Below are 246,446 nucleotides of genomic sequence, written 5' to 3' on the forward strand. Positions count from 1 at the left end.
GATAGACAGATAGATAGCAGGTAGATAGATAGATAGATAGATAGCAGGTAGATAGATAGATAGCAGGATAGATAGATAGATAGCAGGTAGATAGATAGATAGATAGCAGGTAGATAGATAGATAGATAGCAGGTAGAGAGATAGATAGCAGGTAGAGAGATAGGTAGCAGGTAGATAGATAGATAGCAGATAGATAGCAGGTAGGTAGGAGATAGATAGCAGGCAGATAGATAGATAGACAGATAGCAGGTAGGTAGATAGATAGATAGCAGGTAGAGAGATAGATAGATAGATAGCAGGTAGATAGATAGATAGCAGGTAGATAGATAGATAGCAGTAGATAGATAGCAGTAGATAGATAGATAGCAGTAGATAGATAGATAGCAGATAGATAGATAGCAGGTAGATAGATAGATAGCAGGTAGAGAGATAGATAGCAGGTAGAGAGATAGGTAGCAGGTAGATAGATAGATAGCAGATAGATAGATAGCAGGTAGATAGATAGATAGACAGATAGCAGGTAGGTAGATTGACAGATAGCAGGTAGATAGATAGATAGCAGATAGATAGCAGATAGATAGATAGATAGATAGCAGATAGATAGATAGCAGGTAGATAGATAGATAGATAGATAGATAGATAGATAGATAGATAGATAATCCCTCTGTCTCCCTCTATTTCCCTCTCTTTCTTGCTTTTTAACCTGAGCTGGCTCCTGAATGCATCCTTCTCATCATTCTAATTTCTGCTCAAATGTCACCTCTTCAGAGAGGCCTTCCCTGACAATTTTAGTTTAAAATGTCACGTTAACTCACTCTCCTTCCTTTTACTACTGTTGTGCCATTTACTGAAATAAGGAAGATTTGGGGAGGAGTACAGTTTTATTTGGAGTCCTGATTTGGAGGTGTTAACTTTAAGATGCCTATTTAATATCCAGGAGAAGATACATGTTCAGCTGGTTTGACATATAGCTTGGAGGTCAGGGGAAAGGCTGGAAGTGAACATACAAATTTGTGATATCACCTAAGAAAGACAGGCATATATTTAAGAGAAGAAGACACAGTACTTCCTAGAGTATTCCAAAAATTAGAGATCAAGAAGGGGAGGAGTAGCTAGTGAGACTGACAAAGAAGGTGAGCATGATGTCCCAGAAATCAGGGGAAGAAAGTGTTCCAGAAAGAGGAAAGCATCAGCTTTCTCAGCTGCTTGGGAGTTGAGTAAGTATTAGAAAAGAACCATTGGATTTGACAACATGGAGGCCACTGGTGGCCTTGAGTGGCTCCAGTGGATATATAGGGACAAAATCCTGATCAAAATGGGTTAAAGAGAAAATGGGAGCCGAGGAATTAGAGACAGCTCCTCTAAATTTAGACAGCTCTTTTACAGAATTGGACCATAAAGGGAGTAGAAAAATAGGCAGCAACTAATAAGAGGGAAGTTTTTGTTTGTTTGTTTGTTTGTTTTAAAGATGGGAGCTGCAATTTGAAAAAACTTTAAAAAAGATTTTTTGACACAATCATGAAAATTTGAATGAAGACTGGCATAAAATGATATTAAGGAATTGTTATTAATTTTACTAAAAGGATAATGGAATTGAGACTGTGGTTTTTTAACTTCCGTGTGAAGGATGTATTACTAAATAAAATCAAATCTGGGATTTGCTATAAAATATATGAGCAAGGAAAAGAAAGTGTGGGGAGATAGATAAAACTAGATTGGCAAAATACAACTGTTGAATTTGGATGATGGGTATATGGAGTTCATTATACTCTTTTCTCTACTTTCATGCATGTGTCAAAGATTTTAAGATGAAAAAAAAAAAAGATGAGAGCTAGTTATATTATGGCAGTCTGCTGTGGCCATAATGGTCCAGGGACCTGCTAGGGTGATGTCAGAAGAGGCTGAGTGGGAAGCCAGGATTTCTACCACCCCCAGAAGATAGTTAGCCCCCTCTACCCTCAGTGTTTCAGTGGGGGGCATGGAGATAGCAGTAACAAGATGCCCTCTCCCTTCTAAACAGCGTGATGTCATCAGAGGCCTGGGGGAAGCCTGAGCCCATCCACCCCCCAGCAATAACAGAGTTCCACCCCCTCCTCAAGAGTCAGTGGAGGCTGAATAGGGAACTGGACTTCCACCCACACTGGGCGGAATCAAGGCAAGAGCCCCTTCCCCTCCCAGTGTGGAAGCAGAGGAGGCCTGCTAAAACAGAGGATTTAAACAAGATTCATAGTCTCTACACAATACCCAAAACATCCAAGATACAAATGAAAATACTTCGTCATACCAAGAACCAGGAAAATCTCAAATGAGAAAAGACCATCAACAGAGGCCAACACCAAGATGACAGAGATGTTGGAATTCTCTGACAAGGATGTTAAACCATCCATTATAAAAATGCTTCAACAAGAAATTATGAACACAATTGAAACAAATGAGAAAAATAAAAAGTCTCAAATAGTATGTACAAGCACAGCAGGTTAGGAAAAGGAGCTTGCAGAAAATTACTATCTTCCACATTGTTCATATTAAAAAACTGAGTCCCCCAGAGTCAGCAGACGTGAAAAAGTCTTGTCCACATCTGGTCCACTGCATCACCACCCCTGGGGTCCCAGATGTTTAAACCATCACATATTTCCCAAAACTCAGGCCACATTTCAGCAACTCCATAGCCTATTGCATCACTGGATGTTTTCCCAGCCTGCTCCCTGGAAAGAAGGATTAAGATTTCAGAGTGTCACTTCAGTAACAATGTTGTATCCAAAGTAATACTAAGTCCCAAAGACTAAGATTTTAGAGATTCCAAGATTTCTTATGAAGTTTCATCCTGCTTCCTGGAGTTGTTAACTTGAAAACATTTATCAATACATTACAGAAAGGTCAGTTAGAAAACACTCCAGGGAGATAATCAGAAATGAATTGTGGGGCTCGTGCTCTAACCATTTCAGAAAATGTTTGCATGCTTCCTTTCAGCACCACATCCATGGAAGAAAGCGGGTAGAGAAACAAGGAATAGAAAGAACACAGCATATAAATCCTCAAAACTTGGTGTTTGTGTTATTTTGTCTACTTTTCAGCCTTGACTCACCGTTCACAGTGGCTATGTCTTTTTAAACTCAAAGTACAAATAAACTTATGTCTAAAATAAAGGGAAAAGGAACTAACATGTATTGAATACTTAAATACTTACTCTATGCGAGACTCTATACCAGACACCTTACGTGTTATCTTTTTTATTCCTCAAAATAACTCCATGAAGTAATATTATTATCACCATGTTATAAATGAGGAAGCTGAAATTTCAATAATCAGATAACTTAATGTTTCACACTGCAAAGTTATGGAACTGGAGTTTGAATACAGAAATGATGGATCTTTAGGCCACTACACCTCTACTATACCATGAAGTTTCCATACAGGTATTATACTCTCAGAAGGACATTCTAGCTGCGGGCAACTCCAGGCCTCTCTTCCTCTCTTCCACTGGGGGAATTTTTTTGTTTGTTTTTTTCCTTAAGTATCCATTCAAACCCCAATTTTAGTGATTCTACCTGTAGAGAAAATGGGTTTGACTGAATGTTTAGTACGTAGACTATTCTTACCTGGGTACTAGACCCTTTTTTTCAGATACCTCTATTGCTATATCCCCAAGGGGGAAAAAAAATGAAAACAGAGGAGGAATTTTTTTTAAGTATCTGTAGACAATAAGTTATATATAGAGAGAATGGCTGTGCAATAGTAGGAGGCATATTTTGGGAAAACTAGGCCTATGATGTCCAAAGTACTGTGCTAAGTATTAGTAAGAATTAAAATACAAGTTACAGTCCTGCCCTTCTGGAAGCCTTAGGAGGAAAACATATCACATAGAAAGCTACTGACCTCTAAGTGGTCCAAGCAGTTCCTGACATAAAGATCCTGACACTGAATCAATCCTGCATCCAAGCAGCCCCTGACTAGATATAGGTGCCGCTGCCCCCAGGGTTTTCAATTCTCCCTCCTCAAGCAGATCTGATGGGAGCTGCCACTGCTGAGATCACCAGAACCAAGGGTGCCCTATGCTCATGGGCAGGGCACCACAATAAGACGGGACCCCTGTGTCAAACTTTTCCAAAAAATAACTTTACATATCATCATTAGGTTCCAGTCCTGAATCTTAACAATTCAGTTCCACTGTGAGTTAAATGTGCTCATACGGAGCAGCCGACGTACCACTTGGCATTGCCTAAGGCACCATGTGTAACATCATTCCTATGGTGGAATGCACTCAAAGGTCTAAAGAACCGACTTGCATATCTGCAAGTTACTGAGACGGCGGACATGGAGGAGGCTGTCAGTATGGAACTGAGTGTTGAATGAGCCATCTGGGCAAGCGGACTGATGAGCAGCAGCTTCGGAAAAGACTGGATGTCACCTGGGCTCTGGAAGACAGGATTCCAATTGGCAGATGTTGGGTAGCTTTTGCAGGAAGGGGGTGATATAGTCAGGCCTTCAAAACTGGGAAAGGGAAAAATCCACTTGGGGGTCCATGGAAAGAGCAGACTTTTCTCATTGGAACAGAGGGTCTGGTTTGGGGTACAGAGTTTAAACAGTCGAGGCAGTGGTTTGGTGCCTGTATCAGTGAGGCTTCCATCAGGTGACAAAAACCACATCAATTATTTCAACAGAGAGAATTTAATATAAACAATTGTTAACTAAGTATAAAGTTGTTAACTAAGAGTAAAAAGAGAACTCTAGGGTATCACTGAGGTAGCAACTGTAGGAAGCAGCTATCACCCTTAGGCCTGGGGGACAAAAAGAAGAGGGATAATTAAAATGTAGAAACTTAGAGGAAGGGACCCATGTGCCTGGGACCCGAATCTCTGAGGAGAGGCTGGGACTGGAGTCTCTGAAGGGGCTCAAGAAGACTGATTCTCCAAGAGTGAGGAAAATGGCAAACCGGATTCAGCTGCTTCTGCAGGAAGGAACTGTGGCAGCAGGAATGAAAAATGAGGCTGAACTACACTCATAGGACTCACAAGCAGACAGGAAGCAAGAGAGGAAGCAGCAAGTCCCTGCTCCCCTCTAGCACGCCAGTCTCCCTCTAGCGCCCCCTATTGGCAGGGCCAACAGAAACCCAACTGGCAAAGCAGAAATATAGCCCTGAGTCTCCCAGCCTCAAATAGCAGAGTACAGGGGGGCCTTGAGCTGAGAGACAACAGCTTAAAAGCCTCCACAGGGCCGACTTAGAGTGCCTTGAACACTAGGCTCAGAAATTTTAACTGTCTCCTGTAATAAAAAGTGAGAATTTAAAGTTTTTTGTAAGAAAGTTATATGATAAAAGTGGAATTTTTAAAAAGTTTAATCTGGATGCAATATGTAGGATGACTTGAAATGAGGATAAAAGCAGGAAGACCTATTAGGACACTACAATACTTTAGACTAGAGTCTGAATAAAGCAGGCAAAATGGAAATGAAAAGGAAAGCATAAATGCAAGAGACACTACATACAGAAAACTAACAGTATGTTATGACTGATATTATGAGAAAGAAAAAGAGTGCAAATTCCAAGATGGTCAAATATTCTGCATACAGTTATGTATTATGAACTTGCAAATGCTTCTAGAGATAACTTCCTGGAAGCTCATAAGACTGTCCTATTTAGATTATGATGAAGATAGTAGTCCAAGTATGTGAATAAAAAATGAATTATTAGATAATGATATTGAGATAACTGGGTATTCACTAAAAATACAACATGAAACTGTTTCAAAGAGTTCAACAGAGAGAGAGAGAGTCTTTAACTGCAATAGAAGAGGGTACAGAAGAGTTATACATAAACTCAGAGTGAGGAAAGCATTAGGTACAAAATCTAAAACTTCAAAACAAAACTGAAAAACAACTACATTTAAAAAATATAAATTTTATATGAAAAAACAATAAAGTAAATTGACAAAGGAAAGCTTGGGAAAATATTTGCAATATAAACGAGAGACAAATAATTTCTTCAGTATGTAAAGAATTCTTTACAAATAAACTTTAATGACTAAAGAAGAAAATCAATAAAGTAACAGAAAAACGAACGCAAGCTATGGGCAGTTTGCAAATAAAGGAAATATAAATAGTTCTTAACCATGTGAAAAGAAGTCAGCCTTCCCCAGAATAAAAAAATTAAAATATAGTCATACTTAAATATCATTCTTTAACTTTCACATTGACAAAGATCAAAAAGTTTGAAAACAGAAAAAGGGTGTGGACAAGCAGTGCTCTCATTCATTGTTGATGGTAATAACTGGTACAACTTTTCTGGAGGACAATTTGTGAATATCTTACAAATTTTAAATGTACACACATTTTTGACCCAGAATTTTTACTAGGAATTTATCCTACTTAGATAACTCCACATGTGTAAAAAGAAAAGAATATAAAAATATCGTGGAGAGACATAGCAGCTGGTGCACTAGATGACCGTGGTGGTTTTCCTTCAGGTGGTCTAACAGCAAGAAAGCTCAACCAGAAGGGCTTCAAGATACCGGTCTGAAACCAACACCAATGTGCAAGCTTTCCAAACAACTGGCATCTGAGGGCAAGAGGTATCTCATGACAGCAAGGCTATAACTTTGAATGCAAAACTGAGGGTCTTCCAACTTACTTGAGTAATTCCTGACTCTTCCTTACAACTTTACAAATATTTGAAGAAGCAAAGGATTGGGAAACTTCTCCTTAATTACAAGCCATGGTATGCTCAGTCACACCCAGTCCAAGTTCGCCTTCCCACGTGTATTAGTTTTCTATTGCTGTGTAACTAACGACCACAAACTTAGCAGCTTAAAACAACACACATTTAGTATCTTGCAGCTTCTGTGAGTGTGAAGTCCAGGCACAGTTTAGCTGGGTCTTGTGCTTAGAATTTCATGAGGCTGTAATCAAGGTGTCAGCCAGGACTGAGTTCTCATCTGGAGGCTTAACTAGGGAAAAACGTGCTTCCCAACTTACGGGTTGTTGGCAGCATTCAGTTCCTTGCATCTGTAGGATTTGTGGCAACTTGCGTTTCACAGCTGGCAAGGGAGGGAGAGTCTGCTAGCAAGACAGAGTCTCCTATGATGTAACATAACCATGGGAGTGACATCTCATCACCTTTACCACATTCTGTTGATTAGAAGGAAGTCACAGGTCCCACCAACAGTCAAGGGGAGGGGAGAATACTAGAACATGAATACTAGGAAGCAGGGATCTTAAGAGTCACACAAAAGCCTGTGCAAGACACCATGTGATGGAAAGAGTCAATGGGGACCCGTACACTCTGCTAGACCTATGCCAGGGGCTTTCTGCCTTGGATGAGCCATGTGTTGTTTGTGCTATTGTGAGGCAGTATCTGTTGGAGCACTACTTGTTATAGTCGAGAATAGGAAACAACCTAAATGAATATCAATGGAGGACTGATTAAATATATTATGTTATAGCCAGACCATGCAGCTATTTAAAAGAATGAAGAAAAATACTATGTATAGATCAGAACAATCTCCAAGACATACAGCTAAGTAAAACTAAAGCAAAGTGTCCCTTTAACATGCTACCATTTGTGGTAAAAAAAAAAAATAGTGGGACAGGGGAGAGAATATCACTGAAATGGTATAAATAACTGGTAAAAGCTGCTCTGGGAAAGGAAAATGGAGGATTAAGGAATGGGAGTGAGAGAGAAACTTGGCACTGAATATATTTTGTACTTATTTTTTAACTAAGTGTATATTGCCTAATTAAATAAGAATTAAATTAATAAGAATTTTTTAAGGAATTAATATTAAAATGTTGCCATTTTAATATTAGAGTATACCAAGATAAATCAGTGTCCTGATTCAATTCAATTTTCTTCCATTATACTACGGCCCTGCAGATGTGTTCCTCAGGAAACGGCTGGTTGGCTAACAATGTATTATCTGTCTGCAGTTGTTTATATTTTAGTAGAGCAATACTCAAAAGACCAAACCGCTAATGTTGAATTTTTAGGCACCAAAATGAGCTGTTGGGAGTTATCTGGTGGAGAGGAACCTGCCTAGAGAGGAACCTCTGGTGCAGGTCTCCCAAACTATAGTAAGAGCTTAGATTTAAACCATGGCAAGGGCCTTAAATTCCAACTTAACTTAAATTTAAGCTGTATCTGGTATCTTCCACCAGACAGATCTAACTACAATTATATTGTCATTGCCCTTAACCTTATTGAGAAATCAATTGCAAACACTAGGGGCTTAGCCTCAGCTCCTGCACCTCCTACACAAAACACCTATCAACACTTCTGGATGTCTCTCCCCAGCCCCATTCTCATAGGCATCACTCAATCATTCCATGGGACAGACAAATAGCACCCAATTGGTGGTGTGGACAGATAGGAAAGGTCAGGATAATTGCCTACAGGCAATCCCTCCAAAGGTGAGGATTAGACTCACTTATCTGACATGAGTTGAATATTCTAATGCTTACCAGCCTGTTGAGAGGCCACACTTAAGACACTGTCAATCTGTGTCCCCAACTGATGTAGGTCCCACTTGGGGGATGCTAATAATTATAAACAATACTCCTTCCAGAGGCACCATGGTCATCCCCAGGACTGTACCTGTGATGACACTAGACATTCATCTGTATGTTCCCCAAGACCACAGCAACCTACACCCTACACTTGGTCATAGCATCTTCAAGGATTTGAGGAACCACCAGTAGTAGATTATGCTGTCTTCAGACATCTGTGAGATTTCTCTGAAACACAACCATCCTTAGTTACTTGGGGAAAGTCTCCTGAAGGATAACTGACTCATTGTTTATTCTGTGGGTGTTTATCCTTCCAGATGGAGTCATTCAATTAGAAAAGCTGTTAAGAAATTTGTTCCTGACTTTAACCAAAGAGATCAGTGACACTAGTTTGAGTCTTAAAGGCCTTCAAGTCAGCCTCATCTCACTGGCCAGAGTTATTACTGATGAGAAAACTGCCTTAGACTGCCTCAGAGGCCAAGGCAGAGCCTGTACAATCCAAATACACCCTGCTGCTCCTGGGTTAATGCCTTGGGCGGAGTGGAAAGGTCAATACAGAGCCTTCAGGAGAAAGCCACCTGGCTTTCTGATGTAGACCCTGGTGGTTTGTAGAACTTGTTCAGTTGAGTCCAGGGCTCTGGGAAGCAGTCTGTACTGCAGTTCCATCCTGCTGCTTGATGTCCTGTTGATAGTGAGAAGTCTTAATTAAATGCTGTATGAAACTATTGAATGGGATTGATCTCAGCCTTTGTTGGTCATATTTATCAAATCTCTACCCTGGCAATTGCCTCTTTCCTCCTACCTGATGGCTTCCCTGATGCCACTGAGGGGTAAGATACCAAGGGACCTGATTAATGCCACACACACCTAACCTATAAAAGCAGGGGCATTAACAACACCCCTGGGGGCAAACCTTGACCAGTGGGAGATGGGAGATGGCAGAGAAATTCTTCTCAAATCCTCCTTAAGAAAATCTTAGGACATCTATTCATTATTATATTTATTCTTTATCTATAAAAAAGTAATTAAACTTTACTCATATTGCCTGTTCATCTTAGCACTGGCCCCCACACATGGTCTGACTGGTTATGTGTCACATACACATACCACAGGAGACATCCCAATGGATGAATGGGAACTTCATGAAGGAAAGAAGTTTTCAGGGATCTCTCACCTGTTTGCTTGTTTTCCCTATATGGCCACGTATTTCAGTTTATATAGGCCTGGAGGCATGAGCTACAAATTACATCATCTAGCTTTAACTAAACTAGCCCTCAAGAAGTGGACAAGTGGCTTAAAAAGATTTCTGTAAAGAAACAGCAAATTGAGGATAATATTAATAACAAGTACAAACAAACAAGAAAAGAGTAGAGCAGATTTTTCTCTTACTTGTGATATAAATTCCTTGTCTACCACACTACAGTGCCAGTCCAACCAGATGTGGCAGGAAGCAGACCTCCTGGACAGTGCTCTCCTCCCAAGGTCCAAAATGATGTTGTGCAAGCTTTATGTCACCTCAACTCAATGGAAACCCACCACCACCACCCTACCTTAGGAAAAGGTTGAGGAAATCAGAACTGTACTATCCGTAATCCCATTGGTTTATACATGGGCACAGACCAAACAGATGGTACTCTCCTGCCAAAGGAAGGAGGAAAGAAGTGTGGGGAGAGGGTGGACTCTTCCTCCCCAGAACTGCTGAGAGGGCAGAAGTCTTAGCAGAGGTTCCTTTTTTATCGAAACATGAGAAGGGCAGATAGTAAGCATCCTCCACTCACCTCCCACTGCCCCCAAACAGCAGAGCTCCAGTTAAAGAGATCTGGTTTTCTAGAAGCTTAGAAGCTAAGACTGAATAAAAGTATATCCACAAAGAGCTATAATGTAAATGTATATTCCTTATATTAAATAACATCATATTTATGTCAGGGGAAAAGAATGTTCAGTGAGAAGAGCATGTGGGGTAGACTTAAAGGCAATGAAGATACGTCCCTATGAGAAGCAGAGCGATGATCCTGGTTGCGAGGGCATAGATAAGGGGCAGTTCAAAACGACCAGCGAAGGTCTTTATGCAGTAAGGATCCAGGCTCTGATGTGAAAGAAGACTTCTCTGAGGCTTCAGGATTAGCGTAACTCAGTGAAAGCAAGTTGTATAAAAGATGGTGATGATATACAAGTATTAGAGGGTGGAAGTCTTGAAAAAACGTTTCATATTGCAGGTAGGCTTTGGCAGAAGGTCAGATTCAGGTCAAAGTAAAGCAGAGTAGCATAATGAAAAGAAAATAGGCTTTGGATAGAACTGGGTTCAAATCCCAGCTCTTCCACTTACCAGCTGTGTGACTTCAGACAAGATGTTTAACCTCTCTGAGGCTCACTTTCCTCACTTACAAAAGGGGGACAATATTGCCTACCTCAGAGTTGTTTTGAGGGATAAATAAGATAATAATGTAAAACATTTGGTACAGGGCTTCTCTCCACATGGGTCTTCAGTAACAAAGGCTGTTAGTAAAGAAAGCAGCAACAGCTGAGCTATTCAAGGACATAGACATAAGTAGTGTTAGACTTAAATGAAAAATGACTCAGGTGTTTGTTGCTGGGCCCTCAAGGAGAAGGTATACATAGAAGAAGAACACAGAGGGGATAAAGTGTGGACTTTTGTAGTTTGGCTATTTTCTTTGGAAATTTTTGCTGTTTTCAGTTTCCCTCGTGGAGAATTCCCTGTGTTGGCCACTTGCGTTTGCTTGCTGCACATGCAAAATTGTCACAGATAAGATGGCATCTCCTTTAGTTGGAAATAGAGACTCACCAAATGCCAAAGGCCTCCTCAGGAGAGATGTAATCTCACTGTCCAACAGACTGTTCAGGAAAGGTAGCAGAGCATCACTAAGGACGTCCTAACTCACTTGGGGCCAATGTGTTATGATGTCACTTTGCTTATTCTATGTCAGTTTTACTCCAGTGCAGGCTGTAAGAAAAAAGAAGACCTTTCCAAGACAACACTACCCAGACACACCCAGAACTAACTTCAAGGGTCTAGAAAACTTTTTAAAATCTTTCTCAGAATACTAATAGGCTCCTAGACACTCAGCCATGAGGCCCTTAAAGACTACCAATGAAATGATATTTCACTGATGAGTGCATGCCAAAGGATGGACTGAGGCCTGCTTTTCTTCTCCTTTTTGAAATGACTTTTAAACACATAAACACATCAGTGACCTATACATAATGAATCGGTGTCTGGGTCTTTCTTGGAAGAGCCTTGGGTTGAAAATCCAAAGCATGTGTGCTCCAAGGCAAAGATCTCGGAACATTTATACACATGTTTTTGGCTACATGTAGCAGGGGGCAATGACACAGGAAGGGAGACAGAGGTCCATGTTCCGGGCTTCTTGAGAAACCATCTCAAACCAGCCCCGTAAGTGTGTTCTTAATTCTGGATAAAGAGCCTGGGGGGTCTCCTCAGGGCCCAAGGAAGGAGCCCTCTTTGTCTGAATCACATAACAACAAGAGGCGGAAGAGGCTCAGAAATGACCTCTGCTGACAATGAGCCCAGTAGAGCATTCGCATCCTCAGCAGCTCCATCAGGTGGCATCCAGCCTTGGTCTGATTACATCCAGGAACTGGATGCTCATTGCCACTTAGGACGGACCATTTCCATGTTTAAACAGTGACATTTTTCTGGAACCACTTTTGAAACTTGAGCCAAAGCCAGACACTGAGCTATAATCCCAGCTTTTAGGAAGCAAAGGTCTCCTCCACCATGGGGGTGTGGAGAAACATACTATGAAATTAGAGTGACCAATAATTCTGGTTTGCCCTGGACTGTCCTGGTTTTAGCACCGAAACTCCTATGTCCCAGGAAACTCTAGGTGAACTATGACATAGGGCTAAAAATCACAGGATTTCGAGTCCTAAGGGACCTGAGTTAGAGCCCCAGCTTTACGATTTAACCTGTTTCAGAGCTTTAGGCAAATAAATTCTTTATTCTAAGCTTCAGTTTCCTCATCTATAAGATGGGGATAATAATGTTCGCCTTACAGAGTCTATGTAAGGATTAAATAAGTAGTAGATAAGAAGAGTAATATATCAGAAGAGCTTAGTAGTGTGCCTTGCACATGGTTTATAAATGCTCGCAAGTACAGCTACAATGAGTATACTTTGACATACATTGACCAAAACTTCCCTTCCGATTTCCAATCATATTTCTTTCATCCTTTGAAACACTGCAGAGCAAGTCTATTCCTCGTCCAAATGAAAACCCTTCAAATATTTGAAGGCTACAGCATGCTCCATGCCACCCACTCTCTACCTCCAACCCTGCACCATTCCAGTCTCCTCTTTTCCAGACTAAACATTCCCAGTTCCTTTGACTGTTGCTCATAAGACATGATTTCCAGAGCTCTGGCCTTCTTGCCAACCTTCTTCTAGATCTATCAGTCTTAAAGCACAGGCCAGGAACTGAGCACAATCCCTTGATGTTGTCCGCCCTGCGTGAGGACACTTGGATGATCACCTCGTTTCTTCTGGATGCTCTATTTCCAGCACATGGCCTCAGATCACATTAGCTTTTTGGCAGCCTTCACCCAGTTGGCTTACGTTAATCTGACAGTCAGCTAACACCCTTGGGCCTTTCTCTTATAAGCTCTTAAACGAGGTCTCCCTTGTTCTGGTTTCAGCTGATTCTTTAAGCACAAAAGCAAGAGTCTAAATTTGTCCCTATTAATTTTATCTTGCTGGTTTCAGCCTATCCTCCCCAGTTGTTGAGCTGTTTATGGCTCCTTAGCCTGTCAGCCAACATACTAGCTGTTTTTGTCAGTTTTGTGTCATCTTTAAATTTGATAAGAATGCTTCAACCGTTTATTAAAAATACTGAACTTGAGGCCAAGAACAGAACCATTCAAAAGTTCTGTAAAGGTTAAGTCTGGTTAATATTAAAATTTCTACCATTTGTACAGTAATTGCTGTGAGCCAGGGACCGAGTTGGATGATTATGAACAGTACCTCATTTCACGGCATGCGATTCTTTAAGGTAAATATGATTGCCCTCTCCTTACGAATGAGAAAACCGAGGCTCAGAAATGTCAAATGCCTTACTCAAAGTCAAACAGCTAATAAGTGTTGTAGCTAGTAAGTTCTGTAGCTGCTCAAAATTCTTTCTACACTGCCTTTGGAAGGGGAGTTGTTGAGACCATGAAAAAATCTTTAAATCAAAGCCCTATTTGGAACCCCAAGGTTAGGTAAACCCCAATCACCTCCATCTCGCCTGTGGTCTTCATCTCAGTGACCCACAGTCACAACTTAGGGTATAAACCCTTCTCCTCACACTTCTCTCCTTTTATCAGGGCACTGTACTTCCTTGCTCCATCCTCAACCCTGCTGCCTTCTTCCTACTCTATCCTTTAGTATTTCAGTTAATTTTCAAGAAACCCTCTCTTACGGTTTTACCCTTTTCCTAGTACATTCCCCCTTTGCAACACCTGACATTAAACTAAAACCTAAGGGCAAGACTTCCCTCATCAATTTCTCTCATAGAGACCTATTCATTAAATTCATCAGTCACTTTACAAATAGTTACTGAGAAAATTCCCTGTGCTGGGCACTGTGCCAGGAAGAAAAATAGAACAATGGAAAAAAGTGGTCCCTGTCCTCATGGAGCTTATAATCTAGGGGAGGAATAGACATCAAACAACTATACAAGAAAGTACCTAGTTACAAATATAAGTCCTGCAAAGGAGAAGTTCAGTGTTCTATGAGAATATACAGTACAAGCACCTATTCTAGTCTGGACAATAAGAAAGGCTCCCTCTTTTTTTTTCTTGGCCTTGCCATGCAGCTTGTGGGATCTTAGTTCCCCGACCAGGGACTGAACCCGGGCCCTCGGTAGTGAAAGCACGGAGTTCTAACCTCTGGACCGCCAGGGGATTCTTGAAAGGCCCCCTCTTTTAAAGGGAATATTTATTATATTTGTTGAGCATCTATTATATCTCAGAGAGTAGCAGCACGTATTATATATGACTATCTATAGGTACATAATGTTAATAAAAGACATGGAAGGAAATTAACTTTTATAATACAGTGTGATACCTGATGTGTAATAGGTAAGCACAAGAGCATTTGTATAGGTGCCAGGAATCAGGGAAAACTTCCTGTAAAGCACTCAGCCTCATTTTGATGCAAAACAATTATTGAGCCAGAGAAAGGGGACATTCCAGTCAATGGGAAGAACATATGCAAAGCTTTGGAGACAGTTATATCCTAACACATTTGGACATTTGCAAGGAGTTTACCATGGTTAAAGCACAGACTATGTTTCGGCGTAAGGATGATTTTGACCCATCACACAGACGATCCGAGCTTTAAAGGTAAAAAATCTTCAAGGATAGATGGTGCTTCACAAATATAATGTTCAGCTAGAAATAAATTATAATTACAACATTTGTGCTAGAAAAAGCTACTTTTGACTATCTGAGATAGATGTGTGTGTGTGTGTGTGTACATGTAGCAGAGGAGGATTGGAAGTTAAACTAGACTCCAAAATTATTTTATAAACAACCCACAGCAGTTTGACTAGGAATTTGTTTGCAGTCCAGGTCATAACATCATAAAACATGGCCAAAAATGTAGCTGTGACCCTGCATAAACAAAAGGAAAATAAAGTACAATGATCCCATTACTGATCATTCATACTGGCTTGCATCTCATTAATTAGACTAAGTTAAAGTGGGTTTAAGTATCCAACTGATGAAAGGAGTTTTTGTAAAAGTTGGAATGTAGTGCAGCAATTTGTCTGTCCTGGCTGTGTTGCCTACAGACAGTCATTAATCAGAAAGGGAACTATTACTTCCCTATGGAATTCAGGTTCAGTTATTTTCCTCTTGAACTTACCTGGGAAGCTTTAACATGGAGAGTCATGCTACATCCATTCCTAATTGGAAAATTCAACTCATCCTTCAAATGTATCTCCTGAAGCTTAAACCCTTCTCTTTATTAGTCAGAATGTACCAACTGCAGTTGAGTTCCTTCCCATCTTTCACATACATCTTTCTGTCACTGTTAAGGATTATGGAAATTAATTTTAAGGGGAGGGTTGAAAGCCTACATGTCGGGCTGTTTAAACAAAACCATATCTTTAGCCACAAATTAACTGAACCAGATGATCTAGAAACTCAACTGTGAAAAGTTTACTCTGCAGTAAGGTTTTTGTTTGGTTTGGTTTGGTTTCTTAAATAAAATAACAATTGAGGTTTGCGGGAAGTGACCAGAGTCTCAAATAAAATCTTGGACTATCTTTTTAAAAATTTTATACACCAACAACTTATTTTACTTTTGTTTTAAAGACTGTCTTTAATTTCTGACTTCTTTTATCAATTAAGAAGCCATATCATAAGGAGTATAGGTTACTGAGACATCGATCCTTCCCACCACACCAGGTTCACTACAAAATATTACTCTATTGTTTAGACCCATAACTCATTGTTATTAAATAGTAAGCTTATTTCATTATTGGACTGAAATTTTCATTTTCACTTGCCCTCTGCCCTTAGCTCTGCCCTGCTAATACCAATGGGTAAGATGCAAATATAGAAGTTATGCTACAAACAAATTTGTAGACAATAAAAATCCCAAAAGGACAGCAAATATTGTTGACAAAAGAATCAAGGTTCAGAAAGAGCATGAGAGGCTTGAACAATGGACCAAATATAACAAACAAAATTAGAATGAATAATTACAAGACCCTATACCTGGGTTCAAAAATTAACTATGCAAGTAGCAGTAAGTATGTAAGAGACTTGGGGATTTTTTAATAATAAAATCAATGTGTCAACAGTGTGATATGATTCCAAAAGAAATCTAATGGCGCTTTATGGTGCTCTCGTAAATATATAATATCAATAATGAGAAAGTAGATAGCTCAGTACTGAATTCAACTCTGGGCACACATTAGAGTGTGCTTGGGATATGCTTGGTAAAAGAGCCTGAATGCACATTCCAAGAGAATGTGCTCAAGGGACTAGGTTATTTAACCTAAAGACAGGACTTGAGGAACAAACAGTAGGTATCATCAAATAGTTAAAAAGGGATCCAACTTACTGTGCATAGACCCATGGGGAAGAATTAGGATTATTGAGCCTACATTTTAGGAAGACAGATTTCAGTGCAAAGGAAGGGACTTTTTTGTAGTCAGACAAATAGTGAGGCAAAGATGGAATGGGCTGCCTCCGAGTCCCCTGCCCTTCACTGGTGGTGTTCAAGCTCAGGCTGGACAACCCCAGCTAGGAATATCGGCAAACATCACAGTGAGGGCTCCAGCATTATGTGGATTATTGGACTGGATAGTCTATGATCCAGCCTTTTTGGACAAACTCAGCTATCACAAAGGGACTCATCTGGGCCCCCACAAGGCACAAGATCGCTTTCAGCTGTCATAAAATATGGCCTTGAGTGTGGTAAAGCTGAAAGGAAGTTAATACTTTAGTTGGTCTACATGGGCGCTTAGCCAAAAGGTCAAGAAGCAATATATTTTAGTAGTGTGCAATGGCCTGAGAGAGGGACAATTATTTTATTATGTGACGCTTCTTCTAACTGGGTGAGATCATATTCCTGTTTCCAAGAACACTGCCCAGAACTTGTGGGGACTGCAGAGTGAAGTAATGCCATACTTGAGCCTTTCAGAAAAATGGTGTGCTGAGAACAAACCCAACTTAGGATCCCTAAACACAAATCTAAGGACCCTTAGCCAGAGCAAAGAATACAAAGATCCATAAAGACAGAAGTCTCAGAGATTAAACGGGGAATTTATTTACCTAAAACATTTTCAGACAAAGTATCTTTAATGCTTGGATTTCCATCTTGATGATAAATGAAGCAAACCCACCATGATGTCCTGCTTCACTTTATACCATATCCTCTAATAAGGGATGGGGTCTGGGGTGTGCTGTAAAACCTAGAATCCTCATTTCCTCAGATTTTGTTTATGGTATTTTTCTAATTCTGTGAAAAAACCTCTCTCTCTCTCTTTCTCTCTCTCGCTCTCTCTCTCTCTCTCCCTCTCTCTCTCTCTCTTTTCTCCCTCTCTCTCTCTCTTTCTCTCTCTCTCTCTCTCTCTCTCTCTCTCTCTCTCTCTCTCCCCCCACCCCCAGAAAATCGCTGTCCCTGATACTTGACACCGTGATCACTCTCAGAACTGCAGAACTAATAGCCAGAAGCATGAAAACTTTATCTCCCTCAAACCACAAGAGGAACAACTAGAAGAAAGGAAAAGCAAAAGGACTCTATGCTTTAAAAACCCACGGTCTCTTCAACCAGAGTTGTTATTTAGCTTAATTAAGTAAGAACTTTCTTATAGTCAGCTGTACCCAAGAAAAGAGACTCATGGAAACAAAGAGTATAATTGTGATTGCCAGGGACCAGACAGAGGAGGGGAGAATGCGGAGTTGCTATACAAAAGTTTCAGTCTTGCAAGGTAAAAAGTTCTAGAGATCTGTTCTACAACATTGTGCTTAAAATAAACAATACTGTACTATACACTTAAAATTTTGTTAAGAGGGTAGATCTCATATTACATGCTTTTTACCACAACAAAAAACACACTTTTTTAACAACCTCCTAAAGTTAAGTCCAGCCGGGTTGTAGATTATAAAATCAATGCACAAAATCCATCGTATTACTTTATACAGCAATGGACATAAGGAAACCAAAAGTTAAAATAAGATGCCACTTTAAATTGCTCCAAAGAAAATGACACAAAACATGTACAGGATCTGTATGCTTTAATTATGTATATAATGAAAGAAATCAAAGAAGACCAGGATAATTGGAGCGTTCATAGGTTGGAAGATTCAAAATAATAAGGGTGTCAATTCTCCCCAAATTGATGTATAAGCTTAGTACAATTCCAATCAAAACTCCAGCAGGAGTTTTGTATACATAGACAAGCTTATTCTAAAATTTATGTGGAAAGGCAAAGGACCTAGATTAGCCAAAACCATGATGAAACCATCAGACATTGTGGAAGTTGCTACTTCCACTTTATTCACTTTGATAATCACTTCTGTGTGACTGCTTCACCTGCATACAAAGGGTCAGGGAACTGATAGAACACAGAACCCACTCACAAATCAACCACTGAACCCAAAAGATTTTATGACCTTGTACCATGTTTTCTTTTCTTACTCTCTAGTGTAAGATCGAGAATAAGTCTAATCATGAAAAATTCACAGACAACTATTCCCATACTTCCAGAGGCCTTCATATTCCTCTGACTCTGCTGAGGATCAAATATAGAGTAGGCGGTTCCTTGTTCCTCATAATCCTTGAAAAAAAATATTTTCCAGTGATCCAATCCAGTCAATTAATTTACTTTTTTGTATTGCTTTGAAATAAAAGGATTATTTTTGCATAAAAATTAATCTGTAGCTATGGGACTTGTGGACACCCAGTATTTGTCTCCTTTCCCAACTGCAGTCTTGATTTAGGATGTTTGTTTTGCTGTTGTTCTTGTTGTTCTTGTTATTGTTTTGGCCTTGCTGCGAGGCTTTTGGGATCTTAATTCCTCGACCAGTGATGGAACCCAGTGAAAGCGCCAAGTCCTAACCACTGGACGCCAGGGAATTCCCTGATTTAGGAGTCAAAAGCATGGAGTTTGAACACACACAGTCTGAGTTTGAATCCTCTATATCCCAGTGACTGCATACTTACCTCTCCGTGCCTCTGTTTCCTCATCTATAAAATGAAAATTAAAATAACAGCCTCATAGGGTTGTTGAGGATTAAATGAATCAGTATTTGCAGAGCACTTAGAATAGTGCCTGGCACATTATTTCAAGACAAAATGTTATTGTTGGATCCCTCTTTAGGTAGAGATCACATGACTGCATTAAACCTTGTACTATTGTAACTTTCTGAAACGTAGAGCTGGCTGTTGTGATCACTGTGTTCAGAAATAGCACAGAGATAAACAGTACCAGGATTTGAACCCGACCTACCTGCTGGTAAGCTAATAAGAGCTGCAAAACCCAGACCACACCATGTCTCAAGTGGTGAAGAAATTTTCCCCTCCGTCCCTCCTGGAGGAGCTCAGGGATTCCTCCCACTTACTAAGGTGCAAAAGAATTGCATTTTGTAGCTGGCCCCAGGATTGTTACACCTGCAAATAAAATTTTAGCCCCATAACTAAAAAATGTAATTTGTACTACATTCTACACTGTGCCTTCATTGCAAGGCAATGTTTAAATTAAACTAATAATAATTATTATTCATGAAGGGCATAATAATGGCAGATTACATTTATGTATCTTTATCTTTACTAAAGTATTTCATGAATATTATCTCATTTGTTCCTGATGAAAACCTAATAGATAAGAAGTTGAGGTTTCTGCCTATCCTACAAGTGACAACTTCAATGTCACATTCTCATAAAAGCCTAAGTTATGATCCCCACTATTATTCTCCAATAAAACACTCTATTTACTCCTGATAATTAGAGGAAAGAGGGCCAGTTAATATAAATGTCATAACGGCATTAAAGCTTGTATTGATGGAACATAGAGAAGGGCTTTGTGACTGAAGCATGGGACACAAAATGAGGTTGGAGAGGTAGCAGTGGCCAAATTTTCATATAGGCCTGTAGGCCATGGTCAGGAGATTGGATTTTATTTTATATGTAATAAAAAGTCAGTGAAGAGTTAGCAAGTGAACAAAATAGTCCAATTTACATTTTTTAAAACTAGTCTGGTTCTTATACAGAAACATTGTCTACTCATAAAAGGTCTTCTTTGATCACAAATCACTGACAAACAATATCTACCACTTTTATTCTGCCAACAAACTTTAAAATCTAAAGAAAACAGATGATTTTCTATCAAAATATAAATTCCTAAAACTGACTCGATGATAAGTTGAACACCTAAGCAATCCAACATCTATAGAATTTGAAAAACTATATATTCAAACTCTACCATTAAAAATGGCACCAGATTCAGGAGGTTTGCAGGTAAGTTATCTCTAAATTCAAAGAACAATCATTCCCATGTTATCCTATTTCAGAGTCTAGGGGGAGAAAAAACAGAAGTCTTCCTATTCATTTTACAATTCTATTATAATACTAAGGCCAAAACTTGACAAAGCTATTCCAATAAAGAAAACTAGAATGCTTATAGTTAACAAAAATTAAAATCTGAAACCAGATATTAACAAATCAAATCCAGTAATATGTTGAACTAGATATATTCTATGACTAAGTAAAGCTTATTCCGGAAAATCAAGATGTCCCAATTTTAAGAAATATATTAGTATAATTTATTACATTAAAAAATTAAAGGAGAAAATATGTGATTACATGAGTTCAGGCCAGAAAAATTTTTGAGATATTGGAACAGATATTCCTGAGCTTAAAATAACTCTACAAAATAAGAATAGTTTCTAAACTTGATAAAAAATATTAAACAAATCAATAAATTTTGGGGGAAAAAACAAAAATAATTATTTGCAGAGGATTTGGCACATGCCTGGAAAATACAAAAGACTCAACCAAAAAGCTTTTGACCCTAATTAAAGAACTTAGTAAGTTGACTAGATATAAGTATATAAAATTTATTAAATTATTCCTATATTAGAACTGATAGGTTAAAAAATAAAATGGTGTGTATGTGGCGGGTGGGGGTGCATAGTTAGAAACCATTCAAATAATGACAAAACCTAGAAATACATTTAACGATAAAGGTATAAGACCTACAGAAAATACAGAATAAATGAAGAAACACATTATAATTCTAGGACACGAAGATGGAAAGACTTAATAGCATTAAAAAGTCTATCATTCTTGGGACTCCCCTGGCGGTCCAGTGGCTAAGACTCCACGCTTCCACTGCAGGGGGCACAGGTTTGACCCCTGGCCAGGGAATTAAGACGCCACATGCTGTGCAACGCAAAAGTCTATCGTTCTCAAGCTAATGCACAAATTTAACATAATATCAATCACGATCCCAAAATATTATTTTGTTTTTGGTATGAGGGTGGGGTAGAGGTTGGAACTGCATAAAATAATTCTCAAATTCACCAGAAGAATAAACGTCCAACAATTTTCTAAGAAAATTCTGAAAAAGAATAGTGATGATGGGACAAACCTGCCAGATATTGTCTACCATAAGGTTTGTGTAAACAAATACAGTAATTTTCATACAGGAACAGTACAGGAAAGTAGATCAGTGGAACAGACTATAGAACAAATTGAAGTATATTCAGAAATTTAACATTTAATAAAAACAGCACTTCAATTCAGTGGGTAAAGATGTATTCTTTAAAAAAACATTGGAGTTGGGACAAGCTGCTATCCATGTAGAAGAAAATGTTGAATCCTAAAATAAATTTCAGGCATAAGGAAGTAAATGAGAAAAAACTACAAAAATATTTTTTTTCTTTTTTTTTTGGCAGCGTGGCGTGTCATGTGGGATCTTAGTTCCCCGACCAGGATCGAGCCCATGCCTCTTGCAGTAGAAGCGTACATAAATATATTTTAAATGTTGAAACATTTTCATAACCTTGAGATGTAGATCTTCCTAAACAAGATTAGAAACTCAGAAGCCATAAAGAGAAAAAAACAGAGTAATGACCCATAAAAATCTGAAGTTTCTTTACATAAAATAAGACCATAAACAATGTAAAAACACAATAAAAGGGAGACAAATGGTTACGTTTTCTAATATAGTCAATCCATGTCTGGAGTATTAGATGAATGGATAGGAAAGCGATTGGTTCTTATTTTATATTCTTTTAAATGTTGTAATTATGGGTAGGGACTTCTCTGGTGGCACAGTGGTTAAGAATCTGCCTGCCAGTGCAGGGGACTCAGGTTCGATCCTTGGTCCAGGAAGATCCCACATGTTGCGGAGCAACTAAGCCCATGCGCCACAACCACTGAGCCTGCACTCTAGATCCCGTGAGCCACAACTACTGAGCCCACGTGCTGCAACTACTGAAGCTCGCGTGCCTAGAGCTGGTGCTGTGCAACAAGAGAAGCCACCACAATGAGAAGACTGCGCACCACAACGAAGAGTAGGCCCCGCTTGCCGCAACTAAAGAAAGCCCATGCGCAGCAACGAAGACCCAATGCAGCCCAAATAAATAAATAAATAAATAAATTTTAAAAAAGAAAAGAAAAAGAAATTATGGGTAACTTTTACTTTTTGAGGTTGTTCAGTAGTTTTCAAATAATACTAAGAATAATTGAACTGGAAGCAGAAGTCAGATTATGATAGATTGAGGAAGCAAAGGGAATTGGTAAAGTAGAAGAAAGTGGTGACAGGAAAGCATGAGATAGGGAAGTGTATTTTTTAGATTGTAGGTATTTTTTAGACTGTAGGTATTTTTGCATATAGAGGAGAAAGAGCCAGTAGAAGAGAGACATGAAAGATGCAAAAGGGGGAGGGAATGAGACCCAGGAAACAGGTGGAGGAATTACTTTAACATAAGGGAGAGACCTCTTCCTATGAGATGGAATAGGATCTCTCACAGACAAGTTTTAAGGGAGACAGGAATAGAACAGAGATAATGCCTTTCTGCTGATGGTCTCCACTTTCTCTTTGAAGAGGGAAAGACTATGAATATATTGCTGGCTGAAAATGAGAAGAATGAAAATGGATAGAATTCCTAAAGAAAGTAGTGCATTTTAAAATAGCTGCTGTGGGGAAAGAAAACAAGCTGATCAAGGACAAATAAGAAGGTTTCTGAGCTTTGTGGAAAGCCTGGTGGGAGTCTGCATTAATGCCAGCCTGGCTGGTCATATAGTTTTCTCCAGCTGTATTCCTAAAACAGAGAGCAGAACACAAACACTGGAAGAAGGATTAACCTAGAGTGAAAGGCTGACTGGGTAGATGGGATGAGCGTGCAAGGGTGGAAGGAATTGATGACATTACTACGACTATCAGTGAAATCCAAGCCTGGTGGGAAAAGAAATGAAGACGGGGGATCAGATAAACCAAGACAGTGGCTCCCAAACTATATTATGAACAGGGATCACCTTCAGAGGAGTCCAAGAACATACTCTGAACAATGCTAGCCCAGAAGGATAGAGGTGCATAGAAGCAGAGACTTGAGATTCCAAAAGAGTCAAAAATATGGTAGAGGGAGTAAGAATGTTCTGAAGGAAAGTTAGGTGGCTTTGACCTTGGTGCATTTTCAGCAGAGGAAGGGAGTTTGAGTTTTCTTCAAATGCTGCTACCACACATTAGATATTCTTCTTTGCTTTAATTTCTCCATTAAAAAAAATTAAGATTCAATTTTTCCCTCCTTGTATTTATTTAGTCAAGGGTTAACTGTCATACTGAGAAGTGTGAAGTTTTTTAAGACTACAAAAAAATGTTTACTCCACTTGAGCCTGAGACCTGATGAGATAATATACCCAGGAGACTTCCCAACCTAACAGTTTTCATCATTAGGAAGCAGATGGAATTTTGTTTGTTGTGGCTTTGCTTTTTTGAAATATGGTTAACGAATTGGAGCCTATAATGGTTAATTTAATGTGTCGATTGACTAGGCTAAGGGATGCCAGATACCTGGTAAAATATTATTTTTGGGTGTGTCTGAGGGTGTCTCTGGAAGAGACAAGCATTCAAATAGGTGGGCTGAGTAAAGAAGATGCCCTTGCCAGTGTGGGTAGGCATCATCCAATCCGTTGAGGGCCTGAATAGAAGAAAAGGAGGAGGAAAAGCAAATTTTTTCTGTTTGAGCCGGGACATCCATCTTCTCCTGCCCTCAGACACCGGTGCTCCTTTGGACTCAGATTGAATTAAACCGGCTTTCCTGGTTCACCAGTTTACATATGGCAGATTGTGGAAATTCTCGGCCTCTATAGTCATGTGAGCCAATTCCTATAAAAAATCTCCTCTTATACGGAAATTCCTCAGTATCCACAGGGGATTCGCTCCAGGACCCACCCTGAATACAAAAATCCAAGGATGATCAAGTCCCGTAGTCGGCCCTATGTATCTGCAGTTCCACATCCACAGATTTAACCAACAATGGATCATGTAGTGTTGTAGAACATATTTATTGAAAAAAATCCACATATAAGTGGACCCACACAGTTCAAACTCATGTTGTTCAGGGGTCAGCTGTATATACGTATATACTATTGGTTCTGTTTCTCTGGAAAACCCTAATACATTAAGTAATAAGTCTAACACTAAACTAAGTGTGGTAAGGAATATAAAGAAATAAATGTCACGATATAGTCCTCAAGGAACTTAGAGTCAAGTTGCTACAGCCAAAGAAACAAGAAATAGTCCGTGAAAGCTACTGAACAGCAACCAATGAATCTTGTTTGTTGATTCATGTCATTTATTCATTCACTGTAAAACACTTCCTGAATCACAAATAACGGTGATTATGCTAGTGAGGAATGTCCATTCTTATCAGAACCTCACTAATTATGCAGAAGCCACCTAATTCACTCTTTGTATCTGGATTGGCAGTTTTTCTTTTTCTCTATTTTTTAAAATTTCCATTTCCACAGGCTTAAAGGTTGTGGAATGTAGCTTTTCTTTTCAGAAAATCTAGTTCCAGCATTGTTCCCTCAAGCTAGCAATTCATAGGCTTTGAGATTTTAGTTTAGTGTGACCATTATGTTTGTTTTCATAGTGAGAAAATCTATGTCATTTGGGGCACTGGCTCAAGGTAACATGATGAGGGCATGGACCCCTTCCCTGAACTCACTAACAAACTTAAACCATAATTCCTGAGCAGTGATTGAGGCAGGAGATGAGATGGTACCAAAGTCACACCATCACCATTCAGAGAACTTGCCAAACTTACTTCAACTTTTTTGTTATTGTTGTTGTTGTTAGCACAAAACTTTAATGGATAAATAAGGACCAGAATATATAGCACCTAATTGCCCTCCAAACTACAGACAATGTTGTCACACAGGCTTTTGGCAATCCAAAAGGAATAGAGTTGAAGCAAATAACAAGGGGAAATCAATATCTTATTCATGTTAAACCTACCCTAATGCCTCCCTTATGTGACTCACCACACAAAGAATCACTCCATTTCTCTGCAGGTAGAACACGGGGACTCTAAACTTTTCATTTATATATATTAACTTTTAAGAACAGAACTTCACTTAATGAAGCTATTACCTCTCTCTGTAAAACTGGTGGATTAATAGCAGAGTTTCCGAGCCCTTCATGTAGTTTTTTCATTATAAAACATAGTGATTCAATATTTTTATACATTATAATATGACCACAGCCATAAATCTAGTTACCATCTGTTACCATACAAAATTAGGGAAGCCCAAATTAACAGTGGAGACAAAAGCAAGGATGAAAGAGGAATTTGAAGGCTCTGGCACCTACAACTATAGCAAACATTAAACACAACCTAACTTACATCATTGGCTCCCCTGGTTCTCAGGCCATTTGGTTTGGACTGGACTACACCACCACTGGCTCTTCTGGGCCTCCAACTTGCAGACGGCAGATTGTTGACCTCTCCATAACTGCATGAACTAATGCCTCATAATAAATCTTCTTCTATATCTATCTATCTACCTATATCTGTATCTATATCGATAGATCTCTATCTCTAAATATATCCTATTGGTTCTGTTTCTCTGGAGAACCCAGACTAATACAGACCCTCTCATACTTTCAAGTGATGGTCATATTAAGAACAATCTACAGTACAGTATAGACCAGGATATACTGGAGGCTCTCTAAATTAGTAGGAGGAAATTGAAATTTATTCATAGCCTAAATGAGCTCAAGAACCCTTGAAAGTTCTTCTAGTCTACTTCTTGCTTTCTCTACCTCTTGATGCATCTAAATATCCATCATTATTAAACAAAAGGTAATTAAACACCAAACTCCACTTGCTAAGAAGAAACTGAAATTATACTATTCTAAGGCATTACAATTGGAGAAATGACAGCCCAGCTGCCTAAGATAAAGCACTGTCATACTTTTGGAAATTAAAAAATAAAAATATTCTCTCCTTTCTTGAGGTACCTGGAGGTGATGGTCTCCAAAGGCTAAGGCTTAGGGAGGAGAAACAAAGAGGACCATTAGAGTAAAGGCTTTTCCTCCTAAGGAGAGTTGGCCTAATAAAATTATTCTCTCTAAAATGCAAATCAAGACCACAATGAGGTATCACCTCACACCTGTCAGAATGGCTATCATCAAAAAGTCTACAAATAATAAATGCTGGAGCAGATGTGGAGAAAAGGGAACCCTCCTACACTGTTGGTGGGAATGTAAATTGGGGCAGCCACTATGCAAAACAGTATGAAGGTTCCTTTAAAAAAAAACTAAAAACAAAAAACTAAAAACAAAATTACCATATGATCCAGCAATTCCATTCCTGGGTATACATCCAGAAAAAATGAAAACACTAATTTGAAAAGATACATATACCCCAATGTTCATAGCAGCACTATTTACAATAGCCAAGACATTGAAACAACCCAAGTGCCCATCAATAGATACTTGGTTTAAGAAGATGTGGGATAAATATACAATGGAATATTACTCAGCCATAAAAAAGAATGAAATATTGCCATTTGTAGCAACATGGATGGACCTAGAGAACATCACACTAAGTGAAGTAAGAAACGCATGCTTAAACCATTTCTAAATACATGCATTGTCTACACTGCATAGAAATCCAAGGGATCTGGGGCAGAGTGGGGTGTAGGGGATGGATGCATGTTGTAGAGTGAAATAATATATGGTATGAGAGAGGCTTATAATATACAGGAAGAGACAAAATATTTACATCCTAAAAATCGCCAGTGAACGCATGTCAAGATTTGTCGACTGTGCAAGTTGAATATATACAACCTGAAAAACAAATACTATAGGATATCACTTATATGTGGAATCTAAAATATAATGCAAATGAATCTATATGCAAAATAGAAACAGACTCACAGACATAGAAAACAAACTTAGGGTTACCAAAGGGGAAAGGGAGGGGGGAGGTATAAATTAAGAGTATGGGATTAACAGATACAAACCACTATACATAAAATAGATAAGCAACTGTATAGTACAGGGAATTATATTCAATATCTTGTAATAGCCTGTAATGTAAAATAATCTGAAAATATATATATATGTAGATTTATATATATATATATAACTGAATCACTTTGCTGTATACCTGAAACTAACACAATATTGTAAATCAACTATAGTTCAATTTAAAAAAAAATATTCTCTATAATGCCCTGGGAATGAGAAAATTTCTGACTTCCCTTAAGTGGTTCTCCCCCATGCTCAATTTATTCATAGAAAGAATTTTCTTTCCTGTATATTTAAACAATAACACATAAATGTTCCAAAATTCTGTGGGAATATAAATGAATTTAATGTAAAAGGAACTAGTCATGCATTTTTTTCACTTAATATATATTGAGTACTTCCTGTGTGTCTGGCACTGCAAAGAGATGAAAAAGGACATGAAGCATCACCCTGACTGGAGCAGAGTCACGGAGAGATGCAACATACAAATATGTGACATTTCACTCAGGACCCAGTAAGGAAAACAGAAACCACTCCAGGTTTTTCAACAAAGACCATTTGAAGTAAGGAATTGGTTAAACAGGTGATGGAAGCATTGATAAAAACAAAGAGGGGTGGTGAAGCAACCCAGAGATTAACCAAATCAGGAAACCACTACCACACCTAGAGGATAGAGGAGATGTTAACAGAACCCAGAAACCTCAGAAAAGATGCAGCCCCTGCTGGAAACTGGAAAAACGCTCTCAGAAACACAGAAAGAGAGAGAAGGAGAGAGACCCAGCCCTCCATTCCCTGCTTCCAGAGCCTCCCTTAGACAGACTTAGTTGAAGTAGGTTAGTAAGGGAGCCAGAGAAATTGAGATTGCAAAAGAAGGGTGAGGAATGAGCCTGAGAACAAAAGGAGACGACTGGTATATGAAGCAACATCCTTGTAGGTGAGCCTAATATGCACGTTTACTTTGTCATACCAAAGCAAGCTTCCAGAAGCCCTATTTTTGCAAGAGAATTCCGTAGTCACATGTACCTCCTGGAGACCAGATTGTCCCCAACAAAATCTGATTACACCTCTTCTGTGTATCCCATCAGCTTGTATATGTTCAACTTGCACAGTCGACAAATCTTGACATGCGTTCACTGGCGATTTTTAGGATGTAAATATTTTGTCTCTTCCTGTATATTATAAGCCTCTCTCATACCATATAGTATTTCACTCTACAACATGCATCCATCCCCTACACCCCCACTCTGCCCTAGATCCCTTGGATTTCTATGCAGTGTAGACAACCCACGTATTTAGAAATAGCTTAAGCATGCATTTCAGGAGACTAGCCTAAGGTAACTGTTCATGAAAAAAATTATCCATGGCCAAGTAAGTTTGGGAAAACCATATACTGTATTTTCCTCTTAGAGGTTTACAATGAAGTTTGGTTAATTTAAAGACTCAGAGAAGTCCTCCAGGGTTTCCTATGTTAATTAGGTTAACAGAACACATTTGTTCTTACAATGCCTAGGAATACACTTTGCTAAATGCTGATTCGGATCATGTCATCACAATGTCAGTCCAAGCATCAGTAGCATTTATTGTCCAGGGCATGTGTGAGGTACTGCTGGATACATTGGATTGTAAGGTACAATCTATTCCCACAGATGACTATAATAAAGTTGAACCAGAACATATAAATAAAGAGATAAATAATAATTTAAGGCACCATGGCATAAGTACAGCAAGGGTGGTCCAAACAAAAAGTGCAGCTAGGGTGCATGGGAGGCAGGATTGCTGTAAGCTAAGTGTTTAGGGAAGGTTCTAGAAGAATATGAGACGAGTTAATCCTTGGGAGAAAACACACACACACACACACACACACACAGAGGCAAAACTATGGATGGCATATTTGCAATAAATAAGAAGACTAGTTAAGAGTTTGTACAAGTACATAGAGTAAGAGTGTAACAGACCTTGCTCCAATTTCTATAGTAAGGATCTGGATCTTTATCATACAGGCCAAGAGGAGGTCTTTGAGTGAAGAGCAAACATTTCAGAGGCAAGTGTATTTACAGAAAGTTGTGCTGCCCTCAGCAACTAGAACAAAAAAGGCTTTCTTGTTGACCTCTTAGCTTAGGTTCCCCCAAAAAGCAAAGCCTGAGACAAGGTCTGGGGTAAAGGTATTTTATTTTGGGATGTGATCCCAAGGACCCAGAGCTGCAGACTGAGAAGAGCACAAGAGGGAAGGGGAGAAGCCAATGCAATCAAGCTCCTCGCCCCTGTGGGAAACTGAGGCTTGATCCCCCAGGACCCTCTAAAAGAACCATGAAGAATGCATCTCTGAATTGTTCATCCAAGAGATTAAAGTGAGAAATATTTATCTATCAATTCCGATCACCCTTTAATTAAGGGTTGCTCTCACATCTGACGGTTTGTATATGCTCCAGAATGCCCAAATGGGTTTCTGCAGGCATCCCACTTAGTATAGGCAGAGCAGCCCTGGAGCAAAAAGTAAGAAATACACAGTGAGGCTCAGGTACAGTGTTTTCAAGTTAACACCTGCATGCAGCTGGTAACCCCAACTATGGCTGGAGTTAAGAGGGGTCCAAGAGGATATCTCCATAAGTGATGTATGATATAACCTCCAAAGGAAGATCAATCCAGTCCAAAACCTTATTTCCAGGTTCCTACCTGATTCCTTTTTCTTAAGTCCTTTGTACCACGGTTCTTGCACGTGTGATCAACTCCAGGGTTTTAGCATTGTTCTTTTTTCCCCCTTCCATTTTCCCCTATCATTCCAAAAAAAGAAAACAAAAATAACAAAATCTTTTGCTTCAACCTATTTATACACACAAAAAAATGAATTTTCAGATTTGTTTAATAAGGTACATATGATGGCAAAAAGACCACCAGAAGTTTCCAGACAAGATGTGCATGCTCTGTACATAAACAAATACTTCCATAAGAAATTTTTCAATAACTTTTACACTTCTAGGACAGTTCTGCATCTCCAATCGGCAGAAACCAAAGCACTGAAGTCACTGTCCTGCTCATCACTCCAGAACACGTCTGCCTCAGCAGACACCACACTTGAAGAGGTAGTTCTTCAAAACTGCCAAAACCAGCAATATTCATCATCCATTCATTCAACAAATATTTGTTGAAGACCTACTATGATCCAGGCATTGTTCTAAGTTCTGGGAATAAAGTTTAATAAAGTAGACTAAGTCTCCGGTCTCATGAAACTTACAATCTAGTTGCAGGGGAAATACACAGATAAATATCTAATATGTTGAGTGGTAACACAAACTATGGGGGGAAAAAAAAACCAGTATAAGAGAACAAAGGATTGTCATATGAGGAACGGAAGGATGGGTATTATCATTTTATATAGCATAGGTTATAAAATGTGATATTTGCACAGAGGCATGAAGGAAATGAGGGGATAAGCCATGTGGATATATGGGGAAGAAACCTACCAGACATAGGTAAAACAAGCACTAAGACCCTGAGGCAAAGCATGCTTGGCCCGTCCAGGGAAGAGTGAGGAGGCCAGTGCAGCTAGAGTAGAGTGAGCAAGGAGGGATGTAAAAGGAGAAGGGTCAGAGAAGCAGCCTCTGGTAGATGGGATATGACATAGGGCCCTGGAGATCCTCATAAAACCAGGTTTTACTCTGATTGAAACAGGAAGTCATTGAAGAATTCTGAGTAGAGGAGGCACATAACAACTTAGGTCTTTAAAGGATCATTCTGATTACTATGGAGAATACATGTAGTGCACTGGGGTAGAAGCAAGGAGGCCAGTTGGGAAGATAGGCTAGAGATGATGATGGCCCAGATTAGGATAATAGCAGTCGGGTTCCTGAGAAATGGTAGGATTCTAATTTTCAACATAGTTACAAGATTAGCTGATGGATTGGATGTGCAGTATAAGAGAAAATAAGGAGTCAAAAATGACTCCAAGATTTTTGACCCGAACAACTAGAAGAATGAAGCTGTCATTTAACAAGACAAGGAGGATTGTGGGCTTGGGGTTGGAGAAAATTAAAAGCTCAGTTTAGGGCATGTTAAATATGAGATATTTGTTAAACAAGTGGGGATGTCAAATAGGAAGCTGAACATAGGCAGTCCTCTCCCTGCACAATTCTGAAACTGCACAAATTTCAGTTACCACAGTTTCATTAAATAACAGCAGTCCTCCAAGAGTGTGGCTCAAATTCCAGTTACCCACAGTGGATTAACTATGAGTAACTGCAGAAAGTACAACTCCCCTGCTTCCTTGGCCCACAGATCACCACGTTTAACAGATACACATCACGATCAGCGACCAATCACATCACTTCTTTCAGAGTCTGTCTGTGATTGGTCACTGCACATCTTTTTTATTTCTTTATAAATTTATTTTATTTTATTTTTGGCTGCGTTGGGTCTTCATTGCTTGAGCGGGCTTTTCTCTGGTTGCGGAGAATGGGGCCACTCCTTGTTGCGGTGCGCAGGCTTCTTATTGTCGTGGCTTCTCTTGTTGTGGAGCACAACTCTAGGCACGCGGGCTTCAGTAGTTTTGGCACACGGGCTCAGTAGCTGTGGCTCGCGGGCTCTAGAGTGCAGGCTCAGTATTTGTGGCACACGGACTTAGTTGCTCCGCAGCATGTGGGATCTTCCTGGATCAGGGCTCGAACCCATGTCCCCTGCATTGGCAAGCAGATTCTTAATCATTGCGCCACCAGGGAAGCCCAAGCCACTGCACATCTTTTATTCAGTCTCCACACAGAATGCAAAGTGTGTTGTTGTGTTGTCTCCTTATCTCCCAGTGATAAACCCACATGACATTCCACCATAATGGGTATTCAAAAGAGGAAACTGGTCAACAAAGATGAAACTGTAGCAAAGAAAAAAGTGGTAGCTCTGGAAGTGAAATTTGAATCAAACATAAATGGAGTTATAGAAGGAATAGCTGACCTGGCTACCATCAAGAGACTCTACACATGCAGCCACAGGTGCTTAGTGAACGCAAGCTAATGGACATAAAGGAGGAAAGCAGTTGTAACGAAAAAGATGAAAGTGTCCCAGAGGAGGTGATCCTGGCAAAAACCTTCACTTTAGAGAAACTCTTGGAGATATTTCACAACACTGAAAGCACAGAGGCTAAAATGTTGGAAGATGATCCAAACTTAGAAAGGACTGTGATAATTTGCCAGGGTATAGAAAAGATGCTGGCTCTGTATCACATTATACAACAGGAAGATGGCAAGCATGGTTCAAACTACTCTTGATAAGTATTTTACAAAGAAATAAAACACTAATTCTTAATGTTTCTAATATTTTAAATTAGCATACTAAACTAAATTTAAAAGTTTTTAAATATCAGTTTTTATTTTTTCATTTCCCTACACATTTATAACTAACAGTAAGAGTTTTTACTTTCTGACAACATTTTTAAGGTTCCAGAAAAATCATAATTTTTCTCATTGATTATTAAGAACACTTTGCACAGTTTCAGTTTGCATGGTCATTTTTATGGTCCCACAGTGTGCAAAGTGAGAACTGCCTGTATGTGAATTTGGAGTTTAGAAGAAGTCCAGGCTGGAGACATAAATTTGTGAATTATCACCGGATAGATGATATTCCAGGATGAGATCACCTTGAGAGTGAGTGTAGATAAAGAAAAGGTCTAAGGACTGGGCCCCAGGGAACTCCAATGATTAGAGTTTAGGGAAAGGAGGAAGAGTCAACAGAGAAAGCTGACAGAGAGTGCTAGTGAACTAGAACAAAAACCGAGAGAGAGGTGTCCCAAAGTCAACAAAGGGTTGCAAGGAAAGAGTAACCAACTGTACTACTGATGAGACAAGCAAGACAATACCTGGGAATCGACCACGGTATTTGGTTGGCAATATGAAGGTCACTGGTGCCTTGACAAGAGCTGTTCTCACTAAAGTGATGGGATGAAAGCCTGATTAGAGTGAGTTCAAGAGAGAATGGGAGGAGAGGAAATGGAAAAATGACCACAGACAACCCCTCTGAGGAGACTCTCTGTAGGTAGCTGGAATAGGATATGAGTCCAGAGAACTGTCTTTTTAAGACGGACATTGTCACAGAACATTTGTATGCTGACTAATGCAATTAACTGGAGAGTTGATACTAGGAGATGTTGATGCCAGAAGAAGGAACAATTATTAAAGCAATGTCCTTGAAAGAGGGTAATATCTTATACTCAAGTGGAGAAGCTTCCCCTAGACTCGGACATGGCCTAGCAAAAGGGCCAGACTAAGGAATTCTTCAGGATTCAGTTTGCTCAACTATAAAATGAGACTGGATTAGACCAGAGGTTTTCAAAGTGTGGTCCCCAGACCAGCAGCATCAACATCACCTGACAATTTTGTTAAAAATGCAAATTCTCAGGCCCCATCCAAGACCTACTGAATCAGAAATTCCATTCTGGAGGTGGGCCTAGCAATCTATGCTTTAATAAGCCCTCCTGGGGATCCTGATGCACCCTAAGGTTTAGAACCACTGGACTAGGTGATCTTTAAAATATCTCCTGGCTCTATCTTCTGTGAATCTTACGCTTCAGTAACCTATTCCTTCCAATATCTATTAAGATTTCATAATACTGAAATATTATTTTTAAGTAAACGTTCAAGAACCGAAGCTGTTTTCTAACTTTTGTCAGTCCCCAAGAGCCAAATCAAACAATAATAACATTTATGCATCTTAAAATCATGTTTATTCCCATTTCCAACACAACTTTTTCACAGTAGAGTATTCAACTTAGCTTTGAGGACATCAGTAGAGACATAGTAAAGTATACTTTTTATGAAAAATCTTTGGGAATTAAAAACTACTGCTCTCAAGTTGTTTGGCATTGTTTTGTATTGCTTGGAGTACATTATTCCCCAGGAGCAGAGCAGACAAGGAAAGACAGGTGACATTAATCCCGTCCCACACTGTTGTTCTTTGTGAACCTGGGTCTCTCTAGCCACACACTTGGAGGAAATTCCATACAAACAGAGGAAGCCAGACTCTTTCTGGGAGAGCTTAGTAGCTGACTTACTACATTAGACATTGATGCCTGCTAAAGATAAAACCTGGGAAAAGACCTCAGCTCCTATTCTCCATTGTTGCCGCCTGGGCCAGTGTGTATGTCTCAACCACGCACGTTTCCCTGGGTGGGGGGCGTCATCAGTGTGCAGCTGTGACAGGGTTGCTGCTGTTTACAGTAGCAAGCTAGCACTGCTTTATGCCAAATCATGTTGTTTCTTGTTTTAAAGATGAGAACAATTCCTTCTCTCCCCCACTCCATTGTTATTTGGTTTACTAGGCTTGCAGGAGAAGGAAGCAGTAAATTACTAAAGCAAAAAAGTGTAAATCTCACCAGGGTGTGCTCCTCAAATTTGGATGAAGCTTAGCATACCAATCTGATGTGATGATACAGAAAACAGATCCTCTCTGCTTTGTGGTAAGTTGGTTTGGGAAAGTGAAATGAAAGTCATTAGATACTTTCCTATGTCAGCGTCTGCGCTTTTCTAGAAGCTCCAAGTCTAGCCACCTGTCCTAGTGCCTAGTTTGATGGCTCCAGAAAGCAAACTGGTTAGGGAACAGTGAGGAGCTGGCCAAGGAGAACACTCAGTGCCAGCAAGCCCTCTCTTGAAGCTTTTCCAAACTCCTTTCCTTATTTAATTCCATTAGTTAATAGCAAATTCTCCCATCAGTGTATGTTAATAACGATGTACTGGGGGGTGGGGGTGGGGGAGAATAACAATTTCCTTAATCACAAAGAAAAAGAAAAGAAAGGAAGATTTACCTTAAAGCACAAATTATTTTCAAACCACATCTATAGAAAGCCAGTGTTAAAAAGAGGCCAGCAGATGCATAAAAAACTTACCTATAATCTGAATAAGTCATCTACTTCCTCTATTCAACCATCCTTTCCTGAACAGTGTCAGTTCCAGCCTGGCTCTGCCACCTCCCTCTACTTTAGTGGGTCTCAACCCTGGCTGTACACTGGAGTCACCTAAAGAGCTTCAAGAACTACTGAGGCCTGGGTCCCACGCCCAGGGATCCTGAGGATTTGTAAAAGCTCTCCTTTGGTGGTCCTAAAATGCAACCAAAGTGGAGACACTGCTCTGATACCTCCCTCTCTTTTCCCCTCAGCTTCCCATCTTCCCTTCAAGACCAGCACCTCGGGCTTCCCCCTCCCCGGGAGAGGATGAGATAATAAAGGCGGACCTAGTAGTTCTTAGGACACTGACTCCCAGATTGAATGATATAAGAACCACTCAGGGCACTTAACAAAACATACACATTCCTGGGCTCCTCCCCTGGAGATTCTGATTTAGTAATTCTGGGATGAGGATCTAGAATCTATATTCACCCCCATGAGGTTCATATGAATAGCAAAGTTTGGGAAACACAATTTTAGGTCTTTTCTACCCAAAAAAAAGGTCCATAGACCAGCAGCACTGGCATCAACTGGGACTTGTTAGAAATGCAGACCCTTAGGCCCCATCCCAGACCCACTGAAGCAGAATCTGCATTTTCACAAGATCTCAGGTGATTCATACCACATTACAGTTTCCCTAGTTGGTTTCCCTTACTTTGATCTCCAAAGCTTTGATTCTTCTTTTTCCCTATTAGATTAATTCAGACTCACCTGTCCATTGCAATGATAAAGAATTACTAATGAGAAATAATTATATTGAAACTGATAAAATACATTATCTGAATTATCATAAATGGGCCAATTACTTTACTCTGGTGTTGGTAATATTTAAGATGAGCCTTAGGGAGGCTCAGCATCAACTCAAGAATTGAATGTTGCACTCCGTTCAATAGATAATAATCTATTTAAAAGCATAATAAACACTAATTAGAAGCTCAGGGTTGGAAAGAACTTTAAAGATGCCAAAGTCCTACTATTAGTCTGAATCACTACAAATCCCCAATCAAGCAGCCGTCCAGTTTAGACAAGAACACCCCTCAATGACAGGAAATTCATTACCTCCCTAGGCAGTCCATTTCATCTTTGGTCAGCTCTGACCAAAAAAAAAGAAAATCATACATTGAAAAATGATTTCCCTGTATTTTTTTTAAGTAGAAAGGGTTTTTTTGTTTTTGGAAATTTTTGTAGAATTTTAGAGATCATGGGACAGTTTACGGCAAGGATGCAGCTTCTCCACATGTTTAACTTTTTGCAAATACTAAAAATGTTCAGTAGGTGGCAGGGAGCATGCTGGCACTATGTACACCCTAGTACATGAAACACATTCCCTACCCTCAACGTACTTGTAGCCTAATGACATACAGAATAAATCAGGAGTCATATACTTCGTGATATGTGATAAAATAGGGGTAATGCAGGACCACAGGAGCTTATCAGAGGGTACTTAATCCAGTCTGGAGGAAGAAAGTCCCTGAGAAGTGACATCAAACCTGAGGCTGAAGCATGAGTGGCTGTAAATCAGTGTTGCCAATTTTTCCATAGTAGGAAATTGTTTTATCTTTTCTCCAATGCTATACTGAACCTCACTTAACTGGCAATAACTTTCTATTTACTTTTGGTTTTCAAAGCCTAAAAGAGGCCAATGCAAAAATGTAATCTTATATCTGACTTAAAGGCTCCAGCACCTTCCATGTGTTAGGACTGGGAGGAGAATGAAGGAAAAGGGCAGGCATCTCTTTATCTAACTGGACACAGTAATGGTTTTCTCAGTGTGTCTGTGGTGAACATGGACTTCTCCTGGTGCAAGCTCTCTTATGTGCACATGTGTGAGTTCCTCAGAGAGCCCTGCAGTCCTCTCCACCACACAGTTCCCAGGCACTCCTGCTCTTCCACCCTCACCCATCCGTCCATCCCACAACCAGTGCCCCTTGCTCACAGGTAGTCCTCTTGGCTAGGGTATTGGCAAGATGTCTTAACTCAGCTACTTTCCATGGCGTCCACTCTCTAGTTTGAAGGACACAAAATCAACACACAAGAAAACCAATCATATTTCTAAATACTAGAAATAAACAATTAAAACCCAAAATTTTAAAACAATATCACTTAGAATGTCCCCAGAAGAATTAAATACCAAGTTGTAAACCTAACAAGAATGAGCAGGTTCTGTGTGCTGAAAACTACAAAATGGTAATGAAATAAGACCTAAATAAATGGAGGCACATATGGTGTCCACAAATTAGAAGACTCAATGTACTTAAACTTCTCCCCAAACTGATCTACAGATTTAATACAATTACAATCAAAATCCCAGCAGAATTTTTTGTAGATAAATACAAGCTGGTTCCATAATTTAGATGAAGAGGCAAAGGAGATATAAGAGCCAAAATAATTTTGAAAAAACAAGAACAAAGTTGAAGAACACACACTACTGATTTTAAAATTACAAATAAACATGGTAATCAAGACAGGATGTTAATGAAGAAGGAATGCAGCCATAAATCAATGGAACAAAGTAAAGACACATGCAAATATAATCAATTGATTTTTGAAAAAGGTACAAAGAACATCAACAGAGAAAGAATAGTTTTTTCAACAAATAGTTGTGTAACACTTGGACATCCATATGCAAAAAAATTAACCCCTTCCTAAACCCTACACTTCATACAAAAATTAAATCAAAATTAGATCATAGAAATAAATGTAAAACAGAAAACTATAAAACGTTTAGAATAAAACATAGGAGAAAATCTTGATTACCTTGGGTTAGGCGAAGAGTTCTTAATCATGACACTGAACACACAATTCATTTATAAAAATTAATAAATTGAACTTCATCAAAATTAAAAACTTTTCCTCTAAAGCTCCACAAAAAGCTAAACATAGAATTACCATATGACCCAGCAATTTCACTCCTAAGTATACAGCCAAAAGAACTAAAAGCAATAACTCAAACAAATACTTGTACAGCCATATTCATTGCAGCATTATTCAAAACAGCCAAAATGTGAAAACAGCCCAAGTGACCATCAAATGAATGAATAAACAAAAATGTGGTATATACCTACAATGGAATATTATTCAGCCTTAAAAAGAAATTAAATTCTGATACATGCTACAACATGGATGAACCTTGAAAACATTATGTTTTGTGAAATAAGCCAGTCACAAATATTATATAATTCTGCTTATATGAGGTACCTAAAATAGGCAAATTCATAGAGATAGAAAGTAGAATAAAGGTTACCAGAGGTTGGCAGTGGGAGGGAATGGGAGTTATAGTTTAGGGGTACAGAGGGTACAGAGTTTCTGTTTGGGGTGATGAAAAATTTTTGGAAATAGGTAGTGGTGATGGTTGTACAATATTGTGAATGTAACAAGTCATGCACTTAATAATGGTTAAAATGGCAAATTATATATATACATGTACATGAATTTTCCTCCACAATTTTGAAAAAAAAAACAATTTTTAAAAAATGGGCAAAAGAGTTCAACAGATACTTCAGCCAAGAGGATATAGAATGACAAATAAACGCATGAAAAGATGCTCAACATCATTAGCCATTAGGGATATGCAAATTAAAACCATGATAAGGTATCACTACACACCTACTAGGATTACTATAATTTAAAAAAAATCACGTCAATACCAAGTACTGGATGGAAGAACTGGCACTCTCCTATGTTACTGGTGGGAGTTCAAAATTATAACAGCCACTCTAGAAAGCAGTTTGGCAGTTCCCTATCAAATTAAACATATACATATCATATGACTCATCAATGCCACTCATAGTTATTTACCCTCGACAAATAGAAATTATATTCACCCCAATACCTGTACACAAATGTTTATAGCAGCTCTCTTCATACTAGCCAAATCTGCAAATAACTGAAATGTACTTCAATGGGTGCATGGGTAAACAAACTGTGGTCCCGCTATTCAATGGAATACTAGTCCCATCCAATGGAATACTAGTCAGCAACAGAAAGGGACCAATTATTGATACTGTCTTAGTCAGCTCAGGCTGCTATAATGAAATATCACAGAATGGGTTGCTTAAGTAACAGACATTTATTTCTCACAGTTCTGGAAGCTGGGAAATCGAAGGTCAAGGTGCTAACAGATTCAGTTCTTGGTGAAGGACCACCTCCTGAGGCAGAGAGAGGGGCTCTGATGTCTTTCCTCTTCTTTTAAGGGCACTAATCCCATCATGGGTGCTCCACCCTCATGACCTCATCTAAACCTAATTATCTCCCATAGGCCCCAACTCCAAATACTATCACATTAAGCGTTAGGCCTTTAACATATGAATTTTGAGAGGACACAAACACTTAGTCTATAACAGATACATACCAGAACATGAATGAATATCAAAGACATTATGCTTAGTAAAAGAAGTCAGTCTCAAAAGGTTACATACCGTATGCTTCCATTTATATGAGATTGTAGAAAAGGCAAAACCACAGAGACTAAGAACAGATCTGTGGTTGCCAGGAGCCAGGGGTGGGGGAGGATATGACAATAAAGGGTCAGCATAAGGGAGTATTTGGGGTGACAGATCAGTTCTGTGTCTTAACTATGATTGTTGTTACAAAATTTCATACATGTTAAAACTCTTAGAGCTGTATACTCTCCTGCAAAAGTCAATTTTCCCCATGTTAGTTTAAAAATTAAATTAAATTAGATTAAAAATTTTAATGGCAGCAGATTCTAGTCAGGGAACTAAGTACCAGGAAACATTTATTTAAAACTACAGGTGAGATCAGTACTAGTCTAAGTAGACTAGAGTGATGGTCTGTTTAAGGGAAATAACTTTTTTCAAAAAAGTACTGGAACTACTGTTAACCTTGCAAATGTCAAAAGAGCAAAGTATGTGGAGACAAATTAGCACCAGCCTGTGAATCCAGCAGTGAGAAGAAGGTTCATGGGGAGGGAAGTAAGGGGTGTTGCTCAAATATCCGTGTCCAGTGGGGTCTGAGCTTGAGGAAAACTAGATTAACCTAATGACAGAAGAACACGAGGAACAGTCAGATCTGAAGAAGGGAGAGGCAGTTCCTCAGTGTCCACTTTCAAAGGAAGTGATTCAGAGGGCCACTGACTGGGCGTCTGAGCCCAAGACCGTGCAGCTGCCTAGGGAATAGGGCCCCAGGGGAAGTCACTGGAGTGAGTGGCCCCTGGAAGCTGTCCTGTGGAGACCTGCCAGCATAAACACTAACATCCAAGTTAAACCCCTGAATTAAGGGTAAAGGTGAGGCGGGAAGTTTCCAGTGGAATCCTGCCCAGTGGTTAATTACAAATGACAGAATTTAAATCTCCCATGCTTGGGTCTTCTCTGTTTGAATGGAAATAGAGATGGATAAACTGTTTACTTCTTTCATCTACTGGTGGGGATGGGGTGGGGGGACTCTCTTTAGGTGTTTAGTTACAAGGAGCTGTTAATTTAGACTTTCAAAGTGAGGGTAAATTCTTTGAAATAAAACAGAAGATTAGGTGAGTATGTAATTAAAGAATTTTAATTAGGGCTTCCCTGGTGGCACAGTGGTTAAGAATCCGCCTGCCAATGCAGGGGACACAGGTTCAAGCCCTGGTCCAGGAAGATCCCACATGCCACGGAGCAACTAAGCCCGTGCGCCACAACTACTGAGCCTGTGCTCTAGAGCCCGCGAGCCACAACTACTAAAGCCCTTGTGCCTAGAGCCCGTGCTCCGCAACAAGAGAAGCCACTACAATGAGAAGCTCGAGCACCGCAACAAAGAGTAGCCCCCACTCGCTGCAACTAGAGAAAGCCCTTGCGCAGCAGCAAAGACCCAACGCAGCCAAAATAATTAAAAAAAAATTTTTTTAATTATTGTGTAGAAAATAGTAATGTGGACTTCCCTGATTGCACAGTGGTTAAGAATCCACCTGCCAATGCAGGGGACATGGGTTCGAGCCCTGGTCTGGGAAGATTCCACATGCCGCAGAGCAACTAAGCCCGTGCACCACAACTACTGAGCCCGCATGCCACAACTACTAAAGCCCAGGCGCCTAGAGCCCGTGCTCCACAACAAGAGAAGCCACTGCAATGAGAAGCACGTGCACCGCAACCAAGAGTAGCGCCCGCTTGCTGCGACTAGAGAAAGCCCGCACACAGCAATGAAGTCCCAAAGCAGCCAAAAATAAATAAATAAACTTATAAAAAAGGACATAGTGATGCACATACAGTAGAAACTAACACAACATTGTAAAACAGCTAAATAAAAAAAAAGAAAATAGTAATGAACAGTGATGGTGTCTTAAAATAGTTTTACTATGTGTACCATGTAGTCTTTGTATGTTTGTTTCTGAAACCCATCCCTTAATTTGGCAGAGTTGTATGTGGATGACTATAATCGTCCACCAGAGGGAGACTCACGACTGTGCTTTCCCCTTGGGGTTCCTTCAGGTTTAATGAGTACTTTGGTCAAAATCTCTCCCACATGTTGGTACAGAGAGAGGCAATCCAAGATGGAGAAGAGATTTATGGTTCTGGAATGAGATAAAAGGATTCTGGTCTCCTTAAACGTCCTGCTTTTCCTCTGGGCCTTAGGTGACTTTCTCCTCCTGAGCCTCTGGGGTCTGCAAAGCCGAGCTATTTGTCTGCCTTGTGAAGTAAAGCCCTTTGGATTCCTGGCACTGTCCAAGCTGAACAAACTGTATGGGAATACTGCCACCCCACTCACCCACTGCCAAAGGAACATGTGAGCTCAAGGAGGCATGTACTAAATTTCAAGAGATCCCTCCAGGGATTATAAATGCCCCGAGGGAGCCAAAGGCAATCCAACCCCGAACCACACCATGGAATTTGGCGGACGATGATTTTAGTCTTCTTTGGAAGGATTCTTTTGTGAATTCACTCAACAAAGAGGAAGACTTTACCAGGACACAGGTATTATTTCATATTTTAAAAGGAGTCTCTAATAATAGGAAAAATCTAACAATGAAATAAACCTGTCATTAGAAGCACGCAAAGGCTGTTCTGAAAACCATCTCTGGACTTCCCTGGTGGTGCAGTGGTTAAGAATCCGCCTGCCAATTCAGGGGACACAGGTTCAAGCCCTGGTCCGGGAAGATCCCACATGCCACGGAGCAACTAAGCCTGTGCACCACAACTACTGAGCCTGCATTCTTGAGCCCATGAGCCACAACTACTGAGCCCATGTGCCACAACTACTGAAGCCCGTGTGCCTACAGCCTGTGCTCCACAGCGAGAGAAGCCACCGCAATGAGAAGCCCACGCACCGCAATGAAGAGTAGCCCCTGCTCGCCGCAACTAGAGAAAGCCCGCGTGCAGCAACGAAGACCCAACGCAGCCAAAAATAAATAAAATAAAATAAATTAATAAAAAAATATAAACCATCTCTGAATAGAACATGTTGTTAATGTAGTTTACATATCAGCTTCTAGGAAATGTGTATACATCACCTTTTATCTGCGAAGGGAGATTCAAAACTAGAAAAGACTTCTTGACAAACAGCTATTAAGGAATGTACCAGTATAACTATAAAGTGCTGCTGGGATTTTTCTCTTCATCATTCTTTTAAAATAAATCAGACATATGTGGTTGCACAATTGCTTTCCATTCATGATTACCTAATTTCCCACATTAAACCCCCAAACCAGATCTTGAAAATAAAATAAATTTAGGCTTCAGGTTACCACGCATGAGGGAACAAACACTTTTGCATGGCTTGGCTGTAAACTTATTTTTTTTTAATGACTTTAAATCCCACCTTATTTTAATATCCAGGAATTTGGGGTCTTGGACTCTGGGGTAAAAGTAGGGTCATAACAGAGGAGTGCTTTTCCCTTGCTACTAGTTACAGCAGACTGGTATGGGGAAGCAGTCACTGGGGTTGGGAATGCAGGCTTGCAAGCCTGTAGTGGGAAAGAAGCCAGGGTCTTAGCATTCTTTTCCTTGGGCTCTAATCAGCTGAGGGAACCAGTGAAAGATGAAGAACAGGGTGGGATTGCTTAGTGAGACCCTCTTCAGCCATGGTTTGTAATGCAAAATGCTCTCCCAGCTCAGGTGACCATAGGTGTTGCTGCAGATGGAAACACTGGGCTTGCTGGGACAGCCAGGGCATTGCCATGGACCTCGGCACTGGGTACCCACAGAGTTCTGAGAACGTGGGCCCTGTGAAGCCGGATAGCAGTCATATGAGTGGGAATTCATCTTTGGTTCCAGAGGACATAAAATGACCTGTTTCAGCAAAACAGAAACTTACGGAGGAAAAACAAACCAACATAAAATGTGAATTTAGCTACGTCTGTTTTGGTCCTAGAGGAGCAGAGATGATCAGAATGACTGCAGAGACTCTGACACCTCACCCCGTTGTTTTGTCCATGAACAGACACAGAATTGCAAGAACTTTTAGAGCCAAAGGTTAATCACAGAAAGGGATCGTTTTCCATCTCTCAGGAACAAAATCTGTACAAGAAGTCTGATGACATGTTCCTGGATTGAACGTAAAAACCATTTTCCCAAATAACATCAGTAAATTCTGGATTCTATCTTTGGGACTATCCCCAAATTCATTGGGGAAATCATTGTATTAAATCAGTTTGGTTTTACCAGGATATGATACAACTTGCAAAGCTATGTCATACAACCACACGGTTAGTGTGGATGAAAATACTATTAATTAGAGATAAGCATTTGTCCAAGAACTTGCTGTAATCAGGTCTTGTGGGGATTTAGCTCAGTACTTTGCCAATTAGAAATTTTAAAAATAGATTTAGTTGTGAAATGGAGGCCCCTGTCTTACAGGAGGAGGTTCTTGTGACTTTTTCTTTCTAAGAAAAAATTTGCTCAATTCATCACACTCACCTTCCTCTCTTCATTAAGAAATCCAATCTTGTAGGAAATAATAAGCAATGAGCTTTAATTTTTGGTATTATCTTTTAAAAAGACTTTCTAAAAGTTTCCTTTTAAAAGTATTTTAGACTTGATCCCCCAAATAATTATACTTAGGTCATAAAACTAAAATGTCTAATATATAGAATTCTTTTAGAAAGTCTTTTACAAGATAATAAAAAAGTAAAGCTCACTGTGCATTTCTTTATAAAAAATGGAAATTAGACATGATAAAATGATCTAATTTCTTTGAAATCAACTTTTTAATGACTTTTTAAATGACAAAATAGGTTTATTTCAGAGCATATTTATGCTTCCTAATGGCAAAGCTGTAAGATAAAGTCCCACAAGAATGAATTCTGGAAAGCTTAATAATTATACTTTTAATTTGCAAGTGCTAACTATACAACTGTATGTTATAGCTTTAAAAATCATGTTACACTTTGCTGAAATGAATCTGATTTAATACAGTCATTTCCCCAGTGTGCCCTGGACAAAGCTCAGAGAAACATGTGACCTCACCAAAGGAACACAGCTAGAAGTTGAAGGTAGATCCAGGCCTGGAACACAAGCCTCCTGATTCAGTGCTCTTGCACAGTCATCATGATGCTCTCCACCCGCCCCCCCCCCACCCCTGCACCCAACCTAGCGTGTGTCTCATACCCTCCTCTCAGTGCTGAGACTGCACCTCCCTGGCCTAGCCTCTCTGATGCAGCCCTTCACATCCCACCTGGCTTCCCTCAGCTCATCCTTCTCTGATCATTCTTCCCTTGCCCTCTGCTAATAAAGCCATGCTAACATGTGTCTGACCTCTTTCTCCAACAAAAAGCCACATTCCCTTCCCTCAACTCCAGAGCTAGATACTCTGCCTACCAAGGTAACAGTTAATTTGCCTAATAAATGTGTCTGTCTAACCCTAAGGAAAGAAGACTACAGAAGCTCTCCCCACTCCTTGGTGACATATGCCCTGTTTCTAGAGACAGAGAAGAGATTACAACATTGAGGCACCCCCCAGGTGTCTTAAGTCTCCCTTAATTCTATGCCCATGGCCAGTTATGACCACTAACCATAGATCATGCCAATCCCAACAACCCACTGCCTACCCAGGATGACCTCTACCTTTGAGAATAAGTGTTTCATCACAAAAGGATTCTGGCCTTTGGTTGGACCGAGATGAATGTAACAATATGGTTGGCAGCTTACAGACAAAATGGAAAATAATACTTTCTATACAGTGAGCATCTGTTATAGGCCAGACACTACTACTGATTAATTAATTAGCTGAATTAATTAATAAATTCAGAATATATTCAAGGACTTCCCTGGTGGCACAGTGGTTAAGAATCCGCCTGCCAATGCAGGGGACACAGGTTTGATCCCTGGCCTGGGATGATCCCACATGCTGTGGAGCAACTAAGCCCGTGCATCACAACTACTGAGCCCATGAGCCACAACTACTGAGCCCGCGCACCACAACTACTGAAACCTGCACGCCCTAGAGCCACGTGCCACAACTACTGAGCCCACGCACGGCAACCACTGAAGCTCATGTGCTCTAGGGCCCATGTGCCGCAACAACTGAGCCCACGTGCTGAAACTACTGAAGCCCGCATGCCTACAGCCTGTGCTCTGCAATGAGAAGCCACCACAATAAGAAGCCCACACACGGCAAAGAAGAGTAGCCCCCATTCGCTGCAACTAGAGAAAGCCCACCTGCACGCAGCAATGAAGACCCAACGCAGCCAAAAATAGAATAGAATAGAATAGAATAGAATAGAATAGAATAGAATAGAATAGAATGGAATGGAATGGAATGGAATGGAATGGAATAGAATAGAATAGAAGATAAAATATTAATATATATATGTATATATATGTTTTTTTTTTTTCAAGAGTAACTGACTGCATGCTGGCACATTTTGAGGTCTGGAGATGAGAGAGCATGTTGTTTCAACAGGTTCAATAAGATCAGAATATGGAGTTCCAGAAAGGACCAGAAAGATATGAGGCTCAAGAGGCAAGCCAAGGGGCAAGTAACAAAGGCATCTTGGTGCCACGTGAAGGATTTTTGACATTAATCTTTTAGACAGAAAGGATGAGAACGTCAGTAAGGTATCAGGATTGAAGATTTAGTAGTTTTCAGTGCATCCATAATCCTCACCAAAGAATCTAGGAAAGTCAGCATTAGCATTCCTACTTGACACTGAAAGCCCATAGTGCACATCTGTTGATTTTATCTGCCAGAACCCCTTCCCTCTTCATCTAGTAACAGCCTCCCCCTTCTCTCAGGAAACTGCTCCTCCCCACCCCAGGCATGTGGTTCAAGTAGAGTCAGTGTAGAGCTCTGTGCCCTCCAAGACCAGTCACCCAAGGTGGGTCATTAGAGTAGCTTACATTTCTGGCCACTGTCTTAGGGTGACATGACCAGAAGAAGGAAAATTTTACCTAGGTTTCTCTGAATTGTAACTGGGGTAAAGGGCCCCTTCCTCTCATAGCAAAATGGCACACATGTCAGTACCTTAATTACTGGCATATAGCACAGAGAGGCAGAACTGCAGTGGGAGGGAAGCAAACAGGGGGCCATGAGAAGCAAAGAGAGGACCCCCAATCACAATAAGACCTTGGTTCCCATTGTCCTCTGTTACACACCTGCCTTTCCAATTATATCAATAGTGAATCCCTCTCAGGTTCCAAGCTAGTTCTGACTAATATGGAAATTGGGACTTAGGCAGGTTAAACACCTTGACCAAGGCAGGTGGTAGGCGGAACTTGGGATCAGACTCGGGACGTTCTGGCCTCTGCACCATGCTGTAGAGTACAGCGTTCTAAGGTGATGCCCACTTTCTGGCTAGAGGAGAATCTCAGACTTTGTGGTTAAGTGAATAAAAAATTTAAAATGAGTCAAGCACCAGGTTCAAAATCAGACAGGCTCCATTACTGCAACATTAGGCAAGTCAATTAATCTCTTTGAGCTCCATTATAAAATGAAATAGATGTCTGTGCTGCTCAATTCATAGGTGTTTGGTTAAGGGGGCTAATACACGTGAGAGCATTTTGAAAACAATAAAGAACCTATTCCAAGGTAAGTATTGCCAATCTCTACCAGCGATAGAAATGTGTATTAAATCCATTCTCTCTCTTGTTGCTTAAACTCACAATCATAGGAGTGGGAAACAGAAATTCAGAATGTTATCTCATCCATGCTAAATTCCATCTGAATAAACAGTCACTTCTGTGTTATTGTTGTTACCAAACATTTATTGAAAGCCAGACAGGGTCTGGGTGCCCTGGAAAATACAAAATCTAGAGAAGTCTCTGGGAAAGTCAGGAAGCCCAGAGCAATGGTTGGCATGGTACTTGGGAACAAGAAATCAAGGTGTGGTCCCCAAGTCCCCTTCAGAATTAACATGGCAGTCTGTCCACAATCTGCGCCTGTTCTGCACTGCCTTTTCCATTCCTCTCTCTCATGGGGCATTTTGAAGACTGGTAGTATAATTCAATGTGCATGTCTTGGGTCAGAGCATGATGTTCTGTAATTAGGCTTGGCTCTGTTTATTGTAGACACCACTTCATTTTGAAAACAGAACGCTGTGTTTTCCTCTGGGGTATTTTTTATATCATAAGGATGTCACTGTTTTTTCTTTGCTGCACAGGTGTACCATGCTTAGACAATAGGAGATTCTTTGTCCTGGAAATGTACATATAAATTACATTTCCTCAAAATCAAATTATATCCAAAATGTAATAGGATCCCTGGAGAGCTCATATAGGAGGTAGTTGTGTGTATAGGAAAGAGTGAAGGGTAGGAGTCAGAAAATCAAGATTCAAGCATTAGTTCAATCATTTCCTATGTGTATGATTCTCAGAATTCATTTAACTTCTTAGTCTGAGAGTTTTTACATCTGTAAAATGAGGATAAAATGGATCTTTTACCTACATTATGGATTTTCATGAGTGTCCAGTGAAATGTTTTTAAGAAAGGTAAAGAAAGATTGAAACCTACACCTGAAACTAACACAACATTGTAAATCAACTATACTCCAATAAAATTAAAATTTAAAAAAATAAAACAACAGGCTTTTACAAAAAAGAAAAGAAAGATTGAAGCCATGTCCTTTAGGATTTCAATCCCTATTCATAAAAATCCAATTACAAGAATTGGAAACAATGAGGAAGGGAAGGCAATGGATATGAAAATGAAACCATCTCAAGATATAAGCCATATTGCAGCCCATAGTATTTCTTGATTAAACAAAAAGAAAATATAACTGCTTCAGCCACTGTTTACTATCCTGTGCACTGGAAATCACAAGCAGTCTACACCCAGGAGGCACGCACTTATTCTTACAACAAAGGCCATCAGCAACCTATGAAAAAATAACTCATTCTTATTATCAGAGGTCACAGTTGCACAAATCACTTGCATATCTTAAGTCATTCATTTACTTGAGGAGTATTTTATTTCATATATATATAAATAAAAGTTTATATATAAACTTTTATTTATATAAACATATATATAAACTTATATACATATGGAAACAGTTTATATGTGTATATATATATATACACATATAAACTGTTTCAAGACGGTTCTCAGAATGTGGTTCCTGAGACACCAACATCAGAACCTACCCCAAGGTCACATTTTGAAAATATAGAATCCTGAATCCCAGCCCAGATCCGGTGAGTTAGAAACTGGATAATTTGCATTTTAACAAACATATACACACACACACACACACACACACACACAAAATGAACCCACTCCTACACTGTAATTCTAAAGTTTGAGAGCGTTTTTCAAGTTTCCAGGAATAAGAAAAATTATATCTTTAGAAAAACCTGGCTCAGTAGAAATGCCTTCAAACTTCTGGGTTGTTTTTTTTTTTATGATAAACATAATAAACAATTCTAGTGAGTCCTGGAAATTCATCATGCCATGAACAGTTAACTAAGACTGTATTAAACCTATTTTAAAAAACCAGTTCCTGCAATTCCAATGTTATATAATTATATATGTGCTCTGTGAAATGTAATACAAATGTTATATATTATGTGTCTAATCATCCACTGGTTTTAGTTTTAATATTTGGATTATTCATAACATCTGATTTTTCCTAAAATGGGGCAAAACTGTAGTCAGAGCAAGGGCATGATGAACTGGGATTCCTCCTTCTGGGGGGTGGGGAGGGCAGGAACTACACGACTGTAGGAACCAAGCATCTACCAATTAGGCGCTCACTCGGCGTGGTGACGGTCAAGAACTACAAAGGGTCTGAGATTTTACTCTGCTTGCATGCTAACCAGTTAGGCTGCCAGTTTCACGGGTGCTGCTAGAAGATACAAGATTCCTGGATCAGAGAAAAGGACTTTAGCACTCAAGCCACAGCAGCAGCATGAGCTTCATATTCGTATCAATTTCCCTCACCCCTCAGGTCCCACAGTGGCACAGGGGCGGGGGGATGCCCAGGTGGACGCTGTACATACCATGGGTTTTCATCACAGCTGAGGGACCCCAGGTTTAGGAGACCCAAATCTCATAATGGCTGCAAGCAAACCTGCCCAACCTTTGCTCCAGGAGGAGACATTGTACTGGACAAAAACAAACCTCTGCTCTGAAGGGAGACACTATTTCTATTTTCCAAGATTGTTCACTATAAAACACCCTTGAAAACATAATCTGGAACAAAAGGCTGTCAGTGCTTCTTTCACTAGACGTGCAAGAGACCCATGCAAAATTGTCTCCCAACAGTGACTTCCCAGGTTCTGGAAAAGACCTGGAGTCAGGTAATAACATCAACCCGTTGTGTCATTCATTTGCACCAAAGATTTAGTGAGAGAAAAACCCCAACTCCACTCACTCCTTCAAGAAAACATAAGCAGAGCACACAGCCAGGTACACAGCAGGCGTTCAGCAAATGCTAGTTCCCTTCCCCAGTTCCCCTAACTATTTCCTTCCACATGATCTTGGTGTTCTTTTCTTTGACATATCCTCTTATATTCCCTGTTTTCAACCTTATAAAAAATATTGAAGTGAAAGTATGAGCCACAAAGGAGTTTGTCCCAGATGGTCCTACCTATAATGTTCCCAAAGATCTAAAAAACTTTTTTAGATGTTTTGTCCTGGAGTTTGACTTTGTGTTTCTGTGCGTGTGTGATACACTAGGTGGTGCTAACGGCCTGATCTGAGCTGGGACACTTTTTCCAGTGAGGTAAAAGGCTAACTAACCTCTCACTTTGAATAACTGTTTTTATATGTGTAAATCCAAAGGAATAAGTCTCAATTATTAACAACTGTACTTCTTGAAAATATAAAGGGAAAATAATTCTTTAGGTTAAGAATGATCATGGGCCTTTACTTCTTGAAAATATAAAGGGAAAATAATGCTTTAGGTTAAGAATGATCATGGGCCTTTCCCTTCCCCAAATTATTTATAATTACCTACTTTGCCAAGGACAGAATTCAGCTATAATTCTGCAGAAACTGTCATATAATTTTTAACTTCAAAAAAGGCTGAGCCTGAGTGAAATCTTCTAAACTACAAAGTCACCAGTCCCAGAGGAGTGACAATATGGAGAAATGCTTTGTAGAGCAAGGCAGAATTTTCATTCCAGATCCAGGCATGTTTAGGCAAGAATTTAAGACTACAGCCAGCTGCAGGGGAAGAAAATTCCTCTGATAGTCCAGATCAACAAACAACTAAATCACTAAACTAAAAGGCTCCTTTACCAATCTGTCCAATATGGTCAGAAACTTTAAGAAAAAAGAAAGTCTGATCTGAGTTGATTGTTCAAAGACTAGCAGCTCACCAACTAGCATGTAATCCAGTGCCAATATGAAACATAAAGGAAGATTCGTGTGAATCATACTTTCTCTGAACTGGATTAAAGGAGAAAATAGTTCTAATTTGTAAATGTTAAAACATCTCTCACCCTTAAATAATTTGCTTATTTGTACAACTAAACACACACACCATCTTCTACTGTCTTTGTCCTTTGTGGATGCTGGCACCACGTCACGCAGCATCCTTTTAATACCACACTGATGTGCCCCTACAAAGTAAGGTCAAAATAATAACTGTTCCAAATCTTAGCCCCACCTCTGCCTGGTGGAATTTCCACACCAGGTCTTTAGATCTCCATTATATAACTCATGAAGCTCTCTTCATGAATGACTACACCAGGAAGTTTGGCGCCTGGAGGAATATTTTTTCATGAACTAGATTATATTTAAGTAAAGACATCCGCTTCACCTCATAACTGGCAAAGGTCTCATTGTTATAAATAAAAGGAGAAATTAAGAAATAAATAAGCAGAAAAGAAATACAGAGGGAGATAATTGATTGGGAACATATTAGTTCTTGAGTGGGTAGTGGATTCATTGTCCATTATACTATAAAAAGCATAAATAGACAATTAAAATAAATTAGAGCCATTTATGAAACAATGACAGTATATTATAAACCAAGGACTATGATGAATTCAATTCTATTCAAATAAATAAATAAAATCAAAGGCAGCATAACTTCTTCCACATCAGTGTGACTGCGTCTTGCCCTTTGCCCTACCAGATCTTCAGCTCAGTCTTGGATAATAACCTGAGCAAAAATATTTCAGAATCAGGACATCTGGTTCTACCCAGAGCAAGAGGACAGGTGCCTCCTTCCCGAGGAATGAAGTGTGTCTGGGTCAGAAGAAACAACAGAATTGTCCTGGGAGAACAAAGAAGCCCATTAAGCAAGGGCGCTAAGGAGATCAAGGGATCCTTTTATTCTTTTTTTTTTTTTTAACATCTTTATTGGAGCATAATTGCTTTACAATGGTGTGTTAGTTTCTGCTTTATAACAAAGTGAATCAGTTATACATATACACATGTTCCCATATCTCTTCCCTCCTGCGTCTCCCTCCCTCCCACCCTCCCTATCCCACCCCTCTAGGTGGTCACAAACCACCTAGCTGATCTCCCTGTGCTACACGGCTGCTTCCCACTAGCTATCCACTTTACGCTTGGTAGTGTATATATGCCCATGCCACTCTCTCACTTTGTCCCAGCTTACCCTACTCCCTCCCTGTGTCCTCAAGTCCATTCTCCAGTAGGTCTGAGTCTTTATTGCTGTCCTGCCCCTAGGTTCTTCATGACCTTTTTGTTTTTAGATTCCATATATATGTGTTAGCATACAGTATTTGTTTTTCTCTATCTGACTTACTTCACTCTGTATGACAGACTCTAGGTCCATCCACCTCACTACAAATAACTCAATTTCATTTCTTTTTATGGCTGAGTAATATTCCATTGTATATCTGTGCCACATCTTCTTTATCCATTCATCTGTCTATGGACACTTAGGTTGCTTCCATGTCCTGGCTATTGTAAATAGAGCTGCAATGAACATTGTGGTACATGACACTTTTTGAATTATAGTTTTCTCAGGGTATATGCCCAGTATTGGGATTGCTGGGTCATATGGTAGTTCTATTTTTAGTTTTTTAAGGAACCTCCATACTGTTCTCCATAGTGGCTGAACCAATTCACATTCCCACCAGCAGTGCAAGAGTGTTCCCTTTTCTCCACACCCTCTCCAGCATTTATGGTTTGTAGATTTTTTGATGATGGCCATTCTGACTTGTGTGAGGTGATATCTCATTGTAGTTTTGATTTGCATTTCTCTAATGATTGGTGATGTTGAGCATCCATTCATGTGTTTGTTGGCAGTCTGTATATCTTCTTTGGAGAAATGTCTATTTAGGTCTTCTGCCCATTTATGGATTGGGTTGTTTGTTTTTTTGATATTGAGCTGCATGAGCTGCTTATAAATTTTGGAGATGAATCCTTTGTCAGTTGCTTCATTTGCAAATATTTTCTCCCATTCTGAGGGTTGTCTTTTCGTATTGCTTATGGTTTCCTTTGTTGTGCAAAAGCTTTTAAGTTTCATTAGGTCCCATTTGTTTATTTTTGTTTTTATTTCCATTTCTCTAGGAGGTAGGTCAAAAAGGATCTTGCTGTGATTTATGTCATAGAGTGTTCTGCCTATGTTTTCCTCTAAGAGTTTTATAGTGTCTGGCCTTACATGTAGGTCTTTAATCCATTTTGAGTTTGTTTTTGTGTATGGTGTCAGGGAGTGTTCTAATTTCATTCTTTTACATGTAGCTGTCCAGTTTTCCCAGCACCACTTATTAAAGAGGCTGTTGTTTCTCCATTGTATATTCTTGCCTCCTTTATCAAAAATAAGGTGACCATATGTGCGTGGGTTTGTCTCTAGGCTTTCTATGCAACAAGATATTCTTGACACACTTTCGTGGACCATCAAATTTACTCAAAGATCTGGAGGTATAAGACATGACATTTATATTTTTTAAAAATAGAGTGTGAAAAATCAGTATGAATTTTTAAGATCAAATATGAACATCAAAGACAACTCACACTTGCCGCTGGACATTTGAAGACATACTCTCAGACCCCAAGAGATGCAGGCTCACTCCTTCTTTTTGGTGGAAAATGTGCAACATACTGCCTGATGCATGGTTACACACACACACACACACACACACACACACAAAGAATTTGCTTTTCCCCCCGCAAAAAAAAAAAAAACTATAGATTTAAACCCAGAAATTCTACTTTTAGGAACTTACCTTAATAAATAATTAAATAAGTGTGCAAATATATGTGAGTGCAGCTGTTCACCTAGGATTGCTTTTATAATATTGAAAACTATTGAACATTCTAAATGTCTCTCCTTAGGAGACTGGTAAAATAAATTATGGAATAAACATACAAAGAAATTTTACTTAAAATAACAGTGTGACCCTAAATTTATTGACGTTAAAAGATGTCCACAATATACTAAATGAGCTCATTAAAAAATAGTGTGAACAAGAGGATCTTAATTTGTTAAAAAGTAGGGACCTCAAAAAAAAAAAAAAAATAGGGACCTCACTGGCGGTCCAGTGGTTAAGACTCTGTGCTTGCACTGCAGGGGGCACAGGTTCAATACCTGGTTGGGGAACAAAGATCCCGCATGCCATGTGGTGCGGCCAAAAAAAAAAAAATGTATACGTATGTGAATGACCATCTGTTTATATTCAGGAAAAAATCTGGAATGACATTTAACAAAATAATAATTATTTCTGGGGCTTCCCTGGTGGCGCAGTGGTTGAGAGTCTGCCTCCCGATGCAGGGGACGCGGGTTCGTGCCCCGGTCCGGGAAGATCCCACATGCCGTGGAGCGGCTGGGCCCGTGAGCCATGGCCGCTGAGCCTGCGCGTCCGGAGCCTGTGCTGTGCAACGGGAGAGGCCACAACAGTGAGAGGCCCGTGTACCGCAAAAAAAAAAAAAAAATTATTATTATTTCTGGGATGTAAAATTATAAGATTTTTTTCTTCATTGTACTTTTCTGTAAATTCTTAATTTTTCAAAATGAGCATATGGCAATTTTAAAGTATTGCTTATTAAAGATATTTATATAACACAAAAAAGTATAAAGAAAAAAGTGAAATAATCATCCCCATATCCACAAATAACAATTTTTTTCATTAGGTGACCATTATCCTAGGTATGTCTATATGCATAAATACACATAGACATGTAAATTAGATAGATAAATGATAGGTGTATAAGCAGATCAATTAGAATTTATTAAAATAGAATCACAGTATACATGTTACATTTTCATAAAGAAGCATTAAATATAACCACCACTGATTTTAAAAGAAGAAAAAGAAATGGAAATACACTAAAAAAATTGCTGAACTTCAGCTAAATGTTTTTTATCACAGTAAAATCTATTATTTCCCCAAATATCTCTCTAAGGTTATGAAAAAATTATAAAATACAAACAGCTTAAATTATTAAATGATGATTAAACCATATGTTTAATATAGACAGTATAAACTGACTCCTTTCTAAGCAAGAAAAGAAAATTAGTAAGTTTCACTTCCCACAGCTTCATTTTAGTTAGTTATTATTTGTATACTCTCAGGGTTTATAATATTTACATTAGCTTAGATAGCTGTAATTCCTCCAGTTGTTAAATCTTAGATTGATATATAAATAGATCCAACAATCACTGCCTGTTCTTTTACCTTGTCTTTTCCATTCCTGAGTTCTATATTTTTAATTTGTTCTTTGATTATCAGTACTTCATCAGTCTTTCTTTTTTTCAGCGAGGCTTCATATGTTCTGGATTCACTGAGTTCTTGGATGTTTAGGAATAACTTCCTGTTACCTTTATACATGAATGGCAATTTGACTGGGTATTACATTCTTGGATTGTGTGCTCTTCCTGCCATTGTCTTCTGACATTAAATCTTACTATGTGGAATATATATATTCTATATATACTCTGTGTATATTACATATTTTTATATTATATTTATGAATACAGAATATTCAAATAATATTTTCTGGGCTATTTGTTGGGTTTTCTACTTTAGGGATTCCAATTATCTTTCTGCTATATCAGCTTTGTCTCCTCTATATTATCTTCTAATTATTTTAATGTATTTTTTGCTTTGATTCTATTAAGCCTTTCCTTCACATCAATAACTCAGTTTTAAGCCATGTCAAAGCTGTCCATTACTCTACCAGATAAATCAGCTCTATATAGTGTTTGGCCTCTGATTTTTTAGCTCTGTGACCTCCCTTTTCATTTTATTCTTCTATTTGAAAGTTTATTATATGTACATCATGTTCTTATTAAATCCTTCTATATGCAAAACACTCATGGAAAATTTTTTTCTGTTCCCTCTAATTATATATTTTCTGGACTAGGGTATTCCTCAGTCTTGTTATCCTATGTCTCTTACTTATAATTTATTGATTTATTTGCTATGTTATGCTTACATAGCTGCCACTTTGTCTCTTTTCATGTTAATTAACATCAGAACTTCTCTTCATATCTTCTGTTTGTGTTAATGTGGATGAATTCTCTTTACTCTCTTTGCATCTTACCAAGAACTTGCTTCATTAGTTCTTAAGATGTCCGTTTTGTATTTTAGCATCTCTAAAACCTCAGGACATCTTACAGTTTAATTGGCAGCATTTTCTTTTCATTATTTTGTTTTCTCTTTCTGGGCTACAGTGTAAGAACATCTATTACAGACCTCTATTTTCCTCAAACTTCCAACTTCAAACCACTTTTCATACTCAGTTGATGACCACTTATCCTACTTCATAAAGATAATAAAACCCATCAGATGGGAAATTCCTCAACTTTCCATCACAGAGCTCAAAACTTCAGAATTCTTCCCTTCAGTTTCTCCTGTCTAAGGCTAACCCTTCCTCTATGTTCTGAACCCCAATTCCTCCAGGCTTCTTTGGAATCTCAACCTTCACCCATCTCCTATCACTCACAATTCTTCAAACTCTTCTTCTACTAGCTCCTTCCCATCAAGACTAGGCCATCCTTTAAAAACAAATAAATAACTTCCTTCAGAGTCACATTCTTTTTTCTCCTTCAAAGCCAGATCACTTAAAGATCTGCCTAGACTCACCATCTCCATTTGCTCAACTCTGACTCATTCCTTAACCACTTCAATTTGTTTGTGACTCTACTGTTCCAGTAAAAACTGCTCTCAGCAGGCCACCGACAACTTCCTTGTTGCTAAACACAACGAACTTCAGTCTGACTTGCGCTCTCAGCAGTACCTGTGGCAGCTGATCTCTCTTTCCCCTCAACACTCTTCCCTTAGCTTCCATTATGAAACACCCTTCCAGTTTTCCTTCTTCCTCTGATTACTTCTTCTCAATACCTTTTGTAGCATCCTCTTCCTCTGCCTGTCCCTAAAGGTGTCTGTTCTACAAGGATCATGATTGGAATTTTTCACTCTACATCCTCTCAAGTATAGGAATCTATGCGCTTCGATGGTTCCTATTACATCTATAAACTTCTAAATTTATACTCCTATTACCAAATGTCTTTCCTGTGTATCTAATTATTTGTTGACTATCTCAGTTTGTAATTTCCATAACCAACTCAGACTTGTCAGGTTCAAAAGTGAATTCATGCTCTTCCTCTTCAATCTCAGCTTCTCTAAATGTCACCAACCAGTTGTTCAAGTCAGATTCTTGGGAAGCATCTTTAACTCTGTGTTTTCGTTCTCTCACAGCTAATCACCAGGCCAACTGATTTTACCTCTTAACAAAGTTCTCTAAGCTACTGTCTATCACCACTGCCATTGCCTATTTCAAGTTAGTATTCTCTATTTCCACTGTTTCTACAATAGTCTCCAACTGTCTTTCCTAAGTGATTTTACTAAAATTCTGATCACACTACATCCTGTTCCCTATAAAATCTTTCAATAACTGGATATTGCCATTGGGATAACCTCCAAACACTTAAACCTAGCATAAATGATCCTTCATGATTATGGTCTCTCCATACTTCTCCAAACTCATATTGTGTTCCTCACATTATATGCTCCAGTCATGTCAAGCTATTCATAGTTTACTACCAATAGGTTCCCTTTCAGCTGTGCATGTTATTCTGTCTACTTCCATCACTCTTGCCACTCCCCTTGGTCTGGCTAAATCCTAATCATCTTTCCATTCTCAAGTCCCTTCTTCTAGGAAACCTTCCTGCATCCCCAGTTTCAAGTTAGATATCCCCTTCCTAAATACTCTCATAGCATTCTGAACTTCCCTTAACACATTTTACTATAAAAGAATTGCCTGTTTACTTCTCTAAAGCTGGTCTGTAAGCACCATGAGAGCAAGTATTAAACTGGTGTTAAAAGGTAGGTATTGGTCCTAAATTTTCCTTATATCATCTCTTATTATTAGCATGGTTGAAGTAGGCTGTGTATATTATAAAATAAACTGGAACACTGAGAAAAAACTAGTAAAATCAGGTAGTAACCAATCTGGATCATTTATGTTCCAAATGTTGGTTTTCATTCACCAGTGTTTTTTCCACCTGAAATCTTCAGATATAACCCTCTGCATAGGTGAAGATCCATCCTAAATAATTCCAACACCACTAGTTGGATCGAACAATTCAGTGGAGTAAAATCCAGTCATTTGGGGTTGTTTAATGAAACAGCTGATTGAACTGATCACTTTTCAGGGAATGTGTGTTAACTTAACATGAATGCGACACTGTTATCACGTCAGGTCAAGTGCAGAAAGAATTCATTCCCTGTAAGGAGTGAGCAATTTTCACCCACCAGGATACATGATTATTATAAAAACTTTCCCCCTTATAGTCTACCACCAGGCAATTGAACCATGGTGCTAAATTAATATCTGTATTAATATATAATATTCAGCCCAGAATGGTACCTTGTGAAGCAGGGCTCTTTTCTGTCTTGTTCAGTATTGTCTGTCCAGCGCCTACACTGTAAGCATTCAGGAAATATTTGTTGAATGGGTTAATAAAAAGATTATCACCAGCTACATATCTAACTAGACAAAACATTTTGTCATAAAAAATCTGACCAGTCACATTTCATGTCTTAAGCTCTCCCAACATAAAGACTCCTAGGTAGTTACAGAACTGAAAAAGTAGAGTTGGCCTCAGTACTGATTTGGGTTCAAGAGAGTAGTTTCCAAACTTTAGCATGCATCAGAATCACCTGGAGGACTGGTTAAAATACAGACTGCTGGGCTCCAGCCCTAGAGTTTTTGTTTAGTAGAACTGGGTAAGGCCTGAGAATCTGCAATTCCAACAAGTTTCAAGGTGAAGCTGATGCTGCTGGTACAGAGACCACATTTTGAGAACCACAAATTAAGAGAACCAGACAATTTGGTAAGAATAGCCTTTTATTTTGTTGACTGATATATTTTCTGCAAAAATGTTTACAAGCAATGGGTTTCTTGCACATGTAACACAATCTTATCAGTTCTCTGGAATTCACATAGTCTCTGTTATCCTGTATGGTATCCAACAGTAAATCTTTCTAGCTCAATTAGTAGCTGTCAATTCAGTGGCAAGAAGAAATTCTGCAAGCATGTCATTCTTCTTGATACTACAAGACTATCCAAACATTCCCAATTTTAATTTGCTTTGCTGGGCATTATTTCTTAGACTAGGTTTAACTGCCCTCCACATTATAAGACACTATCTAGATAACTTTTGCCAGTAAAAGCACTGACAAACTATAATTGCTCTTCATCAAACTGAGGTATGGCAGGTGCTTTAATAGTAAATACTTCCAAACGGTAACAAGCCATATGGACAAAATTTTGGCTCACTGGTAAAAATTACATTTACAGTAACATTGTTAAAGTTTCTAGCTTCATCTTTGAAGCCATGCCAACAACTGCTCAAAGGAGTCTTCCGCTCCCACCCAGAGCAAGTGCTAAGCAAGAAATGATACATCAAATGCTGCCAAGGTTGAGTCCCTAAAGACTGGTCTGAGTTGCACACCCAGCAAGGAAGCAGGTTTGGGGGAAGTGCAAGCATCTGAGGATAGCACAGGAAGGCTTTCTGTCAGCAGCTAGCTGGGGATTTTCTCAAAAAGATTTGCAAGATGCCAAGTTAATCTTGAGGCTTCTTGCCTCACCTCCTTTTATGTCCCTCCCTGAGCATTCTTGTATAAACTTGTCCTCAGGATGTCTTTCTGCCTCCTATAAACTCCCACCTCTGGGCAGCCTTGGCACCTCTGCCTTACCCTGAGGCCCTTGAATTACTTGCCCATTTCCACATTTCTATGCTTTAAAACCTTTCTTCGAGGCAGGAATGCAAGATACACCACATTCTCCTTTCTAAGTCAGGCAGAGAAAGCGGTCATTTTCAGGCCACGTAGCCTTTCACTTAGGCTATAGACTCTTTGTCCCAGAAGACTTTCCTCCCCTCTGGAAATGAGAAAATGAACTACCTTGACAATTAATTACCTAGTAAGGACTAAGTGAGGGACTCAATCTTTTGAAGAACCAGCTCCCAGACCATTTTGATTCAGAGCAAAACCCTGAACTGAATCCTGAGAGAAAAGTGGCCAGCACCCCATGCTGCAGGTTGCACCCCTCCAGGTGCTACTGGCAACCAATATCCCTCAATCTGCTTGGAATGTTGTAACAAAATACCACAGACTGGGTGGCTTCAACAACATAAATTTATTTCTCTTTTTTTTGTAAAACGGAAAGGCTGAGAATTTTCCAAACCTTCAAGTTCCAGCTCTGGAATTGTTTAACAATTTCTTCTCCAATTCATCTCTCTCCTCACATTTTGCTCTAAGTAGTTAGGAGGAACCAAGCCACTCTCTCAACACTTTGCTTAGAAATCTCTTCAGCTAAATATCCAGTTTCATTGCTTGCAAGTTCTACCTTCCAATGCTAGAATATGAACACAATTCAGCCAAGTTCTTTGCCACTTTATAAAAAGGACTGCCTTTTCTCCAGTTTCCAATAACATGTTACTCATTTCCATCTGACACCTAAGTAGAATGGCCTTTAATGTCCTTATTTCTACCAACATTAAGTTCATGATTAGTGATGTATTCTCTAAAGAGATGGAAGCTTTCTCTCTAGCTCTCCTTTCTCTCTGAGCTCTCACCAGAATTTTCCTTACTGTCCATATTCTTCGATGCACCTCAAAACTCTTCCAGTCTCTACCCCTTATACATTTCCAAAGGCACTTCAACAGGTTTAGGTATTTATTGCAGCAGCACTCCACTTCTTCCTCCAAGCCCCACCTCTTACCTCCAGCCCCACCTCTTACCTCCAGCCCCACCTCTCCCTCCAAGCAAAGTCCTATAACCTACATTGGGATTTCCCACTTTTCTTTGTTTCTCTTTCCACAGCCCCCAAATAACCAAAGTTTCTCATTTACTACATGAAATCACACTTGTCCTTCTTTTATCCAACCTAAATAAGATTCTGCCTTTATCTTTACACTTTAGCTTGAATTTTTTGCTCACGGTGGCCTCATAGTTTCCCCCTATCTTTCTCTTTATTAATTCTTCATCTCTTTTTCAGGATCCTTTTTCTTGCTTGCCTCTTAAATATCTGTATTCCTTAGGTGTCTTTCCTTGGCTCATATCTTTTCACTCTAGAGATTAATGGTTCTTCCCTTTGGGGAGTTAAAAATAAGACAAAAGCTATGGACGCCTCTTCAAAACAAATATTTAGGGCTTCCCTGGTGGCGCAGTGGTTGAGAGTCCGCCTGCCGATGCAGGGGATACGGGTTCGTGCCCCGGTCCGGGAAGATGCCACATGCCGCGGAGCGTCTGGGCCCGTGAGCCATGGCCGCTGAGCCTGCGCGTCCGGAGCCTGTGCTCCGCAACGGGAGAGGCCACAACAGTGAGAGGCCCGCGTACCGCAAAAAAAAAACCAAAAACAACATATATTTATTAAATATTTTAAAGAGCTTATTATGTGCTGGGCATTGTCCTAGTTGCTGAGGATATAAGAAGAGAACAAAACACACAAGATCCCTGTTCTCATGGGGAATGCAGACAATAAGTAAATAACTTTAAATATGTATACGATTTCAAATAGTGATAATTGCCATGAAGAAAAACAAAGCAGAAAAGAAAGACCTCTCTGAGACAGAAATTTGACCACATGTTATTTAAAACCATGACTCTGGATGAGATCACCTAGGGAGGACAGCAAATAGAGACCAGAAAGCTGAGGACTCAGCTCTGGGGTATTTCACCCTTTCAATTTCAGTAAGAATAGAAAGACCCCGTAAAGCAGACTCAGAAGGAAGCAGTTGGTAAGAAAAGAAAAGAAAAAGAAAATATGAGGCTCTGGAAGCCAAAAACAACAAAAAAAGTGTTTCAAGAAAGAGGGAGTAATCAACTGTGTCTCATGCTGCCGAGAGGATGACTAAGATGAAGATTAAAAATGGTTTATTGAATTTGGCAAGAAAGATATCTTTGCCAATCATGAGATCGGTTTAAGTGGAATCAGAGGACAAGAGCCTGACTGGAGTGTGTTCCAGAAAAAATGGGAGGTGACACAGTGATTATAGACAACTCTTTCCAAGAGAATTGTTATAAAAAAAAGAGCAGGGAAATGGGAGGAGGGAGTTGTGGGATAGGAACATGGGTCACAAGAGACCTTTTTCAGATGGGACATATTACAGCTTGGGGATGAGTATGATGCATAAAGAGTAGAAAATTGATGATGCAAAAGAGAAAGGGGATAATTGCAGAAGCAGAGTCCTTGAATACAAGAGAGGGGACAAGGTTCAGTGCACAATTCTAGTTAGATAGGGGCTGGAACAGTTTACCTGTTGCAACAGGAATAAAAGTAGAGTATACAGATGCAGAGTAACTGGTAGGTTGGATGGTGAGAAGGTAAAGTAGTTCTCTTACAATTGTTCTTATTTTCTCAGTTAATTAGATGCAAAGTCATCAGCTGAGTATGAGGAGAAAAGAAAGGGTGTAAGAGGTTTGAGAAATAAGATAGCTGCTCTGCCATGGAAGGATCACTTAAAATAGGTGGTAATAGATTTAAAGTGGGACCGATCAGCACAACTGGATGTTTTCCTCCAGCTACATTCAGCTGAACTTCAGATTAAAAGAACGTCTGCTCTACACCCTCTCTCTGAGTGACTTCATCCAAATTCATGACTTAGCTAACATTTATGTCTCGTGACTCCCAAATCTGTATCTTCAGCTCAAACCTCTTTTTGGAACTCCAAACTCATAATGTCTACTAGACTTTTCAACTTCAAATCTCCCACATACCTCTTAAATTCAACACAACCAAAATTAAAATAGTATGTTTAAAACTACTCTTATAGTCCTTGACTCTGCTAATGACCCACCATCCACCTAATGCCTAAAGGAAGATGCAAAAGTCTTCCTTATACACTCCAAACAGTCAAAGAATCTTGTGGCTCCTACCTTCTTCACATCATGCATATCTGTTGCCTCTAATTTCACTGCCATTTGCCTAAATTCAGTCCTTTGTCACTTTTCACCTGAGTTCCAGCAACAGTCTCCTGTCTCTTTGATGCCAGTCTATCCCCCACTTAACCCGTCTTCTGCACAGCTTCCAGTCTTCTCTCTGGAAATGCAAATCTCATTACCTCACTCCCCTACTTAAACTATTTCAAAATTCTCTTTAGCTCAAAAAGTAAAATTCACTTCAAAGTGTGATGCTGACTGTCCTTTAGCCTAATATCCTACCAATTTGCCTCATGGTCTTTTCTTCCAGCCATTCCAAATTACTTGCAATTTGTACATTGCATCACACTTATGTACATTCAAACATATCCCTATTTTGAAAAATCTTCTCTTCACCTGCTATTACTGCTAGCTCCTAGACCTTCCTCTAAACTCCATCCTGATATTTACTGCAGGCAAATTTCTTATGTACTCCCAAGGCACTGTGAGTACACTATACTTATACTCACTTACCATACTGACCTCACTTGACCCTACATCCCCTCCAGCTACTTCCTCATTTTTCTGCTTTCCTTTGTATCAAACCCCCTCAAAAAATCATCAATACTTACTGTCACCCCTTCCTCTCCTCCCTTCATCTCTGGAACACATTTAAATTGGTCTTTTCATCTTGACTCTTGTAGCAAAATAACTCTTTACAAAATCATAAATGTCTTTGACATGGCTATAAACAATGGTCAATCCTTAGTCCTCACCTCAGTGACCCATCACAGTTGTAGCATTTGATATAATTAACTACTCCTTCTTTCTTGGAAGACTTTCTTCTCTTGGCTTCCAGGAACCACTTTTTCTTGGTTCTCCTCCTATCTCACTGGCAGCTATTACTCCATCTCCTTTGCTTCTCCTGATCATCTTAATCTCTAAAACTTGGAGTGCTCTTTTTTATCTATTCCCATTCTAGGTGATGTCATCACTATTATAGCTTTAAATACCCCCTAGAAGGATAACAGTGCCCAGATACGTATCCTAACCTAAACCTCTACCCTGAACTCTTGAATACCCAACTTAACACATGCATTTGAATGTCTAATAGGCAGCTTACTAAACTCCTTCAGCAATCCTTCCCTTTTTAGCAAAAAGCAATTTCATTCTTCCAGTTGCTCAAGCCAAAAACCTTGGAGTTATCCTTGACTCCTCTCTTTCTCCCACGCTTCACATTTACACCACCAGTAAATCTTGTAAGACCTGCCTTCAAAATATACCCACAGGGCTTCCCTGGTGGCGCAGTGGTTGAGAGTCCGCCTGCCGATGCAGGGGACACGGGTTCATGCCCCGGTCCGGGAGGATCCCGCATGCCCCGGAGCGGCTGGGTCCGTGGGCCATGGCCGCTGGGCCTGCACGTCCGGAGCCTGTGCTCCGTAGCGGGAGAGGCCACAGCGGTGAGAGGCCCACGTACCAAAATATATATATATATATATATATATATATATATATCCACAATCCAACCTACCATGTCTATTCATCACCCTGCTCAGCCCATTCTCTCTCACCTGGGTTATGTAACAGCCTCCCAAATGGTATCCCAGCTTCCACCCTTGTCTCCCTTCATACAACAGCCAGAGCGATTCTCTGAAAACGACTTGTTTCATGTCTCTTCTCTGCTCAGAATCCCCAAATTATTATCATGTTGGAGGGCGTAATGGTTTACAAGACCCTACATAATTTAGCCCCCCTACTAACACCCTAAACTCATCTCCAACAACTCTCCCCAACACTCTGCTACAACTACACTGGCCAAACATGGTGCTGCCTCAGGCTCTTTACACCTGATGCTTCCTCTGCCTACTGTGTTCTTCCCTGAGGACAGCCACATGCTTGCTCCTTCACTTCCTTCATATCTCTGCCATCCTCTCAGAAGCCTTGTCTGATTAATTTACAATTATAACTATCACTATCTCTTACCTTGTTTGTTGACTGGTTTTTCTTCTGTCTTACTCCATTATAATGTAGCTCTATCAGAACAAGTATCTTATTTTATTCACTTTTGTATCCCCTGCACTTGTATAGTGCCAAGCACTCAATAGATGTTCCACAGTAAATCAACTAGACGTAAATACCTACTTATGTGTCTCCCCCCAACTAGAATCTATACTCTTTTATTTTTTTTCTATTCTTCTTTTTTTGAATTTTATTTTTTTATACAGCAGGTTCTTACTAGCTATCTATTTTAAACATATTAGTGTATATATGTCAATCCCAATCTCCGAATTCATCCCACCACCACCAAACTCCCCCACCTGCTTTCTCCCCTTGGTGTCCATATGTTTGTTCTCTACATCTGTGTCCCTATTTCTGCCCTTCAAACCAGTTCATGTGTACCATTTTTCTAGATTCCACATATATGCTTTAATATAGGATACTTGTTTCTCTTTCTGACTTACTTCACTCTGTATGACATTCTCTAGTCCATCCATGTCTCTACAAATGACCCAATTTCGTTCCTTTTTATGGCTGAGTAATATTCCATTGTATACATGTACCACATCTTCTTTAACCATGCGTCTGTCAATGGCCATTTAGGTTGCTTCCATAACCTAGCTATTGTAAATAGTGCTGCAATGAACATTGGGGTGCATACGTCTTTTTGAATTATGGTTTTCTCTGGGTATGTGCCCAATAGTGGGATTGCTGGGTCATGTGGTAATTCTGTTTTTGGTTTTATAAGGAACCTCCATAGTGTTCTCCATAGTGGTTGTATCAACTTACATTTCCACCAACAGTGCAAGAGGGTTCCGTTTCCTCCACACCCTCTCCAACATTTGTTGTTTGTAGATTTTCTGATGATGGCCATTCTCACTGGTGTGAGGTGATACCTCATTGTAATTTTGATTTGCATTTCTCTAATAATTAGTGATGTTGAGCAGCTTTTCATGTGCCTCTTGGCCATCTGTATGTCTTCTTTGGAGAAATGTCTATTTAGGTCTTCTGCCCATTTTTTGATTGGGTTTTTTTTTTTTAATATAAAGCTGCATGAGCTGTTTATATATTTTGGAGATTAATCCTTTGTCCGTTGATTCATTTGGAAATATTTTCTCCCATTCTGAGGGTTGTCTTTTCATCTTGTTTATAGTGTTCTTTGCTGTGCAAAAGCTTTTAGGTTTCATTAGGTCCCATCTGTTTACTTTTGTTTTTATTTCCATTACTCTAGGAGGTGGGTCAAAAAGATCTTGCTGTGATTTATGTCAAAGAGTGTTCTGCCTATGTTTTCCTCTAAGAGTTTTATGGTGTCCAATCTTACATTTAGGTCTTTAATCCATTTTACATGTAGCTGTCCAGTTTTCCCAGCACCACTTATTAAAGAGACTGTCTTTTCTCCACTGTATATCCTTGCCTCCTTCATCATAGATTAGTTGACCACAGGTGCGTGGGTTTATCTCTGGGCTTTCTATCCTGTTCCATTGATCTATATTTCTGTTTTTGTGCCAGTACCATATTGTCTTGATTACTGTAGCTTTGTAGTATAGTCTGAAGTCAGGGCGTCTGATTCCTTCAGAATTCTTCCAGATTCCTCCAACCGTTTTCCCTCAAGATTGCTTTGGCTATTTACAGTCTCTTGTGTCTTCATACAAATTTTAAGATTTTTTGTTCTAGTTCTGTAAAAAATGCCATTGGTAATTTGATAGGGATTGCATTGAATCTGTAGATTGCTTTGGGTAGTATAGTCATTTTCACAATATTGATTCTTCCAATGCAAGAACATGGTATATCACTCCACCTGTTTGTGTCGTCTTTGATTTCTTTCATCAGTGTCTTATAGTTTTCTGAGTACAGGTGTTTTACCTCCTTAGGTAGGTCTATTCCTAGGTATTTTATTCTTTTGTTGCAATGATGAATGGGACTGTTTCCTTAATTTCTCTTTCATATTTTTCATCATTAGTGTATAGGAATGCAAGAGATTTCTTTACGTTAATTTTGTTATTTTTATTTATTATTTTTTTTTTTGCGGTACGTGGGCCTCTCACTGCTGTGGCCTCTCCCATTGCGGAGCACAGGCTCCGGACGCACAGGCTCAGCGGCCATGGCTCACGGGCCCAGCCGCTCCGTGGCATGTGGGATCCTCCCGGACCGGGGCACGAACCCGCGTCCCCTGCATCGGCAGGCGGACTCTCAACCACTGCGCCACCAGGGAGGCCCCTACGTTAATTTTGTATCCTGCAACTTTACCAAATTCATTGATTAGCTCTAGTAGTTTTCTGGTGGCATCTTTAGGATTCTCTGTGTATAGTATCATGTCATCTGCAAACAGTGACAGTTTTACTTCTTCTTTTCCAATATGGATTCCTCTTATTTCTTTTCCTTCTCTGATTGCCGTGGCTAGGACTTTCAAAACTATGTTAAATAATAGTGGCGAGAGTGGACATCCTTGTCTTGTTCCTGATCTTAGAGAAAATGCTTTCAGTTTTTCACCATTGAGAGTGATGTTTGCTGTGTGTTTGTTGTATACGGCCTTTATTATGTTGTGGTAGGTTCCCTCTATGCCCACTTTCTGGAGAGGTTTTATCATAAATGGGTGTTGAATTTTGTCAAAAGCTTTTTCTGCATCTGTTGAGATGATCATATGGTTTTTATTATTCAAGTTGTTAATATGTTGTATCACATTGATTGATTTACGTATATTGAAGAATCCTTGCATCCATGGGATAAATGCCACTTGGTCATGGTGTATGATCCTTTTAATGTGCTGTTGGATTCTGTTTGCTAGTATTTTGTTGAGGATTTTTGCATTTATATTCATCAGTGATATTGGTCTGTAATTTTCTTTTTTTGTGATATCTTTGTCTGGTTCTGGTATCGGTGATGGTGACCTCATAGAGTAAGTTTGGGAGTGTTCCTTCCTCTGCAATTTTTTGGAAGAGTTTGAGAAGGATGAGTGTTAGCTCTTCTCTAAATGTTTGATAGAATTCGCCTGTGAAGCCATCTGGACCTGGACTTTTGTTTGTTGGAAGATTTTTAATCACAGTTTCAGTTTCATTACTTGTGATTGGTCTGTTCATATTTTCTATTTCTTCCTGGTTCAGTTTTGGAAAGTTATACCTTTCTAAGAATTTGTCCATTTTTTCCAGGTTGTCCATTTTATTGGTATAGAGTTGCTTGTGATAGTCTTAGTCATATGTTGCTCATCATAGTCTCTTATGCTGCTTTATATTTCTGCGGTGTCTGCTGTAACTTCTCCTTTTTCATTTCTAATTTTATTGATTTGAGTCCTCTCCCTCTTTTTCTTGATGAGTCTGGCTAAAGGTTTATCAATTTTGTTTATCTTCTCAAAGAACCAGCTTTTAGTTTTATTGATCTTTGCTATTGTTTTCTTTGTTTCTATTTCATTTATTTCTGCTCTGATCTTTATGATTTCTTTACTTCTACTAACTTTGGGTTTTGTTTGTTCTTCTTTCTCTAGTTCCTGTAGGTGTTAGGTTAGATTGTTTATTTGAGATTTTTCTTGTTTCTTGAGGTAGGATTGTATTACTATAAACTTCCCTCTTAGAACTGCTTTTGATGCATCCGATAGGTTTTGGATCGTCGTGTTTTCTTTGTAATTTGTCTCTAGGTATTTTTTGATTTCCTCTTTGATTTCTTCAGTGATCTCTTGGTTATTTAGTAACATATTGTTTAGCCTCCATGTGTTTGTGCTCTTTACGTTTTTTCCCCTGTAATTGATTTCTAATGTCATAGCATTGTGGTTGGAATACATGCTTGATATGATTTAAATTTTCTTAAATTTACTGGGTCTTGATTTGTGACCCAAGTTGTGATCTATCCTTGAGAATGTTCTGTGTGCACTTGAGAAGAAAGTGTAATCTGCTGTTTTCAGACAGAATGTCCTACAAATATCAATTAAATCTATCTGGCCTATTGTGTCATTTAAAGCTTGTATTTATTAATTTTCTGTCTGGATGATCTGTCCATTGGTGTAAGTGAGGTGTTAAAGTCCCCCACTATTATTATTGTGTTACTGTCGATTTCCTCCTTTACAGCTGTTAGCAGTTGCCTTATGTATTGAGGTGCTCCTATGTTGGGTGCATAAATGTTTACAATTGTTATATCTTCTTCTTGGATTGATCCCTTGATCGTTATGTAGTGTCCTTCCTTGTCTCTTGTAAGATTCTTTAATTTAAAGTCTATTTTATCAGATATGAGTATTGCTACTCCAGCTTTCTTTTGATTTCCATTTTCATGGAATATCTTTTTCCATCCCCTCACTTTCAGTTTGTATGTGTCCCTAGGTCTGAAGTGGGTCTCTTGTAGACAGCATATAGATGGGTCTTGTTTTTGTATCCATTCAGCAAGCCTGTGTCTTTTGGTTGGAGCATTTAATCCATTCACGTTTAAGGTAATTATTGATATGTATGTTCCTGTGACCATTTGTTAAATTGTTTTGGGTTTGTTTTTGTAGGTCCTTTTCTTCTCTTGTGTTTCCCACTTACAGAAGTTCCTTTAGCATTTGTTGTACAGCTGGTTTGGCAGTGCCAAATTCTCTTAGCTTTTGCTTGTCTGTAAAGCTTTTGATTTCTCCAAGTAATCTTGGTTGTAGGTTCTTCCATTTCATCACTTTAAATATATCGTGCCACCCCCTTCTGGCCTGTAGAGTTTCTGCTGAGAAATCAGCTGTTAATCTTTTGGGAGTTCCCTTGTATGTTATTTGTCATTTTTCCCTCATTGCTTTTAATAATTTTTCTTTGTCTTTAATTTTTGTCAGTTTGATTATTATGTGTCTCGGCATGTTTCTCCTTGGGTTTATCCTGCCTGGTACTCTCTGTGCTTCCTGGATGTGAGTGGCTATTTCCTTTCTCATTTTCGACCATAATCTCTTCAAATATTTTCTTGGGACCTTTCTCTCTCTCTTCTGCTTCTGGGACCCCTATAATGTGAATGTTGGTCTGTTTAATGTTGTCCCAGAGGTCTCTTAGGCTGTCTTCATTTCTTTTCATTCTTTTTTCTTTATTCTGTTCCATGGCAGTGAATTCCACCATTCTGTCTTCCAGGTCACTTATCCGTTCTTCTGCCTCAGTTATTCTGCTATTGATTCCTTCTAGTGTAGTTTTCATTTAAGTTATTGGATTGTTCATCTCTGTTTGTTTGTTCTTTAATTCTTTGAGGTGTTTGTTCTTTACTTCTTCTAGGTCTTTGTTAAACATTTCTTGCATCTTCTGATCTTTGCTTCCATTCTTTTTTTTTTTTTTTTTTTTTGCAGTACGCAGGCCTCTCACTGTTGTGGCCTCTCCTGCTGCGGAGCACAAGCTCCAGACGCGCAGGCTCAGTGGCCATGGCTCGTGGGCCCAGCCACTCCGCGGCATGTGGGATCTTCGCAGACGGGGGCACGAACCCATGTCCCCTGCATCGGCAGGCGGACTCTCAACCACCGCACCACCAGGAAAGCCCTGCCTCCATTCTTTTTCCAAGGTCCTGGATCATCTTCACCATCATTATTCTGAATTCTTTTTCTGGAAAGTTGCCTATCTATCTCCACTTCATATAGTTGTTTTTCTGGGGTTTTATCTTGTTCCTTCATCTGGTACATAGTCCTCTGCCTTTTCATTTTGTCTGTCTTTCTATGAATGTGTTTTTTGTTCCACAGGCTGCAGGATTGTAGTTCTTCTTGCTTCTCCTGTCTGCCCTCTGGTGGATGAGGCTATCTAAGAGGCTTGTGCAAGCTTCCTGATGGGAGGGACTGGTGGTGGGTAGAGCTGGTTGTTGCTCTGATGGGCAGAGCTCAGTAAAACTTTAATCCGCTTGTCTGCTGATGGGTGGAGCTGAGTTCCCTCCCTGTTAGTTGTTTAGCCTGAGGTGACCCAGCACTGGAGGCTACAGGCTCTTTGATGGGGCTAATGGCAGACTCAGGGAGGGCTCATGCCAAGGAGTACTTCCCAGAACTTCTGCTGCCAGTGTCCTCATCCCTGTGGTGAGCCACAGCCACCCCCTGCCTCTGCAGGACACCCTCCAACACTAGCAGGTAGGTCTGGTTCAGTCTCCTGTGGGGTCACTGCTCCTTCCCCTGGGTCCTGATGTGCACATTACTTTGTGTGTGCCCTCCAAGAGTGGAGTCTGTTTCCCCTAGTCCTGTTGAAGTCCTGCAATCAAATCCCATTAGCCTTCAAAGTCTGATTATCTGGGAATTCCTCCTCCCATTTCCAGACCCCCAGGTTGGGAAGCCTGACCTGGGGCTCAGAACCTTCACTCCAGTGGGTGGACTTCTGTGTTATAATTGTTCTCCAGTTTGTGAGTCACCCACCCACCAGTTATGGGATTTGATTTTATTGTGATTGCACCCCTCCTACCATTGTACTGTGGCTTCTCCTTTGTCTTTGGATGTTGGGTGAGTTTTTGGTGAGTTCCAGTGAGTTCCAGTGTCTTCCTGTCGATGATTGTTCATCAGTTAGTTGTGATTCCAGCACTCTCGCAAGAGGGAGTGAGCACATGTCCTTCTGCTCCGCCATCTTGAACCAATCTTATACTCTTTTAAAAGAAGGACCTTATCATATTCAACTTAAAATCCCCTTTGCCTAGCACAGTGCCTAGTAAGTGTTCAATCTATTCATGAAAAATGAGTTAAAAAGTATACAACTCAATTGCAAGCATGAGGATGTCTAACAGCCCTCAGAAAAAATGTTTAGCAAAAAGTTGACACTGTCAGCCAAGTGAAGGGAGAAAATGTACTCCTAAGAGAATCTGGGCTCCAGAGGTGGCAAGAGACTCAGGCCAGCTAATGGAGCTTTGCATTCCTTTGGCCACAGTGATGGTCTCAGATATGGGTCTTCATCAGAACCATGGCTTCTAGGACAAAGACAAGTGATCTGTCTACCAGAACACAAGCTGAGAGGATATAAGGTCTGAAGTCTCTGCCACCATCTTGCTACCACATGAAATTTTAGACTAAAGAAAACACCACAGAAGACAGAACTGGGAAACAGAGAAACAAATCCTGAAGGCACTGCTTGAGCTCTGAATTCATACTGTCTGAAATCTACTCCCTAGACTTTTAAATTCTATGAGTCAAAACATTCCTTTTTTTGCTTAAACTCATTTGAATTAGGTTTTCTGTCACTTGCTACAGAAAAAAAATTCTTGATTGATTCATGATCTTTAAAAATTAGATTCCTGTGCCCCAATGCCAGATATTCTGTTTATGTCAAGGCCATGGAGTCTGTATTTTAACAAGGTCTCCAGAAGTTCCCAACACATACTGAGTTGCAAGCAACAAACCAAAGTCTAGCAGAACCAAAGCAAAAAGAGTCCATTAAAGACATTAAACATCTTATAAAATAAATAGGAGGGCTGGAAAGCCATGCTTGGGGCTATGTAGTAAGGAATGAAGTCCAAAATTATGCTGGCAAATTCATCCAGTAGAGCAGTCACTGATGCTGCCAAAGAACATTAAACACTATGGTTTGCACAACTGTCCCCACGAATTCAGTCTTGGGGCAACCATCATCACCTCTAGCATTGCTGCCACTACTACCCTGTAAATTCAGTCTGGTTGCAACTACTACTGCAAACCAATCTACTGCCACTGCCAAGCCAGAAGCTTGATTTTGCTACTACTACCAATACTACTAGAAAGCCAGATACATTTTTCTATAATCCCCTCTCCTTTGCATCACTAGCTCCTCTCCATCACACTGGGATTTTCAAACCCTAGAAAAGAAAACAGTTTATGCCTTATAATAATATTCACAAATGGTCAACCAAAATAGAATTGATCAACCAAAAGAAGTCTGTTACTCTCTTGCCAATGAGTAGGACATGAAGAGGCCCATTCTTTGCTTGGCAGTCCAGAGTTTAATTTATGCCACTGGCATTGTTTCCCTATTTCTCATACCAACAGATATTATAAATATTTCTGCTTATAACAAGTATACCATTTTGATCAAACTGTTAGAACAATCCAGGCTTATATATAATTTTATTATTTTTTTCACTAAATTCTTTAGTGAATTTATAGGCCACAGAACTTACTAATCCAAAGCCCACGAGTTAAAGATGAGAACCATCTGAAAGATAATTATTTTAGACACAGGTTCCAGGAATTTGACATAATATTTGGCATACCTACCAAAAAGCTAGTAAAGAGAATTTTCTGTAATCTTACAATATAATTAAACATCAAAGATCTTTCTCTATAACCCCTGCTTTCTTTCGCATGAGATTGGGAGATTTTCCTCTCCTTCCTCATGGACATTTGTCCTCAGCAATTCTGTTCAAATTATTCCAGCCAAACCATTGGTCCCATCTCTAATGATCCACTGCTTTGCTCTGCTATCTGTCTGTGTTCCTTCACGATCTATGACCATGGAACTCTGGAAAAATGAGTTTGACCTCTTCATTAAACTCAATATGAAGTGTGGCTGGCATGCTCCCTGCTTCTTTCAACATGCAATCTTACCCACCATCAACTTTAAGCCAGAGACATGGTGAAAATTATCAGGTGATGGATCAGATCTAAAAAGAAGACTTTTCTAGTCCTCTTGCCACAGCAAAATCTGTTTCTCATTATGGCACCTGAACAGCTGACATAGTCCCAGCAGAGGAATCATTTCTCAGACCTCCATTCACAAGTGCAGACCCACGTGCTAATTAGTAACCTGCAGGCACTTCCTTAATCACTGGTAACACTTTTGACTAAGGTTTCTGACTGCACCCTATACCTAATTTGCTGTCATAATACCATTGGTGGAAGCTGTTGCAATCCACCTTTCCCCTTTGACAGTTTATTTCAGTGGATCCCATACACAGCTAAGGTTCTGAGTCATTGTCTGTCTGTTTTTCCATTGCATAACCTCAGGGAAGGGCTTTGCATGTGTTTGATGATGGGGCTTTCACCAGCACATTGGTTAGATCCCCTTGGAACACTGCTAGAAGGTATCCCTCCTGAGCACTGAGCTTGTGCCAGCCCTTTGTCTTTTTTCTCATCTTTTCTCTCTGACTCCTGGGCCTTCCCTCAAGAGCCTGTTTGGTTCTGGTTAAGTTATAGTTCCTCATGTGCAATTAGATTTGTACAGTTCCTTTCTGGTAGCAAAAGCAGACTATGGGTCTCTTTTATCCAAAGACCTGAATTTCCTTGAAAATCTACAGGAGGCTCTGGGTTATAAGCCCTGAATCTAGTCTACAATGACACATTTCATATCCCACTTTAATCACACTGCAGGATACATAAGATTTATCAAACAGTAGAAACAGATGAATCTAAGAGACTTCCTAATTATTTTCCCTTATATGAAAATGGAGATTCACAGTATTATCTTAAACCAAAGCTCATTCTAAAAAGCCATTCAGTTCCTCAAGTCGTTTATTCAGTAAATTTTATATCAAAGCTTTATTGGATTTTTTACTTAAATATAAGAATTAAAAATTCTTTCCTGGAAAAAAAAAAGAAAACAGAGATTCAGAGAGGTAAATTATTTTTAAAGATAAACAGCTATTGAAAAACAGAACTGGGACTAGAACCCAAGTTCAGGGTTATTTCTTCTCTACTACTCTGCCTTTTCTCTAAACTTTTTTCTTTTTGTCCATATGTAGCCTTTCTGTTAAAGATAATCTTTCCTTGTAGTTACTTAGTAAGTGATTTAATGGGAGGGAAGGAGGAAGGAAAATATAAAACAATGCTTTATACAATGGGGTGATAGGTTGAATAATGCTCCCCAAAGATGTCCTTATACTAATTCACAGAACCTGAGACTATGTTACGTTATATTGCAAAAGAGACAGGTGTGATTCAGTTAAGGATCTTGAGATGGGGTGATTATCCTAGATTATCTGGGTGGACCCAATGTAATTATAAGAATTCTTATAAGTGAATGATGGAGGCCAAAGAGTCAGAATCAGAGAAGGAAATGAGATGACAGAAACAAGGTTAGAGTGATGTGATGTGATGTGAGTACTCAATCCACCATGGCTGGCTTAAAGATGGAAGGAGAACATGAGCCAAGAAATGTGGGAAGACTCTATAAGATAGAAGAGGCAAGGAAATAGATTGTCCCCTAGAGCCTCCAGAAGGAATGCAATCCCAATGATGAATGCAATCCTGATGACACCTCTATTTTAGCCCAGTGAAGCCCATTTTGGACTTCTGACTTCCAGAACAAAATTTATGAAAAATTCTCAAAAAGGATCCAAGTGATATGCAAGTAACTTAAATGGTTGCCTAAACAAAGTCCAACAATATGTAAAGAATACAACAAAATACAGCATACCACAATGTAAAACAATGTCCAATATCCAGGCAAAAATTACTAGTTCACCCAAGAAGCAGGAAAATGTGGCCCATAATCAGAAAAAAAAAGGATCAATTAAAATAGACTTAGAAATGATAGAATTAGCAGAGTATTTTAAACAGCTGTTATAAATATGCAAAAGTATTTAAAGGAAAGCAGGAATCTAATGAGGAGAAAAATGAATAAATCAAAAACAAATGAAAACTTCTGAAGAAGAAACATACACACTCTGAAATGAAAAACTCACTGGGTGGAATTAAGAGTAGAATAGACACCACAGAGGAAATGATCAATGAACTTGAAGGTACAACTACAGAGATTACCTAAACTGAAGTACAGAAAAAAGAACGGCTGAAAAAAAAAATTGAACAGAGCTTCACTGACCTTTGTCACAATACAGATCTTACATATGTGTAATTGAAGCCCAGAAGGATAAAGGTTTGAGGATATGAAAAAAATATTTGAAGGAATTATGGCCAAAATTTTATGAAAACTCTAAACTTACAGACTCGTAAGGTTCAATGAAAACCAAACAAAATTAACAGTAAGAAAACTACTCCAAGTCACACTGTAATCAAATAACTAAAAGTAAGTGATTAAAAGAAAACCTTAAAAGCTATCGGAGGAAAAAGGACACATTACTACAGATGACTAGAAATAAAAATGGAAACAGATGTCTTGACAGACTATGCAAACCAGAAGAAAACAAAATGAAATGCCACCTTTAAACTTTAAGCTGATGAAAGAAAAAACTGTCAACCATGTCATCTAGTCCCAGCAAAAATGTCCATCAAAAATGGAAGTGAAATAAAGAGTTCTTAAGACAAACAAAAGCTGAGATAAAATAGATAACTAATGAGAACTTATATAGCACAGGGAACTCTACTTGATGCTCTGTGGTGACCTAAATGGGAAGGAAATCCAAAAAAGAGGGGATATATGTATACGTACAGCTGATTCACTTTGCTGTACAGTAGAAACTAACACATTGTAAAGCAACTGTACTCCAATAAAAATTAATTTTAAAATAAATAAAAACAAATTACACATAAATAAAATAAAATCTTGTAAAATAAAGTAGACCAAAAAAAAAAAATAGCTGAGATTGTTCATATTCAGAAGATCTGCACTACAAGAAACATTAAAGTCAAAGGAAAATAATATTTGATGAAAACTTGGGGAGACCTTCAAGATGGCGGAGGAGTAAGACATGGAGATCATCTTCCTCCCCACAAATACATCCGAAATATATCTACATGTGGAACAACTCCTATAGAACACCTACTGAACGTTGGCAGAAGACCTCAGACTTCCAAAAACGCAAGAAACTCCCCACGTACCTGTGTAGGGCAAAAGAAAAAAGAAAAAACAGACAAAAGAATAGAGAAAGGACCTGCCCCTCTGGGAGGGAGCTGTGAAGGAGGAAAAATTTCCACACACTAGGAAGCCCCTTCACTGGCAGAGACGGGGTTGGGGGGGTAGTGGGGGGGAAGCTTCAGAGCCAAGGAGGAGAGCGCAGCAACAGGGGTGCAGAGGGCAAAGTGGAGAGATTCCCGCACAGAGGATCGGTGCTGACCAGTACTCACCAGCCCGAGAGGCTTGTCTGCTCACCCACCAGGGCGGGTGGGGGCTGGGAGCTGAGGCTGGGGCTTCAGAGGTCAGATCCCAGGGAGAGGACTGGGGTTGGCTGCGTGAACACAGCCTGAAGGGGGCTAGTGTGCCACAGCTAGCTGGGAGGGAGTCTGAGGAAAAGTCTGGAACTGCCTAAGAGGCAACAGACCATTGTTTTGGGGTGCGCGAGGAGAGAGGATTCAGAGCACCACCTCAACGAGCTCCAGAGACAGGCGCAAGCTGCGGTTATCAGCACGGACACCAGAGATGGGCATGAAACACTAAGGCTGCTACTGCAGCCACCAAGAAGCCTGTGTGCAAGCACAGGTCACTATCCACACCTCCCCTCCCGGGAGCCTGTGCAGCCCGTCACAGCCAGGGTCCTGTGATCCAGGGGAAACTTCCCCCCGGAAAACACACGGTATGCCTCAGGCAGGTGCAACATCACGCCGGCCTCTGCCACTGCAGACTTGTCCCGCATTCCACACCCCTCCTGCCCCCCAGCCTGAGTGAGCCAGAGCCCCCTAATCAGCTGCTCCTTTAACCCAGTCCTGTCTGAGCGAAGAACAGACGCCCTCAGGCGACCTACACAGAGGCGGGGCCAAATCCAAAGCTGAACACCAGGAGCTGTGCAAACAAAGAAGAGAAAGGGAAATTTCTCCCAGCAGCCTCAGGAGCAGCGGATTAAATCTCCACAATCAACTTGATGTACCCTGCATCTGTGGAATACCTGAAGAGACAACGAATCATCCCAAAATGCAGGCAGTGGACTTTGTGTGATTTTGTCTGTATAGTTTTGCTTTTCCCATTTGTCCTAGGGTTCTGTCTGGTTTTTTTTTTTTTTTTAGAATAGTTTTTTAGCACTTGTTATCATTGATGGGTTTGTTTTTTGGTTTGGCTGCTCTCTTCTTTCTTTCTGTCTTTTTTTTTTTTTTACTTTTTACTTTTTTATATTTTTAATAATTTTTTATTTTAAAAACTTTATTTTATTTATTTTTCTCTTTCTTTCTTTTTTTCTCCCATTTCTTCTGAGCCGTGTGGCTGACAGGGTCCTGGTGCTCTGGCCGGATGTCAGGCCTGTGCCTCTGAGGTGGGAGAGATGAGTTCAGGGTATTGGTCCACCAGAGACCTCTCAGCTCCACGTAATATCAAATGGTGAAAGCTCTCCCAGAGATCTCCATTTCAAGGCTAAGACCCAGCTCCACTCAACGACCAGCAAGCTACAGTGCTGGACAACCTATGCCAAACAACTACCAAGACAGAAACACAACCGCACTCATTAGCAGAGAGGCTGCCTAAAATCATAATAAGGTCACAGACACCCCAAAACACACCACCGGATGCAGTCCTGACCACCAGAAAGACAAGATCCAGCCTCATCCACCAGAACACAGGCACCAGTCCCCTCCACCAGGAAGCCTACATAATCCACTGAACCAACCTTAGTCACTGGGGCAGACACCAAAAACAACAGGAACTACGAACCTGCAGCCTGTGAAAAGGAGACCCCAAACACAGTAAGTTAAGCAAAATTAGAAGACAGATAAACACACAGCAGATGAAGGAGCAAGGTAAACACCCAGCAGACCTAACAAATGAAGAGGAAATAGGCAGTCGATCTGAAAAAGAATTCAGAGTAATGATCATAAAGATATCCAAAATCCTGGAAGGAGAAAATACAAGAAACATTTAACAAGGACCTAGAAGAACTCAAGAGCAAACAAACAATGATGAACAACAAATTAATGAAATTTAAAATTCTCTAGAAGGAATCAATATCAGAATAACTGAGGCAAAAGAAGGGATAAGTTACCTGGAAGAAAAAATAGTGGCAAAAACTACCGCAGAGCAGAATAAAGAAAAAAGAATGAAAAGAATTAAGAATAGTCTCAGAGACCTCTGGGACAACATTAAATGCACAAACATTTGAATTATAGGGGTCCCAGGAGAAGAAGAGAAAAAGAAAGGGACTGAAAAATATTTGAAGAGATTATAGTTGAAAACATCCCTAATACGGGAAAGGAAATAGTCAATCAAGCCCAGAAAGTGCAGAGAGTCCCATACAGGATAAATCCAAGGAGAAACACGCCCAGACACATATTAATCAAACTATCAAAAATTAAATACAAAGAAAAAATAATAAAAGAAGCAAGGGAAAAGCAACAAATAACATACAAAGGAATCACCATAAGGTTAACAGCTGATTTCTCAGCAGAAACTCTGCAAGCCAGAAGGGTGTGGCAGGACATATTTAAAGTGATGAAAGGGAAAAACCTACAATCAAGATTACTCAACCCAGCAAGGATCTCATTCAGATTTGACAGAGAAATTAAAACATTTACAGACAAGCAAAAGCTAAGAGAATTCACACCACCAAACCAGCTTTCAGTAAATGCTAAAGGAATTTCTCCAGGCAGGAAACACGGGAGAAGGAAAAAACCTACAATAACAAACCCAAAACAACTAGAAAAATGGTAATAGGAACATAGAAAGTCCAGACATAAACCCACACAGATATGGTCACCTTATTTTTGATAAAGGAGGCAAGAATATACAATGGAGAAACAACAGCCTCTTTAATAAGTGGTGCTGGGAAAACTGGACAGCTACATGTAAAAGAATGAAATTAGAACACTCCCTAGCACCATACACAAAAATAAACTCAGAATGGATTAAAGACCTACATGTAAGGCCAGACACTATAAAACTCTTAGAGGAAAACATAGGCAGAACACTCTATGACATAAATCACAGCAAGATCCTTTTTGACCCACCTCCTAGAGAAATGGAAATAAAAACAAAAATAAACAAAGGGGACCTAATGAAACTTAAAAGCTTTTGCACAACAAAGGAAACCATAAGCAATACAAAAAGACAACCCTCAGAATGGGAGAAAATATTTGCAAATGAAGCAACTGACAAAGGATTAATCTCCAAAATTTACAAGTGCTCATGCAGCTCAATATCCAAAAAACAAATAACCCAATCAAAAAATGGGCAGAAGACCTAAAGAGGCATTTCTCCAAAGAAGACATACAGATTGACAACAAACACATGAATGGATGCTCAACATCACCAATCATTAGAGAAATGCAAATCAAAACTGCAATGAGGTATCACCTCACACAGGTCAGAATGGCCATCATCAAAAAATCTACAAACAATAAATGCTGGAGAGGGTGTGGAGAAAACGGAACCCTCTTGCACTGTTGGTGGGAGTGTAAACTGATACAGCCACTATGGAGAACAGTATGGAGGTTCCTTAAAAAACTAAAATAAAACTACCATATGACCCAGCAATCCCAATACTGGGCATATACCCTGAGAAAACCATAATTCAAAAAGAATCATGTACCACAATGTTCATTGCAGCTCTATTTACAATAGCCAGTACATGAAATCAACCTAAGTGTCCATCGACAGATGAATGGATATAGATGTGGCACAGATATACAATGGAATATTACTCAGCCATAAAAAGAAACGAAATTGAGTTATTTGTAGTGAGGTGGATGGACCTAGAGTCTGTCATACACGATGAAGTAAGTCAGAAAGAGAAAAACAAATTCCATATGTAACACATATATATGGAATTTAAAAAAAAAAAAGTGGTTCTGAGGAACCTAGGGGCAGGACAGGAATAAAGACGCAGACGTAGAGAATGGACTTGAGGACTCGGCAGAAGGGAAGGGTAAGCTGGGATGAAGTGAGAGAGTGGTATGGACATAGATACACTACCAAATGTAAAATAGATAGTGGGTGGGAAGCAGCCGCATAGCACAGGGAGATCAGCTTGGTGCTTTGTGACCACCTAGATCAGTAGGATAGGGAGGTTGGGAGGGAGACCCAAGAGAGAGGAGACACGGGGATATATGTATATGTATAGCTGATTCACTTTGTTATAAAGCAGAAACTAACACACCATTGTAGAGCAATTATACTCCAATAAAGATGTTAAAAAAAAAAAAGGGAAGAAAAACTTGGATCTACACAAAGGGATTAAGATTGTCAAAAATGGTAAAAAGAAATAATATTTTCTCTTTTATTAATTTCTTTAAAGGATAATTGAACAAAAGCAAAAACCATGTATTTTGGGGTATATAATATATGTAAAAGTAAAATGTATGACAATGATAGTACAGAGGACAATAAGAAAGAAATAGAATTATACTATTGTAAGGATACTACATTAATGCATTATGTGTGAGGTAATACAATATAACTGGAAGGTAGACTGTCATCACTTAAAGATGTATATTCGAAACACTAAGGCAACCACTAAAAAATAAAACAGAATACAGCAAAATGGACACAAAACAGAATTTTTAAAATATGCAATTAATTCAAAAGAAAGCAGGAAAAAAGTAGAAAAGAACATTGAACAAATAGAAAACAAATAGTAATACAGAATAACACACAGCTGCAGAGACGTGGGACACCATCAAGTGTGCCAACATATGCATAACATGTGTTCCTGAAGGAGAGGAGAATGAAAGGAGAAAGACTCTCAAGAAACAATGGCTGAAAACTTCCAAATTTGATAAAAGATACGAATCTTCACATCCAAGAGGCCAAACAAACTCCAAGTGTAATAAACTTCACATACTGGATATGATCCACACCAAGACACATTATAATCAAACTGTTGAAAGCCAAAGACATGAAAGAATCTTGGCAGCAGCAAGAGATAAGTAACTTATCACATACAAGCAATCCTTAAAAAGATTAGCAGCTAATTTCCCATTAGAAACCATGCAGGACAGAATGCATTGGGATGACTTATTGAAAGTGCTGAGAGGATAAAAAAAAAGCTGTCAACAAGGAATTCTATAGTCAGCAAAACTATCTTTCAAAAATGAAGGCGAAATCAAGACATTCCCATACAATAAAGGCTGAAGGAGTTGATTGCTAATAGATCTGCCCTACAAGAAATGCTAATAAGACTTCTTCAGACTAAAATGAAAGTACAGTAGACAGTAACTCAAAGCCATATGAGGAAATAAAGAACTTCAGTAAAGGTAACTACATATGTATATGCAAATAGCATTTCATTTTTGGTTTGTAACTGCTCTCTTTGTTTCCTGTATGATTAAAAGCCAAATGCACAAAAAGGAATTATAATTCTATGTTAAAGTGTATACAATGTATAAAAATACAATTTGTGACAATAAAATAAAGGAAGTGGAGCTGTATAAGAACAGAGGTTTTGTATTGAAACTAAATTGATATCAATTCAAACTAGATTATTATAAATGTAGGATTTTAAATTATAATTCCTATGGTAACCACTATGAAAATAACTAAAAGTCTATACAGAAGAGGAAATGAGGAGAGAATCAAAATAATACACTAGGAAAAAAATCAAACACAACTGAAGGCAGTATTAGAGGAACTGAGGAACAAAAAAAATATGATATATAGGAAAGTAATAGAAAAATGGTAGAAGTAGTTCTTCCTTATCAGTAATCACTTTAAATGTAAATGAATTAAACTTGCCAATTAAAAGACAGAGACTGCCAGAATGGAAGAAAAGAAAAAAAATGATTGAACTATAATGCTGTCTACAAGAGACAGTTTTGATCCAAAGACAGTTTTTGTCCTGAATTAGAAGCAAATAGTTGATACTAATTAAGATGGGAAAGACTATATGTAAGTATGTGGAGCACGGGTAGGGTGGAGATCTGGAGTTCAACATTGGACACGTTAGGTCTAAGATGTCTGTTAGACACCCCAAAGAAGAAATTGAGGAGGGTGGCTATATGAAACTGAAGTTCAGGGGGAAAGTCCAAGCTGGAGATAAACATTTACAGTCATCTTTAAAGTCCAGGAATAAATGAGAGGTAAAGAGAGAACGTGTATAGATAAGAGAAGGGGTCCGAAAACCAAGTTCTGGGTCATTTCAACATTAATAGATTGGGAAGAAGAGTAGGAATCAGTATAGGAAACAGAAATGATAGCTGATGAGGCAGGAAAATCAGGGAAGCACAGAGATGAATGTTTTAAAAAGAAAGCATCAATTTTGTCAAAAACTACTTTGTCTTTTCTTTTCAGGTTTGGTTTGGGTTAGTCTCTCACCTCATAATTGATATTTACTCCTCAGAGGGTAGCTTATTATTAAATCCAAAGACTTGTCCATAAGAAACAATTATAATGGGTTACACATGGTTCTAATGCTACGTGTGTGTGTGTGTCCGTGTCTGTGTGTCTGTGTCTGTGTGTCTGTGCGTCTGTGTGTATATGGCATTAGATTCTAATACTGAGAAGTAGAATGGGAAAATCACGGACTTTGGAGCTAATCCTAGCTCCACCACTTTCACACTAGTTTTGTGGCCTTGGGCAAATTACTTAAATTCAGTTTCCTTGTGTGTGCAATAAGGCTAATAAAACTGCACCTGTCTCATAATCTACTATGAGAATTAAATGACTTTCTATGGTTAGCAGACATTTGGTCCTGTCCAAAACACCCATAAGACATTTGGTCCAGACAAAAATGTCCTTGATATTTAGTCCTATCTAAAACCATTAGGCATGAACCAAATGTCTTGGATATTTTGGATAGGATCAAATTTCAAGGACCTCTTGGCATTCACCAAATGTCTTAAGGATGTTTTAGACAGGACCAAATGCTCTGCAAGGCTTTCTGTAGGTATATAGACACTATAAGAGCTCAAGAAAGTTTGATCCCTGGCCCTTTCCTGACATAAGGGGATATGCCCATGTCTCAGTGTTCCTTCAGCTACTGAAATTGATATCTTCTCCTAATGACTGGCTTTCCTTCCTCTGAATTAAAATGGTTTTATAAGGAAAATTTTATTCCAAGTGCTGATATTTAGGAGATAATGATTTGATTTGCTCCATGAGGCCTCCTTTAGGAAAAGGGAATATTCTTTAAACAAGGTTGCTTTGATACTAAATGGGTGGGGAGGGAGAGGAGGGAAGAGAAAAAGAAAAATTATAAGTGGGTCCATGTGGAGCAATGGAGCTCAAAATAACTCTTTGAATATAAATATAATGTAGCTCTTAAATCAAAGCTCCTTAACCAACAGCTTCACAGCTCATTTACCACCTTTTTTTAATTAATTAATTATATTTATTTATTTTTGGCTGGGTTGGGTCTTCATTGCTGTGCACAGGCTTTCTCTAGTTGTGGTGAGCAGGGCTACTTGTCGTTGTGGTGTGCGGGCTTTTCATTGCAGTGGCTTCTCTTGTTGCAGAGCATGAGCTCTAGGTGCCCGGGCTTCAGTAGTTGTGGCTCGTGGGCTCTAGAACGCAGGCTCAGTAGTTGTGGCACACAGGCTTAGTTGCTCCGAGGCATGTGGGATCTTCCTGGACTAGGGCTCGAACCCATGTCCCCTGCATTGGCAGACGGATTCTTAACCACTGTGCCACCAGGGAAGTCCACCATCTTTTCTTAACTCCTGACAGTCAGACCTCTTTCCACATCTATTATCCCTACTAGCTTTATCCCATTCCAAAAGCATGAAGCCTCCACAGGGAATTTCTTTGCTTTTTATGATATTGTGATTTAGGGGGTTAGATTGAGTTGCACTACTTTGTGAGGGGGGATATAAAGGGGTGAGAAGAGGATGAAGGAATTGTAGAAAAGAGAGGCTCATGAGATGAAACTGTCTGACAGCCAGAACTCTCCTAGAAAGCTAAGGTGGTAAGTTCTTAACTGCAGTCTTCTCAACCTCTTTTGACTTGGTTTCTCCAGGATACCTCCTTGCTTACACCATCTGGATTGAGTAATCAAGAAAAGGGAATATGAAAGAAAGTTTAAAACGTTTTATGATACACTGTCAGATCACAGAAAGGGCAGGAAAGTCTCAGTTATGTCACAAAAGATAAATAAGCTTCAAAAATCACATATAGTCTATCGCCCTATTTGTTATAGTTTGAGAACTCAAAACTTAATAGTGTTTATCAGTTTACCTGCATATCCAACTGCTGACTCAAGCACATCGTTTCTGTTTTGACCCCTTAGGGTCTTATCACACAGCTGTTTATTCATTAAGACTCAGGGAATTTCTACAGCCCTGAACAGGGGTCACTGAAGTTGTAATCGCTCCTTTCTCTGTCTTATCTCCATTATAAATCCAAGGTGTCTTTGGAGATAGAAAGGTATCAGGTTATCAAACTTAGCTTGGCCATGCAGGCGTCTGGAGAATTTCTCCTGATAATACAGTAAGAACAAAGGATTCTCAAAAGTACAATAGACATACGCAAAGTATGCTTCACCATTCTTGCTTTTTCTACCCAAGATTTATCACTACTCCCAAAATACCAAAGCAGAGACAAAACAGAGATACCAACAGAAGGAATGAACTTGGAGAAACATTAGAAACATAACGATTTGTCAAGATAATACGAAAAAGCACATACTCTGGCAGCATGAAAAGGTTACCTAAGAGGAGGCAGGCTGAAGATACTTGCACTGCACTGCAGTCCGGGATACCTCCTACCCAGTCCTCTGTCCTTCCCTCTTCCCTTCTACACTGACAGTCCGAAGCCTCTTCCTGACTCCCACTGCTCCCTCCCCCAGTCTCTTTCACGTCTAATCCCACCTTGCCATTTGCCTTGGGGGGATTCAAATTAACACAGGTGGTACAGAGAGTAGTCTGAGAAAATAGGCAGGAAGATGGGAATTTGGAACCTGCTCATTCCCCAAAACAGTAGATTAAGAGTGTGTGATAGGTAGGGCACAAGAGTCTCTGACACAGGGTGGGGTTCAACTGCTAAAGATTTCACCAGTGATGACCTGGGGAAATGTCCCAGTGGAAGACAACACTGATACAGGTCTAATTATTCAGGTGTTTGAAAGACAACAAAGTGGCTACAAAGAGGACAGAGTTGATGATAATTGCTCATTTGTATTGATGCCCTACAGGGGGTACTGGGAAATGAGGCCCATTGACAAGAAGTTAATGGACTGCTTTTACAAAGAGGCTCTTATCTCTTGCAGTGGAAAAGAAGAAAGGAGAGCAGCAGGCTGCAGATCTGATAGTTAAAGGTGCAGAGTTCTAGCGATGTTTGAATATCAGCCAAAGCAGTACTGTTATGCTAAAGTAAGTGCAGCAACATCTATAAAAAGTCCCAGTCCTTTGCTCAGTTCACAAACCCGAGCAAATTTTCAGATCCAGAACCCCTTGGCTAAATCCTACAGAAAGTATATACTGTAATGATTCCTATGAGACCCACTGCAGCAACTTCGCAATTGGAGTGACCCCCACATTGAGCCCTTGGCCTATGGGGTAACAGCTATCATAGAGGGGAAAGCCAAGTGAAAATTTTTGAAACTATCCTTTCTCACAGCCAACATAGTAAGTCACAAATGCAACCTGGAGATGATGCCAGAGATTAGTTCTCCCATTAATGATCTTAAAGGAAGCAAAGATCGTGGCTATCATTATATCTTTATTTAATTCACAAATCTTGCCCTTGTAAAAGCCATCTTGGAGAATGATTATAGATCAAGCTCAACCAAATAGTATACTTGATCATGGCTATTGTGCCAGACATGGTACTACTACCCCTCTTCTAACTTTCCCATCAGAAATAGGTACCCAAGGGAAGTTGCTCCCCAAACCAAGGCAAAGAAGTAGATCTGTGTAGCATGAGGGTTAGACTGTAGCAGTCATGAAAATGCTCTCTCAGAACTCTTGTTGTGGGAGCATAATTGACTAACAGCCTCAGATCCTGTCTCTCTGAATCCACCACTACAATTGCCCCAAGGCCACAATCCCCATAGACTCTTCTCAGCCAGTGATGGAGCACAGCAGAAGTACCAAGACAGGCCCATTCTGGAAATATGCAGGACTCTTCAATGACTGCAATTCCAGGATTCCCCATCAACCTGGCCAAATCTTTTTGGCACTGCACTGCAGTCTGAGATACCTCCTTGGTCCATCCCTCTCTTCTTCGTAATCCGAAGACTCTCCCCCACTTTCTCCTGCTTGTTCTCTCACTAAATTTATTTCTTAGTGGACCTGAACTAGCACACCCTGAAAGTCTGAGAGAAAAGATCTGCATTTCTACTGGCAATGTTGTTTTTATTTATTTGTTTGTTTATATATTTTTTGGCTGTGTTGGGTCTTCACTGCTGCGCATGGGTTTTCTCTAGTTGCAGAGATCGGGGGCTACCCTTTGTTGCGGTGCGTGGCTTCTCATCGCAGTGGCTTCTCTTGTTGCGGAGCACGGGCTCTAGGCACACAGGCTTCAGTAGTTGTGGTGCATGGGCTCAGTAGTTGTGGCTCCCAGGCTCTAGAGCACAGGCTCAGTAGTTGTGGCGCACAGGCTTAGTTGCTCTGCGGCATGTGGGATCTTCCTGGACCAGGGCTTGAACCCGTGTCCCCTGCATTGGCAGGCGGATTCTTAACCCTGCACCACTAGGGAAGTCCCTGGCAATGTTTTAAACTACACAAAATCACAAGGTGATCAGAGACTTACTTTTTTGTATGTGTGTATTTTGGCCATGCTGTGCGGCATGCAGGATGGTTCCCCAACCAGGGATCGAATACCGGCCTCTGCAGTGAAAGCGCCAAATCCTAACCACTAGACCACCAGGGAACTTCTGAGAGGCTTACTTATTTCTTTATTTTTACTAAAATAAAGGTAACCTGCTAGAGTCTGAAGATGATTAAGAAAATAAATCTGGAACAAAAATGGCTTTGTATCTTAAAATTTGCATAAAACAGAGCACAAAGGGGCAGATGCAGCCTCAATGCCAAGATAAATATGCACTGTACTATTGGTGCCAGTCACACAAGTGGGATCTGCCCAGAGCTGGTCTTACTTGTGTTCCTAACTTGTCTGAAAATGTTTAGAGATTGTCATTCCTGCATCAGCACTTTTAGTTTGGGTCTTGGTGCCAACAGTACCTTTAATTTTGTGGTTTCCATTCACCTGCTATTGGCATGGCTGTTGATGCCTACAACTTCATCCAGAGAATAATAAATGGTTTCCCACTTCTGGTGGAGTAAACTTAGATTAGAAGCCATAGTTTGGTGGACTCTGCTCAGATAAGCCAGTTTCTGCCAGGTTTGTGGTTGATTTTACCTAAAATAAAGTGCAATAAAGTTCACTTTCCACATATGTCCAGGATTTTAGGAGTGGTCCGAAGTTCATTTGGATCCATGAAAGATGTAGTTTTTCTGGGAGTCACCCAGAACTAGGAGATCCTACAGTTATTCTTATTCTTGGTGACTAACAGACAAATCGTTTAATGTCTCTGTGCCTTCATTTCCTGATGGATATAATAATCCCTCCCTTTGAGAAGGTTGTGATGCTTTATATATTTATATGGAATGCCTTGAAATCCTTAATTGGTATAAGGGGGAAAAAAGTTCTCATATGCACCATTTTTAATTTAAGGATAAAGAATTTGGTCAAACCTTGAGGCTTAGTTCATTAGGCTTTCTCGACTTAATTGATCTTATCTATGCTGAAGTCTCTTTAATGAACAATTTATTGGCACATTTTATTTTATTTTTCAAGGGTGTGGACTGCATCTAACATATCTTTGGCAGCAGTACCTAGCACTATGACAGATATTTAATAAATGCACATCAACTTGTAGGAAGCAGTGTGGCAAAGTGAAGAAGTCATTGACTAAGAATCCCAAGACCAGGGTTTAAGTTTCAGCTCCACTACTGATGCACTATAGAATGTTCCACAAATCACTCGACTTTAATTTTCTCCTCTGAGGATGAGGACACTGGTGTTAATCATCTCTTAAGTAACATTCAGGTTTTTTTCAAAATAACCTATCACAATTTGTGAAGTTTTTACCCTTTTATGTTATCTAATGAAGAGCCACTTTTTAAAAAAGAAGAAATACGGAGACATTTATAAGTAAACACTTGCATATTTCATTTTTCTAAAAATTTGTACTGCTTTCTAAAAGACACTGTGGTATAATTCAAAGAGTACTAGACCTGTGTTCTAAAAACGGATTTGCTATGAAATGTTTCAGGGAATTTGGAGTCCTACATTTGCAGGACTCAGTTTCTTATATGTAAAATTAGGGTATTAGGTTAGATTAATTCTTAAGACTCTTCCTACTAAGGTCTATTCCTGTCCTAACAGTCTATAATTCCTCTAAGTGATATTTTAAAATGTCTTTTTTTCCCTGATTATAATGGTAATTTAAAAATCCTCATTTAAAAATGTTCAAAGGTTACAGAAATACATTAAGTAAAAAGTTAAGAGTCCATCATAATGACGTTCCTCAGAGATTAAGTGTTAAAAGCTTGCTGTATAATCTCTCAAATTTTTCACTGATATATTTACATAGATGTATTGTTATGTAATCTACTATTTTACAAAATGACAGCATGTCATACATACTTTCATGATACTTTTTTTCATCTAATAATATATAATGAACATCTTTCAACCAGATATATGTAGCTCTATCTCATTCTTTTTCATGATTCTTTTCCACTGAATGAATGTATCCAATTTATTCACCTATCTCTTACTGATGAACATTTAAGTTGTTTTAAAATTTTTATAATGGGCATCCTGGGTCATGTATCGGCATCTTTGTTCATCTACTTTTGTACAACTTTGGAAATATTTCCGAAAAAGTGTAATTTCTGGGTGAAATGGTACAATTTCATATGTAGAGCCAAATTGCTCTCCAAACAAGTATTAACAATTTACATCCCCACAAACAATGTAAGAGGTAAGAACACTAGGTGGTGCTAAGCATGCTAATTCAGGCTACCATGTGGCAAGAAGTAGGGAGGGCTTATTATCTAGTTTGGGTCTTTGCCTCAAAATACTGTAAATCTAGACTAGTGCTGACATAAAGGATGTACCCTTAATTCGGGTCTGGTTGGTCCACCATCAGGCATATCACATGTGGTCCCACAAAGCAGAGCTAGTGCCAATGTATGGAAATAATAGATAAGTTCTGACTCAATAAAAAGAAAAAAACTTCCTAGCACCAGAATTTTCCCATAAAACAATGCTCTACCTCTTAACTAGTGAGTACCTGATCAAATTAGTATAAATAGTGATCAACTGATGTCTGGATGACCTTTTGTGAAATAAGTAGTTAGCTCTGATAACTTCTAAAGTTTCCTTCAGATTCTAAGGCTCAAGGACACACAGATTTGAAGGATAAGAATTGGAGTTAAATCCTCCCACGGACACTTGCCTCCCTGGACTCTGTTTCATGTCCAAATAACAATTTTTATGTTTTCTCTAACCTCCATATTTGAATATTTCATTAGGTTAATTTTTTGTAAGTTTAGATAACTATGTCTTTCAGAGCTCAAGGTTAATATCTCTATTTTCATTCAATTATTCAACAGATATGTATAGTGAGCCCCTACTATGTGCCAGGCAGAGTACTAGCTGGGGATCTGACCATGAACAAAACAGATGATTCCTGCTCTCATAGAATTTAAAGACTGTGCCTATAAACATAAGGCTATATTTGCAGGCAGCCATAAAACATTTATTTTAACTGATTATAAAATTAATTGGATAGGCTGTCCAGTAAATCTGAGTATGTTCATTAAGAAAGTCAGAAATCTGTGACCAATATTTTTAAACCATTTTTCACTGTTTTTTTTTTCATACAAAAAGTAAAACAGAAAGCAGAAATAATTACCTGAACATTTGAGGTAAGGGTAAGGGCCGAAATAATTATCTAATCTAAAAGTAAAACAAACAAAACACATTTACTTTAGTTGTCTAGGAAACTGCATCTGTGCTCCCTTTGCACCTACAGATCTTCACGGGTCCAAATTCTAAGATTAGAAACCTCTGAATATTCAAAGAACATGAACATTCTCTGGCCCCAAGCCCAATGTCACATTTCCTCTGACAGAAACGCTACAGAAAAAAGAGAAAATGAGGACAGAAATGTTCAGAGGATGGCTTGGGTGGAACTGTATGTGTTTATGAAGAAAAGTGCCAACTAGACCACATATGTCAAGGGGAAAGACACCATAAAGAGATTTCCCAAAGAAATCCCTGAGCCAAACCTCACTCTTAGGTAAAAATATCATTATCTCAGGAAACATTCCTCTCCTATTATGCCTGCATGAGCACAGTGCTTCCTGCTGAAAGCCCATTCTGAAAATAAAATGCAGTCCCATGGTAAGCCTAGCTTCCCATGAAGGCAGGACAGAGAAAACAAAATAATCTTCACTTTCAGTTACATTTCTTTATTTTAGGTAGGATTGAGAATGTTTAGGAAATAGAAATCCTTTGAGAAATTCTGGCCCTTTGATATACAGCCCCACCAATTAAACTTAGCCAAAGGTTTTTAAATCTCATTTTTAAAACACTCAGCAAGGGAGGTTCTGCTTCACAGTTGAAGCTTTCTCTCTGCCCCATCCTCATTGTCTTACAGGGGTCCTTTCCAAGAGTGCTCTGCAATAAATATCCTGCACATCAACTTCTTTCTCAGAATTGTTTCCTGTGGAACCCAATCTAAGACAAGATGCCAATAGATTCTGTCGTGAGGATCATATTCTTTTCAGTGGCTTATTTGGAGTGGAGAATCAATAAATAACAACTAAATTCAACAAATCAAAAAAAAACAGCAAGGAAATTTTTATAGCTTGGGAGCTTAAAAAAAATTGGTCAATTATTTCTTTATAAGATTTCCAACCTGACATTCAGTGCAAACCATTACCTTTTACCCTATGGTCCAAATGTGTCCCTGATCAACGTGTAACTAACTTGGGGCAAATATAATCCCTCTTCTACAACTTGGAGGCTGACCCACTTGATGTTTCATTTTCACTTAAGACCCTAACTTCTTATCACCCTCAAGGAGAGTTCTGTATCCTGATATGGAATGTATATTTTGACTTTTTTTAGGTTGCAACAAATGAAACTGTCAATTTTGGACCTACTAAAACAGCAGTTTCATGTGGCTCAACCCAAGCAATAGCTCATTCTTCCAGACCTCAGTTTCTTCATCTATAACCTAAGGATGTTCAATGAGATGAGCTCAAAGATCCTAGGTCTAAAATATTATGATTCTAAGAGTTACAGGACCAAGTTCATACACAGATACACAGGGGAACATATGCATAGGTGCCATCTACTACTGTAATTTTGCTACAGAAAGAAAAAAATTAATTCATAAACAAGTATTTATTGAACAGCTACTTTGGGCAAAGTGCTATTGAATAGGTACATTTATGATATGCAAATGCTAGAGTTTATTGGGCTATTTATGGAGACAAAATTCTAAAATATTTTGGGGACTTGAATTCCTTGAGCTTTAAACCAAATTTAACTTTGTGTATGTCAAACACTTGGTCACGCTTAGGAATTCTAAGAGGAATACTTAAAAATTACAGTCATAATTTTCTTCCAATGCCCTCTGGAGGCCCTGGGCTGAGTTTATGAATGAGAAGGAACAAGCTGACCCACAAGAGTTTCACAACTTTTGGGGGGCACTCACTTCATTATAAAGGATGATTTATGAAATTATGAATGTGCCAGATTCTCCCAGGGTAGATGCCCACTGTTATGAATAAGCGATAAACCACGAAAGTCCATTAACTCTTAGGCAATCAATCATTCATCCCACAAACATTGCCTGAATGTTTATTATGTCAGGCACTGGGCTTGGATTTGAGATATGGAAATAAACAGTCCCTCTCTTCAAGGAGTTCACATTCTATTGGATAAAACAGATAAGTAAACAAATACTTGCACTACCTTTTGACAAGTACTTGTGCAAAGTACTATAATGACATAACATGGTAGAGAAGGGGCACTGGAGAACATAATCCACAAAGAAGGCAACATTTGAATTGGAATTTGAAGATATAAATTCCATGTGGTGTGGGTGGGGGATGGATACTATAGGCTAAGAGAACAAGATGTGCAAAATATGAAGACCTGGAAGAATATTCTTTATTCAGAGAAAGGTGGGAACACCTATAGGGTATAGAGTGTGAGGCAAAGATGTTAAAGGAAGTAAGATAGGCAAGGTAGATTGGGACTAGCTTCTGAAGTCCTAAGGCCAACTTAAGAATATGAACTCTTCTGTATGTAATAGAAAACCACCAAGGGGCCTTTAAGCAGGAGAGTAGCACAATCAAATCAGAAGAATTTGAGAAATTATCGAATGACAGTGTGGATGATAGTTTAAATGGAGTAAGTTGGAGTCATCAAGATCAGCTAAAAGGCCATTCTAATAGTACGGAAAAGAGAAGAAGGACTAAATTTAATAGAGTAAAATACTCTATAAACTACCACTGACTAACACCTAGAAACTTAAAATCATTCATGTGTATCATTCATTCCTGAGTTTCATCTATTCATAAACTGATCAATCTAAAATGTCAAAACATCTGGTTTAACTGATTTTTTTCAACAAATTGGCGAGTTTTGTGGCATAACATAGGGATAATTATCTGTTCATTAATTGCTACAAACTCATTTAGACTAGGGAGACAAAAAGAAAGTTTTTAGCTTATGGAAGGGTTTTTATGATAAAATGGATACCCAAAGAGTATCTGTTATAAGCAAGAAAAAATTCTAATATTGAATTTAAGTCCTCCTGCCTGAGTATCACATTAACTCAACATATTAACTCTTAATTTTCTACACAGAGAGGAAACTGCAGGGATAATCTAACAGTAGAGAAACAAAGATTCAGAGTTTATTCAGAATCTTTCAGGTAACTCTTTGCAGCAACAGTGCCATCTTCCTATGTTTTTGCTTAGATTAATTTTAAGATTTATTTTCCTTATTTGGAATATGCTTATAAGAGGCACGCCACAAGCAAACTAGGGTATAGCAAACCTGGGAGTCAGCATTTGCTACAGATAATCCACAAATGCACTATACACATAACAACAATAAAATTTTATTCTCAAATTCCAGATATCAGGTAACTGGTTGGTGATATTCTCATTCTAGTTCTAGTGAACAACTAGAACAACTAGAACAACTATTCTCATTCTAGTTCTAGTGACAACTAGTGACAACTATTTAGGATAGAAGGACTGAGGTTGTCAAATGAAAAGAGTGAATCAGCTGCACTCTCATCAACTATGAGTCAAAGAACATGTTTTTCATGGCCCAAGGCGGGCCAGGGTAAGAGAGAGCCCCTGGGGGTATACCTATACATCGCCAAGAAAAAACCAGAGGTGGTTGCCCAGGAGATGAGTAAAGATGCATCCTGAGGTTGCAGGACTGAATTCTAGCACAGTGGAATAAAAAGGAAAAAAGAAATGGGTACCTACCTAAGTGGATCAGTAAATTTTGAGTAACATCAAGATCTTATCTTTCCATTCTTTTAACAGTGTCTTTTGCAGAGCAAAAATTCTGAATTTTGAAAAAGTCCGATTTATCAATTGTTTCTTTTATGGATTATTCTCTCAGTGCTATGTCTAAGAGCTCTTTGCCTAGCCCCAGGTCATGAATAATCTTTCCTATATTTTCGTCTAAAAATTATATGGTTTTATACTTTTCTTTTTTAACATCTTTATTGGAATATAATTGCTTTACAATGGTGTGTTAGTTTCTGCTTTATAACAAAGTGAATCAGCTATACAATACATATATCCCCATATCTCCTCCCTCTTGCATCTCCCTCCCACCCTCCCTATCCTTCCCCTCTAGGTGGTCAAAAAACACATAGCTGATCTCCCTGTGCTATGCAGCTGCTTCCCACTAGCTATCTATTTTCCATTTGGTAGTGTATATATGTCCATGCCGCTCTCTCACTTCGTCCCAGCTTACCCTTCCCCCTCCCCATGTCCTCAAGTCCATTCTCTACGTCTGCATATTTATTCCTGTCCTGCCCCTAGGTTCTTCAGAACTTTTTTTTTTTTAAGATTCCATATATATGTGTTAGCATGTGGTATTTGTTTTTCTCTTTCTGACTTACTTCACTGTGTATGACAGACTCTAGGTCCATCCTATACTTTATACTTAGAGCTATGATCCATTTTGATTTAATATTTGGATAAGGTATGAGGTTTAGGTAGAGATTAATTTTTTCTTGCATGTCTGTATCCAGTTGTTCCAACACATTTGTTGAAAAGGTGACCCTTTCTCCATTGAATTGTCTTTGCAGTTTCATCAAAAGTCAACTGGCCAGGGCTTCCCTGGTGGCGCAGTGGTTAAGAATCTGCCTGCCAATGCAGGAGACAAGGGTTCGAGCCCTGGTCTGGGAAGATCCCACAGGCTGTGGAGCAGCTAAACCCATGTGCCGCAACTACTGAGCCTGTGCTCTAGAGCCTGCAAGCCACAACTACTGAAGCCCGCATGCCTAGAGCCCGTGCTCCGCAACAAGAGACGCCACCACAATGAGAAGCCCACGCATCGCAACAAAGAGTAGCCTGCACTCACTCACTGCAACGAGAGAAAGCCCGCCTGCAACAACGAAGACCCAACGCAGCCAAAAATAAATAAATTAATTTTTTTAAAAAAGTCAGCTGGCTGTATTTGTATGGGCCAATTTCTGGAGTCTCTTATTCAGTACCTCTGATCACCATGTCTATACTCTCATTAATACCACACTATCTTGGTTACTGTAGCTTTGTGTAGTAAGTCTTCAGATAGTATAAATCCTCCAATTTTATTCTTCTTTTTCAAGAGTTTTTTGGCTATTCTGCTTTTTTTGTCTTCCCATATACATTTTAGAAGATAGATGGATAGATGATTGATTGATCGATTGATTGCTAGATGGATGGATAGTTAGATAATTATATTAAATCTATAAATTGATTTGGGGAAAACTAAAATTTTTTAATGTCTTCCAATCCATGAACTCAGTATGTTGCTCCATTTATTTTATTTCTTTTCTTTCACAAATGTTTTATCATTTTCGGCATTCAGATTCTGCACATGTTTTGTTAGATTTATACCTAAGTATTTCCTTTTTTAGCTATTGTAAATGGTGCTTTTATAAAAGAAATATAATTGAGTTTTGTGTTGGCCTTGTATACTGTGGCTTGCTAAACTCATGAATTAGTTCTAGGAGTTCTTTTTTTGTAGATTCCTTGGGATTATTCTAAGTGGATACTCATGTTTTCTGGGAACATGGGCAGTTTCATTTCTTCTTTTCCATCTTTTAGTATTTTTTCTTGCCTTATTGCAATAGCCATGACTTCTGGTATGATGCTGAATAAGAGTGGTAGAGTGGACATCCTTGCCTTTTTCCTAGTCTTAAGGGGAATATATTCAGTCTTTCACCACTAAGTATGATGCTAGCTGTAGGTTTCTGTAAATTCCTCTTATCAGATTGAGAAAGTTTGCTTTTCTTCTTAGTTTGCTGAGAGTTTTTTTTAATCATGAATAGATGTTGAATTTTGTCAAATTCTTTTTCCACATCAGTTGATATGATCATGTGCTTTTTTCTACTTTCAACTATAAATATAGTGGATTGTATTTTTTGATTTGCAAATATTGAACCAGCCGTACATTCCAAGGATAAAATTCACTTGATCATCATGTGTTAATCTTTTTATGTATTGCTGAAATTGATTTGCAACTATTTTATTGAGGATTTGTGTATCTATCTTCATGGGGAATATTTTCTTGTATTTATCTTATTTTGGTATATGGGTAATACTAGTCCCATAAAATGAGATTGGAAATGCTCCTTCCTTTTCTATTTTCTGGAAGAGACAGTATGGAACTGCTGTTATTTATTCTTTAAATTTTTGGTAGAATTTTCCAGTGAAACCATGTGAGCCCTGAAGATTTCTTTTTGAAAAGATATTTAAACAAAATTCAATTTTTCTTTAATAGACACAGTTATCAGGTTATCAGTTAATTCAGGTTATCTATTTCATCTTGGTATGCTTTAGGAGACTGCAGTTTTTGAGGTAGGGGTCCATTTCATCTAAGTTGACAAATCTATGTGAGTAGAGTTGTTCATAGCTCTCCATTATTATCCATGTAATGTATGCAGGGTTCTGTAACGATATCCTCTCTTTCATTCCTGATATCAGTAACTTATGTCTTTTCTCTTCTTTGTCATTCTGATTATTGTTGAATTCATTTTACTGATCTTTTCAAAGAACGAGCTTTTGGATTCATTGGTTTTCCCCAGTTTCTTTCAGTTTTCAATTTCATTAATTCCCTCTCTTATTTTTATTAATCCCTTCCCTATGCTTGCTTTGGGTTTATTTTGCTAGTTTCTTTTGTTTTCTAGTTTCTCAAGGTGGAAGCTTAGATTATTGATATGTGACCTTTCTTCTTTTCTAACATAAATATTTAATACTGTAATTTTCCCTCTACTCTCTGCTTTAACTACATCTCACAAGTACGTTGTATTTTCAATTACATTTGTTCAAAATATTTTCTAATTTGCCTTGAGAATTCTTCTTTGACCCAAGGACTATTTAGAAATTATTTAATTTCCAAGTGTTCAGGATTGTCCAATTCTTTCTGTTATTGATCTTCGTTTAATTCTATTGTGGTTGGAGAACATACTTTGTATAATTTCAATTATTTTAAATTTATTAAGATTTGTCTTATGAACCTGTCTTTTGGTGAATGTTCCATGTTCATCTGAAAAAAAAAGTATTCTACTGTTATTAGATAGGTGATAAATGTCAGTTAGTTGATAGTGTTGTTTAGTTCTTCTACAGCCATGATGATTTTCTGTCTACTAGTTCTATTACTAAGAGAAAAGCATTGAATCTCCAATACTCCAACTTTGAAAGTCTGTTGTTAGGTGCATACACATTTAGGATTTTTATGTCTTTTTTGGTGAATTGACTCTTAACATTAGATAATGTCTCACTTTATCCCTGGTGATTTTTCTTTGCTCTGAAATCACTTTGTCAGATATTAGTATAACTACTCCAGCTTTATTTTGATTAGTGTTTTAATAATATGTTTTTTCCATTATTTTACATTTAATCTTTCTGTATCATTATATTTGAAGTAAGTTTCTTATAGATAGCATATAGTTGGATAATATCTTTTTACCTATCCTGATTATTTCTATTAATTGGTGTGTTTAGACCATTTATATTTAAAGTAATTATTGATATGTTTGAATTTACGCCTAGCATTTTATTATTTGTTTATTCTTTCTTTGCTACGTTTTTCCTTCCTCTGATACCCTATCCCTTCCTTCTTTTGGGTTATTTGAGAATTTTTTAGTATTCTATTTAATTTATCCATTGTGTTTTTTTGTTTTTTTTTTTTTTACTATTTTTCTTTGTATAGTTTAGGGGGTAGGGTCAGGAAGGGGTTGGTTGCTATAGTTATTACAGTAAACATACTGAATTTTTCTCAGTCTAATTAGAATCAATACTTTTCAGCTTCAAATATAATGTGAAAGTGTTTTCACAATATAGATCCCTTTACCTTCTCCAAATCATGTTGTAATTGTCTTGTGTATTACATCTACATACATTGAAAACCCCATCAGACAACGTTATAGTTGTTGCTTTCAACTATCAAATATATTTTAAGGAGCTGAAAAGGAGAAGAATTGTCTATTATATTTACCCAGATATTTGCCATTTGTATTGCTATTCCTTAACTCCTGATGCTCCAAATTTCCCTCTGGTATGATTTCTGGTATTAAGAACTTCAAATAGTTATTCTTTTAAAGAAGGTCTGTTGGTGATAAATTCAGTTCTTTTTAGTTTTCCTTCATCTTGGAATATCTTTATTTCACCTTCATTCCTGACAGATATTTTCACTGGATATAAAATTCTGGGTTCACACTTCTTTCAGCTCTTCAAAATTGTTCCATTTTCTTCTTGCCTGTATGATTTCTAATGAGAAAACTGTAGTCATTGGAATATACACTATTTTTCTTTTGCTGCTTTTAAAATATTTTCTTAGTCTTTAGTTTGCAACAGTTTGTGATGTGTCTGGGCATAGATTTCTTTGGATTTATCCTGGTTAGGATTCACAGAATTCACTGAACTTTTTGAATCTGTAGGTTTACGTCTCTCACCAAAATTGAGAAGTTTTCAGGCATTGTTTATTGAAATAACGTTTCTTCTGTATGGTCCTTCTCCTCTCCTGGGACTCTAATAACATGAATGTTAGGCGTTCTAATATTAACCCACAGATCCTGTGTTCTCTTTTTTTTCAGTATTTTTCTGTCTTTTTCAGATTGGCTACTTTCCATTGATCTATCTTCACATTCACTGACACTTCCTTCTGTTACCTCCATTCTGCTATTAAGCCCATTCAGTAATGTTTTTATTTTAGTTAATAAATTTTTCAGTTCAACATTTTCCATTTGATTCTTCTTTATGTTATCTATTTCTTTGTTAGGACTTTCTATCTCTTCATTATTTTCAAGAGCGTATGTTGCAGATGACATGGTCTTATATATAGAAAACCCTAAAAAGTCATTAAAAATCCTGTTAGAACTAGGAAACAAATGCATTAAAGTTGGAAGATACAAAATCAACATATAAAAATTATTTGCATTCTATACACTAACAACTAATTATCTGAAAAGGAAATTAGAAAAACAATCCCATTTATAACAGCACCAAAAGAATAAAATACCTAGAAATAAACAACTAAGTAGGTGAAAGACTTGTATATGGAAAACTACAAAACACTGATGAAAGAAATTAAAAAGACACAAACAAGTGGGAACATATGCATGTTCATGGGTTGGAAGACTTAATATTGTTAAACTATCTATACTACCCAAAGAAATCGACAGATTCAACACAATCCATATCAAAATCCCAATGGCAATTTTTACAGAAATAGAAAAAACAATTCTACAATTCATATGGAACCACAAAAGACCCCAAATAGCCAAATCAATACTGAGGAAAAAGAACAAAACTGGAGGCATCAGACTTCTGGATTTCAAAATGTATTACAAAGCTACAGTAATCAAAACAGTATGGTACTGGCATAAAGACACACATATAGACCAATGAAACACAATAGAGAGCCCAGAAATAAATCCACACATATACAGTCAACTGATCTTCAACCAGGGTATACAATAGGGAAATGATAGCCTCTTCAGTAAATGGTGCTGGGGAAACTGGATATCCATATGCAAAAGAAAGAAATTGGACCCTTCTCTTACATCATACACAAAAATTAACTCAAAATGGATTAAAGGTTTAAATGTAAGACCTGAAACTGTAAAACTCCTAGAAGAAGGGGAGAGTTTCACGCTATTGGCCTTGGCAATGATTTCATGGATGTGACACCAAAACTACAGGCAATAAAAGCAAGCAGGATTACATCAAACTAAAAGACTTCTGTATAGCAAAGGAAACAATCATTAGAGTAAAAAGGTGACCTATATAATAAGAGAAAATATTTACAAACTATATATCTGATAAGGGGTTAATCTCTAAAATATATAAGAAACTTCTACAACTCAACAGCCAAAACAAACAAATAAACAAACAAACAAAAAACTGAACTAATGCCCAATTTAAAAATAGGCTAAGGACTTGAATGGACATCTTCAAAGAAGACATGCAATGGCCAACTATTGTATGAAGAATGCTCAACATCACTAATCATAAGGGAAATGTAAATCAAAATCACAATGAAGGCTTCCCTGGTGGTGCAGTGGTTAAGAGTCCGCCTGCCGATGCAGGGGACACGGGTTTGTGCCCCAGTCCGGGAAGATCCCATATGCCGCGGAGTGGCTAGGTCCGTGAGCCATGGCTGCTGAGCCTGCGCGTCCGGAGTCTGTGCTCCACAATGGGAGAGGCCACAACAGTGAGAGGCCCGCATAACGCAAAAAAAAAAAAAGAAAAGAAAAGAAAAGACAACAAGTATTGATGAGGATATGGAAGAATTGGAGCCCTTTTACACCGTTGGTTGGAGTGCAAAATGGTATAGCCACTATGGAAAAGAGTATGGAGGTTCCTCAAGAAATTAAAATAGATCTACCATATGCTCCAGCAGTCTCACTTCTGGGTAATTATGCCCCCTTAAATAGAATCAGAATCTCAAAGAGATATTAGCCCTCCCATATTTATTGCAGCACTTTCACAATAGTCAAGTTGTGGAAACAACCTAAATGTGCATCAACACGTGAATAGGTAAAGAAAATGTGGCTATACATACAATGGAATACGAGTCAATCTTTAAAAAGAAGAAAATTTTGCAATGTGCAACAACATGAACGAACCTTGAGGACATTATGCTAAGTGAAATAAGCCAGTCAAAGAAATACAAATACTGTAGGACTCCACTTATTTGAATTTATAAAAATTCATAGTCAAATTCATAGAGTTGAAGAATGGAATGGCAGTTTCCAGGGGCTGAATTCAGAGAATAATGGGGAGTTATTATTCAACAGGCATAAGGTGTCAGTTAAGCAAGACAAACTCTAGAGGTTTGCTGTACACCACTGTACCTATAGTCAACAATTATGTACTGTACACTTTAAAATTTTCTTAAGAGGGTAGATCTCATGTTAATTGTTCTTGCCACAATAAAATTTTAAAAATAATTTTAAGGAGGGCTTCCCTGGTGGCACAGTGGTTAAGAATCCGCCTACCAATTCAGGGGACATGTGTTTGAGCCCTGGTCCGGGAAGATCCCACATGCCGCGGAGCAACTAAGCCCGTGCACCACAACTACTGAGCCCATGTGCCACAACTACTGAAGCCTGTGCACCTAGAGCCCGTGCTCTGCAACAAGAGAAGCCCCCGCAATGAGAAGCCCGTGCACCGTGACGAAGAGTAGCCCCCGCTCGCCCCAACCAGAGAAAAGCCTGCACGCAGCAACGAAGACCCAACGCAGCCAAAAATAAAATAAATAAATTTAAAAAAAAATTTTAAAGAGTGTATACTCTTACTTCTTTCAACACATTTTGTCAGCTAATTCCAGCAGCTATGACATATTAGCATCTGTTAATACTTATACAAGTTGAGATTTTTTTGGTGTTCAGTTCTGTTCCATGTGTGTGCCACCCAGTTACCAGCCTGAGTCTTGGGCTCTGGTCTATCCCTGAGTTCTGGTCTCAGAGTCTTTCAAATGATTAAAACTGCAGTACCGCTTCCATTAAACTGATATTTGTTTTCTCCATTTGCCTAACTATAAGTAACCTAGTTCAATCACATGTGAAGTTTGTTGTCCATTGACCCACTACAGGTACTATTTTGTTTTCAGAAATCAGAAGCATTCTTATTGATAATTTCCAAAAAAAAGAAAACGTTTTGCCAATGTTGTCTCTACTTCCTCCTGCTGTTTTCTATTTCACCAGGCTGAAAGACTACAATACATTCATTCAATCATATAAAGACAAAATGTGTATTTAGGAGAATAAAATAATAGAGTATTTTGTTGCTTGACTTGACAGCAACTTGAATCCCTCCCTGCATGGCTGGACCATTTAATTGTGCCATTTAAAGCAACTAATAACAACATAAAACGTCCCATCATACCAAAGACTAGTCAATTCAATGGCCAGTGACACAAATATAGAACTATGCTTGAAAGAATTTTGTGCCACCACCTAATATTTTTAATCACTCCACAGTGCTGAATCATTTAAAGAGATTTCTCTTTTTATGTGCCTAGTTTTTCAATGCTACTTAATGCTTATTAAATTTTAAGACCTCCATAGTCTTTCAAAAAATGAAAATTTCATGGAAGAAGTATAGGCAGGAGCTACTTCTTCCAAAGGCATATGTCTCATATACTCATATAGAGAGCTAACTCTTTGAGAGCAGAAGTCACATCTTTGTTGATGTATGTTATAGGGCTAAGAATAATGCCTGGCAAATGGAACGGCCAAAGGTAGAAAGGAATATGGATTATAAGCCTGGACATTAAAGAAGACATATGAAGACAAACCATACAGAAAGAGCTGATAGAAGAAGATTTCATATATCTTAAGGCACAATGGAATTGTCTAGACGTGGGGAGAAATTGAATGAAATTTACCTACTGTCTTAAGAATATATGGTAGGAAAAGAGTGGCTGCAAATGAATGTAACTGGCTTTCCAGGTAACAAAGAGAAAAAAGTTATGATTCTGCCTTAGCAAATTAACCTGATGATGATAGTTTAATAAAAACCTGTTTATATAATTTTAGAAGTTAGAAATACAGCACATTTTTACTACGGACAGCATTCCTTAACCAATTAAACTTTGATGTACAGCACAAATTTTAAAAAGAATTTGTACAAACTTTTCCCAAGACTCCTTCTCACTCCACATGTGAAAGACAAATATAGTTTGAAATGGAGACACTAGATATATACTGATTATTCCAGTAGATATTTACAGAACTATAATTCTTTTTAAATGCTGAAAGGGGGAAGATAGACTTCCACCAGTCACTCAGATTGAAAGTAGGAAAGTGATCACAGCAAAAATGTATATGGAAATCCCACAGATAACTATGAAGACTGAGATTACAACTTACCAATTTAGGGTTTTTAGAATGAGCTAGCTACCTGATACACAGGTTGGAGGTAAGACTCAGTAAAGGGAACACCTGTTTATAAGCAGAGCTATTCCCAAGAAAAAAATACACAGATTCCTCTTTGTGGAGCTGGTGAAGACATCTGCTCCCACACCAACCTACTTATTAGAGTCCAATCATTTTATTTTTAGGATTTCCTCAGAACCTAGAATGGGGTTCTACAATTATAAATTCTCAGTATAAAAGAATCAAGTTCAGGGACTTCCCTGGTGGTGTAGTAGTTAAGAATCTGCTTGCCAATGCAGGGAACACGGGTTCCAGTCCTGGTCTGGGAAGATCACACAGGCTCTGCACTCTAGAGCCTGCAAGCCACAACTACTGAAGCCCACATGCTGCAACTACTGAAGCCCGCATGCTGCAACTACTGAAGCCCGCAAAGATCACACAGGCTTTGCACTCTAGAGCCTGCAAACCACAACTACTGAAGCCCGCGTGCTGCAACTATTGAAGCCCGTGCACCTAAAGCCCGTGCTCCGCAGCAAGAGAAGCTGCCACAATGAGAAGCCCGTGCACCACACGAAGAGTAGCCCCCGCTCGCTGCAACTTAGAGAAAGCCCGTGCGCAAGAGTGAAGACCCAATGCAGCCAAAAATAAATAAATAAATTTATTTTTTAAAAAAGAATCAAGTTCACTACTGTGTAGTCATATTATGTATATCTGTTGTTTGATTCAATCTAAAGTATGCCAGTGGATTTTCTCCAAATTGCACAAAGAATAGAATATGAAGTTTATCACGTATTGCCATTTCTAAATATACTATTTCACTTGCATTAATCACCAACAGAGTGCTTTTGAATATAAGGGGCATTCAATAAATGTCTGAAAGATAAAGGTATAAAAGAATGGATTAGCTGGACTATAACCCCTGATGAAGGAAAGGAATTGGCGCATTCTTTCTTGTGGCTCCCTGCACTAAACTTTTGGAGCCAGCACGCCCACAGTGAAAGATCACCATCTGAACGAAGCTTCACAATTGCTCCCTTATTACCACTGGGCTTCTGGCACCCAGTACGTCTTAGAGTTCTAGTGTTAAGGAATGCACTCAGCCTCTGCCGGCACGGGCATGTCACAGTGATGCTTCTAAACCGAACCGGAGCTCAGATTTGTTTCAAGCCTTCACTTGCTTTTGATGGAAGGTGCGCTGGCAGTTGTTGTCATCATCAGCCTTGTGGCAATACTTTTTCCCTTAAGTGTCTTATGTCTCATATGAAAGCTTAAAGCTTGTTAAACAGGGAGGGACTTTGTAATATGTGCCAATGTCAAACAGTAAGGTTTTTATTTTCTCCTGTTGTAACAGTTTTAAAGGTCTGAATTTCCAAATCCCGGTCCCTAACACCACTCAGGATTTTAAGCTAGGTAATGGAATGAGAATAGGAAGATCCCAATTCCTTTTCTCCCTTCATGATCTTTCTCATAGAACCAGTAAATGAAAGATCTAGAGCCTGCTAGGCACTTGGGTGTGGAATTCTCCTGTAATCTTGTTTATGGGATGAGTGAGCTGTCCACCCAAGTTCTGTTACCTAGAGAGTCAAGATATCTGAACTTATATGAACAACCCAATACTTCAGTGGCATTAACATTTCCATGGCAGCTGACCCAAGTGACACGTAACTAATGTGTCCACACGTATCTAATGTATGTCCACAGTAACTAATGTTCCTTGAGCACTTACTACGTGCTGGGCAATATATTAAATGCTTTACATCATAAAATTTTCACGAAACACTCTGAATAGATATTTATCTCCATTTTACAGGTGAGAAAACCCTGGATTAAAGAGGTATGGAATTTGCTCAAGTTTTGATCCACTATAAGGAAGACTTTTTTTTTTCTTTCTTTCTTTTTTTTTTTTTTTTTGCGGTACGCGGGCCTCTCACTGTTGTGGCCTCTCCCGTTGCGGAGCACAGGCTCCGGACGCACAGGCCCAGCGGCCATGGCTCACAGACCGAGCCGCTCCGTGGCATGTGGGATCCTCCCGGACCGGGGCACGAACCCGTGTCCCCTGCATCGGCAGGTGGACTCTCAACCACTGCGCCACCAGGGAAGTCCTAAGGAAGACTTTTTAAAAAGTATAATTAGCACTGCTTAATATTATGAAAACATCCACTCTACTAGATTGTATATTCCTTTAAGGCAAGAACTATTATCTACTTCATCTTCGTATCTCCCACAATATCTAGAACAATGCCTCACACATACAAACTTCTTAATAAAAGTTTACTGAGCAAATGAAGGCTTCATAGTTCTGAAATGACTGTGTATCTCTCTCTCTCTCTCTGGAAGTTTCCAATTTTTTCTCATTAGATGATAAGTTTGAGTTCTAAAACCATCACAGTCATTCATACTCTCATACACACGTACTTGTTGACCAAGTTGACCAGGATCCCTTTTTCTAATCCCAAAAGGAACAAGCCTTTGAGGCCCAAAGCAGCAGCTGCTTAATAGGTGAACTCCAACACCAAGCAACAAGTTGGGACAGGTAATGAAGGGTATGGGATCCATTTTAAACTGCAGCGGAAATTTTGGGAAGTAGAACGTATTTATCAGAGTTGGAATTTGGCCAGGATTCTAAGGAAAACACCAATTACTCTTTGATAATATAAAGCAGCATATAAACACTATTTAACTGAATTTCTGTCTAAGGTAAGAATTTCAGAGACCCACGGAGGGGACACATCATCCCCAAACAAACTCTTCCATTGAGAAGAGTTCTTTGTACTTTCATAGTAACCTCTTGTATCTAACAAAGAAAACCTCTTGTCAGGTTAGTAGCAAAAGTGAATCCTAGTTAATGGAGTTGAAAGATCTAAGAGGTCTTTCCAGCAGTTCAATCCATTGTGCACATTAAATTCATTTATATAGCTCCTTTTGCAAAGTGTCTCCATAGCCTCAGATATTTCAGTGTAGAAGAGACCCTAAGAGAGCTGATTTTGTCAAAATGGAAACTTTCTCAGACAGCACCTCACTGTCTAAGATAGTTAGGTGTGATCTTGCTTGAAGTAAAAGTGAGGGAGAGATTAAGTAACTTTCCAAGGTCTCTAACCACCTTCAAGATAGAAATTATATTAAAGGATTAAACCAAAACATAACAAATAAAAAAGAGTAAATAACCTATAGATTTAAGAACTATACCAACTAAGTACAATATGTGGACCTCATTTGAAATCTAGTTCAGGGGCTTCCCTGGTGGCGCAGTGGTTGAGAGTCCGCCTGCCGATGCAGGGGACGTGGGTTCGTGTCCCGGTCCGCAAAGATCCCACATGCCGCGGAGCGGCTGGGCCTGTGAGCCGTGGCCGCTGGGCCTGCGTGTCCGGAGCCTGTGCTCCGCAACGGGAGAGGCCACGGCGGTGAGGGTCCTGCGTACCGCAAAAAAAAAAAAAGAAAGAAATCTAACTCAAAGCAATTGGTTTTTTTTTTTAAATGAAATTGGAGAAATTAAACACCAATTTAGTATTTGATGATATTAAGGAATTTCTGTTAAATGTTAACTATAATAATGATAATTATATTTAAAGATACATACTGCACATTTGTGAATGAAATTATATAATGCTTAGGATTGACTTTGACATGATATAAGGTGGGGAGAAGTTGGGGAGAGTCTGGATGAAATAAGGTTGTCAATGTTTTGATAATTACTGAAGCTCAGTTATGGGTACATGAGGGTTCATTATATTTTCCTCCACTTTTGCATGTTTGAAATTTTTCATAATAAAAACTTTTTAAAGAAAATTAAAGTGACTATTCACAATAGGTTTTAGCATATGTGGTATAATAAGCCATGATGCAAGTGCAATTTCTGGTAACACAACAATCTTCTCTCCTTTCTACTGTCAAGTAATATTCTATCACTTCATATTAGTATGAGACTGTTACAACAATTTATTGTACTTCCATTTCTTCCATTTACTTCCATTTCTTTCCTCCTGGTCTTTGTGCTATTGTTTTCATATATTTTATTTCTGCATATGTTATAAAGCCCACAATATGTTGTTATTATGTCTGCTTTAAACAGTCAGTTATCTTTTAAAGAGATTTTTCTAAATAATAAAAAATGCCTTCTATATTTACTCACATATTTACCATTTTCAGTGTTCTTCATTCCTTTGTGTAGATCCAGATTTCCAGTTGGTATCATTTTCTCTTTAACATTTCTTGAAATGTAAGTCTGTTAGTGATTAATTATTTCAAGTTTTGTGTATCTGAAATGTATTTTGCTTTCATTTCTGAAAAATATTTTCACTTGGTATAGAATTATAAGTTGATTGTTTCTTTTTTTCAGCAAATGCTGCTCCACTATGTTCTGGCTTGCATTGTTCCAACAAGAAGTCTTGTGTCATTGTCACAAGGACATAAAATGTCATTGACATTCTTTATGTGAATAAAGAATACCTTTTTTCTTCTGGACATAATGTGTCTTTTTCCTTACTAGATGACTTTAATGTTTTTATCACTGGTTTAATATTTTCTCCTTATCACTGTTTTTTTGTAACATTTTCTCTTTGTTGATGTTTTATTATGGTATGCATTCTTCATAATTCTTGTGCTTAGAATTTGTTGAGTTTCTTGAATCTCTAGGCTTATAATCCTCAGCTATTATTTCTTCAGATAATTTTTTTATTTCTCCCTCTCATTTCTCTTCTTTGGAGATTCCAAGTACATATATATTAGGTTGCTTGAAGCTTCCCAGTTTGCTGAATCACTGTTGATTTTCTTTTCAGGCTTTTATTCTACCTGTGTGTATTAGTTTCCTAAGACTGGCATAACAAATTACCACAGGCTGGGGCTTAAAACAGCAAAAATCTATTCTCTCATAGTTCAGGAGGCCAGAAGTCCAAAATCAACATGTTGGCATAGTTCATTCCCTCTGGACAGTCTGAGGGAGAAACTGTCCTATGCCTCTCTCCTCCCTTCTGGTGATTTCAGCAATCCTTGGCATTTCTTGACTTGTAGATGCATCACTCCAATCTCTGCCTCCATCTTCAGGTGGTCTTCTTCCCTTCTTAGGGCTTTCCTCATCTGTTTCCTTTCTCTCAGGGATCACTGTGCTTCACTACCTGATGCCCATTGTCTGAAAACTGTCTTTTCAGATATTTTGTTGTGTTTTAGTTGCTTCAACCAGGAGAGTGAATACTGTTCTGTTCTCCGTCTTGTCCAGGGGAAGAAGTCTTCCACTATTCTTAAGCACAGTTGGCCCTCTGTAACCTTGGGTTCTATGTCTGTGGATATGGAGGGCCAACTGTACTATGCCATTTTATATAAGGGACTTGAGCATCCATGGATTTTGGTATTCATACGGGTCTTAGAACCAATCTCCCACGGATACTGAGGGAGGCCTACAGTACACAATTGGTGTAAATACTCCCTCCATGAAATTTGGTATTTCTCATCCTGAAAATTACATGTATGTCTCACAAATGCAGTATCTCTTACACAACTAGATCACTAAAGAAAATGTCAGGACTGTTTATGTTGATAAATAATTTGGACGATTATAGACGCACTCCTCTTTTGAAGAACTGAATTGCAGATCACTGAGTTGTGCATATCAGAGTTGTTGGAATACACACGATTTTGTTCTAGAGATTTTACCCTGTGAAATCCAATATACATAACTTTTCAGCCCCTTTAAAAGAGGGGAGAAATTGAGTTCAAACAGTTAAGTGTATTTTATCTTTAAACTCTTCCATTTTGCAAAAATTTCATTAGTGGTTTGTTTAGTTTCTCAAAGGCCATTGTGTCAGGACAAAATGAAATTTGATACTAATAAATTCTATAAGGTAGATAAGATTTCTGCTAAGGCACACTGGTAGCTGCCTATAGCAAGACCTTTTAAAGTCTAGTAAATGACAGAAAATATTCTATTTAGGTGATGCCGTAAGCCCATCTCATCACAGTCTCTGTGCTCTCAAAGGGCCCCACTCAAAGTGTCCACTTTAGTGATTTATGAGGAAGAAATGGTATATCATTCACTCTGATTTTTTTCTTCGAAACACTTGTTGAGTGGTTTACCAAATGAGAAAATAGATACTAAGTTTGAATGTTATAAATTTCCTGTAGTGGAGTTCAATCAAGGAATACACGGAGAAAAGTTCTAGGTATAAGAACGTACTGAAAGGCAAATCCTTCAGTATTTAATTCTAGATGATGTAACCAAGCACCAGCATGAGTCCTTACAACTCTACCCACACATTGTAAGCCTCCAGAATATCTGTCCCTGCAAGCCTGGACATTTCTTTAGCTTATGGCTGCTTCAGGCAGTGAGATTGCTTGACTTGCCATGACAAGGTTCTGTATATTATGAATATACAGTGGGGAAATTATTTGAATGGACCCAATTGTATATTATGCCATGTCCCACTAGGCCTGGTCAGAGTAAACATAGTGACAGGGCCTGCAGTGCAAACCATAACTGAATAGACTGTTTCTTTACCATGTTGGGAAAAGACTGTCAATTGGCACATGTAGCCTTTTCTAAGATTTGTGCACTGGATGCCAAAAATGGAAATAGTGACATTCTGAGTCACCCTTATGTCAGGTATTAGATACTTATTCCTTCAGGAAATAAATTTTTAACTAGAAATTACTTCTAATTCCAGCCAAGGCTCAACCCTATAGAAAAAGTTTTCCCTCAAACCCAAGACATTTCTACTTCCAGCAACAAGTTTCAGTTATTCAGGGAAGATAGTCTCTGACTTTTTGTTATTATTTAGAGGATATCTACCTGTTGCTGTGCTACAAAGGACATCTCCTGTTTCTTATTTTGTTCTCAAAGAAAAATCTTTTCATTTGTGTGTCTAGTTTTGAGTCAGTCTTCAGAGTTTGGTTGCCTGATGAAATTAGAACAGCAATTCCTATTAGCACCTGAAATTAGCCTCTCAGTGTTTTCAACATAACCTTGAAGGCTTTGCGTACTAGATGTCATTTGTTTCCTTACCTGTTACATTTGATTAGAAATAGTGATATAGGTGACACTTTTTCAGTCTTTGAGAGGGACATATTTATTTAATACTGTGAGACCTGGGGTTTAGCACCTTTTATCTAGAAACCAGTATGAATAAAGCAATTATTAATAGGTATAATGACACTAACAATCAGACTCTATTTTTGATAGTGTTCATACTTACTTAGTCACCTTGAACAAATATGACTGGGCAAGAACCAGCTTCATAATTTACCAAATCCAGTGCAAAATGAAAAAGTGGGGCCATTGTTCAAAATTTCTTAAAAATTTCACAACATGGGGCTTCCCTGGTGGCGCAGTGGTTGAGAGTCTGCCTGCCGATGCAGGGGACGCGGGTTCATGCCCCGGTCCGGGAAGATCCCACATGCCGAGAAGCGGCTGGGCCCGTGAGCCATGGCCGCTGAGCCTGCGCGTCCGGGACCTGTGCTCCGCAACAGGAGAGGCCACAACAGTGAGAGGCCCACGTACCGCAAAAAAAAAAAAAAAAAATTTCACAACAGAGCATCAAACCAAGCACAAGACCTTCTGAGTACAGGGCCCTCTGTGACTGCACAATTCACACACACATTGAGCCAAAATCACTGCTAAGACCCCCTTACATTCTTTTGCTGAATTTTTTACCTATTCAGATGATTGCACACATCATTTTATGATGTCTTAATACCAATGCAAAGTTCACAGTCATGCTATTAGGAAGAGGAAAAATAGCTGTTTGTGATAAGGAAATAAAAATATTTCTACATATTTTATAAATTAGATAATAATCATTATTTAATTATTGAGTTTAATGGTATTTGGGGTCAGACTATTTAAAATGGGTTTTAATGTTTAACCTGGGGTCCCCAACTGTTAAACTCTTTTATGATTCTTATAATTCCTCCATCTGAACTCAGTTAATAAATACTGAAACCAGCTTTAATAATGGGAAGCCAAAGAGCTGAGGTGGAACAGGTGAGAGAAGGCAATGAGCTGAAGGCATTAGCATTTTGATTTCTCATGACTGCATACAGCAAAGACACTGTAACACCTCCTGTCTTAGTTCAGATGGCTATAGCAAAATACCATAGGCTGGGTAGCTTATACAAACCAAAGATTTGGGACTTCCCTCGTGGCGCAGTGGTTAAGAATACACCTGCCAATGCAGGGGACACGGGTTCGAGCCCTGGTCCAGGAAGATCCCACATGCCGCAGAGCAACTAAGCCCGTGCGCCACAACTACTGAGCCTGCACTCTAGAACCTGCGAGCCACAACTACTGAAGCCCGTATGCCTAGAGCCCATGCTCTGCAACAACAGAAGCCACCCCAATGAGAAGCCCACGCACTGAAACGAAGAGTAGCCCCCGTTCGCTGCAACTAGAGAAAGCCCACGCAGCAACGAAGACCCAATGCAGCCAAAAGTAAATAAATTAATTTATTAAAAAAAAGAAAACCTAAAATTTATTTCTCACACTTTTAGAGGCTTGAAGTCCAAGATCAAGGTGCTGGCAGATTGGGTGTCCGGTGAGGAGGGTCTGGTTCACAGATGGCCATCTTCTTACTGTGTCCTCACATGACAGAGAAAGCAAGAGAGCTCCTGGGGTCACTTTTATAAGGGTTCTAATCCCATCCTGCGGACTTCACCATCATGACCTAATCACCACCCAAAGACCCCACCTCCAGATACTCTCACATTGCGGATTTAGGTTTCAACAAATAAATTTTGCAGGGACACAGACATTCAGTCACAGGAAGAGAACTGGGAAAATAAATGCCCAAATGTCACCCTCCTTCTTCCCTTAGATTTCCTGCTGGTGCACCCCATGGACCAAACTCAACAAGAGGCCACAGGATAAGGGAGCTTCACATGTACTCCAGTGGTTCTCAAATCTTATCATGCATCAGAATCACCAGGAGGACTGGCTTTTTAAAACAGATTGGTGGGCCCACCCCAGAGTTTCTGATTCGGTAGGTCTGTATGAGGCCTGAAAATCTGCATTTCTAATAAGTCCCCAGGTAATGCCGATGCTGCTGTTCCTCAGGCCACACTTAGAAAACCGCTGATTTCATCTAAACAGGTCAGCCTCTTTGGGCAGAAAGCAGAGTAGAGAAGGGTGGAGTGTGCAGTTGGAAGACATCCAGCACAGGAACAAAGGAAGCAGGTTTGAAGACAACAGACGTATTCATTATCAAGAAAACAGTTGCCTCTGATGGTAGTTCTTCTGTTTGCTTGGTTTGGGGGGTTTGGGGGTGGTTTTTTTGGTGCTTTCTATTTTTTGGTTTTGTTTTGCATGAATGCTAAAAGACTTATTTTGTTGCCTTGGTGCAAGCAAAAAGAAGCTTGAAGTATTTTCAACATACCTCCCAAATAGTCCCTTTAAAGCCCAGAAATTTCAGACAACATCTACTCGAGACTGCCACTCACCAATCATAATTGGTGCCTGCAAGGAGGGTGTTGATGGGCAGAACAGTAAAGATCCTTGACTTTTCCTTATACCAGTGTTCAAGAGCCGAGGGTGCTCTCTGGAAAGGAAAATCTAGAAAACTGATGGCTTCGATACTAAATCTATGACAGATGCTTATGAATTTCCTGACTATAAGAAATTATTATTAGGTTTGTGTGACTGAGTGAGATAATCCATCAAGACTTGTAGTAACAAAATATAAGGCTAAAGTGGATGGTCAGTTATATATCAGTTATAACACAGAGTTGGCTATTGGTGGTCTTTACTGTATTTTCATTAAAGGCCGACAATGAGATTATGCTAAAGACTATGGACTCCTTCCTAGCAAAGCAGAAATAGGATGTAAAACTAAAAACTAATATTTTACCCTACATTAGGTAAACAAAGTAGAGCATGTCAAAATAATAAATGATCTACTTGGGAATACTTGTAGACAAGGGTTTGATGTGTGTTTGATAGTGGAAAGCTTGTATCGATTTCCAACAGAGATCTCAGAACACCTATTTTATATGAAAAATGAAAAGCTTTGAAGAAACATGACAAGCTATAATGATTTACCTCCTCAGGTGCTTAACATCAGTTTTAGTTGTGTGCTCAATATGCACAGCATTTTCTGCTTATTTTGTATGGGATTTTAAAATCTGGAAGATGTGCACATCCTTTTCCTGCCTTACCTGGGGAGAAACTGATGAGATGTCAGAAGCAGATTAGGTTTAGCTCAATTATTTAAATCAAAATCCTAGTTGCTGCGTTACTGGGGAGAAGGGAAGTGGTAATGATTAACCTCATATACTCTATTTATTTACTTATTTCTAGGCAAATATCTAAGGCTATAATCACCTTAGCATTTTAATCACAAATACCAGTTTAAGACTCAAACCAAATTAGAGGCCAGTTGATGAAGTTAAGCTAGTAGAAGCAAGGTGGGCACAGTTATCATAAGGAACAAGAAGTTCATTGTGGAAGTTGGCAGGTGGGGGAGGCCTGAACCACAGAAAGATATAATTTTTTAATAGGGAACAGTACCCTTGGGGCTAGATAAATGGGCAGGCAAGAAAAGTACTGCTCAATCTCAACGATGGAAAGAAATCAAAGATGGATGAAACAAGAGGCTGATGGTAATTTCACCAATAAAAAGATGCAGTCCCTTGCTTGGTTCTAAGAGCTGAGCCAGTTCTTAGAACCAGAACTCACTGACAAAAGGAGAAGCTAGGGTCCTAAAGATCCTAAAACACCACAGCAAGTATACACAGGAATGATTCTCTTGTTCTTTCCCAAAGACTAGAAACAATATAAATATTAATCAATATGGAACTGGTTGGCTAACCTGTGGTCCATCCAAACATAGAATACTGTGTAGCTGTGAAAAACAATGAGGCGTCTCTCTCTATATTTTTATGTGGGGATCTCCAGAAGATATTATTAAATGAAAAACAAGGTGCAGATCACTGTGTATGGTATGTTAACTTTTGTGTAAAAGGAAAGAATACTAAAATATACACACCTTTGCCTTCATTTTCAAAGTGAATTAATGAAAAGCTAAACTAAAAACAAATATAAAAGATATTCTGGGGGTTGACAAATGTTTTTTTTGCAACTTACGTCAATCTTTATTGAAAACTGCAGTATTAAAACATAATTCGTTACAATAAACATGCTTTTTAAAAATTTTAAATCAGAGCTCATCTACTCATCAGATTGCATAAAAAATTTAAACAGTATGAATTTACACGTAGTGAAATCGGCTCAGGATGTTTGTTCCATTCTTTTGTATTGAAAAGGCATGGGAACAAAATTTCTCTGTACCTTATTTTACAGCATCAATAGGAACAGGAGTCACCTTGAAGAGTTTTCACTCGCCAAAGGACAATTTGAGCATGAAAAATAATACTGTCTCCAACTGATTAAAACACAACAAATATATATAAAAACGTGAATTCATAATTAAACTAATAAAAAACATTCATTTGTCACCATTAGAGGTTTGCTAAGGCACACAAACTTATTATTTGAAAAAATTAATGAATGAAAAGAAAGAACTAAGCATTCACCCTGCTTTCATACACAAATTGTTTCAGAGTAACCAAATAATTGATATGGGAAAGCTTTTCTTTATAGAATTCCAGCTAATACATCACCATTTTGGAGCCTCTAGTGAAATAATGGACGTAAGCAACAATCATCAATGGGTGCTAAAACCCTAGGTTAAAAGTTAATGGAAGCTTCCTAGTGGGTGGATCAGCCAAGCAGCACTAACAATGGGACAACTGTTAGCTATCTCCTGATGTGATATAATAGGAAGTATAAGACACCATCTAAGAAACATCCTGCCCCTGCCCAAATCAAACCTGATTATAAACAAGACTTTATAACTTAATACCAGTTTTTAGGAAATACAGGATATGGAAGAACACCACGAGGTGTTAAATGACACCACAAGGTAAAAATGAGCCAAATTCAGAATGCAGAAGATTCTATGGAAGAATGAACTAGCTTCTCCAACAAATCAGAAAAGACAAAGAAGTAGGACCATTACAAATTAAAAGAAACTTGGGAAATATAACAACCCGACACAATATGTAGACTTTGTTTGGATCCTCTGTTTTCCTATTGCTGCTGTAACAAATTAACACAAAACAACACAAAGTGATTAGCTTATAATTTTATTTATTTATTTATTTTTTGCGGTGCGCGGGCCTCTCACTGTTGTGGCCTCTCCCGCTGCGGAGCACAGGCTCCGGACGCGCAGGCTCAGCGGCCATGGCTCACGGGCCCAGCCACTCCGCAGCATGTGGGATCTTCCCGGACCGGGGCACGAACACGCACTCCCTGCATCGGCAGGCGGACTCTCAACCACTGCGCCACCAGGGAAGCCCCTTATAAATTTATTATCTTCTGAAGGTCAGAAGTCCAAAGATGGACCTCACAGGGCTAAAATCAAAGTGTTGGGACTGCATTCCTTCTGGAGACTTCAGAGGTGAATCAGTTCCTCGCCTTTTCTAGCTTCTGGGGGCTGTCCACATTCCCTGGCTAGTGGCCTCCTTCCAGCAATGGCATCACTCCAAGATTTACTTGTGCCCTTATCTCATTCTGTGACTCTGACCTCCCACCTCTCTCAATAAGGACCCTTGTGATTACACTGAGAACACCCAGATAATCCAGGATAATGTTCTCGTCCCAAGATCCTTAAGTTAATCATATCTGCAAAGCCCCTGTTGCCATGTAAAATAGGTTCCAGGGATCAGGATGTGGACATTTCATGGGGGGTGGGGAGGAAGGGGCATTATTCTGCCTGCCACAGATTCTGATTAAAACAACGAAACTGTTAAAAAAGACACTTTTCATAGAATTGGGAAAATATGACCATAGGTTGGGTATCATATATAGGAACTGTTAATTTTTAAAGTTATGATCATGGTATTTGGGTTATGTTTTTAGTGTAGGCCATCTGTTGGAGATGCTTACTGAATTATAAATGAGGTAATATGATATCTGGTATTTGCAATAAAACACATTTTAAAAGAATAAGAAATAAGTGAAACATGATAGGCAAAATGCTAAAAATTTTTATAGTTGTACTATAATGACATAGGGTTCAGAATACTTTTCTCTCTATTATTGTGTATATTTGAAAATGTCCATAATTTAAAAGTTTTGTTTAAAAATCAAAGATAATTTAATATGGTTTAAAAGAAAAGGAATAGAAAGGAAAGGGGGAGAATCCAATGTTTCAGTGAAGAGTTCTTGTCTATATATCTTTGCATACCAGTGTGAATGTATGGTAGGATAAATTCTTAGACACAGAATTGCATATAAGATGTTGATAGTAACCTCTTTACATGTATACTAAAGTTGAACAATTAAGTGAACAGAATGTGGATGAGCCAGGTTTCTCACTGTCAGAGATGAAAGATGCAGATAAACAAGAGAAGGATAGAATGAACCCTGTGGTGCTGGATCAGAGTCAGAGACATCAGTATGAACTCATGTTCCAATTAATTTATATACAGATAGATACAGGTCGATTATAAGTGTATGTGCATACATGGGTTAGTATGTATACATATGTTACTTAGCTCTGTCTACTGAGAGGACCTAGAAGCAATCAAACCTCAGCAGCAAAGAGCAAATCCAGCACCCACATCTTGGTTTCTAAATGCCATTTTCCAAGAAAAAGAACTAGGGATCCTTGGGAAAATGGCTAATTCTAGGATTGGGGCAGGGAAAGAAAATAAAAGATAAGCCTGGAGTATCTTGTAGCACCAGAAAGTAAGGAAGCTCACAAAAAACAAAAGGCTGGGGCATGTCAAAGCGACACAGGAGCCAACCTGAAAGAGGTCCCAATGGCCAAAGCTGGAACAATTTGAGCACAAAAATAAATAACATGGTATTGGATTATAACCCCAAATTATAAAATAAATATACATGAGTCACTACTGACATATTTAAATGGTCAAATAAATATAGTGAATGGAGAGAAGAGACAAATTGTACTTACTGTGCATAAATTACTCCTCAATAAAGTTGAAAAGGAAAAAGTAATTGCTGAGTCAATTTACCAGTAGTGTTTACCACTTAAGTAAAACTCTTTGGACATTTTGTGCAAATTGCATTTTCAAACATTAACTCCAGGATGCTGGAAAAATAGAGTTTTTCCCTTTCTCCATCTCAAGGAGCTCAGAGTGCTATTTCCCATGTATCTGTGGGTAGACCTTTCTTTAGCTGTCCCAAGGGGACATTACATAGGAATTCTGAAATCAGCTGGCTCAAGAAGAAATAAGGAACCTTTGCTCAAACACAACTATAAAAGGAGAAATTGTGCTTGAGTTTAGGTTCCATATTATATGTTGCAAATTCACTTCAGCCATTGTAATCAAAATCTCAAAAACACTGAGTGTCTTGATTAATACTTTCCTTAAGGCCAGAGGCATGGCACTTAACTTCTAAGTAAAATCTCCTTAATATCTTCACATAATGCTGAGTTCCATTCTAGAGTCCACATGAACTGTAGCCACAGTGTAACAGAGAATTGCCAGTAGTAATATGAATACTAAACTCTGGTCTAAAATCTATAGAATTATCAATCCTAAAATATAAAGTGAAAGTGATTTTGAAATTGTTAATCCTACAAAAAGCAGCTTTTTAACACAACTGAAGAAATGGGCTCTTGTTTTTTAAATGAAGTTGCAACATCCTAGAGAAATTCTACAGACACAGGAGAATAATGTGTTTCACAATTAAGTTCAGATCAGTTACATTTGGTAAATGGACAAAGAAGCAATAATACACACCATCAGTGTGTTACATTCTTCTTTTTAACCAACAAAGCATTGAGCACTTTGTATTAAGCAAAACACTGGGATAAGAAAAAGTAAAGAAGCTAGATTCGTTGCTGATTATTCACTATTTTCATGGAAAGTTTCTAACATTTACAATGGAAGATGAAATTTTTAAAACTCTTAGACATGAAAGCAATAGGAATAATAAAATCCTAAAATATGCACTGTATTTTACTGAAGTACACCTCAGTAACAGTAAATTTCAGAAAGGGGGGATTATGCAAAAAAATCTAGAGATATGAATAACAGTAAGAAATTGCTTGAAACTTCAAATTACACAGCTAGAAAATAGAAACTTTGATAAGTAATATCAATTACTATCTTTTGCATTGAAGAGATGAAGTCTTTAAGTAATTCTGCCCTCCTTTTTCCCTTCTCAGCTATAGCTTGCCCAGTGATCTGAGATTCATACCGTCCTCCTTCTCTAGGGAATAACATGAAAGTGATTGTTTGAAAATAAAATGAGGGTTTGAAACCCTATACTTCAGAAGACAGAATCAGTTACCTGACATTCAATACCAATCCTCACTGTGTTAAGAATGTCAGTGTTTCACATGCCCCACTCAGGAAAAGAGTTGTTTCAATACATGCTTCTGTGGCTTTATTCAGTTTGGTTACACCTCAGGGAGTTTAATTTCATGCAAAGCTTTCAGATAGTGCTTTCCAGTGATAGGAGCAAACACATACCATTAGGTAGCAGTTGGAAGTTCAGGAAAAATGAAAGCAACCCAGACTGCTAATGCTTGATGAGAACTTTGGCCTTGCCCTCGAATCAGCTTTCAAGAACTGAGAAAGAAATAGTGTTGGCAACTCCGGAGATAATAAAAAATGTAAACATAATGGAATGAAAGAAGATCTGGTTGTATTTGGGGCTTATATTATGGCCATAAAGGGAAATGGCAATGAGAAATGGATGTCAGAGATTTAACTAAACTGAACTGATTTCACGAGAGGCTTAAGAATCAGCCTGACTGGGAAAAGAGACGTAAAACACCTGCGCTACTAGTCCACACATGAACAATGCATTTATTTTTAAACAAAGAGCAGATAATGCTCAAGCTTTGGAAGGGGAGATCTATTTTTCAGAGAAAGTATGGACACCTGAAAGAAACACAAGGGGCATTGTGTTTAGGAATGAAACATGTGATCTAGGGAAATGCCAGTTTATCCAAGCTTTGGCTGGGTTACTGCTTTGTTAAGAGAAGAGACATATTTTTGAAACAACTGTGATTAACTGAGGTTTAATGTGCCTTCTTGTAATTACCTATAATTTTAAAAGATTACATTGCAGCTTGTAAGCCTGGTTAAAGAACAAATCAAGTGATGTTTTCTTAAAAATACAACTTTATATGTGTTTTATTGTATAGAATTTATCCCCATATACAGAGGAACTCGTATGTTTTGCTATTTACTAATTTTACTAATAGAGTAATTTTGTTGCTTCAATCTGATTTCTCTCTCTGCCTTTGGTTTCTTAACACGGTCATATCACCATCAGTTATTTAATATTTCTCCAAGTTTATTAATCATGCTAAGTGACTGAAAAATCATTCCACACAATTGTGATTTCAAGTAAGATAAACTTTCACAATTTATCTTTAGTGGGTCTTCTTGCTCCCTGTTCTCCTTAATTCAGAGGATAATACCTGAGTGAATTTTCCTTATACATTCTAGAGCTCATAAACACAAGAACTCTGAGTCACAGCTTAGCTCAAAGAATGAACATAGATTGCTAGCACTGCTTTTTAAGTCTCATGCTATTTCTGAACAAGAGAGCATTCTCCTAGCTCTAGTCTTCTTCAGCTGTGTGACTTCATGCAAGTTTGATACTTAGCCTCTCCACCCTTATTTTCTCCATCTGTAAAAATGGGGAGCCAACTACCTCACAGGAGTATTCTTAGTATTAGATATTATAGTCAGAACTTACAAAAATTTACCAATACATTTACCAGTCCCTTTGAACAACATTGTTTCTTACACCTTACTCCTTTCTTTTGCATTTAGTTTTTTTCTGACTGAAATACATCACTTAGTGTTCTTCTGTCACCCATACATATCCCAGGGAGCCGAAAAATCTCTGCTTTAACCTATTTCTATTCTTGTTCCAAAACACCTGATGTTTGTCAAAGATGTTTCACAGTTACAACTCAAAGGAAACACAATCAACTGCCCTGAACCAGTTCTAGCCTAACTGCAAGGGCAGTGCCTGTGCAGAGGAAACCTAGAAGTGTCCAAAAGTTGTCTTTGCTTCATTACCATGCTAGATCTCTGCCCAAAGTGGGGACTTTTACCTTGCTAGGCACAATTAGTGCCATGTGCAAGGGAGCCTGAGGGACTGCATGTGTCCCGGCTATTTCTGGAAATCTCCACCATTTTCCCCAGTTTCTTAGGACACATCTGCCTCTTACCCCATAGAAGTCTCCCACTTTCCTCCCTTCTGGGAGAAGGTGTCTTTAGAGCATGAGCTCACCCTTCTCCATTCCTTGATCAATGAATAAAGTTTCTGCTCTGCTTTGCCAAACCCAGTCTCGTTCAATTTGAGCAATTGGTACCAGGCAAGGGAAGGACCAGTTGGGGTCCACCTGATCTGAGACAGTCAGTAACACTTTCAAAAAGGATCTATGAGACTTAAAAAGCAAACATGGTTACCAAAGGGGAAAGGTGGGGGGGAGGAATAAATTAGGAGGTTAGGATTTACATATACACACTACTATATATAAAATAGATAACCAACAAGGACCTACTGTATAGCACAGGGAACTCTACTCAATACTCTGTAATAACCTACATGGGAAAGAATCAGAGAAATAATAGATATATTTATATGTATAACTGAATCACTTTGCTGTACACATGAAACTAACACAACATTATAAATCAACCATATTCCAATATAAAATTTTTTTTAAATTTAAGTATCTGTGAGTTTTGCTCTTGAATGATACTGACTTTTAAGTAAATGGTTAATTTTCCTCAGCTCTTAGAAGATATTTTGTTGCTGTATCATTGATGCTGATGAGAAATCTTCCAACAGACTGTCATTCACCTACAAGCAATACATCTTTTCTCTCTATAAGACTGAAGAGGATAATTGGAATTAAAGTAATTTAAGGTTCCTATCTTGTTTACCTGGAGGATAGATGTTGATTAACTTTAGATTTGTTAAGAAATGTACATATTTTAAGAAAACCACTGAAATTAGAGAATATATAGCTATCAAACCAGTTGAGACAAAGAGAATAAACCAGTTGAGAGAAAGATCAAACCAATCAAGGAAGTGAGAAAAGGAAAAAGTAGGGGAAAAAAAATCCCCAGAGCACATGGAAGCACAAAATAAGATGATTAAAAACAATTCTAAATATGCCAGTAATCACTAAGTAGGGTAACTCACAAGACACAAAACAGAGACTCCAAAACTGGTACTTTCTTAAATCCAGCTATATGCTATTTATTTATTTGTTTGTTTATTTGTTTTACTTTTGGCTGTGTTGGGTCTTCTTTGCTGCGCACTGGCTTTCTCTAGTTGAGGTGAGTGGGGTCTACTCTTCATTGCAGTGTGCGGGCTTCTCATTGTCGTGGCTTCTCTTGTTGCAGAGCGTGGGCTCTAGGAGCATGGGCTTCAGTAGTTGTGGCTTGCGGACTCTAGAGCGCAAGCTCAGTAGTTGTGGCACACAGGCTTAGTTGCTCCGCGGTATGTGGGATCTTCCTGGGCCAAGGCTCTAACCTGTGTCCCCTGCATTGGCAGGTGGATTCTTAACCACTGTGCCAACAGGGAAGCCCCAGCTATATGCTATTAACGAGAGACATTTAAAACCTGAGAGCACAGGGCTCCCCTGGTGGCACAGTGGTTGAGAGTCCGCCTGACAATGCAGGGGACACGGGTTCATGCCCTGGTCCAGGAAGATCCCACATGCCGTGAAGCAGCTAGGCCCGTGAGCCATGGCCGCTGAGCCTGCGTGTCCGGAGCCCGTGCTCCGCAATGGGAGAGGCCACAACAGTGAGAGGCCCGTGTACTGCAAAAAACAAAAACAAAAACCTGAGAGCACAGAAAGTTTGGAAATAATATTACAGAAAAAGATATACCAGAGGATTCTGGGAAGATGGTGGAGTAGGAAGCACCAGGAATCTGTCTCCCCATCTAGACAACAATTGGACTGGCAGAAACTGTCTGATATAACTATTTTGGAATCCTGGAGTCTATTGAAGGCTTGCAACTTCCAGGGAAAGATTTGGACAATAAATTGCAATTAATTTTAGTCAATCTCAGCTCTCAGCTCCTAGCACAGTAATAGCTACCTATCCCTCAATCCTAGCCATGTGGCAGGGAATTGTGCACATATTCTTGGGGGCAGTTTGCACATAGCTTGTGAGAGCCAGGGTAGACAAAAAGGACCCTATCCTCTAAATATAGGGGATCTGTGCTCTGATCACTGATTGCTACTTCTGGGCACAGAGGTGCAGACAAAGAGGTGGTCAGCAATTGCTGTTGCACCTCCTCCCATTGATGCAAGCCCTTTCCCTTCTGGTTGAAGTGACTTCCAGGAGGTTTAAAGGGCTAATGCCCTTCCTCCCCACTTCGTTTTTCTCTCTTTCCCCTTTTGGGAGTCAGACATTAAAGGCTAGGACATTCAAAAATGACAATAAATCCAGGGGAAGGGAAAGAATCTGATTTCCAGAATTACCACTTTATAATTCAAATGTCCAATATTCAGCAAAATAATCACAAGGCATACAAAGAAACAGGAAAGTATGGCCCACTCAAAGGAAAAAAATATCAACAGAAATTGTCCCTGAAAAAGACCCAATGGCAGATATACAAAAGACTTTAAAACAATTGTCTTAAAAATGCTCAAAAAACTAAAGGAAGATGTGGAGAAGGTCAAGAAAAAGATGTAGGAAAAAAATGGTAATATCAATAGATATAAAACCTAAAGAGAAACCAAAGAAATCGTGGAAGTGAAAGGTACAATAATTGAAATGAAAAATTTACTAGAGGGATGGATTCAAAGACAAATTTGATTAGGCAGAAGACAAGAACCAGTGAACTTAAAGACAGGACAATGAAAATTATCAAGTCTGAGGAACAGAAACAAAAAAGATTGAAGAAAAATGAGCAGAGCCTAAAGGACCTGTGTTACACTATCTAGCAGACCAACATAACACGTTTCAGGAGTACCAGAAGAAGAGAGAGAGAAAAGGGCAGAGAGAATATTATGAAAGACATGAATATACAGTTGACCCTTGAACAATGCGGGGGTTGGGGCACTGACCTACTGTCCAGTCAAAAATCCGCATATAACTTTACAGTCAGCCCTCCATGTCCTCTGTTCTGCATCAATGAATTCAATTAACCACAGATTGTGGAATACTATAGTAGTATTTATTGAAAAAACTCTATGTATAAGTGGACCTGTGTGGTTCAAACACATGTTGTTTAAGGGTCAACTGTAAACATCCACGAAACTCAACAAGCTCCAAGTAAGTTAAACTGAAAGAGACCCACACTGAGACACATTATAGTCAAACTTTCAAGAGACAAAGACAAAGAGAGAATCATGAAAGCAGCAAGAGAGAAGTGAATCATCATATACAAGGGATCCTCAATAAGATTATCAGTGGATTTCTCAGAAATTTTGGATGCCAGGAGACAATGGAATGATATATTCAAAGTACTAACAACAACAAAAAAAACCTGTCTACCAAGATTTTTATATCCAGCAAAACTGTCCTTCAAAAGTGATGGAGGGGCTTCCCTGGTGGCACAGTGGTTGAGAGTCTGACTGCCCATGCAGGAGACACGGGTTCATGCCCTGGTCCAGGAGGATCCCACATGCCGTGGAGCAGCTGGGCCCGTGAGCCATGGCCGCTGAGTCTGCATGTCTGGAGCCTGTGCTCCACAACAGGAGAGGCCACAACAGTGAGAGGCCTGTGTACCGCTAACAACAACAACAACAAAAAAGTGATGGAGTAATTAAGTCATTCCCAGATAAAAGAGAAGCTGACGGAGTCATTACTACTAGACCTGCCTTGCAATAAAAACTCAAGGGAGTACAACAAGGTGAAATGAGAGGACACTAGACAGTAACTCGAAGCCATATGGAGAAATAAAGATCTCAATAAAAGGTAGATACACGGGCAACTATAAAGTCTAGTATTATTGTAACTTTTTTGTGTTTTCTACATGCAATTTTTATGCACTTTTTGTTTTCTACATGATTTAAGGGATTAATACAAATAAAAAATAATAAGAAGAATTGACCTAAAGCTAGTATTATTGTAACTTTGCTTTGTAACTCCAAATCTTGTTTACTTCAATTTAAGAAAATAATGCGCTTAAAATAATTGTTAGTTTATGTTTTGGGGCACACAATGTATAAAGATGTGATTTCATAATATCAACAACTGAAAGGGGTGGGGATACAGCTGTAATAGAGCAGTTTTTGTACGTTATTGAAGTTAAGCTGACATAAATTCAAAATGCAGTGTTATAACTTAAGAATGTTAAATGCAATCCCCATTGCAACCACAAAGAAAATAACTATAGAATATATAAAAGAGAAAATGAGAAAAAAATTTAAACATTTCACTACAAAAAGTCAACTAAAAACAAAAGAAGACAGTGATGCAGGAAATGAGGAACAAAAAAGCTATCAGACACATGGAAAACAAATAGCAAAATGACAGATAAAAGTACCTCCATATCAGTAATTACTTTAAATGTGAATGCATTAAACTCTTTGATCAAAAGACAGAGATTAGCATAATGGATAAAAGCAAATATGCCATCTACAAGAGACTCTCTTTAGATCCAAAGACATAAATAGATTGAAAGTTAAAGGATGGAAAAAGATATTCCATGAAAACAGTAACCAAAATAAAGCAGGGGTATATATATTAATATCAGACAAATAGACTTTAGGTGAAAAAAATTTACAAGAGACAAAAAAAGGATATTATATATTAATAAAAGAGTTAATACTCAAGAAGACATAGCAATTATAAACATTTATATACCTAATGACAGAGCATCAAAATATATGAAGCAAAACATGACAGAATTAAAGGAAAAAACATATAGTTCTATACTATTAGTTGGAGACTTCAATACCCCACCACAGTAATGGACAGAATAAATAGACAGAAGATATGTAAGGAAATAGAGGACTTAAACAACATAATAGACTAACTAGATCTAACAGACATGTACAGAACACTCTACCCAACAAGAGAATATACATTCTTCTCAATTGCACATGGGACAATTTCCAGGCTACACTGTATGTTAGGCCACAAATTAAGTCTCAATAGATTAAAAGATAGATATCTTATAGTATCTTCTCCAACCACAACAGGCTGAATAAAGAAATCAATAATAGAAGGAAAACTGGAAAATTCACCAAATTGTGGAAATTAAACAGCACACTTTTAAACAACCAATGAATTAAAGAAGAAATCACATGGGAAATTATAAAATACTTAGAGACAAATGAAAATGAAAACACAACATACCAAATTTTATGGGATGCAGTAAAGATGGTGCCAAGGGGGAAATTTATAGCTATAAATGCTTACATTACAGAACAAGAAAGATTTCACATCAACAATCTAACTTTGTATCAAAAGAATAAAATACCTAGAAATAAATTCAACCAAAGAGGTCAAAGATCTGTATACTAAAAACTATAAGACATTAATGAAAGAAATTGAAAAACACACAAATAAATGGAAAGATATTCTGTGCTCATGGATCAGAAGAATTAATATTGTTAAAATGTCCATACTACCCAAAGCGATCTATAGATCCAATGCAATCCCTATCAAAATTCCAATGGCATTCTTCACAGAAATGGAACAAACAATTCTAAAATTTGTATGAAACTACAAAAGACCCTGAGTAGCCAAAGCAATCTTGAGAAAGAAGAACAAAGTTGGAGACATCACACTCCCTGATTTCAAACTACATTGCAAAGTTATAGGAATCAAAACTGTATGGTATTAGCTAAAAGACAGACATACAGACAAATGGAACAGAATAGACAGCCCAGAAATAAACCCACAAATATAGTAAATTAAACTCCTGGAAGATAAATAGAGGGTAAGTTCCATGACGTTGGTCTTGGCAATGATTTATTTTTGGACTTGATGCCAAAAGCAAAGGCAACAAAAGCAGAAACAAACAAGTGGAACTACATCAAACTAAAAAGCTTCTGCACAGCAAAAGAAACCATCAACAAAATGAAAAGTCAAGCTACTGAATGGCAGAGGATATTTGCAAATCATATATCTGATAAAGGGTTAATATCCACAATATATAAAGAACTCATACAGCCCACTAGCAAACACACACACACAATCCAATTTAAAAAATGGGGGTCAAAATGCACTAACTTCCAGTTATAAAATAAACAAGTCCTGGGGGTGTAATGTACAGCATGGTGAGTATAGTTAATAATACTGTATTGCATATTTGAAAGCTACTAAGAGAGTAGATCTTGAAAGTCCTCATAAGAAAAAAAAATTTGTAACCATGTATGATGATGGATGTTAACTAGACTTATTATGGTGATCATTTTGCAATATATACAAATATCGAATCATTATGTTGTATATCTGAATGTAATATAATGTTATATGTCAATTATACCTCAATTGGGAAAAAAGAACAGTTCCTGGCTTACAGTAGATGCTCAAAAAATATTTGCTGAATGAAAAAATGAAATCTAATCAACAAACCTCTGCCAAGTTCTTACTAAGTGTAGAATTGCTAATACTATGAGAAAAATGATGTACTAAACACTCTAACTTGCTTGATTTAACTTCACTCACTACTTGCAGAGGACTGTCTAGAAAGAGAAATGTGACAGATGGCTAAGTCCCCAACTTGATGTCCAAAAAAGTTTTTTAATAGAAAACAAGAGAATCTCTAGTCAACAATCTAAGTTTACAACTTATTGAACTAGAAAAAGAAGAACAAACTAAATCCAAAGCTAGAAGAATGAATGAAATAATAAAGATTAGAGCAAAGATGAGTAAAATGGAGAATAGAAACACAATATAGAAAATCAGTGGAACCAAAAGTTGGTTATTCAGAACAATCAACACAATTGACAATCCTTTAGCTAGATAGACTAAAATTCAATTACTAAAATTAGAAATGAAAGTGAGGACATTATTACCAATTCTACAGAAATAAAAAAGATTGTAAGAGAGTACTATGAACAAGTTCATAGCAGCATTATTCACAATAGCTAAAACATGGAAGCAATCCAAGTGTCCCTTAACAGGTGAATGGATCAGCAAATGTGGTATATACACACAATGGAATATTATTCAGCCTTAAAGAGGAAGGAAATTCTGCAATATGCTACAACATGGATGAACTTTAGAGGCATAATGCCAAGTGAAATGAGCCAGTCACAAAAAGACAAATGCTCTATGATTTCACTTATATGAGATACTTGGACAGCAAGCAAGGAAATGGGGATCCCAGTTATACTTCCACAAGGAACTGAATTCTGCCACAACCATAAGAGCTTGAAAGAGGACTTCAGCTCTACATGAAAAGACAGCCCAGACAACACCTGGATCTTTATCCTTGTAAAGGATTTCTACCCAATAGAAATGAAAATATATGTTCACACAAAAACTTGTCCACAAATGTTTTAGCAGCATATTCTTAACAGCCAAAAGGTAGAAACAACCCAAATGTCCATCAACAAACAAATGGGTACACAAAATGTGGTATATCTGTACATGGGAATATTATTTGGCAATATAAAGGAATGAAGTTCTGATGAACGCTACACCATTGGTGAACCTTGAAAATATACTATGGAAAAAGCCAGAAACAAAAAAACATTTTGTGTGATTCCATTTACATGAAATGTCCAGAATAGGCAAATCTATAGAGACAGAAAGTAACTTAATGGTCTAGAGCTTAGGGGATGAGGGGTTGGGGGTGTTAGCTAAAGGATACAGGGCTTCTTTTTAAGGTGATATAAACATTCTAAAAATGATTGTATTGACTGATGCACATATTTTTAGTGTCATATCTAAAATCCATCGAATTGTACACTTTAAATGAGTGAATTGTATTATGTGAATTATTTCTCAATAAAGCTATTATTTTTTATGGATTAAATGTAAATCCCAAACTGGAAAGCACACAATAACTGAAAAGAAAAATTCACCAAATGAGCATAACAGCATATTGGAGATGGCAATTGAAAGAGTCAGTGAACACGAAGACAAATTAATAGAAATGTTACACTGTGAAGAGCAAATATAAAAATGATATAAATACATAAAGTGGTTGAAAGTGAAAGAATGGAAAAATGCACGTCATGCAAATAGGAAATATAAGAAAGCTGGTATGGCTATATTAATAGTAGACAAAGTAGGACTCAAGATGAAGAATATTACAAGGGATAAGGCAGGAAATTTCCTGATGATAAGAAGCACAGTTCATTAGGAAGACCTAACAATCTAAATATGTATGTACCTACTAAGAGCTTCAAAGTTCATTAAGCAAAAATTAACAGAAATAAAGAAATAGACAAATCCACAAACAGTACTGGACATTTTTAATAACCGTCTCTCAGTAACTGATAAGACAAGTAGACAAAAATTCAGCAAGGAAGTAAATGATAAATCATATTGACCTAATCAATGTTTACAAAACACTCTATCCAATAACTACAGAATGCACATTCTATTCAAGTGTACATGGAAAGTACACTAAGGTAGGTATATAGTAGGCTATAAATCCTCAACATTTTTCAAAAGTTTAAAATCTTGCACAATGGAATTAAATTAGAAAGTTATTATAGTAAGATATCTAGGAAACCCACAAACATTTGGAAATTAAATAACACAATGCTATGCAATACTGAAGTCAAAGAAAAAGTTCACAAGTTAAATTTAAAACATTTCTAGTGTGCTCTGTAACACCCTTCTGCTGCCTTTTCCAGGGGTGGGAAAAGAGTGCAGACAAAGGCTGATGAGGGTCTAATCTAAATTTAGTCTTTTGCCTTCTTTTAACTCTTATTTTGAAATAACTACAATTGCAAAAAAAGTTGCAAAGGTAGTACAGAGAGGTCTCACCTATCCTTCGCTCAGTTCCCCCCAATAGCTACATCTTAGTAACTGTGTATAGTTACTCAAAACCAGGAAATCTCAAAATCAGGATAGTGACAATGTCACATGTATACATTCCTGTGTGTACATTTGATCATTGTACATTCATGGAACCATTACCACAATTAAGATACAGAACTATCACCACAAATAAGTCTCTTGTGCTATCACTCCATAGTCACACTTTCCCCCTACCATCCCTAAACCCTGGCAACCACTAATTTGTTATATCTATCTCATAATTTTGTCATTTCCAGAATTTTATGTAGATGAAATTCTATAGTATGTGGCCTTTTAAGACTGATGTTTTTTCACTCAGCATAATGCTCTTGAAATCCATCCAAGTTACTGCATGTGTCAATAATCCATTCCTTTTATTGCTAAGTAGTATTCCCTAGTATGGATACACCATCATTTGTTTAAGTAGTCACCTATTGTAGGACATTTTCGTTGTTTACAGTTTGGAGCTCTTACAAATAAAGCCACCGTGAATATTTACGTAAAGGTTTTTGTGTGAACATAAGTTTTCATTTCTCTGGGATAAATGCCAGGAGTGTGACTGCTGGGTTATATGTTAAGTATATGTTTAGTTCTTCAAGAAACCAATGAACTATTTTCCAGACTGGCTCTACCATGTTACCTCCCCACCAGCAATGTATGAGAGATCTAGTTTCTCTACAACTTCATGAGCATTTGATATTGCCACTATTTATTTTTTTTAATTTTAGCTTATATAATAGGTGTGTTAAGAATATTTCATTGTGGTCTTAATTTGCATTTCCCTAATAGCTAGTGATGTTTAATGTTGAACATCTTTTCATGTATTTGTTTGCCATTTGTATAAACCCTTCAGTGAAGGGGAGAGTATCAAAGTCACCTTGGAAAAGAATTATGTGGAATGGGCAATATTTTTGCTGCCATTTTTAGAAAATACAGTCTGATACACACTACTTGGAAAAAGTGGACATTAAGCTGAGCAGGATTTGGATAGGCAAGTAGCAAGGAAAATTATTTTGAGCGTATAATGTTGTGTGTACTCTATCATTAAGAAATTTTAAAGAATGCAGCATTCTTATTTAGTCAAAAAATATGTATAACCAGAACAAAAGATATGGAGATATGAGGGACAGGGCACACCAATTTCACATAGTAAAGCCTCCTGAAAAGATCCTTTATTAATCTATTTCTCCCAAAACTCACTCCCTCTGGTAACTGTCACATCTTTTCAACCTCCACTCCTTCTCCTCTCCTCTGCAGCTCTACACATCGACCTGCCTCTCTTCTCCTTCTTTATAAAAAGGAGAATGTTACTTCCTTAACTTCTCCCAAACTCTTCTAACATCAGTTCAGAAAAAAATAAAAGGATTATATCATAACCATTCACCCTTCGAATGTTAGGGGAGGAAACACATTCCATACGATATGCAAGGTAACCTGGGGGAGAAGCAGGAGTTTTACAAACAGAAAGAGATAATTCCCTAATTTTTCTCTGGTTTTCAGTATATAAGCAATGCATTTCTGTCTATACACGCCTAACTAAGAGCATTTATGGATTATTAAACATAACCCTCAAATGATGCCTTGAAAAGACAAAGAAAAGGCAAAACAAAGATAACATTAACAAAGCAAGCACAATACCAAACAACAAGAAAGTGGATAAATCTCTTCTTCATCAGTCTACCTTCATTTAAAAACAGTAACAGTATAATCAAATCTGGCAAGAAGCCAGCCAAAATAATTTTAAACTACTTCTTAAATTATTTAAATAATTGCAGTTATCATTAACAATGAATTTTATTATGCACTGAGATGTTACTAGTAATACAGGTACATGTATATAATTTATAAATAAATAAAAATAAAGATTAACAGCCAGAAAGGTTTAGAGGCCGCTGGGCTAAGGCATGGGTAGCACCATTCTCTCTACCTCTCTTACGCTACCCTACTCCCAGGTTAGGCTACTTTTATGAAGGTCAGGCTGCTGTTTTGAGCACCTTCTCAGATTCCTTGAGTTCCTAAGTTTCTCTGTTCCCTCTTCCCCCAAGGTGCCTGGAGGAAATCTGGCCTTGGGTACCAACTGAATGACTTGAGCCTGTTTTCCTTTGCCTCAATACTAGATAGATTTCCTGAGTTTCCACCTCACATTCTAGTTCTTCTGCTCAACTTCCAAAGCTGGGACCAGAGCCAATCTTCTGGGTTGAATATGGTTCATCATTTTGATCCTGATACCCACCTGGCTGTCCTCTCCCTGGTACCTAGGAAAGAGCCTGGCAGCCTATGTAGCTGGGACAGAACTGAGAACAGAGCAAAGAATGCCAACACCTACAGGTCTAATGAGTCATTTATGATAACTTGCTCTGAGGATAAAGTTCTTAAAATCTAAAGTTAAGAATAAACTTCAGTAACAAGTATTTTTCAAAATAATAATGTAGCCTTAATAGAAAAATTAAGAACCAACTATCAAGTACCAAGTGCCTTCCCAATATAAAGATACATTTACACTGATACTTTTTGAGTCCCACACCTTATTGGTCTGTGAGTTCCTTCAAGACAGGGACCATGCCTCATGCACCTTTGTTTCCCCAGGCTTAGCACTGAAAATAATAATTAGTATTATTTGTAACTCTTGCTACTACTTTTTAAACATTGACTATGTGCCAGGCTCTTGCTAAACACAATGCAAATATCCCATTTAATCCTTTTAATAATCTTATTATCCCTCTTCATGGATGAAGAAACTAATCTCACAAGCCCAGTAATTTACCTAAGAATTTAACAACTAATACATGGTTGAACAGGGATTTGAACACAGGCCTTTCTCATTTTGAAACCCAGACTCCTAACAACTATACTACAATGCCAAGGAGGAAAGAATTGGAGTGGTAGGAAGAGAGAAGCTTGCCATTGCCTTCCAAGCCAGAAGTAAAAGCATGTTGCTACTTAGAAAATGTGACCTCCAGCCATGTTTCCGGCTAATTACAACTTCTCTGTCACTAAAGACACTGGTCATTATACTCTCAGACATAGGAAATCTCTAACATGTGTCACAGCAAAAAATAAGTAGTAGTGACACAGGCATAAAGGTAAAGAAGAAAATGTATGAACTTTTGTAAAGGTGGCTGAGGTTACCTTTCCTTGATGAGTCTAGTTATTTATTGCTGGCACGTAAAGTGAAGCTATTTGCAAATTCATCTCTCTTAATTTGGCACAAGGCAGCAATTTAAAGGAAAAAAACTATGGGTGGAAAAAAAATAATCACTGCTTACAGCAGCACTTAGAACCAGAGTGATGCAATTTTCATTGCATGTCTCCTCAAGTTGGAGAATTCATTAGCATCTATGTAGTACTTAGGTAATTTCAGACAAAGCAAGTTGCGATATTTAACCATAAGTTCATTTTGCTTTGTAGTTCTATGACTGCACATTAGAAGTTTGAGTACACCAATTACTTCCACATTAAATACAGATATAAAATACCCATTTCACGTTCTTTCTCTTAAGTCTTGATCATAAAATTTTCTCAGTAATAAATTCTCAAGGGTTTATTCTACTATTTAAGTTAGTTTTAGTCATAAAAATTGGAAAATATACAATATTGCCCTTTTCAATTCTAAATAAATTTTAATTTACACTATTTACACTGGTTTTTTAATGGTAGATAATGCTTAAGGTGACTGACCAGCTCCTAACTGTTCTCACTTCACTGGAAGCTAGTCAACAAGCATGGGCCCCATCAACCTGATATGTACTAAATAATCTCACGCTGGCAAGTGCTGAGTGATCAGGGGTAGATATATAACCTCAATTCTGTCAATCTGATTCTCTGTCCTGGGGATTTGGAATTGGAACCCAATTCTAATCCGCTAAAGCTGCTTGCTTAAACTGACTTGCTATAGAGAGGACTTTTTTCCCCCAATAAACACTAAGAAGCAAAAGTAACGAAGGTAAAACTTATACTATTTTAGAGACAAATACCAGTGCTATGGGCTAAATTATGTTACCCCCCAACCTCCGAATTCATGTGTTGAAATCATAACTCCCAGTACCTCAGAATATAATTGTATTTGGACATAGATTTTTAAAGAATTAAATTAAAATGAAGTCATTAGGGTGGGCCCTAATCCAATATGACTGGTGTCCTCATAAAACCAGGAAATCTGGATACAGATACATACAGAAGGAAGACATGGGGAGAAGATATCCATCTACAAGATAAGGAGAGAGGCCTGGAACAGATTCTTCCCTCATGGCCATCAGAAGAAACCAACCCTGCTAACACCTTGATTTCAGAGTTCTAGCCTACAGACTGTAAGAATATAAATTTCTGTTTTTTAAGTCACCTAGTCTGTGGTATCGTCATGGCAGCCCTAGCAAACTAATAAAAACATAAAGGGATGTGTCTTTGTTTGAGTTGCTTAGGATAGAGTATAAAACCCTGAGGGTGTAAGTATCAGAAGAGATAGAAACAAAGGAGATGGTAAAGCTGCTCTGCATGACATCAGAAACAATTATTTCCCTCCAGAAAAGAGAAGGAGAAAGAATTCAGCAGGGAAGTTTGAAGTGGAAGGACTATTGTGGGTGAAGGTCCAAAGGAAATTTCTCAGGAGTGGTTAAAAATATTCTCAGCAAATAGTACTGATTATATTGCTGTGATATAAACTCCAAAATCTTCAACAAAGTCTATGACATGGAAACAGGGACCCAGAGCCAGAGGTGACCAGGAGAGCATCAGCCTGGCATTCTCCCACCCCCTTATCTCACTGGCCCTCACTCAGAAATCTGTAGAAATCTCATAGAAGTCTCCAGAGCCTCAATGCGTGTGGAATGTGGTTCATGCCAATATTATCTAAATCTCAAGTCCTGGGATATTTTAGCTGACATTTGGATCTGCAAAGAACGGAAAATGAAGTAGATACATGCAGAAATGAAAGACCATGTGCCCCAAAGAGGGAGAGAATGAGAGTAATGAGGCTTTCTATTTCCTGGTTCAAATTCCTCATTTGGCCAGACTGACTCCCTGCTTTCAAAATACCTACATCCCTTTATTCTTCTTAGGATACCTTTATAACCTCAAAATAAATCTCTGCCTTTTTTGGCTTAAAGTATCTCAAGTTAGTTTCATTTGTGACAAAAGAATTTAACTAAGATTTGTAAAATACATGTAAAGGGGTATGAAAAATAAAGAGCAAAACCAGGTAGATAATTATGGGAGGTTTTAATCACACCTGCTGCTATTCCAGGGAGAATATTTGATATTACAACATACAGTGAGTATTGGTGCCATCTCATTTTTCCAAACTAGTGTCCTGCAGAATACTTCACGTGGTAGTAGGTAGGAGGTTAACAAGTATGATAGTATGCTATAAAAAAAAGAGTGTTCTCAGGTCAAATATGTTTGGGAAACATATCTCAGGTCAAATATGTTAGGGAAATACTAACACAGAATAAATAGCTTGTGAGAAGTAGAGGAAACTTTTTTTTTTTGGAGGGGGTGAATATAAAACTCTTCTTTCCCACTCACTGAGTGGCAGAAAAAAAACAAGTATGTTATTGAAAGGAACTTTAAAAGTAATTATTGCCTTAACAATAACACATATAAATAAAAGTAGCTAAATAATAGAAAAAATATCAATTTGAGGATCAAAATCTAGTTCACCTCTAAGGCAGTGTAATGTAATGATTAAACACATGAGTTCTAGAGATGAGCTGCCAAAACCTCTTCAACTGGGACTTTCCTGGTGGTCCATTGGGTAAGACTCTGCACTACCAATGCAGGGGGCTTAGGTTCGATCCCTGGTTGGGGAACCAGATCCTGCATGCATGCTGCAACTGAGTCCACATGCCGCAACTAAAAGATCCCACATGCCGCGACAAAGATCCAGCATGCTTCAACTAAGACCCGGTGCAGCCTAAATAAATATAATTAATTAATTAAAAAAAAAACTGTTTATTTCCTCATCTCTAAATATTTTAACACCTACCTTATAATGTTTTATGATAATTAATGAGTTATTGTATAAAAAGTGCTTAGAGGTGACAAGTACCCTAAATTATTAGTTATTATTATGAAAAAGCTATAGTCCCAACACAATATTGAAGGAGAACAAAGTTGGAGGACTGACACTACTGGACTTCAAGACTTACTATAAAGCTACAGCAATCAGGACAGTGTGGTATTGGCAAAAGAATAAACGAGTAGATTAATGGAACAGAATAGAGCCAAGAAATAGATACAGTCAACTGATATTTGACAATGGAATAAAGGAAATACAATGGGGCAAGGAAGAGACTTTTCAACAAATTATGCTGGAACAACTGGACATGCAAAAATATGAATCTAGACACATACCTTACACTCTTCACAAAAATTAACACAAAATGAATCATAGACCTAAATGTTAAATGCAAAACTATAAAATCCTTAGATGATAACATAAGAAAAACCTAGATGACCATGGATATATCAATGACCTTTTTTCAGCTAAACTGAGGTTATAATTTGATACATATATATATACATTGTAAATGGATTCCCACCATCAAGTTAATTAACACATCCATCACCGCATATATTTACCTTTTTATTTATTTTTTAATTTTTGGTAAGAACACTCAAGTTTCACCTTTTCAGCAAATTTCAATTATACAGTACAGTATTATCGCTATAGTCACCATGTTATATTTTCTTATGTCTTCAGACTTTATTCATCTTATAACTGAAAGTTTGTACCCTTTTACCAGCCTTTCCTATTTCCCCAACCCCCAAGTTCCTGGCAACCACCATTCTACCCTCTTTTCCTACGTGTTCAAATCTTTTAAAAGTGATATCACGCAGTATTTGTCTTTGGCTTATTTCACTTAGCATACTCATACTGCCTTCCAGATTTACCCATGTTGTTGCAAATGGCAGAATTTCCTTCTTTCTCATGGCTGAATAATATCCCATTTGTCTATTCTGTCCCATTGATCTATGTGTCTGTTTTTTTTTTTGTCTTTTTTTCCCTATGTGTTTATTTTTATGCCAATATCATACTGCTTTGACTACTATAGCTTTGTAATATAGTTTGAAATCAGGGCTCATGATGCCTATAGCTTTGTTCTTCTTTCTCAAGATTGCATTGACTACTTGGGGTATTTTGTGATTCTACACAAATTTTAGGATTGTCCCATTGCTGTGACAAATGCTGCTGGAATTTTGATAGGGATTGCATTAAATCTGTAGATCACTTTGGGGAGTATGTACATTTTAACAATATCAATTCTTCCAATCCATGAACATGGAATATCTTTCCATTTATTTGTGTCTTCTTCAATTTTTTTCATCAATATTTTATACTTTCAGTGTACAGATCTTTGTCCTCCTTGGTTAAATTTATTCCTGAGTATTTTATTCTTTTTGATGCAATTGTAAATGGGATTGTTTTTTTAATTTCTCTTTCCATTAGTTTGTTGTTAGTGTATAGAAACTCAACTGAATTTTGTATGTTAATTTTGTATCCTGATAATTTACTAAATAAATTTGTTAGTCCTAACAGTTTTTTTTTTGTTTGTTTTTTTTGGTGGAGTCTTTAGGGTTTTTCTATATATCATCTGCATACGAAGACAATTTTACTTCTTCCTTTCTTATTTTCACGCCTTTTATTTCTTTTTCTTGCCTTGTGCTCTGGCTAGGACATCAATTACTATGTTGAATGAAAGTGACAAGAGTGGGCATCCTTGTCTTATTCCTGATCTTAGAAGACAATCTTTTAGCTTTTCACTGTTGAGTATGATGTTAGCTGTTGGCTTGTCATATATGGCCTTTATTATATTGAGGTACGCTCCTTCTATACTCAATTAGATAAGAGTTTTTACAATGAAAGGATGTTGAATTTTGTCAAATGCTTTTTAGATATCTACTGAGATGATAATATGATTTATATCCTTCATTTTGTTTAATGTGGTGTATCACATCTATTGATTTGCATATGTTGAAACATCCTTGCATTTCAGGAATAAATCTCACTTGATCATGATGTATAATTCTTTTCATGTACTGTTGAATTCGATTTGCTAATATTTTGTTGATGAATTTTGCATCTATACTCATCAAGGATATTGGCCTGTAATTTTCTTTTCTTGTAGTGTCTTTTCTGGCTTTGGTACCAAGACAATGCTAGCCTTATACGATGAGTTTGGAAGTATTCCCTCCTCTTCAATTTTTTAGGAGAATTGGAGGACTGGTATAAATTTTTCTTTCAGTGTTTGTTGGAATTCACGAGTGAAGCCATCTGATCCTGGGCTTTTATTTGTTGGGAGGTTTTTTATTACTGATTCAATAAGTAACTGGCCTGTTCAGATTTTCTATTTCTTCGTGATTCAGTCTTTTTTTAAAAAAAAAAAACATGATCTTTTTTAAAAATATTTATTTATTTCGTTGCACTGAGTTTTAGTTGTGGCAGGCAGACTCCTTAGTTGTGGCTCGTGGGCTCCTTAGTTGCAGCACTCGGGCTCCTTAGTTGTGGCATGTGAACTCTTAGTTGTGACATGCATGTGGGATCTAGTTTCCCGACCAGGGATTGAACCCAGGCCCCCTGCATTGGGATCACCACCGAGCCACCAGGGAAGTCCCCATGATTCAGTCTCGATAGGTGTACGTTTCTAGGAACAACCATATATTCTAGGTCATCTGCTTTGTTGGTGTATAATTGTTCATAGTAGTTTCTTAATAATCCTTAGTATTTCTGTTATCAATTTTAATGTTTCCTTTTTCATTTCTGATTTTATTTATTTTAGTGTTCTCTCTTTCTTTCTTAGTTTAGCTAAAGGTTTGTCAATTTCTTATCTTTCGAAAAAACCAGCTCTTAGCTTCACTGATCTTTTATATTGCCTTTTTAGTTTCTATTTTATTTATTTCTGCTCTGATATTTGTTATTTTCTTTCTTTTGTTAACTTTGGGCTTACGTTGTCCTTCTTTTTCTAGTTCCTTAATATGTAAAGTTAGGTTATTTGAGATCTTTTTTTCATAATATAGGTGTTTATCACTATAAACTTCCCCCTTAGAACTGCTTTTGCTACAACCTGTAAGTTTTGGTATGCTGTGTTTCCATTTTCATTTGTTTCATGATTTTTTAAATTTCCCTTTTATTCTTTGAGCCATTGGTTTTTCAGGAGTGTGTTATTAAATTTCCACACATTTGTGAATTGTCTAGTTTTCCTCCTGTTACTGAGATCTAGTTTCATACCATTGTGGTCAGAAAAGATACTTGGTATGGTTTCAATCTTCTTACATTTGCTAAAGTTTGCTTTGTGACCTGTATGTGATCTATCCTGGAGAATATCCCATGTGCACTTGACAAGAATGTGTATTTTGCTGCTGGATGGAATGCCCTGTATGTCTGTTAGGTCCACCTGGTCTAATGTGAGTGGAATGTGCTATATATGTCCATTAGGTTCATCTGATCAAACATGTAGTATAAGACCAACATTTCATTGTTGATTTTCTGTCTGGATGTTCTATCCATTGTTGAAAGTGGGGTACTGAAGTCCTCTACATTTTTTTTCCCAAATGAGTGAGAATGTTACTGGGAGTGGGATTAAAGTTTAAGGAAAGTAAACCATGAAATGTCAGAACCAAAAAGGACCTAGGAGAGTATCTAGCCCAAAGCCCTTATTTTACAGATACGGAAGCTAATGCTTAGAGAAAAGAACAAATTTGCTCAGGTCACCAAGTCAAATAATATTTGGTTGAATTCATGCAATATACATTTATTGAATGCTGACTTTATGCTAGGAAGACCTTATGCTAGGTGTTGGAAGTACATTGGAGAACAGGCAGACATAGGCCCTGACCTCACTGAGTTTGTTTTTTAATTGAGCTATACTTGACATATAATATTTTATTCGTTTCACATGTACAACATAATGATTTGATATATGTATATATTGCAAAATCATCACCACAATAAGTCTAGTTAACATCCATAACCACACATAGTTACTCATTTTTCTTTTGATGAGAACTTTTAAGATCTACTCTCTTAGCAACTTTCATATATACAGTACAGTTTACAGCTTTTTAGTTTGCTGTGGTCACACTTGTTTATTTTTACTTTTGTTGCCTTTGATTTTGATGTCGAATGCAAAAAACATCACCAAGACCAATGTTAAGCTGCTTACCACCTATGTTTTCCTCTGGTAGTTTTATAGTTTCAGGTCTTACATTCGAGCCTTTAATCCATTTTGAGTTGAGTTTTTTGTATAGTGTTATACAGTTGGTACAGTTCCACTCTTTTGCATGTGGCTGTCTAGTTTTCCAAGCACCATTTATTGAAGAGACTGCCCTTTCCCCACTGTACATTCTCAGTTCCTTTGTCATAAATTAATTGACAACATGCATAAACTCCCCTAATATTACTGTACTGCTGTGTATTTCTCCCTACAAATCTGTTAATATTTGCTTTATATATTTAGGTATTTATATATTTATGTTGGGTACATAAATATTTACAATTGTTATAACTTTTTAATGAACTGACACTTCTATCATTATATAATGACCATCTTTGTCTCTTATTATAGTGACTGAAAGCCTGTTTTGTTTGAGATAAATATGGCAACCTCTGCTTTATTTTGGTTTCCATTTGCGTAGAATATCTTTTCCCATTCCTTCACTTTCAGTCTATGTGTGCCCTTAAAGCTGAGGTGAGTCTCTTTGTAGGCAGCATTAGTTAGTCGGGACATGTTTTTTTATTTATTCAGCTACTTTACGTCTTTTGATTGGATAATTGAGTCCATTTACATTTAAAGTAATTATTGATAAGTATGGACTCACTATTGCCATTTTGTTCATTGTATTCTGAATATTTTGTAATTCCTTTGTTCCCTCTCTTCCTCTGTGATTTTCTGTAGTGGTATGCTTAGATTATTTTCTCTTTCTCTTTTGTATGTCTACCATAGGTTTTTTGCTTTGTGGTCACCATGAGGCTTACATAAAACATCTCACAGTTAAAACAGTCTGTTTTAAGCTGATAACAACTTAACTTCAAACACATACTAAAGCTCTACATTTTTATTCTCCCCCCCAGCCAACATTTTGTTTTTGATATCACAATTTACATCTTTTTACCTTGTGTATCCATTAACAAATAATTATAGTTATAGTTATTTTTAATACTTTTATCTTTTAACCTTCTTACTATATTTATAAATGAGTTACCTACCACCATTACATTAAAGCATTCTGAATTTAACTATATATTTTACCTCACAAATTTTAGTATGTTGTGTTTTTATTACCATTTATCTCAAAATACTTCCTAATTTCCCACTTTATTCCATCATTGACCCATGAGTTATTTAAGAGTGTGTTACTTAGTTTACAAATATTTGGAGATTTTCCACACATTATTCTTGTATTGACTTCTAATTTAATTCTCCTGAGCTCAAAAACATACTTTGTATGACTTGAATCTATTTAAATTTGAGACATTTTAGAACACAGAAAATGGTCTAACTTGGTAAATGTTCCAGGTACATTTGAAGAAACATGTGCATTCAGTTGTTTTTAGGCTGAGGGATCTACAAATGTCAATTAAATCAAGATTATTGATAGTGTTGTCTTCTACACTCTTACTGATTTCCTGTCTATTTATGTATCAATTTTTGAGTAAGGGCTGTTGAAATCTCCAAATACAGCTACTAAATATAATTATTGATTTGTTCTGTTATCCTTTCTGTTCTATCAGCCTTTGCTTCACATATTTTTTATTTACATGATTAGATGCATAAATGTGTAGGATTATTAGGTTTCCTTGATGAATTCACCTCTTTATCATTTTGAAATCACCCTTTTTGTCCTTAGTAATATTCTCTGATCTAAAACCTATTTTGTCTGATTAATATAGCCACTCCAGATGTCTTTTGATTAGTATTAGCATGGCATATTTTTTTGATCCTTTTACTTTTAACCTATCTGCATCTTTATATCTAAAAATATGTTTATTGAGGGGAGTACACAGTTGGGTTTTGCATTTTTATCCAATCTGACAATCTCCATAAGACCACTAAACTCTACCTGAGGAATCCCTCTCTTCTCCATGGCCTGGATACTCTCTCCTGGCAGTAAGCTGGAGTGATTGTGGGACTCGCCTTGTTTGTTTACTCTCTCTCTAGAGATAACTGTTCTTTGTTGACTGATGCACAATGTCTTGAAAACCACTGTTTTATACATTTTACCCTTGTTGCTTTTTTAGGTGGTAGGATAAATCTGATTCCTATATCTTCATCTTGGCTGGAAGCAGGAATATTAATGCTTCACTCTTAATGTTATAGCACCTACAACCTTCTTCAAAGGAACGTTCTCAGGTTACTAGAACCACTTCTCATGGAGAGCTGAAAGTGCCTGGAAGTTTACAAATCCCTGGAGCAGCCAGTAGGCAGTGACTGGTTCAGGAGTATGAAGGCCTTTTCCTTTGCCTCTAGGTGGGATAAATTCTTTCCTTGTAATTTATGGTCTAGAGCTCCCTGGCACCAGGCTGAGCTGAAATCATACCCTTGCTTTTCTCATTCTCCTTTCTGGTCCTTCCTTCCTCACTCCCTAACTAGTTTCATATCGGAGCATATTTCTAATAAATCACTTGAATGTGAATCCATATTTCAGTGTCAACTTTTGGAGAATATACAACCAAAAATTAACTTGCATTTTATAATTTCTCTTCTGTAAAATGTCTCCTTGATTGGTCTATCTTGCTTTTGCTCCCATATTTTTTTGAATTGTTCACTTGCCCAAAAGAACTTTCGAATAAAAGTGTTGAGCTGAATAGATATTTAAAATATATCCAATCACACTCCCTCATTTAATAAATGAAGCAATTGAGGCTCAGGATGTTAAATAAATAAATAATCCATGTTTCCATACTCTAAGGACAATTGAGGCAAGCTCAAAATCAGGTTTTCCTGATTTGGGTTTATTCAGGTAAAACATGCTCTTAACTTCATTGTAATCAGGTTTTACTAGCTGTTGGATAGAATGTTGCAAACCTTTACTTATGAATATTGGCAGATATGAATGTTTATGCAAACTTTTTCTGCAGGTGCACGTTTGTACTTGTACCAGTTTGACTGCCTTCCTCATTTTATGATCTGTGAACATTAACCCTTGGTAAAGGGTAAAGTGAATACTTGCATTTAAGAAAATCTTTTAAATTTAAATCTAAAACCAAAAACTAATCATATTCACATCTCTTTCTCTCCTCTTCTCTCTCTCTCTCTCTCCCCCTCTGCCCCACTTCCCTTTTCTTCCCTCAATCATAGGCAATGTGAATTTGAAGTAAAAATCACAGTCTTCAATAACTTACTAGTGTGCAGTGGCCCTATAGAGTGCTGTGGTCTTGGGACTGGTGGTCATGTTGAACTTTAAGCAAAGAGAAGAAATGGAGCTACTTCTGGATTCCATATTTCATCTTTTTCAATTTATTCTTATTTTGTAACACATCCTTCAGTGCTTTCTTAATTTTACTTCCGGTAGATTTCCTCAATTTTATCTTCCAACTCCTGTTGGCTTTATTTCTGCCTGCCACCATATTTTTACTTTCCAATATCTCTTTTTTATTCTCCAAAAGTTCCACTTTTAGATAGACTTCTGTTCCTGTTTCATGTATTCAGTATCTTCTCTTGTTTCTTTGAAGAAATTCTTATAGTGGATATTTTAAATTATTATTATTCTGTTCCCTACACTATTTTCTGTAAGTTCTTTTTATCTACTAGTTTCTTTTTGTCTCTTTCATGTTAGATACTCTCTGTATCTTAGAATGAGGCATAAAAATACTGATTTGCAACTCTGTGTGCCTAGGTGGGACTTATTTATTTATATTAGGGTGATATTGACTGGTAGGCTTAACATTAGAGTAGGGTTTCTCATCTTTGGCACTACTGACATTTTGGATCAGAAAATTATGTAGGGAAGCAGTGAGGGAGGTAGAGGATGTGCTTTGCTGTGCATTGTAAGATGTTTAGTAGCATCCCTGGCCCTTATCCAATAGATGCCAGTAGCACAGCTCTCTTCTACTTTCCCCAGTTGTTTACAATCAAAAATTTCTCCAGATATTGCCAAATGGCCCCTAGGGGCAAAATCATCCCTAGTTAATAACCACTGTCTTAGGGTGATGAGAGTCTTGAGAGTTTCTTGGAGAGAAATCTCCAGTTTTCTGCTTTCAGAGTGAGGAGTATGAACCTGGTTATCAGCATTCAGAAGCCATGCAGCGGAATGGATCTGGCCATCTCACTATTCAATTTGGAAACTTTGACCTAATCTCTGTGGTAGGCAGAATAATGGTCTCTCAAAGATGTCCACATCCTAATCCTGGGAACCTGTGAATATGTTCTGTTACATAGTAGAGGAGAATTAAGATTGCAGATAAAATTAAGGTTGATAATCAGTTGACCTTAAAATGGGGAGATTATTCTGGATTATACAACTGGATTTAAATATGAAAGAGGAAGGCAGCAGAAGCAATGTCAGAATGATGCAATGTAAGAAGGAGTTGACTGGCCATTGCTGGCTTTGAAGATAGGAAGGGGCCATGAGCCAAAAACACAGGCAGCCTTTAGAAGCTGGGAAAGACAAGAGATTCTCCCCTAGAGCTTCCAGAAAAGAATTCAACCTGGCTGACTCTCTATATCTTAGAATGTCAACCCTGCTGATTTCAACCCAGTGAGAGCCATTTTGGACTTCTGCCCCCAGATCTGTAAGATAATAAATATGTGTCCTTTTAAACCACTAAATTTCTGGCAATTTGTTACAGCAGCCTTATGAAACTAATACAATCTCATTACTTTACCATTTACCCCCAGCTCTGCCTGGTATTCTCAAGTCCAAAACCAACCTGGGACAATCTCTCCCAGCATGAATCAACAAGTCCTACCTGTCTTTCATCAACGTTGAAGAGGGGCAGTCTCCAGGCTCCTGGGCTGGGGAAGGGATCTAGGGAGCAAACTGTTGCTTAAGCATATTTTCAACCAATCCTCTACTTCAAATTCCCCCCACCCCTGCCCAATACCCAAAGACTATTTAGAGGTACCTTATGCCTCCAATTCCTGAAGTTTTGCAGGATTCTGTGTAAGAGATAGACTTTTTGACTTCCAACCCTATTTTCCCAACCAATTATGCAATCTTGCTAATTTTCACAAGCTACACTCTAGAGCAGGGGTTAAATCCAGCCTGTCACTTGTTTATAAAATTTTATTGGAACACAGCCACCCCATTCATTGACTACTCTTTATATCTGCTTTTGTGCTACAATGTTAGAGTTGAATACCTGAAACAGAAACAATCTGGCCCACAAACCCTAAAATACTTAATCTCTGATCCTTTATGGAAAAATCTGCTGACACCTGCTATAGAAAATAACCTTATTACTAAGTGTTGAGGTCATGGTGTCCTCAGGTACCTAAAACTTTTGTTACTTCTATCAAAGGCATTCTTTTTATTGTTCCCTCAACCTTTTGTTATCCTGCAGATAGCAATCTTTGGTCATGGTTAAAAAGGAAAGTCTCTAAACCAATCTCCTTTGTAATCTCCTATACTCAGTCACACTTGCTCCCTTTTCTGTGCTACTACCTGAGTTATTCTAATTACAGTTCTTAATGCAGTTTGATTCATATAACACTTGCTAGTTGTGATACCCCTGGGATCTAGCAAGTGTTGTCCCTGAGTAGGTATTTCCTCAATAAGCATTTATTAAACACTTTCTAAGTGTCTGTGCTAGACACTAGAGATATAAAGATGAATATGGCAACTTGTGATTAATATAGTCTATTTAATTAGGTACAAAAATAGAAAAGAAGCTGAGCACCAGAGGCTAAGCCCATGTCCCTGCAACAACTGCAGCAGGATCACTGTAAGTATCAATACTTGGATAACACCCCAGACCTACTCAATCAGAATCTCTGGAGGTAAGGTCCAGTAATCTCTGGAGGTGAGGTCCAGTATAAACTTCAGGTTATACTTAAGCAGGAAAGTTGTAGAATCACTCCATCAGCAGATAGAAAAGACTGTTTCTAAATGTGTATCATGAGAGAGTAAAAACAAATCTCACATGATCTCTCTTAATACAAACCAATTTTTGTCAAAATGTGATCTTGTGTTGCTCACTTCCGCCATCCAAATGATTAGTAGACGTGTTTAACTGGGAATCTGGACATTGCTCCCATCTCTTACTAAATTTGTCTTTTTTCACCATTGTAACCCTTTACCTGGCACAGTTCCTGGCATATAGTAGTTATCATGAATTTGTGTTCAACTGTTGAATATCCAAAGTAAAACCTCTCCAAGTTGTCCTAGTATGTAGAAATAGGAGTTTTTCCAATTTTAAAACTGGAATGGTATGAGGATCATTTGAGTACAAGAAAGATAGCACACCCAGACAAATGTCTGGTCAATCCACATCTTGTTTTCCTCCCTCTAGAAATGCTTCCTTCAAACTCTCAGGGCCACTGCCCTTGTGGGGAATATCAACACCCCCTCAAGGCTGAGCTAGACCAAGTGGACTAGTGGAAAGGTCAGGCATTATGGATTCTTCTTCATTGTAATCTCTTTCTAGAGGCTTTAGTCTGCAGAGCCATGGAGTACATTTAAAAAAGGATTACCTACCTCTGAGGATGACAGACTCTCAAGTTATCTACAATGAGAGGTGTATAACAATGGACACTTGCTGTACCTGACACAGATCTACCCCTCCCACTAGAACTCTGAATTATTTTGCTGGAGGCTACAACATTCTGAGCAGTTTGTTGGGAGTTGACGGGAGGTGGGGATAACTCACCTGGTACAAGCTTAGCAGAGCTGAGCCGCTGCAGCTTGTTGGGCTAGCCTTTGATGCAGACTGGTTGGACGGGTTCTGGATCTAAAGAAGAACCGGTCTGACTGGCCTGTTGTGCCAACATATTCTGGTGTGATTCCATGTTCCACAGACGGTAGAAACCTGCCCAGCCAGTTAAATGAAAGGCATATTAGGTTATCCACTGCACGCCTTATATAGCTTAGATGCAGCAGAACTCTTCCACATAGCAGTAGTGTCTAGCAAACTCTAGCGTGGTCCACAGAGGTGTCTCCCACTGATTTACTGTGTAAGTTCATAGCTTCAGGGAAAGTCAGCAGTGAAACACCTTCTGCTTTTGGCCAAGAGCAGAAGTTTTCTAAACAAATGGAAGGGTAAGTTAATATATTTTTTATCTTTCTCTATTTTCTATGCACTTTTAGAAGTTTAAGTTCAGAAATGATGTTTAAGAAGATATCTATTTTTAACATGGTAATACCCGCATTATATCTTTTATATAAAGCTGGTTAGATATTGTTTTATAATACTTGCATATATGTTCATTGATTTGTTTGGATAAAGGTTATTTGGTATATGATCACTTTTGCTATACTTTTTGTAAGTTGGGCATGGCTATGGTCATTAAGAAAGCTGGGTTGAATAATTTTGCTAAATATATTTCACCTATTAATGTAATGTTGCATCTTAAGCTATCTACTTCTTTCATAATATACTATTATGTTTTACAGGCTGTTGCTATATGGTAACATTTTATATGGCAAATCTAATTGTGGATAAAATAATTGCCTTTTTAAGGCATTAAAAAAAATAGTGCTGGCCTGCTTGGTGATCCTCAGCACATTAAAAGAACAATTCACAGCAAGAAGTGAGGAGTGTGAAAAACAAAGATTGTGGAATCTGGTAACTGATTAACTATTGGAGCTCAAAAGCACTTGCTGAGCTGAACAGAAAGGAATGAAGACAGGTTTTGTCATGCCTATTAGGTCTGAAAACCTTTTTAGGTTAAAGAATATTTGGATCTTCCTTTAATTTATATTATATTTTAAAATAATTCTTTTACCTCTCTTTTTCATTGATCCAATTAATTTATTTTAGTAATTTGTGTCACTTAAAATGAAAGTTATAAATCCCTTTAGATTTATTTTGGCATACCCTTAGTTATTAATATTAGGAACTGAATGTACACACCTTCTGGGCATTCAATCTAACATAACAGCTGACACATGAACTTTACCTGGGAATTAAAAATTGCTTTTTAAAACAGATTTATACTAAATACTTTCCCTTCAAGGACTATCTGTAGGCCATCATATGACTTGCCTTGAACTGAGCAAGACTGATGCAACCTTTTCATTGGCCCTTTAGAGTCTTCACTTTGTCATTACGTTCAGACTCAAAGGCTATAAGAGTTTCATCAGGATGTTAATAAAGAATTTTTAAAAAGTGAGAATAAATGTTCAGATGAGATTTCAGTTTTTGCAGGGAAACCTTTTGGATGCTTGCCTACTCCAAGGCAATTTTGCATAAAACTTCTGATATTCAGCTGAATTTCTAAAAAGCTATGTAATGTTGAATCTCCAAAAGGAATGTGCTGATTCAGCAAACCAAAAATTAATTTTATTCAGCATAAACTGTATTTGGACAATTTTTGGAGAATATGGACCAAAATTTTTAGTTAGTTGAATTTTTCTCTTTTCAGTTAGTTTTCAGGCTAAATATAAATATATGTCAATTGAGTACAGTTTTAGTGGTTCTGGTAACTATATTATATATAGTAACTTAAAATTTTTAAATCTTACTATGTTTAAAATACAGGGCTTACTCTTCAAAGATTAACTTAATTTGGGATTCCAACTGATTTATTAAGTGGTTTTTATGTTTATGGTTTTGAGGAAAGCTATTTAGAAACTAGATATATAGTTCATATAAAATTTGTGGGTAAAATTTGAAGTCTAACTCTACATTTTGGGGGAGGAGTCAACAGTTTTCACTTAATGGATTTTTAGTTTCAAATATATGAAAGTCCTATTAAATACAACTTTTATGTATTTTCCATATATTGATTCCTTTAAAATATTGATACATTGTGATGTTTTGAGGAAAATTAAGGATATATGGATTTACCTATCAAATTAGGAGTCTGCGTTTGTACATGTGTGTGTGTATGTATTTTATATAGCCCTGCATTATCTGAGGGCCCAGGTCAAAAATTGTTCTAGTCATTTAAAAATCTTTTTATTCTCTAAGTCTAAGTCATTCCTTTGTCTTTATTCCTGGCAACAGTTTCACACAATGACTCTTTTTGTCAACCATGCTAGCTTTCTTTACAACTATAACCTCTTTCCTTCCTGAATATATTCATGTGTTTCCTACCAAAAGCACTTAGAATCATGAAATTTTTGAGCTAGAAGGACTCTTTAAGAATAACTAATGAATTCAACTTCTCACTTTTTAGTTGAATGAAAAGCCCCAAAACGTAGCTAAATCACTATTATACAATCTAAGGGTAGAGGTGGTACCAGAACATCCCAGCTTCCTGATAGCAGCCCAGACGAATATTTGTTTCACTGCTCTACATTGATCCTTCTACTACATGAAATCTGTTCTGTGAGTTCTAAAGGATTTGTAAAAAGGTAAAATTGTGTTGTATAAGTTATTTTAAGGAATATTTACTGAACCAAGAAATTATTTGCTTTTATATTTTAATCTATATAATTATTGCCCCCAAACTTTTTTGGTATAGTGGCCGAACTTATGGGGTTGCCATTGGCAATGAAGATGACGACCACTTCAAAACCTAACCTCTTAGTGCCATCACAAAATTGTGAATCAAAATCATAAGAGTAGCTCACATTCCTTCATATTTGCCCAGATTATTTGTGGATCCGGCTGTCATTTTCTGACTTATTATTGCTTTAAACTGTCTCAACTGTTTATTTTCTTAGCATGTATGTATTCTTGTATTGTTTTAATCACTCTTATATGGATATAGTTTAGGATTTGCCTAAGAAGGTTGTACTTCTAAAATTTGGTTAGAATTGAGAGGAAAATTTCAATAAGGTTATGAAGCCCAGAATTGAAGGACTCAAAACCCATCTTAGAGGTGACAAAACCTGTTATTTAAAGCGTGAGATCTTAATAGAGTGCTTTGAGCACAAGTGCTCAAAAATGCTTTAAATGTTTTTAACTTGAGAAATTCCAAGGAAATAGGACTATAGAAAGCTTGAGAACCAAAGGCTCAGAATTTTCAATCCTGATTCTTAGAGCTAAAAATTAATTCTACTAAGCCCCTTCTCTTTTTACAGGTAAAATCTTACCAGAGGGATGTTTCTAAATTTGGTAAATTTAGTTCAGTTCAAGTGGACTCTGGAAAATAATTACTTCCATTTGTTTCTTGTCTTTACAATCAAGAGAAAAGGTAGTATATTGAAAAACATATGGGTTTTTGAGCCAAACTGAGATGGGTTTGAATACTGACTCTGCTACAAGCTAGTTTACCCTTGGGAATTATTTAACACTGAGTTCTCTTTTCTCCAACTGTAAATTAAGGAAACAAATACCATTCTCTAAGAGTTGTTGGCAAGATCAAATGAGATATTCTGTGTAAACACCTAGCAGAGTTTCTAGAACATAGTAGGTGTAGCACGTCAATATTCTTCCCCCCTCTTTAATAGAATATATAAATTTCAACAAATAGCTTGAGTAAGAGAAGTCAAAGCTTAACTTAGAATATACATTTTCTATTGGTCAGAGATAAAATTAAATCAGCAACCTTGGAAAGCATTAAGATTTAATATTGGAAAACATTTTAATCTTATTAAATTAAAAAAATTAGAAACCCATATAATTGAATCAAATTAAAGAATCACTTCAAAGATGCCTTTGTTAAACGTATTCTGAGAGCAATATACCAAGGTGATTAAAAGGCTTAATTTAAAAAAATTCAAATTTCAATCATCTATGCCAAAGGAAGGAATTGTGACATAGTCCAAATTATACCTTGCTTGTGCCTAGTATCTGAGTTTTTCAAAGGCATTTTACATCTATTTATATCTATTGTATTATTTCACATATCAGATTAGTTGGCCAAGGATTTCTATATGCTCTAAGGATTGTGCTTTCTACTACCGATTGAATTATTTCTTCAGGGCTCTAGAGTATGTTTTTTCCTCCAAAAGATTCTCTTAGGAATTAATTTACTGTAGGTCAATATGAAATTATATTACATTCCCTTGATAGTAAATAATGATAGGAAAAGTGAATCCAAAATTGGATGTAAGAAGATAGAATAGGATTTAACATGTTCTAAAGATATTAAATTAGCCTCAGACTGATAAATTGATTAGGAGATGGAGCCAATAAGCAAAGTTCACACGTGAGATATTCATGAAATGCATGTCATCAGCCAGAAGGGAGCTCAGAAGAGTGTGACAAAACATTTTAAGAGCTTATCTAACGAAAGCTGGGTCAATTGACACATCTTCCAATGTGTGAAGAAAGAACAGGAAAGAGGCTATGACTTCATATTAGAACCAACAAACAGATCCACTTCTAACACAAGCTGATCTTATTGAGCTCTTGCAGTCAACTTTAATTTCCTGAAAGATGTTTAACTGTTGTACAAATAAGCGTTATGTGAATAGTATAATTTGAATTTGTATCCATGGTAAATGCATTGTTTTTTCTCTTAAACTGAAAAGCGTGTATGTAGATGGTATAGCTAAAGACAAAAGTACCACTTCACCAATTTAGCCCACTAATTATACATTCTTATTAAAACTATTAGATACATAAGCAATTTAACCTTATGTGGCTATTCATTAAATTAGTATTTAATTTGCATTTAATTTTCATACATACAGAGTGGATATTACTATAAATAATTGAAAAGCAGGCATATATTTTTAAAATGTTTCTATATAAATAGCTAATTTGGATAACACAGGACTAATGACCAAACTTGCTATGCATCAAAAACTGACTGGGAAATAAATGGTATAGCTCATCGTGTTAAAGACATATAGTCTTAAAAGTAATCAGAAAACTATTAACTTAGAAATTATGTATTACTGACAAAGTGAAAATATAACTTACATGGCAAATTTTTTTTCAAAGTTCTATTGTAAGTCTACTCCCTTGAAGGTTCTGTGCCTATCCCTTCTACAATAATTTAGATTAGGAGTGAGAAACACTTCCTTCCAATATGAAAATATTTTAAATCTAATGAATTTCTGAATGAATCTTGAAACATTAAGAAATACATATCGATAACTTTCTGTAGCTTGCAGTACAATATTTATGGACACAAAGCAATATTATAGAATTCTGCGATGAGGTCTTCTAGAAAAAATTTACATTTAACATACACAGATTTTCCTCAACTTACGATGGGGTATGTCTCGATAAACCCACTGTAAATTGAAAATATCATAAGTCAAAAATGTATTTAATACACCTAACCTACTGCACACCATCACTTAGCCGAGTTTACCTTAAATATGCTCAGAACACTTACATTAGCCTACAGGTGTGCAAAGTCATCTAACACAAAGCCTACTTTATAATAGTGTTGAATATCTTAAGTAATTTATTGAATACTGTACTGAAAGTGGCTGTCTGGGTACAGAATGGTTTACGTGTACCAGCTGTTTACCCTCGTGACTGCATGGCTGAATGGGAGCTGCAGCTTCCTGCAGCTGCCCAGTATCACAAGAGAGCATCATGCTGTACACTGCTAGCCCCTGAAAAGATCAAAATTCAGAATTCGAATTATGGTTTCTACTGAATGCGTATGGCTTTCACACCATCATAAAGTTGAAAGATCGCTAAGATCAAACCATCTTAAGTTGAGGACCATCCATACAGGTCTACATCTGGAGGTCTCCTAACTGAAAGTAGATGAAATTCAGTCTGAGATGAAAGGAACATTTCCATTTCTGAAGATATTAATATTGTGATCAATTTTCAATCATATAATAAGTACTGAATGATAAATACCATCTACATAGCAGTTTCGTGAGCTGTTACCTTCTGCTCTATTCACTGTCCAAGTGCTTGTTTGACAAAACTTAAAACAAATATATGTTGCTCAGGAACAAGTATACTGCTTTTTAACTATAATATAGAACTAACCACTGGAACCTGACTATAGGGCCAGGAACCAGGAACCTGGAACCTGGCTACACTGGAACCTGGCTATAGTCCATTCAGGAAGAAAAGCTGTTCAGTCCATTCCAGCACAATAAAACCAGTCTCTTTTCCCACAGTTTTACTTTTTAAGATGAATGGCATGTTATTCTAGTTCCACCAGTAAGTGTAAACTAAACACATCTAGTGTAAATTAAATTCTCAGCAGTTCCTCCGATACCATAACAAATCACTTGTTAATGCTAACGTTAAAGCCGAAAGTCAGGTGAGGTGTCAGGTTTTACTTGACAGGAATCTGGTTTGCACTGCAATGACTGATGTAAGCAGGGCCCAAGAGGAGTCCAGTACATTATTATTATTGAACAAATATCGTAAAACCACTTTTTCCTTGGTTTAACAATATACTTTTAACTAATACACTGTACAACTACGATAGATTTTTTGAGAAATGAGTACAGCAATTTCAAATGGAAATAAGGAACTTTAGCCAATTTTTGTCTGACGTATTTGATCCATTCCCACAAAACCTGAGATGCACAGAAACTTGATCTTCTGTGAGAAAGGTATTTTCTAATAAACTACATTTCATTTCCTGAATTTGGCTGCCAATTTTTGAAGAGCCAAACAGCCACAAAATGAACAATTAGTACATACTCTGTAAATACTTTTATATCCAGCATTGATTCAAAGACTTTATTGTTTAAGTCTACACTGGTAAAACTGTAATAAAAATAGATTGACTATGTTGGACCCTCAAATAACACTTCTCACTATAGTAAAACACAGAATTTTGAAAGCTACAAGTTTGTCTTGGACTATGTCCAATAGGGTCTGGTTACAAGAACTAATTCATTATAACCTATACTGTGATCCTGGAGCATGGCTCTGAAGAATACGTTAGATGAAGGTTCTAGTCAAGTGGATTAAAAATAGAAAACTGAATAGCCAGTTATGTGCTCTAATTAAGTAAATACCATATTTGCATAATGATAGAAACTTAGCTTAGAAAAATGAGGAAGAAACAGGTACAAATAAAAAAGAAATCTGATTAAAATCATATCCTTTTTTCACTTAACTTGAACTATGTTAGAATAGAATAATTATCTGAGTTTTAAAAAAACTCTTTCTTAGAAGGTGGTTAAATTAGCTAATGAACTAAAAAAGGGAAACTGAAGAGGGCATAGATATAAGAAAAAGTGGGGACACACACTACTGAACACAGCCCAATAATAGCAGATACTATTTTCAAAAGGATTTATCAAATATACTCAGGTCTTCACCAAATTAGCTCAGATCATAATCAGCTTGATACCAATGCTCCCTTTCTTGGACTTGAAGCTGAATAGATCATAAATCTCTGTCAAATAAATGATTCCTTACAACCACCAATTTCTGAAATAAATGAATAAATTAGTTTCTCCTTTCTATACAATTCTGCAGTTCAGCTAGATAATGGTTAAAATCCCTTGTAATATAATGGAAATAACAACAATATAACTACCTGACTATTTAACTACCAGACTTATTTAAACTTAATTATTTGAATCAAATAAGATGTGGGGCTTCCCTGGTGGCGCAGTGGTTGAGAGTCCACCTGCCGATGCAGGGGACACGGGTTCATGCCCCCGTCCAGGAGGATCCCACATGCCGCGGAGCGCCTGAGCCCGTGAGCCATGGCCGCTGAGCCTGCGCGTCCGGAGCCTGTGCTCCGCAACGGGAGAGACCACGGCGGTGTGAGGCCCGCGTACCGCAAAAAAAAAAAAAAAAAAAGCACTTAACAAATTATCATTTAATCCCTTCTATAATTATAAATCTCTCACAATTTGCATAGCAATTCAACAATTTCACTATAATTATATAATGTTAGCAATTGGAAAGATCTCTCTGATTAGCTGTAGCTCTTAAATTTATCTATTATTAACAACTGCTTCTTACACTATTTGAATACATATATATAATCATTCAATCCTTAACAATCTTGTGAAATACCCAAGGCTTATATTATTACCTTCATATCACTGATAAAACAACTGAGGCACAGAGAAGTTAAATTACTTGCTTAATAGGATTATAATTCATTCAAAAAATCAGGTGGAACTGCTACTGATTTCCCACTATCAACCTATACAAATACATTACTATATACTTGCACTTTCCAGAGCTCACAATGATTCCCCACAGCAGAACCTTTGCACATGCCTTCTGCCTGGAAAGCCTGCTACCACTCTGTTCCCAACTGGCAAGCTTTAAGAAATTTCACATATAATACCTCATTTTTACAACCACCCTTTTGGACATACTAAGTATGAGTATTCTCATTTTCCAGTTGAGGAAGTAAGACTTGTCTAGGAAACATGCAGATAACCAGAGATAGGGCCAGAGCATAAACCCTGGTCGTCTCTTACTCAGGACTTGCACAGTACCATAGGCTGGGAATATGGCCATACACCATCACTGACTGTAAAATAAGGCCACAATTTTTGGAGCACTTCCTGCTCTGGTCCCTTCTGAGATTACAACATAATCCAAGGCTCTTCAATCTATTTAGTTTTAAATTTACTACATGAAAGAATCTAGCTGGGAATCTAGTATAAACACTTTCACTAATTCCATTAGAAGTCAATTTATATTCATCTCTCAAATGTCCACATCTATCGTAAACCAAGTAAAAGGCCATATGTGCCATAATTACTAAGAAATAAAATTATTGCAAAAAAGTCTAAAAAAACTGAGATTAACCCATAGAATAGTGCTTCACTCCAATCCTGACCAAGAGAGCCCAGTTTATTTTCCTCTTCTCAATAAGACAAATTAAGTTGCTATCAAATTTAAAAGTCCTTATAGTAACCTCATATAATGTAAAGCTTTCTGAAGTAAACAGAAAAATGTACTGGGACTGCAAATTAGCCTTTAGGTAATAATTTTAAATAATTTTTCAGAAACGTTATTTGGTTATTTTCTCAAAAGCATTTTCTAAATTAAAAACAGAAAAGCACAGAATAAGCTTCATAGAGATTCTATTATTTAAAAATAGCATGGTGTACTGAAAAGATCATAGACACAGGACTCATGTCCAGAGGACTGGGTTTAAAGTCTTGGGTCAACTTATCTACTAGTTTGTACATATAGTGCTAGTCACACCACCTAATTTATCAACCTTTCTGAAGAGATGAAAACTGTACCTGTTCTACCTGTATGATACAGTTTTTAGGTTCAAAAGAGAAGATAAGTAGGAACAGTACTTTGTATTTTTATCATCACAAATTTTTCTTGAACCCATTTTCTATCAGTATTAAACAAACCACTTCCCAACTAATGGGAATTTCAGAGTACTAGCAATAAATCAAAAAGTGCAATTCTTTTATGGCTTACATTATCTGTATCATAATATTCTTTAAAACGAGTTTAGATAGATCTGTACATAGTTGAGAAGAAAATACTCCTGACAAGAGAAGGTCATTTGAATCTTCCCTTTTTTACTAGTTTATATTTCAAATTCCCTAAAGCTTCTGACCGTTTGACTTATCACCCAAACCAGGACATTTTTTAGAGTAAATGGGAGCCCTGTTAATAGTTAAGCCAGAAGAACAGACATTAACCAGAACTGTTGCTGGTAAGCCAGGGCATATGGTCATTTTATATAAGTGTACTAGATTTGGGAAGAGGAATTCTATCTATCCTAAATAGTCTGCAAAAACAAATTGTCCCAAAGGGTGAGAAGTGAATTAAAATATAATTTAATTTCACTATTCAGTTCTAATACTTCCGATTATAACTTAAGTAAAATAGAAAAGTATTGGCTAAAACTGAAGGCCTCCTCTAAGAACTGAATCTTAAACGTAAAACATTTTTGGATCAGTAATTATCAAAGCTTCCTTAACCTTAGACTGACATATGGATTAGGAAAAGCAAAATGTCATTATTTTTTAAATAGTCTGTTTTTCTCAAACATGGTTAGAATAAGAAAAAAACGGGGGGAAAAAGTCAGCCAGTGTGTTTGAAGACACAGCTGCAATTTGTGAGGCATGAGTACATTAAAGATCACAACTACATGCCAGCAGTGAATAAATTCATTAATTCATAGGTGGAAAAATTACCATTTAAGACGTGCATCATTATTTTTTTAAGTGGACAAAGCAATGAATATTAAATGTGTTTGCTCCTGTGAACCCATCAAGGAATGCTTTAATTAATAGACTCCAAGTGTCAGTGACTTGTTCCTACAGTTAACTCTTCATAATATTTTCCATTTACATTACTGTAAATATTGTTCCCACAGTTTCCATCATGGCAGCATTATATATATGTACACAGGACAATTTGTATAGAACTACATTTACTGGATAAAAAGATAAAGATTGGTTTTTCAAGATTCCCAAAATACAATCCACTTTTCTACTCTACAGTCTGAGTGATCACTCTTAAATTCTTTTATCATCTCTGCAGCGGTTAAGCTCTGAGGTTCTTACAAATGCCAGTGTTAAAGAAAGGGCCTAAGGGCTATCTAACAAAATTCCTAAGCTTCATTAACCTATATTGCAGAGATATGAAATACTGCCCAAGCAGCCACTGTATACAAACTGATGGCCTGGAAGAAAAAGATGCCTCTTTCCACTGACAATAAATAGCAGATCATTAACATCCTGGATCAGCCCACCATCATTTAAACCTATGCCAATAGGCAAGCACACAGTATACTGTATAAGACTATTTATCAAGTATAAAGTGATAGTTCCTAAATTGGGAAAATTATGTATCTAATAAAACTTTGCTCATTGCTGATGCGAAATGAAGTAGCTAAGTACTTAAAAACACAAACTACTTTAATAGTTTATAAAGGGAAATGAAGAAGGTATATGTAGCCATAGAGATAATCAAAATACATAAAAGTTTCTCTACCTAAGTTGGAAGTTGGCTAGACTACATGAGGCTACTTTTTCTAATCGGAAAGCAATGTATAATCTTTAATGTCTTTTATAAGCACTTTAATGACCACCTGACTGTCAAAAGAAAAACTGTGATACTGACATCCTCCATGAATGTTAAATATATCTTTTAAAACAATTATAAAACTGCTCAACCTAACTGGAATCTCAGCACCATCAACTCAAATCATAAAACATTTTGGCACTTGGGACAAGATCACTAATTGATGTGTACCCCTACCCCCAAACAACACTTAGTAATTACTGTAAACAACTTTTTAAAAATTAAATCGTGTTCATTTAGGTTGACACAAATTTTGACAGCATAATTTTCTATTATGCTAATACTTCTCTCCCCTCTTATCCCTCTTATTATTTTTATCTTATTTTTTATCTTATTATTTTTATCTTTCTTATTATCTCTTTTGTTCTGCTCTTAAAGTAGTTCTGACTGTAAGTATATAGCTCACTCCAGTTTACTAGTATTTTGTGTTTGTATTAAAGGTGCTGGACATTATTATGTAAATAATCATAATGGGTTTAATCACTAGATTTTTTGCCTGGGGATACAGGCAAAAAATTTGCTGGGAGGGGAAGAGAATGGCATGATGTGTAGAGTGGGAGAGAGATGGGAAATGCCCAGCACAAATAGCAGAAGTAGCCTTAGAGTAGGAAACAGCTCCATAGGAATCAGCTCCAACTTGGTTCTTCAGGTAAATCATGTAACCTCATTTGTTCATTATATATGCTGGGCATGTTTTGTGCCAATATGGTAGCCACTAGGCACATGTGAGTTTGAGCACTTGGAATGTGGCTAATCCAAATTGAGATGTCCTGTGAAGGTGAAATACACATCAGATTTTAAAGACTCAGTATGAAGAAAAATAATGTAAAAGGCCTCATTCATAAATCTCTATATGGATTACATGTTGAAATGATAATATTTTAGATAAATTAGGTTAAACAAAACATATTAAATTAATTTCACCTGTTTCATTTTACCTTTTTAAATGCAGCTAATAGAAAATTTTAAATCATATATGTGGCTTTATTGGGTAGTACTGTTCTAAGACTCTCTGATAAGAACTAGGAATACCGAGGAGAATGAAGAAAGCACAGTCCCCGCTATCAAGAAACCCCTTGCAGCCTAGCTGGGTAAGATAAAAGATATAAACATAATTACAATATAATAGCATTAAATGCAGTGACAAAGATACACATAGAAAGGTATGGGAGAATGAGGAGGGCTATTTGTGGAAGGGGGTAGGAAGAAGGGGTGAAGAGAGACATTAAGGTAGTCTCCTGGAAGCTGCACTACCTGAGCTAAGTCTTAAAGGATACGTAGAAAGGGGGTGAAATATTAAGGATCTGGGCGGAGGTAATTTCAAGAGAAGAGGATTGTATGAGCCAAGACAATGAAATAGCAAAGAGCAGGAAGGAGGAATATAAGCAGTCTCCTGTTTTAGAGGGAAAGGATAAGGTGGGGGGTAGAGGTGTAAGGTTAAGAAGGGCTTCTTTGACATTTTAAAGGGATTGAATTTTAATCTTTAGGCAATTGAGAGCCACTTGAAGGGTTTTAAACAAGACAGTGCCAAGATCAGAAATAATGGTTGGGCATTCTGGCAGCTGTGTGGAAACTGCATTTAGGTGCAAGATTGGAAGCACGGTCTAGGTAAGAAATATCAGGGCCAAAACTAGGGCAAAAAGAGTGAGGATGGATAGGAAAGCACTAATTCAGAACCCTATTTAGGAGGTAACATCAGTAGAATACAGTGATTGACCTGTCCTGACTCCATGGAAAGGGGGTTGATATTATTCTAAAGTGATGGGAAGACCCTGGCATGTCTTAAACTAAGGGAGTGTCATGTTCTGACTTGGGTTTTAAAGAATCATTCTGACTGCTGTTGGAGAATACACTGTAAAGGGAAAACAGTGTAAGTAGAAAGATAGTTGATTAAAAAAAAAAAAAAAGGAAGGCTATTGCTGCAGAAGAGGTTTAAGATAACGGTGGCTTGGCCCAGGGTGGATACAGATGAGGTGATGAGAAGCAATTGGATTAGGGTGGCATTTTTCTCTGCAAAATGGTATTTCCTAATTCACAGAGTTGAGAAAGGAAAAGGAAAGTTCAGGAAGATCACACTTGTTGAGTCCCATTGTCTTGTTTAACCAAGAGGTGAAGGTGTCTGCTGAGAGTGAGAATACTGTATAGAGGCTTAAGGAAAACAGTGAAGGTTTGGAAGACAGCAAAGGAAACAGAAGGAGCTAAATAAAGGCTATTTTAGAGATTAATTGGTGCCCTATATGAGGTCTGAAACCATGTAATTTTAGTGATATCAGTCTAACCTGTTATGTGATTTTTCCCGTCACAACCCTCAGCTACCCAGCTGTAGGAGGTGAGCAGATTGTATAGAATGAATCAACAAAGAGTTTCAGTTGTAAAATGGCTTGAGTTACATGATTTCAAAATCTACATAGTTCCAAAATTCTTACAGTTCTAAGAATCCTAGAGTTTTCAGTACACAATTTTTCTCATTGCGGTTAAGTGTACATATATAAAAGTTACCGTTTTAACCATTTCACCACACAATTTTTAAATTGAGCATCCTAACCAAGGGCCTCCAATATGTATGCTAGGACATTAAACTCCCAACCCTCAAGGTGGCAGTGCTGGGCCTGAGGTGGCTGGAATCCTAGTTTCTGTTGCCTCTGGATGGAAGCAGTCTCATTTTTTATCACAATATGTAATACAAGTATTCTTTTTCCAGGTACTGAAAAAGTTTGGGAAGCATTGTTCTAAGCCATAAAATTTGAGAAACCCAGTATTACGAAGAGTTCAAAATATCTGCTTCACTGTTAAAGAAGTTTTCTCATAGAAGTTTTCTCATAGGACTTCAAAATTTATATGTAGGGCTTAAGGCTCCTTATTGGAGGCAGGTATCTACACGTATGCCTACTGTTTCCACCGTTAAAGTGATTTATCATAAAATCCCATAAAGAGAATCTAAGAATTTAGAATGGATTCAAAGATATTCTCCGCTTAAATGAAAAAGATGAGTCCCTCAAGGAACGCCCAATTCATTAATTTTACACGGAGACTGCTCTCTGGCAAGCACTGGGTTAGTTTCTGGTGATAAAAAGGTGAACAAGACATGGTTTTGACCTTAAGAAACTTAAGAGTCTAGTGAGGAGACTGAATTAATTAAATAAATAATGAAAACTGCAATAAGTGTCAGATAGGAAGGCACATAGCACATAGTGCTGTAAGAGGATCTGATAGAAAAGACTAAAACAAGATAAAATTTGGAAGTGAATGATACTTTAACAGAGTAATGAATGTTCAGCAGCTCTCTTTTATAAAGATACCAACGTTCTTACAGCATTGCTAGAATGGTACAGAAACATCCTGTTATGCCCACTCGCAAGGAGTAAGCTGTGATATTCATCCCTTAAGACCGGGAATGAATGGGAAAATTACTTTTACATTTTATATCTTCGATTTCCCAAATACAACTCTACTTTTTAAAGTTTATAATATCCTTTGTCTTCCTCCCAGGTCTTATAAGTATTAAAAAAAGTACTGAACTGGTTTAAAAAATATTATGATACTGTCTATTCTGTTTATTTTCTTCAACTTCATATATTTAGAATTTCTAACGCTAAAACTCTTCTTTTAAATAGGTAATATAAATAGGAAAATATACTAATAATTTGAATGTTTATAAACGAACAGCCACATAAAACGTTGACTTAAAAAAATTACCTAACAGCATGTTGTTCCAATAAATAATGCGTCACTTCTGATTCCGTCTCATTTCAGGTTCGTCAGAAACTTTCTTTAACCTGAGCAAAATATACATCGTTCATTTTGCTACGCGGCCTCGCCACCCAGTCCGGTCAGGTCGCATCACTAAACTGTAGGTAAGAGCTACCAGCCGGAAAGCTACGTTAGATTGATCTGTGTTCCTTCCCTCCTCAGTTAACTTTAACTTTCCATCTGGTACGGGCCGCTCCTACGTGCTTTCCCAGAAACGGGCTTAAGTCAGACACATTGATCACTTCTTAGGAGAACGTGAAGCTCCGCAGACAGAACAGCGTGAGCTTTCTCCGGGCCCTCTCAAAAAACGCGGTGGCGGCCGCCAGCTCTCGGAGACTCTTCTGACGGCTCAGAGGAGGAGCTCCACTCTCCAGTCACCGCCCAACGCGGTGGGACTCGACGCCGACCCAGCTCCTCCGCAGGGGGCGTGAGGGGCGCCACCCAGCTCCGCGGAGGGAGGAGGAGGAAGAAGCGTGACGTCGCGGGAACTCCCACACGACGTTGCGTGACGTCGCGCGAGGTCCGGGCGGGGCGAGCGTAGCCGGCGGCCCTCGGGCCCTCCCCCAGCGCTGGAAAACGCGGGCTGCCCCGAGGGGGCGGCTTGGCTGCTGGCGGTTTGGCAGATTAGTGAGGGAACGAGCAGAAAAGCGAACGGCCGTCTCTTCCCCTCTCCAGAGCGTGCTCGCGTTCCTGCTGGGGCTTTCGAGAATCTCGACGCAATCTTGCAAGCCGTGAGTAAAAGGAATCTCTTTCCCCGACCCAAAGCGCTGGGTCCTAGCGGGCTATTTCCGGTCTGGAGCTGCCGGCTGACCGAAGGCGTTTTACCCCGGGGTGGGGATGGCTGTATGGCGCTGGGGCTGAATCTGAGGAGTCGGCTGGAGCCGGCCTAAAATACGCAGGAGGTAGACCGGATTGCGGACGACCCAGCGCTGAGTGCTGGTCCCGAGTCTTCGCACCAGCTGAGAACTTGCCTGCCGGCGCCGGGCCCGCCACGCGCATGCGCCGACCTGCGCCCGGCGTCGCCGCGCGCGCTTCCGGCGCCAGTCGTGCGGTTTGCTCGGGGGAGCGCTTTGGCGAGGGCGGACCGCCAGCCCTTCGCGGTGCGGGAGGAGGCTGATGGCTAAGGGTCCTGGGGTGGGAGCCACTGGACCTCTGCTCTGCTCGTAAGAGCAGCAGTCAGAGTCCCTATTCAGTTTGTTCAGGGCCCTTGTGTGAACTGAGGAGCGGCTCTTGCCTCACCTAAGAATGTGTGTGGTGTGACAGGAAAGATCTTCTCTTGAGCACCTTCCGTGTGGTGGTTTATGGTTTACACTGCAACAGGAGGCACAGAAATGTATTAAATTATTGCAAACTGTTGAGCCCAGGATGCAGCTTGAGAGGCAAGATGCACATTTTTGAGAAATTATTCGTGCAGCGAATAACGGTTCAATATCAAAAGAAATGCCAGCAAAAAGTGCTAAGCATGCAAAATAGATTGGAGAGGGTTTCAGGTTTTGAGTTGATGTGGAATACAACAATATATTGAACCAAAAACTGGAAAGCGCCCTGAAATATTCTTGACTTAACAAGCATCTAGACACACAGACACACACACACTGTAAAAGAGCAAGAAAGATGATTGCCATAACACGAGTATCTTAACAGCTTAGTATTGATAAATTGTTAGGTGGGGGGAAAAAAAACAACCTTTTTATTACCCCTGAAGGTAGAATAAAGGAAGCTTATCTTACACTATTGGTTTTAAACTATTGAATGCTAAAATATACAATTTTAAATTGTTCATTAAAGTAACTAAAACTTTGTTTTGAACTTTTTGATTAATAAAAACAATTAACATTTTTGTTTTGTTTTTTTTTGCTTCTTAGAAGTATTTTGGAGTTCATTGGCATCACAACTTGAGTTGCAGCAGTGACGTGGCCGTAGTAGCCGTGTCCTAGCAATGTGACCTCGGGCGAATCACTTAGTCTCTTAAGCCTGTTTTCTTAAACTCTAAAATGAAATTAATAATATCAGTAGTAGCTGTTTTATACAATGTGAAGATTAAATTAAAAGGAAATATAAAACAGCACACTCCATGGTACATAGTGAACACTTAATAAATGGTGGCTTTTATTGACAGCAGTATAGACCCATTGATTTATCTTTTAGAATTAATAAATAGTTGAATACAAGCCTCTTTAGAAATTAAAAATAATTTCCTAATATTATGTAAAATCTAGTACTTGTTCAATTTTCACTGATTATCTTTAAAAAAAGTGTAATCACAATTTTTGAAAAGCTTAATAAATGTATTTTTATTTCTTTAGTGTTTTATAGTTTACCAAGTGGCTCTGCACATAATATTGCTCCCTTTAGACATGCCCTTGCTTATCTTAGCCTCTTCATCAGAGACCTCAGGAAATGGTTAGTAAAAGACACTTAAATCCGTTTGGGCACTTGTTAGCAATGGTAAGGCGTTGCCTAAGGAGCCAGATGTGAGGGTTAGTAGATTTGTTAATCATTTTATTTTATTTTTTTAGTAGTAGCTAGTTAATGGTTTCAGTTTAAGAACACATATTAAAATATTTATTAATCCACTTGAACTTAACAGCCTGTTGCTTCCTTCAGGGGCTACACAAATAATAAACTTAATCATTCACCTTTATTCTGAGAGGCACAAAATAGCTTTACCCATATTTGCCTTGTTTTTAGATGTTTCCGTATTCATAGATCTTGGCTGTGTCTGTATCTTGCTCACCAAATTTCATTGTTATGAGAAAGCTGTTCAGATACTCGTGTTAGTCATCTTTCTTGCTCTTTTACAGTGTGTGTGTCTGTGTGTCTAGATGTGAATGCTTATTAAGTCAAGAATATTTCAGTGTTTTCCAGTTTTTGGTTCAATATATCGTTGTATTCCATATCAACTCAAAAGTTAAGAAAGCAATAAATTCTTTTAGAATGGGGAAACAGTACTGACCATGAATGATTACAAACCTCTCTATATCATAGTCCTTTCAATTAAACATAATGTAGGTAATTACTTCCTCATAGGCGGAATAAGAAAAAATTTGCCTGAAAATGTAGCTTAACTTAAGGCCAGATAACTGAAATTGGGGCTTTTCTCACCATACTCATCTTTTTTCCTCACTTCCACCCCCTCAAATTCTAAAGTGATTGATCATAGGTAAATAAGGAAAACTTGAGATCAGCTGCCTGGGCTTGAAGTCACCCTGATTTCAAATTACACAAAGATAAATGCAGAATTCACTTATGTTGCAATCTGTTGTTTCAGGTATTTGAACTGACCAAAGACAACTTCAGACCTGTATAATGTAACAGAAAAGGTCAGAAAACATTAGGCAGTAGAAGTGTGAGCATATTAAGTAAGATGAACGTCTCGGGAAGCAGTTGTGGAAGCCCTAGTTCTGCAGATGTATCTAATGACTTTAAGGATGTTTGGACAAAACTAAAGGAGTGTCATGATAAAGAAGTACAAGGTAATTTTTTTCTGAAATACTTGGTAGCAGTATTCTGCTGAGACTATAATAATAATAACTAATTTTTATGACAGTTCAAAGATCTCATTTTTAAGGGACCTTTACTATTCCAATTTTGGGAGATTCATTTTTAGGGTTGAGTTGTTGCTTTTTGACTACAGACAACTAACCACAGAATGTAGCTCTTGCACAGCTTGTAGTTTCTTGTAATATGTATGGTGTGGTGGAAGGGGCATAGAGATTGTTGACCGAAGATCTGGATTTGAATTCTAATTTCATTTATGTACTTGCTCTGTGATCTCAGCAAGTTACATAACCTCTAAACTTAATTATCTTCTGTAAAATTATTTGCAGGATTGTTTATTGACATAAAAATACTACCTAAGTCATTCGACAAACCTTCAGAATTTGTATCTCAGTGCTTGGGTTTGCCACCGAGCCCTGAGACCCAAAAGTAAATGGCAGTTTGCCTTCAAAGAGCCTGCAGTCTGGTAGAGAGAGAGTCATGTGAACAGATAATTAACAGTATAGTGAAATAAGGGCTAAAAGGTTTATATGAAATGCAGTGAACATACAGAGAATTGAGCTGTTGCGATTAGGTTGAGTATATAGATGTTATATATGATTGTGTTAAAACGTACTATTAAAAGCTAAACTATTAAAGCTAAACTCAATGTCTGATAGTAAGCCTTAATATACCTATCTAATTCTGTGACTTTCATGTAATACATTTCCCCCATGTGTGGGAAATGCTTCATATTACATTTGTTTCTTTATTACCTACTGCAACCATAGGTTAATATTACCGTGCTTTATAGTTTTTTTCTTTTCCCTCAGTTGAATAGCTTTCTCTTTTTTTAAAATTGAAGTATAGTTAATTTACAATGTTGTGTTGGTTTCAAGTGTACAGCAAAGTGATTCAGTTACACACACATATATATATATATATGGATTGTTTTTCAGATTCTTTTCCATTATAGGTTATTACAAGATATTGAATATAGTTCCCTGTGCTGTATAGTAGGTTCTTGTTGTTTACCTGTTTTATATATAGTAGTGTGTATATGCTAATCCCAAACTCCTAACTTATCTCCCCCCACCCCACCCCCAGTCCCCTTTGGTAATCATAAGTTTGGTTTCTTTGTCTCTGAGTCTATTTCTGTTTTGTAAATAAGTTCATTTGTATCATTTTTTTTGGATTCTACATATAAGTGATATCATATTTGTCTTTGTCTGGCTTACTTCACGTAGTATGATAATCTCTAGGTCTATCCATGTTGTTGTAAATGGCATTATTTCATTCTTTTTATGGCTGAGTAATATTCCATTGTATATATATACCACATCTTCTTTATCCATTCATCCATCAATGGACATGAGGTGCTTCCATGTCTTGGCTGTTGTAAATAGTGCTGCTATGAACATTGAGGGGCATGTATCTTTTCAAATAAGAGTTTTCTCCTGATATATGCCCAGGAGTGGGATTGCAGGATCAACTGGTAACTCTTCTTTTAGTTTTCTAAGGAGCCTTCATACTGTTTTCATTTCCCTAATGATTAGTGATGTTAGCTTTTTATGTGCTTATTGGCCATTTGTGTATCTTTGGAGAAATGTCTACTCAGGTTCTTTGCCTGTTTTTTAATCATATTGGTTTTTGTTGTGGTTGAAGTTCTTTGTATATTCTGGATATTAATCTCTTACCTGATATATGGTTTGCAAGTATTTTCTCCCATTCTGTGAGTTGCTTTTTCACTCTGTTAATTGTGTCCTTTGATGCATAGAAGTTTTTAATTTTGATATAGTCTAATTTATCTACTTTTTTCTTTTGTTGCCTATATTTTTGGTATTATATCCAAGAAATCATTGCCAGATCCACTGCCATTAAGTTTTGCCTTGTGTTTTCTTCTAAGAGTTTTATAGTTTTAGATCTTATGTTGAGGTCCTTTTTCCATTTTGAGGTGAATTTTGTATATGGTGTAAGGTAAGGGCATAACTTCATTCTTTTGCTGTGGATATCTAGTTTTCCAGCACCATTTGTTGAAAAGACTGTCCTTTCCCCATTGAATGGTCTTGGCACCCTTCTCAAAAACCATTTGTTTGAGAAGGGTGCCAAGGCTCTATTCTAATTGGTCTGTATGTTTGTCTTTATGCTAGTACCATATTGTTTTGATTATTGTAGCTTTTTATTAAGTTTTGAAATCAGGAAATATGTGACTTCAACTTTGTTCATTTTCAAGATTGTCTTGGCTATTTGGAGTCCCTTGAGATTTCATATGAATTTTAGGACATATTTCCCTACTTCTGCAAAAAAACATCATTGGCATTTCAATAGAGATTGCATTGCATCTGTAGATCACTTTGAGTAATGCTGACATCTTAACAATATTAAGTCTTCCAGTCCATGAACATGAGACATCTTTCCTTTTTTAAATTTCTTTCAGCAATGTTTTGTAGTTTTCATCATACAAGTCTTTCATCTCCTTGGTTAAGCTTATTCCTTATTTTGTATTGGATGCTTTTGAATGCTATTGTAAATGGAATTTTCTTAATTTTAGATGCTATTGTAAATGGGATTTTCTTAATTTCCTCTTCAGAGTGCACGTGGTTAATGTAAAGAAACACCACTGATTTTTGTGTGTTGCTTTGTATCCTACAGCTTTGCTGAAAGTTTCTATTTCTTAATTGTAGTTTTTGAATTCTTAGCTGACAAAAACATTAGAAACTCTTTAATTTTATTATGAAAGGTTGGAATTCAACTACATCTGCTACTTCACTTACATCTGTTACTGCTCTATTATGCTCATTCTTTGATAGATTTTTCTGATCCATGTTTCCATTAAAGCTCTCTTTCAGCATATTAGAATTGCTGATGCAGTCAGGGTACATTAGTGTTCGGTTAGAAATCCAGGTGTCAATGAAGTTATTATTGTTTTATCCATTTTTAATTTAAACTTTTTTTTCTAAAATTGTGAAAACACAAAATAAACAGCAAAAATTTACCCTCTTCTCCCCACACACAAACAGGTAACCACTTTTATTATCTTTTGTGTGTGTATTCTTCCATTTTTTTTAAATTTAAAGTTTAAGACTTTTTAATTTTAGGAAATATTGTACATTTATAAAAGTAAAGAAAATAGCATAATGAACTCCTATTTACCCATCACTCAGCTTCAACCGTTATCAGTACACAGCCAATCTTGTTTTACTTATTTTGCATTTGCATCTTTATCCCTCTTCCACTCAGTTATTTTGAACTTTCTGACATAATTTCATCTATAAATACTTCAGTATATTCCAGTAGTCTTTTTTAACAAAAAATTGCCATTATCATACTAACAAAACAAACTCTTTAATGTCATCTTATACCTATTAGATGATTATGTTCAAATTTCCCCAGTTATCTAAAATGTCTTTTTATAGTTGGTTTGTTCCCATCTGTATCTAGAAGAATTCTCCATGTTGTGTTTGATTAATATATCTATTGATTATTTTCAGTGTAGTTTTAGTTTATGTTTCTCTTATGAATGAGATTAAGCATCTTTGCTCATGCTTGAGGGTGATTTGTATTTCTTTCTTAAGAACTGTTTATATACCTGATTATTCTTTGGTTGTTGGCCTTTTCCCTATCAATTGATAGGAGCTGTTTATATGTGAGGCAGATTAGTTCACTTTAAATATTTGAAAGTTTAGAAATTCAAATTTGTTGTTAGTGATAAACATCTGATTTTTAAGTGACTGTGCTTGTGGTCATATGTTCAGGGACAAATATGAGTATTTTACATTAATTCTGCTCTTCATTTGACTACACTGTTTTCCCCCAGAAAATGTAGTGTGAAACATTGAGGAAGTATTCTGAGTTTTAGTACTGACTTGCTATTCATTCAGTGAGCAGTTATTAAATTATATGCTGAGAATGGTAGCAGTTGCTGAGAATACAACAGTGAAGAAGACACAGTAGGTTTTGGGGGCGTTGTATTCATTCTCTTTCGGAAAATATTTATACACTGTAGTTATATAACGAAATGATAGCAAAAATAATCCAGATACAAGATATTCTGTCTTGTATAATGGCTACACTGTTAATAACAATGTAATCAGCTACATGCACTTTTAAAACTGCAAAGGAATAATAACATCTCCCAACTTCTGTTGAAGAGAAGCCATATCCTCCTCTTGGTTTATAATACTGTGACCCCAGCATGTAAGTTTACCAATAGGAACAGTTTCAAGTTTAAACTATTATAGGAGCTATACACTATGAAAAAGCTTATTCTTTGTGACCTGGAGGTAAAGCAAATACAATATCTTCAAATGATTTAAATAGGACCAGATGTACTTGAGTTTTTAATTAAACATTTAACAGAGAAGAATTAGCATTCTGCCATCTTCAAGTATAAGGTTAAATTCTTTATCCTTTAAATGATTACTTTCTGTTGTCTTATAATAAGACATTAAAATTTTAAGAAGATCATTAAAATTTTATTATGCAGAGTCCCTATCTTACTCATCTTTCTACCTGCATTCCCATAGGTGAAAGTGCTTGGCACATAGTAAGAAGTTAGTAAATGGTATCTGAATGAATTGCATAGTTTAGCTGCATCAGTGAAACATTTTCTTGAACATAAGTTTTTAAAATCCCATAATATATGAAAATATCAAAACTTCATATCTCTAAAACCCTGAAATGCTTTACTACCCATTTACTTTAAATTTTCTATTTTTAGATGATACTGTAGAAAGTTGGGAAAAGAAAAATAAATCACCATTTTATAGGAATGGCATTTGTTTATTCTTTCCTAGTTTTAAAAGAAATGCATGTAGCTTATTGTATTGTTGTGTTCAGTGTACATACTGTTTTATATGTGATTTATTTTTGCGGTTATTTCATTACTTAACCAAACTGCTTGTTTTTCATGTGGTACATAATCTTCATTTTAGAATTTTTAGGCATACCCATTTAAAACTGGGACAGTTTTATTTTTTAGGCTCCTAATTTAACAAGGATAAAGTATTTGGCAGCTTTCTTCCTCATGTTCATTGGTGTTTCAGGGTCTTCAGGAGACCTCTATGATGAGGAAGCATCAAGAAAATAAATAACATATTGTTTGATAAGAACAATATGCTATTCATCAGATTACAGAACATATAAGACTCACAAATATTACATAATGGATAATTTCTTTTTAAAGTGTGTACTCCTCATGGCCATACTCTTAGTAGCCATCACACTCGCAGGAGCATTAGTTTATATACATGGAAAAACTTTAAGGGAGGAATACGGAAGTTGTTGATGATTTTGATTAACATCTTTGTGCTTTATGAATGGTAGGTATTGGATATATGTTTGAGCTGATGAGAGAAGATAACTTCCGGCATATTATAATATATTGATCAGGCTACTTTTGCCAATTTCTAAATCACTTATGGATTCTTAAGAGTTTTAAATGATCGTGCACTATTTTTTAAAAATTAGTATGTTATTTAAAAACATTTTGGTTGGGCCCAGGCAAATTTGTTGAAAGGAAGACTTTTTTTGACAGTCCCTTGTCAATGTGTTCCAGATAGTTCCATATAAAATTAGATCCTGTGACTCTGTGATAACATCAAAGACATGCCTAAAGGGTACTTAATTTTTTTTTTTAAAGTAGAGGATCCACTTGGAGAAACCAGTATAAGAGGCTATTTGAAAGACGTCAAACATGAACTTGTCCAGACTTTGCAGGTTTTGAAGTATACATAGGAATTAAAATTCAGTCATTGCTTTTAAAACTTCGTGTCAGGTTAAAAAAAAAAAAAAAGGGAAAGAAAAGATATGAAGGTAGTACCTGAGTTACATAATTTTTCTTAGATACGCATAAGAACGTAAATGCATCTGAACTTGTTTGGATACAATTTTTTTTTGCCTTTTAAAATCCCTTTCAGTATCGGGTTTATTATTAAAAAGCACAGGTAATAAGATGGAATTTAGAATATTTTTCATAATGTCACCATTTTAATAAATGCTTTTTGTCCACGCTATGTTTTACCATCAACATCTCACCTAGTAATGTTTTCTATATCTGGTAAATAAGGTAATCATTTTCATAGAAAACTAGGCAGATTTTTGAGACAGAATTGGAGCCCCATTGAAGAAACGGAAAGTATAGAGACTCTAATATGACAGGATAAATATTTCTTGATTCAGTTTCGGATTGCTCCATTTATTTTCTTAGATGTTTCATCAAAAATTCCAAAAAGATAACATTCATATTAAGACTACACAAATTAGCAATGAAAGGAATTGCAAGTAATTTTGGTCCATAACATCAGTGTCCTAGTCATTAAGAAAGGCTAGTCGTCAGGAAAATGCAAATCAGAACCACAATGAGATATCACCTCACACCTGTCAGAATGGATATCATCAAAAAGAGCACAAATAACAAATGTTGGTGAGGATGTGAAGAAAAGGGAACCGTCATACACTGTTGGTGGGAATATAAATTGTTGTAGCCACTGTGGAAAAAAGTATGAAGGTTGCTTAAAAAACTGAAAATAGACCTGCCATATATGACCCAGCCATTGCACTCCTGGGTATATATCCGAAAAAAAACAAAAACAGTAATTCGAAAAGATACATGCACCTCAATGTTCATAGCAGCATTATTTGCAATTGCCAAGTTATGGAAGCAACCCAAGTGTTCATCAGCAGATGAATGGATAAAGATGTGGTGTGTATATGTACTCAGCCATTAAAAAAAAAAAAAAATGGAATACTACTCAGCCATAAAAAAGAAATTTTGCCATTTGCAGTAACATGGGTGGACTTAGAGGGTATTATGCCAAGTGAAATAGAGAAAGACAAATACTGTATGATGTCACTTATATGTGGAATCTAAAAAATACAACAAACTAGTAAATATAACAAAAAAGAAGCAGACTCACTCAGACTCAGATACAGAGAACAAACTAGTGGTTATCAGTGGGGAGAGGGAAGTGGGGGGCAATATAGGGTAGGAGATTAATAGGTATAAACTATTAGGTATAAAATAAGCTACAAGGATAGGGACTTCCGCAGCAGTCCGTTAACCCAGCAGTGGTTAAGACTCCGCACTCCCATTGCATGGGACTTGGGTTCGATCCCTCGTCCAGTAACGGAGATCCCACATGCCGCACAGTGCGGCCAAAAACAAAAACAAAAGGATATATTGTACAACACGGGAAATATAGCCAATATTTTATAACAACTATAAATGGAGTGTAACCTTTAAAAATTGGGAATCACTATATTGTACACCTGTAACAATATTATACATCATTTATAATTCAATAAAAAAGTACTATCATTAACTCTCATGTTATTTTCCATTTGTGTTAACATAAATTCGATAATATCCACAAAAAATTAATTTACCCATTTTGAGATCATTAAATCTTAAGAGTAAACTAAGCACACCTTAAATATGGCTGCATCTCATAAAGACAAGTGTCTTTACTTTGAAGTTGAAATAATTGATTAGGCAGTTACAGAAATACTAGTAGTTGTGTTTTTGGTAGAAGCTTAATTCTTTGAGCTATATATAAAGCCACTATTTATCAAGAAGTGTTATTAGGCTTATAATTTATAATTCAGAACCATAAATAACTTGTTTTAGAGTGACAGTACATACATATATGGTTTATTCTGGGTAGCAAACGAGAATGAGTAAAAATTAACATAGCAATGATTTTTATTTTGTTTATAACAAATTGAATTCTTGGCTTATTTCTGAATTCTTATTTAAATTTGTTTCTTGTATTATGTTCGTGACTACACATATGGGCCCTTAATTGTTCATTTCTTTGAAAATTCACATACACGTTATAAGGTTAATTGTAGTGCAGCGCTTTTGGTCTTTTGAGCGCTGTTTCCTCATTAGGTGTCTCAGGTTGCCAGTGTTACAATCCTAAATACTTTTTTGAACAGACTACCTGTTCATACAGGAGCTGCATTGTTGTATAGCCTCATTCCTTCCGATGGGTGTGGAGCAGGATTAAAGCACACTTTATAGGGGTTCTAATTGTGGATGCCTAATTGACTTGATGAATGGCAAATGCTAAAATTTAAACACACATACATACACATACACACATAAACCTGTTTCAGGGCTGATCTGCATGACAGAACAAATGCCTCACAGGTGTTGAATGCTTACAAGATAAAAGAGTAGTCTTTCCATATTTCCCAAGAATTTTCTTTTGAAGTTTATAAGGATTTTCTGTCTCATTGTTTCTTTTCTTAAAATGGTTTATGGCAATAATCCATTTCATCTTGGGTGCACTTTTCACTTCTAAAGGCGGACCTGAGTTTTAGAGTCGGCCAAAATTAAAAAACAAGAAAATCTAAAAGCAAGTAAATTTTCACACACTTTGGGAAGGGTAAAAGAGTGAAAAACTGCTGACTCTAGTCTTTGGCCTAGTAGGGTCACAAGTTCTTTTCTTAATTCTTCAAGAATGATTTGATGCTTTACTAAGTACTTTCAAGGTCTTGTGAGTTTGTCATCATTACCTGAAAAAGAAGGAAGCTTCTCCAGCTACGAACTTGACAGATGGAAAAGATTTTTTTAAAAATCAAAAGATCACACCAGTTTTTATTTTAAACAGTGAAAAACTAATGTTTCCCTTTATTATAATAATTTACATTTTAACAGTATTCCAACTCTTAGGGTAAATATTTTTCCATAATTTTTTTTTTTAGCTTTTCATTTTGAGCTTATTGTAGATTCACACTGTAGTATATACCCTTTACCCAGTTCACCCCAGTGGTAACATCTTGTATAACTATAGTATAATAGCACAACTTAGAAATTGACATTTATACAATTTATCAATCTTATTTAGATTCTGCTACTTTTCCATGCCCTCATTTGTGTGTGTGTTTTAATTCACTAACGTGTAGATCCCTGGATTACCAAGGGTCCCTAATGCTAAGTCCCCAACCACCTTCCTCCCACCCCAACCCCTCCAGCTCCTGGCCACCCATAATCTGTTCTCCAGCTCTATAATTTTGTCATTTTAAGAATGTTATGTATGTGGAATCACATAGGGTGTACTTTTTGGGTTGGCTTTTTTTTTTTCCAACTCAGCATAATTCCCTTGTAGTCCATCCAGGTTGTTGCATATTTTAATACTTCTTTCCTTTCTATTGCTGAGTAGTACATGTGGTACAAGGATGTACTGCAGTTTTGTTTCGTTTTGTTTTTTTTAACAGTTCACTCACTGAAGGATATTTGGGTTGTTTCTGTTTTTGGCTGTTATGAATAAAGCTGCTGTGAACATTTGATTACAGGTTTATTCATAACATTTTATTTATTCAAATTATAGGCCATAGAAATGAGGGTAAATGTATCATATCAGTTGGACATTTCCTAGAGGTGAAATTTGAGATATAGGGCAGAAGTATAACTAAAAAATTCTCCAGGGCCTTTATTTTTCCATAATAACTGGATTTCCTAGCATTAAATCCTTACCTCTTGGGCAGTAAGAAAAGGTGACTTCCCCATTAGTATCTGTATGACTTTTAATTTCATCCCTAGTCAGCACCAGGGCGGGGGAGATTGTGGAGAAATGTATAGGTCTGTTTTCTAAAACTCTTACTTAGCTAAATAATGTTGTTCAGACAGATAATAAAAAATCCTGTTCTTAGAAGTGACAAATTTATTAATGTTTCTATACAAATTATATGGAAAGATTTTCTAAATGTATAGCTTATTAGAATCCATAAACTACCAAAGACAGTCAATGTTTAATTTTTCAGAAATTAGTTAACTAATAACCATTTATTGGGGATTAACTATGCCCCAAATAAAAGAAATTCTTAAGTAGATATAGAATTTTTAAACTTTCTAGGCACTATTTTTAAAAGTGAATATAATATCCACAAGTGGGAAAATTGTAGAATAGTAAAAAAATTGGTTTAGGAATCTGAAAATGTAAACACAGAAGTTTTTCCCCCCTTTTAATAATCACATTGCAGAAAATAGCATAGAGAAAATAGAGAACCAAATAGTTTAGTGTTGCTAAATAGACTTATTCTTTTTTACTTAATGATTTTAATAGCTGTGTATCATTCTGTCTAGTGGTTACATCATACTTTACTTAAACTCATCCCTATTTTAAGCATTTTATATTTCAATACATTGTTCAATATTCTTTGTGACTATGAGTTTCTCTATAGTTTGGATTATTTAGGTTAGAATCTGGATTATTTAGGTTAGAATCCAAGATGTGGGATATTGATGAAAGAGAGTCCTGTTATATATCTCTAGCTTGCTTTCCAAAAGAATTGTGCTAATTTATAATACCTCCTGCAAAGCATGGCAGTGTAGTTTTACAACACTTTTATCAACACTGGGTATTATAATTTTTATAATTTTGCTAAGTAATCTTTTGGGTTTGGATTTATATTGCTAGTGGTGTTGGATATATTTTCATGTTTGTTTAATGGCTGTTTTTCTCCTTTTAATTATTGTTTCCGAGACTGAGGAATGTCACTCTTATTTTATGTCCTTTCTTGCAGTCTCAATGCTCATCAGCCTGCTTTCTTAACAGTAATTACCCAAGTCCCATAGGCAGTGGTCTTCTATTTTGTATTGGACTCAATTAAAATTAAAAATACATATAACACATGTAATACATATCTTGAGCTAAAAACAGTACTGCCTTATGTTAAGTACTTTTTTGTAAGCAATTGTGTTCCTAGTCCCGGACTTCCTGACACAATCTGTTTTAATCCCAGAAGATTTGAGCCTACATAAGCACTATTGCTGTTATCAAAATACATAGGCTATGCCAGAACATAAACCTTCATTTATAGTGAACTTCTAATTATATGCTTGCCCATGCTATTGGGAAGTAACTCACTTTAGGTGGAGAAAATTTCATTCTATTTGGCTGTCATACAATAGACTAAGAGCAATAATGTTGCAAATACTCTTTTGTGACCTAAGGGTGCAAGTGAGGGAAATACACTTTTCAAACTAATGGGACGTGGCTCATTGTTCAGAGGCCAGGCTCAAGTAACTTAATAGTGTAGCATTAGATTCATAAAGAAACTTAGATTAACTGCTTTTGAAATGATAAAATGTATAAATAAAATACTGAGGATTTTTTTCTTTTTCAGGTTTACAAGTAAAAGTAACCAAACTGAAAAAGGAACGAATTTTGTAAGTATCAGCATATATAACACTGATGTCCTATTTATAAAGTAATTGATATTGATGTCCTATTTGAATTCAGTGTTTTATTTATAAGGAAGTTCGCTTTACTTAGTGTGGACCTTGTGTAGTTGACAGCGAGTTATTCAAAATTCTAAAGGAAAAAGAATAATTTTGAGTATAATCTTAGTTAATATTTGCATATATTTATATTTTAACATAATTTTAATATGTGTATAATCTTTTTCCTTAAAATATTTATTAAGATGGAAACTGATCTATAAACCATTTTGATCTGTTAATGGCATTTTTTTCTCAACTATGATTGATACCTGGAATTTAAGATACTACAAGATGGGGAGCAGAATAAGTCTGGGATTTCTAACTCATATAAGAAATGGGAACTAAATGGATATTCTGAGACCCCTTTTAACTAATTTGAAATTACCAGCAGTTCCCCTGTATTGTTTTGGTTATTAAGCCCAGAATCAGATCTGATTTTCTAAGTCAGGAGCAGATTTTACTCGTGGTTCTTTAGACCTTCCGCATTCAGGAATCTGAAACAGATGGCATAATAGAATGTTATTACTCATAACAAAAATTAATATCATTGTGACCAATAATAACTGCATTTGCTTTACAGTATATACCAATAGGTCTCAGTTCCTTCATATTCTAAAGCTTCCAAGACTGTAACCAGAAGCTGGAGTTACCAACCACTCATCAAAATACACCTCACTATTTTTGCTATTATAATCTGAAAATAGAAATTGTGAAGTTTTCCATTACACCTGTAAAGTCATGTTTGGAAGATGACCTAGATACAGAAATGAGAAATCATAAATTTTTAAAACAGTTTTTTTGAAGAATAATTTTATGATTCTTAATTACTGACACTTTTAAATGCTTTGCCTGTTGAAAATGTACCTGTTCCTACCTTAAAGGTGTCATTTTAAACATTTAAATTTAGGATGTATATCTTATTAGTTTATCATATTTTCTTACTGTGAGACCAAAAAAACACCAGAAGGGACTTTTATGGTAAAGAAGATGTATCCTTTCACATAGAAGGCCCAAAGTACGGAGATTCTAGGACTGGTTGTCACTTACTTCTATCTTTCTTCTCTGCCATCTTTAGTGTTCAGACTTGCCCTGTTAGTCTTGATTCACTTCAGTATGTCAAGCTGGCCGTCATCATTCTAGTTATCACTTGCACAACATCTTTGTGTCCTTTTATTTTTACTAATTATAAAGGTTTGTCAGAAGCAGCCCCCAGCAGACTTCCTCTAACTCATTGACAATGTTCATTCCTAAATAATAACTGGCAAAGAGAATTGAATTAACATGATTGGCTTACACTAATTCTGACACTACTTTATATGTATTCTAGGATTAAGTGAAAAAGCAAATATATTGTTGATAAGGAGGCTTTTCCTCAGTGGTGAAATTGTTTTTGAGTGGTTTGAGATTAAAAATTATGAAATACACGTATTCTATTGTTTTCATCTTCACCTTTGCTTATAGCCCAGCTAGTGATGGTGGCTACAAGCATTGTTAATCAGAAGATGAGTATGTACTATCAGTGACTTGGTATGCTGATATAACACACACTACACTAAATAGCTAATTACTGTTTGTTGGAGTTATTCTACAAGTCTCCTCTTTTATATATAATAATACTGTATAGGAAGTCTTGTTCCCTCTTACCATTATAATACCCAAAGTATAATATTTTGGAGTTGATCAGTAGTTAGACAGTGAGCTCTTTATATTGTACCTTGGTTCAGTGTTGGAAGTAAATGACCTTGTAAATCCTAGATTAACAACCATTGATTAGAATGACATCCTTTAGAATCAAAGTGTTGGTCAGTTTTTAGAAACATTGTGTTTGCTATTTGATTTTATATTTTAAACTACATTCACTAAATGTTTTTGAAGGAATTTAGTTTTATTAAAAATGGATCCTTCTTGTAGACCTAGTAATTTTATTTTCTAAAATGTTACTATTTTAAATGATAGATTTATAGCTGTAGAATAGTATTTCCTCTTGGCTAGAATCAGAATCATTTTCCTGCAGATTGAATGATTAGGCATAGTTAGAAATGATCTAGGGCCTTCCTGGTGATCCAGTGGTTAAGAATCCGCCTTCCAATGTGGGGGACGCAGGTTCGATCCCTGGTCAGGGAACTAAGATCCCACATGCCGTGGGGCAACTAAGCTCGCGCACCACAGCTACTGAGCCCACACACCACAACTAGAGAGCCCACGTGCCACAACTAAGACCTGATGCAGCCAAAAACAATAAAAATAAATTAAAAATTTTTTAAAAAGATCTAGATTTGCTTATAACAAATGTACTTTTTTTTAACTGAGACTTTTTATACAAAATGTATTTCTCCATACCTCTAACCAAACAACCACATGAAAAACCTTTAATTTGTAAATGACTGTTGAATATTACTTTATCAAAAATCACCTAAAACATTTCTGAATCTTAAAGAGTGGAAACACAGCTGGTTGTTCAGTAGGTGATGATAATGGTTTACTTCACTGTATAGTTCTCAGTCATTTGATCCTCTTAGCAACCTTTTAATATATATTGTAGTTACTCTGTACCTGCCTACCTTAGGTAGCTTGGGGTTACACATTTTGGAAGCATGGGTAAGTAACTAAATCCCCTGAGTAATCAGAGAATTAAAGGGATGCTTTATTTTGTAGAAGGATAGGTCATTGCATTGTGGGACCAAGAACTCAGATTTGCCTGTATGACCATAACTCTCCTTTTCAAGTATATTTTATGATAGACAGTCAGGGTACAGTAACAGGATGTCTGGTCTCTATATTGTTAGAACAGCTTTATTTGTGAGGGTATCTCAGTCCTAGGGATTCCCACCTGGAAGAAGCAATTAGAAAAGAAATCAGTAACTGCACTATACTTGTCTGTCACTTAATTGCTTCAGACTTGTGTTTTGATGATAGTTGTCTCTGCACATGACTAATGCTCCTCTCTTACACAGATTCATTTACAAAATTACACATGTATCAATAGAAATGTTGAATACTCCCAAAATAGGATCAGTGAAAACCTAGTGCTGCTTCTGAATTAAATACATTTTCTAGAAGTATTAGAAAATTTTTTTATTATTAGCTTCAGCTATCTATTACTTCCAAAATTTCATATATATATATACATATGCTACCAGAACAATATTTGTTGTATAGCAGGAGGCCATTCTTAGATGTATTGGCTTTTCATTCAATATCAAATATTCAATCAGTATATAAGAAGTACCCTCATATTGGTATCTGACATTTTGACTTAGTTGTTTTGCTCGTCTGTTTTGTTGCCAGTGATATTACATTCTACGTTTTAGCAATTTTGACACAGTCATTTGGACATCTCCTTTTTCTGGCAGACTGGTTTGTCTCCTTTATTTGATTTGATATTTCAGACCCTTGAGAGGGCTGGGAGAAGATATTTGAACCGTGGTATTATCCTATATTTTCAGATTCCAGATGACACAGAGAATCCTGATTCAATTTCTAATGGGTTTTCATAGAATTAAAATATATGCATACTTTATATATGTGATTGTTTGAAGTATAATGATGGAGAGGTAAAATATGGCACAACCTTGGAAAGTAACCAGGTAGTTTACTAGAAGAAAATTTTAGGTGTCTTTCTTTTTTCCTGACTAAAATCAAAATGGTAAATACTTAAATAGAACTTACTGTGTGCCAGTACTGTTCTGTATGCTGTATATTCATTAGTACTTAGTCCTTGCAAATGTCTCATGAAGTAGATACTACTAATGTATCCACATTTTTTGGGGCACAGAGAGTTTAGGTTACTTGCACCAGCTCACACAGCTGTTACGTGACAGCTGAGATTCAAACCTAGGCTTCAGGATGTAGGGTTTGTGTACTTCTACTTCACAGTAAACCCTGGCTTAAAAGTAATACCAGGTAAAAGTTTAAGCAACACAAAAATTAGTAAAATAGAAAGTACAAATCCCTCATAATTGGAATAGGAATGATATGAGTGGAGTTACCTATTTACATTATTGAATGTAGATAAAATAATTAAAAAAAACAGTAAGTGTACATTTTAATAGCAATTTTGACAATGTTGAGTCAGTGGTGGCATCAGAATTTACTCCTTCATCTGTGTTCCAGCATTGTATAATGAATACCTGGTGCTTACGAAGATACTTCTGTAGAACATAAAAATACTGCAGAGCAAATTCTAGTATAATTTGAACTCTGATTAACAAGATATTCAAACCTCACCTTCTAAGTTGTTTGTTTTGATACAACGAATTCATAATATGTAAGTGGTGAGATCATGCTTTGGAGTTCTTAATGACAGAATAGTCTTGTTAGAGTATTTTTCCATTAAAAAAAAATGACTTATTTCTTGACTTTTAGAGATGCACAGAGACTAGAAGAATTCTTCACCAAAAATCAACAGCTGAGAGAGCAACAGAAAGTTCTTCATGAAACCATTAAAGTTTTAGAAGATCGGTGAGTCTGGTTCTTGGGTCTTCTTGTGTAAGAGGTGATTTCCCTCTTAATAGAGAGTATACATTGGTTTTCATTTGTAATCAGTTCTGAGACTTAAAGTGATCTTTTTTCCAACTCTGTGTCAACTTTGGATAAATACTTTATGAAATTAAAACAAACTTACAGGTTTGTTTTTTCATTAATTACAGCAATCACATCAATTTACCCTTTAAATGATGTTTCTTTATCTGGTATTTGTTGTAGGACAAGCTCAAGAGTAGCAGTGTTCTAATGCATTTGATGCTTCCATTCCATTTTTACTTCTAAATAGGTGGAAACTGCTTCACAATTCTGTTCCTGTCTTCTTTTTTTTTTAGTTTATTTATTTTATTTGTTTATTTTGGGCTGTGTTGGGTCTTTGTTGCTGCGCGCAGGCTTTCTCTAGTTGCGGCGAGCAGGGGCTACTGTTAGTTGCGGTGCACAGGCTTCTCGTTGCAGTGGCTTCTCTTGTGGCAGAGCACGGGCTCTAGGTACGCGGGCTTCAGTAGTTGCAGCACGCGGACTCAGTATTCGTGGCTCACGGGCTCTAGGGCGCACGCTTAGCTGCTCTGCGGCATGTGGGATCCTCCCGGACCAGGGCTCGAACCCGCATCCCCTGCATTGGCAGGCGGATTCTTAACCACTACACCACTAGGGAAGCCCTATTCCTGTCTTATTTTCTTACTCCTGCCATTCTCTTTTCTTCCTTGCATATTTCTCCACTTTCAAGCATCTAGGGATTCTTTTTACTGAGTATTCCCAAGATAATGCCTATTACTTCACCTCATATACAGACTTTTTTCTTTCCCACTCCTTTGAGGTTAACACTCTACATTAGAAAAGGCTTTCAGATTTTGCTGTTTTCCCTTGTCTGAACTGTAAGTGCTATTTAGGAACTTGAACTATTTATAGCAAACTATGTTTCTTGCTTTTTTTATTTCTAGTTAATATTTTTCCATTATTTTCATTTTTGTATATGTTACAGGAAGGCTGGTGGTTTGAATTCGCCACTGTGTCTTAGTGGTGGAATAATCTAATATTCTGCATGATGCAAACTAAAGTTGAGTACTCTTTCTTCCATGACTGCTATCTCAGTGGATGCACATTTACTGGAATAGGCAGCCTGTTGTGGGAAAAGGCCCCATATGCTTTAGAATCATAGATATGAATCTGAATTCCAACTTCACACTATCTCCTTAATTGAATTCAACAATTAATAGTTGAGTACTTACTATGTTCCAGGTGTTGTTCTAGGGGCTAGGAATACTATCCTTAGTATGTCATGGAGCTGATACTTAATTTTCAAAGATTGGGAGTGGGCCTGCAAATAAGATGATTTCAGATTACAAGAGCTGAAGAAGAAATAAAAATGAATTATGTAATTGAGTGACTACAAGCATTGGGAAATGAAGGGCTACTGATGGATGTCAGGGATGACCTTTCTGAGGAGGTGCCATTAGAACTGAGACCTGAGTGATACAAAAAAGAGCCGTCACTTGAAGAACTGAAGATAAGAAGAGGACAAATGCAAAAGCCTATGGTGGAAATAGATTTTGAAATATTTGAGGAGTAGGACATCCACTGTGATTCTAAATGAGTAAGAGGATGAATGATAGATAATATTGGAAAGGTGGGAAGTAACTAAATTCTGTAGGGACATCAGAAAATTTGGATTTTAATTACATTGGGAAGCCATTGGAGAGTTTAAGCAGGGGAATGCCAAAGGGATACGAGCAGGTACTGACAGCATCTGTTATATCCAAATGTAGATGTCGAGCAGTTAGTTGCATATGTGAGTCTGGAACTAACGGGAGAGGTTAGAGCTAGAGAAACAAATTTGAAAATGATCAACTGTATATAAACAGCATTTAAAATCTTGGGACTTGATAAGATCTCCTAAGGACATCTTTAAAAGTATAGGAAAAGAATAGAAGAAGGCTCAGGGCTGAATCCTTGGGCATACTAATTAAGGTTTAATGAAAAATAAGGACCAGCCAGCAAAAAAGATTGAGAAAGGAATTAGCAGAGTAGGAGAAAAGCCAAGAACATATGGCGTGACACTAACAATACCTTCTTCACAGGGCCGTTTTGAACGTTAAATGAGATAATGCAAGTAAAAATACATAATGGAAGCTTAAAAAGTCTTACAATATCCCTCCTGTTTGGTGAATATGATTCCAACCTCTAGTGCTCTAGTCTGTACTCTACACACAGCCAGACTAGTCCCTCTCTCAAGCTGAGATATCTGGAAACTAGAAAGCCATCTGTCCGTCTCACTCTTCCCTAGTCCAGGATCAAAGAGGAAATCATCAATTACTCTTCCTGCAGTGTGGTGCAGCCTTTCCTTCTATTTTCTCTGGATATGTAGTACAGGATTGAGCAGGAAGGGTGGAGAGCATATCTTTCTCAGCCTTTAACTCTCCAGTGATTGAAGCACTTCCTTCTCTTACTTCACCATATTTTTTCTCTCATCTCTACTGCTCCACTACTTTCTACAAGCGATGAGGTTCTTCCTTCCATATAATAATAGTAGTAACGGCAAGAGATTAGGAACTTTCTTTCTGTTCAGTGATTCCCAAGGATAGAAAATTTTAAGTCTGAGTTCTCTAAGAAAGCAAACATCAGGATGACATTAGATATTCAAGAGATTTTGGGGGGAAACACACCTGTAAGGTAAATGAAGAAGGAGCTGGAGGTGACTGGGAGAGCTGTGAGATGTCCATGCATCTAACCCTTTTGAAAAAGAGAGAAAAAGGAAGGTCTTAGACTGCACTGCAGTTTTAAGAAAGCTTTGGCAAGGCCAATGGGGAGTTCTGGAGCCATGGTATCCCTGCTCTACTCATTCATTGGCTGGCTTCTCACTGTGGGATGCCTGGTATGTTCACCTGTCTGGCCGGTGAAGGATTTCAGAGCACAACAGCTGGAGCCGGTGATTTTACTTCCCACAATAGGAGATACGTTTTCATGGTTGCCACACTCAAAGACTGATTGTGTTTATTTCCAGCATCCTTTCTGTTTAGTTGATCATTAGCAAGTTATTTAGGACTCAGTACACTGAAAAAAAATCACAAGGTTTTCATTATGTTTTACACGAATTGGCTTCATACAGTTCGCTCTCCATTTCATCCCCAAGACATAGTGTTCTTCATCTTAGCGCTTGAAGACACTCCTTTCTAATATCTTCAGAACATTTCTTCACTTTATGATTTAAAGTTTTGGCTGTTCTTTTATTCTTTGCATCTTGTGCTTCTCTTCTTAAGTGAATTTTTCTTCTCCAGGCTCATTCTGAGAAGAAATGTTAGTGGATGTGTGCCCCTACCCTTCCCATTGAAGTATTTTCTAAATTACCATCCTTTATTCGGTTAATATATTTGTTAAAATTATCATTTTTATTCTGCAGTTTTTAAAAAGTAGATTTTCTTTTTATCATCTATTTTCACTAATTTCAGGTGGATGTCACACTTCTGTGCTGTTTCTTACCCTAAATGTTCTCTTGCCTTTCATTCTGTTCACCTTTACATTTTTAGGTAGGTGGGCCTATAATTCATTACATGGTATTAATCTGGGGGTGGGACAAGGAGTGTAGCTCATTTCTTTATTTACACGCTTTTTCTTTCCTTTCTTTAAATCTGAAATTTCCTTCTGGGATTACTTTAAGATTTGTCCCTCATTTTATGAAGCTTCATTTAATGAAACCAAGAACAATGTAGATCTAATCATTTTTTTAATGTAGGATCTGCTAGTTGTGAGGGCTCACGTTATACCCATCCTTCCAGCACTTAATCTTCACCTTAACACTGTGCGGTAGATGATAAATCTGTTTTACAAATGAGGAAACTATGCTGACAAAGAGTTAAGAAACTTTCCCAGGATCACATAGTTAATGGATAATTAGGTTAAATTTGCCCCTCAAACTTCCCAATTTCTACTGTTTGACGATGCCTTGTCTGTGTGTTGTCTTAATTTTATAAACGTTTAAATGAATTACAACTTAACTGATTATCTCAAAGTATTTATGCTTGATATAAAGTTACCAAAACAAGTACTCTGTAATATTAAGTCTTCAACATTGCCTATTATCTAGTCTTGTTTTCTTGGAAGGTTGTTTTGCTTGTTTTTGGTTATTTTTCTTTTAAATTGCTACTAACTAAATCCTGCCTTTAAATGTCAAAGTAGGTAACATTTAGTAAAGTTCTGCCTTACTTAAAATTTTACTTTAATTTTGTCATATGTAAGAATGATAATCCTAGAGCAAGCTTTAAATATCTATAAAAATTAATGTTTTGCTGAGACCTTTTAAAAGCAACATATATTTTGTTTAAATTTCTAAATGGTAATTCTGCAACTTGCTGTTTACCCTTCATAAGTTGAAGTGATTATTTCTTATGCTCACATTATGAAAACATCAGGAGATGTTTAGATGAAAGGAATTATTCAGTAAAGATAACTTAGATAATAAAAAGTTCTAATTTAATGTGGCTTGTTTGTGTTTTACTAGTACTGTTATTACATTACTATTTACAGTTCCCTCAAGAAACTAAAGTATTTCCTTAATCTAAAGAACAGTCACTGTACTGGATAGAAGGCATTTAAAAAAGAAAAATCTGAACAAAGCAGTTAAACCATAGTTGTCTGATAGATTTTAATATTTTTAAAAGTATTTTTGTCAATATTAGGAAACTCATATTTCAACTGTTGTTAAAAGGGAAAATTGGTACTCATAATCAGAGGATTTGTGGTTCTTTATTTTTGAAATACTGACCAAATGTCTTCTTTTGTCTTGCTAACTCTTCTTACTTATGGATTTGAATTTAAATGTATTCTTCAGGAGACCTTCCCAGACTTCCTAGACTCGACTTAGTTGTGCTCTGTGGTTTCATAGTACCGTGTATTTCCACTTTAATGTTGTGAATCATACTTTATTGTAATTACTTTTTATTGTCTTTCTTTTTTTAGTACACTGTAAACTCTTTTAAAGAAGTGACATTATCTTGGCCACTGTTGTATTTTAGCACTTACAGTACTCACTGTAGGTGTTTAGTAAAACCCTTTTGAATGAAAATGAGTAAGTTTGAGGAAATCTTTTTAGGGTATAGCAAACAGTTGAGCATACTTGTTTATCTGGTAAGTTTTAACTGAAAACTGAAATCTTTTCTTTCTTCATCTCTGTGAACAGGCTGGAGTATAACTCAGAATGAATGATACTTTCAGCCCTTACAAGTAGAATTACTCTTCTTTCCCTTTTACCTGCTTATAGCTACTGAAATTGCATTCTCCTGTGAAATTGAGGTTGTTTTTTCTTTCTCTGACAGCAGCAGTTGAAGATAGGCAAGAGGAAAACAGAATCCTGCTGATGGAATAGGAGCTAGCCTGTTTTCTCATATTCATTTAAATTTAAGCTAGGATCAGTGAACAATCAAGAGTTGACTCTTTTTCACAGGTATTATCAAGAGTGGCAGTTAACCGGAGAAAACTAGATGTAATAAACAAGTTAGGGAATATTGTTTCATTTTATAACTGTTTATACCAGTGGCATTTTTAAACTTGGAAACTAAGGGTTTCAAGAGGTTGTCTAACATGATATCTTATGACATTTTAATATATCAGAGTTGATTTCTTGGAAACAATAAGGTGTTCAGTTTTCAATGAAAAAGTGGTAGGGTGACATTTGAATACTTAATTAGGATTGATTAATGCCATTTAACTCCTTCAGTGTTTTTCAGTGACCTTTCAGTGTCAGTGCTCTTTTTGGCCTCTCTAGCTTAGTAGTTCTGTGTATAAGTTATTTACCACAATCAGGTCAACTATTTGAATGTTTATTGCATGAATCTCAAGCTATTAATTTGAATAGATCTTAAAAGAGAAATATAAAAGTGAAATGTGAAGTATTTTAAACCAATAGTTAAAATTGAGTTTCTTTTTATAACAGTTTAACAATGTCTTGGTTTTGGAATAGTTTAGAGAGAACTTTATTCTTATTTCCTTTGGAATTTTAAAGGCATAAATAGACTTTACTATTAGCTTTGGAAATGCTTGAAAGTCTGAAAACATTAAGTGTTACAGCAGAAAGATAAGAAGGTGTACATCCTTAGTACCTCAGTTCTCAAAAAAATTTTATGTAAAGTTTACTAGAATATATTTCTATTAAATTAAAATGCTATGACGGGGCTTCCCTGGTGGCGCAGTGGTTGAGAGTCCGCCTGCCGATGCAGGGGACACGGATTCGTGCCCCGGTCCAGGAGGATCCCACATGCTGTGGAGTGGCTGGGCCCGTGAGCCATGGCCGCTGAGCCTGCACGTCCGGAGCCTGTGCTCCGCAATGGGAGAGGCCACAACAGTGAGAGGCCCATGTACCGCAAAAAAAAAAAAAAATGCTATGACGAAAAAGGAGTATAACGTACTATTTAGCTGATTTTACGTTTTTCCTTTTATAATTTTTATTCAAGTAATACATGTACATTATAAAGTTGTATAGTTATCATCAACCAATAGTTTCCTGTTCCACTCTTTCCCACCCATGCCTGTCCCAGGTTTTAGTTCTCCAAAGTTCTAAATGATGTATTTTCACTTCAACACTTGATTTATCAACTTGAGACAATAGTTGTTTACTTCTTGCTATGAAGAGGAATAATTTTTCCCTCCCTCACCTATTTTTGAAGTTATTTTAGTGCTGTTTTCTTTTTGGACCTTAATACATACATTTATGCAGATATACATATTTACATAAAGATATTTTAGAGAGAGAGGTCTGAACAGTCTCCCTGAACTCACCTCTGTATCACAGGAGGATACTGATGCTTTCACCCTTACCTGCATCACTCTTCCTCTCTTGCTACCTTCTGCCTTGTGTTAGCGGAACCAATAAATATTGACAAAGTTGATAGTTGCTATGTTCTTTTCTGTTACCAGATTTCAGTCCCTTGTATTTTGTTTACAAGTTGATTGTAGAAGTTGGAAAATAATGAACAATGTTTATTTATTGACTATTCACTGCTGAGCCAGGATTCATTTCCTTCTCTATAGATCCATTGTCATGACCCCTGTGCCACTCAAGGAGAGTGTTTCTAATGTCCAGGTCAAATAGATTCTTTTCTACTCTGTCCCAAATCAGTTGCTCAAGTCACCCTATAACTGTATTATGATAACAACGTACTTGTATAAGTTTGCTTTGTTGTTTTAATAATTTCTAACTACCTTTTTTCTTATTGAGATAAGAAGTGTTTTCCTCATCATGTCATTAATATTATTTAATGCCTGTTATTCTATTTGATTATAATCTTTTTTGTTCTTTTTCTTGAAGACATACTTCTTGGGCTGAAAAACTTTCTGTACTAATTTGGACCATTTACTTTCTAGGCTGTCCTACAACAGCAATTCTGGAATTTCTCTCACTGGATCCCTACATTAATTCCATTACTTCTTTCAACTCATGTTAGTCAACAAATATTTATGGAGCTCCTGTCTTGTGCCAGGCACTATTCTAGACCTTGAAGATATACTAATATACATGGTTGGAAAAATGCGGGCCTGTTTTTCCTTTTTTTTTTTTTTTTTCCCTTATAGCTCACCCACAAGTAACTGCTTAAAAATGCACAGGAAGTAAATTTTCAAAGAGTCTTGCATATCTGAGAAAACGTTTTTATTTTACTATTGCATTTAGATGGTATATTGACTGGATATAAAATTCTAGCTTGAAAATAGTTTTCCCTCAAAACTTTGAAGACATTTTCTCATTGTCTGTGAGCATCCAAAGCTGTCATTCTAATGTTCATTCCTTTATAGGTAATAGATTGTTTTCCCTTTCTGGAATGGAAGATCTTTTTATCCTAGTTCTGAATTTCATAATTTGTATGTGTGTGTGTGTGTGTGTGTGTGTGTGTGTTTCCTTCATTGTGCTGTCCAGTCATCCTGTTAACTTGAAGACTAGTATCTCTTAAGATACTATTTTTGTCTATTATTTCCTCTCTCCATTTTTATAGGTTCTTTCTTTCTGGAGCACTTCTTAGTCATAAACTGATCCTTTACAATCTTTTGTCTTGTTTTTGTTACTTGTTTTTTTCCATGTTCTGGGAGATTTCTTCTATTTTACTCTCCAACCCTATTATTGAAGCTATTTTGGTAATCACATGTTTAGTATCCAAGAACTTTTTATTGTTTGTTGATCATTTATATGTACGTGTGTGTACGTGTACCCTTTTCTTGTTTTATGTCAACATCACTTCTCATTTTTCCAGGGATACTAGCTCTTTTATGTTACTGGTTTGTTTCATACACTATTGATCTTTGGTTGTCTGTATTTAGTAGTGTATGACTGCAATGAATTTTCTGCATTAGACTACATATGGTATATGTAGTCTGCTTTTAATTGTCTATCTGTTTTACCCCAGCCATTCCCAATTCTCCCTCCCCCAGGAGTTTTCCTATGAATAGGAAAGTCAACTGAGGACTCTGTATATGTTATGGGAGCTTTACTTTTCAATAAGAAAATGAGGAGCTATCCTTTGACCTGGGTAGGATTTTAGACTGGGGCACTCACTCAGCTACAGCCCTATTATTATAATTTCCCTTGTGATTTCTTCTTTAACTCATTGCTTATTTGGAAGTACATTGTTTTTAAGATTCACATATTTGTGAATTTTCCTTCTTTTTTGATTTTTAATTTAATTCCATTGTGGTGAGAGAACATACTTTGTCTAATTTCAGTGCTTTTAAACTTATTGAGACTTGTTTTGGGACCTAGAAAATAGTTTGTCCTAGAGAATGTTCCTAAACCTAGAGGTTTAGGTGGTAGTGTGTTCAAGTCTGCTATATCTCTGCTGATTTTCTGTCTGTCTTGTTCTATCCACTATTGAGAGTGGAAGTCTATAACGGTTATTGACGAATTTATATATTTCTTTCTTCAATTCTGTCAGTTTTTGCTCTGCATATTTGGGGGCTTTCGTGTTAAATGTTAATTGTTATATCTCTAATAAATTGACCCTTTTGTTATAGAATTCACTGTCTCTAGTAACACTTTTACCTTAAAGTCTCTTTTGTTTGATACTAATTAATTAATAACCAGCTTTCTTTTGGTTTTTGTTTGCATAGCATTTCTTTTTCCATCCTTTTGCTTTCAGCCTATTTATATCTTCAGATCTAAAGTGTGTATACTGTAGACAGCATATAGTTAGATCTTATTTTTTTTGTCCTGTCTGACAGTTTCTGCCTTTTGATTGGAGTGTTTAATCAACTCATGATTAATGTTATTGATATGGTTGGATTTATGCTAGTCGTTTGGCTTTCTGTATGTCTCAAGTCGTTTTTGTTCCTCTGTTCCTGTTTTTTTGTACCTGCCCCCACGTTGCTCTTTCTGTAACTCCTATTATTGATATGATGGACCTTCTAGGATAATCTTCTAGTTTTTTATCTTTTCTCAATTTAATTTATTTAAATTGAAATAGCCACATGTGGCTTGTGGCTACCATTTTGGACAAGAGTTCTAGACTTCTCCCATTGTTAGGCTACGATTCAGCATTCTCAGGTCAGTTTCTATTTGTCCGCCAGCTCCTTGCTTTTTAATTCGTTTGTTTTTCTTTCCCATTCTCCCAGTTCTCATAGTCTTGTGTCTTTAAAAATATACACAGATCTTTACTCTAGTTTAGTGGGATTTGGGAAGGAAGCGACAGTAGATGCAGATGTTCACTTCGTCATCTTTACTTAGATCTTGATTGGCCTAATTCCTGTTCTGGAATGTACTCCAATTAAACCATGTTGCCCAATGCTTTATTCCTTCATTCTAGAAATTTTAGTCCTATTAATGCAACCTATGATCTATAATCTTTATTTTTTACATCCATATCAACACTGTTGATATGAGTTTTACTTTTATATAAAAATCTCTAGGCTCTTTTTGTTTGTTTTAGTTGTATCGTTTTCATGTTTTGTCGCCTTATTTTAAAATTCATGGCATGTACTACCATGCTATGACTTCCATAGACACTCACGTACTTAGTACCTTATTGACTTAGGTCATTGAGTTAAAATGATTATCTTAGATTTTATATTTTCTAAATTCCTAATGTGGGATATGTGTCATTTTTTTCAACCATATTTTTTCCTGGTTATATATATAAAATGAAATTAGAGAAATTTTGAAAAATATAGCAAAACACTAAAAAGAAAATCTTCTGTATTACTGGTACCTACAAGATAATTGTATTAACATTTTGAAATACACCTTTCTCTCCATCACCCACCCCTCCTGTGTAATACATGTATTTCCCTTTTCCCTTCAGCACTCACGAATAATTAGTAAAAGCTATTTTGTAATCTTTTTTATTTTTTTAAAAAATAGTACACTGTGAATTTCTACTAACACTGGAGTCTTTTTTTAATGCTGAAAAGAGCATTACTTTTTTTTAAACTTTGTATTCTTTGACCTTTAGTACTCATTCAACTAAAATTTAGTTGTTGAACACTCATTATGTGTTATATGCTATGCTAAGCAGATGCAAGCTTGCTTAAGATAAAATTCTGTCCATTGGTACGAGACTGGGTTCATATTTTGGCTCTAATAAATTAAAACAAGGGAGCTTCAATAAATAAGTTCCCTTGAATAGAGTTTAAAATTGGCAGATTTTTACAGAATTGCAGTCTGTAGAAAATGATGTAGCATGATTTCAGCCTATTTGGGAATATGTTAAAGGTATAATAACTAGTTAATTTTCTCTGTATTTTCCAAGTAAATTCTTTAGTTCTTCATAAAATGTAAAAAGCTTGAAATTCAAATATGAATAAGTATCTTTTAGTAGTTGAAAAAATTTTTTAAATTTCAGTTTTATTGAGGTATAATTGACAAAATTATTTTTTTTAAAGTATTTATCATGGTGATTTGATAAATGTATATATTGTGAAAGGATTTCCACCCATCTGGTTAATTAACATATCCATCACCTCACATATTTTTTTATTTTTTGATGAGAACATTTAAGTTCTACTCTGAAAATGTTTTGTTTTTGTTTTGTAGATTAAGAGCAGGATTATGTGATCGCTGTGCAGTAACTGAAGAACATATGCGGAAGAAACAACAAGAGTTTGAAAATATTCGACAGCAGAATCTTAAACTTATCACAGAGCTTAGTGAGTTTCCTTTCTTCATTTATTAAGTATGTAAAGCATAGTATGCTATTGTTAAAACCTGTTATTAAATTGGTTACAATCAGATGGATTGTTTACATATGTTTTTCTTTATTTAGGCAAAAGTTCAAATGTTGTTTTTTCCCTTTTTGTAGATTTAATCTCATGCTTATATTAGTAAGAAATAGGGTACAGAAAGGTTGTGCAGATACTATCCTCGTTGGCCTTAAAGTCTCACCAGCTATAAGACAAGAAGCAAATTTTCTTTGGTTATATCCATATTTGCTTCTTTGGTTTTATTTCATATTAATTCAACTATTTATATTTGGTAAATTTAAACACAAAGCAGACAATTTAGTGTTCTACAAAGGTGTATTTTTTTTTATTTTCACAATTTTTTTGGACACACTATTACAAGTGTACCATTTTTAGTTTAGTCTACTTACCATTTTATGTAGGACTTTCTTACATTTATCTTCTTTTCCAAACTAATTTGGTATTTTGACTTTTTTTTTCTATTAATTATATTGCTGTCCTCTGGTTACTCAAGCAAGAATATATGAATGTATGCTGATTGTTTTAAAAAAAGATAGAAGAACATAGTTTTATTCTGCTCCCAGAGGTAACTACTATTAAGTATATAATAAATATCTTTACAGGTCCAGATTTATCTATCTTTCTGTTTGTCTCTTTCCCTCATTTTACCCCCTCCTCTATCTTCTCTTTTAAATTTTTAATGGGATCATATCATACTTCTTGTTCTGACATATGTTATTTTATTTTAGACTATATATTAGAAGTCTTTACATGTTTATATGTTTGTTTATATATTTAGACCTATAGATTCTGTGGTGTGTATGAATGAATGCATGCGTGGTTTATTTAGGAATATAAGATTATCAATGAGTAGAAAACTATTACATTTCAATAGATATAGTTGCGATCCACAATTATATTACCATTAGTACTTGAAATAATCTGCAGTAATGTCTACATGTCTAATAGTCAGATTTCTAGCAACTTTAACTGTCTGAAAAATAGCCCAAAACTCAACAAGCAAAAACCCTAGGTATTGAGGAATAAGACAGCATTCTTTTTAATGGCTGCATTGTGTAGATGCCATTTATTTACCCATTCTCATATTGATGAACAAGTCAATTTTTTGTTTGAGTGTTTGAGAATTTCAGTTTCCCTACATTCTCTTCAGTTTTGTGCAAAAATGTATTAATTGACAATATCCAGTTCAGTGGGTAAAGAATGATATACCTTTTTAATATTAGCATTCTCTTTATTACTATTCAGGTCAAGTATCTTTTTACTTGATCTTCAGTGTGCATTTCTTGTTGGGTGAATGGTTTGAATATCCTTTGTCTAATTTTCAGATAGATAAAATACTTCATGAGTTCATGTTGAAAATTCAAATTCAAGACTATAGAGCTTTTGCTAACCTCTTCTAATAATATCTGTATCCCCTTTCTTCCACACTGAGAATCATGGTTCTCAAGGACACAGGGATGATAGAATTAAAATATCCCCTAACTACTCATTTTTTAATCTCATATTATAGCACAATAGTCTTAGAATAATACCACTAATAATACCCCCAATGTGATTACTGAAAAGCTCAGGAAAACTAATTTTACATTAAAATGAGCAACAGGAAAATCATTGAGGTCAAATCCCAAACAAAGTTATTTTATGAATAAAAATACTAAGGGCTTCATGTTTATGAATTCTTGTTGTTTCTATATTGTTGCTACTTCCCCCCCACCCCTGGCCTGCCTCTCTTTTTTGTTCTTACTTTTTCCAGGTATTGCATTTTGAGGATATTTATCTTGTTATTTCATCTTTATTTTATCCTTTACTTTGTTTTTAAACTCTTTATTTCTATTTTTTTGATCAACCTTGAAATTTTACCATGCTTTCCTAAAATATAAAGATACTCTTTTCTGAATAGTACAGGGACTTTAAAACACTTTCACTCTGATCATCTCCTTCTCCATTTACATACTGTTTATGGCCTGTATTTTTTTTTCAGCCCTGCAAGTTAGAAACTTTTAAAAAAATTACCTTATTCAGACAGTTTTTAAAAGACTTAACTACATGTGCAGCAGTTTCTTTGCTTATTATTGCTTTTTACGTCTCACTTTTCTTCTGGTATTATTACCCTTTCTGATCTTTCTTTTTTTTGGCCATGCCACACTGCACAGCATGCGGAGTCTTAGTTCCCCCAAGTAGGGATCAAGCCTGCGCCCCCTGCAGTGGAAGTGCAGAGTCATAACCACTGGACCACCAGGGAAGTCCTGAGATTCATTCTTGAAAAGTTCCTTTAGAGGATATTTGTTGGTTCTAAACCCTCAGTTTTTATTGTCAATGTTTTTATTTCACCGTTATTTTTATAAGGCTATTTTACAGGATAACAATTATTTTTCTCTGGCTACTATTAAGATTTTTTCCTTAGTTTTTGGTATTCTGTAGTTTTAGTGCAATTTCAAGTAGGTTTTTAAGAAAAAAGTCTGTTTAGTATACATTACAAAATCTATTTAATCACTTCTTTAATCATATCTGTAAAACTGTCGGCTACTAGCTCTTCAAATATTGTGTCTTCTCCATTCTCCTTATTTGGGGGTTATGATGAGGCCTTGTCATTCGATCCTTTGGTCTCTTAACATCTCTTTCTTATTTTTCGTCCCCTCATTTCACTCTGCTGCGTTCTCGGTAATTTCTTCAGCTTTCTTGCTTATTATACTAAGTTCTTCAGCTCTGTTAAACTGAGTTATTTTATTTCAGTAACCAAATTTTTCATTTTTAAAAATTCTGTTTGGTTCTTTTTCAAGTCTGTGTAGTCTTTTTTTTAATGAAATTTCTTAAAAATATAGAAAAGTAAGGAGAATAGTAAGGAACCCTCATACACCTATCACATAGATTTAACAGTTGTTCATATTTTGCTGTATTTTCTTCATTTGTTTTTGAACTGAAATATTTTAATGTCAATTACATACATCAGGAGATTTTCCCCCTAAATACTTGGATAATTTATACCTAACCACAGTACCACTATCTTGCCTACCAAAGATTACCCATAATTTTCTCTAATATTGTTTAAGAGCCGGTCCATATTCATATTTCTACAGCTCTTCCTCTGTTTGCAACCGTTTTGTTCAAACCTGCCAATCACAGACCACACATTGCATTTGTCTTTTAATCTGGAATAAGCTCCCTTCCTATTTTTTTCTTTTATGACATTGACTTCTTGAAGAAGTAGGGCTGTTTTCCTAAAATTATGCCACCTTCTGGATTTTTCTCATCATTTTCTTTATCTTGTTTCTTTATTTCCTATAAAATAGAAATTGTATCTGAAGGCTTGATTAGGTCCAGATTAAACATTTTTGACAGCAGTACTTTATAGGTAAAATTGTCTACTTTATATTGTATCATATTAGGATATAGATATTGTCAGGTTATTCCACTCTCTGGGATTGGTGGCCACCTTTCTCCATTATAGAGTTATATTTTCCCCCAAGTACCACCAAGTAGTCTAAATTGGGAGGATGAATGTGTGATACTTTGAAATCTTGCAAAAATACAATTCTCCCTCAATCTTTCTTTAATGGTTTTAATATCCATTTGTGATTCTGGCCTGAATCAATTATCTAATTACAGACTACAAAATGATAATTTTCCATTTCTGTTATTCTTATTCTTTATCAGCTGGCATTCTTCTGTAAACAAGAATTCTCCCTCATCAGTTTAGGGCTATTGGTCACCGTGGGATGTAGTTCCTACTTGAAAGGCATGATACATCTTCATGTTTTCCCTTTAATTGCCAGTTTTCAGAGTAATATCTTGTATAATAGTTACCTAAATGGTGACAAATAAGGTTTTTTTTTTAACGTCTTTATTGGAGTATAATTGCTTTACAATGGTGTGTTAGTTTCTGCTTTATAACAAAGTGAATCAGCTATACATATATCCGCATATCTCCTCCCTCTTGCTTCTCCCTCCCACCCTCCCTGTCCCACCCCTCTAGGTGGTCACAAAGCACTGAGCTGATCTCCCTGTGCTATGCAGCTGCTTCCCACTAGCTATCTATTTTATATTTGGTGGTGTATATAAGACCATGCCACTCTCTCACTTCGTCCCAGCTTACCCTTCCCCCTCCCCACGTCCTCAAGTCCATTCTCTATGTCTGCATATTTATTCCTGTCTTGCCCCTAGGTTCTGAAGAACCTTTTTTTTTTAGATTCCATATATATGTTAGCATGCGGTATTTATTTTTCTCTTTCTGACTTACTTCACTCTGTATGACAGTCTCTAGGACAAATGAGGTTTTGTGTGTTGTATATGTTATGTTTCATTTTGCTTTTGACACGAATGGAGCTTTCTCTTTTTTGAGCATAATAGACGTGTAATTTTATATATTCAGTGTGTGTCATTCACTTATGTTCATTATTTTTATTGATGCTCAAATTATCTCAATCTTGTCTGTCTACTCATTTTTGGTAATCACTTTTATCATGTTAGTTTTGAGCCTTCCATCTTTTAAATCTTTAAACATTTCATTATCATATAATTCTGTTATCTGAAATACTTGGGAACCTATATATGAGTTATTTTCTACTGACTCTAGTGGTAAGTGAATTCAGATCACTTTGGCTCCATTCCAGGAGTTCAGGCTTAAACTGGAAATCTCAAGTTCAGTCCCTCCACCAGTGCTGATACCAGTATCCGATTGCTTACACTGCTTGGGTTTTAGCTCACAATTTGTTTTGTTTTTGTTGTTGATTGGGGTGGTGGAATGGGAGGCTCTTGGATTTCTCTTTCTGTGTCCAGCTCAGTTGTCCTCTTGAATCCTTTCCTGATTTTTTCAACAGCTCAACCTAACCTTTTTCTGCTTGGAATTTCATTTTTTCTCCTTGGAATTTCATTTAGTGTTTTATCTGTACCTCTCTAATGCCCTTGTCACTTTCAATTTTAAAAAATATGTTTATATAATATCTTGTCTCTCATTAGACTACACTTTCCTCTAGGTCACTGTCATATCTTCAGGTTTTTGTTTTGTTTTGTTTTTTTCCAGATCCTCCACAGGAGGTAGTTTAGTAACCCTCACGTATTGATATATAGTCAACAAATTTTTATTTACTCAGTGTAAGAAAATATGTTTGGATTTGTAAACCACTAAATTATTAACAGATTTTTGGAGTATGATTAACTTTCTTTCTGAGAGGTTAATTGTACTTACTCTGACTTGATTTCTTTGATATATTTCTCCTCGTAAAACACATGCTTAACCAGTGACATAATATCAAGGATTGATAATTTTGTGCTGGCAGCAGTAGAAATTATAGCCCAAAACTGAGTTTCTGCTTTATAAATAAGGATGGATAGGAAAATTTCGTCAAGGTAGATTCAAACAAGGAGATACTACTTCAATGGTATATTTAAGTTACTAATACCATAATTATTAATGAAACGTAGAGTATGACTAAGGAGGAAAATTTACTTAAGTGTGCTTATGTTATAAAAATTACACTGATACTCAGTGTTATATTTTATGATCAGATTTATTCCAAGATAGGTGGTGTTTGAAATTAGTAGGACTGAGTAACCAGATGGAATGCTTTCTTGTGCTCAGTATGAATAATTAAACTATACTCCCCAGTACATGAGGTACTCTTTCTTTTTTGCCCACAAGCACTACATAGAATTATCAGTTAATCATTTACGTGGAACTTGCACAACATGAGATGTAATAATCACTACCTAGTAACAAATTAGTTTTGAACAGTAGCATTAACCCTAACATCATGACTTAGAATTTGAAATCCTAATTCTCCATGATTGTTGCAACTGTTGAAAGAACCTGACATACATCTTATTATAGCTATAATTTGTGCTTTCTTTTCACATTATATTTAAGTGAATGAAAAGAATACTCTACAGGAAGAAAACAAAAAGCTTTCTGAACAGCTGCAGCAGAAAATTGAGTAAGTATTTTTTCTTAATTGTGGCAGAAAATTGAATATTTTCCCCTAGCTTCTCTTTCTTCATTTTACTTAGCTTTTTGCAAACTGTAAAGGTATATTAAGAGTTAAAGGTCTCATTTTTAAAAGTTATAAAGTATTCTGCAAATGAAAATATAAAGAAAATCACTATATTTTTGTTCTGGGAGTATATATGAAGGGTGTGTATGCATCTCTTAGCTTAGTGTGTGAATATATAAAAATCAAAACATTTTAATTTAAAGCACTTTAATTTTTATAACTTTATTATAAATAACAAATCATTCAAATAAATTATTTGAAGTACTTATATTTTAAATATTTGAGCTTTGTTACCATCTTTCTAGCCCTGTCCCAGAAACTTTATAAAAGCAATCTGAATAATTATTTCCTCTTATACACTTCTCAGGCCTGGAGAACTTCCTCCTTTCCCTCTCCCCCAATTTCTCATAATAAAAATAATAACTTTCATCTTGTGTTCCAGTTACTCTTCTTTGTGTTTTATGTTTATTATTTCTAATCCTCACTGTGACTCTTCAAGGTAGTTTTATTAACTCTACTTTATAGATGAGGAATCCACATCTTAAAAAAGTCAAGTAACTTGCCATGGTCTCACAACTAGTAGATAATGAGACATCACTCAGAACCCCATCTTCTGACTTAAAAGCCTCTGTTCTTTCCATTATTTGACAGCATCTCAAAAAAAGAATCTTTTTCTGGGTCTAGTCTGACTGATACCAAGCAGAGTTATGGCCAGTTCTTAGTTCCCATTTATGTAAAGCTTATATAATATTTTTTAAAAGTTAGGATTCAGGATAATGTTAATGGTTTATAGGGTTTTAAAGACTCTGTTGCATCTGAGTGGACATCTACAAAAACTTTGCTAAACTATGTAGGCGTAACATTATTTTGGCTTACGAGTACTTACTGCCTTATGTATAAACACATATCACAAGTGGAATTAACATCTTTATCATATCAGTATATTTTTAAGTAGTGGATGTCCAATAGGATTTTGATATTTCTCCCATGTTATCATGAATATTGGTAGTCAAAGAGAATTTTGAGAGGGGATAATAGATGAGGAAAGAAGGCTATCAGGCCAGACTGAGGTTATCAAACATGTGTGTATGAAAATGTCAACCCTTTCTCATTTTACTCATGCTGCATATTGAAGTGAAACTAGAAAACAAATAGTCTTTTCTATATGATTCCAAAACACAGAGTTTTTCTTTTTGAAAAGTTACAACCTAATCTCACTTCAATTGACAAGATACTTTTTATTATAGTCCTTATTTGTCCCACTTCCTGTGAGCATTCCTATGCTTCACTGTGATAATATCAGTGTGTTTGACTACAAGATGATACCTCAGGCTCCACTGGAGGTGTTTTGTAACAAGCTGTATATGCTCTGCATTACCCTTCTTTTTTTTTTTAATAGATCTTTATTGAAGTATAATTGCTTCACAATACTGTGTTAGTTTCTCTTGTACAGTAAAGTGAATCAGCCATGTGCATATATATATCCCCATATCCCCTCCCTCTTGAGCATCCCTCCCACCCTCCCTATCCCACCTCTCTAGGTCATCACAAAGCACCAAGCTTATCTCCCTAGGCTATGCTGCTGCTTCCCACTAGCTATTTTACATTCGGTAGTGTATATATGTCAGTGCTACTCTCATATCGCCCCAGCTTCCCCCTCCCCTACTGTGTCCTCAAGTCCATTCTCTATGTCTACGTCTTTATTTCTGCCCTGCCACTAGGTTCATCAGTACCATTTTTTTTTTAAGATACCATATATATGTGTTAGCATACGGTATTTTTCTCTTTCTGACTTAACTTCACTCTGTATGACAGACTGTAGGTCCATCCACCTCACTACAAATAACTCAATTTCGTTTTTTTTTATGGCTAATATTCCATTGTACATATGTACCACATCTTCTTTATCCATTCATGTCTCGATGGACATTTAGGTTGGTTCCATGTCCTGGCTATCGTAAATAGTGCTGCAGTGAACATTGTGGTACATGTCTCTTTTTGAATTATGGTTTTCTCAGGGTATATGCCCAGTAGTGGGATTGCTGGGTCATATGGCAGTTCTATTTTTAGTTTTTTAAGGAACCTTCATACAGTTCTCCATGGTGGTTGTATCAGTTTACGCTCCCACCAACAGTGCAGGAGGGTTCCTTTTTCACTACACCATTTCCAGCATTTATTGTTTGTAGACTTTTTGATAATGGCCATTCTGACTGGTGTGAGGTGATACCTCATTGTAGTTTTGATTTCTCTACTAATTAGTGATGTTGAGCAACTTTTCATGTGCCTCTTGGCCATCTGTACGTCTTCTTTGGTGAAATGTCTGTTTAGCTCTTCTGCCCATTTTTTAATTGAATTGTTTGGTGTTTTGATATTGAGCTCCATGAGCTGTTTATATATTTTGGAGGTTAATCCTTTGTCCATTGATTCGTTTGCAAATATTTTTTCCCATTCTGAGGGTTGTCTTTTCATCTTATTTATAGTTTCCTTTGCTGTGCAAAAACTTGTAAGTTTAATTAGGTCCCATTTGTTTATTTTTGTTTTTATTTCCATTGCTCTAGGAGGTGGGTCAAAAAAGATCTTGCTGTGGTTTATGTCAAAGAGTGTTTTTTCTATGTTTTCCTCTAAGAGTTTTATAGTGTCTGGTCTTACATTTAGGTCTTTAATCCATTTGGAGTTTATGTTTGTGTATGCTGTTAGGGAGTGTTCTAATTTCATTCTTCTACATGGAGTTGTCCAGTTTTCCCAGCACCAGTTATTGAAGAGGCTGTCTTTTCTCCATTGTATATTCTTGCCTCCATTGTCATAAATTAGGTGACCATATGTGTGTGGGTTTATCTCTGGGCTTTCTATCCTGTACCATTAATCTATATTTCTGTGTTTGTGCCAGTACCATACTGTCTTGATTACTGTAGCTTTGTGGTATAGTTTGAAGTCGGGGAGCCTGATTCCTCCAGCTCCGTTTTTCTTTCTCAAGATTGCTTTGGCTGTTCAGGGTCTTTTGTGTTTCCATACAAATTGTAAAATTTTTTGTTCTAATTCTGTAAAGAGTGCTATTGGTAGTTTGATAGGGATTGAATTGAATCTGTAGATTGCTTTGGGTAGTATAGACATTTTCACAGTATTGATTCTTCCAATCCAAGAGCATGGTATATTTCTCCATCTGTTTATGTCATCTTTGATTTCTTTCATCAGTGTTTTATAGTTTTCTGAGTACATGCATTTCATCTCCTTAGGTAAGCTTATTCCTAGGTATTTTATTCTTTTTGTTGAGGTGGTAAATGGGATTATTTCCTTAATTTCTCTTTGTGATTTTTTGTTGTTAGTGTATAGCAATGCCAGAGATTTCTGTGCATTAATTTTGTATCCTGCTACTCCACCAAATTCATTGATTAGTTCTGGTAGTTTTCTGGTGGCATCTTTAGGATTTTCTATGTATAGTATCGTGTCATCTGCAAACAATTACAGTTTTACTTCTTCTTATCCAATTTGTATTCCTTTTATTTCTTTTTCTTCTCTGATTGCTGTGGCTAGGACTTCCAAAACTGTGTTGAGTAAGAGTGGCGAGAGTGGCCATCCTTGTCTTGTTCCTGATCTTAGTGGAAATGCTTTCAGTTTTTTCACCATTGAGAATGATGTTTGCTGTGGGTTTGTCATATATGGCCTTTATTATGTTGAGGTAGGTTCCCTCTATGCCTATTTTCTGAGAGTTTTTATCATAAACGGGTATTGAATTTTGTCAAAAGCTTTTTCTGCATCTGTTGAGATGATCATATGGTTTTTATTCCTTAATTTGTTAACATGGTGTATCACACTGATTGATTTGCACATATTGAAGAATCCTTGCATCCCTGGGATAAATCCCACTTGATCATGGTGTATGATCCTTTTAATATGTTGTTGGATTCTGTTTGCTAGCATTTTGTCCAGGATTTTTGCATCTGTGTTCATCAGTGATACTGATATATAATTTTCTTTTTTCGTGATATCTTTTTCTGGTTTTGATATCAGGGTGATGGTGGCTTCGTAGAATGAATTTGGGAGTGTTCCTCCCTCTGCAGTTTTTTGGAAGAGTTTGAGAAGGATGAGTGTTAGCTCTTCTCTAAATGTTTGATAGAATTCACCTGTGAAGCCATCTGGTCCTAGACTTTTGTTTGTTGGAAGATTTTTAATCACAGTTTCAATGTCATTACTTGTGATCGGTCTGTTTATATTTTCTAATTCTTCCTGGTTCAGTCTTGGAAAATTGCACGCTTCCAAGAATTTGTCCATTTCTTCATGGTTGTCCATTTTATTGGCATATAGTTTTTTATAGTAATCTCTTATAATCCTTTGTATTTCTGCTGTGTCAGTTGTGATTTCTCCTTTTTCATTTCTAATTTGATTGAGTAGTGTCCTCTCCCTTTTTTTCTTGATGCATCTGGCTAATGGTTTATCAATTTTGTTTATCTTCTCAAAGAACCAGCTTTTAGTTATATTGATCTTTGCAATTGTTTTCTTTGTTTCCATTTCATTTATTTCTGCTCTGATCTTTATGATTTCTTTCCTTCTACTGACTTTGGGTTTTCTTTGTTCTTCTTTCTCTAGTTGCTTTAGGTGTACCCTTCATTTTTAAAAAACTGAATTCTGAATCACATCTGGTTCCAAAGATTTCAGATAAGTGGTGGTTGACCTACATTAATTTATGTTCTGTCAATTAATTTGGCACATGTAGCTTATGGTATTTTTAACACATCAGCCCTGATATTTATGAATTCCAAAGATAAATAAGATAACTAGTCTGTAGAGGTTATACAGAATTAGATGAGTGAATGCCTCCAAAACCAAGGTTATAAAGTGATTTGTAACTAGATAATGTCATTTGCTTGGTCAACTGTGAATTCTAATTTGTTCAGAATTAGTTTTAGTGTTCTCGAATTCACAGATTTTTCTGTTGAAGCTCATTGATACATTAGAAAAGAAGTAAAAGCTGAAGTTTGTAATAACGGTGAAGATCAATCATATAGATGAGCTCAGGGCCTGTATGTTTTATTTAGTACATGGCCTTAGAACAGTGTAGGAGGTAATCTGTTGTGTCTTTCAGTTCTCTCCTGAAATTTAAGATAGTTATTCTCATAAGCCAGCTTCTTTTAAAACTTGTTCTCCTCAAATTCCCTTTTGCTTTCAGTCAGAAAAAGAAGTAGCAAGCATTATCTTGCCTGAAATTTCCCTGAACTTCAGAAAAAGTGTTATTTTATTTATACTTTTTCTTGTTAAATGCAGTAATTCCGACTCACCTCGTCTGGGTTTGATGTTACAGATACCTTCCTTTTTTGTTGTTGTTTTTGTTTTGTTTTGTTTGGCTGCATTGGGTCTTTGTTCCCGCATGTGGGCTTTCTCTAGTTGTGGCAAGCAGGGGCTACTCTTCGTTGCGGTGCGTGAGCTTCTTATGCGGTGGCTTCTCTTGTTGCAGAACACGGGCTCTAGGCGCGTGGGCTTCAGTAGTTGCAGCACGTGGGCTCAGTAGTTGGGGCACATGGGCTTAGTTACTCCGCAGCATGTGGGATCTTCCCAGACCAGGGATCGAACCCACGTCCCCTGCATTGGCAGGCGGATTCTTAACCATTGTGCCACCAGGGAAGTCCCACAGAGACCTTTTATGGTAGGACAGTTGTTTAGTGACACTATAGTAAGAAATTATTCAGAAAAAAATTTGCTGTTATAAAGTTCAAAATATATACTCAGCTGTACCAGTCACAGAAGGCAAGTAATTAAATAAGCTAAGTGTTGAGGTCATGACTTGTTTGGGGAAATGGATGAGCTGGATGTGAAAGTCAAAGGAGTCTGCTTTTCTGTTTGTTTTTTAAAACCCAAGTCCTCGACAGTGAAAGCACAGAGTCCTAACCACTGGACTGCCAGGGAGTTCCCTCAGTGCTCTCTTTTAAATTGAATTCCTTGTATAACTTCTTTAACAAATAGCCATTGTTCAAATACCTCTTATACAGGTTCACTGTGTCCCAACCCTATTTAATTTTAACGAGATGATACTGTTAGAAGTTCTAAGTTTGGGTAGAAGTCACTGTACAGAGTGATATTTGTTGATTCTGATTTTTGCCTTCTGGGACCATCTGGAGCAAGTTTACCACCCCCCACCCCCCACCCCCCCACCCCCCGCCTTCTATCTGATGGCCCTTTGTTTACGTGAAGACAGGGTACGGGGCCCTCCTGAGTCTTAATTGTAAATAGGTAGATATACAGAGTAGATATTCTCTGTTCATTAACTGTTCTTTGTGAGACATTACTTCAAGACTCTTCAAATTATCATTTCTCTTTAATGTTTCAGTTTGTCAATATTTTAATTAATTCAATTGTCTTCTAGGTATAGTCTGACCAGTAGAGCAATACTGCTCCCTCCATTTTTCTGTATCTTTTTACTTATATTAATGTGGTCAAAACATACATTACTGGTGGTTCTTTACCAGGTTTCCCGCTAACTAGAACCTCTAAGTCAAAGTCTTCCCTATGGCTTTATAGTAGTTGTTATGGAAACCTTCTATCAAAGGAGTCTTCATTGTAAGGTAAAGAGCACTATTGATTAAATACTATTTTCTGGGCATTGCATTACATTTTTACATATATTCTTTCTTTCTCACCACTTCCCCACAAAAACGAAGTAGGAAAGTACAGTACTGTATCTACTTTAATAGAGGCTCAGAAAGGTTAACTAACTTACCCAATGTGACTAGTAGATGTCAGATGCAGGATTTGAACCCAGGTCTACCTCAACTTCAGAGTTTTTAAACCCTCTGTATAGTTTTGTGCTAAAACAGCCTTAGAAGGTTACCTGCATGGTGTCACCCTGCGTAGGTGGACTCTCTCTCTTCTGACTCACTTCAGTGAGGCTTTTTCTCTTGCATTTATCCTGTTCTATTTCATTTTGTTAGATTTGGCCCATTATTCCGGCCTCTGATTTTTTTCCTACCATGTATTGGGTTAACTTTTATTCTCAGCTTTGTGTCTTCCACAAATTCAATGAATATTCCATCAGTGCCCTCATCAAAATCAGTAATAAACGTTGAACAAAACCTGCCTGAGGATGGAGCCCTGAGGCACACTTCCACAGGTTTCCTCATCGATATAATTCTTTGTCTGATGGTGTTCAGTCAGTTTGGAGTCTGTCTTTCTCTATTAGTACCAAGTTTGTATTTCTCCCTTTTGTTTACAGTGAGAAGATAACAAGAGAGTCACTGTCAGATGCCTTCCTGAGAGCGAGATATGCAGTAGAGCATTCCTCAGAAAACTGGCTTTATAACCCTATTTTTAAAAATTAGTCTTGTTTGAATTATTCATATCATAAACTGGTTCCAAGAAAGCAGGGTATCAGACTCATTAGTGTATATTTCAGGGAACCCTTTTTTTGAAAATCAGAATGTTTAAGTGAACCTGATAGCTGTAACTACTTCATTAAATTTAAATTATATTTTAACTGGAAGTGTAAGTTTTTTGGAGGAGGAGAAAAGCTTGAATATTAAAAGCTTCTTTACAGACTCATTATGAAGGGACATCCTGGATCCTTACAGCTCTTAGAAAAATGGACAACTAAAATTGTTTTGACAGGAATTTAAGGGGAGGCTCTCGGGCCATTAGAAAGAAAAGTGGAAGGAGAAAGATGGCCAGTGTACATAATTAACCTAAAGCTGTGGCATAAAATTTTAACTTTTCTCAGAAAATCCGAATGAGACCTAATGCTTTAAAGAAGAAACTTGGTTAACACATGGAAAGTTGTTTTGTTTTGTTTTTTTTCTTTTTCTTCTATGACAAAGGACAAAGGAGGACAAAGCCAGCACTTGTTTACTTAGTTTGGACACCTCTAGTTAGAGCTGGTTTTGTGTGTGTGTGTGTGTGTGTGTGTGTGTGTGTGTATGTTTTTTCCTTTTGTGATCCCAGCTACTTCTAGATTGACTCTGCCAGGAAATCAGTTTCTTCTCATGACTCATTCATGTTTCAGGTTGAATTTTTATGACTAATAGGCAGGTAGCCTGTGATGTGATTAATTAAAGTGAGGTCAGATAGATTTCATACTCCATTAATTTGTAAAGGTTTCTCGTATGACTTTAGTTTACTTTGTTTTTTCCAGAATAAGATGGTAGAATTGTAGGTAGAGATTAGATATTAGCCCTAAAGATTTTACTCAGTATATAGGATTATAGACCACAAAAAATATTGATATTATCTAGGAAATTAAGATACAAATCCATTAGGAAAAATTAATCTCTTTTAATTAAAAAAAATCTCTGTTGGTCATAATTTATAAAAATCTCATTATTCTTTGTTTGAAATATGTAGTATTACAAACTGATATGAGTATATTAGGATAGACTGGTTTTGTCATGTAAAGCCTAAATGCCTGACAGACTGATAAAAATTGGTGGCAAATAAGGTCAGTGATGGCTTGACATGGGAAAGGCAGTTGAGTTAAAGTGAATTAACTTTATTTTACTCAATACCCACAATTCAGTCCAAACCCAGTCTTTAGGTGCCTTCGGGCCTGAATTGAATTGGGCAAGAACATATGCCTAGATCAGCACAAATTTATTTTTCTAGTGAAATCTGGGAACCTCTCATATTCATTCATTCAATAAATATTTATTGGGCATGTACCAAGTACCCACTATTGCAGACACTTGTGATGTATCAATGAACCAAAAAGATCCTTATCCTCTTAGAGCTTACTTTCTGGCTGGTGAGCAATAGACAAATCAATTATGTACTATGTTAGAAAGCAGTAACTGCTATGGATAAAGTAATAGCAGAATAACAAGGAACCAGAGTACTAGGGTGTGGGAAGGGGGTTGCAGTTTTAAATAGCATGTTCAAGGCAGGCATTGATGAGAAGGCAAACACTTGAAGAAGATGAGGCAGTTAGCCATGTGATATCTGGGGATGAGCATTCCAAGCAGATGGAACAGCTGGAGCAAAGAACGTAAAGTAGGGGTGTGCCTGGTGTGTTTGAGGAGCCTGGGGAAGCGAGGGTGGCTGGAGTAGAATGTAATATGAGAGGAGTCAGGTCATGGGGGAGGGGGATGATCAGATCAATCATTATAAGGAGCTTGGCTTGTGTTTTCAGTGAAGTGGGGAGATGTGGCAGGTTTTAATCAGAAGAGTGACATGATATGATGTAAGTTTTAATAAGACTATTTTGACTGATGTGTTGAGAGTACTGACAGTGAAGCGTGGATAGAAGCAGAAGTAGAAATTCAAAGTCTGAGTCCTACTTGTAGTCAGTCATCAGCCCCATGGTCTATACCAAGGATAACAGTGTTGTCCTGGGAGTCTGGCTGCCAGGGTCTAGATCCTGCTTCTGTTAAACGTTTTTATTTTATTTTATTTTTTATAAATTTATTTATTTATTTTTGGCTGCATTGGGTCTTCTTTGCTGTGCGTGGGCTTTCTCTAGTTGCGTTGAGCGGGGGCTGCTCTTCATTGTGGTGCACGGGCTTCTCATTGTGGTGGCTTCTCTTGTTGCAGAGCATGGGCTCTAGGCGCTTGGGCTTCAGTAGTTGTGGCTCACAGGTTCTAGAGCACAGACTCAGTAGTTGTGGTGCACGTGCTTAGTTGCTCTGTAGCGTGTGGGATCTTCCCAGACCAGGGCTTGAACCCATGTCCCCTGCATTGGCAGGCGGATTCTTAAGCACTGCACCACCAGGGAAGCCCTTCCTATTTTATTTTAGTAAGTGACTTAACCTCTGTATCTGTATTTTCTGTTTGTAAAATGAGAGTAATAATGATAATACCTTATACTTAAACTGATACAGGTAACACTTTGAACAGTGCCTGCTAGTGTAAACCTGCAACAAATGTTGGTGTTACCAGTGTTAGTATTATTTATCACCCTGAATTTGTCATTTGCCAAGTCTTGTTGATTCTGTTGCCAGAGTGTTTAACACTGGTCCCTTCCTTTCCATACATATCTTCAGAATTCCAGTTCAAACCCAGAGAAGCTCCTGCCTGAACTATAACAGCCACTACTTCCTTTCTTTCTGTCCCAGTCAATCTTGCACACTCTTGCTGCTAGATTGTCACATTACTTCCATTCTCTAAAACCTTCATTCCTTTCCTCTTGCTTTCTAAATTATGTGCACACTTAGTCGAGGCTCTCCTTCATGTAGTTCCGGCTTGTCTTTCTCTAACACAGGTACACAGTACTGCCTGCCTTTAACTCAAACTTGGAGGATCCTCTGCTGATTTTCTCTGCCATTTGAAATTCTTTATTTTCACCTCAAGTACCACCAACTACACTTTCTACTTCACTTCTCACAGTAATATTCCCCACCTGGTACTCCAGTCATGTGAGTATTTCTCTAATCCTTGTATTTAGACTTGGAACATCAGATGCAAGGAATTATATCTCTTACGGCTTCATACCTGTGTTCTGCTGTCACTCATACCATGTGCTAGTTGTTTTAATAAATATTTATCAAACTAATTTTCATTCGGTTGTCCTTATTTTCCTCTAGGAATGATCAACCACATCAATCAACCGATCTTGAAACTGAGGAAGATGTTATTCCAGATTCACCAATAACAACCTTTTCATTTTCTGGCGCTAACCGACTACGAAGGAAGGAGAACCTCCACGTCCGATACGTAGAACAAACACATACTAAACTGGAGCACTCTGGGTGTGCACAGGGTAAGGATTGGAGTTGTAGTTTAGTTACCTGGTTCTGTTAAAAAAGAAGTATTCATCTATCGTTAGGAAGATAGTCATTTTTCAGGTAACTTACGTTACAACTGTAAGTTTAACTTCCATTAGTGAAGTGACTGGGAAGGCATCTACTGCCCGTATTATGTATAGACGTGTGTTGCTCATGTGAATATGTAAACACTCAGCATTTTACAAAGGTAGTGAATAGTTTTCTTTTTATTTAAAAACTATTCCTATGTGTATATATCTGAGTAGGATACATGGGAAGAGGAGATATCCTAACATTAAGTTCCACCTACTGTGTGCTGGTTATTTTGCTGATTTGAATACATTATTACTGTGTTTTAATCCTCATGACAGGTTTGAGGTAGCTACTAGCACCTTCGTTTTATAGATGAGGAAAGATTTGCTCATCTAGAGGGGTTAAGTAACCTGTCAAGTAAGTAGATGAGTCAAAATTCAAATATAGATCTTCCTGGCTCTAAACTATTGTAGTTTCCAAGTCTTATCCACAGCTACTCCCACCAACGCTTTAACTAGCTATTTTTATTTTTTATAATATGTAGCGTTTGGTGGTAAATCAAGAAATGGCTTTATAATGTATCTACTTCGTGGCTTGTCAGTGGCATATTTCTAATTCCAAGCCAGTTGACCATTTCTGCTAAATGCTTTGGAAATACCTTTTCATGTAGTCCTGAAATTTATCCTGTGATGTGATACAGTGCTTATTCCTTTTAATATTAATCTAAAAGTAAATATTTTTAAAACTTTCATCTTAACCTAAACTGTTTGTAACAAGGAAAGCACTCGAGGGAAAGGAGTATACACAGTCTTAGAGATATTTTTCTAATGCAAATAAATTGTTGACAGTAGCTATGCCTTTTAAAGAAACAGTATATCTTAATCTTTGATACTGGAAAATTGACAGTTTTCCCCCATTTTATATGAGCTTGCATCACCATCTAGTGGAAAACAAAAGAATTGTTAAAAATCTTACACGTAATTAGGAGCTAAATTAAAATGTAAGATCATGGATTTAGAATGAACATTTGTGGGCCTTTTTGTCTGGTATCAGATAGAACATGAATCACTACAGATAAGCATCGGCATAATTTAGATCATGTTTAAATCCATCTGAAAGAATATCCAGAAAAGCAAATCACAGCAATTTTCTTTTTTCTTTTGTATCTAGTAAAATGCTCTTGGTTTATTTTTTCATTGTATGAGAATAACCTGTAACTATTTAAAACTTTGTCAATTTTAATCTTGTTGTGATCATTTTTACTTGGAATATGAAATTCTGCTTTTAAAATACGCTTTTGAGCCATGCAAGTTATGTTAAAACTAATTTAATGACTAGTTACTCGTTTTCTCTTTCTAACCATCCATGCTTATTTATTTTTACATGTATACTGCTTTTTAATGATAATTTCTAGTTATAATTAGTAAAAGTCTATTTCCCTTTACTTTGTCCTTCTTTTGGTTTTCTTTGAATTAAACCCTTAAATAGTGGAATGATTTCTGATAAAGCATGTTTCAGCTTTCCTTCCAGAAAATGAAAACTCTAAAACAAAGATTGAAAAAGCTGTATGATGCAATATTCATTTCAAATGAACCTACTGATTTGCAATGATACACAAGGAAAAGATACATTAAAATATTACAACTCTAGAAGGCTTAGGTCAGAAGAATTTATCTGTTCCAGTCCTCTCTACCCCACTGTCCTAACTACCAACTTTGTTTCTCAGTGAAACTAAAGGAATAACCTTTTTAGAATATTAAAGTTACGTGAATAAAATGCACTTCTAGTGCATTTAAAGATAGATTTGTATTGGCTTATCATTTTTCATGATTGTTTATGTGTAATCTCTCTTCTTTTTTCCCTTAGAATTGAGAAAAATACCAAAGTCTTCAACTCATCCACCACATAAACATAATGAACGTGAAATTCTAGTAGCTGACACTTGTGATCAGAGTCAAGCTCCAGTGGCTAGTAAGCAAGATACTGAGATTACTTTATAAGTTTAAAATTGGTGTACAAGAGTGACCGTCTGAATTAGACAACGTTTTAAAATATTTTCCGTATAATTTTGTTTGTATCATTTGTTGTTTAGCAGTCCTTTTCATATTGGAAAGTAATGTTATCCTGTTATTAATTCATATTAATATCCCTATCCACATTAATTACAATTGCTAGTAATTTTAAGTAAATAAGGCTTTACTGTGGTTTACTCATTCATTCAATAAATATTTGGATGCCTAATGTATACCGGGCACTAAACAAAACAAAATCTTTAACCTCATAGAGCTTACAATCTAGTTGGGGAAGAGAGAAAATAAATATATGTTAGATGGATCAGGGGCTCTGAAGAAAAATAAAGCAGGGTAAGAAGAGATATTAGAAAGCCTCACTTTAAAAGCAACATTTGAGCAGAGACTGAGGGAAGCAAGTGAGTCGTGTTGATTTCTGGAGCAAGGGCATTCCAGGTGGAGAAGTCAGTAAGCACAAAGGCCTTGAGGTGGGGGTGTTCTTTGGTTTGACTGAGGAACATTAAGGAGCCCTGTGTGGCTGGGGCAGAGTGAGGGAAAGGGAGATTGGTTTGGGCAACTCTGTTCTTTAGAGTTGCTATTTGCTAAGCAACTGGGAGCAGGAGGTTTGCAGGGTGGCTGAGGGTAGGGGTTTGGTTTTGAGAATATTTTGTTTTCAGATGCCGGGTAGACATTCAGGTAAAGATTTTGGATGGGTAGGTGGGTGTGAATGTAGAGAAGTCTAACATAGAGATACAAATGGAAGTTGTTAGCATGTAGGTGGTGTCTGAAGCCATGAGACTGGATGGATAGCCAAGCAAGTGAGTGAAGATGGGGAAGAGAAGAAGTTCCAGTACTTAGCCCTGAGGCACTCCATTATGTAAAGGAGTGATTCTCAGCTATTTTTTATTATCACTCCCACGTGGCCTTTTTAGACACCCCACCGCCCCCCTGCATCACTTCCCCCATGAGATTTTAATACTGCAGATATACTGTATTGAGTGTATGTGTATCTGTGTCTCATACATAAAAATATTTTTTTGCCCCCCAAGAACCATTTTCACTTCCTCGGAGGCAGTATCGCAGCTGTTAGGATGATGATATAGAGATTGTGAAAATGAGGAACAACCAAGTAGCCAGAGAAGAAGCTGCCAGTGAGATAGGAGAACCAAGATAAAGTGGCGTCCTTTAAACCAAAAGAGAAAGGACGGAGTGGTCACTGTGGAGAACAGTGCTGATAGGTCGCAGAAGATGAAGACTGAGTATTGACCGTTGGATTTGGTCCCCTGGGGATCACTGAGTGTTTAACTCTTAATGAGAGTTGTTAAAGTGTAGAGGTGATCAACTAGACTATCATGTTCAAGAGAACCGGAAGGAGCACTTGTGAACAAGTCCTTCAGGGCCTTTTTGTGGTGAAGGGGGAAGGGAGAACGGACAGTGGCTAAAGAGAAACATGGGTCCAGGGAGGATTTTAAAAGATGGACTATTATAGCATATTCAGCATGTCTTTATGCTGATGGAATGATCTTGTAAAGAGAGAAATGAGTAATTCTGGAGAAAGAGGGAACAATTGCTAGATCCTTGAAAAAGTGAGAGGAGATGAAATGCAGAGCAAAACTGGGAGGACTGGCCATGGTTAATCACTTACTCATTTTATATTAGTAAAATTAGTAAAATCAGAGCCTATACTCTGAAAGCTACAAATTTTTTATATTAGTGTATGTATGTTTGTGTGCATGTGTATAGACAGACGGTCAGGCAAAGGCTGCAGGGGATGTTAGACTGTGTCAGAACCTTGCTTCTCAGCACTCGGGAGCCCATTTTCTTCTGCTGCTGCCAGAACTTTACTCCATCAGTTGTTCTCATCCTGTATCTCCAGTTTCTCTGCAGGTTCTTTCTTTTCAACATAAAGATACATGTTATCTTTTGTCTTTTAAAATAACCCCCTCTTAATTGTCTCTACTCTCAGCTAGAGCTTCTCTTCAAAGCTGAAAAAGCAGTCTGTGCTCAGTTTCTCCTTTCTGTCAACTCCCATTCACTCCAGGAAGAAAAAGGGGTGCAGGGGAAGGGAGGAAGGAGGGCGGAAAAGAGGGAGAGGAAGGGGGAGAAAAGGGGACACATCCTCACACTCTCTTCTCTCACTCATTACATTGGAACTGCTTGGCAGTAGTCATCAGAGACCTCCTGGCTGTTAAATCTAGTGAATGCTTACCAGTCTTTATCTTACTTGACCTTTCTATGACATTTGACATTGCACACACTTTTTCTTGAAGTGGTGCCACTCTCCTGATTCTCTTACTTATTGTTCATTTTTCACCTTCCATTACTGGCTATTCTTTCTCCATCTGTCTTTTAAATGTCACTGTCCCCAGTATATATGATCCTTGGCCTAGTCTTCTCTCATTTTCTTTTCTGGAGGAATCTTCACTTAGAGTTAGTATTCTGCTACCACCTATATGATAATAAATTCCAAATCTATCTCTTTCCAAGACTTTTCTCTTGAATTCCAAACTGATGTATCTGCCTGCTATTGAACATCTATACCTGGATATCCTTACACTTCAGCATGTCCAAAGTGAGACTTTCTTGTCAAACCTGCTTATCCTTTTATTTACAGTCTCAGTGAATGACAGTTTACATACCTCTCTGAGTTACCTAAATCAGAAAACTTCGAATCATCTTAGATTCCTGCTTCTTCAACTCTCACATGTAAACAGTCTCCAAGTCTTATTGATTGCACCTCCTACACATCTGTCATGCACATTCTTCTGCACCCACATGATACTAGCTTGGGCCATCAGCATCTCTCATGAGACTCTTTTAGTAATCTAATTAGTCCCGTTGCCTATTAGTGAGCGCTTCTTGTTCTGTCAGCCTGTCTGAATCACCTTTTTAGCCCAAATATTGCATCTGTCCTCCATTAAAAAACCCTTGACTATCTCTTCATTGTCTACAGGATAAATTTTAAATTCTTTAGCATAATCTGATCCCTTATCAACCTGTCTGCGCTCATGTCCTAACTACCATTTTAGCTTTTGCACTTTGATTTCCAGCAGTTGAACCACATGTAGTTGCCTCAACATGCAGTTTTGTTTCACATATCACACCTTCCACATACCTAGAATCCTCTCTGCCCCCAGCCCAGTTTAATTCCTTTTTCTCTCAAGGGTCAGCTTAGTCAACACTTGGTGAGCTTTCCTTGTTTTCTCAAGGCAGATTTAGGAGTCCTTGCTCTGTGTTTAATGACCCCTTTTATGTACCTTTAATGTTTATCACATTTTATTGCAATTTTCTTTATACCTTTCAACTATAGCAGCCCATAAGCTCCTCGAGGACAACAACCTTTTCTCTTCGTAGCACAATGCCTGAAACCTAGTATGTGCTACATAAATACTTGTTGACTTGTTGAAACACTGTATACATAAAACTTTATAAAACATTTGAACACAGGTGAATTCTGTATAAATGTTGTGTTAGCTTAAAACTTGAAAATTATGCAATGCTGAAAATCTCTCTGCACTGTGAGAGTTTTCATGAAGTGAAACTCTCATGAAAGTGTTTTCATGAAAGGTTACTATATAAATACGGTTTGATATTCATGCTGTGTCTTGTATCACAAGAACTCCATTTAATTATATGTTTTTTATGATTTTTTTCCAGTGGAAATAAGAAAAATAATCTACTTGTTAACATTCAATTCATTTAGGAAAAATAGAAAACTAGCTGAAAAAGTTTGGCTAGATACCTGCAACTTACTGCAATTTATAGTAGATATTTTGGACTTTACGTAGAATTTTAAAAATTGTTCAGTGCCATTTTGTAAAGTGGTCCTTTGAGCTTTTTCTTTCCTTTTACGTATTTTTTCATACGTCTAGTTTCTACAATTGTATAATTTGTTTTGTTTTTTTTAAAACTTAGATACACATGGAAAAAGCAGTTATCCTCCTGATAATTTAGCTACAGTTGTTGCTGAAACACTTGGACTTAGTGTTCAAGATGAGTCTGTAAGTAATTGTTTACTTTGGTGATAATATGAGTTAATTAGTGTCTTTTGAGGTCAGTTTTTCGAGAATTGAGCAAGAGAAAAATTATTTTATCCAAAGATTATTGGATAAAGGCCTAGAACAAAAATTGATGTGACTAGAAAAGCCCATTTATATTATTCACCCCAGGCAGTCGCAGAAATCTAGAATCTTTAGAATTCTTGGGAGATATAGGTTGTGGGTTGAATCAAAATTTATATGACTTAGAGGATTTAGCAACCATCTTCCCTCTCCCCCTCTCCTCCCTACCCTATTCCAACTAAGAGAAGACTTTAAGAGAAGTCTTAAACCTTTAGGTTGATTTCAGAATTTATTGGATCTTTTCAACATCCTTTAAACCAGGCTTTGATTTGGAAGATAGTCTGAATTCTTGGGTCTACTATAGATCCTTTAATTCATCTTTGTCCTTATAAATGCCAGTCCAATTAGACCAAATCTTTAGGAATTGAGTCAGAAATTGACCCCATGATTTTCTTTTTGTTGTTTTAGTTCTTCCTTCCATCAGACACATTTACTTTTTTTCTTAATTGATCCCTAAAAAATGGAAACCTTGAATTCTTCAATCTTAGGGAAGTTTCATTTTGGTACAGCTTTAAAACTATTCTTTTGCTTTAGTCAGTAAATGTATATATTGAATATACATTTAATATATGTAAATGTATATATTGAATATACATTTAATATATGTAAATGTATATTCAAACCGTTGAATTGGTTTTTCACTGCATTTGAATTTTTTTTTTTTTTTTGGTCCTTTCTAGTTTTAAATCTCTCTTCAAGTGATAGTGGGTAGTTTTTACCCTTTGAACTTTAAATGTTTTAATGGTTTTTAATTCCGTCCTGCCCATAAACCTGGCAAGTCAGTAGTTTAGACACCAAATCTAGTAAGGGAACTGATCTCTAAAGACCTGCTGCTCAAAGTGTGATCCACAGGCCGACAGCATTTGCATCCTTGGAAATTTGTTAGAGATAGAAAATCTCAAAGCTAACCCCAGACCTACTGAAAGAGAACTTATATTTTCACAAGATCCTCAGTTGATTTGTATGCATGTTAAAGTTCGGGAAGCACGGCTCTCTAAAGCATCCTTTTAAATTTGTCTCCTATAAGTATGATCAGTCATCTCTCTTCCCTTCCTCTAATCTAACTAATCTTGTTTTTTGGAATTGGCAACCACCAGTCTGCTTTCTGTCCTTATGAATTTACCTATTCTGAATAATTCATATATAAATGGGATCATATATGTGGCTTTTGAGCCTGGCGTCTTTCACTGAGCCTCATCCACATCATAACGTGTATCAGTATTTCATTCCTTTTTAAGAATAAATAATCTTGGGACTACCCTGGCAGTCCAGTGGTTAAGACACCACGCTTCCACTGCAGGGGGCACGGGTTTGATCCCTGGTCAGGGAACTAAGATCCCACATGCTGTGTGGCACGGCCAAAAAAACAAAGAGAGAATTAGTAATCTTCCATTGTATTTATGTACTTTATATTTTATTATTGAAGGAATCTCGAGGTCCTATGAGCCCTCTTGGTGATGAGCTCTACCACTGTCTGGAAGGAGATCACAAAAAACCTTTTGAGGAATCTAGAAGAAATAGTGAAGATAGTTTAAGGTAATTTGGGGCACTTTGGTAAAAACTTACAAACTGTTGATGAAATTCCATTACAGTGAGTTCCATATATTTAAACTATTTCTCTCCCTCAGTTTGTTATTCTGGTTGTATTAATTTTTACTTAAAAAAATATTTTCCCCAGTTTATGACCAATTGAGGGTTTTTTGTGTTAATGTAGAGAGATGGATATCACTTTTAGATTCTTTCTGTACTTCTATCAAGGAGTACTTAAGAGGTCCCAGCCTTATCTCCTTTAAAGATCCAATCATCCCTTCTGGGTTTGTATTTTCAAAAACTGGACATTTTATGAAATCCATTATTAGTTCAGATGAGCTTCCAAGATTGGGATACATCTTGTTTTTACTAATTTCAGAACATCCCTTAACTAACAGTACCTATATTTATGTGGTACTTTGCTTTTTAAAAGAGCTTTCAGTATTAGATACATATATCACATTTAATTTGTCATCATAGTAACTCATTAAAGTAGGTTTTATTACCCCCATTTTTTACAGTCAACAAAAATGCAGCTTCACAAAGGCTAAATGTCTTTTTAAGACCACACAGCTATTAAGTATGAGAGTCAGAGCTCTTAGCCATTCCACGTCTTCAAACTTAACCCTAATGCTCTTTCTACTGCCACAGCTGTCTCCTCTGCTACAGGCAGTCTGGGTCTTGAGTTATGTTCAATTCTGTAGTATAAGAATTTTGTTTCTTGGAGTTACTCATGATAAGATTTCGTAACAGCAAAAGAATTTGGGTCCCCAGTGGGATTTACTAAAATATGATTTTATTATATAGTGAATTTATTTAAGTTACTTAGGAAAAATATTTATAGATAGGAATATCATTGTATTGAGATAGGTTTGCTGTATCATTTCCCTCTGCTTTTTGTCAGCCAAATAAAGAGAAGCCAGCAACTATATTGTATCTTAAATTTTGGTTAATGGTCTGCGTCTGAGATGTGGATAAGACCTTACTATTAATAATTGTATATTAGCAAAAGTTTTCTCATTATGCTTGTCTTTTAATTTTTACCTTATTTCTTTAATAGGAAAAAAGCTTTACCACCCTTTATTTTTTTAGATTTTCAGATTCTAATTCAAAGCCTCCTCCTCAAGAAGAATTGACTACTCGGGTATCATCTCCTGTATTTGGAGCTACCTCTAATGTGAAAAGTAGTTTAGGTTTGAATACAAGTTTGTCCCCTTCTCTTTTAGAGACTGGGAAGAAAAACCATCTGAAAACAATGCCTTTCAGCAACACTTCTAATTCTAGATCAGAGAAACCTAGATTAAAATCTGAAGATGGTGCCCTTTTCACACATCATAATATTGGGGCTGAAGTGAAGAAGATCACTAACCAGTCATCTTCTAATAAGCAGATGCTTATAAATAAAAATACAAGTGAGCAGGATAGTATTGATCACATTAAAGATACTGTTACTGATAAAGATAAACATGTGGTACCCCTGAAATCACTGGGAGGCCGAACCAAAAGGAAGAAAATCGAGGAAGAAAGTGAGGATGAAGTAAGCTGCCCCCAAGCCTCCTTTGATAAAGAAAATGCTTTTCCTTTTCCACCGGATAGTCATTCTTACATGAATGGAGACTATGTGATGGATAAACCTCTGGATCTGTCTGATCGATTTTCAGCTATTCAGCGTCAAGAGAAAAGCCAAGGAAGTGAGAACTCTAAAATCGGATTTAGGCAAGTGACTCTCTATGAGGTTTTGAAGCCTGTTCCAAAGGGCTCTTCCTCAAGCCGTAAGGCCTTGAGTGGGAGCTGTGGGTTAACCAGAGATTCCCCAGAAGAGCCCAGCAGCTTACAGGAGTCCCTCCTCCAGTCCTTGAATAAATCTCCAGATAATAAAACACTGTTACAAATAAAGGAAGAAAATTCTATCTTTAAAATCCCTCTACGTCCACGTGAAAGTTTGGAGACAGAGAATCTTTTTGATGACATGAAGGTTTGTGTTAAATGTTCAAGGATTTTGATTAAAATGGTTGTTGTGATTTCTCCTAGATGCTAATAATTCTTTCTGTTTTAGGGTGCTGGTTCTCGTGAGCCTATAAAAATAAAAACCAGGTCAGTCCATGGAGCATGTGAACTTGCATCAGTTCTTCAGTTAAATCCATGTAGAATTGCTAAAACAAAGTCTCCACAAAACAACCAAGGTATGTACACTATAAATAGCATTTCTACTCTTTTTTAATGACTTTAAATTGAGTATTGTAATATATTATGTACATTCTTTGGATAGACTGAATTATTTTCAGAAAAAATATCTTATCCCTGTGTGTTTCTGTGTTTATAGCACAATTCTTATTGGTTTCACTTTACATGTGATTTTCCTGCTTTTTGAAAAAATAAATTGACATCTTTAATACCTACTTTCTATAGGTGATTTTATAGATTTACCTGTTCTATGTAGTTGTTTCTTATTTTCTTTACAAAAAGAAAGCTTTAAAAAATTTAAACTATACAGATTTTAAAAATATAAAAAGTAGAAATTTATCGTCCAAACCTTGTTCCTCACCCATAGATAGCCTGTCCTTTTCTTTGCATTTACATGTATATCTGTAAACATTTGCATATGCTAACTCTGTGTTTAACCTTTTGAGGAACTATCTAACTTTCTTCCAAAGGAGCTACAACATTTTACATTCCCACCAGCAGCATGTGAGGGTTCCAATTTCTTCACATTTTGAGGGTTCCAGTTTCTCCACATTCTCACCAACACTTGTTACTGTCTGTCTGTTTGATTCTAGCCATCCTGTGGGTGTGAAGTTATATCTCAGTTGTGGTTTTGATTTGCCTTTCCCTGATGGCTAATGATGTTGCGCATCTTTTCATGTACTTATTGGCCAGTTGTATATCTTCTTTGAAGGACTGTCTCTTCAGGTCCTTTGCTTATTCTTAATTGAAGTAATTGTCTTATTATTGAGTTGTGACAGTTCTTTATATATCCTAGGTACAAGTCCTTTATCAGACATATGACTTGCAAAACTTTTCTCATTCTGTGGGTCCCATAATGTTTTAAAGTGATGAGAATTTTAAAACTTTGTTTTTATTTGTGCATTTTTTTCTCCTTATCTAAGATGTATCCTTTGAAAACATCCAGTGGAGTATAGATCCAGGAGCAGATCTTTCTCAGTATAAAATGGATATTACTGTAGTAGATACAAAGGTAAGTTAGAAAATAGAACCAAAGCCCATGTGGTTATTCTAGTGTATTGTTAGTCACCCTGCTGTCCTGACTCACTCTATGACCTTGAGGGAATCACATACCTCTTACAGCCTTCATGTATTTATTCAGAAAACTATGAAATAATAACACTTATTATGCCAACATTATGGTATTTTTGAAAGTGTAATAATAATAATAATACTTTCTGACTTTAGAGAACTTTGCTGAAAAATATAGTTTTAAAATAATGTAAAATGCTAATTACATATTTTAAATAGTTTTATTTTTTTATCAAAAGATTAACTTAAAATAATCTACCTTCAAGAAAAAAATTTCATTTTTCCCAGTTGGCTAATTTTTTTAAATACTGTGTATTTTTTCATTAAAATTCATAGCAGAAATAAATTTTTTGGTTTGTATTTAGGTTCTTCATAGTTTGAGAAGTTCTCTTTCACTTGGTAGCATATTAATAAAGTATGTAACAGTTGCTAGAGTAATAATAAATATCCATTAAGAAATCAAATTTGACTTGTGAACTTTTGTTCTTAGTGTACATTGATGTTCATTTCTGTGAAGCAGGTTAGGGAAGAAAGGAAGCTCCAGGGATCGTGGTAACGCATAGTTCTCTCATGCTTGGCAGCAGTCCTTTTCCTAGGCTTGAGAGATGATGCTTGTATGTCAAAGCTAAAAATGGTTTATAGGCATTTAAACCTAAATGTATCTATATTCCTAAAGGGTAAAGGTAAATATTACTTAATGCTACTGAAATGTAAGTGTACACTTAAAAATGATGAAAATGGTAACATTTATGTTATGTATATTTTACCCCACCCCCCCAAAAAAGTAAATATTAGGACGTAAAGGAATGATTGTTAAAATTTTGAATTTTTAAATATTTATTCAGGATGGCAGTCAGTCAAGATTAGCAGGAGGAGAGACAGTGGACATGGACTGTACATTGGTTAGTGAAACTATGCTTTTAAAAATGAAGAATCAAGAGCAGAAGGGAGAAAAAAGTCCAAGTAAGGTTTGATTTTTTTTTTAATTTTAATACAAATGTGGAGGGAAGTTTATAGACATACCATTGCACTGATGAGTATAAGTGACCTCTTCACCATAAACTAGTTTTCCCCCCACCCCCGTTCTCATAATACTAGATTTCTCTTTAGTAAAGCTTAGTGTCAATATTTCAGGAAAAAAATCTTTAGTAAAAATAATTTTTATTTCCAAAAGAATTCAAGTTGTTTCCAGGGGTCAGCAAACTACAGCCAGCTACCAGTTTTGTAAGTAAAGTTTTACTGGAACGCAGCCTCACTCGTTTATTTATTGCCTATGGCTGCTTGTTGAACACAGCAGCAGAGCTGAGTAGTTTCTGCAGAGACCTTATGGCCCCACAGGCCTAAAATATTTACTGGCTGACCCTTTAAGAAAAAGTTTCCTGATCCCTGGTTTAGATAATTTTTTTAATAAAAGGTGTAAAGGGAATCTTGAGAGTCCTGTTTTAGAAATACTATTTTCCAAAGCAATTTGATAAGGGAAAAAAGGGAGGATTCCACTGAGAAGTATTAGTATAGATTTGCAAATTAGCAGTAAACTAAGAATGATAGTGTATATGATGAGTGAGTGACTCTGCCATATTCTACTTCTATAGAAAAGGAGATTTGGCAAAACTACAGCCCTTTGTAGTGAGAAACTGTTAATTCTTCATCTAAAGCCTTGATTTTCTGAAAGAGGTGGGAACAATGGAAGGATTTCATTTGGCACCACCTTAGCAACATTCCTAACTACAGAGGCATGTGACATGAGATCAACTAGACTGGGAATAGTTGTCATTCATCACCCTTATGTGTTAAAGAGTTAGGACCTGCCACGTGATGCAGGGCTAAAAGCAGAGGCCTTTTCCAATGATCGTCTCTTAGAATTGAGGACATTCAGACTGTGTGTGCATCTTCTGCTGAATATTCTCTAATCTACCTGCTTAGGGCCCAGTAGTAAAACAGCCAGTCTTATCCTTGCTTCTTAAGAAACACCTTATCTCTTGCTGCCCCAAATGCAGTAAGTGAGAGAAAATTTTAATAGCCTTTGCCTTAATTCTTTGTTCTTGAGTAATAATATCCATACAATCAAGTACCTGGCTGCCTACGTTGAGAGGACAGTACCTATTAAAAGTAAACCTTAACCAGGTGTCCGCTCCTCTGGTGAGATGGGGCCGAAAGATGCTCTCCTCAGCTCCTTGCCTGGGTGGGCAAGTTAGGCACTATGGCCGGCAGAAATCCTCGTTTGAGGGTCCCACCGAGTTCCCCAGTCAGAGTGCTCCAGCTGAGCAGCTGCTTGGGACTACTGCTCAGGCGCTGCAGAAAGCCTTTTTGGAATCTGACATGTTATCACTTTGGGACCATTGGCCAGCTGCTCCTGACTTGGCCACATGAAGGCTCAGACTGTCCCAGTCTCTGAACTGAAGAGAACCAACACTATTAGCATATCTCTCACCACCATGAATGCAAGGTATTTCAATGAAGAGTATCAGGAGGACATCTACAAATCCCAGACAGGCATGTGCAAGCTCTGAGGAATGGTGGAATAACCCAATGTATCTGGGTGACCTTTGGAGACAGCTGTGACAGAGCTACAACTGGGCAGTGGCTGACACCCAACTCATGGCCCACCTTCTCCTGCCATGTGGCTGACAGGGTCTTAGTACTCTAGCAAGCTGTCAGGCCTGAGCCTCTGAGGTGGAAGAGTCGAGTTCAGGACATTGGTTCACCAGAGACCTCCCGGCCCCACATAATATCAGTTGGCAAGAGCCCTCCCAGAGGTCTTCGCCTCAATGCTAAGACACACCTCCACTCAACGGCCAACAACCTCTAGTGCTGGACACCCCATGCCAAACAACTAGCAAGACAGGAACACAACCCCACCCATTAGCAGAGAGGCTGCCTGAAATCATGCTAAGTTCACAGACCCCAAAAAACACCACTAGACACGATCCTACCCACCAGAAAGGCAAGATCCAGCCTCATCCACCAGAACACAGGCACCAGTCCCCTCCACCAGGAAGCCTACACACCCCACTGAACCAACCTTACCCACTAGGGGCAGACACCAAAAACAACAGGAACTATGAACCTGCAGCCTGCAAACACCCCCCAAACACAGTAAGTTAAACAAAAAAGAGAAACACACAGCAGATGAAGGAGCAAGGTAAAACCCCACCCAACCAAACAAATGAAGAGGAAATAGGCAGTCTACCTGAAAAAGGAATTCAGAGTAATGATAGTAAAGATGATCCAAAATCTTGGAAATAGAATGGAGAAAATTACAAGAAACGTGTAACAAGGACCTAGAAGAACTCAAGAGCAAACAGACAATGATGAACAGCACAGTGAATGAAATTAAAAATTCTCTAGAAGGAATCAATAGCAGAATAACTGAGGCAGCAGAACAGATAAGTGACCTGAAAGATAAAATAGTAGAAATAACTACCACAGAGCAGAATAAAGAAAAAAGAAAAGAATTGAGGACAGCCTCAGAGACCTCTGGGACAGCATTAAACGCACCAACATTCGAATTATAGGGGTCCCAGAAGAAGAAGAGAAAAAGGGACTGAGAAAATATTTGAAGAGATTATACTTGAAAACTTACCTAATGTGGGAAAGGAAATAGTCAAGTCCAGGAAGCACAGATAGTCCCATACAGGATACATCCAAGGAGAACACAGCAAGACATGTACTAATCAAACTATCAAAAATTAAATACAAAGAAAAAATATTAAAAGCAGCAAGGGAAAAGCAACAAATAACATACAAGGGAATCCCCATAAGGTTAACAGCTGATCTTTCAGCAGAAACTCTGCAGTCCAGAAGGGTGCTGCAGGACATACTTAAAGAGATGAAAGGAAAAAACCTACAACCAAGATTACTCTACCCAGCAATGATATCATTCGGATTTGACGAGAAATTAAAGCCTTTACAGACAAGCAAAAGCTAAGAGAATTCAGCACCACCAAACCAGCTTTACAACAGATGCTAAAGGAATTTCTCTAGGCAGGAAACACAAGAGAAGGAAAAGACCTACAATAACAAACCCAAGACAATTAAGAAAATTGTATAGGAACATACACATTGATAACTGCCTTTAATGTAAATGGATTAAATGCTCCAACCAAAAGACATACACTGGCTGAATGGATACAAAAACAAGACTCGTATATATGCTGTCTACAAGAGACCCATTTCGGACCTAGGGACACATACAGACTGAAAGTGAGGGGATGGAAAAAGATATTCCATGCAAATGGAAATCAAAAGAAAGCTGGAGTAGCAATTCTCATATCAGACAAAATAGACTTTAAAGACTGTTACAAGAGACAAAGAAGAACACTACATAATGATCAAGGGATCAATCCAAGAAGAAGATATAACAATTGTAAATATTTATGCACCCAACATAGGAGCACCTCAATACATAAGGCAAATGCTAACAGCCATAAAAGGGGAAATCAACAGTAACACAATAATAGTAGGGGACGTTTAACACCCCACTTTCACCAATGGACAGATCATCCAATGGAAAATAAGGAAACACAAGCTTTAAATGACACATTAAACAAGATGGACTTAATTGATATTTATAGGATATTCCATCCAAAACCAGCAGAATACTTTTTCTCAAGTGCTCACGGAACATTCTCCAGGGTACATCATATCTTCGGTCACAAATCAAGCCTTGGTAAATTTGAGAAAATTGAAATCGTATCAGGTATCTTCTGACCACAACGCTATAAGACTAGATATCAGTTACAGGAAAAAAAACTGTAAAAAAATACAAACACATGGAGGCCAAACAGTACACTACTAAATAACCAAGAGATCAGTGAAGAAATCAAAGAGAAAATCAAAAAATACCTAGAAACAAATGACATTGAAAACATGACGACCCAAAACCTATGGGATGCAGCAAAAGCAGTTCTAAGAGGGAAGTTTATAGCAATACAATCCTACCTCAAGGAACAAGAAAAATCTCAAATAAACAACCTAACCTTACACCTAAAGCAATTAGAGAAAGAAGAACAAAAAACCCCCAAAGTTAGCAGAAGGAAAGCGATCATAAAGATCAGATCATAAATAAATGAAAAGGAAATGACAGCAGAGATCAATAAAATTAAAGATGGTTCTCTGAGAAGATAAACAAAATTGATAAACCTTTAGCCACACTCATCAAGAAAAAAAAGGGAGAAGACTATAAGCAACAGAATTAGAAATGAAAAAGGAGAAGTAACAACTGTCACTGCAGAAATACAAAGGATCATGGGAGATTACTGCAAGCACCTATATGCCAATAAAGTGGACAACCTGGAAGAAATGGACAAATTCTTAGAAAAGCACAACCTTCACCGAGACTGAACCAGGAAGAAATAGAAAATATAAACAGACCAATCACAAGCACTGAAATTGAAACTGTGATTAAAAATCTTCCAACAAACAAAAGCCCAGGACCAGATGGCTTCACAGGCGAATTCCATCAAATATTTAGAGAAGAGATAACACCTATCCTTCTCAAACTCTTCCAAAATATAGCAGAGGGAGGAACACTCCCAAATTCATTCTGTGAGGCCACCATCACCCTGATACCAAAACCAGACAAAGATGTCACAAAAAAAAGAATACAGGCCAATATCACCGATGAACATAGATGCAGAAATCCTCAACAAAATACTAGCATACAGAATCCAACAGCACATTAAAAGGATCATACACCATGATCAAGTGGGGTTTATCCCAGGAATGCAAGGATTCTTCAATATATGGAAATCAATCAATGTGATAAACCACATTAACAAACTGAAGGAGAAAAACCATATGATCATCTCAATAGATGCAGAAAAAGCTTTCAACAAAATTCAACACCCATTTATGATAAAACCCTCCAGAAAGTAGGCATAGAAGGAACTTACCTCAACATAATAAAGGCCATATATGACAGACCCACAGCCAACATCATTCTTAATTGTGAAAAACTGAAACCATTTCCACTAAGATCAGGAAAAAATCAAGGTTGTCCCCTCTCACCACCATTATTCAACATAGTTTTGGAAGTTTTAGCCACAGCAACCAGAGAAGAAAAAGAAATAAAAGGAATCCAAATCAGAAAAGAAGAAGTAAAACTGTCACTGTTTGCAGATTACATGATGCTATACATAGAGAATCCTAAAGATGCTACCCGAAAACTACTAGAGCTAATCAATGAATTTGGTAAAGTAGCAGGATACAGAATTAATGCACAGAAATCTCTTGCATTCCTATACACTAACAATGAAAAATCTGAAAGAGAAATTAAGGAAACACTCCCATTTCCCATTGTAACAAAAAGAAGAGGAGACAAAAGACCTGTATGCAGAAAACTATGAGACACTGATAAAAGATTAAAGACGATACAGACAGATGGAGAGATATACCATGTTCTTGTATTGGAAGAATCAACATTGTGAAAGTGACTATACTAACCAAAGCAATCTACAGATTCAGTGCAATCCCTGTCAAACTACAAATGACATTGTTCACAGAACTAGAACAAAAAATTTCACAATTTGTATGGAAAGAACAAAAGACCCCGAATAGCCAAAACAATCTTGAGAAAGAAAAACGGAGCTGGAGGAATCAGGCTCCCTGACTTCAGACTGTACTACAAAGCTACAGTAATCAAGACGATATGGTACTGGCACAAAAACAGAAATATAGATCAGTGGAACGGTATAGAAAGCCCAGAGATAAACCCACGCACATATGATCACCTTATTTTTTATATAGGAGGCAAGAGTATACAATGGAGAGAAGACAGCCTCTTCAATAAGTGGTGCTGGGAAAACTGTACAGCTACATGTAAAAGAATGAAATTAGAACACTCCCTAACACCATACACAAAAATAAACTCAAAATGGATTAAAGACCTAAATGTAAGGCCAGATACTATAAAACTCTTAGAGGAAATCATAGGCAGAACACTGTATGACATAAATCACAGCAAGATCCTTTGTGACCCACCTCCTAGAGAAAGGGAAATAAAAACAAAAATAAACAAATGGGACCTAATGGAACTGAAAAGCTTTTGCACAGCAAAGGAAACCATAAACAAGACCAAAAGACAACCCTCAGAATGGGAGAAAATATTTGCAAACGAAGAAACTAACAAAGGATTAGTCTCCAAAATATACAAGCAGCTCAATGTCAAAAAAACAAACAATCCAATCCAAAATTGGGCAGAAGACCTAAATAGACATTTCTCCCAAGAAGATATACAGATTGCCAACAAACACATGAAAGGATGCACAACATCACTAATCATTAGAGAAATGCAAATCAAATCTACAATGAGGTATCACCTCCCACCAGTCAGAATGGCCATCATCAAAAAATCTACAAACAATAAATGCTGGAGAGGATGTGGAGAAAAGGGACCCTCTTACACTGTTGGTGGGAATATAAATTGATATAGCCACTATGGAGAACAGTATGGAGGTTCCTTAAAAAACTAAAAATAGAACTACCGTACGACCCAGCAATCCCACTACCTGGCATATACCCTGATAAAACCATAATTCAAGAAGAGTCATGTACCACAGTGTTCATTGCATCTCTATTTACAATAGCCAGGACATGGGACCAACCTAAGTGTCCATCAACAGATGAATGGATAAAGAAGATGTGGCACATATATACAATGGAATATTACTCAGGCATAAAAAGAAACGAAATTGAGTTATTTGTAGTGAAGTGGATGGACCTTGAGTCTGTCATACAGAGTGAAGTAAGTCAGAAGGAGAAAAACAAATACCATACGCTAACATATATATGGAATCTTTAAAACAAGAAAAAGAATGTTTTGAAGAACCTGGGGTCAGGACAGGAATAAAGATGCAGACGTAGAGAATGGACTCGAGGACACGGGAAGGGGGAAGGGTAAGCTGGGACAAAGTGAGAGAGTGACATGGACATATATACACTACCAAATGTAAAATAGATAGCTAGTGGGAAGCAGCTGCATGGCACAGGGAGATCAGCTCCGTGCTTTGTGACCACCTAGAGGGGTGGGACAGGGAGGGTGGGAGGGAGATGCAAGAGGGAGGGGATATGGGGATATGTATATACGTATGGCTGATTCACTTTGTTATACAGCAGAAGCTAACCCACCATTGTAGAGCAATTATACTACAATAAAGATGTTGGAAAAAAAGAAAAGTAAACCTTAACAGTGATTTATTGTCTTTTTATAGTAAATGATGCTTAAATAACTTTCTTCTTAAGAAGATGACTTTGCTTTTAAGATTAGTTTTTTCCTGGGACCAGTTCCTGATAATGTTTTCCTCAGTTTTGTAGAAAAGGGAAAAACAAAGTATGACAACTTTGGCTTCAAATTTATGTAGTTAATCTAAGAAAATGATAGTTTCCCAAATATATTTGAAGCAAGTATCATATGGAGGTGAAACTAGAACTTAAACTAATGAGTTTAACTTGATCTTAAACTAAAATTACCTAGATAAATTTGACTAAGGTGTTGTGAGTACTATTGCTGAAAAATAAGTCACTCCAGTAATTTAGAGGATTAGAACAACAACCATTTTCTTATATTTCATAGTTTCTGTGCCTCAGGAATTCAGGAAGGTCTGGGCTGGGTGGTTCTATCTCCGGGTCTCATGCAGTCATAGACACATGGTGGCTCGAGCCGGAACAGCAGAGGGCTAGACAGATGGGAGATACTTCGCATCTCCCTCTCTTCTTATTCAGTCTCAGGGCTTCTCCATATAGTCTTTCCACATGGGTTAGTTTGAGCTTCCTTATTACTTGGACACTAGGTTCCCAGAGTGAGCATCCCCAAAGAGCAAGGTGGAAGTGCATGATATTTTTATGATCTGGACTCAGAAGTTGCTCAGTAGGAGGAGTTCCAAGATCACATTATAAGAACAGCAAATGGAATAGTAGATATTGTTGAGCCCATACTTGGAAAAAAACAGTCTGCCCATTTTACCCATAAAGTAGATCTTTTTCATACTTAGAATTGGTTAAAGATGAAGCATACCATTAAACTCTCAATTACTACTATTTCAAGTCAAAAACTGATTTTTATATCTCTACTCTGTGTTAGACTTAGTAGATGCTGTGATAGAAAGATCAATAAGGATATGGTCTCTGTCCTCAAGGGCTTTACAATCAGAAGTCTGACCCGCAAACAAATAAATCATTAACTTATTGTGATTTACTAACAGCATACACAGAATGCTTTCGGAATGCGTAGCATACTTCCTGGCACATAGAAGTTATTTTTACTTACAGATTTGACCCTCAAAATGAAAAATGAACAAATGTTTAATCATTCAGTAATTATCAAGACACAGTTCTGTATCAGGAATTGGAGATAATAGTGAACAGAACAAAAGTACCTACCTTGTGGAGCTTACATTGTAATAGGGGAGAAATAAACAAGTATGGTATGCTAGATGATGGCAAGTGCTATGGAAAGATAAAACGGGGTGAGGTGCCAGAGAGTCTGCATGGGGGGAGGTGGTAGTTACTTTATATAGAGTAATCTTGGTAGGCTTCAGTTTTGTCATATTTGTTAGCCAACTGAATCTACTTCTATTTTTAGTAAACTGGTGTTTTTAAAAATACAATTATATAATGGAAATGTAGTTAGTACTCTGAAGATGAAGTTAGCACTTTGCATATCAAATATGGAATTGAATTCATTATTTCTGTAACACTGAACTTCCAAGTGTTAATGATAATGCAAGAAAATACTTTTTTGCTACCACATTAGAAAAATAAGCAGGTAAACAAAACTCTATAGAGGTTTTGATGTCAGTTATTTATACATAGTTTATTTAAACTTCATATTTTTCACCATTTATTATGCTGTGTTTTCTGTTCCTCACCATTCCTTTTGGTAGTTCCTTTTGGTTTAGTATGAATTATATTGATACATGAGCAGGTAGAGAGAAAAAGACTTTTTAACATTTATAATGACAGTAACAAAAACTAGCATTCTCTTGACATGAGTAAAGGACATTTGAAGGCATAACATAAAACCTTTATAAATGTGCAGTAACTACCCAGGCTTGGGGTTTGCCTCATACACATCTGAATTATTTTGTGGCAGTTCCTACAAGTTTCACATTGGTCTACATAGAAAGCAAAAAGCTTGCTTGTTGCCTAAGCCAATGCTTTTTCACACAGATGGAGAAAGAAAACTGAATGATAGCTTGGAAGATATGTTTGATCGGACTACACATGAAGAATATGAATCCTGTTTGGTGGATAGCTTCCCCCAAATAGCAGATGAAGAGGAGTCGTCAACTGTTACAAAAAAACCAAACTGTAAGGCACTTTCCTTTCTAATTATGGTTTTTCCAGTATACTGAGTTTAGTAAATTAAGTCATCATGCTTATTAAACAGAGGCTTAATGAGGTACCTTAACCAAGTCTCATGCTTCTTGAATAAATTTTTTTCCTGTTTTTTTTTTAAAGATAATTTCAGATTAATAGAAGAGTTACCAAAAATAGTTCAGAGGGTTCCTATGAACCTTTCACTCAGCTTATAAAACTTTTGAGAAAATTCTTTGTTAAGTGATACCATAATTAAGTGAATTATTGTAATTGAGTGAAAAGAGGAAGTTTTGCAGAAAATTCAGACCCGTTTCCTGCTTGAATACTTTACCTTCCCAGATAAAATACTATATCTGCCTTCTTCAGATCTGTTTTATTAGAAGCAGTAATTTATAATGTAGGTTAGCGATCAAAAGAACAGTCTAAGTGAAACTCTTAAGTAGATAATCTGAATTGAAAATTAGTTAAAATTCTTGCTAAATATCTCATTTTCTTACTGTGAGTAAAACGGTCATAATTTTTAATTTAGTGCAAAGGCGGTTTTATAGTGGCTAAAATGAGCACAACTTCTGCTATGACAATAGTCAAAGCATTGAGTATAAATCTATCTTGATTATGTTTTCCTTGTGCTTTTTAAAGTGACAGCCCACAGGATGAGACCTTAACCAAAGATACATAACAGCCTGCTTTTGTTTGCTCAGTCCATGGCAAAAACTTGATCAAGCAAATTTCGTGATAAAAATTCACAACTGTTGGGCTTCCCTGGTGGCGCAGTGGTTGGGAGTCCGCCTGCCGATGCAGGTGACACGGGTTTGTGCCCTGATCCGGGAAGATCCCACATGCTGCGGAGTGGCTGGGCCCATGAGCCATGGCCACTGAGCCTGCGCATCCGGAGCCTCTGTTCCGCAGCGGGAGAGGCCACAACAGTGAGAGGCCCGCGTACCGCAAAAAAATTCACAACTGTTCAATTCATTTTTCTCCCCAAGAATATGAATCCTGTTTGGTGGATCCAAAATCCTTTGCAAATTGGTTTCACTTAAAAAAAAAAAAAGATATTCTTTTATAAGGTATAATTTTTAATTTCTATCTTTTTTTTTTTTTAAGTTGTTTTTCACACTGAACATCCCAGAATTTCTTCTTACTTAGCTTTTTTGGCAGTGCTGCACTGCTCTTCTGATCTCTGGCAACTTCTGTTTCCTAGAGTATCCCCAAGACACTGTTTTCTTCCTCACACTCATTTTCTCTCATGCTTTTATTAAATTACCTCTGAAAATAAAACTCCAAATCTGTATCTCTAGTTTGACTTCTGCAATGAATCCCAGCCCTGTATTTCTTAGTTATCCTACTTTTGCATCTCTTCAACAGCTTAAACTTAAGATATCTAAACCAAGTTCCATTTATTTCCTACCAAGTGACCTTTCAGACTTTTTTATTTTTCCCAGTCACTCAGGCATAGAATTTAGGACTTTCTGTCCATTTATTTCATTTTCTAGACCCCCACATCACAAAATTCTACCTAGTCTTCCCTCATAGGAAGGAGTAGATTTCGGGCAGGATATCAAAAGCTCAGTTCTGGACATGTTAGTACCTACTAGATATTCAAGGGGAGGTGTTTGTAGGCAGTTGACATGTGTCAAGTTTGGACAGGAAATCCAGAATAAAAAAAAATGATTTAGTGGGCAGGAGGTGAACAGCAAGCAGATGGAGCTGAAGGTCATGGCACTGAGCGAGAGCACCCAAGAATTGAATATAAATAGAAAAGAGGAGGATTTCAAGTTCTGACCTCTAGGGTATGGCAACTTTAAAAGGCCAGAGAAACAAAGAAGAAACCAGCAAAGGAAACTGGGAAGGAGGTGCAGCCTATGAAGTAGGAAGAACACGAGAGTAGGTGCTGTTCCGTAAGACAAGTGAAAAAGACGTTTCAGTATATTCATTACTCCCAGCCTCATCCTTTCTCTTCTGAACCCCAGACTTTATTCCAGTTATATACTGGACATCTTACAAGCACCTTAAAATTAATATATTCCAATTAGAAATCTTAATTTTTCTACCCATATTTGATCTTCCTCTGCCTTTCTGGGTTTCATTAAGCCTCAGTAACTATCCTCCCATTTGCTAAAGATGGAAATGTGGGAGTCGCATTTGACTTCTTTCACCTGACCTTCATGCCCAGTCTAATACCCTGGCAGCAGTATCTCCAAAATATATTTCATAACACTTCACTTCTCTCCATCTCTGTTGCCTCTACCTGGTCTCAGCCACTCTGATCTCTACCTATTCTATTCCAGGCCTCCTAACTGATCTTTTCATGTATCTCTTATCTCTAGCCCAGTCTCTACAGAGAATTAAGTGATTTAGTTTAAATTTAAGTTGGATTGTATTCTTGCTTAAAAATCCTTCAATGAAAAGAAGATATTTGAATGGCCAATAAGCACATGAAAAGAGGATCAACATTCTTGGACAGTCAGGGATGGCGATAACACTTCACACCCCCAGAAATGGTTAAAAAGATTGCTAACATCTAGCATTAGCAAGTGTGAAGAGCAGCTGGAACTCTCATGCATTGTTGGTGGAGTAGAAAATTGACTATACTTTGGAAAACAGTTCAGCAGGGGTTTTTTAACAGCTTTATTGAAGTTGTCAGTTTTTTGTAAGAGCTAAGCATATACCTGTGTTGTGACCCAGCAATTCCACTCCTAGGTATATACCCAAGAAAAATGAAAACATGTTCACGGAAAGATGTGTTCAAGAATGTTCATAGCAGTGCTATTTGTAATAGGTCAGAACTGGAAACAACCCAAATGTCCATCAGCAGGTGAACAAATTGTGGTATACTCATGATGGAATACTACTTCACAACGAAAAGGAGGGAACTACTAGACTCATCAACATGGATCAGTCTCCAAAACCTGTTGAGCTAGACAAATGCACAAGATGAAAAAGAATACGTACTATATAATCTCATTGATATGAAGCTCTAAAACAGACATAACTAAGCTATGGTGATAGAAATTAAATCAGTGATTGTTGGGGAGGGGAGAGACATAAGAGAACATTCTTTTGCATGAGAAACAATGGAATAGGAAACTTTCATGGGAATGTTCTCTGTCTCGATTTGGGTAGTAGCAGTTACACTGGAATATACATCTGTCAAAATTCATCATAGTATACTTAAAATCCGTGTATGTAAATTATGCCTCAATAAAGTAGATAATATTTAAAAGTCTTCAGTGGCTTCCCACTGCACTTGCAATAAAATTCGAACTCCTCTTGGCCTCCAAGTCCCATCATGATCTGGTACCTGCCCACCCCCCCACCCCACCCCCACCCCAGCCTCATCTTCCCCAACACTTCCCTTTTTTGCTAAATCTCAACCACACTATCCTCCTCTTACTTCTTATAATGTGCCAGACTTTTTGCCATCGAGGACCTTTACCTAGAACACTCCCCATTCATACCTCTTCTCACGGCTGACTTCTCTGTATTCATCAGTTATTACCTTCCATGTTCAGGTAGCCTTAGCTGTCTGCTTGCTTAATGTCTGTTTCCCTCACTGCAGTGTAAACTCCATGAGGACGGGAGACCTGGTCTCTCCTCTTCTACATTTTATGTCCAGAACTTAGCACAATGCTCAGTAAATTTTGATTACTTGAACAGATGATAGCAGTTAGCTATTTGAGTCTAGACAACTCGGGATTCACGTCCATGAGCTCTAGTTCTTATTTTGTCACCAATATTTTGATAAAATTTTAAAATATTTTTATTTCCTAGTTATCAGCTACCTTAAAGACACATAAAAATCAACGGGACTAATAAGTGAACAGATTAAAAGCCATGTTATTGTTGTTTGGTGCCAGATGATAATGGGCATCTGAGTAGTTCTTTTGAAGTCTAAAATACTTTTATAGTTACGATTTTTATCTCTTTAGCAATTCTTAGGTGAGATAATCAGCACTCTCCTTATTATGCAGATGAAAAAGAAAGGAAGGAATTAGTTATAGAAAATTTAAACTAATTGCCTAGGGACCAGAGTATGAAACCCAATAAAAATAGAAGTTTTGGTATATGTCCTTTTTTTCCCCAAAATGAATTATTTCTAAGTAAGTTCTACATTCAGTTTGTGGTATGATTGTTTTGTTTACAGCTCCTGGTGATAAACAAGATAAAGTCAAACAGAAAACATTTGTGGAGCCATATTTTAAAGATGATGAAAGGTAAGTTGGCCTTGGTTAATACCAGCAATGTGATTGGAAGTACCACAGAGCTATCTTTGTCAGAGGATCTCTGACCTATTAAAATTGCTACTTTGGTTAAAATAGAATCTATATCATTTACTTTATGACCATAACAAAAATGGAACTCAAGTATAAAAATGACAAATTTTTAAAATAAGGAAATTTTTTTACCACCACTACCCTGTTTTGGACAATGATGACAGTTATTTTCTCTGCTTCATTATAACGTATTTTTATTCTTATCCTATTTTATTGTGAACTTTATTTGAACTTGAGGAATTTATTGAATACCATAACTTGTATATAGTATAGCCTTTGGGTGGCAGGCCTTAGGCTGTGCTGCAGAATTATTTTATGAGAATTTTTTAATTTAAAAGAAAAATTTAAGCATCTTGATTTTAAATCATAATGCTGCTTTCTGCCTTTTATGCAAATATGCAAATTCTCTAACTTTCAGTCATGTACTATTAATCCTAGAAGTGAATTAAGGCATAGCAGTTTATTCAAAAAAACTTTTTATCCTTTTTTTTCTTTAAGTTATGATATTGGCAAGTTCAGTCACTCAATAAGTAAGGTTATTGTTTATACTTTGGTCAAGGATTTAGAAATCTGACAGGCCAAGATAAATTTCTACTGTTGCCTGTAAGACTCTAATAGATAAGAGCTGTCATTTTGTTGCTAAATGATTAATTCTTTCCCTTTATTCACCAGTTTTCCAAAGAAACAGTACCCTAGCATCTCAAATGTGACTAGAGAGTGTCTTAAGTATCATTATGAACTAATGGATTTAAATGTTTGATGCATTTCAATCCATTGTATTTATCACCCTTATGATACTCAGATTGTCCCATCTTTGCCCAGCAGAAGCCTCTTTGAATGGACACTACTCTAGCTGTCTTTCATAGCTTCCTTGCTCTGGTATGAAAAGATGTTCTAGGCTCCTGCCATAGGTTGGAATCTGTCATTTCTCCAGGAGCCCTAGTTTAACAGTATTTAGGCCATAGTCTGACTGCTGGGGTTGCTCATTGCTCCAGTTAGCCATTGTTTCTGGACCTTTTAGGTGGACAGAGTTAGAAGTAAAGTTTTTGTCATTTTGTTTTTTAAGATAAACTACATGTGTTCATACTGATAGCTTCAATTCAAGTTCAGGACTACAGGATTTCTCTGTAACCTCCTCTGTTACATCTGTATCTAGTTCCCCGCTTACTGAAAATCCCACTTCTCAGTGCCACTAACATCATTCTTCATTTAACTTGATTCCACAGAACAGTCTCAGAATAATTCAAACTATCACGAATAACATGATTTATGAAAATGGTTTAAGAATTTTTTGAGTCTTTTTGTCCTTACGCTGTATCCCATCAGAAAGGTACAGTCAAATCACTGTGTTTTCAGGTCACTTAGGATAATTATTTTCACTGTAGTTGTGCCACCAACCCAGTATCCATGTTTGTGTTATTTTGCTTTTGATTTTTTAGAAATTGTTTATCTTTAATTCTTTCTTTAAAACTAAGGAAATTATGTATATGATACTAGAGGCTGTAAAACAGGGTATATTCAGAAGTCTGTCTTCTATTCTGAAGTCCCCTTCATTTTGATAGCTTCCTATTCCTACACACATAACCATTTGTTAAAAATTTATGGTTTTCCATCCATTTTAAAAACAAATTTCTATCTGTATATCTTGAAATTGATGTAGATGTAGATAATTGTACTCTCTCTTCTGTACAAATGGTAGAATGCTATATATGCTTTTCTCTACTTTGCTTTTTTCATTTAAATATATGTCCTGGAAATCACTCATAGTAGTATATAGTGATATTCCTCATTTCTTTTTTTAATTTCATGGTATTTTGTTGTTTGTACCATAGCTTATTCCCTAGCAATGAGCATTTGGGTTGTCTACAGTTATGCTAGCATGCATAATGCTACAGTGAATAGCCTTGTGCATTCTCTTTTTAAATTTTTGCCTGTGCATCTTTGGAATAGATTCCTAGAAGTAAGATTGCAGAGTAAGAACTATCATTTCAGATGTTTCTAATACAGGTTCACTAACTTTTTTTTTTTTTTTCTATTTTTGGCTGTGTCGGATCTTCATTGTGGCATACAGGCTTCTCTCTAGTTGTGGCGCACGGGCTCCAGAGTGTTTGGGCTCTAGATGAGACGTGCGGGCTCATTAGTTTTGGCACGGAGGCTTAGTTGCCCCGCAGTATGTGGGATCTTAGTTCCCCGACCAAGGATCGAATCTCTGTCCCCCCACATTGGAAGGTGGATTCTTAACCATTGGACCACCAGGGAAGTCCCATAGGTTCACTAACTTTTAAAAAAATACATGAGTAGTTTTATTTATTCTAAAACCATTAGATAGCTGGAGATGCAGCACGTGGGTAAAGATGTAGGGATAGTACAAGAAGCTTAGTAACCTTTTAGGTGACGCTTGATGTCTACTGCAACTGCCAGTCTACTAGTGGATTCCCTGCTGCGTTGTAGTACGCTACAGACACAGAACAGGTTCAGAGGAAAGGATACGGCTAAATTATATTCTGTGTAAGCCTAAGGCCGTAAACTATTTGAAAGAAAGTATAGTCATGGCAATACTTTTTTATCTGTTGTTTCTTGGTCTTTTTTAATTTACTGGTTGCTCCAGAGAGTTGTTGGATTTAAGCACAAAAAGGACCTATATAACCTGATACATTTTGAAATAGAGCATTTAAAGCTTTTTTTTGAAGAACAGTACTTGCCAACTATCAAAATACCTCAAAGGAGTAGATGTGTTACCAACAGGTCATTTTAAAAGTCAGTTTTTGTGAGTCAGACTGTTTAAGTTCACTGGTGATGTTTCTATTATAAACAAATGTATATGGTGTTACATAAGTCTTCATTTACTTGTAAATTTGGAGTTTTCTATATTGGGCTTTTTAAATTAGGATGCAGGTATATTAATAAAGAAATGTTCCATGCTTCCTGATTGCTTTTTCTTACCAAAGAACTATATACCTCATCAATCAATACCTCAGTGGCTTTGACCCTTCCTAGGTTTCCAGTGGTTCACAATAGAATCTTTGTTTTTAAGGACAAGCACAAATGCTAATTGTGCCTAATATTTTGAAGAATTTAAGGTAGACGGAAGTAACAAAAGAAATTGTTGGAGAGAATAGTAAATGACATGCAAACAAATGAATTTGTTCTTTAGGGAGGAGTAGGTTAGCCCTGATTTATGGGTTTTTAGTACTAGAAACCGAGTTAACAGGCAGTATTCTCTCAGTTATGTTATAGAATAGCAATTCCTGAGTTTAATAATACAGCATTATGCTGTATTAATACAGCATTCCTTTATGATTAGGTTATTTTATATTTTACCTGAATTATTTTCAGCCAGCCAGAGGCAAAAATAGGAAGTAATAGTTATCTTTTTCAGTTAGAGAAAAATATCTATAAAAATACCTGATATGTAAAATACTATGTAAAATACTATGTAATATGTAAAATACTTAATATTTCAGTGGAGAGTGAATGAAGACATGCTTGGGTTTTTTTTTCCACATTCTGAGGAAGCATTTCAAATAAAATGAATGAATGTTTTGGGATTATTTCTCCTCTGGATGCTCACCTTTGCTAATTTAAAACCTAAACCAAAGCTCTCTATAGTAACAGATAAATTTAATTCATTTCCCCCCCAGAGAGACTAGCTTACAAAATTTTCCTCATATTGAGGTGGTCCGGAAAAAAGAAGAAAGAAGAAAATTGCTTGGACACACATGTAAGGAATGTGAAATTGTAAGTACTAATGTAAATACTGTCATTTGGGTTTTTTTAAAGATGGCTTTATATACATGATTTTAAAATCACATATACAAACCGTATTTGTATCTAGAAACAAGTTTGAGCCAGGAATAACAGAATGAATACATAGACTATACATACTGGCTGGGACCTGAGAGATATAGATGAAAACGAAAGCCCTCAATTTCTCTTAGATTCTCTAAGTGAATCTGGAGCCTAAGCAGTAGTTCTTATTTCCAGCTTAAGACATTTGTGCCATTTGTCTTTTCTATATTTATTTGTATATCTTTTAATTTTTTTACCTTGGGTTATGTTACAGCAGAGGCTCTAATACATATACTATTTGGGCGAAATTCTGACATTTTAGTTGGAAACTTGGCTATTTTATTTTTTACTTAAACACCAGCACTCTCAGGAAATGAGATGTACTCATAATTGTTTTTTCTAAATAACTGGTACAACCATAAGCTCTTCTTCCCCAAACATTTTCCTTTCTAAACAAAATGTGATGAATAGGCTCTACTTCATCCTTAAAACACAATTGTATTTTCCTTTTATACATTGGGTGTCTTGGACTAGATAACATATCTTGAAGTAGATTGTACTAATTGTCCTCTTAATAAATAGTGCTAGGCAGGTTCTATGTCTTTTTGAAACTTACTGTTTTTATTTCTTCCCTTGCTATCCTTTAGCTGTTGGATCCCTGCTTCCAGCAATTTACTTCCCCTTTTAAATTTTCTTCTTAAAAACTATGGCTAGAGAATTTGATAACCAAGCACATTAAAGTTATGTATGAATAGGTTACAGTGCAGGTAAGCATTTGGTGAGAAAAATGCTGTCATATACTAACAGTGGGAGTGTAAATTGAGATCACTATTTTGGAAAGCAGTTTGGCGATACAAGCAAAACCTCCTCCTGTATCATGAGTTTTCATAACACGAATGTATCATGATTTCTTAATTAAGGAATATGGTCTATACTAAATAAACCTCCAGTTTTTAATTCTAAGTGGAACTATTACTACCAGTGAGAAAAAAGCTCTTTTGCTGGAAACACTGTTAATTTGCTGTCCTTCTCTCAGGAATCATTTTTTGTGCTGTTATCCAGTCTCTGAAAACACTGTTTCATGCATTTTATTACATTTTTTCAGTTTTTTAAGGTAGAGAGTAATTCTGTTCCCTTTTACTCCCTCATGACCAGGAGTGAAAGTGCCAGTCCCATGTATTTAAAAATTGTCTATATGCTTACAATTACAGTTACTAAATTTTTCCCATTGCCTGTTCCACATGTGGAATATGCAACATACATGTGGCTAATAGTCACCTCAAATTTCACGTGTCCTAAAGCAAACACAGTTTCTATCTCCAATTGTCAAACCTTACCTCTGAGCCTCTTATATGTCCATTCTTCTCTAGTTTAAACCGGAGATCTTGCAGTTACCTACTTTTTTCTTTCATATCTCAGTAATGGATCTATCAGCAAATCCTACTGATTGTACTTTCAACACAGCAATGAATGGTCTTTTTTCCAAATGATCTTTTTAGAATAAAAGTTAAATCATGTCACTTTTCTGCCCCAAATCCTTAGTTGTCTTCCTCTCTAAGAAATGGTATCAAAGCCCTTATCAAGGACAGCAGACTCCCACCCCACCTCCTCTCTGACTTTATCTTCTAACACTCTTCTGCTTGCTTGCTGCGTTAACAGCTACACTAGCCTACTGTTGTTTTCAAATATGTTGTAATTTGGTGGCAATGTTTCTCTAACACTGACTGATAACCATGATTCTCTAAGGGCAGTTCCCAGGCTAAGGTAACAAAGGCTTATATTCATGGCAATGAGAATGAAGGAAAAGATACCCTCCCCCAAAAAAGTTTCAGAGATACTCTAAAACCTTTAATTAATCTATGTAAAAGAAAAATATATTAGAAACCTTTACTTCAAAAAAATTCTAATCCTAAGTCTGCCACTTTTAATAGGTGATATCTTTGGTGAATTATCACTTTGATTTTCAGTGCTTCAAGTGTAAAATGGAATTAGCTAGATTATGTGATCCTATCATCTGTGTTCTATTAAACTTTACACTACTGCTTTATTTTCTTTAGATCTAGAGCTTGAAGACCGGTATAGTTTTCACATAAAAGTTTTATCTTTCTTTGCATGAAGTTCAGGTTCTTTATGATCACACTTGCAAAAAGTAATATGCCTTTGATCCTAATTGAAAGATCTAGTTTAAAAGGGGAGGTCGTGAAGCGTACAACATTCAAAGCTAAATTTTTATTTTAAAAAACTGTAGTGAAAGGAAAGTTACTTCAAAACACACGTTATAGTCAAATAACAATTGAGAAATGTGCTATTCAGAGTGCAGGCCTTGGCCTTCTTGTTACTGGGCTGAGAAAGATGAAGAGTTTGCACCAGTATATAAATCAGCTGTACCGCTAAGGACGCTGTAAAGTTCAGCTGGCATTTTTTTTTACTTGTAAGACTTTGCTGATGCAGGAAGCAGTATGTTTTTTTACATTGTGATACAGGCTCCTTTTCTTTATGGAGCAAACATTTCACAGACCAGCACTAATTATTATTAGTAATTTATATAGTAATTTACTTAGAGATAGTATTACTATCAGTGAGAATTCAGTTTCCTTAGCATCCTGAATAAGTCTTCTTAGCTTCTACTTTATAACCAGTAAGCACAACAGTCCATTTATTATTCCTAAGTGGAAAACTCACCAGTTTTATTATCAGTATTATGCAGATTTTCCAGCAGAAGAAAGAGAAAAGAAGTTGGCTTCCTGCTCAAGACACCGATTTCGGTATATTCCACCCAACACACCAGAGAATTTCTGGGAAGTTGGTTTTCCTTCCACTCAGACTTGTATGGAAAGAGGTGAGAATACAGATTGTAACATTTTGGAACTTTTTCTTTTTTAAATACTGTGTATACCCGAGTCTAAACACTAAACTTTTTCTCCATGATTCTCTACCTTCTGCTGTAAGTTGGGTGCCAGTTTTGTGACATAAATACAATTTTGTAAAGATAAAGGCTTAACTTTCAACTTTTCAAACAACTTCATTGGAATCATAGATTGTTTATAAGCACTTTAATGGAGTTGTGTATGCATTATCCTCCTTTATCATTCAAATTTCAGAAAGTAATTTGTTTTATCCAGTCATCAAAATGACTTCTCATAACTTTACATAAGTTGCCAGCAAAGTTATATTGTTGAAAAGCATCTTTTTTTTTTTAAAGAGACTACCCTGAATTTTAGATGTTAAAACCTCACTATTCAGAATGCTAACTATTTATAAAACATATTTGAGTAAAAAGGACTTTTGTTTGTTTGGGAGACTGTTGACATGCAACTAGCCCCTTCAGATACAGCACTTACATTTAATGTAATTTGAGAACGTATGCAGCTTTAAAAGCTCCAGATATTTAGAGAAAAGTTTTTCTAAAAGATGCAAAGTCTCTTACAGCTATTACCATACTTCCACTTTCCCCATTAACAAGTCCTCTTTGACGTGATGTCTCTGCTTGGTCATCAAATAGAATTAGACAGTCTGGATAGAGCCTGTGCTTGTACCCCTAATATGGCCTAGGGGTATGGCAGAGCAGAATCCTCCCCTGAAAACTACGTGAAAGGAGACACCTTAGGAGAATCGAATAGTCTGAAGAATATAGGGACATGTCATCTCAACAAGTAGCTACTGAAAAAAGTCTTTTTGATAAGCACCTGGAATTTATCATAATAGTAAAAAGTTCATGTTTACCATTTGCAACCAACGGGAGGCAGAATAGGAAAGTGCTTAAGTGCTCTGGTTCTGGAGTTAGATCTTGGGCAGGGCGCCAGCTTTCCTGCTTCCTAGCTCTGGGAACTTGAGCGAGTTATCAAACTTCCCTGGGTCTCCGTTAGCTCAGCTGTGAAACAGGCGTAGTGGAAGCTGCTGCAGAGGAGTGAGAGTGTTATCCTAGATAATGTATACAGCACATCTGATAAATGTTTGCTATTGTTTTCGGTATAAATGAGAAAATTGATGCTAGGTACTGAAATCATTAATCAACACAACCAGTTAACAGAAAAATCATGTGAACTTAAAAGGCATTAAATGAGACAGACGTTTACTGGATATATGCTGAAATACGTTGCGGATAGTCTTCTAAATTTGTGATTTATTTTTAAGGTTACATTAAAGAAGATCTTGATCCTTGTCCTCGTCCAAAAAGACGGCAGCCTTACAATGCAATATTTTCTCCAAAAGGCAAAGAGCAGAAGACATAAATGTTGAAGCAAGAACAGGAGAGACGACAATATTCTTTTTATTTATAGTTAAAGTTGGTATTAAACATTGATTTTTTTTGATCTTCTGAAAACTGAGTTATAAATCATTTTTCTATTGAAAATGTTTTGAAATAGCATTTACCCATCACACAGATGACTATTTAAAAATGGATAAGTTTATGTCGTATTTTCTTGCTTTTGCACCTTTAAAATAATAAGGTGCTTTTATTTTGCACTCTAAGTTAAAAGTTGTTTATTACTTTATTTGGTAATACCTAATTACAGTTTTGAAAATATGATAGTTGTAGTCTGATTTGTTGCCTTCCGGGTCTTTTATTCCATCTTCCCTTGGTATTCACATTCAGCAGTGACTTCATGTTAACATAGATTTTTATTCTCTTAATCAAGTTGCTCTTACGTAGGTCATTCCAATGTCTGGCATTCATGTCTTTTAAAAGGCTAAATTTTAACAATCCTTTTAACTTTCCAGCTTCTTTCTTTCATTGACTTGAAATGAACTACTCGGTAGTGAATGCCTTTCAAGGTGACTACAAATATCTTTTCCTTTGCCACGTACTATAAATTAACATCCTCTGATCATACTATTCCAGCTCTTCACATGTTTTCTTTTCATCATACTTGTTCTTCCTAGTGCAGTTTTCAAACAATTTGAGTTCTTCTCCACCCACATGTTCAAATTCAGTTAGTTGTATTTCTCTGGATTGACTAATGTTATGAACTTCCAATTTGTGAACAAAAATAGATTTCTCTACTTAGCAACTTTCTACTCCTCTGGAACCTAGTGTCTGAGTCATCAAGATGACTGACCACATCTGTGTCACCTTTCCTAGTGGCATTTTGTTTATCAGTGTCTTGTGTATTCCTTTAATCCAGATCTTGACAGTATTACATAAGCAGGAGTACATGACACACTGAATGGAATGCCTCACCAAAATCTAAATAACCTTATAGATATAACCTTTACTTCTCAGAGTTTTTAAAAATCTCTTTAGTCTCATCTTCCTCATTGATCAAGGTTTTCCTGAATAAATGACATCAGTTTTATGTTTTCACAGAGGGGATTGGAAAAGAAATCACTTACATTTAGTATCTACATTTATGTTAGACCCTCTTTGTACATTGTTTGGCTCTGAATGTGATTCCCAATTTTTTTTTTTTTTTTTTGCGGTACGCGGGCCTCTCACTGTTGTGGCCTCTCCCGTTGCGGAGCACAGGCTCCGGACGCGCAGGCTCAGCGGGCCCATGGGCCCAGCCGCTCTGCGGCATGTGGGATCCTCCCGGACCAGGGCACGAACCCGTGTCCCCTGCATCGGCAGGCGGACTCTCAACCACTGCGCCACCAGGGAAGCCCCTCAATTTTTTTTTTAATGGACCTATCATAGCTTCTATTCAGCACTTTTCTTCCCTTCCCAAATTGTTTATCCTATGTTTGATTTTTGTTCTCTGCTGGCAGTCAACTAATCTTCCCCAAATAATAGCCATTCATTGGTCACTTAGTATATGCCAGAAACTGTGTTACACTCTTCACATAGATTTTTCTCTTTTAATCTTCAAATAATCTTGGGAATTTATGTATCAGCTTAACACTAAGCTACAAAAAAATAGATCCAAAAAAGATTAAACAACAAATGACTAGTTTTCTTTTTCTCACATTAGAATGTCTGGAGATGGGCAGTCCAAAGCTGGTCTGTGCCCTCGTAAACCCAGATTTCTTCTAGCTTTCTGCTTTCATATTTTGTATGTGGCCTTCATCCTTGCGACTATTAAATAGTTATGCCACCTCTGGAATCATGTCCATGTTCTAGCCAGGTAGAAGGGAAAAGAAAAAGGCACATGTCATTTGTTTTTGTCCTTCTTTAAAAAGTTTTCCAGAAGGCCCCTCCCAGTAACTTTCCCTGTGTCTCAATGGCCAGAATAGCCACTGAGAGACACCTGGATTGGAACAGGGCGCCACAGGATGTGCAGTTAGAGCTGTATATCGCCAGTGATCTGTTTTTTTTAAAAAAAGGTAGCCTAGGGTTTCCCTGGTGGCGCAGTGGTTGAGGGTCCTCCTGCCGATGCAGGGGACACGGGTTCGTGCCCCGGTCCTAGAAGATCCCACATGCCGCGGAGCGGCTGGGCCCGTGAGCCATGGCCGCTGAGCCTGCGCGTCCGGAGCCTGTGCTCCGCAGTGGGAGAGGCCCCAACAGTGAGAGGCCCGTGTACCGCAAAAAAAAAAAAAAAAAAAAAAAGGTAGCCTAAGCAGAGACAAGAGATTGTCTACCTGATAGTGGCTTGAGAGAAATCCAACCCTTTAGCCAGCATTTTTCATTTTTCCTCAGTAACCCTGTGAGGCTGGGTAAACTGAGGTCTCTTCATCTGCTGCTGACCAGCTCTACCTTTAAATGAAGTAATAGACACTTGAGTTAGACAGATGCATTTAAACACAGAACTGCAGTTTGTGATTTAAGAAGATATATGAAAGGGCTTCTTCATTTGTAAAGCATTATATATGTTAGACAGTATTTTCATGCACATATGCATCAATCACTGTATGTAGTTATATATAGTTTCAGGTTGCCTGTGAGCTTTCTAAAGTTGAAGACCTGTGATTTAAACTTTGAAAGCATGCAGAACCTCGTCAGCACTTCACACTGGATTAACACCTTTCCTGCCTTTGGCAGACAGGCATCCCGATTAAATCATTTGAAACGTAAGGTTGTCAGAGGCAACAGTTTGAATGAGTTAATCATAGGTATCCAAATGTATATAGAAGATACAACATGCTACCTTGAGAAAAGAACAAGTGAAGCAGAAGAATATTCTTAACACCTCTCACGTAGTGAAAGATTTCCCACAGTTCAACTGGAAAGGCAGCTTAACATATCAGTAACTCGATTTAAAATTGCATCTAGCATATGTATTTAAAAACTTACAGAGAACATTCTTAGGCCCTCTAAAACAAATAACTCTGAAAAGATTCTTGCCCAGATCGTCTTTAATTTATAATCTAGTTGTCAAAAAGGAATAGTGTTACATAAACCAAATAACACTAGTACATTTACTTAAACCTTTATCAAGCACTTTTACTTTTATCTTTGCCAGGTATAATATAAGTATCAGAATCAGGCCAATTTTGACAAGTTTATTCCAAAGGGGCAAGCTTTTAAAGAACCTAAGAATCTTATTCACTTGTTCCTGGCATCTTAACAAGCATGAGTTTAATTTTGAAAACTGCCACTTCAGAGATAAGCATTTAAAATATCTCAGGTTTTACCACTGTCTATTCTCAGCAAGGCTAGCAGTTGAAGAGACATCTCAAAATCTTTCTCTTTGCTGAGCTGATGTTGTTAGAATGGTTCCTTGGAAAACTGAAGTGTCCTTACACTTGAATCCTTTAGTGTGCATTTAAGGAAGTAGTGAAGCAGTTGTCTACTGTCAAACCAGCAGAGGCCACAAGAGAGCTATTTTGAGAATAATCAGTGGAAACTAGGGGCTGAATAGGACTATCATAAAAGAAAATTTGTAGGATAAGTAGGATATAAGTTGGAAACCTACAGTCATGAGAGCTCACTCAGCAAAAACAAGCTTTCAACATAGCTATTGTTGGAATAAAACAAATGGCAGCGGCCATAATTCATGGTCCTGAGAAAAAAGATAAGAAACATGGACTTTTATACTGGGCATTTAGGGATACAAAGAGATATGTGAAATCTATTACCCAGTGGGAGACCAGACATAAACACACAAATATGCCTAAGAGGTCAAAAAAGCTTGGACTGAGTGCCAAAGAAATACTAACGATAATTAGATCTTGAACTGTGCCTCTGGATGAGTTATCCTACACGAGGGACAACACAGTCTAAGTTGGAAATGAACCTGAATGTGAAAATGCTAAAACACTAAGTCAGAAGGAGTGCTAGACATCATTTGGTTCCGGCCCCTCCCTTCGTAATGAGGAAACAAGCCAAAAGAGAGTTAGTGACTTGCCAAGGTCCAACAGGCTGGAACTAGACTGTAGTCTGAGACCTCAGTCTGGTGCTCTTTCCCCTTCCTAGGTGCCAGGAAGCATACTTCCTACAGGTGTATTGGGTTGGCCAAGAACGTTAGTTCATAAGCTGCTATGGAAAAAACCCGAACAAACTTTTTGGCCAACCCAATATTACAGCTGGAGAGTAGGGCTATGCGGTATTAGTAAGAGAGACAATAAACTTGTGTTTTGGGGGCAAGACTGAAGGGTTTGGACTTGAGTCTGTAGGCTTGTGGTTTTCAAACCATTAGTAGAAGATCCCTTTATTCAAATTAAATCTGTCTACAGAGAACCTGGATATCTTAAATGCACACATTTATGTTAAAAATTTCAACTTGTCACCATATAAATCGAATCAGTAAGGCTAGATAAATTCAAAATTCTGAGATGAGTTACAGGTGGTAGGTTACATCAGCCTCAGCATCCATGATGATATATTAGTCAAATGCTTGCTGTGCCCCCAATTCAATTAGAATATCTGGAGGTAAGGGCTCAGTATTGTTATTGTTGTTTTTAAAAGCTCCTTAGACGACTGTAGTGTACAGCCACATCTGAGAACCACTGCCCTAAGTCATTGTTACAGCCTAGTTCGATGGTATTTGAACTTTAGTGTGCATCAGAATCACCTGGAAGACTTATTAAATCAGATTGCTGGACCCCAAAGTGAGAAGGGGCCCCAAATCTACTTTTTCACATGTGATACTAATGCTGCTAGTACAGTAACCACAAGTACTTAATCATAAAAGTCACCTGGATGCTTGATAGAGATTCTTGGGCTCCTTCTGTGGGAATTTTGATTCAGGTGTAACTTGAGTTTTTTTTTTTTTAAGTTCTCAGATTATTAGTATGAGTCAAATCTAAGAAATACTGCTTA

At 37.2% G+C, this 246,446-nt stretch overlaps 1 protein-coding gene and 1 long non-coding RNA gene across 17 annotated transcripts; one reads left to right on the top strand and one right to left on the bottom strand.

Annotated features, from left to right (window-relative positions):
• Nucleotides 1–115,446: 115,446 nt before the first annotated feature.
• Nucleotides 115,447–161,780, bottom strand: LOC149747609 (uncharacterized). The gene is made up of 2 exons (XR_016387603.1): nucleotides 160,908–161,780; nucleotides 115,447–146,219 (listed from the first exon to the last, which is right to left on the bottom strand). It is a non-coding gene; the product is annotated as an uncharacterized LOC149747609 (long non-coding RNA).
• RBBP8 (RB binding protein 8, endonuclease) lies at nucleotides 146,245–241,843 on the top strand. Of its 16 annotated transcripts, none has more exons than XM_089894981.1 (21): nucleotides 146,246–146,449; nucleotides 146,804–161,481; nucleotides 161,637–161,692; nucleotides 164,233–164,437; nucleotides 175,575–175,617; nucleotides 180,037–180,132; nucleotides 191,156–191,268; nucleotides 197,186–197,252; nucleotides 207,803–207,978; nucleotides 209,882–209,986; nucleotides 213,940–214,025; nucleotides 215,572–215,681; nucleotides 216,768–217,650; nucleotides 217,732–217,858; nucleotides 218,783–218,871; nucleotides 219,776–219,893; nucleotides 229,098–229,238; nucleotides 233,392–233,461; nucleotides 237,163–237,259; nucleotides 239,996–240,149; nucleotides 241,445–241,843. In XM_089894981.1, the coding sequence occupies exons 4-21, from the start codon at nucleotides 164,329–164,331 to the stop codon at nucleotides 241,540–241,542; spliced, it is 2,682 nt and encodes an 893-aa protein (XP_089751107.1). In that variant the 5' UTR covers nucleotides 146,246–146,449; nucleotides 146,804–161,481; nucleotides 161,637–161,692; nucleotides 164,233–164,328; the 3' UTR covers nucleotides 241,543–241,843. The 16 variants fall into 16 exon arrangements, with proteins under 16 accessions (XP_089751112.1, XP_089751114.1, XP_089751118.1 ...); XM_089894983.1 differs by having other exon boundaries at nucleotides 146,804–161,065; nucleotides 161,211–161,692; XM_089894984.1 differs by having other exon boundaries at nucleotides 146,804–161,065.
• The last annotated feature ends 4,603 nt before the right edge of the window (nucleotides 241,844–246,446 follow it).

This window comes from Delphinapterus leucas, chromosome 14 (genome assembly GCF_059928025.1).
Source record: "Delphinapterus leucas isolate spDelLeu-1000000601 "Yukka" chromosome 14, BTC_Dleu_Yukka2, whole genome shotgun sequence".
NCBI classification, from domain to species: domain Eukaryota; kingdom Metazoa; phylum Chordata; class Mammalia; order Artiodactyla; family Monodontidae; genus Delphinapterus; species Delphinapterus leucas.

Bases quoted from the DNA above. Each gene is read 5' to 3' on its own strand.
- RBBP8 (XM_089894981.1), top strand. From the start codon at position 164,329: ATGAACGTCTCGGGAAGCAGTTGTGGAAGCCCTAGTTCTGCAGATGTA. The intron at 229,239-233,391 runs GTAAGGCACTTT...TTTTGTTTACAG, and splicing joins TGTTACAAAAAAACCAAACT to CTCCTGGTGATAAACAAGAT. The intron at 237,260-239,995 runs GTAAGTACTAAT...AAAACTCACCAG, and splicing joins CATGTAAGGAATGTGAAATT to TTTTATTATCAGTATTATGC.